The sequence below is a fragment of the Fistularia commersonii genome, chromosome 6, assembly GCF_037954325.1.
Source record: "Fistularia commersonii isolate RoL2024-O1a breed Wild chromosome 6, RoL_Fcom_v1.0, whole genome shotgun sequence".
In the NCBI taxonomy this organism is placed as follows: domain Eukaryota; kingdom Metazoa; phylum Chordata; class Actinopteri; order Syngnathiformes; family Fistulariidae; genus Fistularia; species Fistularia commersonii.
The window spans coordinates 10811083-11099440 of record NC_141289.1 but is presented as its reverse complement, the minus strand read 5'-3'; positions in this window follow the sequence as shown (position 1 = coordinate 11099440).

Sequence of the window (288358 nt, the reverse complement as noted above, 5' to 3'; positions counted from 1 at the left end):
AGACTGTAATGGAGTGTTTCTAGACTACTAATATGTCGTATGTTGAATTCTCAAGAACATTTTACAGAACCTAAAGTGTATGTGAGAGAGCAAGAGAGAGAGAGAGAGAGAGCTCCGTAGTCTTGTATTTGTCATTGTTCCAAGCTTCAACTGTCCCCAGTACACTAAGAGCTGGAAGCTGCTGCATGAAATTTACAATGGCCACAGAAGACAATGCAAACAAGATGCCTGGGATCATTTCCCTGTCCCTGTGTGCAACAGCACAAAGCAAAGCTTTTTCTTTCTCCACCCACTCCTTTCTAGCTCCAACATAAGAAATCGCCCAAGGTGTAGATTTATGTAATAACACTGATCCCTTTCCAGCCATCCTTTACCCAAATTATCCCATATTTCAAGGCACCTTTATATCTCAGCTCTGAATCAGACTTGTTACTGGCGCTTGAAACTGCAATTGTGTTTTTTGGAAACTGCAATTGCTTCAAAGCGCAAATGCACATTTTGCAGAGCAGTATAAACATCTTAAGGGTGTTGTTTGAGTCAAATACCAATTTGGCTCAATGATTTTATGGGTCAACTGCACATCAGTGGATGGGCATAAATACTCTGGAAACACCTTGAATAGTAATGCTTCCTTGGTTAGTGTTTGTGTCTATGTATATATGCATATGAGCACAGTGTGTTAATAAATTTTGAATCTTAAAAATCATTAAAAAAGTTCTGAAATGTTGCCATCTTGGATTAAAGCTGTGAAGGGGTATGTACACTAAATTTCACTACATTGAATCACAATTGTACGTTATTTGTGGAGATAACGTTTGAAAAATAATTGGTGCTGAAAGCAAGATAGATAGTCATCTATTCAAGGTTAGATGTCCTCCCGGTCATATTCACTGAGCTATGGGAAAACGTGTGATGACAGTTGAGTGTTAGTATAATTGCATCCAACTATAATTAGATTGGCTTTGTCAAGGCAAAGTTCTGGTTTCATTCTTACTGAAATTAATAATATTGTACATTCAGAAACTAAATTGCTTCAGGGGACCCCTGTTATGTATTTATAGATGTTATTTCAATACAGTAATGGCTACATGTTTTCAAACACCAATTACAATCTGTTAAAACAACAATCCAGTTAAATTGTTTTTCAAAAATTATTTCAACATTGCTCAGACACTGACATTAATTGTCAAAAGTTAGTTTTATTTTGATGTATAATGTTGAAAAAATTGTCATCTTGATGTAATTCCTTTTCCAAATGCAATTATTTTTATATTTCAGTGCATTATCCCCCCTCCTCAAGCTGCCACCTTATGGTGGAGGGGTTTATGTGTCTCAGATCCCTAAGAGCTTAATGCCCCTGGTAGGGTCAGCTAAGGCCAACAGGTCCTGGGTAAGGGACCAGACACCGCTTGGCTCAAGAAGTCCCCCCAATGATGAAAAACACAAATGGACCTGGACCTTCTCTCCCTGTCCCCTCCTTCTCCTCTCCCTCTCTTCTCCCTGGAGCCAGGCCCAGGGACGGGCTTGATGGTGAGTGCCGAGTGGCCGAGCCTGCACCTCTGGGGCCTGGCCAGGGGAGGGAGGGGACATTGAGTCTGAGTGGGCCATATTCTGTGCCTTTATTGCCGAGGAGGCAGACCAGAACTGTAGCTGTAAGGCCGCCAGCGTCAAAACCCGTCGGTGGACGCCAGCAGTGAGGGATACTGTCAAGTTGAAGGAGTCCAGAGGCAGCTGAGAAATACCAGTAGGTCCAACGGCACACAGCTGTGGCGATTGCTGAGGCAAAAACTTGAGCGTGGGAGGAGTTTGGCCATGGAGAATGACTTTCAGAAGGTGCCAAAGGGATTCTTGGAGGGGGAAACCGTATGCAATCAACACCGTACAGTTGATGGTGGGCTGCTGATCTGGACTCGGGCGCTGTGGTAGGTGGAAGGAATACTTCCAAGGTCTCCTCAATTCTGAAAACATGCCTTCCAATGAGGAAGCAGAGTCAGAGGACTCTGGGTGGATGTGAAGCAGTCGGGATGAGGATCAGCACCACTATATATCTGAGACTGTGGTTCTCGGCCAGAAACTGATGGAGTGCCCACCTTGGGTCGGGGAGGAGTTCAAGTATCTCAGAGTCTTGTTCCTGAGTGAGGGAAGGATGGATCGGTGCAGCATCTGAAGTGATCCAAACTCTGCACCGGTCTGTCCTGGTGAAGAAGAAGCTGAGCGGAAAGGCAAAGCTCTAAATTCACTGGTTGATCCGTGTTCCTATTCTAACCTATGTTTAGGGTAGCTGCTATGGAGCTGTGAGTTGTGACCGAAAGAACAAGGTAACAGATCCAAGCGGCTGAAATTTACTTTCTCCACAGAGGGGCTCAGCTCTCCCTTAGAGATAGGGTGAGGAGCTTGGCTGTCCGGGAAGGGCTTAAAGTAGAGTCGCTTCTCCTCCTCGTGGGGAGAAGTCAAATGTGGTGGCTCAGGCATCTGGTATGGATGCCTCCCTGGTGAGGTGTTCTGTGCATGTCCAACCAGGAGGAGCCATAAAACACCTCGGGATCCACCCAAATGAGCTGGACCAAGTAGCCTGGGAGTGGGAGGTCTGGGTCTCTGCGTGGTTGCTGCCCCCGTGACCTGATACAGGATAAGCAGTAGAAGATGGGTGGATTGATGAGTGTATTATCAATTCAAATACAATGGAAATTGTCAATCATTTTTGTTAAACAATAAGTCAGTCTTTCAACTAAGACAAACTCCATAAATCACTTGAATTAACATTAGACTTTGACGTTTATTGGGGTTACGGAGCAATCTAGCCCATTTTGAATTTTGTTGGACAAATTGGGATATTGGCAGTATTTATTTTGTGCATGAATGTATCCCATTTATGCTCAGCCTCATTTTCAAGCCACTGTCTCATTTAATTGTTATCCTGCTCCAGAAAATGTAAAAGCCAAATATTGGTCGCAGTGATGTTCTTTCTAGGTAAATACATCAGAGTTTGCCAGTGTTTTGAGACATGTATACTATGTAGATGCATGCAATGGAAGTAATGTAGACTGAAGGCACATTTCAATTGAGTGAGTCACAGTGTTTTGAGGCAGAAGCAATGTCCTTATAAGTTATGCTCGGTAGAAATGGAATAATTGCCCGGATGGATTGTTGCTCGGGGCATATAGCTTTCGGCACCATGGATATGCATTTCAAGGCAGAGATCTGGGGGATTTTAGAAAAGTTTTAGGGTGATATGAGGAGGGCATAGTCATTGATGTAATTAGTGTAATATTATAGAGGGAACAACACAAATTGCAAAAGAGCCAGCTGGAATGAAACTGAATGTGAGAATAGGAGTAATTTTCTGGTCGAAGTAGCATATTTCAATTAATAGTAGTCACTTAAGAATAAAATATCTCTGTCATTGTTGTTTCAGTAAGTGTTTCTTTCCAAATTGAAACTTGAAACCTAACACTAGTTACAGTCGAATATTGCTGATCTATTATTTATTGGAAAACAACAACCAATGATGTAGTGAATTTTCACATTTATAAATAGTGTAGCACATTTAAAATGACAACCTACTGAGCCATAACCTTTCTTTGGGTTAAGTATTTAGGCTTTACAACACATGTGTGTGGAAAAATCTCAAGTGTGATCATTTAAAATGCGTAGAGAAATTCACAGCATGGTATGCTTACATGCAAGAGCTGGCAGATTTTGAATGTATGTCTTAGCTGTTGGATGCCTCCTCTTCAACTTAGCTGGATATGTGTCCTGTAGATTACTATTATGTTGGGTAAAGTCAAAGGGCAATGAGAAGTAGGCAGAAATTCATCTCTTCTTCTTTAGCCAGCCCAGTTGAAAGAAATGCACCACTAATGTGTTCTTGTATATTCACCCTTATGAAATGAAAAAGAGTGATATCAGGAAGATGCCAAGATATGCATGATAAGCAGAAAACATGGAAATATAAAGGAAGAAGAAAATTCACACAATCACAATGTTTCATTGCTTTGTTGTCTTTGAAGTGTGGCAGCTACCCGCTGGTCTTGGTTATTCTCCAAATATAACCCGCTGTTAGTTTTCAAACCTTACAACTTAAGTTTTGAAACCCCTTTTTTGTGGGACAGATGATATATCCCATCTTCTCCAGCTCCCCTGATTCGTTATTTTTCAAAAATACACCTACAAGATTGAAGAAGTGTTTCTCTATACCCTCTGTCTCGAATAGTTAGTGCACACAAGAGGGTTGTTGGATTTTAACAGAGAAAAAGTATGGGAGACAGTAATTCATGACTCAGCTTACATCCATGTATTATTTTGTAAGCAAGAATTTACTAGATGAATTTGTCAGGTTTGCAAAAACAATTAGCCAAAACAGGGAAACCATACATTCCTGTCAGGGACTGTTCAAATTAGCTAGTGAAACCTCACTATGAATTCATTTATTAGATGAGGGATTAAAATTCCTGCAGAAAGAAAGTCACAATATTTAGGTACTGTGGATAAACCGTTTCCTCACCATATACTGTATACATGTACAGTATATCTATAGGCTGAGAAAAGGTTGTCAGTGGGAATGGCTTACAATAGTATTATGAGGTATTTTTGACGATCTTTTTACTCGACCAACTATTAGCAGTGCACCTGCAAAAAAAAGAAACTATCAAAGCATATTCATGTACAAACTACTATTATACTCACCAGACTATGAATACTGATGTTTGGGTAATAGTCTGTCCTCCTTATGTGATTTTCATAATGGTAAGTCTCAATAATGGCTATTTGAATTGTATCATTTCGTATTACCCTATATCCGACTATGTTACAGTGAAAGAGAGCCGCTGCAAAAATAAATTAAAATCTATAAATGAGTCTTTATCTGCCATCATTATGTGTTCTGCAGTAACATTGCTGGCTCCATGCAAGTGAACATGTACACTCACCGGCCACTTTATTAGGAGCACCTGTCCAACTGCTCGTTAACACTTAATTTCTAATCAGCCAATCACATGGCGGCAACTCAGTGCATTTAGGCATGTAGACATGGTCAAGGCAATCTCCTGCAGTTCAAACCGAGCATCAGTGTGGGGAAGAAAGGTGATTTGAGTGACTTTGAACGTGCCATGGTTGTTGGTGCCGGAAGGGCTGGTCTGAGTATTTCAGAAACTGCTGATCTACTGGGATTTTCACGCACAACCATCTCTAGGGTTCACAGAGAATGGTCCGAAAAAGGAAAAATATCCAGTGAGCGGCAGTTCTGTGGGCGGAAATGCCTTGTTGATGCCAGAGGTCAGAGGAGAATGGCCAGACTGGTTCGAGCTGATAGAAAGGCAACGGTGACTCAAATAATCACCCGTTACAACCAAGGTAGGCAGAAGAGCATCTCTGAACGCACAGTACGTCGAACTTTGAGGCAGATGGGCTACAGCAGCAGAAGACCACGCCAGGTGCCACTCCTTTCAGCTAAGAACAGGAAACTGAGGCTACAATTTGAACAAGCTCATCGAAATTGGACAATAGAAGATAGGAAAAACGTTGCCTGGTCTGATGAGTCTCAATTTCTTCTGCGACATTCGGATGGTAGGGTCAGAATTTGGCGTCAACAACATGAACGCATGGATCCATCCTGCCTTGTATCAACGGTTCAGGCTGGTGGTGGTGGTGTAATGGTGTGGGGAATATTTTCTTGGCACTCTTTGGGCCCCTTGGTACCAATTGAGCATCGTTGCAACGCCACAGCCTACCTGAGTATTGTTGCTGACCATGTCCACCCCTTTATGACCACAATGTACCCAACTTCTGATGGCTACTTTCAGCAGGATAATGCGCCATGTCATAAAGCTGGAATCATCTCAGACTGGTTTCTTGAACATGACAATGAGTTCACTGTACTCAAATGGCCTCCGCAGTCACCAGATCTCAATCCAATAGAGCATCTTTGGGATGTGGTGGAACGGGAGATTCGCATCATGGATGTGCAGCCGACAAATCTGCGCCAACTGTGTGATGCCATCATGTCAATATGGACCAAACTCTCTGAAGAATGCTTCCAGCACCTTGTTGAATCCATGCCACGAAGAATTGAGGCAGTTCTGAAGGCAAAGGGGGTCCAACCCGTTACTAGCATGATGTACCTAATAAAGTGGCCGGTGAGTGTATACTTCCCACTCTTTGATAGCATTGTTGACCTCAAAATGAATCCAAGCCAGGCAGATTCCAATGAGAGCTGCGGTTTTTCCTCACCTCAAAATGGGGCAGGTGGATAATCACCAGTGCTCTACAAAAAAACAGCATTCATTTTCAGTGATGATCAAAACTACTTGGAGGCCATTAGCTTCACATTCTAGTGAAACACCATTTAAAAAAAAAAAAAAAACTACTTGAGGAATAGTATATTGTGACATCAATAGTGAATTGTGACAGTATGAATTCTTGTGGGTGCACATGGGTAAATGAATAGGCAAAAATTTTCAGAAATACTGACTGGTCTTAACGTAACCCCCAAAAGGGTGAATGGATAGCATTGGCTATCTTTCTACACTAGCTGTTTTTAGGTTAAGGGGGTATGTCAAGCAAAAGAGAACATTTTGAAGTATTTAGTGTTGATGATTTTGAAGTGGAGGAAAGTTGGGAAACATAAGGATCGAAACCACTTTGACCAAGGGAAACCTATCACGGCTAGACCATAGGGTTAGGGAGTCTCCAAAACTGCAGCTTTCATGTGTTTTTTCTGGTCTGTAGCTACTTTAGGTGGTCCAGGGAAATGTAAATGAAAACAGGTTTACTCCTATGGATGGCAAAGGCCCATTGATATGCATAGGGGGATGCAAGCTAGCCCATACGGTGAGATCCAACAGAAGAACTATTGTGGCTCAAATAGCTAAAATAAGTTATGCTAGTTTTAGGGGCAAGATGTTTACAAAAGAGCTTGCAGCTGAAGACAGCTGAGCATCCCCGCTTTTTACACTGGCCCTGCTAAAAAGTTACCGTGAAAAGTGGGAGCTTATGAATTGGACAACTGAGAAATTTCTCTTCCTATTGCATATTTTGGATGGTATAATCACCAAATAGTGTCATTATTTGTTCAAAAAGTAATGGCTGATTGGTGAATGTCATCAATGATCATACAAATTAATGACCTGGCCCAGTTTTGACATTTTTGGCATTTCCACTTTCTGATTTTAATTTGCGCATTAGAAACTGGCTGATAATACTTGCTATAATCTTGCATGGGAGAGTTACCTTCTGTGTCCAGGTTGTGTCAATGTCATTACATAATTGGCCTCGGTACTGTTTAAGTCTTCTATTTTCAGCAACTTCACTCTGTTGATATAGGGCACAGTGAGGAGGGGAGTGGGAATAGGTGGCACATTCAGACAGGATTTTTCCCTACTGAGATTTTGTTATTTTCAATCAGAACTTCCTGATGCACTGCCAGCCCTTCATTTTAACCTTCCTGTTCTCTTAACCCTTCCATACTTACAGCCCTCCATCCTCCCATCTCACTGTCAATTGAAGGTTCCCTCAGAGGGATCAATTGAAAAACAAGTCTAATGAATTCTTTGACAGTGTCTGTATTTCCTCTGTGAGCTTTTGGTAACTGTTGAGCTTTGAGGAAAAACGACGATGGGAGAGACAGGAAGAAAGCGACTGCTGGAGAGAAAAAGAAAAAATGGGAAGGAGGGTGTGCACCAGCATCATTGAAGCCACTGAATATTTAGCATGAGGCTTTGACGAGGCTTGGCAAAGAGAAGTGTTGCATCGTGGCATCTAAATGAAAGGCGCTGGACGGAAATGAAAGGGGGCAAAGGATAAGATCAGCGAATACAATAAGGAGCTGTCTTGTAAACACGTATAGATGCCAAAAACGGATAATAAAAAGAACAGGCTGATGAAGCAGTACTTTTATTTTGCTTGCCAGTGGGGCGTGTACAGGTCATTATCTTAGGGATAGGCTTCGAAAGCATCTCTGCCATTACGCTGACCCCGAAATTATTTGCTTGAGAGACGAAATAGCTCTTTGTAGTCTTGCATTATTTCCTTTCCCTTTACCTCATCCGACACTTCCTCCTCCTCCTCTGTCTCCGCTCACAAAATCTAAGGTAACATTGGGGAGAGAGAGAGTCATATTTTTCATTCAACAAGAAGCAGTGGGCTTGTTTTCATTGCTATGTATTAAATGAAGCCTCACACAGAAATGTCAGATGAAAACATTTAAAAAGCTCATGAGAACAAAGGCTAGAGATTTAGTGATTGATTTTATTCATACATTATGAAACGGCGATGAAAACTGTTAATTAGCTGTAGTTGGCCTTATACATTTTGGGTATTATCCAGCATAACACTAAAGAGTAGATGATGCTTAAAATGTGCCTTCGAATGCTTAATACTGAGACAGGGGTAATTATGTGGGGTCGGTGTCTAGTAGTTGTTGAATTTCTTTTTGAAACTATGTTGTGAAGGAACGGTCTTTTTTTTTTTTCCCTCAGGGACCATCAAAATGGCAGAGTGCAGGGGAATTCATATCATGTATACTGGCGCATGATCCAGCACACTAATGAGTAGTGGAGAATCATTTTACCCTTTTATACAAAGGGAATAGTCCATAGATCAACTACATAACTTTAGAGTCATTTTCTAATTGTATCATGTAAATATTTGGTGTCTTGCGTTCATCACGTTTCCCATAGCAACATATTTGGGAATCTGTCTGAAAAGAATCCTGGAAGGCAAGGCAAAGATGAAAAGCCTCTCACCTTGTCTGACAAATTACACAGTTTCAAATCCATCCTTACATTCTAGTGCTCCTTTGAGGATCCAGGCAGTTGTGTCCTTTTGCAGATTCACGGTATCTCTGGTAATCTGAAAAGAAAAAAAAGAAATCTGAAAATTCTATGTTTGTTTTCCATCTGGGTTTCAGTCCTGCAGTTTGATCATATTTGTTTTACAAATATGTGACCATTTGGTGTTCATACAATGGGAAGCTCAAACGATAAGCTCCAGTTTGCACTGGGAAATTTTCTAAAAGAAAAAGGGAAAAAGTCACATATTTCAAAGTTTTAGTTTGGGACAGTTTTTTCTGTTCACTTGATAAGTATTTTGTAGTTTTAAGTGGTTCCACAGCTAGCTCGTCATACTTCAAGCACAGCACTGGAAGTGCACACTGTTTTGTGAATAAGCCTTGGCTCAGGTTTGTCTTTACAGCAAGCCTGGTTTGTGCCTTAGTTGTTGGCCTTCAAAAAGATGCAGAATGAACATTGACTTGAAGACAAGGTTGACTCAGATCTTTATCCTCGTTAAATGAATGCTGCAACTGAATAATGTTATAAAGCCCTGAATTAGACAAGTAGATACTAGATGTTTGTGTGTGTGCAGGAAGTGGATCATGAGAAAAATCTTTTCTACAGCCAGGCAGAGCTGACAAATAACACAGCTTGTGCTTAGTGGTCAGCTTGGTTTGATACATGAACATCCCTGCACTCTACAGGCAACCACATTCATTGGCAATTTAATGGTGTGTTTAATTAGCTTTTAATCATATTTTGATTCAGCATCTTTCACTTCTGTGGAGCAGCCCTAGATATCTCCTCAAGTTCATTACCACAAAGACTGATGCCCCAGCACTTCAAATAACAGACTTAAAACTTCAAATAAAGCTTGTCTTTTTTTCCTGTGTAAATGAAATGAAGATTTCAAAAGTACTTACAAACCATACTGGGAGTGCCATCTGTCTGGGGAAAAAATCCTGTTGGTCCCCACTTACTGATAGCCACCCTTTCTGTGTGAAACTCGAGGTGCCACACAAACAGTAATTTTTATTTTTCATTATCTCCAGCATGTAAAGCAGACAAGGTGTCAAAATGATATATATGACATGCTGGAGTTAGAAATTCTTGATGTAATTTAAGCAACTAGTGTAAGGAAAAAAAGGATTAACAAAGAATATAAATAAAGCAATTTATTTTCTGTATGTTATATGTCAATGTAAATAGTCATAGCTTGTCTTTAAAATGTGCAAAATAGATTCCGTCTCATTTCAAAGCAGCTGTTTTCACATCCCCATGCCCCCCAACTACATAAATACACTACATATTAGGACGCAGAAGTGCATACACAGTCAGAATTCAAGCGTGATGCCATTAGATCTTCTCCTTCCATTCAGAAAGTCGACATTGATAAGACTGTCGTTAAACACTGGAAAACCCTTTAAGGTGATTTTTGTGAGCAAAGAAGAAAGAAAGTAACAAAAAGAAAATAGGGATGGACTAGAGACCAAAACAAAATAGGTGGGATGAGTTGCAGAGTCAAAAGAACAGAGGATGCCAGTGTCTCATCTGTCTACTGCCTTCACCTTGTGAAACTAGAGAACTGACTTTTTCACCTCGACTGATATATATTTTTTTAGATTTTTGCTTTAGAAGACTTCCTTTGGGAATTTGTCATTAATTAATTTATGATAATCAAAGTAAGACTAAAGGTTGAAAAAAAAAAAAACATTAGACTGTCAACCTTGGAGCCAGACCACACAGGGAGATGCTTCATATGGAGATTTTGTGAGATTCAAAGGACAGATATTTCTATTTTGTTTGATATGTAAAAATTGGTCTTAGTATCATAATATGGTCTTTTCTGCATAATTAGCTTGCTGCTTACTTTGCCCTGCAAAACAGAATAAAGAATAAAATGAAAAAGTGTCTATGATTGGTACCAAGTATTTTCAATCAGGCAAGATTGTGTCTTGAATGCTCAGGAATATGTGGAAAATTTTATCAAAACTACTTTAGCCCTGTCCTGAATGGGGTCTTAGAGGAATCCTCTAACTAAAAAGGTATGCATGCTTTTTGCCTTCAGAGGACCTCTGGACTTCGAAAAGGGCAGAATTTGCATATTCACTTTAAAAATGTGAAGATTAGAAAACATATTCGATACAGTTTCAGATTACTGCATTATAGGTTATGATGGGTTAGTGCTATAATGTTACAAAAGCTGTTCCCTTTTCCTGGATTACTTTGTGGTCCACCACCACAAAACATAAAGCAAGCTTATAAGGTGTCCAAGTGACAAGCTGTAGAAGGTTGACAAAATTAGAAAACAGACACAGCACATACTTTCTGACTTTAAGTAGCTGGAGGTGCTAGATGCCACCTTCTTCTTCTCCTTACTACTTTTCCCTACAGGGGTCACTTCAGTGAATCAACATTCTCCACCTAACCCCATTCTCTGTATCCTCCTCTCTCACACCAACTACCTTCATATCATCTCTTACTACGTCCATAAATCTTCTCTTTGGTCTTCCTAGAGACCCCCTGCCTGGCAGCTCCATTTCCAGCATTCGTCTACCAATATATTCTCTATCCCTCCTCTGTACACGACCGAACCATCTCAGTCTGGCTTCTCTGACATTCTCTCCAAAACATCTAACATGTGCTGTTCCTCTGATAGACTCATTCCTGATCCTATCCATCCTGGTCACTCACAAAGAGAACCTTAGCATCTGCATCTCCGCAACTTCAAGCTCTGTCTCGTGTCTTTTTGTCATTGCTACTGTTTCTAGTCCATACAGCATTACTGAGGTCACCACTGTCTTGTACACCTTTCCGTTCATTCTGGCTGATTGTCTTCTATCGCATTGTACCCTGACACATGTCTCTACACATTCCAGCCTGCTTGAACCCATATCTTCACCTCCTTTCCACACTTTCCATTGCTCCGGACTGTTGACCCCAAGTACCTGAAATCTTCCAACTTCTTGATCCCCACTCCCTGTAGCCTCACTGTTCCACCTGGATTCCTCTCATTCATCACATGCTAGATGCCGCATAGGGCACAATAACATCTCTTCTAGTTGTAGCGTTTTAATTTATTTTGGTACAGGTATGTAACAGGCCATTACTGGTTGCACAAATTGCAGAAACTTTATGGGGAATAACCATCTGGTTCGACAATCTGTGGCCAGGAGTAAAGAATGTGAAATACAATAAAAGCAGCAGGTTTTTTAAACATGAGACAAGATATTAAGACAATGCAAAACAAACAAGCAAAAAAATTGTGCGGTCTGTACGTTACAGCTGTAGATTCTCCAAAAAGACATGAAAGTTCCCCTAAGTTCTGCATCTTACAGTAAATCTTGGCTTTGACATCGTAATTAAAATACATAGGTAAATGGCTTGTGCCATTAATAACAAATACTTTATATTTCAGTGAAACCCAGTGACAATTGGTAATGGACGTAGGCCGCTATATTGAGTTGAATATGATAAATTAATTCTCAATGGGTTTACCACCAGGCTATGTGCATGGTAAAACCTCATTTGTCATATGGTAAAAATGTCAAAATTTTAAAGTCAGTGATTAGGAACACAGTGGAGCGATTTCCAAAGGTAGAAATAAATGTGAAGACCTCAAAATAATACAGTATAAGCAATGAGACTCATTGGTAGTGTAGTTAAGCTCATACATATGTAATCAGAGTAAGAAAATCACAACACAAGAGTATACAAAAATACAATCAATACATATGAAATATGAATACTGTGATTTTTTTTTTAGTCATTCAGAGTTTGTATTGCCTAATATGGCAAATTTTACAAGTGTTCAAATATGAAGTGAAAGAGTATTTCTCCAGCACAGAGAGCCTGACGATATATTGCATATCTGGTCCAGTCCATCTGTCAAAATTGTACTGTTTAACATGATAGAGTTACAGCACACTGGAGGTAGTTAAGCTTATGTTGTAATTTGAGCTCTGCCAGGTGTGAACAAAATCTGTTAGAATAGTGTTTTTAAATGACCAACCAACAGGTTTAAGTAATAATTTTCATCCACGCCATTACTTTCTTTGCAATATCCTGGTGCAATCAACTTTTTCTTCTATCCTCCTCTCTCACACCAACTACCTTCATATCCTCTCTCGCTACGTCCATAAATCTTCTCCTTGGTCTTCCTTGAGCCCTCCTGCCCGGCAGCTCCAATTCCAGCATCCGTCTACCAATATATTCACTGTCCCTTCTCTCTACATGACTGAACCATCTCAATCTGGCCTCTCTGACCTTCTCCAAAACACCATTCCTTCCATTCTGGCTGATAGTCTTCTATCGCATAGTATCCCTGACACTTTTCTCCACCCATTTCAGCCTGCTTGAACCTATCTCTTCATCTCTTTTCCTCACTCTCCATTGCTCTGGGATGTTGACCCCAAGTACCTGAAATCCTCCAACTTCTTGATCTCCACTCACAGTAGCCTCAAGGTTCCACCCGGGCTCCTCTTATTCACACACATATACTCTGTCTTGCTGCAACATACCTTCATTCCTCTCCTTTCCAGCACATACCTCCACCTCTCCAGGTTCTTTTCCTCATCCTGTTCGCTGCTCTCACTGAAGATCATAATGTCATCTGCAAACATCATGGTCCATGGAGATTCTTGTCTAACCTCATCTGTCAGCCTGTCCATCACAAGTGAGAACAAGAAGGGGCTCGGAGCTGATCGCTGATCGCTGATCGCTGATAGCTGATGGAGTCCCACCGCCACCTTGAACTGCTCTGTTACCCCTCTGCACACTGCATCACTGTCTCACAGCTAGCATACATGTCCTGTACCAGTCTAACATACTTCTCTGCCACCCCAGATATCTTTATACAACACCAGAGTTCCTCTCTTGGCACCCTTACATATGCTTTTTTAGGTCTACAAAAACAAAATGCAGCTCCCTCTTGCCTTCTCTGTACTTCTGTTTTAGCATTCTCAAAGCAAATACTACATCTTTAATGTTATGATACATTATTTTACCAGAATTCTTAAATGTAGTGTGAGATTTTGGGAAGAGCTCTGGAATTCCTAAGTTTGGCCAAGGAGCATTTTCCTTTGACAAGATTTGGTAGTGAGGTGTCAAAACTTACTGGGGACTACCTAGGGACTAAATAAGTAAATGAATAAAAATTTTTATAAAGGACATAAAGGGTACAAAAGGAAAGCTAAACTCTCTCTCTCCCTCTTACACCTATAGTGTCTTGAAGGCTCCATGACAGATCATAATTATCAGAGATTTCAAGGGGTTCTTTTTCATAGAAAACAGCTTGAGATAGACTGCAGTTATGCAGGGCATGCACACTGGGGCTACACTGATACTCTGATACTCATAGCACTTTTCAAAAGCTTTTTAAACTTCTTTTACAAACCCCCCAAAATATATAAATAGAAATAAAGAAATCTGTCATGCGAATTGAAAGTTTGCCCATGCTTCACACTCATTTCCCACTACTCATTTCTTGAGACCAGGGTACATGAATAATAGAGTTGCTCCATTAAATTGCAGAGCTAACGGAGTGAGCATATTACTGGATTAAGTGCTTTCTCTTGCTTCATAGGTATTTTACAATGTACTTTCTTCTTGCTGAAATGAATTTGAATTTTGCACCTCAGAGTCAAATGGGAATTTCAGGCTGAAAGAAGTGAAAAGATGATAGTGAGGCAACCAATGTCTTCTTGGCGATTTAAAATGTAACATGAATTCTCATTAGAGTTCAAGGGGGGGGGGGGGTTGTTGCACATGGAATAATCCTTGGCAGGCATGGCAGCAAACTTGCTAATATTTCCAAAAGCGTTAATCCGTCAAGCGAATTCGGGCATGTGCAAAATTCTGCATGTATGTGTATACAGAGGGAGCTCTGGGAAATAGGGTATCCACTTAAGGATGTGTACCCATAAATGCTCCAAATGTTAATGTTACAGAGACAGACACACACCCAGCTGCACTCACAGATAGAGACTGAATCATTAAACAGAATGCTGCGTTCAAACTGTCACGCGATTTGTTAATGCAATTGCAAGTCCAATTACTCCCACACCGGCTTTGGTTAGGTGAGGGAGGTCATGGGGGGCAAGATTAAAGCAAAAGAGGAAATCAGAGCAGCATTGGAAGCAAGACGCAGTGAGATAAATTGATAGGAAGAGGAAGAGGGAGAGAGCTTATTCCTACTGTGAGGGGGAAAAAAATTACCGTACCATAGGGAACAAAAATACATAGAGATAAGAATGAGTGATCATGATGTCTAGAATTTACATTTTCATTACAGTCATTTGGCAGACGCTTTTATCCAAAGCAACTTATGGTGGGTATGCCGGGGGTAGACACCAGGACCTCATACATGCGCTCTACCACTGAGGTACATATGACATACGACATTACAATACAAATACAAGAACTACAATGAAGCAAAATTGCCTCAAGCAGATTCTGCATAGACCCAAGCGAAAATGTTCCCTTTATGATGGGACACCTAACAATAGACAACTCCTATTTTTGTTTTCTGTAATATTATACATAAAAATGTTATTTACTTACTAAGCTCCCTTTTTGATTTATTTTTCAACTCATGATAAACATACTAATTTCAGCTCCTGGTGCAGAGCTTTGAAAAGTAAGCCTGTTTTTAGTGTATGATGCCAACCCAGGTACCGATCACTGTGGGCTTGAGGAAATACTATTTAGGCAGTTGGGCCTGCTGTAAAGGCCCCTGTGCAATAACTGTGCCTGTGTCGCTCCTAGCTATTAGATAACATTACACATTTAATATGATTCAAAATCCTGATATAATACTCTCAGTACCTGGTGCGGTTTTCCAGACCAATTCAAGGAAATATACCAGCAGTTAGGATACAAAGGTGACCACCGCTGATAAAAACTGATAGAGGTCATATCTGATAGGAATTTTTGCAAATATGAGTTAACCTTGAGCGATGTCCTCAGGTATGTTGGCATTAATATTACCTTCAAGACAGGCTTTTTACATTTCCAGGAGGCATTTGTCTCAAGGGAAAGGGTTCGATCTGATCAGTCTTGCCCCCACTGTCTGAGTGACAAGGGTAACATCTCTTAAACACAACTTCAGGACTGTACCCTTTCAATTGCATTTTATCAGAGCTGCAGTGTGTGCATGTGCATGCATGGATGCATATTATTACAGATTGAACTTAGGGACATGTATCTTAAAACAGAGTAGTAGTCAACACCAGTAACACTGGTGACAACTGGAACCGAAATGATACTGATTTTTTTTTCAAATTTTTTTGGCCACTTCAGGGCAATGCAGCAAACTGAAAACACAACATTTATCACCTAACAATGATGTTATGGTGTATAACATGTGCTATTTACACTGTGTAAGATAACATCCAACTGTAGTCTTGAAGCCAATATATGTAAATTACATGATACATATGAGCAGGAGGAAAAAAAGTATGAATCAAACCCAATAAAACCATGTTTTAAGCATATTAACATAGTGAATTCACCGAAATGTATTAGGGACAAAATAAAATATTTGTTTTGTGCCATTAGCATTACTAGTTTGAAATACTACTTAAAAAAAAAAAAGAAATACAGATTCAAACATGGAAGGGTTAATTTGCAATGGATCTCATCCCTCAGTTTTGGACAGTAATGTAATTATTACTTTAAAAATTGGTAAAAAAAAAATTGGCATGATGAATGAAGGTCTACCCTTAACTGTTTTGTTTATGCTTTCTGTGCTTTTCTTCTTTTCAGCATGGAAAACAGGAAGTTTTTTAGGAAATGATATGCTGTGTCACTGTTTCAAAAGCAATGTTATTAATCCACTGCTTCTTTGTGGCACAGATCTGCCTTTAGTGACCATAGGTGATATTTGTAATCTGTCTGTCCTTCTAGTTTATATATTTGGATACAATGTTACAGATAGGGGGAATAAGATAAATAGATTAATGAATTAATTAAAAATGAATGAAGATGCAAGGGCAAGCAACAGTAGAAGAAGCTTGCAGAGGGCTCTGGGGTGAAGAGTTTGGAGCCAAGAAAAGCAGGTGCATAGATCCTCCAGGTGTGTCACAGATGCTGTTGGTAATTTTAGAAACATTAAAATGATTGCGGTAGGAAGGATCTGCAACAGGTTAAGAACTAAGAATAGAGAGGGAAATATAATGGTAAGTGCCTGAATTGTGCGATTGGAAGATGGAAAGAGCACTGTGAATAGCTGATGATTGAGGAAAATTAGTGGACCACAAAATTGCAGAGATCCGTAAAGGTGAAGTGAGGAGGGCATTTAAGGGGTTGAAGAGTGGAAGATGAAGTTGGCAGTTGATGCTGATGCTATACCTGTGGATTTATGTAAGTGGCGAGAAGAGGTGGTCGCAGAGACTAGACTAGACTAGATCGTTCAACAGAGTCATAGAGATTGAAAGAAGCCTCAGGAATGAAGAAGTGCAGTGAAAGTTTTTAAGATTAATGGAGGCATGCAGAATTGCGGTAACTATTTAGGAAAGAAAAAGTTGAGCCGTAATTGACGTTATGGGGACTATGGAAAAATACAATGAAGCCTATACATTTGACATGAAACCTTTGGAGCAGTGACGCTGTGAACACTCTCCTTGGTTACTTCAGTATGTGCATAAGTGTGGGCATTAAAAGGATTAACAGGACAGGGAGAAAACAATAGCTGGAACTCTTTTCAGACAGATAACCCCTCCATAGGACCGGCATGCTTTATTTAGTCTGTGTGTATGTATGTATGTATGTGTGTATGTATGTATGTATGTTTGTGTGTTTGTGTGTCTGCGTGTGTGCGCGTGTGTAAGTGTGTATATTAATCTCTGGATGGGTCATTCCAAGATATGAAAAATCCGCATGTTTGGAGAGGACAATCCTCAGATGAGGGGATAAAAGGCTATGTCTTTCTCTGGGGAGCATTTTCCTTGTAACCGCTTTGCTGTGTTGCTTTTGCAAATGCCCCATTCTTATTAGAATTTAACTCTTAAATTGGACTCAATCTGTGTGACACCTGCGTACACCAGTGGGTTTTCTATCAGGGTAAAAGTAGGAGAAACAACACTAAAAGCAGAGACTAGCATTTGTGAGCATCAGTATGGTTTCATGCCAAGAAAGATGACCACAGATGAAGGATAAGATTTGAGAATGTTGACCGAGAAGTCCCGAGAAGGTTAGTGGGAGCTATATTGTACCTTTGTAGATCTTGAAAAAGCATTCAGTATGATGGAATACCAAGAGAGGAACTGTTGCTCTGGATGAGGAAGTCCAGAGTTGCAGAGAAGTATTTTAGTGTTGCAGGATATGTATGAGAACTGTGAGGCAGTGGTGATGTGTGGTATAGGAGTTCAAGGTGGGGATCAGCTCTGAGTACCTTCTTGTTTGCCTTAGTGGTGGACAGGTTGAAAAATAAGGTTAGACAGGAGTCTCCATGGACTATGGTGTTTTTGAGATGACATTGTTATCTGTAGTGAGAACAGGGAGCAGGCAGAGGACAATCTGGAGAGGTTGAGGTATGCCCCTAGAAAGGGGAGGAATGAAGGTTAGCTGCAGCAAGACAGAATACATGTGTGGAAATGAGAGGAACCCAAGGGGAATCGTGAGGCCCAGGGAGTAGAGATTAAGAAGGTGGTGGATTTTAATTATCCAAGGTCAACAATAGAGAGCAACAGAGAGTGTGGAAGAGAGATGAAGAAACCGATGCAAGCAACGTAGAAAGGGTGGAGAAAAGTGCGCGATAAAAGGGAATCATGCAAAATGTAAGGGATGGTACAAAAGTCTGAGGTGAGACCAGTGATGGTATATGTTTAGAGATAGTAGCAGTGAGGAAAGGAAAGGAGGTAGAGCTGGAGTTAAAAGAGATGAAGATGTTTAGGATCTCTATGGGAATGACAAGGATGGATAGGTTCAGCAATGAGTCTATCAGAGGGACAGCACATGTTAGATGTTTCGGAGATGAAGTCTTAGAGGCCAGACTGAAGTGGTTTGGGGATGTACAGAAGAGAGATAGTGAACAGATGGGTAGAAGGATGCTGAGGTTGGAACTGCTGTGCAGGCAACCTGAAGGAAGACCAGACAGGAGATTTATTGATATAGTGAAAGAGGACATGAAGTTAGTCGGTGTGAGTAAAGAATAGGCAACAGTTAGGGTTAGATGGAGGCAGGTGATTCGTTATGGGGACCCTTGAGGGGAGCAGCTGAAAAGAAGAGGAAGGGCATGCAAATTCATATTTTAAAAATTATCATTATAATCACATGGCAGTTAAAAACAAGACAGAAAAGGCTTCTTTTTTCTTGAAACAAATTAAGTGGTGATACCACACAGTAATAAGATCCTTGTACTCTATCAGTCAGTAGGTCTATAGGCTATTGGGTCACAAGATGAACCTCATTCATTTTGAAATGCAAAATGACAAAACTTTGACTTCTTTAGTGATCTCAATGAAAAATGTATTTTAACAGGTTTGTCATAAACATGTTCACAACGTTTCTTTACACTAACAAAAATCAAATGAGATATATCAGTTGTGGAAGCAAGACATTCGTCAAATTAATGTTTTTATTTATTATGCCCTGCAATACAATATGTGTGGGTACTAAAATCCACTTTGAATTGTAACTGTGGATTTTAACAGGCTCTTTGTCAGCAATTATCTGTAAAAGCAAAAGTCAAAGTGGCTGCCAGTCTTTCTCTTTGTCGGCCAGTGCATTTTGCCTTGTCATTAACGGCATCTACTGTTCATATTTTAACCTTCCCTTTGCTTTTGTTCTTTATCACTTTACCTCCTCACACCCCCTAAGTGCACAGACATTTATAGAATGTTAAATGCATATAAAACTGTGATTTCCCTGCAGACTGTGCTGCCCTGAGAGTAGAAACTGAGTTGAATGCTAAATTGGCAACTGCAAGGGGGCCAAAACTTGCCACTGCAGAACCTGTTCAATGCCCACCTCTAGCTTGTGCCAGGTTTGTTTGAAAGTGAAATTAGGAATGTGAAAGTGAATTGCATGTGTCAAAGACAGATTGAGGGTAAGTGGGTAACTACGTGCGTCCCAGTGGGTGAGGAGCTAAATAGGGTTGTAGAGGGGTTGTCAGAATAGTCATGGCCTGGATCTTTTCATTAATGATAATGAGTGAAGTGCCCTTGTTCTACAGCTATGTAGTTTGGAAAAAATAAACATGGAAAAAGGTCAGTCACCCAACAGGTTGGTTGAGTCACATTGCTGTCCTCCTACTTTGCCTTCAGTTGCGCAGCTGAGCAACTGTGGCAAACCTTGGCTGTGCCTCTGATCCAATAAAACAAAAGCAAATATATGTTCTAATGGAAGCAGTGTCAATTTGCACTGAGCAGATCAAACACAGCAGGAAGCAATGCATAAAAACAGTGTACATGGAATACGACCAGAGACTTGCAAATCAAACTGCTACATCGATAAGATAACAGCTGGTGCAAGAACAGAAATCAGCGATCAAAGTATTTTCCTCTTGAAAGAAACATTCATCCTAATCGGGGCAGACAATTCATGTGGCTGCTTGACCGTTTTTCTGTTGAACATGAATTTGTGGGCTGGATTGCACCTACTGTTACTGTTGGTCACTGGATATTTTTATTAAACATGTCTGCATTGATCAGATGCAACAAACCAGCATATTCCCTGTAAACACAAGTCCAGGTCTATATGACACTAATATCAAATGCCAGCAAGCCATTTTTAACAATGAGTCCTCTCACCGAAGTATTCATTAGCATGTGTTGAAGTTACTAACTGCAGTCAACATATAAGCCACAAGCCCATTAGATCAAAAAATAGGTTAGTCATTGTCTTATAGTTAGTATGCTGAAAGGAAGCCATGGGTGTCTGAAGATCAGGTATCATTTGAAGAAATGCAAATTGTGTTCACTTTTTCATTTTAATTAGTTTTGGCACCTGTGATGAAAATAAGGCAAATTTCAGTTTCAGCTTGCCAGATGTATCCCTGCTTACATAAAGCCACAAATTAAATTGGTGTAAAATAATGAAATTAATTGAATTTTTTTTTTTTCCTTTTGACAAATATCATCTTTTTAGCCTCATACTTCTTATTAGGGATACCATAGTTATTTATTTGATTATGAAGTGGATGAGGATTTTTTTATTTTTCGGTGATAATTTGAACAAATGTACCGTAATGAAGCGTCCCTCTCCTAAAATCAATTTCTCTGCCCAGGGGCACTAACTGCTTTGTGTAGTAGGTGACTTGTGTAGCCTAAAGCCATACTTTATTGATCACAGAGATTACAGTTACATACATTTAGTCAGAAATCAGAGGCATAGGGTATATTTTAACATTTTAACATTATGCCGTGTACATATGTCAGAACTTCAGAAAACAGAAAATGCTTTTCTTCAGAAACAAACAATCTCTACTGATTATTATTCATTGCTCATTTGGTTTGTCCCAAGCTATTCTAGCCAAATCATGAGCAACAACTATTTGGCTGGATATCAACACAATACAATCATGATTTGAAGTTAAAAAGACTGGTCCCTATTATCAAAAACAATTTTATGGGCCAAGTAAATCCTCCCCAAACAATAAATGACACAGCACAACATTACAAGTGCTGCCACAATGCATGCCAAATGCACAGTGTGTTTTTGGAATCTGTTGCCACTTTGCCCAGATACACACTGCTGCAAGCCTTTAAAGGTAAATGATCCGCCCACCAGTCAACACAATTTGTGGCCACCGTGACCAAAGAGTAAGAAAACAGACATGGTACCATTATCGACTTCTGTCAGAAATGCCATAAATGTCTGCCATGGCAACTTTCATAAATGCTGAGCAATAGTACAGACTTAACTGTTTGATCTTTTAGGTTAACAATCTAAAACTAAGATTAACAATAACAAAAACAAAAATAAGAATAATATTTATAACTATAATGATGCTGATGATGATCCATCTAGCATGTTATGGGTTGTTAATGGCCCCTCCTGTTAAGATAATATACATGGTGCATAACCGCTGGTACAATCCCGGCTTCCCTATTAGATACTCAGATTACCTCAAATGACTCCTTTTGACATGATGTACACGTCGATTACTTTGAGCTCCTTCTGCAGGTTTGTGTACCTTGGTTTCTTCAGTAATTACCCCAGTCGCAGTATAATGACAGGTGATTGCTGTTACATTTCTCCCAAACTTTGTTAGCTCAGAGGTGATCCCCGAGTCCCAACTCCATCTTGAATTTCACTGTTACCCCTACAGCACAACACAACATTATCTAACATACTTCTCTGCTACTCCAGAATTCCTCACACAATACCAGAGTTCCTCTCTTGGCACCCTGTCATATGGTTTTTCTAGGTAGACTAAAGCACAATGCAGCTCCCTCTGGCCTTCACTGTACTTCTCTATTAGCATTCTCAACACAAATACTGCATCTGCAGTACTCTTTCTAGGCATGAAGCCATACTGCTGTTCTCAAATGCTGACTTCTGGTCTCAGTCTAGTTTCCACTACTCTTTCCCATAACTTCATTGTATGGCTCATCAACTTTATCCCTCTATAGATGCCACAATACTGCACATCCTCCTTATTCTAAAAAATGGGCACCATCACACTACTTCCCCATTCCTCTGGCATTTCCCACTCTCTAAGATCCTGTTGAATAATCTAGTCAGAAACTCTACCGCTGTCTCTCCTACACTTCCACACCTCCAAAGGTATATCATCAGGACCAACTGCTTTTCCACTCTTCATTCTCTTCAATGCCTTCCTCACATCACTTTTACTGATTTCTGCTACTTTGTGTTCTACCTGTATAATATTCACCTCTTCTACCCTTGCTTATCTTTTCATTTTCTTCATTCATCAGCTCTTCAAAGTACTCTTTTCATCTTCTCATCACTCTTCTAGCATCTATCAATACATTTCCCCCTATCCTCCGGACCTGTTGTACTTCACTTCCATCTTTATCTCTCTGTTTCGCCAACCTGTATAGTGCATTCTCTCCCTCCTTGCTGTCTGTATATACTCCTGCACTTCCTCATTCCACCACCTTCTCCTCCTTATCTTCTTTCCCTCTAGATGGTACACCAAGTACTCTCCTTCCTGTCTCCCTAATAACATTATTTGCAGTTGTCCAGTCATCTGGAAGGTCTCCCTGAGCACCCAGAGCCTTTCTCAACTCCTCCCTGAAAACCATACGACACTCCTCCCTTTTCAGCTTCCACCGCTTTGTCCTCTGCTCTGCCTTTGTCCTCTTGACCTTCCTTGTCACCAGAGTCATACAAACCACCATCCTATGCTGTCTGGCTACACTGTCACCTACAACTACTTTGCAGTCGCTGATCTCTTTCAGGGCACCCTATCTATACAAGATGTAGTCCATTTGCGTGCCCCTATCTCTGCTCTTATAAGTTACCCTATGTTCCTGTCTTTTCTGGAAAAAGTGTTCACTACAGTCATTTCCGCCCTTTTTGCAAAGTCTACTACCATCTGTCCCTCTGTGTTTACATCCTGTATACCAAACCTGCCCATCACTTTTACATTGCATTACAGCCATTTAGCAGACACTTTTATCCAGTGACTTACAAAAATTGCAATTCAATAACCAAAGATCCAAAGAACCAGAAGTCATTATTCAGAAGTCACCACTCTGCCAAATAGCCATCTCAAAACCATATACATACATACATTCATTTCTTCTGTTTTTTTTTTTTTCTTTTGGGGCAATTAGTGGGGTAGTGCTTGGTGAAAAGGTCCGTTTTCAGCTCATGGTGGAAAATGGGCAGCGACCCCGCTGTTCTGACCTTTTCCGGGAGTTCGTTCCACCACTGACAAGCCAAGACCAAGAAGAGTCGAGACCGGTTCGATCAGCATCCCCTTTATTGCCTGCACCAACATGCCAATTGAAGTCGGCACCAATTACCACTCTCTAATCTCTGGGGATATTCTGCATCATGTCATCTAACTCATTCCAGAGCTTCTCCTTCCCCTCTAACTCACATCCCACATAGGGAGTATAGCCATGAACCGATAGCCTTGACCGATCTGGTGTGAGATTATTAGGTTTGATTCGCATGTTTGGTTTTGCAAAAGTTTTACACTGAATGCCCTTCGCCACCCCCTGCTTTTATCCGGGCTTTGGACTGGCTCAGGGAGACACTGGCCTGTGCCACCCTTAGGCTGCATTCTCGTTTAAGTCAGTCTATAGTTCTTCTAATTTGACCCAGATTCATCATTCAGAGGTAAAATCTTCACAACACAGCTTATGTAGAAGTATACAGACTAATATGTGAAACATGGAAAACATGCTAAAATTAGAATGGAATGCAGTTGATTTGCAACTTTATTAATCTGGTATCCAGGGATAGAATGTAATGGGGGGGGGGGGGGTATTTCCAAGAAGCAGGAGATGATTGGAAAAGACATCCCTAATACTACAATTACAAAAGCTGCACATCAAAATGCATTTAAAACTTTTATTAAACCTATACTGACTCTTGCCTATTTACACACATTTGTATACACAATGAGACAAACATTCATGCTGAAATGAACAGCTGCTGTGTTAAGCATGATGAAAATAAAATCACGATCCACTCACCAACAGCATAATTTGCATCTCTCTCACTATGTCTCGGCATTTCTCCATGGCTCGTCAGCACCTTCGTAAAAGGGCTTTTCACACACAAACACAATAAAGCCTCTGACAGGCATCTCAGGTGGGTAGCAAAGCAGTAATCCTCTTTCCATCTAAGCACCTTTTACTGTAGGTAGTTGGGGAGAGAGAGAAGTGAGTGCCAGAATTTGAAACATTTCTTCACTCGGCTGCAGGAGTATTTGCATAGCATAGATGGAAGGTGTGAGGATTGATTTAATTGCCTATCATGTCTTTTTCACTAAGCAATGATGCGATGGGGGATTGGGAAAGGGGGAGGGGGGTAAAAAAAATGAGGCTATATGACGTTTTTGTGATTTTCAGCCTTTATGATGAATGTGTGTCTGGCTCTCAGTGAATGTGTGTGGGCTTGTAGCAAAGCCCCTGTGTGCGTGTGTGTGTGTGCATGTGTGTGTGTGTGTGTGTGTGTGTGTGTGTGTGTGTGTGTGTGTGTGTGTGTGTGTGTGTGTGTGTGTGTGTGTGTGTGTGTGTGTGTGTGTGTGTGTGTGTGTGTGTGTGAGCGAGAGAGAGAGAGAGAGAGAGTGTATTTACATGTGGAGGACATACTCATGTGTCTCGAACAGAACGTTTTTTTTTTTAAAGAGTGACGGGGCCAAGAAAGTAACATGCACTTTTTAGCTGAGAACACAGGCCTCATTTAGGTTAGCACAGGATTAGCCACGCTGAGCTGCACAAGCACAAGAATTAAAATGCAAATGAGGGCAAGGATTGCTAAAGAGGAGTGCTACAAGACAGGGGATAAAATAGCGGTGAGAAAGGATGGATTCAGTGTATGCTTAACTGGTATTATTGATATACAGTAGCTGCGGTTAATTGCAACTGGTTTGAGGATGTCACTGGCTGAAGCACATTCAATCACATATTAACATGACATGCAATATCAACCATGAGAATGCATTTTCCTCTGAGTTTGGAAAATTTGTGTTTTGATGACAAGTAATATAAAAGGAGCAGGACCTTCAGCTGCCAGCCTTTTAGGAGGGTTTGGTTCCTCCCACTTTAAGAATACAGTACATCCTGTCAAATTTCCAATGCAGTTTCCCTTGTATCTGTGTAAAAACACGATGAGTAGGTGAGCACTATGTCAGAGACAAATCCCATAGTTTGATAAAACTGCATTGTCACATTTGAAAGGAATATCTCACTTGGTACCATATCATAAAGCAGAGATTTTGTGTAAGAGACAACTTCACTTCCAACTCAGGACTTTCAGTGCCACCTGGGGGATTCACTTTTCAACAATATATGTCAACACCGTAACATATGCTATTCAACTTTGAATATTAAAGTACCATCATCCTCTGGAAAACGTTGTCACATTCCTTGAAGAGCGAATGGGCAGAAAGAGTCAAAACCCTCCGACTGTGGCTGACAAGAGCAAATTCAAAAGGGATTTGCTATGGAGGGATTTGATGATCTTGTCAGGTCAGTGACAGCTCATTTCAGAAATTGATCTGAGCAGACGCTATTACAATTTTAGGTGCACATAAGTGTAATCGTTGCTTATGAACATTGAAATGTTACTTTAAGTTGTTAATTTATTTGCGTGTGCGTATATATCTCCTTGCAAATCAGGCAAAAGCTATTTAATGCCACAGACAAAATAATAGCAGAGCACATCTGGGCAGCATACATGTTTAATATAGAATATGCTTCTGATTATAACTGAAGTGTATCTATCTGAAAATCTACACACAAACAAACACACACACATGCCGATAATATGTGCAACCATTACAAATTCCCCCCCTGTATTATGATTTACTGAATTGGGATGGTTTATCATACAGTTAGCTTGACATTGAGAAGGGTACATAGTGCTGAGGCAATTTTACATTTTCCCTGCTTGCATCTGCCCTCCAGCCAAAAATGTGTCAATTTAATTTTAAAAATGGGAGAAACTAAAGCCTAGACATAATCTTTCAGTTTTCAGACTCTCAGCTTATGCTGCACTATTGGCAGTTTGAGTATAAAGTTATTTAAGGTTGTTTGTATTTGAACTAATCAGACTCATCTTGGGAGACAATATGCTGGGATTGCAGTGTTAAGACACTTGCAAAATAGTGCTGGGAGCAACCTGAACTTTAATTTCGGAGAAGATTAATGGTCACATTACGGCTACATTTCATAGTAGTGTGTGGGAGGGAGAAATGCGGTGACCACAATAATTAGCTGGTGGCAGGCTTATTCTAAAAATCTACATGTATTAAATCAGGCTAAATCCCAAACTTGCCATTAGATGAATGTTATTCAAGGGTACCCGTGATTAATGTCTTTATCTGAGCAATCAAAGAGTTACTTTGGTCAAAAACTCCACATTTGGCTTCAAACATTTGAGGGGAATTATTTTCAGTTCTGATGGAAGCTGCTTTAAGTCTGGGAAAATATTTACATGAACGTAATAATCAACAAGCAACCAAGTGATAATGTTAATTGTGGTTAAATAACAGGCAAGTGTGTTCATTACTGATTGGTTTCAAGGCATGTATTACATATAATCCAACCTGTTGTACCAAGTGTGCTTTTACCTGATGGTTTGAATGAAGAGTTAAACCAGTTGGCAAGATCTGTATGTGCTGCTTAAGAAAGGAAGTAGGTAGGAGACCAGGTGAGACTGTTGAGAGTCATAAAGTGACAGTAAGATATTCTTAACACATACTTGAGCATCAAGCTGCATCCGCAGTGTCTGGATGAATGATTACCCATTATACAGTGACCAAAGAGACAATTGTGTTGGGTGTCACTGAGTTCAAGAACCTGAGCCAAAACAGACCTGTTTTGAAGAGTGTAAAATTACAGTCAAATCGAATGACTGCATTTCTCAACCTCTTGCATAGATTTTATTGCTGCTCTACTAATTTGTGAGGATTTGCTGTTTCTGCTTATTCTCCCTGCCTGAATAATGATGCATACACTTTTAATTACATCTAAAGGTATAGGTCAGTGGCATACCCATTTATTCAAATCCATAATTTTTTGATGGAATTCTGGTTTGTGCCTACAAGATGATGACCGTCCCTTGTTGTACAATGCAGCTAGAGATGTACCACTGAATATATAACAAAATATCTGCAGCATTAAAGTGTTTTTTTTCACCACGAGAAAAAGAGAAACTCAGATGACAGGTTACTGAGGGACTTTACCCCAAAGCTTTTTTTAGTCAAGAAGCTCAGTAACCCTTGTCTATTGTCAAGTACTAATAAAACCCAATTATACCTAATTATACACAAGACTTTACCTCAGACAGTTGGAGCTGGTTACTTTTCAAATTGTATATGCTATGGTAGTTAAGTGATAACAGACTGTTTATGATTTGGGCTCAAATAGACTCTTACAAGAAATTTTAGGTGATCACAAATATCCTCATCACTTATTATCCAGTTGTACAGTAGGTGCACAAAAACTGACTCATCATTTTAGCTAAAAACCTTGTATTCAACAAGCATGCAGTCCACGCAAAAAGCCTCACTGAGGGATTTGCCTTCTAGCCCTGTTTCTTGGATTTTACATTAACAGAGTTTAGGGTTTCTTTGAAGAGTTGGAATCCCACATTGCCGATTTTGATCTGTATTCATTGGAGCCCTAAGCCTGAAGTATTTGCTGGCCCAGTGTAGGCAATGGAGATTTACACTGAGCGTTTTTGTTAGCCCAGTCTAATCCATAGGCTTTCCTCCGAATGAGAACTTGTCAGATAGACTGACAGTCAGACAGTCTTTCTCAACAAGGCGTGCTTGTCAAATTGCAAACATATAATCTGGCATTTATGCAGCACATGCTCAAACATACAGACATCCAAACATACACATGAACATTCTTTTCATAGCAATAGGTCACACACCCAACAGGTACACAAACATAAACACAAACATTGTGGTGTACGAGTGTGATAAGTGTGATGACAGTATCAGGTCCTTCTCTGATTGAGGTGACAGAGGCAGAGACAGGATTGGGCTGTCATCAGCTGTGAATGACAGGAAGCTGGAATCTGGAGGACGATGGGAGTGACAGCTGAGTTCATGGCATGGAGTCGATCCGCTCTGTGTCTGCATTTGTCTCATCCTCTGCCTCACTATCTATCATCTATCTCTTTCTTATGCCTGCCAGTCTGGTGCAGCCTTCTTGTCAACTTTGTCCTGTCCGTCTATTTCTGCCTATATATATATATATATATATATATATATATATATATATATATATATATCCCTGCATGATGGGTGGATGAATTTGCCCTTTCTTCTACATGTCAGATACTGCATCAAGAAAAACAATGGGAGAGCCATAAATAGGATTTATAGAACATGCACCCAATTTACTTTGACAGTGGGGGAGGTGTGTTTGTGGATGTGAATGTGTATGTGTGCGGGGTAAGTCACTTTGACAGCTACTGCAAATGAGGCAATATTGCAGGTATTGACTGACATCATCAGCCCCGAGCCCTCTACTCACTGAAAACCAGTGGTAATCATAAATCACAAGTTGGATAGCGATTGATGCACCGATCTGGTATATGCAGACAGAATCTAAAATTTTTTTGTCAATGGAGTGTAACCTTAATAATATTTCGATGGCGCTCAATAAAGAGGGTTGTCATTTTTTAATGAGAAATCATTCATGAAAGAAGAGTTTATGAATAAATTCGTTTTTCTATAATTTCAGAGAACCCCACAGGTGTCATCCGAACTGACATAATACTGGCCTCTTTAAAAGACTATCTATCTATCTATCTATCTATCTATCTATCTATCTATCTATCTATCTATCTATCTATCTATCTATCTATCTATCTATCTATCTATCTATCTATCTATCTATCTATCTATCTATCTATCTATCTATCTATCTATCTATCTATCTATCTATCTATCTATCTATCTATCTATCTATCTATCTATCTATCTATCTATCTATCTATCTATCTATCTATCTATCTATCTATCTATCTATCTATCTATCTATGAACATCTGTATCATTTATCGGTGTTTTAGAAATTATTTCCATGTGCTATTTATATAATTATAATTAGACCTTGCTGACATGGTTGCAATGAAATCCACAGTGTGGCTCAGAAGGTCAAAATCTTATCGCAAGTTTTTCTTCAGGGCATTTTACCACCATCCTCCTACATTTTGAATATGTAAACATCATCGCATTCCATTATTAGCTAACAACCCCGCACCTCAAGACTCAGTTTGATAAGCTCGCACTGACACAGTCTGACACATAATGCCACCAACCTAGTCAGTATCTTACAAGTCACAAGTGACAACAGGTCTGCTGTCATATTTTTTTTAGCTATTTTCAAGGATTGAACAAGCATGTGGCATAAAGACGGTGCTCTTTACAGAATGTCTGCATCTCATATTACTCTTATTTAATGCTGTCTTTTTGGTGTTACTTCCTCCCCTTGTGCTCATCACAAAGTCTTTCTGATGAGGATCATCTTATTCAACAGCAGGGGCAGTCAGACCCTCTGAGGTAGTCCCACTCTCCTGCCTTTAATGGTACACAACTTTGACTGACCTCTTTGCCTTTTATGACTTCCTGTGTGTTGTATTTTAGCATGTGTGTAACTAAGAGGTTGTTAAAGTCTTGCCCATCCTTATAGAAAGCACTGTTTTTGTCCCCTTGAAGTGAAACATCCCACATTAGATCATCTGAAATCCTCTGACAGAGATGGTACAAACCTTTGAATATAAATAATACTCCTTATTTGACTTCTGTACTCGGGTCTCGGAGTGACTGTTGGTGGCCACGCTAATTGCTTTAGTTTGCTTGTCTAATCTGCTGCCAAGTTGCACTCTGCTGAGCCACAGACTTGGCCTGTGCATGAGAGAGAGTTGGACAACAGAGCTCCAAAATATGCCAACATCCATTTGACTGCTTGGCAGCAATACAAAGGTGATAGCGAAAAGAGAGAATGAAACAGAATGAGACGGAGAAGGGTAGAGAATTGGTGAATGAAAGACTGTCAGTGGTCAGATGTAGCTGAGCAGAGAGACACAGAGTAGAAACAAATTGGTGACACGAGAGAAGAGGATAATGTCCCCTCATCTATTTTAGTCTTATTCGAGATCCTGATAGCCTGTGACAAAACAAGGAATCCTTTGCTGTGTAGAAATTTACATAAAAATCAATACCCATTGACTCTCCATTAACTTTATCCCCCTTTTCCCAGAACTATTTCTTTCTTACCCCTTCCCTTTCTAATTCCTAATGATTAACTTTATGCTCAGTAAGGAATCCTCTCAGACCTCAAAATCCCCTCTGCATTTGGGTTGCATCAATGCCACCGCAGTCCCTGAACTTGCCTGTCATCCAAATCAGACAACAGATGAGTGACAGCATATCAAATCCCAATCTATCAACTGGTTCTGGTTGGAAGAAGCAGAGAATAGCTGATGAAAAGCAAAATCTCCCTGAAGGCTGTCTATGGAGTCAAGAATTTTGGCATTGTGGCAGAGGTTGATTTGCGTGTGTATTTTCTCACAGCCTTGTATAATGGTTCTGACACTGAGCCTTCTCATTGTGACTGCCAGTAGTAAGACCCCATGTTAGGTCACCTACCATATTTCCTCTCTGGCAGTAGTATTAAATGTGTCAGTCTGCCAGCATCAAACATAGAGCACTTTATATTTCTGCCCAACGGTACTGCTACTGTTATTTTCAAGTTTTAAGCTCAATCTGTAAAAATACAAATACTATTTCTACTACTTATGAAGTATATTAGAAATAATATGAGCCTAGGACTTAATGACTGAGTCAGTCTGTAGTTGTTGCATATCAAAGTGTTTGTGCCAAATTGAAGTTTCAACCTCTGAGGTGCTAAGCAATAATCTAAAATGGAGAATTTTTATTTCAATGAATGACAGGCAGAGGGAAAAAAAAAAAAAACAAAACTTATTTCATACTTGCCCCCTTTTGACATGTAGAAACATTGTATAATTACACTTACACACGATTGGTGTGTAAATTGTCATCGCATGACAAAACTAAATTAAAAAAAAAATCAGAATTCATTCTAGAAGATCACCAACAGAGCTAATTTTTTGGCTTAATCTTTCTTTTTAAGAGAAAGCTTTTTTCATCTTGTCCAACATGAAATTTATCATCATCCATTTCATTTGTTGTAAGCATACAATGATAATTTCTAAAGCAATATGAAAGCATGCATCTAATACATGTGCCTTGTGTCGATAAATGTTTGAAAATGATACACCAATTTGTTGACTTTATGAGGCAGCTTACATGGCATTTCTTGTGGTGTTTAGAAATGGTTGGTCACCCTAGTATGCGATGTATGTATGAAAACATTACATTACAGTCTGCGTTTGAAGTCAATATATGTCTTGCTGTCAAATGGTGCATGCGCATGGAATAGAAAATGAATGTCTTAGTTGATGAATAGGGCTAGTGATGGTAATCTAGCTGGGGAAAAAATAGAGAATTACAAAAAAAAAAAAAAATCACACTGCATTTTCCTAGTAACTGTAAACAACAGGTGAACATCTTCTTATAGGACTTCTGAAGCAATCCCAATCAAAAATGAGGTGCAGTTTTGGTTATAATAATATAACCAGTTTTGGTTATAATATCCCCACTTACACAATGCTGTGTCAAAGAAAGACAATTGTGGTTGTCTTCTATAGAATAAAGTCCATATCAGGAGAAACCTCGAAAAAAGAACAGCTTAGCTTGGCCTACATTACAATAAAATGCAAAGTCCTTGTGCCTTTCGTTTTAACACCAAAACATTGATCTGTGATTGAACCTATCCATACATTTTTCAATATAAATAATGATGGTATTATTTTTATTCAATATATCATCTGGCTGTAGCAAAAGTGGGTGTGGAAACCATTAATTGATTTTGTCTCAGGAGATGTCTGTCATTTTACAGTTTTATTGGGAAAAATAACAATAATAAATCAATAAATATACGGTTACACATATCAGCAGAAATAGAATATCAGAAACATATTCTCTGGCTGCTCTGATCAATCATCTCAGACTCATTTTGCTCTCGAGTTTATTCTAGAGCCTTTCTGTTTCAAGAGGGAAAGTTCCTCTGCCAGTAACTTGACCAGTATCATGCTGTTTATGCACAGATAGGTCTATATTAGTAATCTGATTAAGTCTTATGAAATAACATAAAATAGGGGTAGTTCTCTTTTTCAGGTAAGACATAACATATAATCACAATGGTATATTCATTGGCTTTAGTGTTTTACTTAAGGCACAGATCTCAGTTATTTCCATTAATTGCTCTAGATGGTGAAATACTTAAAATATCTCACAAAATCGTTTTGTTTCAAGCCTAGCATTGTACAAGTCAAAGTGATTTACATATTGTTCAGCCTTATGCCACACAAGAGAAAGCAGGTTTTCAATTCTGAACAAACTGTAGAGAGGCTGATTCCACTAATTGGTTCTTTTCTCTCTTGCTGAAACTGTTAATGAGTTAAATCAGCTGTGTTACAATTTGACAGCAAGGGGAAAATAAAAGACAAAAGGACCAGTCGCCTTTGGTACTAGAGGCTGATAATTTTTTAAAGCAACATCAAACTCTGTTGGACAGCAGAATCAATGTATCTTTGGGGTACTCTGCACAGGTACCTCTCCAAAATTAGGATAAGGAATAAATTCAATAGTTGTTTTCACTCATTTCAAAAAGTTAATCCCCAAATTATATGGATTAATTACACACAGGGTGGAATATTTCAAGCCTTTATATCTCAATGAGCTGATTATTATGGCTTACAGATAATAAAAAACAAAATTCAGTGTCCCCGAAAATTAAAATACTGCACAAGATCAATCAAAACAAGAAGTTTTGAACACAAATGTCAGGCTTCTGAAAGTGTGTTCATTTCTGTGTACTCAATACATGATAGGGCCTCTTTTTGGATGAGTCATTGCGTCCATTTGGCGTGGCACTGGGGATGATCGGCTAATGGCACTATTCAGGTGTAATTGGAAGCCCAAGTTGCCTTGAAAGTTGGTTTTCGGGTCATCCGCATTGTTCGGTGTGGTGTCTCTTATCTTCCTCTGGACAATATCCAATAGATTCTCCATGGGGTTCAGATCAAATGAGTTTGCTGGCCAATCAAGCACAGTAACACCATGGTCATTGAACCAGCTTTTGGTATCTTTAGAAGTGTTGGTAGGTGCTAAGTCCTGCCAGGAAAATAAATCAGTACCTCCATAAAGGTAGTCAGCAAAAGGAAGTATGAAATGATGTGCTCTAAAATTTCCTGATAGATGGCTGTGTTGACTTGGAACTTCAGGAAACACCCTACAGTACACCAACACCAGCACATTACATGGCAGACCAAACTACATGGATTCTGTGCTTCTTCAGCCTTCCTCCAGTCACTGGGACCTTAACTTCCAAAGGACATGCAAAATTTACTTTCATCTGAAAGAGGACTTTTGGCCATTTAATAGCAGTTCAGGTAGGACAGTTCTGACACATCTCTGGTTCAGGAGTGGCTTGACATGAGAAATGCAACATTTTACATGGGATTTGACTGTGAAGCGTGTCTTGATTTGCTGACTCCAGCCTCAGTCTTGTCCTTCTGAAGGGATTTTGCTTGTCAAGACTATTGAACTTTTTCAATTTTTTTTTGAGCTGCACCTGTAAATCTATAGTTTTCTTCTTCTCATGCAAAATTTTTCCGTCTTGCAACTAACCTTATTTTGTGTATTCTCTTCTCTCAAACCCATTAACTCCCTGTCCTCTTTCGCTACATCGATAAATCTTCTCTTTGAGCTTCCTTTAGGCCTGCTGCCTGGCAGTTCCACCCTCAGCATCCTTGTACCAATATATTCACTATCCCTTCTCTGTCCATGACCAAACCATCTCAGTCTGGCCTCTCTGACCTTATCTCCAAACATGGGCTGTCACTCTGATGAGACGTATTCCTGATCCTATCCACCCTTGTCACTCCCAAAGAGAACCTCAACATCTTCATCTCTGTTCTTTCCACCTCTGCTTCCTGTCTTTTTCTCAATGCCACTGACCCAAACCATACAGCATTGCTGGTCTCACCACTGTCTTGTATACCTTTCCTTTCACTCTGGCTCAGACTCTTTTATCACACATTACTCCTGACACTTTTCTCAAGCTGTTCCAACCTGCTTGAACCATTTTTTTGAGTTTTTTTCACACGCTCCATTGTTCTGAACTCCATCCATCCATCTTCCACTGCTTATCTGGAGTCGGGTTGTGGGGACAGCTACTGGAGCAATGAGGCCCAGACCTCCCTCTGCCCCACCACATGGTCCAGCTCTTCTGGGGGGACCCGAAGGTGTTCTCTGGCCAGCCTAGAGACATAGATAGCATGTCCTGAGTCTTCCCTGTGATCTCCTTCCTGATGGACGTGCCGGGTATTCCTCCCCCTGGAGGTGTACAGGAGGCATCATGACCAGACGCCTGAGCCACCTTATCTGACTCCTCTCTATACGGAGGAGGAGTGGGCCATTTCTTGTTAAGCACCATGGTCTTGGATTTGGAGGTGCTGATTCTCACCCTCGCCACTTCACATTCGCAAATGAGGGTGGGAGCTGGAGATCATGGCCTGATGAAGACAAGAGAACCATATCATGTCGAAAAAGCAGAGGCTCAATCCTGTGGCCACTAAACCAGATCCCTTCAATGCTCTGGCTGCAGCTAGAAATTCTGTCCATTGAAGTTATGAACAGAATTAGTGACAAAGGGCAGCCCTGGTGGATACGGGTCCGACTTACAATCGGCAATGTGGATCAAGCTCCGACCCCGGTCATACAGGGACTGAACAGCCTGTATAACGGGGTTTGTTACGGCATAGTCGCCGAGCATCCCCCTACAGAATTGCCCACGGGACACGGCAGAATTCCTTCTCCAGCACCACAAAACACATGTAGACTGGTCGGGGAAAACTCCCATGCCCCCTCGAGGACCCTGCTGAGGGTATAGAGCTGGTTCACTGTTCCATGACCAGGACGAAAACCACACTGCTCCTCCTGGATCTGATGTTCAGCGACCTGGCGGACCCTCCTCTCCAGCACAGCTGAATTGACGGTACCAGGGAGGCTGAGGAGTGTGATCCCCCTGTAGTTGGAGCACAGGATGCCGGTCAGACCTGGCAGACGCACATGTTACATTTGTGTCTACCAGATCAGACTGGCTGAGCCAACTCACCACCAGGTGGTGATCAGTTGACAGTTCTGTACCTCTCTTCACCTGAGTGTCCAGTACATGCAGTTGCAAGTTGTTCTGAACTTTCGACCCCATCAGGACCAACGGCCATCCTACTCATCCTCTTTAATGTCCTCCTCACGTCACCTTTACTTATTTCTGCTACTTCTTCTACTTAATCTTTATCCTCTTCATCTTTCTTGTCACTGGATTCATCCCACAGACCCCCATAATGTGCTGTTTGGCTACGCAACCACCTACCACCACTTTGCAGTCACTTCAGATTACATTGTCAATACAAAACATATTCTGCCTGTGTGCTCCTACCTCCGCTCTTAAGTTACCTCCTGTAAATATACAGTAAATTATTGAGAAAGCAAGGAACCCAAGCAAAATATAATATCCAGTATCAACTGATACAAAGCTGTTGGGCCAGGAGGGTTACAGAAAATTGCTGATTGAAACACCGCAGGGATATTTTCATAACTGTCTGATGCAGTGTCATAAATATCATTTGTAGTGTTTGAAAAACATTATCAAATTCATATGAAATTTAAAAACTTTTCTTGACATAATGTCCGTGTTTCAGGTTACAGATCAATATGACAACAATAAGAAAAACTTTTGCTGTGAAAGTAAAGATTGTCAGAGATTTTTAGCACACTGTGCTGTCTTTTACAGACTTGGTCATGAACTTCGCCAACTACCTACAAACATACACCCACATTAGAATCTTTTCCCAATGCTATATCTGCTTCAACAAGTTAAGTGTGGGTATTGTAATTGTGCGGGAGCTGTCATCTCTTCACATCGACCGATAATGGTGTTGTGATAGCCTTGTGCTCATTACAGTAGCCTTAGTTGTTTTTATAGCCCAGCTTGTTCAAATTTGTTTTTTTTTTTTTAAGAAAATTTGGTCTTAAAGCTCTCTTATATCTTAAAACAGAAATGCTGTGGTTGAGTAATCCGTCACAAAAATAAGGCAATAAATAAACAGAAGAATAAGAAAAATCCTGGTCTTTTTAAAACATCAACACTTTATATATGGGACTGTCAAACCTGTTCCATATTTGCACTCAGGCACTTGGCATAAAACACTTGTGATTGCAGTTCTACTATTGATAAAGGAGCCCTCATTATATTTGGTAACTTCAGAAACACTTTGCTCAGAGATTTAATGGCAATGATCCAGACAAGTTCAGCCTTAGTGTGTGACGAAGCAAAGGATAAACGTTGAATATTTCCTGTGCCAGCATGAGAGGTACTCTGTCAATGACTCCTATTGAAGCTGTTAATGTATTGTTTGCACATAATCTGTTTTTGGACAAAAAATGTGAGATGAAACGGAACCTTGGGATTCTTGAATCAATTCCACACGATACCGATACAGACTAATTCAAATGTCATTCCTTAGAAGTCAAGCCTTTGTGACTTGGTGCTAAACACTAAAATGGAGAAAATATTTATTTTCAAGCATTTTAAATAATCATTTTTACTCAAACAAAAAACAAAAAACATGCTTTGAGCTAAAAAGAATCACGTTTGTAGACTCACAGTGTCATAGTAAACATACCAGTAACATTAAAATATTTTCTTATACAAATGCCTATTGTTCCCTTTGGAGGGTTAAATGATGAAGACTGATTTTTAGCAGGTTTACCACAAGGATTGAACTACAGACCAATTTAACAGTCAATAAACAGCCATGCACAGAACATTTACAATCACACATACACACACACTGTAAAATCAATCTGTGTGTCACTAGTTCCAAAACTTTATAATAGACACCTTTAATATTGCAATAAACAGTTAGCAAACAATGGACTTAGAAGTCACCAAAATACTCACAGAATTTGAACAGGTTCAGTTTACTAAAGTTTTCATTTTTTAAAAATTATGTTTCTGTGTTTTTGCATCTCTAGTTTTATGTTCAGTTTTAAACTTTTTGATTAAATTCACAAATTGAACTAATTAATCAGGTAACAGTTCAAAAAGATGAATCCATAAATTACTGATATTTTTTAAAAAAAGTGGATGACACGGAAGGAAAGAGAGGAGATGAAATTCTAATGTTTTGTTCTTAAAATGTAGTTTGCTCACAATTATGGATTATTGTCATTCCAATCTTATTAGCCGCTTCACTACTAAATGGGCCATCGCTGGCTGGTCAAGTTTCAATTAATATGGGTCCATCAATGCTGGCATTCGGCATTTGTCAGGATCATCAGAAGGCAAGTCTAAGCCTGATAAGTAATGCTGACAAACGTTGACGAACGTTTGTCGCTCTGGACAAAAATCAGCAAAGTTACTTTACCAACTTAGCTTTAAGGTATATGGTTAATTAATGATGCACAGTACAGGAGATGGTCTACAGTTTTTTCTAAATTAGATTAGTGGTGGCAATTTGCCAAAATACAATAGACTCTGAATAGATTGCTTCCAATGATCTGCCCTAAATCCCAAGCAAATAATCTGGCAGGACACAATGAAAAGTACCCTGGCCAATGATGAGTTTTATGAAAGCTCCAATTATTTTGCTGGCAGTGAGCAGCTTGTACAAACCCAAACACCAAAACTCAATAACATATAATGAGGCACTGCCAGAAAAACTGATTGAATGAAAGAAGACCATGGAGATGGAATCAATTGATAGTTCAACAGTCGTCTGTTGAAAAGACAGTGAGGTGTAATGCACATTGCAGTTTTGATAAAAATGGGAACCAAAATTTGAGCCACATGGTTTATAATTTAATGCAGTTTTTATGTGGCATTTATGTGCCATTGATCATCAACCGTGCAGTTTTGGCTCTCTTCAGTTTTATCTCAATAGGCCTAGTTTGAACAGAATAACTACCCACAGGCATTACAAAGATAGTTCCTGAGTGGTGAGACCTGCCCAGGAAGACTTTGATCAAAATGATTACCTTTCCCCCCGAACATGAGCAGGGGGGTATGAATGTGGGCGTTTCAAGGGCAAGCGAGGCAAAACTAGACACCACTTTTGTTTGTACCAGAATTAGTCACATGATTCACAACTGAAAAATGAAAGATACCATGCTGGTCTGACTAAAAGTTCTCATCCTTAAAGGCTAGCAAGTTGATTTTTTTTGTTGTAGTTGGCTCATTATTATACGATTTATGCTGATTTAAGACTGTTACAATGAAGGAGTGGAGGAAGGCATGTTCAGAAGCAGAGAGAAGAGGAACGGCAAGAGTTTGGGACAGTGAGAAGCGACTTTGAATATCAGGATTATGACAGGAAAAGGTAGAGAGTTGGTCGACATGATGCAGAGAAAGAAGGTGGATATACTGTGTATCCAGCAGACCGGGTGGAAAGGTAGTAAGGCAAGATGCTTAGGAACAGGCTTTAAGTTGTACTACCATGGCACTGACAGGAAGAGAAATAGATGAGAAGTTATCTTGAAGGAGGAATTTGATAGGAACGTTCTGGAGGTGAAAAGAATATCAGATATACTTATGAGTCTGAAACCAGAAATTGAAGGTGTTATGCTCAATGTTAGTGCTGTTAGTGTGTTGTTATTGGCTGGGCCACCACAAAGTGGTGGAAGCTGAAAAGGGAGATGTGTTGTATGGGTTTCAGGGAGGAGTTGTGAAAGGCTTTGTGTGGTCAGGGAGAGCTTCCAGATGGTTGGACAACTACAGCTAATGTTATCAGGGAGACAGGTAGAAGAGTACTTGGTGTACCGTCTAGAAGGAAAGTAGATAAGGAGGAGGAGGTGATAGAATGAGGAAGTGCAGGAGTATATACAGAGAAAGCGGTTAGCAAAGATGTGGGACACTGCGGGAATACAGCATAAGATAAAGATAGAGGTAGCAAAGGCAAAACAAAGGGCGTATGATGGCTTGTATGCTCGGTTGGACAGTAAGGAGGAGAGAGTGGTCTATACAGGTTGGCGAAACAGAGAGATGAAGATGGAAATGAAGTACAACAGGTCCAGCGGATTTAGGACAGAGACGGAAATGTATTGACAGATACAAAATGAGTGATGGGAAGATGGAAAGAGTACTTTGAAAAGCTAATGAATGAGGAAAATGAAAGCGAGGCAAGGGGAGAAGAGTTGATTATTGTGAACCAAAAAGTAGCAGAGATTAGTAAAAGTGAAATGAGGAAGGCATTGAAGAGGATGAAGAGTGGAGAGGCAGTTGGTCCTGATGATATACCTGTGGAGGTGTGGAAGGGTCTAGGAGAGGCAGCGACAGTTTTTTGACGAGATTATTCAACTTTATCTTAGAAAATGAGAAGATGGCTGAAGAATGGAGACGAAGTGTGATGGTGCCCACTTTTTAGAATAAGGGGGATGTGCTGAATTGCTGCAACTATAGAGGGATGAAGTTGATGAGCCATACAATGAAGTTATGGGAAAGAGTAGTGAAAACTAGACTGAGAACAGAAGTCAGCGTTTGTGAATAGCAGTATGGCTTCATGCCTCGAAAGAATACTACAGATGCAGGATTTGCTATGAGAATTCTGGAACTCTGGTATTGTATGAGGAAGTCTGAAGTGGCAGAGAAGTATGTTAGACTTGTGCAGAACATCTATGCTAGCTGTGCGACAGTGCTGTGGTGTGTTCTAGGGGTAACAGAGAAGTTCAAGGTGGAGGTGGGACTCCATCAGGGATCAGCTCCAAGCCCCTTCTTGTTCACAGTGGTGATGGACAGGCTTACAGATGAGGTTAGACAGGAATCTCCATGGACCGCGATGATTGAAGATGACATTGTGCTCTGTAGTGAGAACAGAGAACAGGTTGAGGATAATCTAGATAGGTGGAGGTATGCGTTGGAAAGGAGAGGAGTGAAGGTTAGTCGCAGCAAAACAGAGTAGATGTGTGTGAATGAGAGGAACCCAGATGGAATGGTGAGGCTACAGGAGGTGGAGATCAAGAAGTTGGAGGATTTCAGGTACTTGGGGTTAACATTCGAGAGCGCAGACGATTGTGAAAATGAGGTGAAGAGATGGGTTCAAGCAGGTTGGAATGGGTGGAGTGAAGTGTCAGAGCTTCTGTGTGCTATGCAATAGAAGACTATCAGCCAGAATGAAAGAAAAGGTGGCGACAAGACAGTGGTGAGACCAGCAACGCTGTATGGCCTTGAAAGGAGGCAGAGCTGGAGGTCACAGAGATGAAGATGCTGAGGTTCTCTTTGGGAGAGACCAGGATAGATAGGATCAGAAATTAGTCTATCAGATGAACAGCACATTTTAGATGGTTGGGAGAGTGGGTCAGAGAAACCAGACTGAGGTTCGGTCATTTACAGAGGAGGGATAGTGAATATATATTGGTAGACGGAAGCTGGAATTTGAGCTGCCAGGAAGGAGGTTTCGAGGAAGACCAAGGAGAAGATTTATGGACATAGTGAGAGAGGATATGAAGGTAGTTGGTGTGAGAGAGGAGGATATAGAGAATAGGGTTTGTGGAGAAGGTTGATTCACTGTGGCGACCCCTGAAGGGAAAAGCCGAAAGGAGAAGAACAACAATGAAGTGCCTACTAAGATTCACTTCAATTCGTTGTCATGCACTACTTTCAGAAACAACAGATCGCAATAGAAATTCTCATTGACTGGGAGATTGAGAACATATTCGTAATTGTAGAATAGAATCTTATTTTATAGAATCATGAAAAAACGCTCTTGGGGCATCTACAGTAGACAACTGCCTGAAGATGTTCTTTCAGGATCATAACATTAGATATTAACGTGTATCATCTTCCCAGGATCCTGTCATATAGATCATACAGCTCATGTCAGTCGTATTACAAAAAGAAGATGAAAACCCTGAAAATATCCGTAAAGCTTTGGATGAAGAAAACATTAAAAAAAAAAAAAAAAATCACCTAAGCCTCTGTGTCTTGATGCACACACAGGGTAAATTTTAGTCTCAGAGAAAATTCTCAGGCTTTGAGCAGTTTTATGGACCATGTGTTAAACACCACTGTGAGAAGCAGATTTATAATTTCATAATATCCATAATCTCAAGGAAATCTATTCAAAACCCAGAACTATACTAACAGTATTTGTTAATGGACTTCATCTTTTGTACTTATTCAATTACTGAGTGATTCTAGTAATCATTTTGATGATTAACATTACATTAATGTGATTTTAGATTATGTGATTCTGTAACAATTACATATCCAAAGATTGTTGTCAGCTATTAAACACTGCTGAAGTGAAATGCACAGACTCAGTTCTTTTGGATGAGAGTGCCACTATTATTCCATGTCAAATTTTCAAAGCAGAAGAAAGAATAAGAGAATTGGAGAAAAAATGAGCCACAGAAAATAAGCCAAGTTCATTTACCCCCAACACAAGTTAGATTTCTAATCCCCCTCTACCACCTCTTACTTCTGAAGTCTTCCGACATCTAAGCTGCTCCCTACCACATTAACTCTCTACTTGTCAGGAAAATGAGAAGTACTAACAAGCAAAATAAGCTTGAAAATACGTAAAAGATTGGATTATGTGAGAAAAAGAATTTGCAGAGGGCAAGAAGCTCCTGAGCATTATCCCAGTCCATAAATGCTGCCACCAATCTGCTATTATGAGTTCTTGTCATGCATAGGAAAATAAGAGTGTCTCTTCTCACCCCTGAGAACAATATTGTTCAGTTCTGTTCTGTGAAACAGTTTAGCGTTTTCAGTAGCTCTTCCTTAGACTTTGAATTTAAGAAAGAAAAATAATTTTCTTGTCTGATTCTTTCACCCTTTCTTCCCTTCTCACACTCTTGGTCCAGTTGTATATATTTCTTACCCTCGCTGTCGGTTTCAGAGGCTTGGAGACCTCCTCTGTGTAAATCAATCCCCCTCCAAACACGATTAAAGTACTGCATCAACATTTGGCCCTTGGGGTAGAGAGTCCAAGGCAGTGAAACTGGGAGTGTGCTCCCATGTCTCTGAGATGTTTCAAAGCTGCAGATCAGGGGGAGACGCTGTACCTCAATCCAGGAACAAAGTGGACAATCCAATTCCACTCATCCTTCTGCCTCTTTGAGATTCTGCATGGAGACTAGGGCATGACCAATCACACCCAGATATCCTCATCTGAACGGCCTCTGCTCAGGATTTAACCTCCCACTTTCTCTCACCCCCAAAATGTAATTGCAGCTTCTGCTTTTAAAAGAAATTTGTCAGCACACCGTCAACACCACATTGTGACAGACAGGTAGAGTGATGGAGTTAAAGGTAGCGGATTGAAACCATAACACAAGGGTCTAAAACAGATTTGATTCTTCCCTGACTATCAAGACTGATATTTCTTTATGGACATAAGGTAAAATGAAAGGGGCTTTGTTGTAGAAGCCGACCCTTCATTTGCAAGACCTACTGCAATTTGACTTTTTAAATACAGAGCTGTTCTTGTACATCAGATGTACAGAAAAAACAAAAAACAAAAAACACTTCTATTGTCAGCAAATTGATTTATGTTCTTCTCTATGGTAATTATGAAGATCAGAAGCACAGCAACAAGGAGCAGTTATTGACACATTGTCAACAACCTACTTGTCAACATACGGCTTGAATCACAACACAAAACCATGTTATAAATGCAACATGCATTAGTCTCGTTTTTTTACTGCTTTAACAACTTGAAAAGAAATTATTTCGATGGTAAGATGTTGTGACATTAACTACTATATAAAACAATAAGCAAGACAATCCCAAAAAATATGCACTTGAATAAAAAAATGAACATTAACTACAATCTATGAAAATACAGAAAAGGCTCATAGACATAGACAGCTGAAGTCGATTCTATTTGACATTTTGTAAGAGATTCAGTCAAAAATGAACAGTCGGGCCAGCGATCAGAAACCGCTTCCAAAGCAAACTTTTTTCTATTTCCCTCTATTGTTGGCATTTCTTTAAAACCCAGAACAAACGACAAGAAACGGATCATTTCTGAGATGGTGGTACATGACTTCACCCTCATATCTCATTAAGACCACTTCAAACCTCGAATCTCAACTTTCTATCTAACACTAACACAAACTGCCAGAGATTTGATTTCTGAGCACAAACTACTAAGAACCACTTCCCACAATCTATAAAATCAGCTGAATCTTCTGACTGTTTTAAAGAATACCATAAAACTCTTCAGTATCAACAAACCTGTAAACTTGTAAACACGACCAGTAAATCAGGTTCATATATTGGCAAGCCACACAGATATATGGGGGAATATAAAATAGTAATAATCATTTAACCTTGGTTGACTTTGTGTAGTATTTTATCCCCTTGTTTTCTTCTCGAAATGTATAGTTGTTATCTATTTATTTAAAAAGATTTCATTTGCTGCAAAGTGCATTGCAGCTGGATCTTTTAAAGAGTGATTTACAAAATGTTACTTACTGACAGTTCCAGGAAGTTTTCATTTTTTGTACTCTACATTTCTCAAAATTAGGCAGGAAGAGGCTGGAATAGTTCATAATTTTTGGTTATTAACATCTGAATTAAAAACAAATAAAAAGGCGGAACAAACAAAAAGAACATACTTATTAGACATTTAACGTAAAAAGTTCTGGTTCAAAGCAGGGGATGAATTACCCTTTGATTGGTCTATTTTTGGGTTTGTCTGGGTCGAGTCGTGACTGTAGGTGTGTGTGCTGTTTCAGTGTAACTTATGGATCATTATTCTAAATACTACATTCTGTCCCACCGTGTAGATTCATGAATTACCAAACCAGTTTGCTAAGACAGTTAATATGTTCCTGCGCTGCAAAATCATCGAATAGAGGTAAATTATCATTTTTTTTTGTGTGCTACATCTTGAACTTCAAAACAGGAGAGTATGACAGCAGTTCATGAGTTTTTCAAAGTGGCAACATATACCTTTCCTTATAAAAAAATTAACTGAGCTTGCATTGAAATTATATTAAAACCTGAAGGTAGAAAACTTGTTAGGCCACTGCTGGACTTACTGGTGATCGATCAGCTCTTTACCCACTATAGCAAAATAATTCAAGATGATCTGTACTGTTGGGCTAGCACTAGAAATCATTATGCTGCATTTGTTTTGTTTTCTACATTTTAGTTAGAAATGACTTTTGCAGACTGGTGGAGCTACTAGATAACCCCCAAAGATCAACCTCCATTCATGGCAAGCAGAATATGTAATTTGATCAATCAATCATCTATATACCTGTACCATTTTTGGTGAAAAGGGAAAATTAGCAGTCGTGTGTCTCATGTGCTTCCAATATTTGTACAAGATTCAATCATCATTATTAATAAATTTCAGAGCAAAAGGAAGGGGACACTGTTGTGATAGTTAATTTGTAAAAATCATGACAATGCATATTTAATGCAGTTGATAATATTCTCTGCTCTACCTTGTTTTAAACAGATATTCCGAAAGTATCTCATTGTCTTTGCAAATCAATGGAGAATCTCAAATAGATTCTAGACTTTTCTGCAAATTAGCCTAAATTCATATGAATATTTTCTTATCCGAAAATAAAAGTCAGAGAACCGCCAATGCCAAAACTAATCGTCTCTCCCTTGCAAAATAGAACATTCATTCACTGACCTGGCCTTCAGTCTACATTTAAACATCATCACAAGCAATGTTCTTTCCTAACATTCCAAGATGCAAATCTGCATATGTACACAATTGGCACCACTTCTGGGCCTGTCGCTCAGACAGTCTTTAGGACACCATAGCCAGGCATTGACTATTAGACAAAGTGGCACACTATATGAATATATATTTTTTGAGGGTAGGAAAAAGTCCACCTCATCAATAATTCATATGAAATTCATTTGGGCTATCAACTTGTTCCTCCCCGGATAACACTTGGCTTGTGTTTGCTAAATTCATGGGTGATCTGAGCAGTGAGGATGAGAGAGGAAGGAAGCAGGAACCGGTTGTGGAGGGTTGACTGGAAGGTGAAGGTGAAGATAAAGGTGTATGTGTAAGTACACGTGATGAGTCACCTTCATTTTCAATGCATAATATTTGCACAACTGTTGTATTAAAATTAAACTTGGTAGTTTCACTAATTATCCACAGTAATTTTTCAAGAGTACAGTAGGTAAGCTGGCTCTTCTACCCTCTAATGCAGCTCATCCATTGATTGAAGCATAAATTCTCTCAATAGTCAACTTAAATCTGATTTAAATAAGTGTGATAATGATAATGATAGTTGATTATTCTTGTAAATGTTATTGTTTTCATCTCTTTTTTTCAATACTTCACTAATATACACAGGATACATTTAGCGACATGGTGAATGTGTTGTTAGGTAAAAGGTTTAAGTTTTTATTTGACAGTAAGATGGGATCTGGCAAATGTTAAGAAAACCAAATGTATGCAGTTGACAGGAATGTAAGGGAATGAAAAGGTTGCATATGCAATTTTACAATGGCATTTTTAAAATGATCCTTTATGAATTCATTAATTTCAATTTCATTTAAATGCATAATCTTGGTTTTTAGCTGATTTAAAAAGAACAGAGACGTTAGGAAAAGAAGCATCTTTGTAGGTTTAGCTACACACCTCTTTACATTTTTCTGGCTATTATCCGCTCCCTTTTTATCCACAGGCACAATAGTAATTAACAAATTATCACTGTTCAAGCATCAATAGCGCACTTGAGAACAATCTGAGTATGGCAGATGGAAAGAGATTGGGTGGACCAAAAAAAGCTACTTGCTTGAATAGAATATAAATCTTTGTCATTGTGTCATTCAATACAGAAGTAGCTGCTTTTCAAATCCTGCTTCACTACAACACCAAATGACAATGGCTAATTTGAAAGCCATGTAAACATTTCCTATATCACTTCTTTGTAAACCAAGTCACGAGTTAACACAGTCAATTTAACAAGAAGAGCATTTTTTTTTTTTTGGAAAATGTCACATATTGATTTATCTAAATATGTAAATGTGTTCAAATATTACACTGTAATACTTATACAACATAAGGCTATTTCTGTGTGTGTAAGTACTGCTAATAAACAATGTTGATCTGCCTCCAGAAGGAAAATACCATGTAAGAGATGACAAAGCTTATATGATAACAAAACCAGGAGAAGCAATATGAAATAAACTATTGCATTTCAAAATGCCCATTAGGATGATTTTCCATGAATTTACAGTGTCCTCTAAAGTCCCTCCAACACCTTCAACACCTTGTCTTACTCAGTTTGGCAGATGGTTTGATATTTTCCTTTGGGTAATGCAGTTTATGGCGCACTGGCAGGCTGGGAAAACTACTATGAGAGGTGACAATAAACTAAAGTTGTGAAATGTAGAATGAACAGTTGACTGAGTAGACTGAGGGTTTTCTATTTGTGTGTGTGTGTGTGTGTGTGTGTGTGTGTGTGTGTTTGTGTGTGTATTCAAAACCTATTCAGTTATGCACAGCTTGGATTGGTTTCCATACACAAGCTCAGGCTTGTCAAACCTGAGCAAGAATTCAAATCAAAATACCCCCTGTGGAAAGTCCACACCATCAATATCTATCAAACAAATGCCCATTAATCTAAATATGTTTTTCATTTTTATTGACATAGCTTCTAAAACTATACAAATCTCTCAAGTCTTTTCAAGGAATGCAGTGTTCTATTTTTATGTTGCAAATCAGAATTTATTGCAACACATTCCCTAAAGTCATTGTAAAGGTTGAAATATTCTGCCAGGTGACATCTCGTTGAAATAGAAAAAAAAAAAAAACAAGAGAAAGGAGACACTATATATAAGTTTAACTTTGAAATTTGCTTTCACCTATTGGGTGATTCGCAGTCATAGACTGACATGCTCACACTCCGACAACTTTCAAGTCTATCTTCCAGCAGGTTGTCTCCATTGCACTGCATCGAGCGCATGAGGAACAATTAGCAATCCATCACTGGTGTTTACTGTCTTGGCAGTCGCGTGGGTAAAATGAGATTGGTGTGTGAGAGAGATAAAAGGGAATTTGTGATACAAGTGAGAAAAGGCAACGTTGAATGAGAACTAAAAATAAAAATGGGGGTAAAGAGACATGCAAGTGTGTTCATGCAGGCTAGCAACGTCCTCTCTGTGTTTATTGGTGTGTGTGAGTGAGTGAGTGGTAGCTCGTGTTCAGTACTGCAGTACATGAGGGTACAAGATAATACAGTGTTGCTGCTGCAATATGCCAGGGATTACGCATAGGTATACATGCACCTCACCACGTCATGGTTAATGCAGATTCTTGACTTTGAAGGAAATGGGAAGAACAGAAGATTGGAAAAGGGATGACTGTGTTAAGGAGGACGAAATGAATTCCACTAGATGGCAGTGTTGTGTGGTGAATTTAATGTGTCCATTCTCTGTATTCTAGTCCTCCTTCCTCCTTTTCTAGGTCTGTTTCTGTCTGATGTTGTCTCTTCCTCTGTTCTTCCATATTTCTTTTTTCTATCCTTTTTGCTCCTTCTCTATGCTAGACTTTCCGTTTGCAACATATATAAGAGTGCTGGTAATAAAGCTGGTAGCTTCAGTGCACAACAAGACTGTTGTGCATTGAAGCTAAGGTCTGAGGAAACCACAAAAAGCTAGTCCAAAGACAGTGTCTGTTTGTCTGTCTGACTGCCATCCTCTGCTGCACACAAATGCACATACATATGTGCATGCACACACGTGCACACCCTATGCACACAGTATGGTCCTATTGCTGGTATTACACATACAATGAGCCCCACACTCATCTGTATGAAAGATTAGAGCTGGCCTCTATTTTGTTGGCACCACAGAGGTGAAAGATAGAGGATCCTGAGTGCATTAATAATACTGTCTAATCAGTGAGAGATACAATTTCCGCCAGGGGTGATACGAGTTAAAATGGATGCAGGAGTGTGGGCGAGCTCTTAGTATTATGGAAGTCAAGCGTAGGTGAGTGATCAGTGTAGAGGGTGCAAATAAAAGGGGCGACCACCAGCACAGGATTAAATGTTTTTCTTTTTTCTTTTTTTTCCTGTTGATTCCCCTTTGAACAAATTCAGCAGTTTCCCCCTCCTGAGATGTACAAATGATCAGCCCCTGCTCACCTTTGGATCTGATTTGAAAGCCAAAGTATTAGGCAGCAAGCATCAGTTAGTGTGTAATGGTCAGTGACACTGGTGTTCAGTTTATTGCTCATTTTAGACACAGGTTGTAATTAGTATTAACAAGCCATCCATAAAGATTTAAGAGAAAACGGGGTCGTTGCAGCGATGAGGTAACAATGGTATATTCTCCCCATTGTGATGTTGATAAATTGGTATAAAGAAGTTGTGCATCGAATTACATGTTCTTAGGAAAAAATGTTTAAGTTTAAAAGAAATGTAGCAACATTTGACCGGATAATTTCTTAAAATGATTGCCAAAATTTACAGTGTACTACAGATAGCATCCGACCGACAGCTGATTTTGACAATTTAACCACCCAACTACCCAAATTGTGCTCTTAAGAAAATCATCGCAGTTCATTCTTCACTGTTGTTAAGAACCGAGGTTGCTGATATCAGTCGGTAAGAAGCGCAATGATTTGCTCGATTCATATTTTCTAACTCTCCACAGAGGATGACTTTTTCTCCCTCACAAGATTTCAGATTGTCAGAATTTGCCAACTAGATCCAGTATCTTACCTATAATACTGTTATTAAAACAGTTGCTCATAGTTACTGAACGGACAGCAGTGGGTTAGTGAAAATACCTTTAAATGCTCTTGTGATGGGCACTACAGTAGCATCTAACTGTTTCCATGGATTTTTCCTCTCGTCCTTCCATTTCTGACGAAGACCATTTACAAGACCGAAGCCACCCATTCCCAAGAAAGTCCTTCAGATAGCATCCATTTATACTTGCTTCCAGTCACAGCCTGAGATCTTCTCAGAAACTATCCTTTTGAAACCCTCAATGACGAAGCAGAGCAGTCCTTTGGCAAACGATGTCTAGACATTTAATTCAAATATGACCGCGTGAATGATGACTTTGGTTATGGACGAGATTGAGTGCGCGGGAGTTTTTAACATTTTTTTTCTTCTGCTACTTTGTCGTTTTCTTTCTGCACTCCAGAGAACTAAAATTGAGGAATAAGCACTGTGACAGATTCAGATGGCAGAGTAAGATACTGTCAGCACCACACACTGGCCAGGAATCCATAGCTCAATATGCATTTTTCTATTTTTTCTGTTGAATTCTGATTTTTTTTTTTTTCCTTCAGACTATAATTATCATTCAATTGGCAGTCATCCTTGTGCCTCTTCAGCGTCCCTATTTTGCTAACTCTCTTTCTCTCTAGCTTCCGCTCTCTGCACCCAACTATCTTCTATCTTTGCCAAGATCATTATCAGATTGTTTACCAACTGTAACAGAAACATTTTTTCAATCCATTCAGCTTTGAACCATATTGCTGTCTGTCACTGATTGACCTGATAAAGTAGTTCAGCTGAATCATGGAGGTATGAATAAAACAAGCGACAACCTTTTTCCACTTCGGATACAGTGATGAGACTGCAGATGAAACTCACATTCACGTCAGTCTAATCTCCAAAAGCCACAGCAAAATTTGCTTATTTTATTTGACTTGAGTGATTTTGGTCCTGGGGGCAAAATCTGTGATGAAAACTTGAACTGCATATGCAATTACTATCTCTGAGAGATTTGCGAGCACTTTCAGGGCATTGAACCAAGAGCAATACAGCAATAAATGTAGGAAAGAAAAACAATTTAATCTTTTTATTTATATTATGATTGCATGTATTTCATATGGTTATTAAATACATTGAACTCCCACTTAGCCATATCAGGTGGTGTCTCTGAATTAATCTAACCCCCTTACAGAAAGCTACAGGAAGCAAGATACTCTTAATGACTTTTCGCCACTCTTAGAAAAGCAATTAATTTTCCTATCCAAATTACACTTATGGCTCTAAAATTTTAACTATCAGTTATTCTTATTTGATTGTAGTAATGATTTGATCAGCTGGCGAATGGTCCACAGATTCAGAATCAATAATCATACATGTGACATTGTCTGGACTTACTTTAAGTGATTTGTGACACACTCTGTTTCATTCACCCCAACTTCATCTATAAAACTATATTGCATGCAACCACGACAACAGAAATAATAATAACCATTTTAACAATAACCACAATACAGATTTCCTTCTTCAGGTCGGTTGTAATTCTTAACATTTTAACACCACTATCACTACCACTTTTAAATAGCACAAAAATGAACACAAGGACGAATGAACAATGCAAAGTGCCAAATACTTTATTTGTCCCCTGGACGCACCTACAATGCCATGAGGCTGAAAAATCGTGAAAAATCGTGAGTTTTATTGTTGTGTGTGAGGTTTATGCCCAAGTTGATTCAAAATTTGAGCGAAAACTGTGTTCGTAGGACAATTTGTTTGCGTTTTTAAGGGCATTTGTAAGGTTTGACCGGACCTTCATTTTTTTATGATTACACAAAAAGGTATACACCATAATACCCAGCCTTTAATATCAGGCTTCATTCCTAAAAACCTCCCAGACCTTTGGTAATGATGAAAAGGTGCCTTGACCACAGGATGCTTAAGAAAATATCGAAAATAGGAGCTAAATGTGCAACGAACTAGGCTTATTTATGTAGCTTAGGTACTTCGACACTGTGTGATTAGTATTGTTTATTTCACAATTCATTTCCTTCATTGGCATGGACAAAAAAAACAACACATGTAAGGATGAGAAGGTCATGACATTCTAGCAATAGAGGTGCACGGCCAGGGCTCATTCATCATGGCTGGAATTAAATACTTGGCAGCCATGGAAATTTCCTTTTTTTTTTTTCCCAGTATATTGTTTTACTGCACAAACTACAAACCCACAGCTCAATGCTTCACAAGACTCAGTTCAGTGGAAAAATATAAAATACATTATCACTGTCTTGTAGTAACTTCACATGTTGTCATTCATTGATGGCATCTCAAAAAACTGCAGATTTTAATTTCCTTCAAGCCCCTTTGCTTCTCAGGAGAAAAAAAATGTAAAATCCCACTTATGGTAAATAGGATGCAGTTTGAGATTTCAGCTGCAGCTGGAGCAGTAAGTCTTCCTGGAACTGCAAATGACAAGCTGAGTATACAAACAAAAAAATGGTGCCGTGGAATAGGAATACGTTTAGTATTAATTCATTAAGGATATATTGGGAATGGCTGCTTCCAGAACCTTTTTGCAAAACTGTCAGCCTGAGAGTAGTCGCCCTCATTCGTTCATCTTCCAATCCTTGCTCTCTACCCCTCTGTGTCTCTTCTCCAACAGGCTTAATACTTCTCTCTATAGACTTGTAAGTAACCCATCAGGTCAACCAGGGTCAGTTGAGTTTGTTGATTTAATCCTTGTCTGATGTTGTCTCAGCTCGTATTTGGACTCAAATGACAGCAGTGCCAAGCGGGCCTTTCTGTTCAGCTGTCTGATAATACCTCTACTCAGAACTCACTGCGGTCTGATCAGAGAGCTGATGAGAGGCAGCCACAGTGAGGTACTGGTGTTCGCTAGAGACGGTTTAAGGGACCCGTCTTTCGCTCGGTGTAAAGGGATAGGCCGAGGCACATAGTAGACAAGCAGCAGAGAAATGGGATTGTTAAATTACATCTCCTCACCCAAAATTTTTAGCCTCATATTTTCCAATGACACCTACTGATATGAATACAGCACTGTTTTTACGTTGCGATATAAAAATCTGATGCAGTGAAGTAATGTTATTGGCGTGTGTGGTGTTGAAGCACACTATAGGATGGGTGTAGTCTGTCAAATTAAAGCTTTCCCTTCCATCGCAGATGCATGCTAGCATCACATTGTGACTTTAGAACATGGGATTTTGTTTAATATGCATGCATCTTTTTTACCCAAATCATAATTTAAAGATGCAGCCTCACGAGAAACACAAATCGCTCATTATCGAGCCTCCACAATTACACCTTCTTGCTTTGAAAGAATGATCGCAATATGTTTCGCTCTGAATTATAGGAAGAGTCACAACTGGGAGATTCCCAGTGCGACTGCAGTCCCCTGCAGCTTGCTACTGAACAGCTCCGCTAGAGGAGGGGATTAAATGCCTTCCTCAATGGCATCTCAGTAGCAGTTGTTAAGGGAGGACGGGGCATTAATCATTCATGCCAGAATTTGCCAGCCTGTCTGAAGATCTGAGCTGCCAACTGTTTGGTCACAGATGCACTCTGGTCTATTAAAGTGAATATTATTTCTTGAACTTTTTCACTTGTCACTATTTGTTGTAATTGCACAAGTGGAAGCTTGAAGTTCAGCAATGTTGTGTTTAGGCATTCAGGTGTGCTTGGGTAGAAATGAAGAGTGAAGATATAAATGAGGATAGATTGATACAGCAGAGAAAGAGAGATATAGAGAGACAAAGAGAAGCAGTGGAATCCAGAAAGTAAGTTGAATAAGTGGCTGCATGCATTCCTTCATTTTGGTAATGGAAATGCTGGGAAGGCTTTAGTAGTTGCCACTGGTAATGGAATGAGAACATATGTATAATTTAAGGCTCTGCTACAGGCTCCCAATGGAGCCGCGGCGCACACACTCACACTCTCTCACACACAGACACACAATGCTTAATCACTAGTGGTGTTTCTTCATCTGAGTGAGTGAAAGTGGCACTAATACAGCACTGTAGTTTCACTTCTCATAAAGTCAACCAAATACTGCTCTCTGCATATTATTCTGCCAGTTGGCCTAGATGAGTCAAGACCACATAGTGATAATATGGTGCATCATAGATGCAGTTAAAGTAGAGTTTGCTACAAGATAGCTGAGAGATTTAAAGTAGTGAGTGTTCTGGATTAAAATTGCCCACCCTATTGATCAGAGAGGAGGCCCTTCGATCCCAAAAGCAACACGGTGAGACTGACTGTATGGTTACTTTGAAAATTGGCACAAGTCTGTCTTGCAAAACTAGTGTGTGTGTGTGTGCGTGTTTGCGTGTTTGCGTGTGTGCGTGTGTTTGTGTGAAACCGCAAGCTTTCATCAAGACCTTTATACCCAAAATGTCAGAGATGCCTCCTGGCTTAAAGCTGTAAAGCTCCAAAACCTTACATTCCCGGTGCTGTTACTAAAGTTTTTTTTCTTTCATATTTTAGAAGAAGATGGCATAGGTTTGCTTTGCATTCTTCAAGCATGCGGGGAAACAACAGAAGAAATAACTACATTTGTCAGACTACAGCCACTTTTTTGACCCCTGCATCAAATCAAGCTTATGTCCTGGGATGTAAGACACATCTCCAGCAGTTTGGGAAAATTAGACAAATGTTTGCGTGAGGTGTAGAAATACAAAATATAAGTCAGATGCTACTCATTTGTAAACTCCAATTCATGTATAGAATTTAATGACAGTTTATGCAGTGCTTAGAGACATGCACAGTAAATTGTCACCTAAACCTGCAGTATTTTGCTGTTGTCATTTTCTTCAATATCGTCTCTGGTTTGATCTGATTTATCTAAAAAAAATTCTGTGAGCAGTCCAATGCAACCTATTATTAAATGAATGCTTAATCATAATCATGCAATAGACATCTCTTCTGATATCATGCCATGAATGAGTTAATAGTCTAGGGTAAATGAGTTACAACTGGAGGATCATTACAGAGCTGAATCCTTGCACTCACCATTCTATTAAGTATATAAAATAAATAAGATTGAATGATGACCCCAAAGACCTGACACAGTGGAACAGCTTGCCCTGCCAATGCTGTATGATGATGTCATGGAAACCATTACTGGATGCCAAGTACACCACCAGTGTAATTTATAAAGACCTGACATGAACATTCATCTGTAATCAATGAATCCTGGGGATAATATGACGTCAGCTTAGTTTGGCGACAAAAAACCCTTCTTTTGGTTAATTTTGCCCTTTAAATGCACATTGTCCGATCAGCATTTAAAACACATTTGATTGTCGTTTTATTCAGATTCGGTTCCTCTGTTTGTGTATGCAATTTGCATTTGATTTGTACTATCAAGCTATAATTTTACTCTGCCGCGCCGCGTTAGTGTTAGTGTTTGAGCATTGTGTACATGGGCGTGCATGTGTTGCAGAAAAGTGCAGGCTGCCAAATGGTGAATCAGGAAATAATGAAGGAATGGCAGAGAAAGGACTCTTGGTTCGCATCCCCCCATGTCAAAACAACTCCATTGTGTCTTGCCTTCGAGCTGGGAAGTCCCCTGCTTGAAAGGCAATTCACATTTCCAACAGCGCCATAAAAGGGCTGTGTCGTACGCTGAATATCCTCCCCTTTCTTTCCTTCTTTCCTTCTTTCTTTCTCTCTCCCTTTCTTTTCTTCTTTATGTCTTACAATGGAGTGTAAGAATGAAATCATTGTCGCCATTTTAGACGGACGAAGACAATTTGGAAAGAGAGAGTGGAGGCATGGTCTCTGGCATGTTTATAGACTGCTCTGCCAGGCGATGGCAGGGAGACAAAGGAGGGTGAGGACAGAGTGCGGAGTGAGGGGATAAGGAGGAACCCGGAGATGGGAGAGGGACGAAGATAAAGAGCAAGTAGGGGGAAAAGATAAATGGAGGATTGCATGCGCAAGCAAGAAGTGGATGAAGTGAGGGATAGCTGGAGGAGAGACACTGAATGGGGGAGGGAAAATTTCCCTGCTCTTGTGACGAAGTCATTTACCCCTGGCTTATGCTTCTGGCGCTAACATACCCCCGGCCCTCCCAAGTGCAGCCATACACACCCATCGTAGACATTAATATAAATACAATTCTCATTCTATTAGTCTCCCCTCTTTCCCCTATGTAGCATACATCTCCCCTTGAGACTGATTATAGTGGTCCATTTGTGCGTACATGTCAGAATGACTGTGTGTGAGTGGTTTTATCCTTCCACGATTTGTTTTCCCGTGCTCGTGGCAGACACTTGCTCTAATAAAGTAAATGAGGCTGGGAAATGGCAAGACTCAAGGTGATATTTCAGCTAGCCACTCCCAAGCTGCAGCATGGTGCGGGGTGGGAGGGGTGGCCGTTGAGTGACTGAGCAAGATGTCTGTGTTTGAGTGAATGCGTTTTTGTGTGTGTCTCTGTCCGTACACTGGAATGATGTGTGATATTTCTCATGGCCCTTGGTCGCATAACTGTTTACAGTTTGTACTCTCCTGGATATCAAGGTCTGCCTTATTGGATGCAATTTATGAGGTTGAACTGTTTCCTTCTCTACAACAACTTAAGATAAATATCTTGTATTTTTGAACAAAAGAAAGCTTCTATGTTTTTTTTTTCGGAGTTCATATGGTGAAATGAAATCCTATATCTTTATAATGTAATATTGAGCAAAATTGCTAAAAGGATGAATACATTTTCTGCCACATAGGAATACCAAGGTGTTCAAATGACAAATATAAGGGGTTTAAATTGGCATTTGGTAAGTATGGATTGTATGAGTGAATGTTATGTACAACTTATCATTGCCCATGTACTACTACTACCTGTACTAATAATGATAATATTGGAATAGTATTGGAATATTGGAGATAATATTGGAGTGTCTCATGGCAAGAAGGTCCGTGGTTCAATTCTGACAGGCGGTCTTTCTGTTTGGAGTCTCCAAGTTCTCCCTGTGTCTTTGTGGTTTTCTTACTGTTCTCCGGTTTGTTCCGACAGTATAGAAACATGCAGCAGGTTCAATGGAGACCCTTAATTGTCCAGATGTGTGAATGAGAGAATGAATGGTTTATTATCTTTATGATGTATGAATGAGTGGGTGAATGGTTATGTCTTTATATGCGGCCCTGTGATCAACTTGCGACCAGTCAAGGCTGTAGCCTCTTGGCGAGTGACAGCTGGTATTGCCCCTGTTCCCCCTCGAGTGCAGGAACTAGCGGTATAGCTAATGAATGGATGAATAAAAATAATAATAGCGGCTTGAACTTGGCTATTTCCAAATTGTAGTATAAAAAGGAAAAAGACAGAATCTGATGTATATGCAGTCTGGTGGAAGTTGTGGCTGTCAGTGATACAGAGAAAATATAAAACAACCTGCTCATTAAATTGCGCTTTCCATATGAAAAATATGTGCACTAGGAGAAATAACTCAATCTGGGGTTATGTATAGTGATATGGCATCGGTGAACATCAAAAAAAAATTCAATACAAAATCCTGCCCTCAACAAAACTATTGAATTGAAACGGATCATGTTATTATCAGTGAATGTATCTCTTCAGGGAATATTTAGTTTTTCAACGTAGACGAACATGACATTTCTAGTGAACACAAAAACATGCAGCCCTTGTGTTTCTTCATAAGTTCTTCATGGGTCCTTACTGGTCAATTGTTTAGATTTTTCAATTCTTAGTAGCAACTAAATATGAAACATTAGGCGGCTTTCTGTTTATCTGAACAGCACAGTAAGACTCTGAAAAATCAATTCCCTCAAGGTAGAGTACGTTTTGGAAAATGGTAGGGTATCAGTCAATGGATAAACAAACAAACAAACCAGTTATAAAGGAGAAAATTGAAATGAGCAAGCAAGAGAAGTATCTTATTTGTATGCGTCGTCCTTCTCTGACTACACACTTATACTGAAATCTGATGAAACAAAGCCTCCCTTTCATTAAAAATAGCACTATAAGCTCTGAATTTATTCTTGTTCCAAAGGTAATGCAAAAAAAATACAATATAATGATGGAAAAAACTATGTTCGACTCATTGTGCTCTTTGTCCTCTATTTCTATTTTTCACAGATAGAGATAGGCACAAGGGACAAAGTCTCGCATTCTACATTGGCAGACAACAGTTTGAAATAAGTTCTCTGTTCCTCTGTTTAATATAAATATATATCCATTTATTATATTTATTTTTCTTAATACTGGAACTTGAGCTTTGGTGATTACAACTTTTTCAAGTCAGCCTCTGTGTTGTCACGGCCTGTCTGTTGTGTGATTATTCATTTGCATTTATGCAATAGCCTCATTTGATTCATTTGTTTATTTCTTCTTTCTTTCAAACAAAATCACACATAATCAAGTCAAGGAGTCAGTGTTAAGAAATTCCAAGGATTTGAGCTGTTTGATGTAAAACTGTGCCACATTAAAAGTAAATATTTCATCAATATGAAGAAAGATAATATTTTCAGCCGGGGGAATAAACATTAGCCCAAAAAGGCAGGTGGGGAGATGGTCTGGGCTGGATGTTGCTCCAGACTGAGCGAGGGGAAAATACTGAGTTGAGCAGTCAGTGGGCTGGCAAATAAATTCAAATTGTGAGATGAGGAGTAGCTTTCACATAATTCCTCTGTGTCTGTGGGTGCCTTTTGAAAAGGAGGGATGTATTTTACTTCTGAATATTGTTTATGGAATGACATCAGGACACAGGTGATCTTGATATTTTAATTAAGAGTACTGGTTAAAATAATTTTGATATTATTTGGAATAAAATCATTGTGCAGAGCCAAAGTTTAGGATTGTGACATATTTGAAAGACAGTTACTACATAAACTTCTTGTGCTGGTGTCCATCCCTTGCCCCTGGACTCAGAAAGGAGACAATGATGACCGCGATTCTGTGTCGACACATTGAGGCACGACACCTAAAAATGCAATCATTCAGTGTATGTGATCCTTCAATGTAAGGACATAAGGCTGCAGAAAGGGACTTGCATACATTTTGAAATATAAAACCTTTTCTGATAAATGAACTTAGGTTATCATTTGCTATTCGTTGTTCCTGTGTATCACAAGACTTTACAGAGAAGCTCCTAGTCTGTCTCACATTCTACTCTATTTTTTGTGTCTGAACTCAAACAATTCATTAAGTCATTTTTTTTTTTTTCTTATTTTTTCTTATTTGCTTCCCATTTACAAAGCTGTGACTGTGTTCGGACACTGAACAAAGAATTATATTGCATTAACATTATATAGCATTGAACCTTTAAGGAAGAAGGATACTCAGGCTGGGGCGATGGAATTGATGAACTACCCAAGCAAAATTGAGGAATTCTTTGCGGGTCGACTTCTCCATGCCACACATGCCATACTGACACACAAGTGCTTGCGCCCACCCAAACTACCAAGTACCTTTAATATAATGAAAAATATATATTGATGCACTCCTTTGAAATTTACCGCCGGGCCTTTTCAACATCTTTATCTTCTCCTAATCTGATGTTTCTGGTGCAGTGAAGCAATTTATAATGCAGCTGACTGTTATTCCACAGCTGATTGCCTGTAAGGACAACGGAAGAGATAATACCTGCAGGAAACCCAGCAAAGACTGCAATGAAAAGCTTTTATCTAGCAAAAATACCTTAGAATTATAAACTTAAGGTATTGTGAACATTGATAACTGTGAAATAAATTTAATTGTGGATAAATTCTTCCAAATAGCTATCAAATCTAAGTATCGGCCAGCAGTATAGGATCAATGTATAGTTTTTGAATAGCTATTGATGCTTTATTCTTTATATTGCATACTTTTTGATATAACTCATTAACATCATCTAGTTCAGGAAGTGCTAACTTGCAGTCCCAAAACTAGTTGAGGAAAAAAAAAAAAAAATGTTGAAATTGTTTGGGAATTGCAACATTCATACATGTGACTTGTTGACTATTTAATTCCATTCAGTTAGCTTTGAAATAATAATTTTCTTGAAATATTTCTTGTTTATTCCAAATATAATAGCATATGGTAGGTGAGACCATAAATATATTGCTTTAATAAAAAATGAGAGAAATGCAGAGATTGGACCTTTTTAATTGAAATAGAAAGTGTTTATGTTCTCTTTTCAGCAACATGTCACTTAACATAAAAATGTGAGGAATGTTTTTATAAATGTAAACCAACAAAAGGGGGCAGTTTTTAATGATACAGTTGATCTGAAACAGTTCATTTAGGATTATAGTGTGTTTTGAAAAGTGTAAACTATAAAGAAATAGCATTTTTTTTAGGTTAGAGTACAGTTATAGCACTAAAGCTTTATGTATTAATGAATGGAGATTTTTGTATTCTCTGGCCAAAGCGACCATGCTTTAAACATATTTCAGGATCATTCATACAAGATGTGTGCAGTTGAAGAAATATAGTGTCTATATTGACAGTAGGCTATTTTTGAAACAAGTAACATTCTTGGAAGATAAACATGAATGCATGAATGTGCCCACGGGCTGGATTAAACATGCATCCACCTTCACATGAACCATACAAAGATAAAATGCTTTTGCAGCGCAATTGAAATCATCCTTTGCATTTATTGAAAATAAATGTAATTTATTCTTTCACTTACTTCTAGAAGGACCTCTGTAATTTTGCTTCTCCGCAACTGGCAGAAAACAAGTTCACAAACAAGCATACGTCACCACATAAACATCAACATCAGCATTTCCTAAATGAAAGGTCAGTGCCTCCCTATGTCTAATATTAGTCCATGGCTGGAGAGCTTTGCTCTTCAAATAGGGCAAGATGTATTTGTATCAAGAAGCTCAGGGTATTACACCAATCTTTTTTATCCAAAGGACAATTTGGGGAGAAATAAGGTGAATAGATGTAATAATGACTTTCATGATTGCTGCAGGGAACCTCAGCACTACAGGATGGGGAGTAAGATGAAAATGAAGTGTATTAAAGTTTAAACAACTGGTTAAAGATCTGAAATTGTCTTCAGTATATGGTAATAGAAATAGAGGAAATCACCATGACTTCTCTTACTGCCTGACTAACAACTGAAAAATTGCTAATATTTTTGATTTATTGGGCTTCCCCTTCAACACAGGAATTATATAACAATTCATTACTTTTTTTCCACTGGCATCTTCAGCTAACACACCATCATCAGAGTCCTTCCCCTTGAGAGGTCAGGTTCAATTTTAGCTGGCCTTTGCTGATTGTTTCCATGAGTCCTGTCTTGTCCCGTCCTATTCAGTTTCCTGCGCTTACACCCCTCAGGACAAATAAACAAAATTTCCAAAAAAGCATCACTTACACAATGACAATTACAACATTGTAAACCCATGTTGTTGATTCCCCACGTTTGGTATTTTTATGTTCTTAGGCTTTACAAGGGGCTAATTTACAGCACAAAGTGTATTACAGAGAAATTACAGGGAAACCTCTTAAAAATTACTCAAGTACATCAAGGGAAATATCAAATTTATTCTCAGTAGTCTACCTATTCTTATTCTGTTAACCCATTCATACTTTGGTTCTTTCTTTCTTTCTTTATTCAATTTAGTGTCTTATTGATAAAATAAGTGCCTAATTAACAACACACTAAGATAACCCAGAGAGAATTTATTTATAATAAAATAAAAAATAAATAAAATAATGAATAAACAAATAAACTAAAAGCTGTTAAGCCTAGAAATAGCATTATAAATATAAGACGCAGTCGTTTACTTTAATGTTGCATGTCTATGCATGATATGTATATAAACACCCAGCGCAAAGTAATGTAATTTTGAATCTTAGGCCTAATTACGAACCCATCATCTCACAATAAACACAGATAATCCAAGAATAACCAAGTATATTCCATTCATTTTAAATTGCCAAAGAAACTTGCCTATATATAGTGAAATATATACATGTTTTATTTTCATAAGAAATAAAACACATAAACAAAACACAGCTCATAAATATCTAAAGATAGTCTGTATCTCACACTCAACTATGACAGGCCTCATCAATAACATGTACTGTTTTTTTTGATTTAATGTGATTTGTTTTTAACTAAACATATAATATTCTACCAGTGTTACCGTGCACATTCATTAGCCCACTTGTATGAACACAGATAAATACACTTTGACATTTTACATGATGAAATGAGATAGGTGGGATGTCAAATTCCATACACATCGTCTCATGTTCAGACCCTGTTTCTGATGTGAAGTGACACATTGTGCAGTTCCCTAGGTATGCCATTTGTGAAGACTGGATATAGATGATACTGGAGGACATCTAATGGATGGAGGGGACGGCCTACATAGCAAAGGGTTGAGAGAAAGCAGGACCAAAAGGCCAGGGGAAGCTATTGGGGCAGAGGAAGGATCATTATTATGCATCTCCAAAAGAGAACCAGCTAGACTGTATATTTTGTGCATATTTCAATGCATAAGCCTTGGCTCTGTCTTGTATCTATTCATTCATTTTTCTTTTTTTTCTCTTATAATTCAAGCATTACTCACTAGTAAGAATGTCCCTTCTCTATTTGAGGCCTGTTATTATGTCGCACCGAGTCTATTGCAGTTAATACCAATTATTATTTAGGACATATACTGCTTGCACTTGACACATAAGTGAATGACTTTATACTTTTGATTTATGGTTAATATCTATATGCAAGTAATGGAAAAGGAAAATAAGAAAAAAAATCATGAGACATCATCATGTTAACCGGAAGGAAAATGACATGAGGTCAGTGGCAGAAAGAACAAGAGCAATGGAAATGAGGGGATACAAGGGCAAAAAAAAAGACAGGAAAATGGGGAAGTCTGTGCTGAGAGCACTCAGAGCTGTGATTCTACAAGAAAGGACCTGGAAGAATAAGATGGTTGGTGAAGTTTAAAACCTGATTGTCCTGAAAATTTAACCAGAACACTAGGAGGAGGAAATAAAAGAGGAAGAGGAGGAAGAGAAAGACAAGGGAAGAGTTTGGCTCATGTAAAATAACCTCAAGCCCACAGGCTGACTTCCCTATGGGTTATTAGCCATGCTTGCAGAAATATAGCATCATTTTTGTTGACAGCCGCCTGAAAATAATTGGCCGATAACAACTCATCAAAATGCAGGAGACGTGTGATTGTATCACCCAGTTGTATCTGAGACAATCAGACGCAGTGTAAACGAGGCATCGTTTTATTTCTTTGTGGCAGTGTTGGGAGTAAAGTTTTGGAACTACCGACACACTGATTGATTTAACAGTGTGTGTGTGTGTGTGTGTGTGTGTGTGTGTGTGTGTGTGTGTGTGTGTGTGTGTGTGTGTGTGTGTATATGTGTGTGGATCAATATTGATTCTGAAGTGTGTTTTGTTTGAGTGCTTCAGGTTCAGGCATTTGAGGGTTGCAGGAATGCAACTATTGGACTGGACATGTCTATGAATTAATTTCTATTTTGTAATTACATTGTATAGAACAAATCATTAGAAAAATGCAAAATGAATGAGCTAAATCAGTGGGTGAACCACATGGCTGGAAAATGCTGCAAAATGATTTATCTAAAAACGGGTGGGTAAACTACGGCCCGCGGGCCACATCCGGCCCATTGGTCTTTTTAATCCGGCCCCGCCAAAGATTGGTGCAGAATTCATACTTGATGTGAATGATTAAATGATTGGACCAATGAATGTGGGAGCTCAAACAGGAGATCATTTCATTTTTGGAGGTACTTGAGGACTCTTGAGAATTTTCCTGAGCTGAATGACAAAGATTGGCTTTGTGATTTAGCCTTTACTGTGGACATACGGACACACATGAATGAGCTGGATATGAAGCTACAAGGGAAAAACTTGTTTGGGCATGAGATGCAAGCAAACGTCAGAGCCTTCAAAATCAAGCTGGTTTTATTTTCAAAGCAAATGTCGGACGAGTGTGATATGTACTGTTAACAATTTTTTTGTATGTATCGTATCATGTGCTGATATCATGACCTGGCCCGTCTGAGCAAAAAAGTTTGCCCACCCTTGATCTAAAAGGTGCTTTTGAGTTCTCTGTATTAGCTTGGACATGTTTTTCCATGCACATTTTATTTTAAACTAACACAATAATCTTGCAAATAAGCAATTGTTCAGTCATAGAAGTAGCTAAATGTGAAAAAAAAAATCTATTATAATTTAACGAAATCCCCGGCTGTGTTTGTAAGGTGTGTGCGAGCAAATAAAAGCATTTTCTTCAAATAATGAGAGCGACAACAGCATGTATACCAAGAGGTGAAACCTGAAGATCATATCATGTAATTTAAACAAGCGCAATGTTTTCTTTGAAATCTGGCAAGGGAAAGTATTTCAACAGTGCCTTAAACGTAACATTTTTAAAAATAATGCTTACAACTTTCCCTTCATGATTCCGTTTTCTGTCACTTGACGGGCTCAGTGTTGCTCATCACCCAGCAACTTCCCCAGGATTCTGAATCAAATATGTCCTGCAGCTCCTGAAGGAAATTGAACTAATTTATTTGTATTCGTAACCTGACAAAGATTGCAGAAGCTCTCTATGACAAGCAGTGTGTTTTGATCTCACTTTTTTTTTCTACCGTAATTGGCGTTCTTCTGGATGGCTATTGTTTACATACACAATTCCCCAACTAAATAGTTGAGCCTTGTGTTTGCAGTCATTTGATTTGCATCTCATTTACATGGCAGATGAATTTCAATCTTGCTGCGTTGCTCTCCTTGTCCCTTGCAAATAACTTCAAGTACAGGATTACTCTTGCAAATTACACTTTTTTCTACCTTTTTTTGATCATCTACATATCATGAAAGAAACATTTATTAGTGAGAAACTAAATATCTCTGTTTTGGGCTTCTCATTTAATGCTCAATGTTAAATTTTGCTCTTTGGCTCCCAGGGGTCTCTCAACATGTTGTATGTAGCTCAGTGGTACAGCGTATACTTCGCATATATGATGTCCTGGGTTCAATCGCCGGCATCTCTACTGCAAGTCACTTTGGTTAAAAGCATCTGCCAAATGACTGTAATGTAACATATTCATTTTGTGGATTTAGGAGAAATCCTTTGCTCATATGATATGCTCAACACCAAGCATTATTGACAGCACAATAAGTAAAACTTCACACCGAGCTTGCGATATATTGTTCAAAGAGTGATGGATATAGTACAGATACCATGAGACATGAAAATAATTTGGCTTTAGCAGTTGTACATTGTTGTTCTGCATATTTTCAAACATGGCATTAGCACGCTGTTTAACACATTTAGCACGCTGTTTTACTGGGAATGCATCACAACAGATGTAGAGCTTGTTTCCAGCCAAATGGTCCCATGCTCTTTGTATATTGATTTAATATTTTAATCAATTAATCAGTCCATGTTTGATGAATACTCTATAAAAAAAAATGTTACAAAAAAAATGAAACAATGACGAGACTATGCACAGTACCCGTGTGACCTTGAATGCAGAATAAGCACAATAAGCTAAGATTGTATGCTCCTAAGTTTTAGAATAAGAACCATGATGAACACTAAACATTTCTGAGTTTTTTGCTGAAAATTGTTTAGAAGAGGTGAGAAGTCAGACTTAAGCTCAAGGAGCATCTGAGGATAATCTTTACATAACTGTTATACAAAAACGATTTAACTGCCATACCTTCATCAAGTGAAAAAAATCAATAAAGATCTTAATCAGTACCAACTTTTGTTTTTTTTGGAATGTAGATATTTTAAGAGATTGAGTATGTAAAAGCAGTGGGTCATAAATCTAAAACTGCCACTTTTTAGTTTGGGATTTTATTATGATATCTATGAAAATAGATAAATAGGTAAATAAATTCATTATCTATACTGCTTATCCCACACTCAGGGATGTCACAGGAATGGTGGAGCCTGTCCCAGCTGAGAGGCAGGGCTCATGCTGGACCTGCTGTCAGTCAATCGCAGGGCCACATATAGAAACGTACAACCATTCTATCCCTCATTCACATGTCTGGGGAATTAACATTCCCAAATAAATCTACTGCATCTTTGGGAGGAATTCGGAGAACCTGGAGGAAACCAATGCAGACACGAGGAAATCATGCAATCTCTTAACAAATGCCTCCGGCCAAAATAGATCCACAACCTTCTTGCTGTGAGGTGGAAGCCTGAACCACCTGGCAACCGTGGTGCAATATCAGTATATAAATACATACATTTTTTTTTTGCATATTTTCTTGTCGACTTTTTTACTTACTTCTCAATCGTTCTGAGTCAACAAATCCCATCATTATAAGATAACAGGTACCTGGAGTGCAACCTGTTCTTTTATCATTCTAGAAATAGCCATTCTAACTAAGGTGTGTCTTTTGTGTCAATGTGCCAGATGTTGCTGAGGAACAGATACAGAATGAATACAGGTGCAAATAAAAATAAAACACATAGGAAAATTGATAGTTCCCAGCAGGAAAGCGCCTTTCCTTTAAATCAACCCTCTTTACCTTTAGTTGATACTTATACTGATGCCTCAACTCGTGAACTATTTCTTTCAAGCATCGGCGCTCTCTACTGGCGAACGACTCTTCTTGGGAGCATCTGCTGAGTTTTCCTCAATTAATGTCACCATAGGAGCTGGTTCATGTGTGTGCAAACTGTCAATTTACTGCTCCCTCTTTGTCCGACTGCACCGGATCTGCCCCGCTTCTTACCGTGCTCATTTCCCCCCCTCACTCTGCGTGAAGGCTGACTTCAGAGGGAAGGAGCCAGGAGACAGGATTATGAAGAAATCAAATACAGATTGAAGCAAAGTCTGAAGGTAAAACAAACAAACACAAAAAGAACATTTTGCAAGCCTGGAGAAGGCATAGGGACTGCAAAGGACAGATATTGAAAAACAGCGATAACGAAAAGATAGAGGAGTAATAACGGAGTCTTTATTTGTCGTTTGTGTACTCTTCTTTAAACACCTCCCGGTTCAGATGATTGACTGTAGCTGTAATCTTTACGGCCTTGCAGGGGGGACAGAGGCTGTTAAATGAAGGAAACCAGAATGTAAACTTTATGGCACTATTTATTGTCCGATAGGAATACATGCTGACAGATGGATTCCTCCAAAGCATGTTCACAAACACACACACACACAGAAATCTGTACAAACTCCTTAATGTTAATACTTTGGTTTATGATCTATGTAAGTGTAGAAGAAGAACAAAATATTATATTATAGGATATTTTTCCATACCTAAAATAGAGAAAAAACTGATAAGAAACTATACAGTTACGTAATGTGTAAACAGGCTTGAGCGAATAACAAATTTGCCGCACAAAGGATGTGCCAGGAACTATTTATCAAAACTTCTGAAAGGTTTGTTGTCTCTGACCTATAAGAGCCACTTCTCTCCATTCTTTTTTTTTCTTTTTCTCATAGAACTGCATTCTTAAAGATATGAGCTGACACTACTGCCATATAACATCCCAGAAAATATAGGTGTATGCTCTGTGACTTTTATAAAACTGTCAGTAATAGGCATTGTCTCTTGCCTGTGCTGTAGATAACATAATTAACAGCAGTTTTGAGGTTACATCTGTGGCTTCCTCTTGACATCGGTAGCTCGTCTGGTGTCTATTCCATGCCATGGGTGGTAACCTCTTTGGATATTTGTAACCATGGCAGCGACAGACTTTTTTTCCTTGAATGTCTTATTGTATGTTGAGAGTGAATAGCTGTTTAGATAAAATCCCTGAAAACTAAGTGTGTGCTTTGTCAAATATCCATTTAGTCACCGTGTGAATAAAAAAGGGGCGTAATTGTAAATTTCACCTTTTATTATTCGTGGCCTCTCAGCCAGTCTCCATGTCAGGTCTTATCAATGCCGTTCTTGCAGGGAACAGTGGCATGAATTTTTAATTTAGTATTAGAGAAGATTAAGTTTATTCTTTGTTATATTAAAAAAAAAATCAGTTCATATTTACCCACAAATGCTTTTCAGTAAGGTCGAAAAACTGCAGTAATACTAATTTCAGTCACTATAAGAGTGTGATACATATTTTTTTAGTTACTATTTTACAGCAAATTGCACACTGGCGTGGAACATTTAAACATGTTCAGTGGCTGGACATTTTCCATAAGTGTGGATTTTCTCAACAACTAAAATCAGTGCAAAATGCAAACTTTGCAGCTTCACTTACTTCAAACTTCAAGGCTTTTTGTGTTTTCACCAGTATTAAATCCTTTGTCGATCTGTTTGACTCTTTTTAATTTACTGTAGACCGCATCATTTGAAGCTCCTGCCAATGCACAGACAACATTTGCTGTTATTTAATGTGTTTACAATCACAAAGGGAGGATATATGGTCCTGACAGTTTTGTGAAAAAATAAATGTTCATTAGAATAAGAAATTACTAGCCTCCAGGGGACCTGCATTAAAAGAAGGTGGCTTTGAAGTAATAAGAGGAATAATAATGAAATAGCTCCAAAACCTCTTAATGCTGAGGGACAGAATGTGAGGACAGTGCCTCACAAGTGGATAAGTCTGAATGAAACAACTCATACAGTCTCCCTGCAGATATCTAATCCATTTTGCTCATGATGTGACACTAACAAAAGCTTCCTCACTAAACATAAATATCGTCTTCTTCTCCTTTCAGCTTTTCCCTTCAGGTGTCGCAACAATGAATCAACCTTCTCCATCTAACCCTATTCTTTATCCTCCTCTCTCACACAAACTATCTTCATATCCTCTCTCACTATGTTCATAAATCTTCTCCTTGGTCTTCCTCGAGACCTCCTGCCTGGCAGCTCCAATTCCAGCATCCATCTACCAATATATTCACTATCCCTCCTCTGTACATGACCGAACCATTTCAGTCTTTCTGCCTATCTCTCCAAAACATCTAACATGTGCTGTTCCTCTGATGGACTCATTTTTGATCTTATCCATCCTGGTCACTCCCAAAGAGAACCTCAGCATTTTCATCTCTGTAACCTCTAGCTCTGCCTCCTTTCTAGGCCATACAGCATTGCTGGTCTCACCACAGTCTTGTACACCTTTCCATTCATTCTGGCTGATAGTCTTCTATCGCATAGAACCAAATTTATAATTGCCGCAATTACGCACATCCCCCTTTTTCTTAAAAATGGGCACCATCACACTTCGTCTCCATTCTTCAGATGTCTTCTCACTGTCTAAGATCCTGTTGAATAATCTAGTCAGAAACTCTACCCCTGCCTCCCCCAGACACTTTCACACCTCTACAGGTATATCATCAGGACCAACTGCCTATCCACTCTTCATCCTCTTCAGTGCCTCCCCCACTCACATTTAATATTCTCTGCTACTTTGTGGACTATAATAGTCACCTCTTCTACCCTTGCCTGTCTTTCATTTTCCACATTCATCAGCTCTTCAAAGTACTCTTTCCATCTTCCCATCACTCTTCTAGCATCTGTCAATTCATTTCCCTCTCTGTCCTTGATCACCTGGACCTGTTGTACATCCTTTCCATCTTTATCTCTGTTATACCAACCTTGCTACCTCTGTCTTTACCTTACGCTGTATCTCACTGTACTCCTGTCTGTTCTCTGAAGTCCCTCAGTGTCCCACTTCTTCTTTGCTCACCACTTTCTCTGTATATACTCCAGCACTTCCTCATTCCAACACCAAGTCTCCTTATCTACATTCCTTCCAGGTGATATACCAAGTCCTCTCCCACCTGTCTCCCTGATAACATTAGCTGTAGTTGTCCAATCATCTGGAAGCTTTCCCTAACCACTCAGAGCCGTTCTTAACAGCTCCCTGAAAACCATACAACACTCCTCCCTTTTCAGCTTCCATTACTTTGTCCTCTGCTCTGTCTTTGTCCTCTTTCTCTTCCTTGTCACCAGTCATACAAACCACCATTCAATGCTGTCTGGCTACACTGTCACCTACAACTACTTTGGAGTCACTGATCTCTTTCAGTTACCTTGTCTATACAATATTTAGTCTACCTGGGTACTCTTCCTCTGGACTTATAAGTTACCCTATGTTCCTGTCTTTTCTGGACAAAAAGTGTTCCCTACAGCTATTTCCATCATTTTTTGCAAAGTCTACCACCATCTTTCCCTCTGCTTTCCTATCCTGTATACAAAATCTACCCATCACTTCTTCACCTCCTTAATTGCCTACACCAACATGCCCATTAAAGTCTGCACCAATTACCACTCTTTCATCGCTGGGGACATTCTACATCACTTCATCTAATTCATTCCAGAACTTCTCCTTCTCAAAATCTCATCCAACCTGCAGGGCATAGCCATTAACAAGATTGAGCATCACACCTTCAATTTCCAATTTCAGTTTCATAAGTCTATCTGACATTCTTTTCCCCTCCAGAACATTCCTAACAAACCTTCCTTGAAGATAACTACCACTCCATTTCTCTTCTTGTCAGTACCATGTTAGTACAATTTAAAGCCTGCTCCTAACTACCCTTACTACCCTTACTACCCTACTACTAACTACCCTTACTACCTTTCCACCTGGTCTCCTGGACATACAGTATATCCATTTTCCCTCTCTGCATCATGCCTACCAACTCTCTACTGTTTCCTACTTTGTAAATATAAACAGTACAATGACAACGATATAAAAATATAAATATATAAATAAAACATATGTATAATAATACATATTTAGCTTCTATATAGCCTCTAAATAAAGCATATTCATAATAATAAATATCTAGCCTCTCGAAACTTGTGGGAAGCAAGGTTTTGGAAGGAAGTGAACACAAAACTACCTTATAACTTTAAATTCCCATTCAATCAAAAAACATAACGAACGAAACAAGAGTAAGAGATGGGGAAAAGAAACATAGAATGATAAACTTTCTGAGACAATTCTTTTGAGCCAATCATGTTTTCAAACCGAAACAGCTGGCAAGAAGCAACCATGCATGGAGTATCTTCGGCAGACTTTTATATAATACAGCAGCCAGCATACCTCTCCCCATTTTCCTAGTACCATCCAGCCTAAATTAAATATGTTGTTATGTAGACAGCCTTAGGTGCTGGCAGCTCACTCTGAGTAAACATCTGTCCGATATTGGCTGGAAGTGGCACAGTCCAGGACATGGAATCACTGACATGAGTTCACCATAAATCACCTGCTGTCTTCATGGTGCCAATTTCATTAGGTTTGGGTATGCTCTCTTCATGTTTCCTTAACAGTTCCTCCCAATTTTTTTTTTTTTTTTACTGCCATTCCATTTATTCTCCTCTACCCGTGAAAATGGACAGGTTCCCTCTGAAGACAGACCTCTCATTGTGAAGCCTCTTGAGGCGAACTCATAATAGAGGCATACTGACACACTACCATGTCAGTTTTAACATGTACACGCAAATGTGTGTATTCACCCACACAGACAGAGGACATTATATTGTGCTTTAGCCTTATCCATAAGCTCACACTAATTCAGAAGCTGTGCTGCAGACGAGAAAGCTAAAATAATTGGTCTGTGGGGAGCCCTGTTTTTGTCTGTGGTGGTAGAAACAGCTCAGTGATAAAAGGCAAAGATTCACAAATCAAAATAACATAGGAGGTATCCGGCAGCCTGGCCCTGAAGGAAAACGACAATGTCAACTCCACGTGTTTCCTTTAAAGACTAGAGAATCCCCTCTGAAAACAGCTAAACTTACCACATATGCCGTATGAAAGCACTCACTTTTTCTCAGCAACCCACAGCTCATCAGATTTTTTTGTATTTAGAAAAGCTCAAATTTGTTTTCTTGCATTACTCTGGTGCCATTTTTAATGCCTTGTAACAACACGTAAATCATTGAAGATTTTTTTTTCAAGCATTTTTTTTTGTTTTATCCGAGTAAGTCAGAGCAAATATGTTTTCGGAGAGATGCCTGATTCACTGTTCTATAAATAGAACAGCCTTCACCCACTCAATTAGAATAGCAGCCAGGAATTACAGTTTTTGCCATCAGCAACTATTAGGGTCTGTGGCATTTGAGGTCCGTTACACTGGAAGGAGAATCGCATCTTTGTGAGTCTGTCAGACTATATCCCTGCTCTTTTCTTCTTCTTTTTTTCCAATTCATGAATGACACGATCCACATATTTCTAGACACTGTCGGGTTGTCGTTTACATTTGATCTGGGCTTGTCAATGATACAATTGTGCCATCTTGATGTGAAGCTATTCACAAAGAATTCTGACGAGATTACTAAAGCCCTCCCGAGGTGTTTAGTCAAACGGCTATATGTGCCATAAATATATATATGTGTGTATATATATATATATACCTCAATTTTCAAAGTGGCCATCACTTCCTCTTTACATCCCAACATTTTCGTATTGCATCAAATGTTCTCCATCCTGTACGTGGGACTTGCCTTTTTTCTTTTCTCAATTTCTCTGTCCTGATCTCTACTTTTTTGATGGTTAACAGGGGATATGGTTGATTCTTAAAAAGTTAAAGTTTCCGCCTCTTACTTGTGCTCTGCATCAGGGAAACTAAATCAAATCAGCTTCTCTCAAAATATATGCATTTGTTGTGCTCTCTCTTGATCAATGATTGCTGCAGTAGCAAATGTGGAACACAACTTAATTTCAGATAAATTCAACAACCTTGAATTAAATGGATGATGAAAATGCAGCAAAACTAAATATTGTGAAAATTGAAACACTGCTAAGATAGGAAGAATAATTGAGTTTTGTACTGTATTGTCAAAATTATGTGCTCACCAAAGGGCCCTTCAAACCATAGCACTATATACAGACAAACTAATATCATTTTCTGGTTTGATGGATGTACAGACATGACAGAGAACTGAGTTGAATATCAACTCCCTGCCTTATACAGCTGTGGACCTAATGCCATTGGAAAAGAATGCAGGGAACAATGCAGTAATTGCAGCCTCACTCAAAGCCAAAGCTTTGTGAACCATGAACAGAGAACTTCGGGATGGCGGTACCCATTATTTTCATCATCTCCATAGGTCTACGGCAGGGATTTCAACACACACACACACACACACACACACACACACACACACACACACACAAGCTAAGTCTCTAACAGCCACTCTAGCAAACATTCCTGGCAATATTATGAATATTTGTGTTTGTTGTCTTTACCCACTACCTTATTTAATCATTTACTTACATACCAAGGTTGCGCTTTATTATAGACTTTTATTATGTGGTCAAAGTTGGTCATGGATGTCTTGGTCTTTACATTGACCTTGTACTTGATATAAGATATCATGATTATATAAGATAAGATATTTCATCATTTTCATAATATCATTCATCAGTGAATTTCATTACTCTGAAGTAGAATGTTTTTTTTTTCTGGCTATTCAAGCTTAATAAAGGTATGGCTTAACTTGCATGGAGACTGAATTTGGTGCTAAGAGATCCTCCACACACATGCAAATAATGCACACAGACAAACAAACAAAGTAACAAACACTGCTTGTAATCCCTCTATAATCATCAGCTTGAATGTTTTTTTTAAAAAGAAACCTTGACCTGCACCACTCGTTGTCCCAGCTAATTACTGCATATTGTTTCAAAAATAGTTGTTAAGTGCGCATTGGTTATTCTGAAGAGCCCTATCAAATACAAATTCCCATTTGTTCATGGTAGACAACACAGTTAATATAACTGTACTGTTAACTGAGACTGTAAAACATGCCAGTTGGACATCTTGATTTAATCATTTTCACGAGGCTCATTATCTGCGATATATTCAGTTAAAAGGTGATTCTGTGTCACAAAGCAATCAGACTGTGGTTAGTTTTCTAAGTGTTATTTATATATATATTCATATGTTTGTGTGTGTGAGTGTGTTTGTGTGTGTGTGTGTTATTGTGTCTTCTTTCTTACACGCGAGGTAAATTGTAGCCCTTAAAGCAATGTTCTGTGGGCATCATGTCCATCATATTTGGTTCTTATTGGGGTCACATGCCATATGTTTTGATCCTGGCACAATGACAAGGAAACTTTCCCTTTGTATTAGTTCTTCAAAGATTCTATACCCACTGCTACTACCTACCCTTCAGCTTTTGAGCTGTGGGAGGAAATTCAAGGAAGCGAAACAAGAACAAGTTGCAAACTGCAAACAGAGATCACATCTGAGATCTCTTAGAACAACCCAGAAAAAAACATGTTCACATAGATAGTGCAAAGCCAGATTTTATTATAGCTCAAATTGTAGCCAAAGTCCATTGTAGCCCTTTTTTGATGTACCAAACTTGTTTCGCTTAAGAATTATCTGAGATGTATGAGGGGATCAAAGGCCCTTCCGTTTCTCTCACAAAGGTTTTAAGACATCAGCAGACATACTTGATAAACCTTTGAAAGTCAGTGAGTCTGTGTCGCATGTTGAAATGAGTGGCATTTTACTACGGCAATAATTGCATTGTAAAACAGATTAACAGAGTAAAAAAAATAGACCATCACTTTGGGTCAGAAGTAATTGTAGATTACAAGGAAATTCTTGTCAAAATCTTCTCGTCTTGGCAACTAGACTTGAATTTCTTCACTTGACAACGTTTCGCTCCTCACCCGAGAGGCTTCTTCGGTTCTAATGACCTATGGGGAGTGTCCGAAAGATTTTGGGGGTGAAACATCTTCACATGTAGAAATTCGAGTCAAGATGCCAAGACAAGAAGATTTCGACAAGAATTCACCATGACCTGACTGAGAACCTCCACAGACATTCCAAGGAAATGCATTGCCATTCATTATCCTCCCTCTTAAACCACCTGCTACAACTGTTAACACAGACAACTTTCAGCGTTATGTTAATTGACTCAAACAGAAACTGTTGATTAAAAAAGGAAAAAAAAAAAAATGAATACATAGATAAATAAAAATGTTAATATAATGTAACTGCAGTACAGATTTGCCCTAGCAACCTTACATCTCAAAATTCATATTAACTTATTTATTACAGGCAGATGTTTTGGAGAAAATGTTATTGTTTATTATTAAAAAAAAAGGGAAATTATTAAATAAATAAATATATATATACATATATACACAGACACACACACACACACACACACACACACATATATATATATATAAAAATAAATACAACACAAAGTCAAGCGAGGATTCTCCTTTCCGAAAGGTCACTCCTCAATCATTCTTGCTGTAAAATTCCAGGCATATTTCACATTTCAAAAACAGTCAAGCCTATTGGTTATTCTGCTTTGGAACTCACACTAAATATCTGTAGGCCAAAAAAAAAAAAAACAAAAAACAACACTTTCTGCCCACTAATAGAACAGGTGGCACACGGCTCCCTGGAGACATCGTGACAACCAGGAAAACAAATGCTGGGCCGACCTGAGTGGTTGTGACTTGCTGGCATATAAATATGCTTGGGTTTATTTTCCATGATCAGTGGATGGTTTCGGGGGAAAATTTGCATTGAAGAGAATAAAAAAAAAAAAAAAAAGAGTGTGGTACAAAAGACAAGGCAGCTTCCATTCTAAGCCATAATGGGTGTGACCGCAAACCATTTGGCGTGCCCCACACTCAGAATATATTGCAGCTTGTTTTGAGTCCCTCGGGAGACAATGTTTTCTCTGGCTGTGTTTACTTTGTGAATAATTCTTCCAAAGGCTTGCTCGATCAGTACTGTACAGGCTCATTTGCAAAACATATGAGACAAGCAACCTGTTCTGTGTTGTGCGGCATTGTGTCCGTAAGTTGTAAACTCTCAGTAAAATATGCAGTGATTACAGAAGCAGCAAGGATCAACTTCTCAATATGTATAGGGTAATTAATGTATCATTCGTTTCCTATCAAGGGCATGCCGGTTTTCAATTTACTGGTATCTACTTCATCTAATTTTGTTCATTTCAACATTTTTTTTTGATGTACTTTAGCCTTCAAATCACATAGGATGAGATGTAAAACCATACCATAAAGACAATCATTGAAACATATTATGCTGCAATTAAATCGATTGTTGTCCAAAGTTAATGCCATATAATGCAGGGTTGCTAGTGTTATTCATCAGGCGGCATGGCGGTGCATATTCTACCCGTGTCTGCGTGGGTTTCCGCCAGGATATATCATCTAATTGGGAGAGTGAATGGTCATATGACTAATGATATGTGGATGAGAGGGTGAATGGTTTTTCGTGCCCTTATGGCTTGTGAATGGTTGTATGTTTATATGGTGTGTAAATGAGAGTGAATGCTTGCATGCCTGTATCCGGACCTATGATCTACGGGCGACCGGTCCAGGGTGAACCCCGACCAATGCTAGCTGGTATCGGATCTAGGAGCCCTGTGTTCCTGAGTGCATGTATGAGCGGTATAGATAAAATTAATGGCCTTGTAATTTTTAGGTAGCCTTATGATCATGTAACATGACGTGACACTGGGAGCTCACAGCACAGGATTCCTTTTTTTTTTTTTTTTTTTTTTTAAACTGCATTCATGCGGCAAAACGCCGTAAGGCAAGCTCCTGTACAACTTAGCTGTGCCAGCGGTGAGAAAACAGCATGCCAAGACGGAGTTAGCTTCTTGGATTTTAGTGACTCAAATTCAGTTGAACATGAATCAGAGGGAAAATGGCACTTTAGAACAACATTCCTGAGGGACTGGACTTTGCAGAGGTTACTAACCATTTCCTTGCGCTGGCCTGAATGGAAAGCTAATGTAAATTACAGAAATCAAGACAGTTACTGTAACCACTGTTTTTTTCCCACCATTATTTTGAGGTTATGGCACTTATAACCCTCAACCGAGTGACATTTAGTATGTGTTATTCTGTAGGCTATACTGTGCTAGCTATTCTGTCCTGTAACCCCAGTTATATTTTGAAACCATCTCCACTTCATTATTGTGTTTATTTCTTTCTTCTTAGTTCTACATTTAGTTTGGTCTATGCTGTGACTCCTGCTTGCTGTGTAGTGAATAATCTCTATGACTAGGCCCCTGTTTGTATGTATTGAATAACCCTTGTGAGTTTGTTCCTGTTGCTGCTTCGTGAATAACACTTGCCATTTTCATATGGCAATGTTTTGTGTGGAGTGAATTCCCAAAAAGGTTGCTTGTTTATGGTTGAGGTGTAGGATAATATTTAATATTTCCTTTTGGGGTGTCGTAGCTACAGCTGACCGGCTACATGTATTTTGCTTTCGTGCGAGGTTCTCCATCCTTGTTATCTCCATTGGTTTTTTAAATCAGAAATTAACATATGAACGCACAATTTTACCTGAATTACAACTTAATAAAACTGACTTATTTCTGCACATAAGCTTCCTTCCTTTCTTCATTCATTCTATTGGATAACTCAACCTGTGTAGTACTCCTAGTGGCCTTTAGGGGGGTTACATTAATAAATTTACTATTTATGAAAACTGCTGTCATTGCAGTTACAAATCCCATTAAATTCTGTTATACGTATGTACAGTGATCTTTTTACATCTTGTTTTCTTTGAAAGGACAAAAAAAAAGTCAACTCAAATTTCACGTAATGTGACTATACTCCAAGAGGACTTTGGCTGCAGTCGGCTTCTTCGAGGGCAAATGTATTCCTATTTATATAGCTTGAGGCTGTCTCCGAAGGTCTTTCAAGCCCAGTGGTAAGACCCATTAACTCATTGTCAAAAATGTCAATACTGATGCTTGCTTCAACTATGAGTATGATGCTAAGGGGGATCATTTCTTCCTATCTTAAGATTGGCTTTCATGAAAACCGAAAGGGAAAACTATCACTTTCTTCATTTGGTATTAAAGAGTACATGGCATAGATGGGCGAGGATAGCAAACATACCCGTATACTGAGGTATATTGCATGGACATGACATTGTCTCTTCTGGCAATCATCCTCCATTGTGTTTGCGTGACAATGTTGTAATTTAAAGAATTATATGTTATTAACAAAGGAAAATAACGCTGCCTCCCCAAAAAAGAAAATCATACTGCCATTGTGTTTCAGTTCCACTCAAGGTGTTTTCTAATCATAAACAATCTTAGTTCAACCACCCCCTCCGCGCTGTTTGAATATTCTTTTAAAAGGATATCTGAGGGCACAGGGGTTCAATACAGCCACCGCTTGGAATTGTTGGAAGACAGCTGTTCAGTTCACTACTCCTAATCACTGTATTAAGTGTGTGTGAGCATTGGTGTGTGTGTTAGTGTGTCATCATCCAGTGTTACTAACCCTTAGTGACCCCTTAGTGTACAGAAAAACAGAAAAAATTTAATTGAAAGCAAAAGAGGTTACCACTCTACTTTTATATGTCACAGTTTGAAAACCTCAACTAAACAGACAAGTTTGTTGCCAAGAAATGTTTTCACCATTATTGTGTTGTCAGAATGGCAGATGCTATTCATATAATAAAGACAGTTTCTAACATGATGTACACAGCACAGCACATGGATGGAGGTTGCGGGGTTCCATTTGATCCAGCGAGTCATGCTGTAACTAAGTGCATGTTTGTTTCCAGATGTGAAACACATTAAGGTATTGCAAATCAATTTTGACTTCATAAAAGGGCAACCTTTTGAGCCTCTAATGTACTTGCTACTTTGCTGCTGCCCGTTGTTCTCATGTGCCTGCCGTGGAAAACTACTGTGACGACTTTGTTACATCTCTGTCGATGAATCTGCTTTGTTTGACACAAAAGGCCTCACAGCCTTTGTCCAAGATGGGTAACACAGTCCAAGTCATTAAGAGGGAAGCAAGACTCTTTCTAAAAAGTGCCAGGGCAGATCTCACAAATCTCAAAAACAGACATAACAAGGTCATCAGAATCTTTATAACTGGGCCCGTCTCTGACAAAAGGCTACATAAGAGATGAGTCAACAGTGTTTCACCACGTCACATATGCATTGCAGAACTTTCTATCTATCTTCCTCACTCATAGGGCCCTATCCCATCTGGAGGGTGGAAGAAGCACTGCAGGAGTCACTTTCTTTGACTTCTCCAGTGCATTCAACAGCATCCAACCCACACCTCCTTAAAGACAATCTGCTGAGTATGCAACTTCACCCTGACATCACTGCCAGGATCCTGGACTTCCTCACAGGACAGCCGCATTATGTTAGGTTGGATGGCTGTGTTTCGGAGGCCGTTGCGTGCAGCACAGGAGTGCCCCAAAGCACTGTCCAAAGCACTTCACCCTCTTCACCCCCGACTTCCGGTACAACTCCAGTTCTTGCCACCTTCATAAGTTCTCTGATGATATTTCCATTATTGGATGCATCAATGATAACGATGAGGAGGAATACAGAGATCTGATAGCGAGTTTTACTGAGTGGAGCAACCGGAAGCATCTCCTACTCAACACCTCCAAGACCAAGGAGGTGGTTGTGGACTTCAGGAAGAATTGGTGAAGAAATGTACCAATCACCATTCAGGGTGAAGAGGTGGATATAGTGGACTTCTGCAAGTACCCTGGGATCCACATTAACAATAAACTGGACTGGACACACAACACAGATGCACTCTACAGGGAGGGTCAGAGCAGGATATTCTTCCTGAGGAGACTGAGGTTATTTGGCATCTGTAGCAGGCTCATCAAAACCTTCTAGCAGTCTACTGTAGCAAGCGCACTCTTCTTCGGTATAGTGTGCTGGTGGGGTAGTGCCAGGACTGGTGAGGTCAACAGGCTCAACAAGCTAGTGAGGAAAGCCAGCTCGGTGGTGGCGCTAAACCTACCCCATCTTCAATCGGTGGCAGTGGGGAGGGTGAAAGACAAAGTGGGAGCTCTCCTGCACGATCCTTCCCACCCCCTGCGTGACACGCTGTGGCTGATGGGTATCTCATTCAGCCAACGGCTCATCCCACCCCGGTGCAGAACTGAACGTTTTAGACGCTCACTTGTGCCCACGGCCGTTAGACTGTATAACAGCAGTCTGGACGGCACACAACGGCTGTGCTACCATAACCTCACTACCTCACCCATTCAAATGTTTCATGCCCAAACTCCATTGTCTCTTTTTATCCTTGTTGGTGTCATTCAATTCACATCCTGCTTATTTATTTATTTAGTTTTTAGGTCATTGCTATTGTCAGTCTGTTATGCTACTTTCCTGGTTGTCGTCATTTTCGTTGTCTATTCTCGCCCTTGCTTTTTTTTTGTCATTCTGTTGTCTTTTCTTATCTGTGATGTTGTTGTTCACTCTGCTGTCTATTTATTTGTGGATGTCTTTTGCTATCTTTTAATTTTCTTCCAATTGTCTGTCTATTTATATTTATTTTCATATTTATTGATACTATAACTGTTACACTGCTATAACAAAAGAATTTCCCCAATGGGATCAATAAAGGTTTTGTTATCTTATTTACTTACTCATCTATTTTTAAATTACAGTGTTCCTATGGCTGATGAAACAAAATGAATGAGTGATGTACAGAATGAGGTTATTAAAATGACCAAATGATGAATATGTTTTGGAGAAATAATAGGCCCATCATGAAACGAAGTGCCTTTAAAGTAACTGGCTGTCATTTTTTATGAATGGCACTGTTTGTTTTATTGAGATAAGAATGGGTAAAAATAGGGGATATATCTTTACTTATAGACACACAGCTGGGGAGAAACAGTCAAAAGGTTAAACTGAGCTTGTGATGAAAACGCTGCCTTTTTCCTTCAAGTGTGCTTCTAACTCTGCCAAAAGTCTGTTTCCTTTGAGCTACAGTTATTCATATTCATTTTTCATCAAAAGACTACTAACAAGTTGTTCAGCACTGCTAGAAGTCACTGCAAAATCATCTCAGACCACAGCAGGAAAACAACCGTCCCACTCTGTTGTTCCAAACAGTTTTTACAAAAGATTCCTTTTTTAAGATATACTTCCATCTTCTCTAATTTTCTAAAGTAAAATGCTTCAATACCATGAAGCAGTGAATTGTCTACACTTGTTCCTACTTACCACTTTGGTTGAGATTGTCCCACCCTATTTCCATTTAAGCTTGCAAATATATGTAGTTTTGGCTTTCCTTTTTCCATTGCTTGTCCATCATGCTCATATGCTCCTGCTCCTTGCTGGAGTCAGGTTTGTCCAAATTTTGAACTGTGATGCCCATGATCTGGTCAGTGGGACTAGTTTCCTTTGCACTACGTATTTAGAAATTGTTTAGTTACTACTTGGCCACAATTTCAAGTACTTGTGGATTCAGTGTTTGATTACCTTTCCTTCATTTAGAGATTCTCCAATTTACTTTATTAGAGATTTAGTTCTATATTACCGTGAGTAGTGCTTTTGCAGCTTTGCCACTCGTCAAGTCATTCTGTCCATGAGCAAATGGACTAATTTTGGCCTAAAGATAAAAACAGACTTTAAGAGGGATCTAGGTGTGGCTGTTGGTGAGAGATGAACTGGAGCCTTTGGAATGGGGACTAATTTCAACTATACAGAGAAAGAAAGCACATATATTGGTTTGAATGTTTTTCAAACCATTCAAATGTTAAAAATCTCCAGAATCTATATCTATATTTTTTTGTGTCCAGAGCTGCTACAAATTTGTTCCGTTTATTGCAAAATGAACAGTTGCATTTATAAAATTGCAACTGTTTTGCATGGCTTTTTCCTTTTCTGTACCTGCTTGTTATATGACCACATGAACACTCCTTTTCCTGTTACTTTGTCATTCTTTCCATCTTTCTACCTTTGTTTGAGAATCTAGAAGAAGAATATGTTCTACAACAATGGATTTTACAAAGACTGAATAACAATTCATCTGAGACTGCAATATCAGAACTTGTGGCAAAGGTTTAAATGAAATATCATTTAAAGCTAATAAAGTGCATCTAAAGTACATTGTGAATTAATCAATCAGACATTCTGACAAAAAAATTAATCCTGAACTTGTCATTTCATCTTTTATTTCATTCCCCATTAGTTGTGAGCATGAACGTCTTGTTTTCTTTGAGTCATTATATTTGATTTATTTTGCTTCAATATTGATTAGCAGCAAGTATTTTAAGATCTGGAATGTCCTTTTTTAACGTAACACAATATAGACATCTCTTTAGTTAGTCTCATTATTCTTTATTTGCATCAAATCATTATGGAGATAAGTCAACCCCATATAAATCTCATTTTGATAGCTGAATGTGGTATAGAGATTCAGTCTAGTGCTTCTGAAACAATAGAACATTTGCACTCACACAACTTTGGTGCCTCACAAGATTAAAATATTAAAAATTGCTGATGCAGAAGCTGAAATACACAGGCTACGTGTATTGTCGTAATCAAAACTCGTTCAACTGTCTCAGCTTAGAAACACAATGGACAGTACCAGATCTGAATGTCTGTCATCCAAGGTCCATCATAAAGACTGTGTCTTTTGATGTTAAATATTTGGCCAAACAAAACTCACATTTTTTATATACCATTGGTCTGAGGCAAACCCTGATTTGACCTGCAAGTGCTGAAATTAATAACATAGACCACATCATATACGTTGGAACAGTAATACAAAGGCCTGTGTGATCATCTTACAAGATGGTGTGTTAATGTAAATGTAAACACTTGTTTGGTCTTCAGAAGTGCCAGAGCAGTCTTTGCTGACTTCTTTTGGTTGAAAACAAGTGTACCATGTTTATAAGATAGCTGTCTTTCTTATCAGATCATCACACAATATACCTCCTCAAAAGATGAGCCTGATATTCATAAGATTTTATAATAGTAATACAAATCTACCCGGCTACATTTGGTTTTTCAGGAATATTGTAGTTCATGATTGTTTTTGCTGTGAGCACCTCTGGCATTTTTCATGAATTATCATTCATTCTAGTAATTAACTTATTTGTATATTGAAGGAGCATTTTGTCACAAAGGACGACTCCATATTTTACAGTGACTATCTGGTTTCTGATTCTGACCTTCATGTGGCTTGCTGTTATCAGGCACACACCAACCCAAACTATGCTTTCAGCAACAATTTCACGTTGCCACTGTGTTTATATTAATAACCTCTGATAAGTGACGCTTTAAGTAAAGAAAACAACAGCCAGCCATTTCAAATTCAATAACTTAAATGGGCATTGTCAGAAAAAATGATTTCTAGGCACCCTTAATAATATAATGCAGGGGTGTAAAACATACGGCCGCGGGCCGGATTTGGTCCACAAGAAGGCTTGATCAGGCCCACAGGATAATTTGAAAGTGAAAAAATGCATAATAGACAAGAATTTAATTTTTTTTTAATGAAATGAAATTCAAGAAATTTCCGTTAGGGCGCACTATTTTAGTCAGAATAGAGGACGAGCCGCGTCACTGAGACAGACCAATCAGGAGACGTTATCAATCCGCCATTTGCTGATTGTTACAATGTTGTTTCTACCCTGTTCTCTACCTCTGTTATTAGCCAAAATGTAATTATCAAAACAGAGAAAAGTAGATAAAGAGTGAAGAATTTTTCAAAAAAATGGACTACGTCCCATTTATTTACGGAGACGCACGAGAAACCTTTGTGCTTGGTGTGTTTGCAACAAATTTCGCAATTTCAGGAATATAATATTCGGCGTCACTACGAGACTCATCATAGTGAAAAATATGACTGCTTGCAAGGACAACAGAAGAGATAAGATCAACAAATTGCTGGCGGGTCTGAGGAAATAGCAGTCCACTTTCACTGATAGCTGAGAAATCAGTGAAGCAGAGGTAAAAGCCAGCTATCTAATTGCTAGCGAAAATTAGCAATTTAATGTTAATGACCAGCTTCACTACAAAAGAGTGTGGTGAAATTCTACTTTTCATGCAACTCAATACTTTTTCTGTATGTATTGTATGTATATGCATGTTTCATGTATGAAGTTTACATATTTACAGAACAGGTGAATACTTTCTTCCTAACACATTTAATAGCACTCTCTTTAGTTTGTAAGGTGAAGAAGGGATTCAATTTAGATTTTATATGCAAATGTGTAAATGGTTGAAAAATCCCTTTCTTTATAAGTCTCATTTTATCTTAAAGTGCATTTCTATATTTTTCAATACAAATTACTTGTTTAAATTTTCTGCCTTTGTACGATCAGTGGGATCAGTTGCAATGCATACACGTGAATGATGAAAGCAAATAACACGTTTGTCTAAGGAAATATGAGGAGTTTCATGAAATATTTTGTAAAAGGATTGTTCATTAAATTCCAAGATTTTCCTAATGTCCTTGCACTTCTTTACACCAAAACAGAGGAAATATATGATATTTGGTTATTCATTGCTGCGTATGCCATCATTTTAATGGTCCGGCCCACTTGACATCTACCTAGGCCGTACGTGGCCCGCAATGAGAAATGAGTTTGACACCCCTGATGTAATGGATGACTGAGATTCAAATATAAAATGGCAGAACAGGGCTCTTTGGATTTGGACAGATGCATTCCATCATGTAAAATTTATTTTACATGAGTTTAGTTTTGCTTATCAATACGTGGCAGATACTAAAATCTGTGAACGAAATGTTATATGTGTTCGATTCGACTGCATTTTATTCATAAAGTGCTGAATCAAAAATAAAGTTACCTCAAGGCATCTTATACATTATTTACAGTGATCAACAGTTTCCCAAAGTTTGGTAACAGTAGCAAAGAAAAACTTTCCTATAACAGTTAAAAAACCTTGAACAGAGCCTGACTAATCGTGGGCGGCTGTCTACCTTAACTGGCTTGTGTGAGAAAAAGCAGGGGGAAAGAAGATACAGCAAAGGGCTGCATATGCATCCATATATAGTATTTTTAATATTTCTAGAATTGACTTACATGAGTGTGTTTTTGAATCTTTGTTTTTTTTTTCCATTACCATCCTTTAAGGCATATATGCACATTATTGGCAGTGGTCAGTGCTTCTCTGTGTGGGGTCTGCATGTTCTCACTGTGCCTGCATAATTTTCCTCCAGGTTCCCTGGTTCCTTCAGGCCCAGCAGTCCAAAACACAGAGTATCGTAGGTGTATTGGAGACCCTTTGACGCCCAAATGAATGGATGAAGGGGTGAGTGGCTGTATGTTGCCCTGTGATCGGCAAGCGAGCTCTCCAGGGTGGGCCCCACCACATGCCCATTGGCAGCTACGAAAGGCTCCAGCCCTCCCAACCAACCCAACCACCCACCCACTCCCCCAAGTGCAGGATTAGCGGTATGGATAATGAATGAATGACTGAATGACGATGCAAATTAATTGCTTAGACAATTTGAATGCACACAAATGAGCATACAAGCTGAATACTTTATAAGAAAGATGACAACATAGTGCAAAAGCAAAATATATTCAAAACTATTGAACTGGGAGAACAACAAGAATTAAAGTTCAGGTAGGATTCGTCTGTAAACATAACACTGCTATCGCTGGTTTTACATATTGAACAGAGTCTCTGTGTGAAGGGGATGGAGTTCTATAGGCAATGTATTCTCAATGTCCAACCAATCTTAAGTATAACCTCAAAAGGGAGTATTTAATGCAACTAATTTGACATCTATTAAGGCTAATAGCATTTTCATACACAAAGTCTTGTTTATATGTAAATGTTATGCATTCTACCATGTGCCAAATGAAATACAAAGGTGTGTTTTGTACTTGTATTCTCAGTTCAGCACCTCACATTTTCTGGTGCTGAATTGAAGACATTTTGAGTTTTTCTGCATAATTAATCTCAATTATAGAGCCATTACAGAGTTCCAAATTGCAGTGGCAAGGAGTGCATACAAAATGCAGGGCCTTTAGAATGGATACAGCAGTAAAAATCTATGCGGTTAGTAAGCAAAGGACAAAAAGTTTGTATAGATTAAGCTGCTTGAATCTATAAAGTCAAATGAGTTGCTATTGACTGAATCCTCAGAGATTGACATCCTCAACCTTGACACAAACAAAAACATCTCTGCCTCTTAATTATTGCATCTTCCTCTGGGCACCATGTGGATAAAGGCTATAGAAACATTGCATTTAGTTAGGCCAGATCTATACATAATTGATCATCTTGGGTTGCATTATTTATTCTTATCAGGATATAAATATTGCATGGCTCACATGAAAAATTAATCACTATCAAATTCAATTCTCTGTAGCTTTGGACTATTGTAAGTACTTGGCCGTGGGTAATTGCATATTGACTGACAAACATTTGGCTTAACCCCCAAACTGTGAGCAAGAAAGACTGACTGCTGAGCTTTTTGCCTGATAAGGAACAATTCTCAGTATGTTGTCTGCATTCCAAAACCAGCCAGAAAAAAACACTGACAGTCCAATAAATAGTTTATAAATCCAACTTTTTTTTTTCATCTCGGGCAATTTGTGGACCAGCACAGCCTTGGATGCTATGACTGTCACCCAATTCAAATTAACATGGCTGAAATAGAAAACAATCATATTTGCTGCCTTGCAAATTAATTAATAGAATTTTTTTATGATATAAGTTATATTTCATAATATAAGTTATATATTTTTTACCGCTGCCTTTACTCAAGTGTTGAATAAATTCATAAATAATGGATGGAACAACAAACAGCAATTGAATCTATTTAAATTAAATGAACATCGGATCTGATTAATTTTCAATATAAAAAAGTATTTTTGGAAAAAAAAAAAGAACAGAAAAACAAAATGAACAAAAAAAAACAACAATCAATTTGAAAATATACCATTTAAGAAGCCAAGCTATTAATGAAAAATGTTTCTCTGAGATTTTGAAGTTCAAAAAGAAACTGGCACTTCAGAGGAAAATCTAGTGATGAGTGTGTGGAGCTGTGCTGCATGACTCTACTGCATGTATACTATAAAGTCTGCACAGACATGAGGCAGGTTTTGGCATCATATGGGACCCTGATCCTTGTTTATTTTTTTAAGAAATTGCTTGAGCTTTAATGGCTTCTAAATTCTTATTTAATATTAATTTTCATTTTAAATGCTGCCTTGTGGATGGTGGTTTTTGCCAACAACAGAACACTTGGGAAGATGTGTGCAGAGCTAACGGGAGCATAAGATTGGTTAGGATGGATGGTCTGGGCAGAACTGAGGTAACAGTCAAGAATAACACCTGTAATTGAGGGCTGTGTCGAAAAGGGCGAAGAGGTATTCTTTTGTAGATGCCTGCTGCGTAACACACTCTAGTCGCAATTGGAAAACTCATTTGTCTCAAAAATATGCAGAAATTCTTCTTTTATGTGCCATTTAAAATCACAAAGCAGTTGCTAGGCATACTGTTCTAACAACTGCACAATGACAACTCTCTGAAATTAGCGGAATAACATGTAGATTAATTCATTGCATTTCAGAGTCAGTTATTGAAGGACTCCATTACTGTCGGTGCATCATGGATAAAACAGCTGAATCACTCACAGTCCTTGTCAATCTAGACTGCAGTATATTCCAAAAGTACAAAAAGACATCTCCAAAGTAAAACTTGTGACGAATGAAGTTGGGCCTGGAGAGAGAGTCATTCAGCAAGACCCATTCATTTAATAACGTATTGAGCAGACATACTCAGGACAAGAAATAAAAAAGTATCAAAGAATGAACTTTCATTAATCAAAAAATCAGTGATTGACTAGCAAATATTATTTCAATTAAGTACATGTCTGTTAAATGTATGGCAACAATGAAAATCAATAATGACTCATCATTCTTCAAATTAACTACATAAATCCAGAAACGGTGATCATTCCCGCTATTAGTTTCCCAAGTTGCGATGGGAGCATTGCATTGATTTTGATCCAACTTTATCTTTTGCTAAACTTTCAAAGCCCTTTTGTCAATGCATAAAGCCAGTTCATCTGGCTCGGAAAACTTCCCTTGAGTCTTCTACATAACTCTTTGGCACAAGATTAGGCCTGTTTAGCTGGCTATTCGTTTCACTTGGGACTTAAAATAACTGTCTTTTCTCAATGTGGAGAAGCCTGTTGATCACCTAAAGCGGTATTGTCTACAGCTATTGTCTATTGTCAATTAGACCGCTGTGGATTAGTCATTAGTCATTGCAGTCATCAAGTCCTTCAATCAATTCCGACTACTATGCTTCTGGCATACTACGTATTTCCATAATAAATCCATCTCTTGCTGCTCTTCCCAGGGCTGCCCTCTTACCTATTCATTATTTGCTCTTTTTCTAGTAATTGTAGCCAAGGCTGGCTAATGATCCATAATAAACAATCAAAAAACCTAACACCATTCATGAAAACAAGCACTTCATGTCACTAGTTGACATTATAGCAAGAGTTTAGATGTACTTTTTGCACATTTTTGTAACCTAAAATCTCTTATTTATTAATTAAATGATTTAGCTTAATTATGTCATAATAACAGTAATGGACAACCATGAGGTTGAGAATTGATCAGGTAGACGGGCATCGTTTTTTTCTTTTTTTTAACTCAGGTTTCACTAACTGTGAGTAATCGTCACGCACGCACGCACGTACAAACACACGCGGACACGCGCCATGCAGATTTTACGAAACATGCTGTATTATTTATCATGCCCAAGTAAGAACAACAAGAATACATACATTCAGTTCTTATTTTGCACTCATGTTTGAGTTCTTGTCCATTTCATGGGGCATGGACTCTAGCATCGACGGATCGTCCTTCAAAGAGAGCTGTGCCATTGTACTTTAAAAAGTTAAAAATGGCAAGAGGGTTTGGCCTATGAACTGTATCTTTACATCTACTACTTTACAGGATTTGTTTAGCTGTTTCTGTGAGCCAGCCAAGGTGACTAGGGCCACATCATTTCTAAATAATGTGCAATTTTCAACACAAAAGTGGGTTCTTATTTATGTACTACAGAGCCAGCTTCAAGTGAGCATCTTATTGATGGGAGGAAGATAAGGTCTGAGTCCTGCAGCTCTCTCAGTGTTAAAGTTTAGGAAGAACAATACTTGCAAATATTGAGACTTATTTAGAAGTGCTGAGCATTCATCTAACTTCCAGATGACCAGACAAATACCACTAGCGTGACTTTTGATACATTGACAATAGAGGAGATTTTATATGGATTTGTAGTTGGTAACCTGTATCCCGGACACCAACTGTCCTTACTCGTATTGTTTGAAAGGTATTAGTAATGAGTTGAATGATTGTCCTTCGTTCAGTACGTACAGAGGAATAGTCTGACTCCTGGTACAATCAATGGGGATCATGAAAAAACAAATAAAGGGCAGGTTTGTGAAAGGAGGGTCACTGGTTCAAAGAAAAATCCGTGAGAATAGCGGTGGAACATCCGCTCACCATCTGCAACTGCTTGGGTGCCCTTAAGCAAGGTGTTTAACCTCCCATGCTTCAAAGGAAAATTTCAGATATTCATTGTAAAAATATATGACATTTCATAAGGAAATTAGTATGCTGCATTGCTTTAAAAGGTACACACACTGAGCAAATCCCAGCTTCAAAGGAATCAGAGAAGATAAAGCAATATAATGCATTTTAAAATAAAATGACAAATTGGATGTCTTTCAGATGTTTGGAGTGCAAACTCTAATGCCTTTTCAATCATTTTTCTGTCTGAATTTCTCACTCCTTCTCAGCAGGCATTTCCTTGAAATATAGTGAAGAACAAAATTCTATTCCATTAACATGTTTCAGAAAAATGATTATTGGATGAATGACAGATTTCCTTCTAAAAGAGAAACTCCATTACGGTTAGACATAGCACTGCAAAGCAAAAATACAGCGAATGATACTGTTACTTGCAGTATTTCCTTGGAGATTTCATCTGGTATGAGGTGTTTAAGAAAACAAGCATTATTAGCATGTCCAAACAAATAAAAATACCATACCATGGCATATTGGTAACATCTTAGAAATGGTATAACAACACCTTTGTATTTGGGATCCCTGCCAGTTAATTTCAGTAGTGGATTAATGTTCATTCAAGGCAACAAAATAGAAAGACATGCTCAGGAGCAGTAACTGAAACTATATGCTGTGCCAAAGCTGCAGTGGGATACTTGCATTTATTAACTCTTAATAAACATGAATGAGTACATTTGGTAGTCAGAATCCAGACAGCGAAAGTCCATGGCCTTAACTATGCGATGTAAAAAAGATTGACCAAAGAGAAAAGAAATTGAGGTATTGCATGGGCTTGTCCCTTCTGGCTGATCAAAAAGAGGATTATATTTGAGGGGTAATAGAAGCCAAACGTTCTCATCCATAAATTACAGCGCATTTTTATGAGTCTGAACATGAATATACTTATTTAAAATAAAACAAAACTGGGCGAATCAGCGGTTTGTGGTTCTGCCTTAAAGCACGAGGAACCCTGGTACGGCTAACAGGAGTTTGCCCATTCTTCTGTGTCCGTGTGGGTTTACCACATGTTCTCCACTTTTTCCCACGGTCCAAAAACTTGCAGCAGGTTAATTCGAGACCCTAAATTGCTCGGACGTGTGAATGAGAGACTGAATGATTGTTTGTTTACATGTGGCCCTGGGATCAACTGGGAACAAGTCCAGGGTGAACCCATCCTCCTGCCTAATGACAGTTGGAAGCGGCTCCAGCAGCCTGTGTGACCCTGACTGCAGGATAAGGGATGTAAATAATGAATTAATGCTGTCTCATGTTCATGGAACAACTTCTCCACCACAAAACTTGCCGTTGATTGAATTGGGGTAATCATCATTGGCAGCCCATATCTGGCATATATACAGTATCTATCTATATCTATATGTGTCTTTCTATATATATATAGAGAGAGAGTAAGAAAGAGAGAGATCTATCTATATATACAAAAATATTTAAAAACATATGTATGTATAGAGATAGATGGCTAGATAGATAGATAGATAGATAGATAGATAGATAGATAGATAGATAGATAGATAGATAGATAGATAGATAGATAGATAGATAGATAGATAGATAGATAGATAGATAGATAGATAGATAGATAGATAGATAGATAGAATGAAAAGCTCTGTCATTGTTTATCGTCTTGGCAGCAGTGCTATGAAACACAAATAAGTATAAATTCTCTAAACAACCAGATCAAGATTCAGTGTCTGGGTTTCAAATTTCATTTCAACTCACAGAAATTTCTATTAAGAAAAATAACATTCTCTCCTCTGTGTTTTGTCATTAAATCACACCAAGTCATATTACTCCTATTCACTTTGGCTAGTGCAACCTTTGGTATTCTCTGCCCCGACTTTGGAAGGCTGACAGCCAGAATTAATTTTCCTCACCTAGACCTGCTTGTGCACTCTGCCAGACTCTAGGAAACTGATATAAACGCAAAGCTTGGCGCTGAGTTTGTCTCCGTTGGGAAGTTACTATGTTTGGTAGATGCTAAAGGGCAAGCTTGTTCAGCCAACCTACAGATATTACGCTCATTTTCAGGGAGGGGTGGAATGCCATTTACAGTCATGTCAGTCTGCCAGTTGTGAAGACAGCTAAGATAAGGGCAGAATGTTCCAATTGCGGGGAAAGTGTAGGAATGACTGTCCAAACTTTTGTTTAAACTTTTGCCGTGTCAGTGAAGCGCAGCCATGTAGGTTCTCAAGCTGCTAATACCTACAAGAACAATCACACTTACCACTTATTACTGGTGTATCTACTCAGCTACAATATAAAATGGGTGACACAACATTAATTGTTGATAACATGATGGAGTGTGTTATATCATTTCCATAAATATTGCTTTAACATGCAATATTTCTCTTGAAGGGGTTGACCTTTAAAGCATTTATCTTATCCTTCATTTGCTAATTAATTCATTATCTATCGGGCGTATCCTGTAGTCATGGGCCGTGGGGGTACTGGAGCTTATCCCAGCTGTCACTGGGCAAGAGGAGAGGTACAACCTGCACTGGTTGATTACAGTCCAACATATAGAGAAGTATACTTTATCCTCTATTTTTTCCATTTATGACCCCCTTTCATCATTCAATTTTTTTATTCCTTGCCATCATAATTTTATTGCTTTCTACTTGCAGACCACCTACAGTTTAAATGGTCTGTTTCATCACATCCCAGCGTAAATGTCACTGAAAAAGTAAAGATGATTTATGGAGCTAAATTTCTTTGAAAAGTATTTTCTAATTGCTGGTGTCTGTTTAGACCCACCAGCGGTATCGGCATGAATGTGCTTGTTGCTAAAATGAGGGGGGAAAGGCGTCCTGTGCAACAACATTTGACATGGATTGCAGATCATACATCAGTACCAACTGGAATTTAATGAAGCTTCAAAATAATACAGTTGTCCATTTTCGAGTTTGGCTCACACTGCAGTGATGGTGATATCAAAATTACATTGTGGGATGACACGTATGCTATTGATTGGTTTTGTGGCGTTTGCCTTGTTCATGTGGCTGTATGATTGCTGTTTGTATTCGCTGTGGCTGTTTGTTTCTGTATTTGCTTGATTTCTGTGTGTATATATATATATGTACATACATATCTATATGTATATATACATGTACACAGACAGGCATTCATTGTACATTAGTGAAGCCAGCCAGCATGTGAACTTGCACCCGACAAATACCTTTTTTCATTCCTTGTTTTTCTATTAATTGGATCTGTAACAGTTATAATCAAAAAACCAAAGGAACAGTGATTTTGATTATCCCTTGATGAAACAAAAAGTTTAATTTGATTTTTTTTTTTTTCTTCTTTTGAATAACCACACAGACTGCTGCACTTTTTTAGTAGGTGTTAAGCTCACATTTACAGATGGGGGATACTTACTTAAGTCAAGTGTCCCAAGACATGAGTGAATATCCAAAATATGCTGAGATCAATCCCAGGGATTCAGTAACAGGATGAGTCACATCCATTATTCAACAAGGCACAGCAACGCTGACAATCAATGTTTTTGACGAAACTCAAAGATATATGATATGTTAGATTAAAAAACAAAAGATAATTCAGCCCGCCAAAAATTTTGTGATATTTTACATACCAAACCCTTGTTTCAAAGGTTAGCACTGGGAGGAAATTGAATTAAGCAGAAATGAACTTTGTTGAGAGAGCAAGGCAGGACAAAATTCCCCATTAGAGGAAAAGTCACTGAAAGTATTCAATCGACAAAATTCCCCATTTGAAGACTTAAAAATATATAATTGAAGAAAACAAATAATGGCTTTTGTATGATGTCAACAATTTTCTCAAAGTGAGCCACTCTAGTTTTTCCCAGGATCCTAAGCTTTCAAATTGTGAAAATATATAAATGAATGATAATGCAGGTCAGATAGAGGAAGTGAATGACAGTTTTATATGCACTCTGAAATAACAGAGTCCACCAAAACCACCTTATTGTTGAAACAAACTGAAAAAGCTTAAAACCATGTGAAAAGCTACAATATGTTGACATGTTTGTCCATCATAAAAGTGAATGTAACTCGGTGTTAAACTTTAAATTTTTATCTCCTCACCAAGACACTTGGGTTGCCACACCCAAAATGCCATAGCTGGCACGTTCCACTACTCCCTCTCCCACCTAGAAAACAAGGACTCCTACATCAGGATGCTCTTTGTGGACTACAGCTCTGTATTCAACATGGTCATACTGCACAAACTCAAAATGTCAACCTTTGGCCTGCACCCCACCCTCTGTGGCTCCTGGACTACCTGACTGGCAGACCCCAGTTTTTCAGACGGGTAACAGGACCTCAGCCAGCATCATAATGAACACGGGCACTCATCAGAAATGTTTCTATTAGCCCCGTCCCCTCCACCCTGTTCACCTCGGTCTGTGTCGCCTCCCATGAGGATCATTTCATCCTGAAGTTTGCAGACAACACCACAGTGATAGGACACATCACTGGTGGAGATGAAATGGCCTATAGGATGGAGTTGGCCAGTCTGGTGAAGTGGTGTGAGGACAACAACCTCACCCTCAACACAGACAAGACCAAGGAAATGATAGTGGACATGATGATGGAGAGGAGACCTCGTCAGCCACTGTTCCTCCAAGGTCTTGAGGTTGAGAGGGTGAGCAGCTTTAAATACCTGTGTGTCCACATAAGCGAGGACCTCACCTGATCCCTCAACACCACAGACAGACAGGAGGGCTCAACAGTGGCTGCACTTCCTAGGGAGGCTGAGGAGGTTTAGCATATCCCTCAAGATCTTCAGCAAATTCTACAGCTGCATTGTTGAGATCATCCTGACCAGCTGCATCACTGTGTGGTACGGCAGCGCCACTGCTCTTGACCACAGACGCCTACAGAGAGTGGTGAAGACTGCAGAGAGGATCCCCAGAACCCCACTGCCTCCTCTACAGAGCATCTACCACAGAGTGGTAGTCTACAGTAGAGCTGCCTCCATCGCCAAGGACCACGCCCACCCTCAACATGCACTGTTTACACTCCTACCCTCCGGCTGGAGATACAGGAGTATGAAATGTAGACCCGTAAACAGCTGACACTCATTCTTCTCCTTGCACATGTCAATCGCAACTTAATTTGCACTAAAATTGCAATCATCCTTGCACCTGCACTTTGTGAGTTGCACACCAAGATGCACTCAGATATTTTATTGCACTGTATTATACTCACTGTTCTAGTGCGATATTGCACATTGATATCTATGATCATATTTACAATAATATTTACACTCTTCTACTAGCATATACCACAATGCACTGCTGACAGCAAAGTGGGAATTTCACTGTACAGGGAAACACTGTACATGTGACCATAAACGCTTTGAATCTTGAATCTTGACAGGACAGTAGGAAACTGAATAGAATAGAAAAGAATAACATTTTCACTTTGAACAATCAAGTCAATGTTTATTAGCTACTGGCTAAGTCCACAAATTTGTTACAATTCTGAATAATGATATCTGATTCACTTGCCCTTAATACCTGCTTGGGGATAATATTCAAGAGTGTGTGAACCTTCCAATTCATCACAATCTACGCTATAGTAACAGTTCAGCTGCCGGCAGTAAGGCTGAAAGATGATAATGATGGATGTGATGTGAACACGATTAAATTCTCTGCTCCCGGAATGTGGTTAACAATTGTATGAGAAAATAGAAAGTGGAAAACATGACAGAGATTTAAACATATTATCTAATCAACGTGTCCAAAAAGGTTAATATGAAGTTAATAATGTATTTTCCATAGTTTTATAACTCAGCACAAGGGATTTTCAACTATGTACAGTGTCCCCTGATTTATCTCTTATATCATGCATAAAATGAAGAGGCCTACAATGAAAATAACTATATGCACTTGTCTTTTATTTACAAAAATGTGGATTTATTCATAAAATAATTAGTCAACTTATCATAATTGTTTAATTATACTTGTTGAATTTTGGGTATAGGGGAAACCTGAAATGTAAATTCTTACATTTTTGCAAATGAGCTGTGTCACAGTAGTGTGGCTAATTCTGTGACCATATTGGCTGATCGAGTATACTCGTTTGATCTAGTATCTTCTAAAATATCCTCTCCATAATGGGCACTTTGGAAATTCTGCCAGTTCCCAGATTGGCATCATATAAGTAGGCATCCGACTTGCTGCAAATACCATGAGTGCCACACTTGTGGCACGGTGAGGTACTTTTGTTGCTTGGCAGAGACCTAGAGTGTGGCAGCTGCCACCTCACTGTTATAAATTGGCATTAAATTATAGCTGACAAGGGTAGTTGAAGCCTGTTTAATGAAAACTACATTAAATATGCTTATTTGATGTTTGCAGAAAAAAACACCAACATTTTTCTGCACGTTCCTAAAGTTGAATTTGCATTGAATTATTCTTTCTTGTACCTTCATCATTGTACAAATGTCACCATAACAGCTAATTCCAAGAGTGCTCTGTACTCCTCTAACAACAATATATAGTGGCGTGAAAAAGTATTAAGTCAGCCACCAGTTGTGCAAGTTCTCCCACTTAAAAAGATGAGAAAGGCCTGTAATTTTCATCATAGGTACACTTCAACTATGAGAGACAGAATGGTAGAAAGGAATCCAGGAAATCACATTGTTGGATTTTTATTGAATTAATATGTAAATCCCCCTGTAAAATAAGTATTTGGTCACCCACAAACAAGCAGAATTTCTGGCCGTCACAGACCTGTAACTTCTTCTTGAAGAGGCTCCTCTGTCCTCCCTACGTTTCCTGTATTAATGACACCTGTTTGAACTGGTTATCAGTAGATGTCCACAAGCTCAAACAGTCAAACTCCAAATTCCACTATAGCCAGGACCAATGAGCTGTCAAAGGACAACAAAAACAAAATTGTAGACCTGCAACAGGCTGGTAAGACAGAATCTGCAATAGGTAAGCAGCTTGCTGTGAAGAAATCAACTGTGGGAGCAATTATTTGAAAATGGAAGACATACAAGACCAATGATAATCTCCCTCGACCAAGGGCTCCACACAAAATCTCACCCTGTGGTGTCAAAATGATCACAAGAATGGTGAGCGGAAATCCCAGAACCACACGGGGAGACCTAGTGAATCACCTGCAGAGAGCTGGGACCAAAGTAACAGAGGCTACCATCAGGAACACACTACGCCACCAGGGACTCTAATCCTACAGTGCTAGACGTGTCCCCCTGCTTAAGCCAGTACATGTTCAGGCCTTTCTGAAGTTTACTAGAGCTTTTGGATGATCCAGAAGAGGATTGGGTGAATGTCCTATGGTCAGATGAAACCAAAATAGAACTTTTTGGTAAAAACTCAACTTGTCGTGCTTGGAGGAGAAAGACTGCTGAGTTACAACCAAATAACACCATACCTACTATGAAGCACAAGGGTGGAAACGTCACGTTTTCAGGCTCTTTTTCTGCAAAGGGACCAGGATGACTGATCCATGGAAAGGAAAGAATTAATGGGGCCATGGATTGTGAGATTTTGAGTGAAAACCTCCTTCTATCAGCAAGGGCGTCGAAGATGAAACATGGCTGGGTCTTTCAGCATGACAATGATTCCAGACAGACTGCCAGGGCAATGAAGGAGTGGCTTTGTAAGAAGCATTTCAAGGTCCTGGAATGGCCTTGCCAGTCTCCAGATCTCAACCCCATATAAAATCTTTGAAGGGGGTTGAAAGTCTGTGTTGCCCGGTGACACCCCCAAAACATCACTGCTCTTGAGGCGATCTGCTTGGAGGAATTGGCCAAAATACAAGCAGCAGTGTGTGAAAACCTTGTGAAGACTTATAGAAAACATTTGACCTCTGCCATTGCCAACAAAGGGTATATAACAGTAATGAGATTAACTTTTGTTATTGACAAAATACTTATTTTCCACCATAATTTGCAAATACATTCTTCAAAAATCAGACAATGTGATTTTCTGGATTTTTTTTCTTGTTCTGTCTCTCATAGTTGAAGAGTACCTATGATGAAAATCACAGGCCTCAATCATCTTTTTAAGTGGGAGAACTTAAACATTTGGTGGGTGACTAAATACTTTTTTGCCTAACTGTACACACTGTATATATGCTTCAGTTACTTTTCCAATTTATCCTTTATTAATCCTTGTAGGGAACCAGATGCTGTTTTCCGATGAACCATCCTCTGAACAAATCATTCTGTTCCCTTTCATCTCACCTGGGATTTGAAGGACCCCAGATCGATCTGGCACCCTCTGTAGGAGGTCTTGATAGCATGTGTTATGAGAGCCTTGGGGTGCAAGTGTGCAGACTCCGCAAGCAACTTAGTACAGCACTGTGGTGAGGATGATGCGTTTGATTACGAAAGAAGGCTGCTGAGCATGAGCTGTGTGTAAGAAAAAGAAGGAACATGATGGACACAGAATTCTTTTGTCTCAACTAAGACCACATACAACAAGCTTCTTAGAAGTCTGGAGGCTAGGCTTATACACAAAGTTACACATGCACATGCATGCGCACGAAAGTGTAGCCATTACCAATGGAGTGAGAACATGCTGCCTGTGGTAAATGTCAGCCAATTATTTGTAATATTGCCTGAAAGATGTAAAGTGTTGTGTACTGTATATAGGGCAATTAGTTGTCAAGATCCCTCTGTAATTCAGGTATTTTCACTCTGTGTATGGTACACTGTTCTATACTACACTGTATGTTAAAATAAACAGTAGTGGAAAAAGATATATGTTAAACTTTTTATCTGTCTTCTTATGTCCTCCCCTGTCACCATGCCAGCCTCTCTCTATTGAAGCCATTTTAGTGAGAGCTTTGGAATTACATGAGCACACATCCAAATGATAATCATAGACATAGACATGCACTTCTACACACAAGCACACACACACACACGTTGTCAACCTTTGAATAGCCAATGGGAGGTAATCAAAGCCCTGATATGCTGTAACCAGATCCATTAAGAAGCTAATAAAGGCGCTGGATGAGTTAATTAATGACCCCCAAGAACATCATCTGCCTCCAGTCGAACTGCTCAGACAGTGTCACTGACTCTCTTTGAGCTAATCCCTTGTCAAAACAAAAACAGGCACAGTTGTGACTGATTTAGATGAAAATCTGCTTGTTTTGGTGTTATTATGAACAGAGAATGGGCCAAACTGTTCGAGCCCTGCTAATTGAATGATGAGGTATTGTGTGTGATGCGGCCATGCCTGTGCACACACTGTACATCGATGTACTTGATATGCAGCTCGACTCGAGAATGGATTTTTTTTTCTGGACAATGCCTCAAAGACATGAAAAAGTAATTGTTGCTAATGTGGAGAAAAAGGATGAGAAGGAAATCGAGCACATCCATTAATAACACATTTCGCTCATTTGTGTGAAACCTTGTGGAAACTTCACGTCTTCTCTAGAAGGCAACTGTTCTCAGCTCTCTCTGCATTAGATAATGCTTCCATCCAAATGACTTTAACAATCAAAGTGAAGAATTATTTGTCCCCTTTTTCTTAATGGACATTCAAAAGTGTCTGACAATGATCTTGTGCAGTTTATTTAATTACTGACCACCAATGCCACTCATTTGAACGGTGATTGAGCGTCCAACGCGAATGGTTTGGAATTTGCTCTTTCCATGTCGTAAGGACTAATTGTAGTGGCTTTTATTTCATCATGATTTTAATTTTAATTTCAGGTGCATTTTGATCATTGGACCACACTTATTTATATTTTAGATATAGAATTACTCATGACATTTGAAGAAATAATTTTTGCTCTCGGCCTCCCGAGAGCCAAAATGAAACCGCTTGCGTCAGCCATTGACTTTTATTCATGTCCTATCTGTTGGCTCAGCACGTAAACTAATTTTGTTTAGTCGATTAGCTATACCTTTACTGAACATAGACAAATATTAATTTGATTGGTTGCTGTCAAAAATGAAATGCAGTCTTATTGATAATTTAGGGGAGTGGGGGATCAGGTATTTGTTCTGGATGAAGCTGTTGAAATGCTTTTTTATTCGGCCTCAAACCAGAAAATTGTTTTCCTATACCTTTTGACTTAAATTAAATTCACTGTTAAAATTTGGTTGTCAAAAGTGTCTTCTATTAAGGTGTTTTCTCATTCACAATCTCCACATCCAAAACCGCATTTCTGCAATCCATATCAATAAAGCGTTTTCACTGCAGGCAAAATATACTTTTGACCTTCCTTGTTAAATGCAGGGCCACTGATTAAATCTTTTATTGGTTTCATTTTAATGGTTTTGTTTGGTTTGACCGGAGGTTGGAAATAATTTGATTTAACTTATCAATACATATCTCTCTGTGCACACAGAAATGGCCCCTGACCTTAACCCTTATAACCTGTGCATTTGAATGAACCTCTTTCCTCCTGTAATTGGTCATCACACCAGGATGAGATAAATACTGTCTTCAGCCTGTAGGTATTGCACTATACAGGGCAATGCTTACAGTCTCCCCTCCACCATCTCTCCTGACATTTAGCAATGTGCCAAGCAGGCAGGCAGGCAGGCAGCACTCGCTTGTTTACAGGGTCGTTAACTGTTTCTCAGAGTCTCTGGACCTTACAAATGTGGTGATTATGGTCCAGTAAGAGAGGCGCTATAAGTGGAAGCTGCTACCAGCAGCATCACTATTATCACACACAGATGCACACACACACACACACATGAGCATTAAAAACCGTAGTGCTTCAGCTTTCCTTATTCATCACCCTCCCATCCGCACAGTCAGCCTTTACTGAAGGCTTACAATAAAAAATAATAATACTGATTAATTAAATTGTCATTTATTTGATAAGGTAGAGGAAACCCTAGATGCATTTGTAAGTGCGGTTATCTTCAGCATGGGTTCAATATATCATTTTTTTGAGTTAAGTGTAGGATTGGTGAAGTGCTAAAAGGTTTGCATGCGTGCAGGAAAGACCACACTCGTAGAAAAATAAAAAATGAAATACCTCACGGGAAGGATTTTAAAACGATGTACCGGTACTGGGATAAATGATAAAGGGGAATATATACCCTTGGTGTAGTCTTACAGCAGTTTGCTTGAAATTGCAGGATTAGACTGTATTTTATGACTTAGCTTTAAAAATTAAATGTGCCATTATTTACCTTCAGTTTTTTAAGTTTGGCATTAATAAGGTACAGGCTGGTAATTTTGAGGATAACTTTGGCAAATGAAAGCTTCACCATAATTGGTTCTGTAGTTTAAAACTTTATTCAGTTGACCTGGTTGCATGAGTAATATGAAATAGATTGTATTTAGTCATCATACTTGGTATCGTTTCAAGCTTTCGAGGTTTGAAATGTTCTGAAGATATTCGTTATGGGAAATCAAAGTTTTGCCAAGCCTCTTAATTATCTACATAATAAAGCTGACAGCTGGCCTTTGTTTTTCTTTCTTCTTTGTATATGCCTACTCTTTTCCAGTCTTTTTTTTGTGCTTTGTACATTTATGTTAATGCTTCTCCATTGCCAAGCCTGATTCAGTGCATTTGCAAACAACCATGTTTTGCCTTACAGGCTTTTGAGATAGAGAAGGATAACTCTTTGCTCCCAGGTTGTAAAGACAAGGAGTTAATGCAAATTTAGTGAATCAATCAGTCAGTCATGGGGAAATGTTGAATCCGAATGATTTTTGACACACACACACACACACACACACACACCATATATATAGTTAGGCCCGAAAATATTTGACAGTGACACAATCTTCATGATTTGGGTTCTGCATGCCACCACAATGGATCTGATTTGAAACTAATACAACAGCATTGAAGTGCAGACTTTAAGGTTTAATTCAAGGGGTTGAAAATATCTGATGAAGCATGTAGGAATTGTAGCTATTTTTATACAAACGGTCCTCATTTCAGGGGCTCAAAAGTAATTGGAAAAAATATACATAACCCTAAGTAAAATGTTAGAATCAACTCCAGACCTTTTAACTGCTTAGTTGATGACAGGTTAATGAGGGAAGAGCCCATGCATCCTTTTTTTTTTTTTTTTCTTGTTGCAGCCTTCTGAGTAAATTGTCCAATTACTTTTGGTCCCTTGAAAAGACATGGCTACATATTAAAGAGCTATAATTCCTAAAACCCTTGCTCCAATTTGGATATATAATTGTATCCTGCATATAATGTAGCCTCACGGGCCGGTGTCTCCCTGAGCCAGCCTCAGGGGGGCACGGGTCAGTGTCTCCCTGAGCCGGTCTCAAGCCCGGATAAATGCAGAGGGTTGCGTCAGGAAGGGCGTCCGGCGTAAGACTTTTGCTAGAGCCAAAATGCGAATCAAACCTAATGACCAGATCACACTTGATCAGTCGAGGCCCGGGTTAACAACAACCGCTATTGGTACCAATGACCTACAGGGTTGAAATGGAAACAAGCCTACTGTAGGTTAAAAAAGGTGAGGAGGAGGGCGTGTTCAGAAGCAGAGAGAGAAGAGGAAAGGCAAGAGTCTGGGACTGAGAGTAGGGATTTTGAATACTGCGACTATGACAGGAAAAGGTAGAGAGTTGGTTGACATGATGCAGAGAAGGAAAGTGGATACACTGTGTGGTCCAGGAGACCAGGTGGAAAGGTAGTAAGGCTAGAAGCTTAGGAGCAGGCTTTAAGTTGTACTATCATGATACTGACAAGAAGAGCAATGGATTAGGATTTACATTGAAGGAGGAGTTTGTTAGGATTGTCCTGGAGGTGAAAAGAATGTCAGATATGACTATTGAGTCTGAAACTGGAAACTGAAGGTGCGATACTCAATGTTGCTATGCCCCACTTTTGATATGTGAGTTTGAGGAGAACAAGAAGTTGCTAGATGAAGTGTTGGAGAATATCCCCAGAAATGAGAGAATGGTAATTGGTAATTGGGCAGGTTGGTGCAGGCAATAGAGGGGATGAAGAAATGATGGGGCGATTTGGACACAGAGGGACATGTAGTGGTAGATTTTGCAAAAAGGATGGAAATGGTTATAGCGAACACAATTTTCGAGAAAAGACAGGAACATAGGGTAACTTATAAGAGCAGAGGTAGTAGCACGTGGGTAGACTACATCTTGTATAGACGAGGTAACCTGAAAGAGATCAATGACTGCAAAGTAGTTGTAGGTGAGAGTGTAACCAGACAGCTCAGGATGGTGGTTTGTAGGATGACTCTGGTGACAAGGAAGATGAAGAGGACAAAGGCAAGGCAGAGGATGCAGTGGTGGAAGCTGAAAAGGGAGGAGTCGTGTATGGTATTCAGGGAGGAGTTGAGAAAGGCTCTGGGTGGTCAGGGAGAGCTTCCAGATGATTAGACAACTACAGCTAGTGTTATCAGGGAGACAGGTAGGTGAGTACTTGGTGTGTCATCTGGAAAGAAAGGAGTTCAACAGACTTGATGGTGGAATGAGGAAGTGCAGGAGTATATACAGAGAAAGTGGTGAGCAATGAAGAAGTGGGGTACTGAGAGGACTGAAGAGAACAGACAGGAATACAGGGAGATACAACATAAGGTAAGGTAAAGATAGAGGTAGCAAAGGCAGAACAAAGGGTCTACAATGCCTTGTATGCTCAGTTCGACATTAAGGAGGGAGAGAATGAGCTATAGAAGATGGCAAATCAGAGAGCTAAAGATGTACAAGATGTATAGCAGGTCCAGATGATTAAGGATGGAGAGGGAAATGTATTGACAGATGCTTGAAGAGTGATGAGAAAATGGAAAGAGTACTTTGAAAAGCTAATGAATGAGGAAAATGAAAGCGAGGCAAGGGTAGAGGAGCTGACTATTATAGACCACAAAGTAGCAGAGATTTTAAAAGGGTAAAAGTGAATTGAGGAAGGCATAGAAGAGGATGAAGAGTGGAAAAGTAGTTGGTCCTGATGATATACCTGTGGAGGTGTGGAAAGGTCTGTGTGGGTCTATGTGTGTGTGCTTATTCGTTCTCCTATTTTTGGTTTGGCCACCTTTTTTTTTTCCTCTCAAGACCACACTCATATTACATTATCTTGTGTCAAAAGACCGAGACGGCGAAAATGTTCCCTCCAAAACAAGTTCACAAATTGATATTCTCATTATATTCTAGAAAACAAAATATTATCCTGGATTAATTAATGAAAACTTTGCCATTAGAATATTTTGTTGCTTTGCTATTGCCTGTATACCTCTCACAGACCCCTTAATGATGGTAAATATTCACTCAATGCTGTATCATTATTATCTCTGAATAGGAGTATAATTCATTACAGGAAATTGAAAAATAATCTACAGCCTGCGTTCTTAGTAACCAATTATTGTGATAAGCTCTGTATTTCCGTTCCTCTACTTCTGATGATGATAAAGACATACAGAGCCTCTTGTTTCAGATGAAGGCAAACTGTGCAGCCTCTTCATAATGTGAACATTTCCTTGGCATAAATATATAAGGAGAGGCACTCTACCTTGCTCATGGAGCACAAAGAGTTTCACTTCCCTTCACACGTACAAATTAGTCATGCACAAATTCACTCACTGCAAAGCCTGTATTTGCACCCAGGGTATCTCACACCATTGTTAAAATCTGTGTTATGATGCTCCCAGCACGGAACAATAGGTTTAAATCTTTAATCTGCATTAAAAGCCCAAACTCTCTCTACGGTCGTCCTGTGAAGTCAAGCCGAGGCAAGTCGTAATATAACATAGTGGCATGAGGAGATGGACAGCATTTCTCTCATCATGATGTCAGTTTTGTAACTTTTTATTTTCAGGAGTATTTTGATGCATAGAGACTCAAGCTATCTAATGGCCTGGGACAATTTAGACAATAAAGTAGATGATTTGACTCAAGCAGCCTGTTATAATTTCTACTTGTCTTATATTTGCTGACTTACAGAAATACTGTATGTCAAATACTGTTTGTCAAACTAGGAAATTTTTCAGTTTTTATGCTGTTTTGGCTGCCAATCAGTGTAGCAATCATAGAAAACTTACACTGAAGTGTTTTTTCCCTAATGGCCCCATGACTTGAATGCCCCCATGACAGAAAAGGGTGTTGGTAAATGATATATTTTTTTAGTTGACAATATAACAAACCAAGCTCGTAATCAACTTTACCACATTTCCAACGTAATTTTAGTCCAGTTATTAGGAAGGCTTTAGCTCTAAGATACAAATGTACTCTTCTGTGTAAAATCTGTTGAAATTATTGCATCACATTTACCCATGATGGCTCTGAACAGTATTGACAATGAGACACCCTTTTTGAGACATTATCATAAGCTTGGCTCACTCTGACTTATACTTACTGTACTTCAGCAGTCTTTTCTTTAGCAAGACTCTTGTCTTGAAGTCTGACAGGAACACATGGCAATGTGTTCCGCTCTCTCATTCAGCTCACACCAGAACAATGGACCTATGTGGGGAAGAAATTGCGTGTGGAGTTGGTGGTTCGAAGTTATTGTGTTTATACATCTGACAGTTTTGTACTTTGTAGTAGTGGTAAGATTTTGTAGTCCTTTTCTCATTCTTGAGTGCAGATACATTCAGTTGAATTATTATTCCATCAACTTTCATTTAAATAATATAATTTCTGTGTTGAAAAGCTTAAATGTATGTAACTTTTATGATGGAACTATGAGTATGCAGCATGCCATTTTATGCAAGCTATTATCAGTGGATGAGATTTGAAACATGTAATCAGCTATATATATTTTTTATTCATTTTTTGTCCCCTTTTATCAACCACATTTTGCACTGATTACACATTCCCCATCTGATATGAAGTCAGTTGGTATTTTGAAATTTGTTGGTATGAGAGAGGAGAATACAGAGAATAGGGTTTGATGTGGAGGTTGATTCCCTATGGCAACCCCTCAAGAGAAAATATACTTTCCCCATCCCAAACGTATATCATTTCAAAACATCAAGTTTGTAGTCACTTTTACTGGTAGTCAAACACATATGAAGAAAGTGCGCACTGACCGATGAATCATTCATTGACTTCATGCTAAATATTAATGCTTTGCCTCGGTAATTACAATTAATGGAAGAGAACTTTTTCCCTATTTCTAGCATTGGTAGTTAGTAGCATTGGGAATGTTCTTTCTACTCTCAACAAATTCACCACACTAAAGTTTTCTTATTCTGGAGAAAAGTTTTTGAAAATTATTGAAAATTGGTATCTTTTCTTTCTGAAAAGACACATTTTCATGCATTTTGAGAGTAAAATGTTTGATGTCTGCATGGCGATTGGCTGTCGGATTTGGGATGAGAGCTTTTAATGGAAGACTGTTCCCTTTTGTGTACCTTGAATTCTCAGAGTGTCGAATATTTTTGTGAGTTTTGCTCTGCAGGTCATTGCTTGCTAGTAAGTAAAAGTTTTCATGGGTTCACATCAAAATACTTCTGATGAAATACACCAATTTATGCCCAGGGAGTATCTCAAAATTAGATCTAAATTAATTGGTGCCTGTTGCTGAAATTTTGTTTCGGGGACCTAATTATTGCAAGCTTTTCACTTACTAAAGAGAAAATAAATTAACATAGATTTTGAATATTGAAATTGCTCTGACTGAAACCTATTTTTTTATACTCCTATGGAATATTAGATGCAAAAAAATGTAAGGGTTTTATTCCCGATGGGCCAAATGAAAACACAAGAGACAATCACAATCACAGTAGAACAAAGACGTTCTTAATAAACTGGTTTGTTTGACAATTGAATTGTATAGTGGGAATTGTAGTCAGTGGTAAGCAGAAAAGAGACGATCGAGAGACGGACCAACTGTGACACCTTTGAAGAAATTGGTGACAGCAAAGTCGGAGACCTATATTTTAATGTTCCAAATGACTTCTTCAATCTTGTCATGGATTATGTCTTCTTTAAAAATAAGACAAGTTGCAATGAAGGATGAGTAGTGTACTTTCATCTCATCAATAGACTACATAAGCCTGGACTAATGACGATTGTGCTTTTCAATTCAATATGTTATTTTATTTTTTATTCATCTAGATATATATGGAATGTACGTTGACATTCTTTCACCACTTCAGGGCATCAGGCATAGCCCATTGTTTTATGCTTTGTCTGGTTCTTTCTCAACTCAAGTAAGTTTCCTCTTGATTTGCGGTTTGGAATTCAGTGGATTAAAAAACAAATCCTAAAAAATGTGGGGGGAGAGTTGTATATAAGGATCTTTATCATTTTAAAATAGATTGATAAAGGATGCGGTCAATAATTTCAGAACAAAATCATCAATGTCAGAACGATTATCTCTATTGTGTAAGAGTGACTCATATTTACAGTGAAGAAACAGAATGATGCCTGGATATGTATTCATCTTACGGTGTTCTGAGGGTGAACAGGTCACTGAACTTTCATATCCCTGCACATAGAGGTTTCTCCCTAGGAAAAAGCAGGCTTCATTGGCAATGTATGTTCATTCTTACAATGGATTTGACTACGGAGTTAGTAAGTTGATCTTTTTAAAATTCTTCGGTCGCTTAATTTGTTCATGTCTGTCTTTGTTTTAATTCTCTGTTTAATTCTCATTCATTTGTCTTCAATAATTGATAATCACTATATACAGTACAGTACTTCATGTCTTAACTCAGTTGTGATCAACAATTCATAGTTTATCATGTTATGTGTCACATACCCTTAATTTTCACTTTTTCATTTAAACTTTTGAGAAGGAATCTCAAGTTTTTCATTTTCTTGTTTTAATTTGTTTCTTTCCCTGTCATTGTGCGCCTCTTTTTTTTCCCCTTGAGAGATAACTTTGAGATATTCTTGCCTAATCATTGTTCTCTCTTGTCTCTGAATTTACTGTCATTCAAAACACACTTTTTGAATAAACCAATGGAAAAATGAATATCTAGACAAGAAAGCAATATGCAAATGACTTCTTTTAGAAAATAGAATGACCATAATGTGAGGAATATATTAAAAATCAGACAGGTAACCTATACCAAGACTTTAAAACAACTTTATTGTGACCCCGCTTTTCAGTTTAGTAAATCACTTGGGGGAGGCAGGAGAGTTCTGCTCCTCATATTTCAGTGATCCCATTCATTAGTGGGTTCCTAAAAACATACAAGGCCATTATGTCAAATGATTGATGGGACCAATATTATACATTTTCACAAGATCTTAAATCTCTGGCCGAACCCTGCTAGCAAGACAGTCATAAAATCATGCTTTAGAATCTGTGCTGCTAAAGAGAGAGCAGTGGCTGCATGAACCAGTCTTGTTGTTATGGCTTCTGAGGCCTACAGTTCAAAAACTAACTTCATTAAAAAAAGATAAATAAAAAATAGGATAAAGCAGAATATAAAAATAAATAAAGACAATAATTGGTCCTAAAACTAAGTCTTAGGAGGACACAGTATCCCCGCAGTATATCTAAAACAATGGTTTGATCAAAGCATGGCCTAGAACAAACTGCACTGACAGTTCATTGGCATATATTTACTCTTCTTGCACTACTTTTACAAGTGCTGTCGCTGTGGAAAGGAAAATCAGACTGATGTATTTCTAACTTATTTTGTGAATTACTACCTCTATTGGCAAAACTACAAAGTTTATATTAAAGGGCTGCAAGGGAGTCTGCCGACGCCTTATATCCTCACCTAATATAATGGGTTTTTCGTCGATGGTACAAAGTAACTTCAGGTAGTGAGGCACCAGCTCATCTATTGGGAATTTCAATCATATGAATAAAAGTTTTTAGTAAATGTGTCAACCAGTCCTAGCTGTACTTTCAAAACCAGACAACTTTCTGAGCTGAATCCTAAACACCGAACAGCATATATTTGTCACATTTTTGTTTATGACAAACACAATTTAAACACTGCTTCTGAGACTATTTTTCCCCTTATAAAATTTATTTACATTACCCTATCTAGTCCGTATTTACATATATACTGTTCTCGTCATAGCAGGCTTGCAGAAAACCATAATCAGGCTGTATATGTTTTAAAGGTTGCCATTTTTCAAAACAATTCAAGCAGACATTGTTTCAAGTATCAACTACAGAAATGGTGTTTATTAAGTATTGGCAGTGGAAAGCAGTTGCTTATTCTGGCTCCCCTAAACCACATTCCCCTTGGTGTAGTTCTTCTCATATTCCAGTGTTGTTTGCTGGAGTCGTGGTAATAGGCCATATGATATATTCACCTCAGCTAAAAACCTGAACAGGCAAATGAAGTGAAATGAAGTGGTTTGGAGGATTCATTTATTTACATTAACTCCATTGTTGTTTGACACTAATGGGTGCCTTTCATTAATGAATGAAGGCTTTTCGCATGGACTTGCCTCTCTTGTGGGATGAAAGAGTAGGATAAAAAAAGAACAACTATTAAATCAAAACTCTTAGATTTACTGGATTGAGCAATTAAGAGAATAGTGCCAAGAAACAGATACCAAAAGTGACCCTTGTATTTTTCTCCTCTCTCTGTCAGCTCTATTCATTTTATATATATATATATATATATATATATATGTTAATTTTCTCTCTCTCTCGCTCTGTGTGTGTGTGTGTATATATATATATATATACACACACACACGTGTATATGTATATGTGTATATATATATATATATATATATATATATATATGCCATATATGATATATACATATATATATGTGTGTGTGTGTGTGTGTGTGTGTATATATATATACACACACACATATATATATATGTATATATCATAAATATATACAGAATATACAAATATATACACAAATATACAGACAGACGCGACAGACATTACTTTCGGAATTTCGTGAGTCATCATAAAAGCCTTCAATGACCCCTATTATTCTGTCTTGGCCTGGCATTATAGACAGATGTTGCTTTACGCCTGCCCTGCCAACCAGTCAGCCCGCCCCACACCCGTAACCACCATGCTGCTCCCCCTAAATAGGTGCTCATCTCTGATTTGAATTAAAACATAATTAGCAGTTATGAATCATTACCTTTTTTTTTTTTAGCTGGACAGCACAGGCGATATCCTGTCAATCTGATGCACTGCCTCCCTTGTATATTTATTAACGGCCTTTTCAGCACTGAATGCCGTCTGTGATATACATATGGCTTGGAAAGATTGGGTGGGCCTCGATGCTGCACACACAGTATTAGTTAATGGTGATTCACACGCCCCGGGGTAGCAGCTACCTTGACAGTGCTTTATGAAATACTCCATGGCTGTCTGAGCTGATATACAGTTAACACTTATTATATACGAATTATTTTAGGTGATTGGATCTTGAATAATGCCACCATCTGACTTGGATATTTCATCAGGTTAGATGCATGGTTGTTTATGGTTTAATTGTAATTAATTTTATAATTTAGAATAAGTCTTTCTTTTATACTTTTATAGCACAATTAAAATTAACCAAAAAATAGTTTTTCAAGACAAATTTTTCATTTAGTTGTTCAGGTACATGTTCACTGACACAGTATCACAGTGAAATTCTTATTTTATGATATTTATGAAGAGCTATGTTACTAGTATGACACAGTGCAATATCATATGTTGATAATTTTGGAAAACTATTTTTACACGTTTTGATTAAATTCCTGCTAGATATAATATATCCATATATATATTTCAATGTATGATAAACAGGACTGTCTCAGAAAATTTGAATATTGTGATAAAGTTCTTTATCTACTGTAATGCAATTGCAAAAACAAAAATACATCCTGGATTCATTACGTATCAACAGAAATATTGCAAGCCTTTTATTATTTTAATATTGCTGATTATGGCTTACATCTTAAGAAAACTCAAAAATCCTATCTCAAAATATTAGAATATCATGAAATAGTAATTTTTGTTTTTGTAATTGCATTACAGAAGATAAAGAACTTTATCGCAATATTCTAATTTTCTGAGACAGTCCTGTATGTACAGTATATATACTGTATATCATACTCAGCAGAAATAGCAAATTTGCAGAGATTGTCTTTGTCCCTATAATTGCTGTCATCTAGGAAATATGTTGAGCCTATGATTAAAGAACTCCCAGAAATGTACTAAAAAAATCGCCAAAAAGCCATGGGCAAGGTCAAAATCTGATGTAAGTGCCAAACACACCATTTTATTTTATAAAACAAATGACATATTGTCAACTTCTTGCTGATTGGAAGAATTAAGAGTGGATGTATCTGACGCGTCAGGGAAATTGTTGAGTGAAGTAGGACAGAACCAAACAATGGATACGACAGAGGGTGTCGGTGGTTGCCAGGTGAGGGAGGGAATTGACTGTGCCAAATTCAGCAACATCATGGCTTCCAGCATTCTGGGCACAGGTTTCTCAATATTAGATCCCAGTGCCACAAACAATACTCTCCACCTAAAGAGACAATGCTGGTATCAGAGCACATTTTACCTGTCAAGGCAAATGGTTTAAATGTTTGTGTGGAATTCTTTTTGGTTTTGGCTTTTGTTAAACTTCTGCTTAAAATGGCGCTTATATAATATGAAAACTAAAATAAAATCTGACACTTTCTCTCAGTGGAATCTTTAATGATTGGCTTTTGTTAAACTTCTGCTTGATTCATATGATTCAATTTATTCGTTTACAGGACCTTAGACATATTTCTTGTTATTTTTAGCCTCAATTCAGTAAAGTTAACAAGATAAGAAACAGAGCTTATATAATATGAAAACTAAAATAAAATCTGAGACTTCCTCTTAGTGGAATCTTTAATGATTAATACATGATTTTCTGATCTTTAACATCGTATGCATTCATTGATGTAAATTTACAAAAAAAGAATCAGTGAGCGAGAACATTTCGGTCAAAAAAGAGGGTGTTTTCAAAACGGTCCTCAGCATTTAATCTCTCCATCAGTCCGACTGAATGCTACATAGACTTTGGGTACTCGCCACTCTCATTGATTGTCCTTATTCCTTACCCCCTTATGCTCATCCTTGTCAAAATCTTCTTGTCCTGGCAATTGGACTTGAATTTCTTCCAGAGAGGCTTCTTCAGTTCTTCTTCAGAACTGAAGAAGCCTCTTAGATGAGGAGTGAAACGTCTTCAAGTGAAGAAATTCAAGTCCGGTTGCCAAGACAAGATTTTGACCAGAATTCACCATGACCTTGATGACTGAGAACCTCCACAGAGATGTTGCAGCACAATTTAGGATGATCCCCCTCATGCTTATTGTTCCTATTGTTCCATACACATCATATAGCTTTTTTGACTCATTCCAAACATCAATCTGGAAGTGAAGCTTAAAGAAGACTGTCTCTAGAGTGGCATCTATTTAGATTAATTATTTCTGAGTACACTTTAACAAATTATTTTGATAATTGTTTCACATTCTGTGTAATGGTACTCTAATGGTATTACCAATTCAAGTGAAAAACTAGATGCTGTTTGTTGCTTTGTGCTTCTGGTGAAACTACTATCTGTTGTAAGGGGAAACACAGTTTTGCCTCCAAAATTTGTTTCATCTATTCAAGAGAAATTGCTGTTGATTAAATATATTGGCTTCTTACAAGCTTTGCACAAATTCCAAGCATTATGCTTTGGCTACAGAGTCTCTGCTGTTGATAAATTTAGGTAATGAAATGTCACACCATTATCTTGATTGTAGTTTACTGAAACTTAACAGAGTGTAATTGGAAGTTCAAATCTTCATGGGTGCAAAACAGGCTCAAACTGCCCAAAAATTGTAATTGCAATGTCATTGTGTCAAATTTATGTAAGACGTAAACAGGGAAATCTGGCGAATTTTCAAATGTATTACTTGTATATACCTGCTGCTGAACATGATCTTTAAGTCTAAAAGTGCTCTTGTATCTTTAAACTGCTCCCTGAGACATCACTACAGCTGTAGCTAGAAGCACTGACTTCATGATTTCAAGGATCACAAATTACCCCTAATGGCAAGTCCTTTATATTCAGTTTGATACGTTAAATTAAAGTTAATGATGTGTTAAATAAGATAAAAAGGAAAAACAGTGTCACAGTGTGAACCTAAGATTCTGGTTGTATCATTTTGGGGAGTATTACAGATACAGTAAGCTGCCATGACCACATAGCCATTGATCCCTGTCAATGGTCAATGGTTTTTGATGTCTGAGGACTGAGTGACAGGGCGGAGCAAAGAATATTTTCTGTGCATACATTTTAACTGGTTATATTTTCTGTCACATATTATGTTGAAATTATAACATTGTGTATTACCCCAAAGTGTCTTCTTATTTTGCACTACACTAAAAAAAAAATAATTGAGAAAAAATTTGTGTCGCATATAGGACCAAAACAAGAATGTAGACAGTACACCAGAGTGATTCATATACATATATCACAAAAATAGTTTAGGGGATAAATCAGACCCAGATCAACTGTTTATACAATAATAATTTATTTTTTATTTCTAACAGCATATTTCATGTTGAGGTATTGGACGACTATCTCTAAGAAACACATTAACTAACAACATAAACATTAAGTAAGAGCCAGCACAAATCAAGGATAATTCAACCCAATGTCTCAGTATGGAATACTTTTTTGAGTGTTGGTGTTGTTTCTCAAATCTATTTTAAAGGTTTTAGAGGATCAAGATCAAGTGGCATTCATCCTCATTATCATGCAAAAGGTAATTGAAAAGCTAAAATCAAAAGATTTATTTGCTCTATGGGACAAATGCATTACTGACAAGTTCCAAAGTTACAAGTTATGGGCCCGAGTTCGATATTAGATAATAGTGATTCACATCCCCTCGAGTGAACGTTATGCTTTGGCCTGTAAAGTAGGCCACAGCTGTCTTACTTCATTTGAAGGAACACATAATAAAGCCCATGAGAGCTGATGATCCTTAATGCACATTAAGAACATGATTGAATTTGTCACCAACAGTTTTTAAATCCTGTGACCTTTTTTTTTTAAACCTGTCAAGTACCTGAAAATAAGTAAATAAAATCAAGTCAAAGCCCACTTTCGCCTTACTGAATATACACCTATTAGCTAATTAAATTGATGGATTTCATTAATGAAAGCAGTGCAATTATTGCCCTATAGAAATTGGGTGGGCCAGAATACCTTGTCCATATCAATATTTGCTCGCATGCCCTTAGGAGCAAGCAGCTCAGAATTCACTTTATGAAGTGGGACACAGGAGTCTTGGCTTGTAAAAATAAATTATGTATTGGATAGACAACAAAAACATCCACAACCTGATAACAAGGTTCCTTCAAGCTGAGTGTGTTTCTATGGAGAATCTAAGAATATACTTGGTGTTTCTGAGATTTTTTTAGTGATGCTTGGGCAAAGGAAATGTTTATTTCAAGTAAAAGGGTGGTGGAGGAAGGAAATGAAATGACTTGCAAAATAACTCAACTATCACAAGTACTTTTATGTTGATGCAGCACCATATCCACGAATTTGTATTTACTTGTATACCAATTCTGATCAATTGGGAAGGTATTAAAGGAAGCAGTAGTAGTAATAATAGTAGTAACAATTATCCATAATGCAGTTCTAATTCTGAATAGTTTACCTTAAACACAAATGCCTGAACACTACCAGATCTTCTTTCAGCTCTTCCCGTCAGGGGTCGTCACAGCAAATCAACCTTTTCCGTCTGACCCTATTCTCTGTATCTCCACACTCACACCATCTAACTTCATATCCTCTCTCACTACATCCATAAATCTTCTCCTTGGTCTTCCTTGAGGGCTCCTGCCTGGCAGCTCCAATTCCAGCATTTGTCTACCAATATATTCACTATCCCCTCCTCTGCACATGACTGAACCATCTCAGTCTGGCTTCTCTGACCTTCTCTCCAAAATATCTAACATGTTGTGTCCCTCTGATGGACTCATTCCTGATCCTAGCCATCCTCATCACTCCCAAAGAGAATCTCAACACCTTCATCTTTGGAACCTCCAGCTCTGCTTTCTGTCTTTTCATCACTGTCGCTGTTTCTGGACCATACAGCATTCCTGGTCTCACTAATACCTTGTATACCTTTTCTTTTGTTCTGATAGTCTTCTTTTGCATTGTACCTCTGACACTTTTCTCCACCCATTTCAAACTTCTTGAGTCTGTTTCTTGCTCTGGACTGTTGACCATGAGTACTTGAAATCCTTCAACTTCTTGATCTCCACTCCCTGTAGCCTCACCGTTCTACCCAGGTTCCTCTCATTCACACACATTTATTCTGTCTTGCTGCGACTAACCTTCATTCCTCTCCTTTCCAGAGCATACCTCCACCTGTCAAGTTTTTCCTCAACCTGTTCCCTGCTCTCACCTCAGATCAGCCTGAACAACCAGATATGGTCATAACATCCAAGCTCATATAGTCTTAAAACAAGCTTGCTGTTTCTTTCACTGTTTCATAAAAGTAATCTCACTTTATCCTTAAGCCAAAAAGCTACAGCACTGGCATAGATTTAAACAACAGCTAAATAAATGAATAAAAATCCATCTTTAATGAAACTGTAAGAACAGTCAGTGGACAGGATTTAATGGCATGGGGATAAAGGGGGGGAAACATCTAACATGACGGTTGGAGAATGGAAGTCCTGTCGTGAGCCGCAGGCGAGTTGTGATGAAGAGTGATAGAAATTTGACTTTGTCCTTTAAAGGTGCCTCTTTGGTTTTAAAATACCAACTCTAGCTCTCAACTTTGCTTTGCATCAATCCAAAAAAAAAAAAAAAACAATAGACAGTCTATCTTCAATCCTGGCCCTCCTCATTCCTGCCCTTTTTTCATACTTTAAGCTTGAATGCAATTGCAATATTTTACTGTAATGACTCACACACAACAAAGAGCACATTAAGCTGTACTTATTTATAGCCAGTTGTATTATTTCTCTGCCTGAGCTCTACATGGAAAGAATATATTTGATTCTTACCGCAGTCTAAAATGAAACTCTCAAACATTCAAAGTATCTCATTTAAGGCATGGCCCGCAAATCATTATTATTTTTTTCATTTATTAATCAATATTGAGTGACCATAGAATCTAAGATACACTATGTTGAATCTGTTCTCCTTTGTGAATTAAAAATTCAGAAAGTTTCAGAAAAGTTTTTTTCCTTGACATCTAAATGTTTCAATTTAACCCTAATCTTGGAGTTTCTCATTCGCTCGAAAAATAAACATTCCTTCGGTAAATTCATTAAATACTTTCTATTCAAAGCTGCCTAGTTGAGTCCTTTAACATCAGGAAAGAAAAGAAAAAAAAAAATCATGAAAAATCGTGATTTTTCGTGAAAAATCATCCAATGTCATGATTTATATGAAGTCTCTTGACACATTGAAAATGTTAAAATTATCCACTATATAATTCTGCTGAGAATTCTTGGTGTAATGTATTTCTGAGAAACATATATGTCTAAACACATCCACCAATAGACTCTATCAGATCCTGGTAGGAAAAATAAAATCCTCTTGCTTGCTGACATTCCTGCCTGCAAGCACCTATCCTTTTACTACATCTGTTAGACATGTGCTTTTTTATCCCCAGCATAAAAGCAAAAAATAGACATGAGACAAATTCATGATTACTGGTTCATAAATACACTACAGATCATTTTGAATTGGAACAGGTCACTGAAACACATCTCTCTTCGGCTCCCTGTTCTCTTGCTCTCAAAAACACAAGCCAAATGCCAATGTGTACTGCTGGTCAAAATGACGTGACATCTGTGTTTGTGGAGGACCTGTCAGAAGTGCTGTCTTGCCAACACAGATGAGGACATGTGACTTGTTGACTTGTGGGTGATTTCTCTTGGCAGAAGTGACAGGAGGAGGATAGTCTTAGGTTTTCTGTTCTCTTATGCTTGCAATGACATGCATGTGGTAAATATAGAATGTTTTATGTATTTTCATGCAGAGGAGTAAATAAATAAAGATGAAAATACTGTGAGATAAAAGAGTATCAGCTGAAATGATAGGTGTACAAGACGGTGGGTAAGGCGTGTATGGTTTAGAGAAGGTGGTACTGAGAGTGAGACAGGAGGCAGAGCTGGAGATGGCAGACATGAAGATGTTGAGGTTCTTTTTGGGAGAGAGGAGGATGGATAGGATCGGGCATGATTCTATCAGAGGGGCAGCACATGCCTAATGTTTTGGAGATAATGTCAGAGAGGACAGATTGAAATGGTTTGGACATCTACACAGGATGGATAGTCAATTTTGGGGCAGAAGGACTAAAGTAAGACAAACAAAGACATTTAAAAAATGGAAGAGGGCGCGAAGTTAGGCGGTATGAACGAAGGGGTTGCAGAGGACGGAGTTAGATGGAGGCAGTTGATTGTGGTGCCCCCTGAAGGGAGCAGCTAAAGAGACAAATAGATTATACTCCTGTGGCCTCCAAAGATCTGTCACAGCAGTTGCTGTAGTCTTCTCCATCCACGCCATTGTCAATAATGGCATCTTGCCTATAATCGCAAAACTTCAGTCTGGTCTGCCACTAGGCATTTCTGCTTGACGCCAAAGAAGGCTTTTGGTAAATTTCATTTATTTATTCATTCATTTTTTTAAATGTGGTTTAAACCCCTTGTCGAGCTGCCTCATTGAGATATGTGGTGGAGGGGTTTGTGTGTCCGAGTGATCCAAGGAGCTATGTTGTTGGGGGCTTTATGCCCCTAGAAGGGTTACCCAAGGCAAACAGGTCCCAGGTAAAGGACCAGACAAAGCTTGACTCAGAAGACCCATTATGACAAAGAATGCAATTGAACCCAATTCTCTCCTGCCCGGCCGCTGGTCACCAGGGGCTCCCCCTGCAGCCAGGCCCAGGAGCAGGTCTTGATGATGAGCACCTGGGGGCCGGGGCCTGCACCCATGGGGCTCGGCAGGCCACAGCCCGAAAGGACGACCTTGGTCCCTCTTCCCCTGGTCTCACCACCCATAGGATGGGCTAAGGGGGCGCAGTGTGAGCTGGATGTTGGCCAGAGTTGGAGGACCTTGACAGTGTGACCCTCGGCTGCAGAAGCTGGCTCTTGGAACATGGAATGTCAGTTCTCTCATGGGGAAGGAGCCCGAACTGGCTGAAAGATTGCGGCTAGATTTAGTCAGACTCACCTCGAGGTACAGCATGGGCTGGAACCAGGCCTCTTGAGAGGGGCTGGACTCTTTTGTACTCTAGAGTTGCCCCCAGTGAGAGTACTCTCAGGTGGGTGTGGGCATTATTATTACTCCCCAACTTGGTGTCTGTACATTGGGGTTCAACCCAGTGAGTCCTAGGGGGTCCCTAGAGGGGTGGCTAGAGAGTGCACCTACTGGAGGCTCCCCTTGTTCTGCTGGGGGACTTCAATGCTCACGTGGGCAATGACAGTGCGACTTGGATGGGCCTGATCTGAAATTTTCCAGCATCTTGAAATATTTCCAATCAATTAAACTGTGTATGAATGACAAATGTATCCTTAGGCGTTACACAACCCTCCTCCTGATTTTATTTGTATTTGCTTATTCCCTTTTTCATCAAAACTTTTTATATGGCATTTATATGTATAAGGGTTCGCATAGAAAAGGATGAAAGAAAATCATGCATTGCATTGTTTAACTTTTTTGTTCATACTTTCATGCTGTTCTGAATTTTGTTTTCTGACAGTGACATTGAAGGTCAGTCAATTTATCAGATGTTTATGGAAGAGAGCATGAATAAGGTATAAAGAAAGATTAGGCCACTAAAGCAGAGAACCCTAAAAGTTTTTGGCCTCCTACTTCCTACTTCCTCCTACAATATTTCATAATGTGTCCCATCCAAACTCGTTGTAAAGTGAGCTGTCAAAGCAGCATGTGCAATGGAAGAAATTTGTGCTCATATATTACTGCAATTAGAATACAACTATTTGGATGACATTAATCAATGGATTGGAAGGGAAAAAATCAGCTTAGCCAAATGAATGCTGAGAATGTAATGACAGATTTTTCAAATGATTTGGGGTGACTTGGATCAGCTGATCAAAGCTAATATATCTGTGGTAAAAACAGGATCATGTTGTTTTCTAAACAGTATGTTAAATTTTTCTATAAAAATAAAGTCTGCCCAAGGTTGTGTGCCAGCCCTAGGTCAGGATTGACATCCTCTGATGTTAAATTGACGTCCATTTCTAGAGGGGTTGCATTTCTTTTGATAAGATTGTAAAAATGTCAATTGCATCATTAATGCAGGAATGCATGCATCTGTTTTGGTTTGCATATATTGTAGTCAAAAGTAAAAAAAAATAAAATAAAATAAAAAACTTTTTTTTTTTCTGTAAATTCATAAACCACATCATACTGTGTAAGTTTTCACTATGTCCCTATTACATTACTACATCACCTTCCATCCTCTGGCTGACTTGCAGTCTTTGATTATACTGGAGAGAAAATTGCAATAAATGTGGAAACCCTCATCCAGAAAGAGAGACTCGCCTTCATCCTCTACTGCCTTTTTTCGGGTGATTTATATTTATATGCTTGCAAAGTATATTACTGACTGAAATATCAGTTGCTTCCCAGTTGCCCAAGTTTCAGTTATAGCTCATTCTGGTGGGAAATGTATACATAATAATTAGATTTTACAAGGGTTCTCCAAGACAAACGTAGTATTAAGTGGAAAGTGGCGCTAATTTCCTGAAGAATGTAAGCGCATTGAATTCAAAGCAAAATGAGAAAATCACAGCATCAGTTGGTTTTACAGTTGTTGCTTACTAACCAAGAATACAAAAGATTGAAAAGTACTTTTGATCCATGGGGTTTCCAAGCACAAATAGTTGGATGAGAGATTAAGCTGTATGACCAATAAATATTTGACAGTAGAAAAGAAAGTTGAACTGAAAATCGTCTGAACCTGGAAAGAAATCCATAGCCACTTTTTTTATTATGTTTCTTATTCAGCAAGGATGAAACACAAGAATGACTTGATTGATGATTTACTACTCCAACATCTCGTTTACTGGGTCCGCTTTTTTCACTGTTAATTTTCACAATTTTAAATAGCCCCAAGTACTTGTAAAAACCAAGTGTAAATTACAGAATAAATAAATAGATAAAAACAAACAAATGTGGTGCTGCTGCTGCTGCTGAAGATGAGGATGATAAACAATGCAACCAAATTAATTTGGTTTATCAAATCTGTTGAAATTGGTATAGCATTTAAGTTGCAAGCTTGAAGGTAGAACAGTAGCAGCAGAACAGTCAAGTCATGTCCAACATTCAAGTTGCGATTGCATGTAAATTATGATGCAAATGTAGAGCCTGGAGAGATAATGAAACTTTAACAACCCGATATGCAGTGGCATATTCTAATATATTATGAATATCAAAACTAAATCCATTATCTTTCAATTTATTTGCAGTCATTGTTGAAGAAGAAAGTCCTCTGAACTGTGTAAAGTATTTGTGTGTTAAAGTGACTTATCAACTGCGAACATACAATGATCTCTCATACAAAGCTGTTCCTTTGACCTCAAGAGCATTATTTCTAATGGTTCGTTATTCTGAGGTAAAAAAAAAAAAGAATTAATGCTTTTAATTAAAAAAAGCACCTGTAAATTGGATGTATTACCTAAAAATTTGAGGGGGATGTAAATGCGCTTATTTATGGTTTACTTTTTTTTTCTTTTTCCTGGTTTTCTCTGGAGAAAATTGGTTTGTGTAGACTCGTAGCATTTTAAGATAGTAGGTCATGAGCAAACTGTGGCCTGGGTATGTTTGAGGGAGACTGTTGTGCAGGTACTATATAAAGCAAAATAATGTTGAAGTGAGAGCATCAGTACTTTACCCAGGAACGTTTGGTTTGTACAGGCCAGTCTACCGCAAAAGTTTTTGAAATGACACAAACGACCTTGTCCTCATTGGGTTATCTGAAAAATGTTTGTATCCTGTGGAAGCTTAGGGTGGAAATTGAAGAAAGAGATGTCCAAATTCCATTTGAGTCTTATTAGTATCATTTCATTTCACTTTATTAATCCTAGGCAAATTTCCCTCCAGCAGACTTTAATTCTATCAACATTTTTGAAAATAACAATTTCCCAAAATGAATTTTGATGTATTCTTGCTGTTGTATCTCATTTTCAGAAGCCAATAACAGATATGACTATGGCATTATTGTTTGAAGCATTGGCCCATTGCAAAATTTCGATCAAGGATTATGGTTTGACATGAAGTTGAATTTCAACATTTCCTAATCCAGTTTCTGGCTGCTTTCCTTATGTGTGTTAATTTTGCCCTACCCCCCCCCCCCCCCCCCCCACACACACACACACACACACACGCACACACACACACAAAAAGAAAAAAAAGAACAGACACAAGGTGTTGGTATTCATTCCAAAGCATACTGTAATTTCCAAACCTGACCGAACTCTGAAAATATTCATAAAGCCCAAACTTGATGACAGAGGTAAAACAAAACATCAGTATAAGATCCCAAACGGGATTCTGATTGGCATGTTAAATAATAGCTGTTTGCTTGGGCAATTGATTTTAAAAATGCTTCCCTAAATAGGAAGGTACCCTCAACCTTTATTTGTAAATTATGCCCTCATGGATCTGGAGCCAATCACATCTGTCTTTGTGTGACAGGTGCTGTGCATCCTGGACCGTTCACCAGTCTAGCATAGGACCACATACAGTGAATAGAAAGACATCCAATCGAACCTAGAGTTCTCCCATTGTGAATTATAGTGATAACTACTAATTATAATTTACCCATATTTAAAGTGATACCAACACAATCATTGAAAATACAAATTAAATTTCCTTGAAGTCTCCATTCCACAAGAGTACACAGAGCAGGATACCCTCTGGGCTAAATCAGTATCCCAAGCTTCTTAATGTCTCAGCATGAGAGCAAACAAGCAGTTGTCTTTAATGTCTGCAAGGAGCCTACAATACAAACTTGTAAGCTTGCTGTCTGCAGCACAGACTCCTGTCACCTCTCACCAGGACTATAGTTGTTTTTCCATCCCTACTCCTGACAGACGCAGAGTGACTCCCCTCCTAGCTTGGCTTCCCTTATATTTCCTCTAAATTGTATCCCCCTTGGTGCCAAACCCTCACAAATCCCTTTTTCCGTCTCCCTCCTGGATACTTTCAATCCAAATCTCCAGTGGTGGCCCTCTACTTTGCGAAGGCAATCATTCTCCATTGTACATCAGTGTCCAAAAGAAAAGCTGTTTTGCTCTCCATCCGCTACTCATGTGTCACCCATTCTACAGGTCTACCCTGTTCTCTCTTTCGATCATTGTGCACCTATTTTCTTTGTAAAGCAGAGCTGTGTAAATTTGAAGAATTGCCCTTTTTCCTCTTAAAATTTATTCTGTCGAGATTCGTATCATTTCCTGCATTTTCTTCCAGAAAAAAACCTTTGGAAAACAGCTTTGACTTAATGAATTAACCACAATATACAATGTCTAAAACCTGCATTTGCAGGATTCCAACTGAACATAAGTCATGTTCGTTTAAAATAAGCTGTTGTCTATCTTGTGTCAAACATTTCTGAAAATAAGCTGAAGGGGAAACAAGTCCATACCACCCTTCTTCTTGATAACACTCACAAGCCTCTCATTTCACAGAGTCAGTCAGTCTCTTGAACTGGTCAGAATCAACTTTTTGTGCAGCCACAACCACAGTCTCCCAGACACTGTCCAGAGAGGTGTACTGTTTCCCTTCACTGTAAATTTCCTGTCTAAGATCGGCCCAAGAGTTCTCAATAGGGTTTTAATCAGCTGAAAAAGGAGGTCATGTCATTAGTTTTTCATCATTAAGGTTTTTACTGGCCAGCCACGCAGTGGAGTACTTTGATGCATGTGATGGAGTGTTTTCTTGCATAGAAATCAGTCTTCTTGAAAGATGCAGAGTTTTTCCTGCACCACTGCTTGAACAAAGTGTCTTTTAAAAATTGGGAGTATGTCTGAGAGTTGATTTTGAGTCAGTTTTCAACCTGAAAAGGTACCTCATCTTTAATGATACCTGGCCATACCACCTCCACCTTGCTGGTGTCTGTGTCAAAGTGGAGCTCTGTGTCCGTTACTGATCCAACCAAGGGCCCATCCATCTGGTCCATCAAGTGTCTCTCTCATGTCATTAGTCCACAAAACCTTTGAAAAACTATTGGCCCCCATTGAGATTTCAACTTTTGTGTCTTGTTCAGGTGGTCAGGTTTCAGCCTTTCACACCTTGGCCATGTCTCTGAGAACTGAACACCTTTTTGACAGTCCATATGGGTTGCATTTGTGGAATATGGCAGCACTGGAGGATAATAGGTTTCAGGTAGCTTCATGTTTGATTCTTCTCAAATCTTTGGGGGTTAATTTCTTTTCTTTTCTTCACACATTTCTTGCGACCCTGTTGACTATTTGCAACAAAGCGTTTGATGGTTCTGTGATCACGCCCCAATAGCTTAGATATTTCAAGAGTGCTGCATCCTTCTGAAAGACTTTTTACAATTTTTGACTTTTCAGAGTCAGTTAAATCTCTTTTGGCCCATTTTTCCTGTGGAAAATAATCTGGCTAATAATTCTGCACACCTTGGAATTGTTTGTTGATCTATTTAGGCAAAACTCGCCCTTGGTACACAAATGCACATCACTTGATATGCATTAAATCCACTGAGCATTCAATTTTATACTGCTTTGAGTTGGAAATTATGGATAAAATGATGATATGGTCAAAATAATCACTTGCCTAATAATTGTGCACATAGTGTACATTTCCTTATGAGAAAAGAAAAAAACAAGAAGCAGTCATCTTCCACATGAACATTTACATGACAAAGACAGCAAAAAGTGGAGGGCAAACTATGCTTCTATATATTGGTATACCTGTGCCTATCTCATTAGTTCTATTCATACAACTAAATATGTTCTGATAATCAAGCTTCAGGTTGCAAAAACTGCTCATCTTTATGTTGATTGTAAAGAGAGTCAAAGGTACTGTCTAAAAAAAATTAGCACACACACAAACATTTTCCTCCGCTAACATGCATGTTTCAATTTTATTTTATGCAACCATTTTTGTAGCCTAGCATATTGAAAACTTGTTCTGAGCCATTAACATGCATTTTTGGCTGAATTTTACATCACATTTATGATTACCTGAATGAACAAGTATTTAATCAAGACCTATTTTTTCCTGTTCATCAGAGCTTGGAAAGGTCTTGATTTGTGATGGGCTCCATATAATGACACTGGCAGAAGATGAAGTCGCATTTCAGCTGTCTCCCAGGATCATTTATCATTATAATGGTGCCATTAACAAAATCCGATCAGGTATCAGTCACCTGGCCAAGGCACTTGGATCGTTACGATGACACAAGTGGTTCTCGCACTGTGATAGCCTTGGAGATTAAAAAAGGGAGCAAAGTTTTGAATTGTAAAAATAAAAGATGGATATTGATAGATATATAGACGGAAAAGATACTGAATGAATGAATGACTAAATGAATGAATAAAGAACTAAATATGTACACAGATGAGGACTCTATCAATTAAAGAAAAATGCACAGAAAATGGTATTTGTTTGTTGTTAAGGGAGAGCACATACAACCAGTATGTATTGAGGTGCAAAAAAGCCTATGACATCCAACTTCACAGTGGTGTACTCAGTAACATCATTAATCCGAGACTGTGTGAACTATGCATAACATTCCCATCAGGAGATGACCGAGAGTTGAAATGCCTTTTGATGCTGAATAAATCATCGGGTGATGCTATTTTTTTTTTATTGGTATTTTATGTTGTGTGAATAACATTGCACAGTTTTGCATAAATAATCCAAGCAGATGCCAGTATCTTTTGTCTTACCCCGCACATCACAAGAAACCTTTGCCTGAATCTGGGCAGGTATCAGTGACTTGCTAATGGCATTTTCATCTTCTTTGTGACACGAGATTGAGTGGGTGGGACACCAGACTGAGGCATTTGGAATGATTGCACCTTTGCCCTAACAGCTCAAAGGGCTATTTCAAAAAGCAACCATTCCTCCTTGAGGCTGCATTTTCCTTGAATTACATCAATTTAAAAAAAAGGTTATGTTGCCTTTAGGGGTGTTATCCCTCTAAACTCTACCTTTTACCTTTATGCGTTCTGCAAGTTTCTCACATCCTCAAGATACTCGCATCTCGGGCTTTTGATTTGAAATACAAAAAGAGAGACTAAATGTTTCAACTGAAACAAATGAAGTGGTGAAGAAGCTGCTACTCACAGAAATGTGATTAATTAAGGCCCTCAGAAATGGCAGATTTCAACAGACGAATACAAATTCTTTATGCAATTTTATTAATTCAATATTTTTTGGTCCATGAAATTGATGTATCGAAATCACCTCACTTTTGGTTTCAAATTACACTGTTGCACAATTATTACGCAAGTCATCATTTTATCCACAATTTCCAACTCCAAGCTGTATAAACTTGAATGCTTATTGGATTTAATGCATATCAATTGATGTGTATTTGTGTACCGGGGGGAGGGTGTGGCTTAGGGAGATCAACTCCCTCTATTATGGTGTGCATAATTATGAGGCAGATTATTTTCTTTCTCCTTTCCTCAGGATGCGGCTGCACAAAAAGTTGATTCTGACCTGACCGAGAAATTGACTGACTTAGTGAATGGGAGGCTTGTGACTGTTATTGAGAAGAGGAGTGGTTAAATTGGTCACTGGGGTTTAAATCTTTAAATTTCAGAAAAGTTAATTTGTAAATTTCTTTTACAAATAAAGTTTGTTGTTTGTTCTCACTTTAAATAAGTGGAAATAAAGACCTTAGATGAGAAAATCTTTGTTTTTAATTTAGTTGCATCATAATTCTGCACACCAATAGTTACCTGATAATGGTGTACATACCATTATATATAGGTATTCTCATAAGAAGGACAAAACTTCACTTTTACTACTCAAATGCTCAGGCTTGAAAGTTTGTTAACATTTAGGATTGACCAAGAGCATTGCAGTTGTACAATAACGAAATTAATCCTCCAAAAATAAGACATGCCTAATGATTGAGCACGCAGTGTTGACTGATTTGCTGATAATTTGCTGATAAGAGTAGGATTCACTTAATATGAATCCTTTTGGCTAATGCCGTTTCAGTGCTTCTTTTAAAATTCTTTTCACCATTTACCAATTTATTCATCACATCTTTCTTTGGTCCCTTGCTCTTTAGTGTCTTATAATTTCGAATTACAAGAATTTGTCCATGCAACAAAATTGAGGAGTTCAGAGCTTGTGGTTATTGGTGGTTGATTCCCCCCTTTGTTTAAGGCTCAAATGACCTGGTATGAAGACTCCCAAATAAGCTGTATGACCAATAAGTATTTGACAGTAGAAAAGCAAGTTGAACTGAAGATTGTCTTGAGTCTGGAAATAAATATATAGCCCGCTTTATTGCCTAGAAATAGTACTGCAGATGCAGTATTTATAGACCTAGAAAAAGCATATGACAGGTTGCCGATATAGGAAGTCTGGAATTGCAGAAAAGTATGTTCAACAGGTGCAGGACATGTATGGTAGCTGTGAGGCAGGGTTGAGGTGTGCTGTTGGTGTAACATAAGTGGTGATTGACAGGCTGACAGATGAGGTTAGACTGGAATCTCATGGACCATTATGTTTGTTGATGATATTGTGATCTGTACTGAGGCCAGAGCAACGGAGAATGTGGAAAAGAGGTAAAGAAACTGGTTCAAGCGGGTTGGAATGGGTGGGGAAAAGTGTCAGGGGTACTACGCGATTGAAGACTATCAGCCAGAATAAAAGGAAAGGCGGGCAAGACATTGGCGAGACCAGCAGTTCTGTATGGTTTTGAAACAGTGACAATGACGAAAAGACAGGCGGCAGAGCTGGAGGTTGCAGAGATGAAGATGTTGAGGTTCTCTTTGAGAGTGATGAGGATGCATAGGATCAGGAATGAGTCCATCAGAGGAACAGCACATGTTAGATGTTTAGAGAGAAGGTCAGAGAAGCAGGACTGAGTTGGTTCGGTCATGTACAGAGGAGGGGTTGTGATATATTGGTAGACAAATGCTGGAATTGGAGCTGCCACGCAGGAGGTCTAGAGGAAGACCAAAGAGATGATTTATTGACGTAGTGAGAGAGGATATGAAGTTATTAGTTGTGAGAGGGGAGGATGCAGAGAATAGGGTTAGATGGAGAAGGTTGATTTGCTGTGGTGGCCCCTGAATGGAAAAGCCGAAAAGAAGAAAAATGCAGTCAAATTTTCTTTGCTGCCTGGAAAAAGCATCCAGGTGTATAGCAGATGGAAAAGAGCATGTCTGAATAACTTAGAGGAGAAAAGTAACAAATACAAATCTCCCCTGATATAGTTAATAATTAGTTACTGTGCGGTCATCTTAAAAGCTTTAGTTAACCTCCCACTCAACCAAATGCTTTACATGTGCAAATAGGCTTTTAATTGTTTTCCCCATGGTTGACAAGTTCTGTGTCAATCCTTCATCATAGCACGGCAGGCAATTTAATGCAGCTGGTTTTAGTGCCAAAATGAACCAAAATGAAAGACACACAAACACACACACACACACACACACACACACACACACACACACACACACACACACACACACACACACGCACACACACACACTGCTCAAAGAGCCTATAAGAGGGTTTTTTTTTTTTCAGTCATATCCATAACATCAGCATTTGCTACATTTTGTACTGATTGACAAGTCATAAAATAAACTTTGGCAAGTATTAAGTGCATTTACACTTCCTCATATCCACACCAGCTAGATTCAATGACTCAATTGAAAAAACATTTAATATTCAGTTTTTTTTTTCCGTTTTTACCTTTTTCATTTCAACTAAAATCATTTGTAGGGACTTGAGGTTTAAATCACACAGTCTTTCCTTTGACCACATCATGAAGGTTTTGTGTGGCTTTTTCCACCCACTGATTATGACCAGGTCCTTGTGTCGTGCTGGGAAGAACCTTGTAACAATCAACATGCATCTTCACTGTCACAAAGAAGGGGGCCACCAATCCTACAGAGACCTGGGGAGGAGTGTTCTCTGCAATTTCTATGAAGGTTCTCAGGTAATGGTAAATTCTTGTCAATCTTTTTGTCTTGACAACTGGACTTGAATTTCTTCATTGGAAGATGTTTCACCCCCCATCTGAGAGAATTCTTTAGTTCTCATGACCAATGGGGGTGGGGAGTTTCTGAATATAACTGCAGGGTTTTGTGTGGGTCTTAGTTATGATGGCTTGTTGTGTAAATGGAAGAGTTGATCTGCAGAAACTGGGTTTAAGGGGGGTTGTTATGCGAATAGAGGTGTCGTTCGTTGGAACATTAGAGCAATTTAGTGGGGTTTCCTGGATTGGAATGTGAATATGTAAAGCTAAACAAAGGAGTGACATCTGTTGGATCACATGAACTGAAGCCCATGTGGATGTTTTTGGGGGCGGGGGTGGGTTTTTCCTGGTTGTTTGGAGGGTGCAGATGGGCCTGGTCCATGTGAGAAAATCAGTCTTAGTATTGATGCCAGTACGGTTTGTGAAAGATGCGTCTGAGGCCCCCTTCTCTGTTCAGAGATGTTTTTTTCTGTTTTGACAAAGATGCCTTCTGTGACCCCTCTCTCGAACCATCTGTCTTCTCTGGCAGGAATACGGAAATTGCTGTCTTCGAACGAATAGCCCTTGTCCTTCAGATATAGGCGGACTGCAGAGTCCTGTCCTGAAGTAGTGGCTCGCCTGTGTTGGGCCATCCATTTGTGGAGAGGTTATTTGGTCTCTTCAATATAGACATCACCATAATCCTCAGTGCAAGTGACAGCATACACTACATTCCCCATCTTGTGTCTGGGTTTTTGTCCTTGGGGTGTAACAGTTGTTTGCCTCAGGGTATTGTGGGGTTTGAAATGTACCGGTATATGGTGTTCGTTGAACACCATGTACATGTCACACCCAAGGGGGTTTAAAAAATACCCAACCAAAACCCAAGCAGTTATATTTGGAAACTCCTCATAGATCATTAGAACTGAAGAATCCTTTCGAATGAGGGGTGAAACATCTTCAAGTGAAGAAATTCATGTCCAGTTGCAATGAAGATTGCAACAAGATTGAACAAGAAGATTTTGTCCACTATAATCTGTTCTTCTGATTTCGCTACATATCCTGTTCTCCCTCACATACTACAACACAGAGAAACCAGCAGCATATTTCGAGGTAGGCATACCAGTGCAGTGTGAAGCAGAACATACAGTTATAAAAATTCCCTCTGCGTATTTTCATGCACTTGAGGGGCTTTGTTTCTGCCCATTTTCACAGGCTTTGTGAGACAAAGGCGCACATATGAAATTGCACTTTTGAAAGTCGACTGACTGTGGAATTTGATGTTGTGGTTTAAGTGTGGGTTAGCTGAGGCTGATTTAAAAAAAAAAAAATAGGAATTTTGCAGTTTCTTTGTGTGCCTCATAATAAAATATGACTATCTCGTTTTGAAGGCATGAGATTGTGAGAAAGACAAAGGCTTACTTGAGTCAGCTCTTTAGCATTTTAATGACCATAATGAAACCTCAGCACAAGCATAAACAAGCCTTGTGGGCAGTTAAGACAAAGTCTGGAATTGTTACATGATGTTGCAGCAGGCAGTCGATATGGACCTTTTCTTACATTTTTCATTAAGAAAATTAAGGCAGCACATAATGCTAGAACTAATTCAAATTAAAAAACCTGACACATTCTAGATGCTAATTTTAAGGTTGAATAACTGTTCACCATGGGCCCTTCTAACCCTGACTGCAGGCATCTAACAGTACTTTTAAATTGCTGCTTACCAATAATGCTTTGGTAAGAATTTATGTGATAATGCCAGAGATAGCTTAAGTCATGTCACTATTCATCCAGTTGTATTTATTTGTGACTTGATGCTCTTAAATTTATTTTCTTATCTTTATTTCTTTTTTCCTGCTAATCTCTACATATTTATCTATTTTATCTCTTTCTGTATTGAACATTTGAGACCGCTTAATTTTCTCCGGGATCAATGAAGTATTCTGATGCAGTAATTCTCAATGGGGGACTTCTATTTCCGTAGAGTGATTGAATTAAAGATGCAAATGCAGCCACAGGGCAGCACTGACCCGTGACTCCCCAAGCCTGCCTTGGGGGGGCACGGAGCAGTGTCTCCCTGAGCCGGTCCCAAGCCCGGATAAATGCAGAAGGTTGTATCAGGAGGGGCATCCGGCCTAAAATATTTGCCGAACCCAAACAGCGAGTCAACCATATCATACCGGATCGGTCGAGGACCCCGGTTAAAAACGATCGCCATCGGTGCTGTTGACCTACACGGTACCAGTGGAAATATGGCTACTGTGGGTCGAAGAACAAGAAGAAGAAGAAGAGGAGGGTGTGTTCGGAAGCAGAGAGAGAGGAGGAAAGGAAAGAGCCTGAGACTGAGACTAGGGACTTTGAATTTTGGGACTAAGACAGGAAAAGGTAGAGAGTTGGTCAATATGGTGCAGACAAGGAAGGTGGATATACTGTGTGTCTAGGAGGCCAGGTGGAAAGGTAGTAAGGCTAGAAGCTTAAGAGCAGGGTTTAAGTTTTACTAACATGGTACTGCAAAGAAGAGACATGGAGTAGGAGTTACCTTGAAGGAGGAGTTTGTTAGGAAGTTCTGGAGGTAAAAAGAATGTCAGATAGACTTTCGAGTCTCAAACTGGAAACTGAAGGTGTGATGCTCAATGTTGTTAGTGACTGTGCCCTGCAGGTGGGATGTGAATTTGAAGAGAAGGAGAAGTTCTGGAATGAGTTACATGAAGTAATTCAGAATATTCCCAGAAATGAGAGAGTGGTAATCGGTGCAGACTTCAGTGGACATGTTGGTGCAGGCAATAGAGGTGATAAAGAAGTGATGGGCAGATTTGTTATACAGGATAGGAATGCAGAGGGACAGATGGTGGTAGATTTTGCAAAAAGAATGAAAATGGCTGTAGTGAACACCTTTTTCCAGAAAAAAACAGGAACATAGGGTAACTTATAAGAGCGGAGGTAGGAGCAAGCAAGTAGACTACATCTTGTATAGACAAGGTAACCTGAACGAGATCAGTGACTGCAAAGTAGTTGTAGTTGGGTGTGTGGCCAGACAGCGTAGGATGGTGGTTTGTAGGATGACTCTGGTGACAAGGAAGATCAAGAGGACAAAGACAGAGTAGAGGACGCAGCGGTGGAAGATGAAAAGGGAGGAGTGTTGTATGATTTTCAGGGAGGAGTTGAGAAAGGCTCTGGGTGGTCAGGGAAAGCTTCCAGGTGATTGGACAACAACAGCTAGTGTTATCGGGGAGACAGGTAGAAGAGTACTTAGTGTGTCATCATGAAGGAAAGTAGATAAGGAGACTCGATGGTGGAATGAGGAAGTGCAGGAGTATATACAGAGAAAGCGGTGAGCAAAGAGGAAGTGGGATACTGAGAGGACTTAAGAAAACAGAAAGGAGTACAGGGAGATACAACGTAAGGTAAAGATAGAGGTAGCAAAGGCAAAACAAAGGGTGTACGATGACTTATACACTCGGTTGGATAGTAAAGAGGGTGAGAATGATCTATACAGGTTGGCGTAGCAGAGAGACAATGATGGAAAGTATGCATAACAGGTCCGGGTGATTAAGGATAGAAAGGGAAATGTATTGACTGATGCTAGAAGAGTGATGGGGAGATGGAAAGAGTACTTTGAAGAGCTGATGAATGGGGAAAATGAAAGAGAGGCAAGGGTAGAGGACGTGACTATTTTAGACCACAAAGTAGCACAAATTAGTAAAAGTGAAGCGAGGAAGGCATTGAAGAGGATAAAGAGTGGAAAAGCAGTTGGTCTTGATGATATACCTGTGGAGGTGTGGAAGTGTCTAGGAGAGGCAGCGGTAGATTTTCTGACTCGATTATTCAACAGGACCTTAGAGAGTGAGAAGATGCCTGAAGAATGGAGACAAAGTGTGATGGTACCTATTTTTAAGAATAAAGGGGATGTGCAAAATTTCGGCAACTATAGAGGGATAAAGTTGATGAGCCATACAATGAAGTTATGGGAACGAGTAGTGGAAACTAGACTGAGCGCAGAAGTCAGCATTTGTGAACAGCAGTGTGGCTTCATGCCTAGAAAGAGTACTACAGATGCAGTATTTGCGTTGAGAATGCTAATAGAGAAGTAATGATAAGGCCAGAGGGAGCTGCATTATATTTTTGTAGACCTGGAAAAAAGCATATGACAGGGTGCCAAGAGAGGAGCTCTGGTATTGTATTAGGAAGTCTGGAGTGGCAGAGAAGTATGTTAAACTGGTACAGGAAATGTGTGCTAGCTGTGAGACAGTGGTGAGGTGTGCTGTAGGGGTAACAGAGAAGTTCAAGGTGAAGGTGGGACTCCATCAGGAATCAGCTCTGAGCCCCTTCTTTTTTGCAATGGTGATGGACAGGCTGACAGATGAGGTTAGACAGGGGTCTCCATGGTCACAATAAAAGTCTCAAGTCTCTCCAAAAGTCTCAATAACCTTGTTGTCATATGGCTGATCAAAAAGGGACACAGTCAACCATTCAACATTCAACATTCAACCACCTGAAATTGGCAAAATATAACCCAGCTAAGTTTCACCCAAAGGCGATATTTATGTGAACATCTTAGTCTGACAGGTTGAAGACCTGGTGGATTATTATACACCAATAAGTATAACCCACCTTAAATATTTGCCTTAAATGTATAAGATGGGAATCATAGCATAGCATTCGTTGTATTGTCCATCAGGATGCTTCTATTCCTTTAGAAAATCAGAAAGTCTCCAAGGGCCACAGGACAAACTTTGGGGCTTGTCTGCCTTATTCAACATGTTGCAACTTTGGTAGCCTTGTTCTTGACACAGACACAGACAAGTTGACACAGACATGTCGATCCAAGCAAATACATTGCTGAACAGCAGTATCTTACAATTAAGTATCTCATAAATCATCAGATCTGGGAAGGTTATAATTTAGTAAGCAGGTGGAAAAGAGCAACCTTATTGTGTTCCTTTATGAAGCCTCAAAACTGTATTTTTGGTTTTCAGTTACATCGGGGAAAATGCCCCTCTTTGGAAATGTATTGTATATTTTTGCACTTTTAAATTTTCTCATAGTAAAAAAATCCTTACCTTTAAATACTTATGCTTTACTAGCAAGTTTGTCATAACCATCAAGGGGTTTCATTATCTGTTTCTTTTTTAAGGTACCTCCATTTGGGGAGCATTAACTGTGCAGGTGCCAGGTGTAGATTATCTCCACAGCACAAGTAAAAAACAACCTTAAAATACACCAATGCCCAGAGTGATTTTTAAAATAGAGATGAAGGTAGCTGTAACAATTGGGGAAATAGTGGATTGAACAAACAAGAGAATGTACATTGGCAAAGAGATAAATTAGACTATTTGGTTTAACATTTCTGGCCAACTTTTACTCCCAGGAACTCTTAGGCTCCTTAATGCATGATTAACATGATGGTTTTGGGTCATGTGAATGTGTATTTTTATTTCATTCTCAAAATGTCCCGCTGGATCTACAACTGTTGTATACTTGGAAAAGCAAATAGAAAACCTATTTGCAAAACCTATTGCAAAATATCTAATTTATATATCAATTAACATTCATGAGGCAAATAAATATTTGTGTCTCCCGTTCATCCACGATGAGCAATTATTTGTCTCTATAGGAGAACACTGATCTAAATATTTAAAGAGTTATTTGTTGAATGCATGGGGTTACCTATGCATGAGATTTCATTGTGACCAGAAGAAGAAGAAGACAATAAATACAAAAATCTTTGTATTGTCTTATGGCTTGTCTTACAGCTGTACCTAGGGCTAGAAATACAAAACTTTGTCACAGGCAATGTTTCAAGAAACAAATTACATTGACTTAAGAAGTGAAATGACAAGGCTGTGAGAAAAGTATGACTACTCTCTTTTGTAAATACTTTTACATCTCTTTTTAAAACAAATTCCTTGGGTTGATGGAAATTTCCCAAGGTGAAAAGTAAAAATACAAAACAGCCTTTTTGTTTGTATTGAAAGGCTGAGGGTCACAGCAATCATAGATGTGCATCTTTAGGTGGAAATTGTAATTCCACACATCTGTAGTACTGGACTGTTGAAGAACAGACCTACACCAAGGGAAAATGTATGAACAAATATGGACTAAAAATGATTCAACCACTTGTTCTTTGAGCTTTAAGCATTTTTAAAGTCAGTTTTTTTTTGATCAATCCCTTTATTCATACAAAAGCAAAACTAAATGACAAAGGCTAAATTTTGACTTCATTAACATAATCACCATGGAAATCCATTTCTCACTTACCTTTCTCAGAGCGTCCCTCGCCTCTCATGTAGTGACAGCTGGCTTTGGCTCGAGCACCAATGCGACCTTGTGTGAAGGAGAAGCAGCACAGCTAATGATTGAATGAACTTAACTGTTTCATGAGAAAGACAAGGTGCCCTTCCTGAAGTCCAGCACAAGCTACAGCACCTGTTTTATTACTAGCTGATCCCCAACTTATGAGCTGTCATTTTTTTCTTTCCACTATTATTTGAATAGCAACACAAAAACACAAATGTGCTGCTTCAGGTACCTAATGTAGGTTCTTTAAAAAAGTCTGAACTATCGCTGTCATCATGTCCTCTTGGGTCCAGTTTATCATTTCAAGTTTCTGCCAATTGCTTTTAATTTGGTTTAATATCATATTAACATCAATAATATTTGACATCAATAACAATATATATATATATATATATATATATATATATATATATATATATATATATATATATATATATCACTTTCAAAAACTGACTGCGGGAAATTCACCTTTTTGCTATATGGTCCAGATGGGTCTTTAGAATACTGAAGTCGGTACGGTTATTGATGGCTACATATAAGTCTATTCAAAATATTGGTTTATGAGATGTACCACGAAATTCTATGAAATATAATATATAACACAAAGACTGTCTTAGTGCTTGTGTTTATTATTGTGTGATTTTTCAAAATGTGGCTGATTTTTTTAGTGTATCATTAGGTGCTATGCATTCTAAATTATTTACTGCATAACTGTTAAACACCTCTGCACGACAATTCACATTTTAATAATGTTTTTGCATCACAAATACACATTTTATCACAGATTTCCAAGAGTGGGATGATTGACTTTTGACTATATAGTTTTACTCACGCTTTTTATCTGTCTGAAATCCCAAGTAGATAAATAAATATTATATATTTTTATATAATATTTATTATTATATAATAAATATTCTTTTCATTAACAGTTTCAGATGGCACTCTCAGCGATGGTCACTTATTTTCATATGTGTGGTAATGTCCGTACTGGCAAACATGTGTAAATGACTAGCGAGAGTCTCTCCTTGGAAAGTTATATTGGGATTTCCGGATTTTCTGAAATAGCGATATAAATATAACCAAGAATTAGGCAATCTATGAATGAGCAATATCCTATTCCCAACTCTCCAGATTGGTCATTTAAATAGCAATTTACTGCAGTGCTGGGATTCTTAAATGAATTGAGAAGAAAGAGTTTGACTCCCCTTTACCCCTTTGGTATCATGATTCAAGATTCCTTTACATTTTCAAAGTCATTCATTTTGCACCACTGTGGCCTTTACCTCAAGCCAACTGAACAAATTAGATACATTAAATTTACATTATTAGGCATCACAAATGATGAAAATGGAAAACAAAACATTCACCGTCCTAGAGGCATATTTTATCTTCTAACACACAAGATGGTCGAATCACTGTGCAATGCAATAACTAATTACTGGTAAAACCGTGGAATCTGCAGGCTTCACAGAAGTTACTGTGGTTCCATAATTAGTATGTATACCGCATCTCACATAAAGCTTCTGTATATGTTTCATTGTAATGCCGCTGGCCATCAACAATAGATGCGAAACAATGGCTGCCTGATTCATTAGGAGCTAAACAACATGTAAGGGTTACTAGGCGTTATGAATAATAGATCAGTCTTCTCTGAACTAACTGAAGCACATGAGGGGTATGATTGTCATGCGTTCATGCTTTTCTTTATTTTTATTTATCCCTTTATTTATACATTTTTATTTCTATCTATTTTCGATCTGGTGTAATCATCTATGGACCTCGGATGTTGTATCAGTTGTGCTGCCAATAAAAGTTCTACTTACGAGCTCATGTGATGCATGTTCCAAAACCATCTAAGATATAAATGCCAATTGGCTGATGAAAAGGGAACTCTTTTCTCTGGTTTGAGAATCTCTGTATCTAGAAAATAATCATAATGGAGCAGTTTGTCTCTGCGTAAGTTTATAGTTGTGTGTCAATAGCTATCATCTGTCATCCCATAACATCATAATGAGCAAAACCACATTATCTATTGTGATTTCACTTCTAACTTAAGCCTCTAAACCTCTAATTTTCCATTTCTGGCTTGTCATAAGCAAAAAATAGAACTCTGAGTCTCAGCTTGGATGTGGATGGAAAAAATAATAAAGACTGGAAATAAAAAGAACTGTTACTTCGATGATGATATCACAAATGTGGCTGACATCTGTGTAATAGCAGTGTCCAGGTTTCAGGAAGAAATCAGACTGCTGGTTTACATAGTGTCAGCTGTTTTATGGAGAAATTTCTCGCTGCAATGAATTGGGTTTTTGACAGAGCACAAATCATTGAGTTAGAAAGAGAGAGAGAGAGAGAACACCATTCTACTTTATTTTATGATTGGCAGATGAATGGCAGCTTTTACACCCGCCAGTCTTCTCAAGTATCTTGTTGTCATGATCAAAAGACGCTCGAGGACCATAACAGTTGGTGGATGTTATAGAAATATCACTGATATTATCATTATTGCATTTTGCACTGTCTGTACAACTATCATATGCTATTTAGCCATATAATGTCATGTAAAAGTGTTTCATTTCCATTTTTATATTTCCAGTTTTCTAAAAAATAAGACCGCTACTTTTTCCAAGACCTTTACTTTTTACATTACATGTCAAAATCAAATATGTACACAATCAAACTATTGCTTAAAAAGTGAAAATGAGGCTGTGCCTTTTCTCTCCCCTGGAACTGGAACTGTCATACAGAAGGTAAGGCATGACAGAGTAGGCTGAGAAGCATTCCCCAAATCGCTGCACAGTAATTCCGCGTTAATTCAATGTCTCACATGTTTGACCACAAAGTATTGTGTATGTCTTTTTTTTTTTTTTTCTAATGAATGAGTTTGGTGGTTTTCCTGAAGGTTTCAGTCGGGCCATTCTTGCACACTAACTCATTACTCAAGGCCCACATCTCCATTTCCTCATGAATAACATTGACAGATGGAGGACAACTGTCTTGTTGCTCTGCATGGCAAGGAGTGTGTATGTTAGTGTGAATACACATACATGTTTGTGAGTGACAAAGATAGAGAGGAGTGCAAAACAAGAAAGGAGACACGGCTTGTTGGCAAGCAGCCCTGTTTTAGCCCTTGATGTGTGTCTGTGTGTGAATAAATATCTGTATTTGAGAAAGAGGTGCACGTTAACATGCATGTGCTTTAAACATAAACCCAGTAAACATCCTTGACGTACAACATTCTTTGTTTTCTGTGCATGTGAGTACAGCAAGTGATACATTTGCAGTGTATGTATACCTGTGACTTGTATGTAAACATTTGATGGATGCCTTTTTGGTCCTCGCCACTCCGTGAAAGCATGTTGCCCTCCACTTGTCTTCAATGCAATTAGGTTAAATAATGATACCACATAAATTCCCACAGCAGGAAAAATGCTCCTCCTGTCCTTGTCGCCCCCTGAAATATGGCAGGATCCTACACTGATGTAGCTTGAGTGGAGGTTTGAAATATTTTTTCGTATATGTAATAATTGTATGTAATAATAAGGTAAAAATAATCATCCAATTATTGTCCAATCATGACACATTGACCTTACCTTTTTCCTGGGCATTATTTTTCTGTGGAAATTTTAATTGTCTTAGATCAAAATGATAGCCGCAATCCGCAGGTTCTTTTGAAATGTTAAATGACTGGATTTAACAAATAGATCAATTGATAATACAACGTGATCACGAACTTTTAATTTGCGTATTTTGGGACCTTTTGGCTGTTTCTCTTGGTTTTAAAACCTCCTTTTTAAATTAGGTTCATTGTTACTGCTGAGATCAATCTCATTTCAAACTGTTTTCAGCAAAAAAAAAATAAAAAAGTTCTGGTAAGATTCTCTACCTGCAGAGCACCAAACAGCAGGGAAAATTAAAAACAACCTATTATGTTTCTTTTTTTTGCTTCCTTTATTGGTCTTGTAGAATGTTACAGATGGTTGTCTTTAATCAGATAAAAAGAAAAAAAAACTATCATGATAAATGATAATAATAAATAAAATGAAATGCAAAAATATGAGCCAATATTACCAGTGTAGAAAAAAATCAAATTAATTTCCCAATACTTTATATAATATATAATACTCATGTGTGTGTGTGTGTGTGTATGTGTGTGTGTAAATATATATATATACAACCTGTCTTGGAAATAAAACCAAAATATGTTAGAAAGTTTTTATTTTCTATTGATTCAATTTCCTTCATAACTCAAAAGTAGCCTGTCAGCAAATTTGAAAGACCATCTTCAAAAGAATAGTGAAAGAACGAAATAGTTGTGACAAATAGTACAGAAGCAGGAAAGAGAGATGGGCGCAAGAGGAAAAAACGGAAATAGATGCTGTGATGAGGTCTGTTGCCATGGTAACTAAAGGAGCAAGGCTTTACTGGGCTCTGGTATATATTCTTCCCCATGAGAGAAGAGCAAATGGGACAGGAGGAGAAGAGAGAAAGAGACAGGGAGAGCTGGTGGGGTTGAGAACGGAAGGAAAAAAAAAACTGTTGACAGCACAGAGAACTGTAAAGGAGATGCAGAGGAGAGGGAGAAAGCAGGGCATAAAAAGGAGATAACACAAGGACTGAGAGGGATGGCCATTAGCTGGACAATAAAGAAAAAAAAACAGATAAAATAACTGCTAGTTTATTATTTCATGGACACTGGCTGGCCATGCTCTTGATGACGCCCTGGCTGCTGTATTATGACAAATCTGTCTTGTTTCAGCATTATTGGGAAAGCCAGTGGCTCAGTAGGACAGCCTGAGGTTAATGCCCCCGCACAGTGCGCAAACACTCATGGGCAGTTTAAACAGACACACCAAATGACTTTAACTCTGAGACAGGTAAACACTTACTATGACATGGCCACATCTGACACAAAGGCACAGGCCTGTACATTAAGATAAACTGTAATTGTGGCTTTGTCTCCGTAGCAGTTTAATGTGAAAAGAAGAAGCACTAAAGTGTCCCTTGTATATCGACTGAGTCCAAACAGATCATATCATACTGCAAAGCACAAGTACTTACAGGCATTGCTACTTGACAATTCTCATATCCCACCTCTTTTGCATGATGCTACTTACATTTCATAAATCTCTACTAGAGAAAAGTTTAAGCATCCTCCAAGGCCCAGCTGGTTGTTGACTAATAAGAATATGTGGGGACACATTTTTTGTCCCTATACTGCGTAAAGTTAGTTGTGTGCTATTTAAAGCTTGAGGACAACATTTAAGGGTAAGAACGGGCAGTGATGGCAATGATTTGTAAACGCCTTTCTGTGGTTGCGTGAATCTCAACTTTAGTTCTATGTATTAGTTTGAGAACACGTGTAACCTGATCTTTAACACTCGGGACAATATTTTATATTGAATCAAATCCTATCACATTACTCTGTTAGAAGTTTTGAACAGCACACACAATGAAGTACATCAAATAACTGATTTATGTCCAATGGATGTGATATCAGGGATAGCACAGCACATCTCTTATTTCAAAAGCAGATAATTTAGCAATTTTCTGATGTTTTTAATAGTTGAAAACCCAAATGTGAGAAAGATAAGGCACAGATCAGAGCCAGATTTTACATTGACATCTTCGATGAGGACACTTGTTCCCAAAAGGAAAATAGACAATGTACTTTTAGGGATTTAGAATTGACTGCATAGCAAGAGGGGTTGGGATGTAGGTCAAAAACAGTATTTAACATCGTTATAACAGGCAAGCTGAACACCACTTGTTCATTCTCATCCTAATTAATTGCCGATATCATGGCCATATAAAAATGAATCAATAACTAAAATTATACCTGCATCTTCTATTGGTGGGGCACGGAAGTTCAGAGGTAAAGGGTAACATAACAAATATTTGATTTGTGTCTGATTTGTGTAAGAGGTCCTGCAGCTGTGATAAATTATCAAGCTTCTAATCAACCATCCATTTGATAACCCTAAAGCTATGTTGAAAAACCTTCAGGTTGAAACAAGATGCATCCCTGGTTCCTTTTCCATTAGAACAATTAGTGAGACGCAAGAGTAGTGACATTTATTTTTCTCATTTCTGATGGTTTAGCTTGACTATAGTATGGATGAACTGTGGGTGAAAGTTAGAGCCTCTTGGTTTCACATTACATTTACATCCCACAGACCCAATATTACATGTCACAAGTGATAAGCATTATTGAGGTGAAAATAGAGATGTGAATGCCTATTATATTTTAACATTTGTGCAGATGAGCTTACATCAACAAAGATTATCATTATAAAGTAAATCAGTGGATGGTTAGTTTGCTTCACCATCCAACTTAAAATTAAATCTAGAGGATCATTTTTCAGTACCATTTAAAAATAATAATATTGATACTGCCAATAATCAATAATCAAGGTTCTACATTATTTCAAACTGTATGGACAGTTTACTTTGCCTCAAATTTTTTGCATAAACAGGTAAATTAGCACGGCACCACCAATAGCCATTCACACTTTTATTTGGCTATCTGAAGAAGAAATGCAGTACAAGCACATATGCATCCTCTTTTGTATTGCTAAACAAGAATATTTTGAAACTGGCATATACACTTTTTCTTGGCTGTATGAGGGATTCAATATTCCCCTGGCAGCCCCATTATTCATTCATTCATTCAGTCATCCTTCCCCCTCATGGGCTACAAGTTCCATCTCTACCTCCAAGGTCAAGACCCTCCTTCTCCCTGTGGGTCACACCATGTAATTATAAAGACCAAATGACAACCTCCCTGGTGATGGACCAATTGACCGATGAGAGGAAATATAGTGAGATGACCTCAAACAAAATGCAGGTTGCACTCAGCAGAAGGGTACACAGGTCATCGCCATAATTTAAACACACTATAACTGTTAAATGGAAAAAAAAATAGTAATCTATAATCATTCTTCTTCCCTGAACCTTGGCTAGTCTTCATTACATTTGGTAATTGCTTGATGCAAATGCAGCTCTCCTTGTTCATTTTACTTTGGTTTTCATTACACTGTGCAAAGATTGGTAGGCTTGTCAGAATGGGAAATCAGCTTTTAATCTTTTATGATGACCATATCTAAGTTGGGTATGCCCTGCAGTGCGCTGTCTGATGCTACATGCTGCATTTCTGTCTCTCTCTACATATCTCATTCTCTCCTCCCATTTGTCTATGTATGGTATGTTTTCCAAGGTTCCCCAACACCCTAAAGAGATATGACACTTCAGTTTGTGCTTCCTAAGCCACGTCAAACTTTGGCATACCTCAAGTTTCAAAGACTTGAGGCGTGCCAACACATTTATCATAAGTGGCTGGCTGCGACATGGTTTGATAAAGATTAATGCTTATCTTTTTACATCTTTAGATACATTTGTGTACCTATGAATAACACATTTTGCTTTGTATTTGGGTTACTACATTTTCCAAGCAAAGAAATATCAGAGCAATTTCCTTTTATTACTGTATACCCCCCCAGCCAAGCCTTTGTATCCTAAGCTTGTATTGGAAGAGCCTCGCAAGCTGAAATCAAAACTAAAGCTGAACAGGTGGACAAGCTGGGATTTTGTGTGGAGCCTTTAAGCTACCAGATGCCACCTAACTAAATGCTGCCTTTGACAAAATGCTACGGAAAAACATGTACTTTACTTCTCTTCCATACAGTACTTTCTTATTTATTCACAACCTTCGAAAGGTGCTGGTAAAACAGCAGACACATCCGTGGCATCATTTTGCATAGCATTTGACATTACTTTTCTCGGACTGCAGGCTGACAATTTTCTATTCGTCCAAATGTTTTGCCTCTTTAATATTGACTTTGTTATGTTTTCTTGTCGACACAGAAACCCCCGCCTCTGTAACAGGATGGGTTTTCAATTGCTGTACTTTATCTTCTGTCGTCAGGAACTGCAATGGCACAAGCAGTGCACCATAATTGAGAACCTTGTGTGGCCGGAAAGTGAAGATACTTTGCTAGGGAATGTGAATTTGATTGCCAGGTCTTAGAGGGTCTGTTGTTATTTAGAGCTAATAAACATGCTTTAAACAGTGTGAACAAGGTGATTCAGTTGTTTAAGTGTAGTATCAAAGAGGTACAAATCAAAAATTTATATGCCAAACCCTGAGCTTGAAAACGCAATTATTCTTTTCGGTTCTAGGTATACAATAGGTTGCTCAAAGACACATCAGGAAATCTGATGCAATGTCCTGCTGAAATGTTAGTATTCGCACAACAGGCCAAACTTAAATGAGTTGGATTCCATAGGCTACATTATATCCTCTTTTTAGTAGCATTTTAATATTAGGATAAGAAGATTAAAACCATTTCCAATGCCATATTACAATTGCAAAACAACCATTGGATATATTAACATATATCAGATTGTTATGGAAGCAAAAGCATAAAGATTGTATAAAGTATAAAGACTGACACATAATTTAATATCTAACCGTATCCAAAGTGATGTCTGCAAGCAACACAGCTTCTCTACTTGGACATTTGCCATTGAAGTAACTAATAGCAAACGCTTACAAAGAGAAAAGGTGTATATTTGAATTATGCCTGAGTTTGACTGGATAAATGTGAACATAACTCAATTAAATATTTTTAGAAACATTATCTGTATTGGCCAGTGAATGGAGACAGGAATTTTCCATCTGCCATTTTATTTGTGTTTCATTATGACAACATTTTGGGGCCAAGCCTTCATATGTCAAAGGGTCCCTGAATAACATATGGAACATCTAACTGCTCCTGGTGGGCTGGTTGGCAACTTACACTGCAGTCCCTTCTAGGAGGGAACAAGGGGATTATAAATCGTGTGAATGAGGCAGTAGTATAAAATACACTAGACGCTGCGAAGGTGTAATCACAGGAAAAGTGTACAAGAGGTGAGACTAGCAATGTTATATGGTCTAGAGACAGTAGAACTTAAAAAAAAGGACCAGAAGCAGAAGCGGAGGTAGCAGAGATAAAAATGCAGAGGTTCTCTTTGGGAGTGACTTTATAATTTGAACAATTTATACCTCATTAATCCCTCATGGGGAAATTCCTTCTCTGCATTCATGGATGAACCATGAGCAATTGGCTGCTGTCTATCAGTGCCAGGGGAGCAGTTAGGGTCTCAGTGTCTTGCTCAATAACACTTTGACACACTAAGAGGAGTGGGGAATCAAACCAGGAATGTTTGTTTCCAAGAACGAGCACTACCTCCTGCACCACGCCGGCTGTATTTAATTCAGTAATCTCATTGGATGTGATCATATATAAATACATGCAATCTCTTGTGAGAAGATGTTACTTGATATACAGCAACAACACAGTAGCACACAAAGCATCTTGTATCAGGACAGCTAATAACTGTCACCACATTAGAGGATTGAGATCCACTTGTGAATTATTATCATTGACAATTCAATTTTTTAAAAAAAAGCAAGTAGCACTGGAGAACAAACACTAAGTGGCAGTGATGACAGAGAGAATATGAGGAATTTGACAAAACCGCAGATATTCAGTGCCCTACTCAGAGGCAACGTCAATAAATTGCAGTTTGGTTTAAGAGGAGTCTTACTGCAGTTTTTATGAGTCATTCTCCCTGTTCATATTGGGTCTTATAACAGAGGAAAAACAAGTAATCAATAATTGAGGAGCACAGTAAACACTGGTTGTATGGAATCTCTCAAGGGGAATCCCTTTTCTGGTGAATACATATTCTTTTCAGTTTCAGAACATGCACAGGCAGGTATAAAATACCTACCTGTGCATGATAGCATATCATTATGTTCACTTTGAAACTGTGCAATAGCACAAGATTAGTTCTTGAAAATCTGGGTACTCTATCACTTCATATCCCTGTCTGTCATGTTTTTGAAATGGCCCAACCAAAGCAGCAGCCATCTCTCATTCTCCTTGGTACATGGGTCACAGCATTAAGAATCATGAGTGATTAACCTTTATAAGCTGTTGCCCTTGCTAGTATGAATCACACCATTAAAATTAGCTTCCACTGGTCCAGAAGACAGTTCGAAATCAAGGCTTTAGAGATACTTCCAAAGATTTTTTTTTTCTTTTCTAAATAAAAAAGGATATGTTTTTAAAAGAAGCACAAATAATATTTCTTTAAAAATTGCAATTTATAATATATTTTAACCTTCGTGCATAGCCAGTGTTTTACTAGCGCAATGCATGATGGGTTGAACATGTAATCAGGTTGCATTGTGATAACTTTGTCTACCTGCTAGTGTTAACTTTCACTTGATAATGTATATGCAATAATATCGCCATGTTGAACTAATTTTGGGTGCAATTTCCAATACAAGGAAAATAAAGGGTGTGATGTTGGTCTATACAGCTTTCAAGGGACAAGAAGAAAGGAAAGGAGTGGGAAATTGCTTGTGAACATAGAGAACTTCCTGAGGACCTACGGCTGTGTTCTTGCGACTTCTGCCGCTGAAAGAGCTCACAGGGGCTGCTAGTTTTAAACGGAATGGGTGCCTAGAGTTTTCTTTCACAAAATGTCCACGGGAAACAAGTGTAGCCTGCTTAAAGAAACACAAATGACAGGAGACGCTGGATGTTTTCCTGTGAAGATGTCAAGAACCTGCTCCTGCAGAAGGAGCATGCGATGACAAAAGACCGAGCACCGGCATGATCCTGGAGAACAACTGATGACGTGTCATCCGGTCATTCAGCACAGCAGTTCATAAGTTTATAGTGAACAGCTGATGACATTAAGTGCAGCGCCTGACAACAGACGCGCTCTCTCCCTGTCGGCATAGCAACACAGTGACCACAGGCACACCAGCAACTTTGGCCGACTCTTGCCTCTTTGTGTCTTTTTCAGTCTTCATTTTTATGGTCATTTTGACTTTTATTTTAAGCTTTAGCCTCCTTGCTCATGTCTCTGTCATATGCAAATTGGAAAGGTTTCACAGATGACATGGATTTGCACCACAGGCTTAAATGAATGGGACCAGGCGCAGTACAACTATCTTACATCGCTACCCAGACAGCATTTCAACGTAAACTACATGGCAGCCTACGAGTGAAAGTTTATTTTTCACAATTTTGTACAAACTAAGTCATGTTGAAATATTTTATCATTTTATATGTAGCTGTACCTCTTATATGAAGATGCCTCTTTTTCAAGGGACCAAAAGTAATTGGACAATTGACTCAGAAGGCTGAAAAAATAGAATGTCTGCATGGGCTCGTTCCTTGGTAGCCTGGCATAAATTATGCAGTTTAAAGGTCTGGAGGTGCTTCCAGGTGTGATGCTTGCATTTGGAAGCTGTTGCTGTGAACACACAACATACGGTCAAAGGACCTCTCAATGGAGGTGAAGCAGACCATCGTGATGCTGAAAAAAATAGGAATTCCATCAGAGAGATAGCAGAATTTCTTTGAGCGGCCAAATCAACAGTTTGGCACATTCTGAGAAAAAGAGTGCACTGGTGAGCCTAGGAACTCAAAAAGGCCTGGATGCCCATGGAAGACAACAGTGGTGGATAACTGCAGAATCCTTTCCATGGTGAAGAAAAAACTCTTCAAAACATCCGCTCATGTGAAGAACACTCTCCAGGAAATAGGCGTATCAATATCTAAGTCTACTGTAAAGATGAGAGCAAACACAAAGGATTCACCACAAGGTACAAACCATTAATCAGCCTCAAAAATAGAAAGGCCAGAATTGACTTTGCCAAAAAACACCTGAAGAACCCAGCCCAGTTCTGGAACAACATTCTTTGGGCAGATGAGACTAAGATCACTCTGTACCAGAATTATGGGAAGAGGAAAGTTTGGAGAGGAATTGGAACAGCTCAGGAACCAAAGCACACCATATCCTCTGTAAAACATGGTGGAGGCAATGTGATGGTATGGACATGCATGGCTTCCAATGGCACTGGGTCACTTGTTTTTATTGATGACAATGGTCCAAAACATACTGGAAAAGCAACCCGGGAGTTTTTAAAAGTCAAGAAGTGGAATATTTTGCAATGGTCCAGTCAATCACTAGATCTCAACCAAATTGCACATGTATTTCACTTGCTCAAGACAAAACTTAAGGCAGAAAGACCCATAAACAAGCAACAACTGAAGACCACTGCGGTAAAGGCCTGGCAAAGCATCACAAAGCAGGAAACCCAGCATTTGATAATACCCATGGGTTCCAGACTTCAGGCAGCCATTGCCTGCAAAAGATTCTCAACAAATATTTAAAAGTAACATTATGCTTAGGGTTATGTTTGTTTGTCCAATTACTTTTGAGCCCTTGAAATGAAGAGTGTTAGTATAAAAATAGCTTCAATTCCTACATGTTTTATCAGATAATTTTTTTCAACCACCTGAATTAAACCTTATAGTCTGCACTTCAATTCCATTGTAGCTGTTTCCTTTCAAATTCAATGTGGTGGAATGCAGAGCCCAAATCATGAAGATTGTGTCACTGTCCAAATATTTCTGGCACACACTGTATTTCCTGTGACCACTTGATAACATTAAATTTTGTTCCTGCATGACTGCTGGGATGTGGGGTAGAAAATGCATGCTTGTCTGAAAAACATGATGTTATTGATCCCTGCCACAATAGAGAAAGAGTAGGAATAAAAAAAAATCTACATGCAGGGCTGACTATTTTAATTTGTAAAGAAGTCAGATTGGATGTGAAGTTAATGGTAAGAGAGTTATCAAGGATCTGTTGATTAAAATCCACATAGACTAATTTTTAGAGTGAAACTTGTCCAGAAGAGGGCAATGAAAATGACAAAAAAAAAGGATGTGATGCTGCTGTCATCATTTCAGTCTGTAAGGGTCAACTAGGGTAAAAACAGCACATTTAAATTACCTGATATGTTTGGTTCTGCGTGAATAACATCTAGGAAAATTTCATGATATCCAATTTTCTCAAATGACTGTGAGCAAAAACATACTGTAATTGCTTGGTTGGCTACTAAGTCTTCATGTGGACTGGTTACAACTATTTGTTTTGATAAAACCAAATCTGCAATATCGTTAATTTAAAAAGGTTTTCCTACAAATTTCCATGCCTGATAAAACACATGAGTAGTGGCAAGTAACTGAAACATTTTACTGGAAAAAAAAGGAAAGTCAGATGGAGAAGGCCTCTTTGAAAGTACTCAGTCAGTCAAGGTTCAGTCAAGGTTCTCAGTTGTTTGATCAAAGAGTTTTGTTGGGCAGCAATTTGTTTTAATGTGGTTGGTATGATAATGTTTACTTTAAGTATGATTTGTGTGTTGGTTACCAGTCTCTTTTGGTTGATACTGGAAACCAAGGCATGCGATCAGTAATTGTTGTGTGACTCTCACCACTTTCACAAACATAAACAAGGGGTAATTAGTACTCTCCACCATTGGGCACTGAACATCATTACCCCTGCCTAAGGATAGAAAATCTAGGTTTTCTATCTCAGATGGAGAATACATCTGTTAAGATTCTCAATCATCCAGGTCATGTACTATATGCTTAGAGACAGTTTAGAAAAGCCTTAAAATCTTGTTAGCTTAATATGGCTTTCCACAAAATTGAAAGAGACAGAAGAAAGGACACGGAACAGGGCAAAGACCATGATAATCGCAAGAACATTGTAATACAAAGCATTGCTGGTGGTTAAGAAAACACAACCAAAACAGATGATTTTAGAATAAATGCAAATTGGAAGGACCCTCACTTAACAGCAGAAGGGGCCTCGAACACAACCTTTCAACTACATACAACTCAGTGCTGAGATTTGTTCCAAGACAGATTAACACTCACATACCCGCAGATCTATCTGCAACCTACAACTCACTTGTAAAGGTCAACAGTCCACACCAGGCCCAGGAAGCCATCCTCACTCCCAATGCATCCCCGTACGCACTGATGAAATGTGAAACTTCCCTTGGCGTCACATATCGAGACATCTGAGACCCCTTTTTGTCATTTTGTGACAAACTTGAAGTGTCACGTACATCAACATCAGTATACATTTCTAAACCTAACCTAAATAAAAGCTGAATTTGTATTTTCAACATATTTCAGTTGTAAATGAGAAATTATGTTCCTCTACTGATGCTGTACCCGTCAGTAGATGCCTGTCCAGGTGTGTCTAAAAATGAAGCTCCTGGTACCTTGAGATAGGTGTGTCTCATGCGTTGGTGTGTAATCCTAAGGAAAGTTTGATATTTCGTCAGGCGGTTTTTGCATTGAGAGTGAGGATGTGTTGGGCCCAGATATCTACCTACTGAGCCACAGCCCAAGTAAACTAGTGAACTATTTATTCTTTTACCAACAATCTACACATTAGCCTTTCAACCCCCTCTTCAAACTATGGTAGGCTGCTGAATTCCCACCTTTATCTCTCATAAAAATAAAAATAACAAACCCATTCAACACAAATGCTGCTCAAAGCTACTCTTTAACATAAGAATCCTCTTCAACCTATACCTTGTGCTCACACCCCAATCCTAGCAAGTATATATTGGAAACTCCGCAAAAACTGCAAAACCTGAAGCAGCCACTTGTTGGTAGGTTAAGCATCTTTAAGGAAATGCAACATCTACTTGCCATGAAAATATTTCACAACTTTAGATGGAGCATCTGATGCTGATTTGTGCAGTGGCTTCTTTGCATGTGTGCGTGCACATGTTTGTGTGTTTGTGACATAAAGTTAAGTGGTGTGAGAGAGGAGGATGGAGAGCGTAGAGTTAAATGGGGGTTGGGGATTCACTGTGGAGACCGCTGAAGGGAGAAGCTGAAAGAGGAAATAAAAGATATGTCAAAAGATACTGTTTATGGCAAGGAACCATCATTTATGAAGTCTTGTGCTTTAGATGGGAGAAAACAGATCAAGAACATTCAATAGTTTTCTTTCTCTGGGAACATATATATATATATATATATTAAATTAAAAATAATTTATTGCCAAGTTTAAATCCATTGTGATTTAAACTAGTTACTTCACAATGGAATTCTGTGCAAAAGTTATATCTGTGTTTGGGGATCTATTCTTAAAGGAATATTTCAATATTTGGAGAACATAACAAAGCTGAAGTTAACCCAATTTTTAAGACCTTAAAAGATGGTAAGGTCAAGTGAGACAGACAAAATGTAAATAGATTCTTCGGATCACTACCTCACATAATGTATTATTTAAATAAAGTATCAGAAAGAAGGGGTTCACACACCACCATTTTTACCCCGGAAAATTCTCTTGATCACAAATAATTGCTTGGACACATTATGGAAACTCCTAACTACTAGGCCAAAATGTTTCATCAATCTAGAACGATTGATATTCTGAGGTTGCTGCAATGAGCCACAGCCACAAAAAGCAGGGAAAAAGTGGGATAAGCCCTGAAAAGGCAACAAATGCCCAGTAGAAACTGCTGTATGCACAAGTATCTGTTGTAAGTGTGTGTGTGTGTGTGTGTGTGTGTGTGTGTGTGTGTGTGTGTCCATGCGTGCTTGCATGCACACAGCTGATCGATGTAGCAAGTCTATATGACTTCTAAGTCTTAAAATGTGCATGTGGACTTAAGTGTCTTTGCATATGTTTCAGTCATGAGTACTGCAACCAGGCAACCTCAGGTCAGCCTGAGCTTCATGTGGGGATTAGTTGCCTTTCGGCGAAGTCAAAGCCTCAGATTTACTCTCCCCCAGTTCTTTGTCACGCCACCACAAACCTAGAGAGAGACACAGCAACAAGCAGACAGTGAGCCCATTTTTTTCAGGGCCACTTCCTCAACTCCCTCCTTTCTATTCATTACTTATTCGCTCCAGTTGAATAATTCACTATGGAATCAAGTTCGGGACATGTCAAATTTTACACTGCAAACCAATGATTCTTTCCAACAACTTGTATAGCATTAACATTGATTATCCATACAGTATATTCATTCTAAAAAGAAAAAAAAAAAATATATATATATATACAGTTGTGCTGAATCTTGAGAAGTTTAGAAACTCAAATATAAATGACAGCCTCTCATAGTTCCCAAGAAATATTCAAGCACTAATAAACTGTCACTGTGTTTTAAATTTGGCAATTTGTAATTATTTTCATGGCACTATATTTGAATGTAAATCACACACATACACCCCCCTACACATACACACACACTAACCACAGTCTAAGCATGCATTATATGGAATACCACCAGGATCTTGTCAATTAACCACTGAAACAATTCCTCACTGCCTTTGAGACTTTAGCAACAAACTAGGAGGGCAGTGCCAGTTGGTGGGAAATTGGCCGCTCCACTAGGCTGTATGATGATTCTCAGGTGCAGCACAAAAATGCTCATTAATTCCTAGTATCTGTGGGTGGCTAGAACACATGATGAAGGCAGCATTTGAGGAATATGCTGCACATTCTGTCACATGAAGACAAGAAGATAGTAAAACATAATGAGATTATTTTTAACATAATGATGAAAACAAATAACAAGAACAGGAACATACAGATACAAGCACAGTGTCCGTGGTGAAAAAAATAGAATTCTGTATTTCTTCCTTTCTTGGAATATAAATTGATGACACATAAGGGGTTGCCGAAATATCCTTCCTTTTAGAACTGTGATAAATACAAAATACATCATGTTTGCTGTTCTATAACAGGATCCTTACACATGTCCCACAATTAGGAGCTAACAATGATGGGAAGACACTGTAAGTCAGATAAAACTGGTTCTGGAGCCTTAACGAATTTTTGTTGTTAAAATAAATGCTGCACTTTTTCTTCTTTTTTTTAAATCAGCTTTTTTTAACATTGTTTGCATATGGTAAAAAACTGATGTACAGTTGGGCCAAGAAATATTTGGACAGTGACACAGGTTTTGTTATTTTAGCTGTTTATGAAGACATATTCACAATGCAATTATATAATCAATATGGGCTTGAAGTCCAGACTCTATCTAAATTGGTGCAAGGGTTTAGAATTAACTGCTTTTCAGTATGTAGCTCCCTCTTTTCAAGGAACCACAAGTAATTGGACAATAAACTCAGAAGGCTGAAAAAAAACAAGGCTTTTCCCTCGGTAACCTGTTATCAATTAAGCAGTTAGAAGGTCTGGAGTTGATTCCAGGTGTGTTGTTTGCATTTGGAAGCTGCTGCTGTGAACACACAACATGCGGTCAAAGGAGCTCTCAATGAAGGTGAAGCAGACCATCCTTAGGCTGAAAAAAAGAAGAAATCCATCAGAGAGATAGCAGAAACGTTAGGAGTGGCCAAACCTACAGTTCAGCAATTCAAATCCAATGTGGTGGCATATAGAGTCCAAATCATGAAGATTGTGTCACTTTCCAAATATTTCTGGGCCTAACTGTACATGTTACTGTTTAAATGTAATCATATACAGTACTTGCTGATCGCCAAACAATTCAGGCCAGGAAAGGATTACTAAAAAAATGTAAAAAATCAGATTAGTACACTGAAACAATTTCAAATGTTTATTAAATGCAAAAAGGTATACATACAAGTATTCAATTAAAGTTACATTTCTATCAGACATGCTACTATAACAATGGTCCAAGCTGGTACCATGTCTTCTGTAAGTTATAGTCCAATACAAAAATAGAATCCTACTCATATGTGAGCCACTGAGAACAGTTGGTGTTTGTGCTCAACGACTGTAGAAGGAGTGATGAACGTGTCACTACTTCACTTGTCAGAACACCTCTTCTTCTTCTTCCTCTTTCGTCTTTTCCCTTCAGGGGTCACGAATCGGCGAATCAACTTTCTCCATCTAACCCTATTCTCTGTATCCTCCCCTTTCACACCAGCTACCTTCATATCCTCTCTCACTACGTCCATAAATCTTCTACTTGTCAGAACACCAAACCCAGATAAATCATTTACATAAATCAGCTCGATTCATGTGTCTGGCAAAATGTTTCATATTCATGATCTAAACATGGAAACACATGTAGAATGGTAATCTATCTAGCTAAATTAGTTAAGGATTAAAAAAAATATATAACTGTCAATGAAGAACTCAGATATATTTTCAGCATGAGTAGAGCAAGATCAACAACCTAAGCAACGGTTTGAATTTGAACTGTTTTAAACATTATGAAAATTAGCAGTATGCTTGCTAAAGAGCAACCATTTAAAAAATGGAAAAATCTCACTATCATGAATTATTCAGCATAAAAATCAAGCCCATTTAACCCAAGTGACACCCCATATGATGATATACAGATGACATAAAAATGTGTGTCTGTGCCAAAGGCAGAAGTCAGCAGCCTTGCAACATTATGTGAAAAGGTTATTGTCGACCTTATTTACCTTCTCTGAGTATGTTAAGCCTTTGAACAAAGTGGTTTTGGCATCAGCAACATCAAACAGGGGTTTATGTGGTAGTGGATCAGGAAGGGGAAAAGCATCATTACTCATCACTACTGTCACTGTCATGTGGTCTGTTCTCGAAAGGTTATGACTGTGCACTATATGTACTGAGTCATACGTGCCAGAATTCCTAATGATTGAAATTATATTTTGTACCGTGTTGTATTTTTTGGTCTTCATGCTGATGGAATTAACTTCTATCCACCATGATTGACAATCTAAGGATTCTCTGCATTGAAAAACAACATAGTAAATGGCAGCAATGGCAAGACGAGTGACACACTGTTGCATTCCGGGCCATCAAAAATCCACTGTTTTTATCGAGCACTTACTCTTCTTCAACTAAATGTACACTGCTCAAAAAGATAAACAAAACACTAAAATAACACATCCTAGATCTGAATGAATGAAATATTTTTTAAAAACATTGTTCTTTACATTTTTATTGTGCTGACAACAAAATCACTCAAAAAATTATCAATGGAAATCAAATTTATTAACCCAGAGAGGTGTGGATTTAGAGTCACACTCAAAATTAAAGTGGAAAAACCCGCTGCAGGCTGATCCAACTTGATGTAATGTCCTGCAAACAAGTGAAAATGAATCAGAGTTGCTTCCCAAGTGGACCCTTTGATTTCACAAAAGTGTAATTGACTTGGAGCTACATTGTGTTGTTTAAGTGTTCCCTTTTTGTTTTTAAGCAGTATATTTTTCTATTCATTATATATTCATATCGTTCACTTAATTATTTGTTTTTTTCAAAGTCTTTCTTGGCATTAGCCTAATATGGATAGGACAAATGAGTTAATTTAAAACCAAAATTAAAAAAAATGTGTATGTGTGTATATGTATATATTTGTTAGACACACACACACACACACACACACACACACACACACACACATACACGCCCGATATGTTTGTATACTGTATATAAGTTTGTCCATATTTGGATGCATGTTCTAGAGAACTGCTTGTTATGCCCACTTCATCTTTGCCTTCTCTTATCAATCTCAGACCATAATATCCGCTGCTCCCTTTCAAGTCTACTTTCTCCCTCCTTTCCTCTGCTATTCATTTCTCTATCTAATCACTCTCACAGTCTCTCTCCCTCCATCTACCTCTCCTGCTGTTCCAGTAATCTATCTGGCGTAGTGAGTGGTTTGATGAGGTTGAATTAATCATGTTACCAAAGTGAGACGTCTGCTTGGAAAACATAACTTGGTGAAGGACAGATACGTTGCTGCAGAATAGTTGCACCAAAAATAGTCAAATAATCCTTTGCAGATTGGCACGCCAGAGTGGTGTGGATATTTTGATTTTATGGTTTAAAGTCAGTCAAATTAATAAGCCTTTTTTTGTATTGACTGGATTTATTTATAGTCACATTGTTATATCTCTGCAAACTATTTAATAAGAGATGTAGGTAATGTATTTTCTCCTGTGCCTTAGCTTAATTGGAAATGGGTTAGAGTGGGAAAATATTTACCGAATCTGTCGGGATACAAGCAAGGAATCCATGACAGCTGAGAGAGATTTATAATTAGGCAGACAAGGATTAAAGAGATGGAGACACACTCATCTCCCCTTGTCTAACTTCCTTTCCCTCTGGAAGGAATGTACAGGCAGGCATCTCCACATCTAGCTGCACAAGTGTGACAATTTATCTACGACTGGCTGGTCTCACAAAGCCGAACTATAGTCAGGAGTCATTAGTGCCTTCACACACCCCAGAGTGCACCACTACCATAGAGCGCTATGCTGAGAAATACAGAATGAAGGTCAGGGGTCATAAATTTGTCGAATGTTGTCTTCACGGACGGTGAAATTTGGCCCTCTGTCCTTCATGCTCATTGAGTTAGGCGGGACAAATAATATCGTGGCGGTTCTCTTTTCACTATTTGGCTTCAAATGAATTATCCATGCAATGCAAGCAGTGTATTAAACTCCAGAAGATAGCCATGTAATATGATGACGGATAACTTCTGACACAGCTGTCATCTTATTATGAAAATCACTGACAAAAAAAACAAACAAAAAATGGGTTTGAAGGTTTTTCAAAGGTGAGATAATAGAATATATCAAGTTTTGTTTTTTTCTATCTGCCATTCTATTGGTTATCAATTATACAATTACATGGCAGTAGTGACGTAGGCGTGCAGCCAAGAAACAAACAAAAAAAAGCTGCACAAATGTAATGATACAATCCTAATGGGTGACTTAAGATATCCTGTGGGAGCAGCAGGAAAAACTGCCATGCACAGCCACCTTGCTTTATCATTAAACAGCAAACTTGCTGATATTTCAGTCTATTACAGATCTACTATCATGTTATTTAAACTTTTTTTTTTTCTCAAATCTCTTTGAAATAAAATGACAGATATACGCAGGAAGCTGTGAAATCCATAAATAGAAATACTGTAGAATGCGTTTTACGCAAGTAAACCTAACCTTTTCTGTAAGGATAAGTGAGGTTATAAGCAACATATTTTGCAGATTAAAAACTAAATGGAACTAGCAGACTTTTTGGCTTAAGTGTGCACTGTTATGTAATACACACACACACACACACACACACACACACACACCTCATTTGAATATGTTTTCTTGATTTCTGCATTCTTTTGTGTTAAATTGGTGAGCAAAGTTTGCAGCTGAATGCCTCTACTGTTCTCCTTCACAAACTTTTTTGAAGGTTCTGACCCACTTTATTGCTTCCCTTTGCATATCGGTAAACATATTTACTAACATGTGACTTCTGTATAAACAGTTTTACCACATAAGGTCACTTTGCCCCATTGACTGTCTTATATCTATATTTTATAACAAAGAGATTGTGGTAGACTTATTAAGGCTCTAATTGGTGTGTGCACAAGTTTTTAAAAACATGTTTTTGCATGAGTATAAGCCTTCAAAACTTTGAGTGTCTGTGTGTGTGTCCCTTTGTGTGTGTGTGTTCTCTCATGGACCTCTGGGCCTTGAGTGTGTGTCAGCCTTGGACCCAAAACATGAAATTTGCATTCTTTAATTAACATCCAAGCATTCACTGGTGGTTGTAATTCCGAACTTGGGCTGCAGCTACTTTTGGAATCGCAAAGACCAACAACCCTGAAGGGGATTTTTAGCTTTTCGCTCTCTCCTACTTTTCTGTCTAATGGAAAAAAGCAGTGAGTAACTGGACTTGATTGGGTGACATTTTAGTAAGCATAAGAAGCAAAACAACAACAACCTTTTTTTTTTGTGCTGAATATGAACATAAATGCAAGAAGTTTTCCCTTGTGTTAGTCATATTCATGTTAGGTACTAGTTAAAAGATGTAAAACAATTATAAGATATAATATAATAATATATTATCATTAAGATCATACATGTGGTGCGTGGGATTTTAGTGTGTGTGTGTTTGTGTGTCTAATACAATAACCCAAAAGCTTCAATAATTGGTATGTTTTTAAATAAAACAGATCATTTATAATCCATCAAAACCAATGGATCCAACAAGGGAAGAAAAAGCCTGCCTCCTCGTCTTCTCTTCTACATTCCCCTGCCTGTAACTGAGAAAGATATCTACCTGTAAGTCCTCTGATTATCCAAAATGACTAAATTCCGTAAAGCCAACAGGACAAGTGGAGGAAGGAATGAGGGGGATCACTGGAGAAGCTGTGAGTGGCCTGTGATGGCATATTAGAGTGGTGCAACACACAACGCTTGAGTGGGACCCTTGGATAAATATAAGATTGTGTGCTGATGGAGATGCTGACCTATGGGCTTTACATGTAGGCTTTTCCTCTCAGGGGTCTCCACAGTGAATCATGATCCTCTATCTAACCCTCCCCTCTCACAGGAACTTCTTGCCCTCTTTCACTACATCCCTAAATCTTGTTTTTGTTCTTCCTTGAGACCCCCCACCTGGCACTTCCAACCTCAGCATCCTTCCACCCAGTTATTCACTCTCCCCCCGCTGTACATGTCCAAACCAATTTCAGTCCGGCCTCTTTGACTTTTACTCCAAATAATCTAACATGTGCTGTCTCTCTGATAGACTCATTTCTGATCCTGTCCGTTCTCATCAGACCCTCAGAATACCTCACCTCAACATTTACACTTCTGCTATTTTGAGCTGTACTTCCTGTCTTTTCCTCAGTGCTACTGTCTCAAACCATTCATCACTGCTACTCTCATAACCAACTTGTACACCTTTCCTTTCTTTCTTACTGCCCAGTTTCCTGCATCCGTTCCAACCTGCTTGCACAGGTTTCTGCAGACTTGCTGTTGATTTGGACGATTGACCCTTGGCACTTAAAATAATTCACCTTCCTTATCTCTACAACCTGTAACAACACTGATGTACTTGGGTCCCCCTTAATCACACTCATACTGGCTTGCTGTGGCTGCCAATAATTCCTCTCCCTTCCACAGAATACCTCTAGATTTTCCTCCATCTGCTCCCTGTTCTCATGCTGGATCACAATATCATCTGCAAACATCATTGTCCATGGTGATTCCTGTCTAACCTCAGCTGTATGCCTGTCTATCACCACTACAAACAAGAAGGGGCTTAGAGATTATCTTTGACGCATCCCACCTCCACCTTCAACTCCTCTGTCCCACTTACAGTCCCGCTAAAATGAATCAGAAAGGAAAACAAATGTATTCTATTTAGTAAGAACCAACTGAAAAAAAATAAACATGTTTTTTGATAGCATATAATAACTGCTAAAGTATACAAGTAATAAAATCAGACATAGAGATTGGGAAGCAATATCATCTTTACAAGAGTGTCAAGTCCACACACAGGAACACACTCCAGGTGTTATCAAAACACTGTACCCTCAATGGCTTTCCTCATTTTTGATGTTTATTATTTGATGTAGTTTAATTCAATATTTTAGCAGCCGAATAATATGCTAGTAATAACCGCTGATGCAAACAAACATTATTGTATCAATCTTAACATCCCTAGGACATTTAGTTATATGCTACCTATTCAGATCCACTTTTTTGTATAACCCTATTCAACGCAATAAGAGGTCTGCATGTGTAATTTTTTCTTAAACATTCATATTTTTATGTTAATAATGTTGCAGGTGCACCCCAGGGAACAGCTCAACCATTGTATAAAATAATTGAAAATTCCCACCCTGAGACTTTGCTGAACTATGTTTGAATTTAATGTCCCAGAGTTGGTCAATCCTGAGTTACTAAACAGCACTCGGCCAGTAAGTTACTTTATTATTGTTAAATTCTGCACTTAATGTGAAGATTTAAAGCTGTATCCACCAGTTAGTACATTTACGCGAGAGAGTGTTTCTGAACATTATCTCATCTCCTGGGGGACTGCTATTGGGGAAAATTAGTTCAAAACATCCATTTAATGGAGACTGTATGTAGTATACTTTTGTTTCACACTCGGTGACGATTTGTTTAAACAAATAACTTCCAGTGCAGTACTTATGAATCATTTGCATCGGTTTTATGTCTAAACGGTCACACGGGAATCTAACTGCAGCGTTGCAGTTTTACGTTTTAGGGATAAGTTAAATGCTACCACATTTTATTGGTTAAAACATACCTCATCATCTATTTGCCTTTTTTGTACCCACTAAAAAGGAAAGCACAGAAGGCCACATTACTTATTTGCAAATGGCTTGAGATTGACCTAAGCAGCGCATTGGAAGCTTGCTCTTTTTGAATGCCTTTTATTGACCTGTCAGGCATTTTAGCACAGTTGTGGTTTTTGAAACATCCAAACATTTGTGAACTGGCACTCTAAAGGGTACAAAATATGAAGATGTTTCACATTAGGTTGCAGATGAGAGGTATGGATCCACAGTCCTTTTAGGTATATCAGCCACATGCCAAATTAATTTATAGTTTTATCTACTTAATTATGTGCTGGTCCAGCCCAGAACTTGACAGTTTGATTTCAAATTTCACATTTCACATTTTGTTTCAAATATTCTGTTATTGGTTTTGAATGTCCATGTATAATGGTTACTTCCAACTTACAGATACACTGTATGTGGGTACTGCCAGTGTATTGCTGAATACAAGGTTAAATATTGAGTCGTTGGTAGGCTTACTTTCAAACTCAGCTGATTTTGCCCTTCAACCGAATTTCACTTGAACTTTTTTCTGCTTTGTTTAGTTCCTAGCTTTCAAATAAGGAAAGCAAATGAAGCAGGATTTTAAGCATGGAATAATGACCGTAGCTTAAATAATAGATAGGTCTGCTTAGTGAAGACAGTGGACACAATGTCTCTTGGAATTTCCTTTTCAAATGAGGGAGTACACATTATGTGCTTTAGAAAGAGCCCACACTAAACCCATTATTAGTGGCAGGAGAAATGGGCGCTCGGAGAATCCATTTGAAGGATCTAAAGCGATCCGCTTTCGTGAAACCAATGGCAAAGATGGAAGAAGAAATGTAGCCACAGTGTACATTGGTAGAGTGCTTGATGCATGATATATTACAAAAACAAAGCAGGCTTTTGGAAGGATTTGCTTTGATTTCGCAGTTGCTGTTTTTCTCTCTGACTAGCATTATTGATGTGTCCACTTCCACTGATTACATGTAATGGTCAGGTCAGCAGGAACGTTTCTGTGAAGAAATCCACCCTTTTATAAAGGTCATTGAATGCTGTTGATGTTCAAATTCATAAAAACCATTAAGAAAATTGTTGCAATTGTATGTAAATGATACTTTGTGCATTTAATTAGACGATGAAGGCTCCAAAAGATCAGCAAAATGATAAGCAATGCACTTTGTAGACATAGACACTATAAACACATCTACACAACACACAGCTGATTGCAAGGTTTCCATTCTCATTCTGCTCTACGGAGCGTTCATATCTGTCACCATGACAATGCTTGTAAATAATAAACAAAGTTATCAGCTCAAAGTCCTTCAATTTAACTGGTCATTTAAAACTCAAAAATAAACTCAAAGCATTTTAATGTATCATTGTTAAGGTTGTGTTATTTATCAGCAATTCTCACATGATTGCTTATTAATTGGCACACTATTACACACCTAGCGTAAAAGTCACGCACATCCGTATGCTTGCTGCAACCCTGATGTATTAGACAAACTGAAAGGGACATTCAGTCGAAAAGAAAAAAAAAAAAAAATTAGGCAATGTAATAGTTTTTCAAAGGAAAATAAACAGAATAGAGAGTGTGTGTATGTGAGCACAACGTGTGTCTGTTTGAGGAAAGACCTGGCAGTAGGGAAAAAAATGAAATCTGTTCGCAGCAGCATCTGCACTGAATGACGCACAACTAATGATGTAATATTTTCTTGCAGCTGCTGGTGGAGATGCAGATAAACTGACATTAGCTTTGGGCCAAGACAACAAGCTCGAGTTCATTCAGTCTCACCCTGATGCCCCACTTTTGTTTTTCCTTTTCAGTTTCATTCAAATACGACGTTTTTGTTTAGAATTCCACCATAAACAAGCTACAGCATATAAACTACAAAGGTCACATTATTTTTACTGCTCTGTGATTTTGACTTTTGGCATTTTGGTTGTCCTATGACTAATTTCCGTACAGTGTTTTATTGACATATTTGAGTGTGCGTGTATCTGTGTGTGTATATTTATGATAAAAACTTATGTCTTAGTGGGAATTTGTAAAATTGAAACCATCAAAATATGACTCAGTTGTGTTATGTGGCATTTAAAAAATGTGTAAATACACACATGAAGTTATATTATATGATGTTTTGTCCATAGCTTGTAAGAACATTTCAGGGTGTAGGGCGGAAATTATATATTTAAGTTTACTATTTCATGTATTCATTCCAGTGACATTCTGAGTAGTTGAAGGTTAGCTACTTTTGCTCTTTTTAAAACTCAACAGCTGACATTCATATTTTTTTATTATGATTTAACATGGCCAAATTATTTACTATTGCTACAATTAATATGATATTTATACACACATATCTATTATTCTTGAATTATATTTATTGATTTTTTTTTTCAAAGAAAATGGTCTCATGATAAAGATACCCATGTTACAAATCATTTTCAAAATGACCACACAGATCTCTACCTTTTTACAATAATGATTTATACTTTACTAATCCCTGATCGAGAAATTCCTCCACAGCATTTAACCCATCATGGATGAACTATGAGCAGATGGCTGCTGTCTATTAGTGCCAGGGGAGCAGTTGGGGGGTTCAGTGTCTTGCTCAACAACACTTCGACACACTAGGAGGAGCTAGGAATTGAACCAAAAATGTTCGGCCCCATGGATGACTGGTCTACCTCCTGCTCCACGCTGCCACAAAATATATTTTTTAGCCACTCCCCATGAATTTTCTCATTGCTGGAACATGGTTTCTTCATCATACTATATATGCAAGGTACATTTTTCCAGCCAAAAGATCTGCATATTATTGATAGGTGCAAATCAAATGTCGATTTTTTAAATCGAACTGCATCTGCAGTTAACTATGTTAGACCACACTCAAACCATTTGATTTGTGATTTCATGACAAGCTAAATTACCTTAAATATGGCATGCTATTTGTTTGCTATTCCGTTTCATCATGCAAAAGGAAACCAAACATGTTATTTTCATCTCTCTGTTGTCCACTGTGTCAGATATTTTTTTTTTCTCCTTCATTGCAAAGATCTGTGTGCATGTCTGCAGTGCCTTGTGAAATACAATCAATAATCAGAAACATCTGACATCATCAAAGGTATATCAGTAAGTTCCACTTGTCAAATCTTGCGTTATATTTTCCCATGAGTCACACTGTGACATAAATGGAAAATAGATGTTTTTTATGTTATCTCTGTCTCACACCAGTGAAAAATCTGATTGGGTTTTTGGTGCTGTGTATGACGGGTGATGGTGCCATTCATGTCTTGGAGGATTAAGGGTTCCTCCAAAGTGTGTGAAAAAAAAAAAGGCGTATGAGCTTGACATCTTCACTGCTATTTACTTGCAGAGCTTATTACTTGTTTTGCTGAGAAGATAAGTGAGAGACAAGCAGAGGGTGAGAATGAACTGTTACTGCAACAAACATCACACCACTGCCATAACCAACTATTCCTATAGCACCAGTTATTTTCAATATTTTGTGTTTTGAATATATATTAAAAAAAGAAGCTTTAGAAATACGCTCAAACTACTGTTGAGTCGTTTTAAAGCATTGTATCATTTTTGATGTCTACTCAAACAAAACAAAACAAAACAAAACAAAAAAGGAGAATAGGGTTTTTATTGGTTGAAAATTTTAAGTTTGTCTTTTGCAATCTCAGATGCAGACGTTTAAAACAACTGAGTTCAGTGCCCGGGGGGAGGTCAGATTGAGAGAGAGCCTGACTCAAGAGACCACTAGTGCCAGGCATGGCTTTTGCTTGACAGGGTTCTTCTTTGGTAAGCTTTCCAGTCCAAGGCCTTATTTCCGCAAACACATATTTGTATGTATTGGCCTTTTTAAATGGATCCCTCATAGAGTTAGACAAAAAATACATACCTCAGACAATCCAAATTTGACACTCTGCCTATCTGTGTATAATTCAGAGACAGTTTTGAATCTAAGTTTTTAATTAAATGGAAATATATCTTTATTTTTCTTTGAGGGTGCTGGAACGAAAGGTAAACTGAACATGTTCTGACAGACTTGTCTGTCACAGACTTATACACAATCACTGCTCCATTTTCCAGTTGTTGCTAAGATACCCAAATCCAATAGCTTTTTGAGGTCAACTCCAGAATGTCTCATCCCGAAACAAACCAGACGAACGCGACTAAATCAAAAATCTATCCCTAAATCCTCTATGACATCATATCCCTGAATATCCGTTAATCCCCGGTTGTCACAGTCGAGGTAGATCAAAGTAAATAGGAAGCCATGCCGTGATGAAGTTTTGCCACAAGCAAGCATGTGAACAGATTGGGTCCACTAGTTCTCCTCTTATCTACCTGACTGCCCTTCAGCTGGGAAAACACCCAATTGGTGATCATGATTGTACATTTTAAAAAGATTACTTCTATATTTTCAATATTCAAATATATGAAACACTTGGATTGCCCAACTTCCCGAAGGAAGACGAAAGAAAAGTTTTTAAAATATTTGTGTCCACCTCTTTCTGTTGCAGTATGAATATAACAGCATGGTGGTCCGTTTGTCCCTACCGCTATTTATTGATCATTAAAGATTTATTTAGATTTATAGATTTTAGATCATTTAGATTTATTGATCTAAAATCATGCTGTTTCTTAGTATTATTTCAGTCAAATGTGACTTTCCTTCCTCATAGCTCAGAGATATCAATCTGTAATGACTCACACTGCCAACATTAACTTGCTGTTTTCAGGTTCTCAAAGACAATTCTTGCATCGAACACAAAAATAGTCTACGGTGCGCTTATTCAAAGTCTGAATTCCTTTATAGGTTTTGTACTCCTGCACATCTGATTACAGGTGCAGGTATAATAAAAAAAAAATGATACTGACTGCTTTCTACAGATACACTGTTTTCTACAGATACACTGCTCATTAAATTGTGAACATATGGTTAGGAGCTGATTGCAAGACGCACAGAGCTCCTTCTCTAAATAAACTAAGATGCAAATTGAAGAAAGCATGCATTTCGATGCCATTTTCTTTGATTTACTACACTTGCAAAATAGATGGTCAAGATAGCTGTCTAGCTGCAGGCTAGTGAAAGGAAAACTTTTCAACTGATGGTATCCTTTATTTAAGAACTACGATTTGAAAATTCTTCCATTTATTTCTCATAATTTTGTGAAGACAAAAGTCACCAACTTAGGTTTTAGCCATTCCGGCCATTCTTTTCGCATATTCCAAGGATGAGAAGTATAAGGCACGGATATTAAAATTTGAATGATATTTGCATATCATCGGTTGTCCGTGGTTAGGTTGTGCAAATCAAACGATTGCAAAAATGAAAATAACAGGGTTCCCCAGTTTTTTTTCACCAGTACAGGAGTCAGACATTTCTTTGCAAAATGACAGTAAGATGCTGATGGTTGCCGATGATTATTCTACTATAAAATAAGCTGGATAATAATAATGATCATCCATAAATACATATGTTCATGCAAAAACAATTTATATTTTTTTTCTACTTTTTGTCATCTGACCTATTACTGATCCTAGCCCATCTATTTTATATCGTCTGCTTTAAATTTAGTGATTTCCTTTTTATATTCCCAATGAAATGGATTCCTAGGTTTCAGCTTCATAGACAAAAACTGCTTTAACTCTGAAGTTGATTATCTTCATCTCCAGTGTTGACGTTGTTCTGCTTTGCACTTCCTTGCTTTGAGATGTTGCTCTTTGCCAGCAGTGGTGATGGCTGATTGTAGACTGGTAGCATAGTAGGACTTTTTTGCTTCTTCTATACCTCTTCTTCACCTCTTGCTAATATATCAATGCTGACCTTATCCTCATTACAGTATGGCACCAACATGGGATGGTATAGGAGTTTGAGAGGGTGCAAAGTAGTTTATTTCAGGTTTGCTGCAAACAACTGCTGAACTTTGCAAGCTTGGTTTGGGCCGGTGCTATTTCAGTTTCCCTTTTCAACATTTGTCAAACCCTTTGTGGTCCTTTTGCTCATTTCCATGTTGGATCTGAACTTGTTTGGTTTATTTCAAGAGAACAGCAATACATTTTTTATGCAGTACTGAAATAGGCTGCAACCCTCTGTCATTTAAAGCAAAAATTACTCTTGTTAAGATTCATACCAATGTTCCCTCCAAGCTGTGCAACTGCGCAATTGTGCACTGCTCGTACACTCTCAGCACACAAGAAAACCTTTCCAGTGCGGGGAGCGCACTGCAAATAAATTAGACACATAACAGTTTTTTCTGTGTCATTTTGCTGTGTAACTCCGTGAGTGACAGTTGTCCAGCCGATCATACAATATGATGCAATTACGCTACGGAGTTAAGTGATGCTGATGCTAACATGCTATCCCTTTATCATGGCGAAACAAGCGAGCAGCAAATGTGATACATCCAGTCACCAAACCCAAGAAAAAAAAAAAAAGGCGGTTCTTTAAAGCTGGAATGGCTGTCGGAGTATGTGCAAATAAAAGAACAAGCGGTGAACCTAGGTGAGACTTTTTTCCTTTTTTGAGTGAGAAATGTCTGCTCTGCAAAACATGCAGCGAAACTAAAGTAGTAAGTGAATTTTCTGATGGAAAAAAATGGACTCAATGGAAGCTATGATCCCAGGTGTGATACTGATGTATGAACACAGAGTGCACATCTAATGTTGCTCACAGTGGTCCTCAGTGTGCTCAGCGAGGTTGTCTGTATGCTAAGACATATGAAAAATTAGAGTGAACATTGTCCATAATCTGATCAAATAATGATTGCATTTTTTCCGCATAGTCAAAACAGTGCGGTAAAGCGATCTTTCCTTCAATTTCATCGATGGGAATGAATTGGCCCTTGTTGCAAGTGATGCTTTAGATCTGTGTCTAGTCATGTCTCTGATGGGATCTGTCCCAAAAGCAATTTGCCTCTCACAGGTCATCACATAAGTGCAAACATAAAACCTGAATATTTCCATGGCATGTACAAATGAAAGAAAGTAATCACCATTGAACTCATAAACACGTGTTTTTCCCTTGGGACCTCTAAAGAGACCTGTGCAAACATGGCTGTTATTTTTACTGTGGGAGTGTGTGTATTGACTTCGTTCATGTCGGTGGGATTCTGCTGTCTTGGGAAATCTGCTCCAAATTGGACTTTAAGCAGACCTGAGTGTGCTTAATGAGGTGCTGATCAGGAGTACAGGTCTGAAGTCATAACGTAAAATGGGGAAATAGTCTACCAGCATGAGCAATATTGACATGCGGAATTATTTTAAGTTCTCAGTTCAGCACGGAGGCAAGCAGTTCAGGTCCCCTGTGATGTTGGAAATGAGACTGCTAACAAGCAAGGTTGCCATGCCTCCCTTGTTAATATGGTGTTGTGCGAATTTCAAGTCCGGAGTGCCATTTCTGTCAAGAAAGGTTCTGCATGCAACCTGATTAATATATCTATCTAGGACTTGTTTACAGATTTCAGGTGTTAACATTCCAGATAAAATACATATTTGTCTTATTAATCATAGCAACATATGTTCATACTGTTAAAGGCCACTCTTTCCTGCACAGCAAGCCAATTAGAATGTACTCTTGTGAATAACAACCACACACCCTGACCTGGTTAATAAACAAAAATAAAAATACAAAAAGAGAAAAGAAATTGAACTAGATCAATAACTACCTATCTGTCTGACTGCCGTTCTGTCAGCACACACCACAAGCGTGTGTGTATGTGTGTGTGTGTGTATGTGTGTGTGTGTGTATGTGTGTGTGTGTGTGTGTGTGTGTGTGTGTGTGTGTGTGTGTGCGCTGACACACATTTTAGAATGTGACACTGTATTTAAGTGTGTAACTGGCTGACATGGCGGATAAAATCTAAAAAAAACCAAAATCCTTGGAAGTGGGTCATCGTGATTTTATTGACATTGCCATATCCAAAATATTATTGCCTTAATTGTGTATTCATTTTCCTATCTCTTAGTGTCATATGCTGGCTCCTGTTCCTGAAAATGCCGGCCAATAGACATTTGAGTCCATTTAAATTACCCACAATTTTTTTTGGATGTGACACTAGACTTTGAGGAAATGCAATCCCTGAATCAGAGACAAGCTCTTTAAAATTGTCAATGTTTTTTTCAAGGGTATCACCAAAAGCAGCCTCAGAGCTATGCAGGCCAATGTCTCCCGGAGCTGGTCCCAAGCCATGATAAATGCAGAGGGTTGTTTCAGGAAGGGCATCCGGGGTAAAACTTTTGCCAAAACCAAACATGCAAATCAAACCGAATAATTGGGTAAACAACAACTTCCATTGGTACAGATGAACTAGAGGGTGCCAGTAGAAATTTGGCTACTGTGAGTCAAAGAAGATGAATAAGGCTAGAACCTTAGGAGCAGGCTTTAAGTTGTACTAGCATGATACTGATAGGCAGATAAATGACGTAGGAGTTATCTTGAAGGAGGTGTTTGTTGGAAATATTCTGGAGGTGAAAAGACTGCCAGATAGACTTCTGAGTCTGAAACTGGAAATTGAAGGCGTGATGCTCAATGTTGCCCAAAGTTGGGATGCCAATTAGAGGAGACGGAGACGTTCTGGAGTAAGTAAGATGAAGTGATGCAGAATATCCTCAGACATGAGAGAGGGGTAATTGGTGCAGACTTCAATGGACATGTTGGTGCAGGCAATAGAGGTGATAAAGAAGTGATTGACAGATTTGTTATACAAAATAGGAACACAGAGGGGCAGATGGTGGTAGACTTTGCAAAAAAGGATGGAAAGGGCTGTAGGGAACACTTTTTTTTCCAGAAAAGACAGAAGCATAGGGTAAGTTATAAGAGCGGAGATAGGAGCACGCAGGTGGACTACATCTTGTCTAGATGAGGTAATATGAAAAAGATCAGTGACTGCAAAGTAGTGGTAGGTGAGAGTGTAGCCAGACAGCATAGGATTGAGGTTTGAAGGATGACTCTGGTGACAAGGAAGATCAAGAGGACAGAAGCGGTGCAGAAGACAAAGTGGTGGAAGCTGAAATGGGAGGAGTGTTGTATGGTTTTCAGGGAGGAGTTGAGGAAGGCTCTGGGTGGTCAGGAAGAGCTTCCAGATAACTGGACAACCAGGGCCAATGTGATCAGGGAGACAGGTAGGAGATTACTTGTCTGGAGAGAGTAGTGTCTGGAAGGAAAGTAGATAAGGAGACTTGGCAGTGGAATGAGGAATTGCAGGAGTATATACTGATAAAGCGGTTAGCAAAGAAGAAGTGGGACACTGATGGGAACTGAAGAGAACAGACAGGAGTACAGGGAGATACAGTGTAAAGTAAAAAGAGAAGTAGCAAAACCAAAACAAAGGTCGCACGATGACTTGTATGCTCAGTTGGATAGTAAGGAGGGAGAGAATGATCGACACAGGTTGGTGAAACAGGAAAATGTATTGACAGATGCAAGAAGAGTGATGGGAAGATGGAAAGAGTATTTTGAAGAGTTGATGAATGAGGCAATTGAAAGAGAGGGAAGGGTAGAAGATGTGACTGTTGTAGACCACAATGTAGCAGAGTTTGCAAAAGTGAAGTGAGGAAGTCATTGAAGAGGGGAATAGCAGTTGGTCCTTATGATATACCTGTGGAGGTTTGGAAGTGTCTCGGAGAGGCAGGGGTAGAGTTTCTGGCTAGATTATTCAACAGGATGTTAGAGTGAGAAGTTGCCTGAGGAATGGAAAAGAAGTGTGATGGTGCCCATTTTTAAGAATAAGGGGGGTGCGCAGAATTGCAACAACTGTAGAGGGATAAAGTTTATCAGCCATACACTGAAGTTGGCTTCATGCCTTACCACAGATGCAGTATTTGCTTTGAGAATGCTAAAAGAGAAGTACAAAGAAGGTCAGAGGGAGCTTCATTGGTTTTTGTAGACCTCGAAAAAACATATGACAGGGTGCCAAGAGAGCAACTCTGGTATTGTATGAGGAAGTCTGGAGTGGCAGAGAAGTATGTATGACTTATGCAGGACATGCACTGTATGCTAGCTGTGAGACAGTGGTGAGGTGTGCTGTTGTGGTAACAGAGAAGTTCAAGGTGGAGGTGCAACTACATCAGGGATCAGCTCTGAGCCCCTTCCTGTTTGCAGTGGTGATCGACAGGCTGATAGATGAGGTTAGACAGCAATCTCCATGGACCATGACAAAAAGACAGGAGGCAGAGCAAGAGATGACAGGGATGAAGAGGCTGAGGCTCTCTTTGGGAGTGAAAAGGATGGATAGGATCAGGAAAGAGTCTATCAGAAGAACAGCACATGCTAGATGTTTTGGAGAGAAGGACAGGAAGACTGAGATGGTTCGGTCATGTACAGAAGAGGGATGGTGAATATATTGATCAACAGATGCTGGAATATGAGTTGCCAGGCAGGAGGTCTAGAGGAAGACCAAAGACAAGATTTTTGGACATATTGAGAGAGGATATGAGAGTAGTTGGCATGAGAGAGGAGGATACAGAGAATAGGGTTAGATGGAAAAGGTTGATAGGCTGTGGCGACCCCTGAAAGGAAAAGCTGAAAGGAGAAGAAGAAATATCACCAAAAATGTTGTATTTCAATGTGCTGTGATATAATCACAGCATTTTTCATAATTTCATAATTCCTGGTATGAAGTTATCTGCAATATGTTGTTCCACTTTCAAGGAAATTTTACAAAGTTATTCGGGAAAAAAAGGAAAAGTTCAGGATTGTCGTTATTGCCAAGCATTTTCTTCTTGTGGTCTGGATGCCCTATTATTTCCGTACTGATTGGCAAGCAGCCGCGCCATCATCTGTCTCGCTCTGACAAAAAGATTCTTATTGGAATGCAGCGCACGCTTTGCTGAGGAAAATGTGTCACGTTATCAGTTATTCATCTCTTGCCCAGAAGTTAACTGGACTCTTGAATCCTAAGGGTATTTTATAGTTGGCTGCTCTGTCAAAGCCGCATAGAAAATATATAAATAATTGAATAGGGGGTGAAAAAATCTTCTTGACTACATTTCTGTCAACATTGTCTTCAACTTGCATTATAACAGTTTGTCTTCCTTTCACACTGCAGTTATTTGCTTGTTTGCAGGTGTTTTGGATGTTGTGGTAGGGATCCCAGCAGTGTTGCATTGCGCGGAAATAATTCACTGTCTTTTGAACTACTCCTCTCAATGGGTATGGCATGAAATTCTCAAATAGGAAATTTTCCAATTACATGGTGTCTCTGACATTTTACTCTGTACATTCTAGTCTGTGAGTTTTCCTCATCCTGACCTTGGCAGTCCGGTATTCTCAAATGTCCACCTCTTGAGCGAATGTTCCAAATAATTTCACTCAATTTTTTTTTACTCCCAATCTTTCTGTTTCTTGGCTCATTTAAGTGTAATTTTGACAGAGTCACTCTCAAGTGAAACCATAGACCTTTGACCAAGAGTTGGTTAATTCATCAATTTTTAAAATTAAATAAGAGGTTGCTTTTATTGCCCCGCAACGTAACCTGCACGTCAGGCAGTCGTATTATAGCAATAACTAAGTGTCATGCTCAGAGAGCTGTTTTGGGTTTTTCCTCTCATATTTGAAGTTGAAATAGGTATACTTGATTAAAACATTCATGCAGTGAAAATTCAGGCAGTGAAGTGTTAATAATGCATGTCTGTTTTATGAACAAAAAAGCTAAATTTTGAATATGCCGTGTGTCCAAATCAATTTAAAGCTATACTTCCAGTTATGTGAATGAAATGTTCTAGATTGGGTGTTTCTGAGGAGATTACACTTTTAGAAGCCAGTCTGCTTTTTGATAACATGTTCATTATTCTGTGCAATGTTATATTCAAGCATGGCCAGCATACCTTTTTATATGTGGGGCACCTAAACTTTTTCAAGTCAACTATATTTCATTTTTGGCCTGGTCTACCATTAATTTCACTTTGACATTCTGTTTTTAGGTTACCTTTAGATCAAAAGCAGAAAACTTTAGTTTTATCTTAATTTTTTTGTTAATGATTGATTTGTGTGCTCAGCTTTCTTATAGCAAGGGTACCCTTGATTAGCATATTGTTTGTTGGGGATGGATTCTGACTCAGAATGTGTTAGCATTGATGCACAGGATAAACACTGATTTTTCTTTAATTGTCATTATTAGTATGTTTAATTTCACTTATACCCCCCATATTGCTCAGCCTGCACATGGAATTGTATATTTAGGTGGGTGAGATCACATGGCAACATAGAGAAAAACACCTATGGACATTGTTATAATATAATGTCATCCATTTTTATACTTTGATGACAAAAATTATGTTTAGATCACAGTTGTTATTGAGTGTGGTTAACTTGACGTTTCAGAGAAACACACAGTGAAAGTTGATTTGATTTAAATGGACATTATTACCCAGCAGAAGTGAGTTTTCTCCACTCTACTACAAATCTTCTTTTTCTTTTCCTTTTGGCTTTTCCCTTTAGGGGTCGCCACAGCGAATCAACCTTCTCCATCCAACCCTATTCTTTTTATCCTCCATCGATCAATATATTCACGATCCTTCATCTATACATGGCCGAACCAACTCAGTCTTTCTGACCTTCTCTCCAAAATATCTAACATGTGCTGTTCTTCTGATAGACTAATTCCTGTTCCTCTGGATCCTCGTCACTCCCAAAGAGAACCTCAACATCTTAATCCCTGCGACCTCCAGCTCTGTCTTCTGTCTTTTTGTCAATGTCACTGTTTCTAGACCATACAACATCGCTAGTCTCACCACTGTATTATACACCTATCTTTTCATTCTGGCTGATAGTCTTCTATCACATTGTACCCTTGACACTTTTCTCCACCCATTCAAACCTGTTTGAACCCATTCCTTTACACTTTTTCTACACTCCACTGTTCTGGACTGTTGACCCCAAGTACCTGAAATCGTCCAAGATCTTGATCTCATTCGCTCACAAATATGCTGTCTTTCTGCGAATAACCTTCATTCCTCTCCGTACCAGAGCATACCTCCACCTCCCTAGACTTTCCTCAACCTGTTTCTTGCTCTCACTACAGACAACATTGACCAACATTGAGCACTGAACAACATTGAGCATTGCACCTTCATTTTCCAGTTTCAGTCTCATAAGTCTCTCTGATATTCTTTTCTCCTCCAAAACATTCCTAACAAACTCCTCCTTCAAGATAACTCCGACTCATTTTCCCTGATCCTAAGCTTCTAAGCTTACTACCTTTCCACCTGGTCTTCTGGACACACATTACATCCACCTTCCTGCTCTGCATCATGTCAACTTAACTCTACCCTGTCATCATCCCAATATTCAAAGTCCCCACTCTCAGTCCCAAACTCTTGCATTTCCACTTCTCTCTCTGCTTCTGAACACACCTTCAACCCCTTCTTCTTTGATCCACAGTAGCACAATTTCCACTGATTCCTTGTAGGTTATTGGCACAAATGGTGGCCTTTATTAACCCGGGCCTCGCGGATCTGGTACGAGATTCTTAGGTTTTATGCTGGATGCCCTTCCCGACACAACCCTCTGCATTTATCCAGACTTGGGACCAGCTTTGGGACACTGGCTTGTGCCTCGCTGAGTCTGCATAGGTCTGTTTTTAATAATAATGATAGTTTTTATTTCCCTAATCACACAACCTCTTTTCCCTTTGGATGTTTTATAATTTTAAACTTCAAACATGACAGGGCGGATTTCAAGTTCTCAATGAGACCTTTAACTTGATTTCATTCATCATATGTCTTTAGTGGAGCTATCATGCTTAACCTGAAGATATGTCTGTCATTTTGAATTGAAAGATTTTTTTCTGTCACTTTTTCTATGAATGTTAAGTCATGTTAATCACCCTGTTCTTTGACATATTTAGTTGACAGCTCTGCACTTGATTTATTTATCTCATTCTCTCTGCATGTTGTCTCTAATTCCCCTTAATAACTTGATGCAGAAATGAGATGATAAACAAATTAATGAATAAATAAATAGAATATGAAAAAGCATAACATTATGATCGGGGACTCTTTGGTAAATCTGTTAATAAATATAAACTAAATATCCTAAATAATTTCAATAAAGATAAATTGATGCTGAAATATCATAGATTCGATGTTAGTGTAACAGCTCTCTGTATATGTTTTTCTATGCTACCTCCATATTGCCATGACATTTTCCCACCCTACACAGGATCATTTCTTGGGGTCATGTTTTTCCATTCCATGTGGGTTTTATTTTGCCTCCTTTAAGAAATTTGAACCTTGGCACCATGTTTTGCTGAAAGTTGCTGATTGTTCCTTGTACGGGGTCAGAGAGGGAAATCACACAGAAAGTGGAATTACATTATAGCTCATTTGGAGGCCACGAGGTTTCACAGGAGCCATCTATCAAATGTTTGAGGTGATTTTGGAGCCCATAAAGAGGTGATTCTGCAAACACTGCATAGTCTTCAGCGCTTTCTGCTGATCAAATCAAATATAAAACACAAAATCTCACCTTTCTGTGCGAAGCATACCAGGGGAAACTGGGCTCTGAAATTGTGACTAAAGATTATAGATGTAGTCTGGCTGTATGCTATTGGTAGGTATCCTTTAATAAAAATTAGATTTTAAGATACAATATGAGCAGCCAAAAGGTATTAGCACAACAAGGGGCATGTTAAAATCCTCAAAACCCCCTAAATCTGGAAATGATGGGAAGCCAATGCCATTCCATTTCTGAGCAGAAGTTTAAAGCTTATTTTATTTAATCATCTTTTATTTATATTTCATTATCCAGACCACAAAAAAAGAAATAACCATTCCTTTTGCCATGTTGCAGCTGAAAGAAGTCAAGAGGAAGCTCCAATGAGGTTGATTATTATTATACACTAAAAATTGTTCCTGAATGATAGAACAGGAAAACAGGGAGCTCAAAAATTACATATTCCTTTCAGGCAAATATGCTAAATCTCCATCTGTGGTCTAACTGTGTTCAATTAATGCCACAGTTGATGTAATTCAACCCTGAAATCTAAATGAGCATAAGATCTAGCTTAGAATACATCCCACATGCAATGCATGTGTGATACATGTGTTATAGGGATAAAAGGTATATTATCCACACAACAATAAGCATACTTCAAACATACATACACACACACATGCACACACACACAAGCAAGACTTTGACTGCACCCAGCAGCAGAGCATGAGCCTGAGCTATTGCAGTGCTGTCAGCCAATCCCAAGGGTGTTAATGGTGCTACTTGATACATGTTGCAAGAGTGGGCAGCATTTCACATTTTTTTGTGCTTTCGGATCAGTCTTACATCACGTCCGGGTACGGGGTACCACTTAGCACATTTACAACTATTATCTTCTTCATCTCAATAAAAATTTAAATTATAAGAGATGGGATCAGATAAATTGGCTTTAGTATAGAAACACTGGATGTTGCGCCTGTGAAAAGAGAGGGAAAAAAAGAATGATAAATTAACACAGAAGAGGTCCAAGTTGATCACATGCAGTGATGCTACAATTATGAAAGTTATCCATCTAGGATATCCAGGATATGCTAAATTAAAAAAGACAATTTAACTGTGAATACAGAGAATATTACAACTTTCAAATAAAAAAAAATATTTGGCTATGCGGTGTAAGTCCGCTAGAACAACTGCATTGGTTTGAGCACAGAAATTCATTATAGGATGTTATTTCGTCATGAAAACATGGAATTATGGTCAGGGAACCAAACATTAGATACACATAATGTGTCTTTTCTGTTCCCTTATGATAAAAATAATTAAATAAATAAATAAAAATCCAAGAAGAAATACTGGTTTTCACACTTCTACTTATCGAAGTCAACACAGAAACAACACAAAGATTAGACTGTGCCTTGATTTCCTTCACTGCTGTTTTCCTCTTTTGTAGCCTTATGTTGCATGAAAACGGATATATGCAGTAAAAGGAGTTTGCTAACAATAAACCTTGAATAGCTTTGACAAATGGTGCTTTTGTAGATAAAAATTGTAGATAAAAATGGTTGGCATGGAGCCTTGGGATAGGACATTAAATCTTAATGTTCAAAAAGTGAGAAATATTGCAGACTCACAGAAAGCTTTTAAGTGGATCTCACACAATGATGTAAAGGGTCTTTGTAGGTTGTTTGGTTTTCTAACAACGAGATGTAAGGGAAGCGTCTGGTTTGGAAAGTTAAACCCTTGCAATAAGTTAAACAATGAAAGCAAAACAATCAACAAATAAACCTTATTCTTCTTCTGGAGCTTTCTCAGGTTACTCAGCAGTTGTAATTGGACACCCAAACATATTTCTCAAAATATACTTAAATTATGACATTACCCACAGAAAAACAGATATTCTTTTTATCCTTACATATGAAGATGAAAAACATTAATGAATAGCAGCGCCCAAAATCCTCACAGAACTCTTCCACAACCAGGTTAACACAACCAGCCAGATGTTTAAAATGACAATGAACATTATCTATGCAAAGTCATCGCTCACCCTTGCCACATTTAGTCTCATGGTACCTTCCCACTTGGATACAGCGACAGAGCCTCTATTGGAAGGCTATAATTCTACTGTAGTTTGCACAACTGATGTCATTCCCCATATCATACAAGTACAAATCTTGTCTATTGTTTAGGTGAAACTCTTCATCCATTTCCCTGGCATTGGGAAAATCAGAAAAACCCATATTGATATAAGAGGACAACCCCCTCCGACTCTCAAGTTGGGTTTGAATTTATTTTCATTGAAGGCCATGGGGGAAAGAGGGAATATTCATTATTTGGCATTTTTAATTCTGAAACCATAACATACTATTCAAAAGATATTTAGAGTGAAAGCCGCTGAGAGATTAAAAGCTTCTCTGAAAGAACTGCAAATATGTTGACGAATAACAATTTTGAAAAGTAACTACCCTGGGAACACTATTCGAAAGGATATTTCAATAAAAGGTTGCAAGGTTATGATTGAAAATGCCATGCTGGATAAACTTTGGGGACTACACTGTCAAAGCCAAAATTCATTCTATGTATACTGACAGTTGTAATTTCTGTTTTTGCGTCACAAAATCCGCCCTTGCAGGTTAAAACAGATAAACAAATTCCTGCACCTGCTTTTTCAAGCATGACCTTGAAAACTAAACGGAAGTCATTCTTAATACCAGCTAAAGTTATTGTGGGTATCAGAATCACTAAAGTATGTCCATAATCTTGAAGTATAAAGGGAAAAAAAATATATGGTCAACTCTAAAATGCTTTTACATGTAATTACTAATTCTTGTGATTATTTGTTTGTTTTACATTTATTTAAATTGATTTTAGACTACATCATATTGTACTCCATGCAAATTCAAAAAGTAAAAGAGTTGATATGTACTTCTATGGGAAGTACATCATATACAATCATATACAGTAATATTTGTATGGCTCAGTTAAGGTCTAAAACATTTTTGAGAATTGTTCTGCATGTTATTACATAAGCAGACTTTGAATTCCATTATTATTTGTTCACAGTTAACTGTCAGTGGATAATACCTCCACTACAGGGGCACCGGCTGCGTCATGATGTTTAGCAGGGACATCATGAGCTGATGCCTGTGACATTACTGACATGCTTATAACTATGCTGGTTGTTTCTACGCGTCTCCATACTGGTAACCTTATATTTCAGGTTTTAACTGTAAATCCAAATTCAATATTCAAGATTCTGCAAGTAAAGAATAATCCAGCTAGCGTCTTAATCAGTCATTGATAATGAAGAGGAATTAAAAATAAGTGAATACATACACATTCCCATGAAAATAGTTAAAAGCCAAATGGCCCTTTTCTTTCTGTTACTATAGTCGACACTGACAATCACCTAGTGTCTGTTAAAGTACGCAGATGCATGCTCAGGTCTGAACTCACAACTTGCTGTGTCTGTCTGTGTACAAGTCAGATCCTGACAAAGGAACGTTTGAGTTATGCATTCTGAGACCAGCGTTCCCTTTTCCTCCCTCACTGCCCTGCCCCTCAGGCGATATGGAGACACAGTTGTCTAGCTCCAGTTGAACAGTCAGACAGTATGTTGGACATAATGTGAGGATCGAGGCCATAATGAGCAGGCGGTTGCCCTATGCTTACAGTGACACTAATAGATCTCTTCAGGTCAGTATCATGGCATTGTTCACGTGGTCTTAATTCACCAAGGGATTAGTGATGAGTGAGTTGGGGATAGATAGTAAAACGTCGGTTTGATGTATAAAGTGTTATGATTTCAGTTCTTAGAGCAAGGCTTGCTTCGTAAAACTGCAGAGCAAAGAGAGTTTTGGAGGTAGTGCAACATTATTATTATCACTTTTTCCTTCTTAGATTTAATAAATCAAATTTGAAAAAAAAAAACTTGCAGCATTCACTGGAAAAACTAAATGACATTTGTAAGTTGTGTGTAACTGGATTCTTAAATATTTCAGTGTGATGAAAATCATATTAGATACCATGTATTCCACTATACATACATGAGAAACATAAGATGTCCTTCAGGAAGGTACCTTCCCATACATAGTCAGGCTTGTCCTGGTTTTGGACAGGTTCATGTTATTTCTAAATGGTTGTGTCGGTATCAACTGAGCTTTTTTCTCCTTTTCTTTTTATCGCATCTGAAAACTTGACTATGAGGACTAACTTTTCTACAACAAACAATACCATAAGTTCTGGTGTGGTTATACAGTGGTACCTGGTGTGATTTGTTAAATCAGAATACCTGCTGTTTCTATACTGTTGTTGTACAACCATTGGATTGCCACACAAGCTGTCATCAGTATTTTTATTATTTATATTAATGCAAAGGGCTCAGCTTGAGCTGATTTGAGGCAATAGAAACCATGGCAATTTACACACATCTAGAAAAGTGGGTATTAGACTTTGATATGCAATTGGGAAATACTTGGTACAGCCACGCATCTCAAACTGCAACTGCAACATCATTTGTACTTACTCATTAAGGCAATTGCATGCTTTCTTCCTAGTTTTATATTTTTTGAGGACATTTATAAGAGTAACTCAGTATACTTGTAGCAGCTGACAACATCTGTTACACAAATGGTTTTAATGACACTTTTCTGTGTCCTAACATATGGGAAAAACCACAGTTGAGATGGCATCATTACATACAGCAATTTGTTGCATTGCAGCGATATATAAGTCTAAAACATGTTTCTTTTCTGGGTAACATAGCTGGTGAGCACAGTTGAACATTGTATAGGCAGAGTAGAGGAGGGTTATATTGCACCCATTTGGTTGCTGATAAAATTATTCTGCATGAATTGTTGATGTCTTTAATAATTGCATGTTTCCATGGAAACAATCCAGCTGAACATGGCCTGTTCCCAGAACAGATAAGGAAGAGACTAGAGACAGCAGTCTTTAGAATGAAACTACAGAACATATTGGGCTACTTATTCACAACTTAATGTATTTAGAAGGACAGGTCTTGGGGGGGGACTTTCTTTCCTCTGAATTTCCCCATGTTGAAATATGAATAGGGCTTTTCTGCAATGCTCCCCATAATTTGTTGTTAAAGTGTACCGGAATCCCTGTTTGACACAATAATAGAGCCAATGTAGCTCCCTCATTTCACTCACTTTATTAAATGGCAAAGCACACTGCAGTTGTGTCCCACAGTTACAGGTTTGGCAGGTGAAAAGCATGACTGGGAGTAAATTTCATTGATTGGAGGAGGGAGCTGCTGCATATGAGTACTTTTGTCAATGGTCCATAAGAGGACAGGTGGTTAGACAGTTGGCTCCTTCTCCTGCAGGTTATTTTGTTTTTCAGTGATTAATTATTTGTTTTTCCGCAAATAAGACCAGTAGAATTCAATGTTACAGACCAACAGATGGCCATTATATAGTGAGTTCATCAAAGTCATCATTGAGAATGATCATTACAATTTCAAATTATACTTCTTTTGGTTTTCTTATTATTATTCTTTTCCTTTGTCAGATCTCTACAGGGTTCACCCCCTGCGAATCATCTGCCTCCATCTAACCATATAGGAAGGTTTGATGCATGGACAGCAATGGCAACAAGTGGTGAGAGAAACAAGCAAAAAGATGAGTCCCTGAGCACAGCTAGTTAGATCCAAATGCATCAATGGACCCTCCTCTTGACTCAGGCGGTAAATTAAAGCACAGGGCCCATTTTGCTCAGTGGGAGCCGTAACAGGAATGCTCTCATGCGTGGAAGTGAACAGTCTGATGGATTTTCAGCCTGAAAGTGTCAGGCATCGTTGGGGTTTCGGCGGTAGTTACATGATTCTGTTTTATGACTAATGCAAAATGAGCAGAGAAATTGTGCATGTTCATTGCAAATGTAACCCTCAGTTTGTGAATCCTGGTGGATTTTAATGCTTACCTAGTTGAGGTGAAATGATATATAGCAGATAATTACCTTTTCTGTAATTATTTAATTATGAGGTACAGACAATACCATTGTTACCCTAAGTTATTTAATAGCCTTTATTCATAAATGGTTGGTATAAGGTCTAATTTTAAAAAAGGAAGAGGGAAAAAAGTCATTCAGTCATTATCAGAAATATTTTCAAATAGCCTGAACCCAGACTAAAAAAAAAATCCTTCTCCACGGGCCAGGATCAATTGCACTATTCAAACACCTGAGGTTTTTAGATAGTTATATCGTCCCAACCTCGGGCAGAAAAAAACTAATAAAGTCTGATTGTGTTTCTCTTATGAAGTCCAATGGCTGTGAATTTATCCAACAGCTGGGACTCATCGAATGAAACCTGTAAGGACTCATTTGTGCAGAATATCAATCCAATGCTCAAATGTTTTCTCTGAAAATAAGGGCAATTAACAGGCTAATTATGAGGACCACTGAAAACATTATAATCAAGTAAAAGGAAAATTATGTTGTTAGTGATAGCTGAGTCACACTGAGAGAGGGAGGGAAACGTCTTTGACAACTGGACCCAGGAAATGACCTTTAGCACTTGAAGGTAAATCAGTGCAAACTTCATCCGAATATCTATTCTGTTCATGAGCAGTCAAAAAACAATGAGGGCATTTTGTCATTTTGAAGTATTACCTAATTTCCCACAGAGCCCGAGTCTCAAAACTGACTTTTACACTTCCGTTTTAGAAATTCTGACAGGACCAGGACACAAACACAATGATGTATGAGGGCAAATTGCAAAAAATGTTGATGACTAACATGCTATTCAGAAGATGAAATCATTTGCATAATTCTACAACTTTAAAACAGAGGACTATTACAGGAAGGAATGTAGGGAAGTGTGTTCATACTATTCAAATCGTATGCATTTATTTGTTTATTGAGTGTTGTTGTTTTCATTTGATACTCAACATGTTTATTGAATTCCTTGCAGGAATAAAAATAATCAATATACCTTTTACTTAAGGTGCCTTACTCCACACTCAAGGACACCGTACAGACACCTTACAGGCATATAAATATAATCACAGTAATGATTTAAAATATAAAGAACAATTTACACAAAAAAGTTACAAAGTGATGAAAATAAGATTGACAGAGCAGTTGGCGTCAGAGGGAATAGGCCAACTTAAACGGAGGTAATCTAAGTTGTGATTTGAAGTGGGTGACTGAATCAGTGTTTCTGGGTTTGGTCGTCAATGAATTCCAGAGACGGAGAGCAGATATTAAATTTTTAATATACTGTAGAGAAAATATGGGGCATGATAGTTAAATAATGGTCACCAATGTTGCAGGCCTCTTTGACAGTATTTTAGTTGAAAATCCTCAAACCACTTGTTTCATCAACTGGCAAGAACCAAGAGAGGCTTGCCTTTGATTACAATAATTTTAAAAAAAGATGTGAAATGAAATTATCTTTTAAATAATTATTTTAGATGTTTTATTGTTATTTCATTTATTTATTTATATGTTTTTACATATATATTTATAGACTTTTTTCTTGTCTTTTTTCAACAAACATCAAATAAATGACGTTTGGGGAGAACATGTTTACTTGAAAAAAATGAAAAAAAGCAAATAGATATTTTATAGAACAAGAACTGGTAGGTATAAAAAAGCAAACATTTTTTCCAAACATTTGTCTATGTGGCTTTCAGTGGTTATAACCTTAAAACGTCATTATTAACATTTAATGCAGATTGAAAGCATTATTGGTTATTTGGAAATAGTTTTCTTTTGTCATCCTGCATTTGGATTAATACAATCCAACTATCTATACCAATATATATCTAACGATTACATAATTGTGGCATACAATTGTATTAATTCTCTACAATTTAGAATTTCTCCCGTAACAGGTGCCAGACTTCTGGGTTTCAGTGTTGAATTTAAGTCTCATCTTGAACAGCGGGGTGATATTATAATGTAAACACACTCAAGTCCAAGGAAAGACTTAAATGTGAACTTTCTCCCAGGTTTAGTTCCAGTCAGAGACTGTATAATAACCTAAAATAGCACAATGGTACATTTTTCTCCATATTATAGTCTTTTCGATACAGAAGGGAAAGAGAGAAATTGACCTGACTTAAGGCAAGAACGTTTCCTTTTCAGGTCTTATCTGGCCAAGACTTCGTCTATAATTGATCCACTGATTTAAATACTAGCTCATTTCACCCGAAAAGCTTTTCAACTCGATCCTATTTTATTTAAGAATATCCATTCTTCATTTTAGTGGACAAACATGCTGGGTAGCCAGCATTTAGAAGTCAAATCTAACGATTATTTTATCCTTTGAGACAGCCTACTGCTGTTACTGTGGCACAGAAACCGTTTCCAAATTTCAGAATTGAACATTAATCACAGTACCTCTCAGAGGTTGAGTAATAGGTCATTCACCTAAGTTAAAGAAACATAAAGTAAGACTGAGATTGAAAGGACTCCCAAAAAATTGGTCTTAGCTTCAAAGTGCAGTCAAAAAAAGTAAAAAAACAACAGGCAGGTACTTTCATTCTGTCCCTCTGTAATTCCAAACAAAATCTTCAACAGAGATACCTGCACAATGTCCTTGTCTTCATATTTTGTATTTGATAAAATGAAATAAAAAATAATAAAATACAAATTAAAGATGGCTATAGCAGAGTTTTATTCCATCAAATATTTCCATGTTCAGTGTTATGCATTTCATTTGACATCAGGTTCCAAATGCTAAACAGGTTCTACTAATAATTCTTCTACTAATAAATTATTTATCAACAGTTTTGTTTCAACTTACATATTCAGTCGCCATCTCCCTAAACATTATGGAGATAATTAAGCCTTTGGGAAACAATTAAGGGGGCACATATGTCTTTCTTTGAGTTGGTTGAATAATATTCAGAGTAAGTGTACATAATAATCATATCTTCTTGGTTATTTGTTTTGAGTTGTGATAATTTATCTTTTTACACTGCGCATTTTCAATATTTTGCAACCTTAAAGTTGTCTTTGCGACGTTTATCAGATAACAAACAACAGTTCATATAACCTGAGTCCCTTTTGCTGGTGCAAGGCTATTAAATATGCAAATTTTATATGTAGTGCTTCTGAGCTGAATCATTTACAGTGCAAATGTATGCTATTAATTATTGAAAAAAGAGTCTCTTTCCATTGGAACACAATTAATCAAATCTACATCTGATTAGCCATAAATCTGAGGCCTATAGGTTTTTATGGAATAATATACATTATAGTTTAAAGTTTGTTTAAATTCTTTTGCCTTACTTTGTATGGCTAATGGTTTTAAATAGTCATATTCTTGCTGCTTTACATTATGAATATGTATATGTTCCCATGCATATGTCATGAATTTAGCAACTCAAAAATCTCTACATATATAGCTAATCTGTAGCAGCACAGAACAATTGTGGTTTCTCAATCGCACAAAAAGACAATGAATTATCATCATCAGATAAACATAAATGTTTATTCTGCAATGTGGATATGGGCATTCATGATTGTTTTCAACTCAGATGATTTGATTATATATAGTGAAGCCACAAAAGAATTGCCATTAGTGAGATCAATATTGTAAATTTTGCCAAGACTAAAAACGATATCCTTTGGAATCTCCAGTTTGTTTTCACCCCCTATTGTTTTGTGAGCTCAAATTGGCTGACATCTATTGTAGGGGATGTGATAATAGTGTTGATTCAGTGATTCACATGAGGCTGAACAACTCTGTTCTAATTAGAATTTGCTCCAATTTTATGAAGGTCATTCCCCGGACTATTTAATATTAGTGATGGTATTGAATGTTTATGATGGCGCAAGCAGTGTTAGGGGTCTGCTTGTAATTATTATGTGTTTCAGCACCAGTTGGGTACCTATTGCATTCTTGCTCAATTTAACATGGCTCCATCATTTTCCCACGGCACTGAGTTTTTGAATTTTTCATAAATCCAAAGTACAATTGGTAGCTGCAAAGAGGCTTTAGCAATGCAACCATTGATCAATCATGGAGTTGCTTATTTACTGTCTTTGTTGATATCTCAAAATTACCATGTCATAATTTTACTGCAGGGAAACAAGAGAGATTAAATACAAATGTATCGATACTTTCAATGGTACATCGTAGCAGTACTTGGATGATCGATTCTGGCAATTCTGTGTATGTAAGATAAATGCTAAGCTCATGCTTACATGTAGTTTGTTGTCTATGCAAGGATTACAATATTACACATCTCTTTGGTTGCCACTTTGCCATGGTGGATAACCTTTTGTTGCAGTGATCCTGAGAGTGATACCATCCAGAGCTCAAGCTCTTGGTAGGATGGTGGTGGATAACCCCATCCAGAGGGATCACCGCCATGCAGTCTGAAACACAAAAATAACTATACATTGGATTCTGGAATGTCCAGACTCTCATGGATAACCGCACCAGGGAACAATCTGAGACAGACTGCCATCATCTCCAGAGAGCCAAGGATGTTCCGTATTGACATGGCTGTACCCTCTGAAACCTGGCGGCTGATGAAGGACAGCTTCACGAGGAGAAACGTGGGTATATTTTATTCAGGAAAGATAAACCTGCTAACAAAACGGGAATCCACGTGATGGGCTTCAAAATTAAGAACAACCTCATGAGCCACCTATATGAGGCATCAATGACCACCTAATGACCTTCCGGTTGCTTTCTAGCATTTAGGTGTTTATAGTGATTAGAGCATATACAACAACATGTGATGCACGGCAAGAGGTGAAAGAGGCATTCTACAATGACCTGGACAAAATTCTATCAAACACCCCTAAGAAAGACAAGCTTATCCTTCTTTGAGACTTCTATGCCAGAGTTGGACTTTGAACCAGCTCCCTCAAACAGCCAGTGACTGAGAACATGGGACTGCCACCGAGCCTGGAAGAGGTACAGGATACTCCTTCCCCTGTTTCTGAGACTATGAGAGGAAAAGAGAATCCCTGACCAATATAGGGATGCCTTAATTGTCTCTATTTTCAAGAAAGGAGGCAAGGTAGACTGTGGAAAAGAAAATGAATGTCTATGAGCTAGAGGAGGCTGATGTCCGCACCATCAGTACCACTATCACTCAACACCAGCTCAGATGGATTGGACATGTTGTCTGCATGTCTGACATTGCCTTCCAAAACAAGTCCTCTACTCCCAGCTTGCTGAAGGACATTGTGCTCTTGGAGACCTGAAGAAGAGGTAAGAAGACAAGATTAAAACAAACCTGAAGAAGTAACACATACACTTCAAGGGTTGGGAAGACATGGCTAAAAACAGGATGACTTGGAGACATTCTGGTCCTGAGGTTGCTGCTATGTATTATGATGACCTCCACAGAGCTTCAGAAAACAAATGCCAACTCAGGAATTAGAGAGCCTTGGCCAAACAGGCCAGACCCAAACTCCCCAATGCAAATACCACTTTCCCCTGCACACAACAGTTTTCAAGTCCAAGATTAGGCTCTCCTAATGCCCTGAAGACCCACAAGGGCCAAGAAGAAGGAAAGTCATACTTGACCACAAGTGATCGCTGATGATGATGATGACCACACATTGTTATTCTCACTAATGTAATGGTCATGAACATATTTTTTCTTTTTTTTCTGCATTTTAGTGTTGTCATGTAGTATTATCTTGCGACCAGTCCAGGGTGTACTCTGCCTCTCGCCCTCAGCTGACAGTTGAGATGGGCTCCAGCATCCCCTACGACCCTGTGCAGGATCAGTGGAAGAAGATGTTGGATAGTTATAGTTAGTTCGATAGTTATTTTTGAAATAATAAATAATTAGTGATAATAACAAAAAATTACAGCAATTGTTTTACGGTGCAATGTTCTTCAACCTGGTTTCCCAGCTTGAACCCTAATTAAAAGTGCAGACATAAGGTGACACATTAGAATCCTGGCTGGCCACTGAATAGCGTCTTATAGTGGTTTCACTCGCATGTCATCTGGTGATTTATTGTGTTGCTCCTCGCTAACACACTTGAGCAATAACACATATGGCTTCTAAGTGATGTGATTCCTGTTCAAATACTGTTCACTCTGCAGTTTTCAAACCTGGACAAAACTTTTTTTTTTTTTTTTTTAATATATAAGGCTCTCATCTGTAGTTAAACAGAAACAGTGCCTTATGGGCTACGGGGAGTTCAGTACATAATTTTAGTTTGCAAATTTATAATATACTGTTGAAGATAAAGAGAGTCTTGGATCTTCTCTGCATTATTACACTTTCTAATTTTTATGTATTTTCCTTTCTTTGCCAACATCCCAAGGATAATTCGGCTTGTGCTCATTTGAATAATTGGCGCATATACTCTGCAATACCTCACAGGGTGCTTTCAGAGCTTTGGTGACAATGTTTTATATAAAGAGAAAGATTTATGCAAAAATAAATAAATAAATAAACCATCTGGTTTTAATACTTCTTAGATGTTATTTTTATACACAAGGACAGACCAACAATTATTTCAGAATAATAGGTGACACACACACACACACACACATACACACACACACATGCACACATAACTGATGATTCTTTAAAGTCCTATTACATTTAGGCAAGTGGTATTTATTCGTTTTTACTTGTTTATTTATGCAACCACATTTTTTCAGTGAGACATTTAGCGAACTATCTGAAATCAATGGCAACTTGTTATTCTAGAAAAAAATAAGTAAAGAAAGAAATATATATACACACACACACATATGTATATGTAAATACTCCTCCATTCAGATCTGAGGCAACCTTTAAGAAAAGTCACAAATAAGATGAATATTTTATCATTAAACACGACATCTTTAGTGAAGAATCTCAATTCATTTATGTAATTGCTTGAAGGATTCCCACATGCCGGATCACCTGTAAATCCACTATATGTTTTACAGGGCTTTTGTCTGGGCTTTAGGCCCACCCTGACTATGATTAAATTGTCTCAATTTTGTCACCATTCATATGGTCATGTTTGACATCTTGTCTACTATAATCTCTCATTTTAAGACAATCTCTTACAAAATGGACAGCTACTAATTTTCAAAATTTCCTACTACGGGAACAGTCACAACTGAAAATAATGTATAATATAATAAAGAAACACAAAAACATGAACATATATAAGATGAACAACAGAGTTGTAAGACCATCAAGGATGTTTTTTTTTTTTTTTTCTGAGTTGGCAGAAAGCAAACCTGTTGTTCCTGGTTGTGTTCTTAACAAATTTAGCAGGAAGTACAGAAGGAAGCGTTATCTCAACAAACACGAATCTTCTTTTCCATTTGGCTTTTCCCTTCAGGGGTCGCCACAGTGAATCAAACTTCTCCATCTAACCCTATTCTCAGTATCCTCCTCTCTTGCACCAACTAATGTCATATCCTCTCTCACTTTGCCCATAAATCATCTCTTTGGTCTTCCTCTAGACCTCCTGCCTGGCAGCTCCAATTCCAGCATCCATCTACCAATATATTCTAGACCCCCCCCCCCCCCCGTGCAAAATATCTCAGTCTGGCTTCTCTGATCTTCTCTCCAAAACATCTAACATGTGCTGTCCCCCTTGTGGACTCATTCCTGATCCTATCCATCCCTATCACTCCCAAAGAGAACCTCAGCATTTATTCTCTGAGACCTCCAGCTCTGCCTCCTGTCTTTTTGTCAAATCACTGTTTCATCACTGTTTCATACATGCCCTGCACAAATCTAACATACTTTTCTTCATTCTTATCACAAATTCATGTCTTGACAACTGGACTTGAATTTCTTCACTTGAAGATGTTTCATCTCTCATCTGAGAGGGTTCTCAGTATTTATATTTATATATACACATATGCATATGTATATGTATGTGTGTGTGTGTGTGTGTGTATATGTATATATACACACACACACACACACACACACACACACACATATATATATATATATATATATACACACACACACACACACACACATATATATATATATATATATATATATATATATATATATATATATATATATATATATATATATATATATATATATATATATATATATATATATATTCACTGAAGAGGTGAAGAAATTATTCAAGTCCAGTTGCCAAGACAAGAAGATTTCGACACGAAATTACCATGACCCGGAGGACTGAGAACCTCCACAGGCAAACTTTTCTGCCACTCCAGACTCCCTTATACAATACCATTGTTCGTCTCTCGGCACCCTGTCGTATGCTTTAACAAACATGGATACACCCCCCATTAAGTCAAACACCTCCAATATCGCACTGCTTGAAATCTATTAATAATTAATTCGGGGTCGGTTTAATTATTAAAAAGACGAAGTTAAAAATAAATAGCCATTTTTGCTCACTATTTATTTTCAGTCATAATTAAATAATAATTAAATGTTAAGTAGTGCCGTGCTCATATCCCCCTCATGCCATATGTGGATGTGTGACTACTAGAATCAGCGATTAAAACTGCAAACATTGACATTTTTCTTTTTTCCCATATGTATATGGACAAATGCCCTTGTTCTTCTTAAAAGGTACCTGCCAATGAACAGTGGCCCTGATATGTTTTTCGGCTCACCCTACAGCCATAAATGGATGGGTGTGTATTGGGCAAAGCCATGCAGGTGCCTGGTTGCATTGAGATGGAAGTGATTTTTTTCTTAAAAGAGCCAAAAAATGACAATTCTAAGCAAGTAATTTTCCTAAATGCACATCATTTTCAAAAAAAAACAGCCAGTGGGGTACAGGAGGATACCAATAGGTTTGCTACTTCGGCACCAGCTCACACAAAGGAAATATTACTGCCAAGCCATGACAAAACTACAGCCTGGCGTTTTGAAGTATGTTTCTGCTCCTCTCACATATTTAGGATGGACTTTAAAATTAGCCATATTGAGCAAGCAAAGCCTATTCACATGGGTCTTCAGACTTGAGAGGAATCAACCCTACTGAATATGCTTCTGATATTTTGTTCTGCATATTTGTGGGGCTGAACAAACACGATTATTTGGACCTCTAATGTGATTAAACTTGCTAGAATGTAAACCTCTATGGTCCTTGCACAGCAAGAGCTGAAATAGTGTTAATAGGATGTTTTTAACATGAATCCTCTTCCGCTTGCCCTGAGAGTGAGAGTCAGGGAGAGCAATCACAGTTGTGTGGGCTTCTCTCACTAGTGATGCTTAGAAAGAGGAAAATAGAAGGCAGAGGTTGAATGTTTCAGCCTATTTAAATGTCTTAGAAATATAACGGAAACCTATTATTAATAATGAACCAAGCATTGCTTCAGGGTTCTAACATCCGGTATAATTTTACTTAAGTGGGAGGTTAAAACTTCTGGTGGAAGTCACTGTAAGACCAAACAGTAAAGTTTGGGAGTGTTTAAGAAGATTTGCTTTGAATAGTTGAAACATTAGATTTGTGTGCCCACTCCGGGTCAGGGAAGAAGTCCTGCCCCTAGTGGAGGAGTTCAAGTATCTTTGGGTCTTGTTCACGAGTGAGGGAAGGATGGAGGGGGGGATCGACAGGCGGATCGATGCGGTATTTGCAGCAATGCTGACTCTGAACCGGTCTATTATGGTGAAGAGGGAGCTGAGCCAAGAGGAGAAGCTCTCAATTTACCAGTTACTTTACGTTCCCACACCACCTATGGTCATGAGCTGTGGGTAGTGGCTGAAAGAACGAGATTGCGGATACAAGCGGCCAAAATAAGTTTACTCTGCAGGGTGGCCGGACTCTCCCTTACAGATAGGGTTTGGAGTTGAGTTATCTAGGAGGAGCTCGGAGTAGAGCCACTGCTCCTGCTCATAGAGGGGAGTCAGGTGAGGTGGCTCGGGCGTCTGGTCAGGATGCCTACTGGATGCCATCCGGGGGAGGTATTCCGGGCATGTCCTTGTGGGAAGAGACCACGGGGAAGAAGCAGGACATGCTGGAGGGACTATGTCTCTCGGATGGCCTGAGAACGCCTAGGGCCCCCCCAGAGAAACACGACCACGTGGCGAGGGAGAGGGAGGTCTGGGCCACACTTCCCCATGATCCGACTCCAGATAAGTGGGGAAAGATGGATGGATGGAAGGATGGATGGATGGATGGATGGATGGATGGATGGATGGATGGATGGATGGATGGATGGATGGATGGATGGATGGATGGATATAAGTTCTGATGTACTGTATGTATGTATCCATTTACTTTGTATACAACTCTACTACATCAACAGCTCCTGTAATGTTTGTCATGCCTCACCAACTCTCAATTGTCTGAGAGAAGTCTGCTCAGCTGTGAAGGTCTCTTTTCTTCAGATACTGTTTCTGGCACTACTCAAATGACTGAGAATTGGTGGAGAACACTTACGCCTCCAAGTTGTCCGCCACCTGTTAGAGTAGAATAGATTCTGAAGGCAAGTAGTTACACATTATTGTGTTGCATTCTCAGAGAATCCAGTTCGTGGTAATGGAAAAATAAATAAATAAATAATATATACATACACACATATATGTATATGTATGTATGTAATTGGTGGTAAATGCAGCAGCATATCCCTGCACCATAAGATATAATTGCAATCCAAAAATAACAGTATGTCTTCCATTTTTTTTGTTGTGGTATGATACATATGTATAAGAAAATAGTTACATTAAATGTTTGATTATGTTATAGCAAATCTTGATCTTATAGATGAGTTACGTCAGCTCGCACTATTCAATTCAAGACAATCTTGTTATGTCAATCGTGTTCTTCACAACAAATGGCTAAACCTTGGATTCCCAATGTATGCACATAAGTATCCATGCATCAATGATTCACCAGCATTATGCGTTTTATATGTGTGTGTGTGTGTGTGTGTGTGTGTGTGTGTGTGTGTGTGTGTGTGTGTGTGTGTGAGTTTGTGTGTGTGTGTGTGTGTGTGTGTGTGTGTGTGTGTGTGTGTGAGTGAATAGACATAAAACATCTGGGCCCTTGTCTTCATCACCAACAGTACGATAGAATCACTAAAAGGGCATGGCACTTCTCTACCTCCCTCCATTTTATTATGACACGATATGGGTCAGTGCCGCACTGCTACACTGAGCTGCCAACAAGCATATCATTTTCCATTAAGATCTCACTCATGGTTGAAGTGACATTATTGGTAGAAGGAGCAGAGAGAGTAATGGAGCAAAAGTGATGGCTCTGTCAAATAGACCTCACAGGAAACAGTGTACAGTCCAGATTGGCCAAAATCAAAATATCCATCAGTAGAGTAGAGGGAAATTACTTCACCACAATAGCAGGTCAGATCACAATTTACATCCAGGAGTAGGTTTGAATGTAGTGGCTGAAAATAAAATGAATAAAAACTTCTTTTTTTTTTCTGATTACTTCGGATTTTTCAAATTTAAATCCAGACAATTAATATATTTTACAATTATAAGACAAATCAATCATATAAAGGTACCCTTAATGTTTATGTTTGCAATGATAATTCCGGAATCAATGCTGCAATGTCTAACTAAAAAAAAAATTGCAGCGTGAAGCACATGTTATATCCTCTCCCACAGTATCTTGCAAGGATTGATCTTGCCCATCATTCATCATGTGTTAGAGAGCTATGATTTACAATGGGACAAATAAGTATTTGTATCAGTATCAGTATCAGTAAGTATCAGCCACAAATTGTGCAAGTTCTCCCACTTAAAAAGATGAAAGAGACCTGTAATTTCATCATAGGTAGACTTCAACTATGAGAGACAGAATGACAAAAAAATCCAGAAAATCACATTGTCTGATTTTCAAAACACTTATTTGCAAATCATGGTGGAAAATAACATTCCCCCTTAAAACAACATGCCCTCCTGAGGCTGCATTATTCTCCGGGGAGAAATATATGTTTTTTTCTGATTCTGATATATATATATATATATATATATATATACTTAGTGTCTTTTTTTCATGGAGGGTTGCCACAGAAAAAAAAAAACAAAATTAAAATAGTCATGATGTGTAAATAATAAAAAAAGTGTCAAATTTAAAATATAGAATCTGAAATTATTCATACATTTCAATTTATGAAAGGTGTACAAGTAAGTGGTGAGACCAGCGATGCTGTATGGCCTAGAAACAGTTACAATAAGAAAAGACAGGAGGTAGGGAAGAAGAAGAAGAAGAAGACATACATTTAAATTTAAGTATAAAAAGAGTAGAATATCTAGTTGCCTGTAAAGTGACGATGTGACGCATGTCACATAGAAGCTGAATAGCTGCAGGTTGTTATTTGATCCCTTGTTACCTCTCAGCCTTTATTGAGACTTCTTTTTCTTTCAGTCCTATTATATAGGTGTACGCATGCAATTACACACGCAGAAACACACACATGCACACACACACACACACACACACTCACACGTAGATGTGTGAGTGAGCCAGTGGATAATTAACAATGAGCGTTTGAAGACAAGTAGTCAAATGTTCATTCCAGGGAGCTTGGTTTCTCAGAAAGATACACACGAACTTTCAAAGTTGACGTGAGGACAATCCCCACTCAACAAAAAAGAAACAAGAGTCAGTGACAAATGGATGGACGATGTTTCTTGGTGTCACTCGGCAGCCTGGTGCTAATTACAAATGCCAGAGGACACAAAACCATAGCCAATGTCTTCAGCAAATTCCTCGTCAGACGTTTTTTTTTTTTCCCCTCCTTTTTCTTTCCTTTCTTGTGTTATGCTTCGGGGGTAAACAAGTGTGAGGACCTAGTGACTAGAAAAATCACATTATATATGAAGCACTTCTTTCCATCACTGATGTGTGTATGTGTATAATAATCCCAACTACAGGCTCTCGACTCCCCGGTCACCCTGTAATATGTGTCTAACAATACTGTGAATAAGTGCATATATTGGAATATTTTATTAAAAAATGGGGGTGCGTTATATAATAAAATAAAAATGTAGAAAATATATTTGAACCCTTGTGATCTCCATATGTAGTTTGCCTTTAAATCCACATTTTTTTCTCTCATTACAAAGTGTTTATTAAAATGAACAGCAGCTTTTGACAAATTCAACAGTGAATTTTGACCTTTCCGTACAGGTGCCCTGTCTCTGTCACAAATACACTATTTTGGATTGACAAAAAAAACAAATGATCATAGAATAAGTTCTATGCCACTTCACTTGACATGTACATAAACATCTGCCCCCACCCCACCCCAAAAAAAAAAATCACATATAAAAAACAATTTGCTGGGAACAGCAAATATTATAAATATCTGTGTTGTGATCCAACATTGGCTGAGAGTCAAATTATTAAGTCCCACTTTGTATTGGCTCACAATATCCAAATACAGTTTATACACTGTTTGAAATGTTTGATAAGTTTCATAAGTATATCTAATAATCTTGTTTTTCTTCTCCTTTCGGCTTTACCCCTCAGGGGTCGCCATAGCGAATGAGCGTTCTCGATCTAACCCTATTCTCCATATCCTCCTCTCTCACACCAACTACGTTCATATCCTCTCTCACTATATCCATTTGGTCATAGTGGTTCCCATTTCCCCTTATACATATGTAAAAAGTATTTGATCTGCCACTTTTTGTACTCCTGACAAGGTGAGGCAGTGGTCAAAAAAACTCACTTGACTGTTCACGCTTAACAAATCCTATTACAATTTTACAGATCAAGTCATGTCACCCAATAAAGAAAAATGTTATAATAACTGTCTATGTATGTATGAATTTAATTTATTTCTTTTACTTATATTTGTTTATTCATCTAAAATCTCTAATAGAGGCCTGCATATAACGATGCCACGCCATGACGCTGGAAAAAAAAACATGCTGTGAATTTTGCTTTTATAATTATTTTTGTTTTGATCTAATTTTAATTTCACCACCACTATAAAGTCATATGACCCAAATTCACAAATCCTTTTTGTGGCATCTACTTTCATTTTGCCTGAATATGTATAATTTATGTGTTCATTACTAAGGAAAACCCTCCAGATATAAGCCATCATCCATGATACTTTCTGTGTTCATCTGCTTTTTAATTTTATGCAAGTCATTTATCAACCAGATGTTTCCAATGTGACCAAAGATTAACTACCTGTGGAGATAAATGAGACTTCATCATTCATGTAAAAAATGGCATCTTAGTGGTGTAATACTACTAGTTTTGAAGTCAATTAATTAAATGTGTAGAAAAAATTAACATCATGTGGATGATTGACTTTTTAAAAACTCAATCATAGATGACAGTGGGTCCATAGAGGGCAGTGGTAAATATTAACCCTAGAACACTAACGTTGGGTGATTTTCACCCACACAATTCTTGTCATGTCATTTTCATTGTGTTGCCATTGTGTTTTATGGGTCCTTGGGTAGCTTCAGGCTGCTCACTGATGTTATCAATTGTATGTTTGTTTCCCTCCTCCCATCGGCCCATCTATTAATTGATGAAAACTGTATTTTATCCAGGATATTGTATTGGGTAAAATATACGTTAGTGATGGTGTTACTTATTTTAACATTAGTGTTCTAGGATTAAAAACATCATTATGCTTTTTTTGTGTCACAAAGCAGAAGTGGGATTTTCTGTGGACAATATCCTAAAATGTCTGTTCAAACCTCTTTATTTTCTGATTTGAACTTTTGTATTTGCTGTACAATTAATTATTTTCTTAGATGGAGTATTGTCCTTGGGAGATATGATGGACCAGCACATTAATGTTACACTCTCTGGAATCAAAAGCTGGTACAACACAGCTGTTGCAGTTAAGTGCTTCCATTTTAATCAAGTAAAGCCGCACAATTTTTAAATTTGTTTTTATTTCTTGACTTTTGTGTACAGTCAGAACAGATGAAATGAGAAAGTTCTCTGCTGATTGTTCCACTCGTGTATTTTTTAAGAAATTACTAGATAAAAGGTGTACCTTTACAGGTTATTCAACAGTATATTGTATCAAATCTCTATTGAGACAGTTGTATCTACACTTAAGTTACTAACTAACCTACCAATTAGTTAAAAATAATATACATTTCATTTTTACAAGTCATCTTACCATCTGATCCATCCTATTCACCGATAGGAAAAAAAAAAATACAATTATAGATAGCTGTCACTGCAAGAACATGAAATATGCTAACTGCAGTGTTTATTTTCTCCACAGACTTGTTTATGAAAGGAATAGCACAGGAACATACACCAATTACGTGTGAATCAACACTTTGTTGGACAACATAAGGCAATTGTGCAGTGTTTTTTTCACAAGTGGGCCAACCTGGACATTTCTACCTGAGGCACCTCTGACCATATTATAAAACCAAGCACAGGGTCCTCTGCTGGAAACTATGCTTCACAGATATTTAACGGCTTTAATCCCAGAATACCTCGGAGTGGTGTTGCAGTAACAAGGACATATCCCATCCACCTCTTGCAGAAATCCCTGCTTTTTTCCAAAGCATTGTCCTTAGTGAGTAGTCAGCACCAGAAACAGCATATTTTTGCTGCGTCTTCAAAGACATTTAGAGCCTTGTACTTTTTGAAACCTGTAATGCCAAGACCCGGGCCTTCATTGGTGCAGCCGCCCTAACTCTGCGTCTGTTGACAATAGCCTCCCAGATGTCCATTTGTTGTGCTGATGTTGCCTTACAAGCTCTGGTCTTTAACAATTCCTCCGCATAAAAATTGTGTAATGTAGTTTTTTTTTAATATATATTCACATGTAATTTATTTCCTTATTTTTGTAAGGAGATACCCAGGCACAAATTTGAGAAATCCAAGAGAAATGATCTTCTCCATAAAATTCAATGGGGTAGTGCTTCCGAATTGGATAATGTTTTAGAAACCTTCAAGATAAAGACGATAACTGCTATGCCCCAATCTACTAGAATGGATTACATTTTTCAGGCATTGCCATCAATTTCCACCCCTCTAATAATACAAACCACAAGAGTCCAGAGTTTTTTTTTTATTTATCAGGCTTTGTATTCCATTTGCCCAGGCGCTGCCCTTGCTTGCCCTGGAAGCTTGACGTCAGACCTTTTTGGGCCAACGGTGTTGAAATACAAGGTGGGCAAAAGGATGCCATCATATGTGACTCTGATCCAACTGACTGATTGCAGTGATTCCACTTTGCTGATGCTGTTAGTGTCTGAAACTCTGTAGCTTGTTAATGTGCTTCTTCAATTCCACTCATTGGGTGTCAACCTGATTATTGATTACATACTCCTGACAATGTATCTGAATAAATCAAATACACAAACATGCCAATAGTTATTTATTCACTAATTTTTATGACTGTGTTCTATTTGCTTTATTATATTGAGGTCAAAAAGAATGCATTAGAATATGTTCTCCATGTAAACTTTTAATCTCATTTTCAATCTCATACTTCCTTCGTCACTGTTAAAATATTTGATATTACCAACGCCCTCCGTTATAAGACAAACAAAAAAAAAAAACTTTAATGGGTTCTCTGAACTTTAAAAGACAAACTGCTTTTCATATCACTGGAGAAAATATCTGACTCTTGTGTATGTCTTCCTTAAGGGCATTTCAAAGAAAGACAAAAAACTGTTGGGTTGAGCTACATTTTTCACGATCATCCTTCTAAATCAGTCACTTCTATTATTTAGCACTGGTTGCATCTCACTCTTGGCAAGTGGCTGTTTGTGAGATTCAGGACAGGGGGACGGTTTAATGCAAGCAGCAATGGATGCAGGCCAGTATATAGAATGAATATCTTTGTGTATATTTATACAGCCAAGCCTGAATTTATTCTTACCCCATGGGTATGACTACGCACAATTATTAGGCAAGTTATATTATTGAGGATTCATTTTGTTATTGTACAGTTACAGTGCTCTTGGTCAATCCAAAATGTTAACAAACCCTCAAACCTGAACATTTAGTAAAAGTTTAGTTTCTTGTAAAAGTTACATTTTGGCTTTTATAAGCGAATATCTATATGTACACCATTATTAGGCTACTATTAGTGTGCAGAATTATTATGCAACTAAATAGAAAAGAAAGATTTTCCAATCTCACTTGTTTATTTTCACCGGTTAAAGTGAGAAAAATAAAACAAACTCAAAATTTACTAATAAATGTTTCTGAAATAAAAAAAATAAAAAAAAAACCCTCAGTTAACTTTTTGTGCCGCCCCAACCACAGCCTTCCAGACACTGTTCAGAGAGGTGCACAGTTTACCTTCAATGCAAATTTCCTGCTCAAGAAGTCTTCTTGAAAGATGCAGACTGTTCCTGTACCACTGCTTGAAGAAAGTGCCTTCTGAAAATTGGCATTAGGTCTGGAAGTTGATTTTGAGTCAATTATCAAACCCAAAAGGTCCAACTAGCTCATCATTAATAATAACTGCCCATACCAGTATCCCACCTCCACCTTGCTGGCGCCTGAGTCGCAGTGGAGCTCTGTGTCCATTACTGATCCAGCCACAGGCCCATCTATCTGATCTGTCAAGTGTCAGTCCACAGAACCTTTGAAAAATCTGTCTTCAGATATTTCTTGGACCATTTGTGACGTTTCAACATATGTATCTTGTTCAGAGGTGGTCGGGTTTCAACCTTTCTTACCTTGCCATGTCTCTGCGAACTGAACACCTCGTACTCTTGACACTTCAGGTAGGTAGCTTTGTGGAATATGGCAGCACTGGAGGTGGGTTCCTGGTAGCTTCATGTTTGATTCTTCTCAAATCTTTGGTGGTTAATTCTTCTCGACATGTTTCTTGTGACCCTGTTGACTATTTGCAACAAAATGTTTGATGGTTCTGTGATCATGCTTCAATGTCTTAGAATATTTCAAGAGTGCTGCATCCCACTTAAAGACTTTTTACAATTTTTGACTTTTCAGAATTAGTTAAATCTCTTTTTTGGCCAATTTTTCTTGAGGAGAATAATCTGCCTAATAATCATGCACATCTTGATATAGGCTGTTGATCTCCTTAGGCCACACCGTCCCTTGTTACACAAATACACATCTCCTGATATGCGTTAAATCCAATAAGCATTCAAGTTTACACAGCTTGGAGTTGGAAACTATGGATAAAATTATGATGTAGTGATGATGATAAAATGATTATAATAATAATTTGACTAATTGTGCACACAGTGTAATTCTGGCCTGTACTGTATATATATCTCCGTTTCCCACTCAGTCTGGTTATTATTGTCAGTATTGTGTCTCCCTCACACTGAGGTTCTCTACCAGAGGCCTGGGAGCTTGAGTGTTCTGCACATGATTCTTGCTGCTGCATCTGCAATCTCACATATGACCCAATTTCTTCTGGGATCACTTCAGCTGTCAAAATCCACATTCTCACCAACTCCTCTCTGAGGGTCTGGCCTTTTTCTAGCCTCTCCTTCTCTTTCCAACTTATGCTCATGTCACTGAATATCGCTACATCAACCAATATGGCTGACTGCTGCTGCTTGTCCACCACCCATATTTCTTGTAGGTTGGCTATCACCGGTTTGAGGTATCTTCAACCTTGGTCCTAAGACCACCAGCCCAATCTAAGTACTAATGTTTCTATACACCATGCTAGCCACCTTGTTCGGATGCTCCCTGTATGCCTTCCCTGCCAGCATCTCACAACCCGCTGTTGTCTGTTAGATCAGGGGTGGGCAAACTTTTTGGCCAAGGGGCCACATTGACTTTTAAAATTTGACAGATGAGCCAGGTCGGCGCAAGATACAATCCACACAAAAAATAAATTTGTCTACAGTAAATATCGAACATAAACAGAAAAAAGCACTACAATGTTAAGATACCTTTTAGTGGGAACACTGATCACCCATTTTTATCAGTGCATCACAGTCTGGTGGTAATTCTGTTGTGCCAATTCCCAGAACAGATCTGAGGTGTTCATCTCTCATCTGGGGTCTGTGGGGTGCTTTGTTCACACAGATATGTAGAGCCAAACAACACCAACATCCTCTGTGCCATCTTCTTGATATTTGGAAATTTGTCTGCTCTTAATGAAGAATACAACTCATCCTGTTTAAGGGAGTTGAACTTCTCATTTAACACCATGTCACATTGGAGTATTTTTTCACATGTTGCAGGGTAGCCAATTTTAATATAGTCAGTTGGGGAAGTGAGTGAATGGCTTGTCTGACATTTGCTTTGAAAATAACAGTAGCTTGTTTTTGCGAGCTCTGATGTTTGCGTGCATTTCATGCACAAACCCGTTTTCCCCTTGTATCTTCACGTTCAGCTCATTCATGTGTGTCAATATGTCCACAGTAAAGGCTAAATCATAAAGCCAATCTGCGTCATTCAGCTCAGGAAAATTCATTGACAATTCATTGACAATTCATTCGTTCAACTCATTGGCATACCTTTCCTAAACTTAACCAGCATACATTAGAATGGTAAAGCAAGTCCCTGTCATCAGCATCAATTTCTTCAAGAAAATTGATAATCTGACGATGGTGAAGTCCTCTCGCTCCAATGAAGTTAACGAGTTTCATAACTGGCTTCACCATGTAGACAAAGCTGCAAAACAGATTTACACATTGCTTCCTGGTGAATTATGCAGTATAGGAAAGTTACATCCCACTAATGCATGTCCGCTTTCACCCTGTCCTAGATTCCTCTAAGCAGCCTGACGTTTTTGCCTGTCAGATTTGGTGATCGATCTGTGGTAACGTTGGCGAGCATGCTTCAAGGTAGCTTGTGCCTCTTTATGACCGCTGACATGCTGTTATATAAATCCTCTCCCCTTGTTTTTCCTTTTAGGAATTCCAGAGCCAAAAACTCTGTTATCTTGAAATTTTCATTTAATCCCTCTGATAATGATATAAAGCTTAGCGGTGTCCTTTATGTCATTGCATTCATCCAGTGCCAAAGAATATAATGTAAATGACTCAGCTTTTGAGTGAGCTGCCCTCTGTGAGCTGCGACCTTACCTTACCATGGTGGAGGGGTTTCCGTGTCCCAGTGATCCTGGGAGCTATGTTACCAGGGGCTTTATGCCCCTGAAAGGGTCACCCAAGGCAAACAGGTCCCAGAACCAGACAAAGTATGGCTCAGCAGACCCTCATGAGGAACACAAACATTGGACCTAGTTTTTCCTTACCTGGACACAGTTTACTGGAGCCCCACCCTGTAGCTAGGCCTGGGGGTAGGGCTCTCTGGTGAACGCCTGGTGGCTGGGCCTTCACTCATGGGGCATGGCTGGGCACAGCCCGAAGGATTGACATTGGTCCCTCTTCCCCGGGGCTCACCACCCACAGGAAGGCCCAAGTGGGTTGGCTACAGTTCTGTGGGGCTCCGGAAGCAGCTGACAAGTACCGGCCAAGTGGCATGTCAGCCAAGTGTCGGTGGTTGCCGAAGCAAAAGCTCAAATGTGAGAAGCGTTCAGGGAGACCATGGTGCTTGAGCACTATCCTGGCTGACACACCTCTGCCACATTGTGTAGATGTTAGGGACAGTGTCGTTGGACTGGCAGACCGGGGTGATGATCCTTCTTTTTAAAAAGGGGGATCAGAGGGTGTGCTCCAACTACAAGGGGATCACCATCCTCATCCTCCCTGGAAAGGTCTGTTCAGCGGTGCTGGAGAAGAGGGTCCACCAGGTTGTTGAACCTCGGATCCTAGAGGATCAGTGTGGTTTTCATCCTGACTGTGGAACAGTGAACCAGCTCAATACCCTCAGCAGGATCCTCAAAGAGTCATGGGAGTTTGCCCAAGCAGTCTACATGTGATTCGTGGATCAAGAGAAGGCATTCGACTATGCCCCGCAGGCAATCCTGTGGGATGTGCTCCAGGAGTATGGGGTACTGAACCCCTTAATACGGGCTGATCTTTGTCTGAGCTTGGTGCGTTGTAAGACGGACCCATTTCCGGTGAGAGTTGGTCTCCGCCAGGGGTGCCCTTTGTCACAGATTCTGTTCATAACTTTTATGGACAGAATTTCTAGCTGCAGCCTGGGCTTCAAGGGGATCTGGTTTGGTGGACACAGGCTTAAGTCTCTGATTTTTGCAGATGATGTGTTTCTGTTAGTTTCATCAGGCCACAATCTCCTGCTATTGCTGGAGAGCAGACGATCAGCACCTCCAAATCTGAGACCATAGTGCTCAACCAGAAACAGGTGGACCTGAAACAGATTCCCCAACCCAGCCCATTCCGGGTCAGGGAAGAAGCCCTCACCCAAGTAGAGGAATTCAAGTATCTTGGGGTTCACGAGTGAGGGAAGGATGGAGCCGGAGATCAACAGGCAGAACGGTGCAGTGTCTGGGGTGATGCAGACTGCAATGGTCTGTCATGGTGAAGAGGGAGCTGACGCAAAAAGAGAAGCTCTCAATTTACCAATCAATCAACATTTTCACCCTCACCTACTGTCATTAGCTGTGACTGAAAGATTGGATACAAGTGGCCAAAATGAGTTTCCTCTGCAGGTTGGCTGGACACTCCCTGAGAGACAGGGTGATAAGTTTGGTCATCCGGGAGGAGCTCGCAGTTCATCTGCTGCTCCTTGGCATAGAGAAAAGTCAGATGAGGTGGCTTGGGCATCTGGTCAGGATGCCTCTCAGACACTTCCCAGGAGGGGTATTCCGGGCACGTCCATCTGGGAGGAGACCAACGGGAAGACCAAGGACACACTGAAGAGACTATGTCTCCAGGCGGGCCTGGGAACACCTGGGAGTGTCCCCAGAGGAGCTGGACCATGTAGCGGGTAGAGGGAGGTCTGGGCCTCACTGCTGCTCCCGTGACCTGACTCTGAATAAGCGGGGGAAGATGGATGTATGGATGGATGGATCGATTGCCAGCTAAGTTTTCATCAATTACTTCAATACGGTTCGTCACTGTTCTGTCTGATAAGCTAGTTTTTTCTACTTCGTTGTTGCTCTCAGAACACAAAATACTTGGTTTCTCTACTATGCACTCTTTGAGAAACTCTCCTTCGGTGAAAGGCTTGCTGGCTTTTGCGCTTTTGCCAATTTTAATGCCAGTAAATGACTCGTGTTTGTGCTTGATTCTTTGATGGAAGTTGTTCGGATAAAGGTGTTTTGTTGAGCCTGCAAGCTAGCTACCAACCTATGAATGTAGCTGTCCATTTTTACTTTGTGGGTTGTTGGTATAATAGCACACTTGCTGGAAAAGTGACAGCTGATGTTGTATTCCTTTAAAACTGCAAGGGCTTCTTGGCAAATAAGACATACAGCCTTTGACTGAACTTCAGAAAAATAGTATTAAAGTCTGCATGTCTGCATTCTTTATTAAACATCTGGCATTCACTGTTGACTTTTCCTTTTTTTGACATTCCCACAGATGGGTTCTGAGCAATAGATAAGTGGTAACAGGAAGTGGCTTGGGCTCTGCAAATTCAAGTTGCAGCATCAAATGCACCACCTGATGGTGAAATGCCTGTGATTACGAGTCAAAGTCAATCATTCACATCAAGTTTGAATTCTGCACCAATCTTTGGCAGGCTAGATTAAAACGACCAAAGGGCAGGATGTGGCCCGTGGGCGGTACTTTGCCCACCCCTGTGTTAGATTGTCTAAGGGGGGTTTTTGCATAGGCTGCAACAAGGGTCTTTTCTGATATGGTAGACCCTCACGTCAACTAATCATGTATCAAAGCTTACTCTTGTGCAAGCATGAATATTCCTCTTTGCTGTCATACAGCCACATGTATGCTTTTGTCATGTCATCACTCCCTCAGCCCGCCGGTACATAACATCGAGGACTCTGACTGTCCGTGACAGCCCTTCATGCTCCTCCTTACAATTCTTCTTCCACATGAGACATTCACCTTGCAGATAATCATTAGGGGTCTATCTTCCAGATGTATTCCCTGAAGTTTGCTATGTCTTCCTTGATAATGGCTTTGATGCTCAATAATGTGAGGCATCCTGTTTTAACACCTGTTGTACAGCCTTGGGAAAACGGACTTAGGATGAAACCATCCATGCATTTTCAGGAGCTTCCTTGTCTTGAAAGTGGTAGCTTCCATTTCTCCCTGTGCTCAGGATATGTCACTAGTGACTACTGACAGGCTGTAGGTGTTTAGTGTCCTGATCTTGAGCTTGCCTCTCACCTGACATTTCTTGACCTGTCTTACCCAAAGGCTGCAGCTGACCTCTGTGTTGCCTGCTCGTGGTTACCATTTACATGTGAGATCCCCATGGATCCGTAACTGTCCTTATCATCCTCTCTGTCCCCTAAGAATGCTTAACCATTTCAGTAGCAATCATCTTCGCTCTTCTGCACACCACCCATCAACACTTATCAAGTCTGAATGACATACCGATGTCACGGCTGTATATCCTGTTGAGGTGTATGAAGGAGTGATGTCACACTTATTCTTGGTGTAGAGGTTGATGTCAGGAAGAAGGGGTAGCTTATTGTTGTCTTACCTTGGAATCAAAATCCAAAGTTCCTTTGGCAATGGAAGGAGTTCAGGTCTGTGCAGATCAGCAGATGGTGACGGTGCATCTCTTCAAAATATACCACATCTAATGCCCAAGTCTACAATTGGGTTTGAGTTGTCTTCTAGTGTGCATAATTGATTTGTAGGTATACTTGTAATCAAGCCGGACAATGGACGGGTTCATGTATCTAGTTTTGCAGTCCTGGGTAATTACCCTGTGAACAAGTAGCTGTTTTTTGGCACTTCCGGCATGTTGCCAATTCCTTTGTGCGCCCTGCTCATGTATTGATTGAAATGCCCTCTCATCTTAGTTGCTATGTTGTCTGACAGGAGTACCCAAACTGTCAATTGGATGGTCCCAAGCCCTTCTTAATGTCCTTCGTGATGAGGACTATACGATCTTGGGTCGGCCACTCAGTGTTTGTGCTGTTAACTTCAGTAGGTCTAGAACACTTCGGGAAAACTTCAGTTCAGCTCTTCATCCTTGACATTCTTTCTTAGTTTGTTTTTTGTGATAAGGTTCCTGTTGTGGTAGAACATTCAAAAATGTTCATCTTCCAAATGAAGTTATTTCCATGGTGGTACTATTTTTTAACTGAAAGGAATGGGAGCTGTAGAGATTGCATAGCAGCATGAAAATGAATTAAAACAATGAAAAGTAGTTATATGTGTGTGTGTGTGTGTGTGTGTGTGTGTGTGTGTGTGTGTGTGTGTGTGTGTGTGTGTGCATATATATATATATATATATATACACATATTCATATATGTATAGACATATTTGTTATTTGTGCAAAATTTTTCTGTTTTATTAGAATCGATTCATCTTTAATTTAATGTAATTTTTTTTTTCAAAGTTTTCCACTCTTTTTCACTAGTTGCTTTCAGTTATCCCATATCATTGTGTTTCAAACAATCCCAGTCAGTTTTGTGATTATGTATCTCATGATAACTGACATGGAAGGGCTTTGGCCAACCCATGCAGAGCTCTTCAAAGGTGAGCCACTCACGGCTTGACAGCAGGCGGCTGTTATTGCTCCAGGCTGGAATACGTGTTTTAATAAGAGAATATTTAATGACCCTAGAAACATTAGACAAATCCTGGAAATTTCACTACAAAGAACCAGTCAAAGTCTACCTCTATCTTGTGATCTGTAATTTAAAAACCTATATGATAACTTGATAGGGTGGCACAGTGGCACAGTGGTTAGTGCTTCTAACTCACAGCAAGAATCTTCCTGTTTGGATTCCGACAGGGGCCTCTCTGTATGGAGTTTACGTGTTCTCCCTGTGTCTGGGTGAGCTAAATCCGGGACCAGTTTCCTCTCAGTTGAAGAGCATGCAGTAGAGTAATTTGATACCCTAAATTGTCCAGGTGTGTGAATGACAGAATAGTTGTTTGTCTCTATAAGTAGCCCTGTGGTGGACTGGCAACTAGTATGTGCCCCGCCTCTTTCCCAATTACATCAGGGAAGGTAGACTTGATATGGACTGATAGATCCTGAGTGCAGGATAAGCGTTTTAGATAATGAATATACAGTAAGTATGATAATGATATAATAGCAAACGCCCTTCAGGGAGGTTCACTGAGGCGCACTCTTTGTTAACTGTGTCAGCAAAAACAAACAAACAAACAAGCATGCAAAAAAATCAGTGGTCCATTGAACCTCACTTCACAGTCCAGCTCTGACACTATTTCAATATTCATAAATCGACATTCATGAAGTTATGTTTTTTGACAAACACATCATGATTGATTGCCTTAGTGTAACCTTTTAATTAGAGAATTTGCAGTCTATATTCAAGCATATAAAATAATTATAGTTTGGAAGGAAGCAGTTAGTGTATTATCCCCGATTAGATAGGAATGATTATGTCTAAGACTTGGTCTTCATGTGTACTTAGTTAGCTTTGTTGCACCTGTTTGCTCATCAATTATGTACAAACTTCATGTTGAGTTTCTATGCTTGTGCGTGTGTGTGTGTGTATATATATATATACATACACACACACACACACACATATATATATATATATATATATATATATATATATATATATACTAAGGTTTGGATATAGGCACAGTGATTAGCACTTCTGCCTCACAGCATGAAGGACCCTGTTTTGACTCTTTCGAGGGGATCTTTCTGTGTGGACTTTGCATGTTCTTGCGTGGGTTTCCTCCGGGTTCTCTGTTTTACAGTCAGAAAATGTGTAAGTTAATTGGAAATAATTGGGGATATTGCCCCAAATGATTGCCATCCAGCATTCCCTGTGACCCTGAGTGTAGGATTTGTGGCAGACGATGGATGGATGGACATATATATATATATATGTGTGTGTGTGTGTGTGTGTTTATATATATATATATATATATGTTTTGTATTGGTTTATATGTATATATATATACTATTCTTAAACTTTTTGTATGTATTTATTCATTCATTCTTCCTTCATCTATTTCTTTTTTCTTTGCCCTTTCTTATCCGATTTTGAATTGTTATGTTTTATAAGATTTTTTGTTATTTAAAGTGCCAATAAGGTGTAAAAAAATAACAAATTATCAATAATATAGTTTTATATATTGCAGTATGAAGACACTTTAAAAAGCAATCGACACTTTTATGTAATATAATATAAGACCATCTTCAGAAAGCTGACCTGAGGTTGTATCTGCTTTTGGCCCACTGAGAGAAAATCAATAGCATACAGCCATTTCACCATGTTATTGCAGTCCTAAATAAATAGCCCGGATACCTTGCAGGCTGTAGTCAGACTTAATACGCTGATGTCCATAAATAGCATTGAGTCCCAATTTGATGCCCAATTTATGATAACTGTAACTCATGTACATGCTGTTACTCATGTAACTGTGACTTATGTATATGCGAAACATATATATATATATATATATATATATATATATATATATATATATAAAACTCTTCTTGCAATCCACACCTAGTGGTGTGCATAATTATTAGGCAAGTGATCATTTTGACCATATCATCATTTCATCCATAATTTCCAACCCCAAGCTGTATAAACTTGAATGCTAATTGGATTGAATGCATATCAGGTGATGTGTATTTGTGTACTGATATCAAGGTATGCATAATTATTAGGCAGATTCTTCTCCTCAGGAAAAATTGACCAAAAAATAGATTTAACTCACTCTGAAAGGTTAAAAATTGTAAAAAGTTGCAAATAGTCAACAGGGTCCCAAGAAAAGTGCAGATGGGAAAATATGCAAATTTACTGCAAAATATTTGAGAAGACTCATCAAGCTACCAGGAACCCATTGTCCTCCAGTGCTGCCATATTCCACAACTGCAACCTACTTGAAGTGTCAAGGCATACAAGGTGCTCAGTTAAGATATAATAAACTTTATTGATCCACATAGGGGAAATCTCTTTGTCACAGAAACGTAACAGTTATGTCAAAATAAAAAGAAATTAAAACAAATATGAATATAAATAGAGAAACGGACGATACCAGATATTCTTCCACGAATACATAGACAGCAGCATCAACAATATCAGGGATAATAATGGAAAACATAAAGGAACAGTAAGGGTGAAAAATACACAACCACAACGAAAGGACAATAAAAATATTGTGACAATAGCAATGACAAGAATAAAATAAACAAAAATAGGCAGGGTGTGTGCTGCTTACACAATCTCACTACCTTACCCAAGTCACATGTCATGCCCTAACTATGCTGTCTTTCTCATCTTTTTTGGTCCCTGCCTGCATACACCCTGCTGTCTTCTTCGATTCGCATGCAAGGCCGGTCAGAGTTGTGTGCCGTCCAGACTTCTGTTGTACACTCTGATGGCTGTGCGCACAAAGGAGCATCTGAAGCATTCAGTTCTGCACCGGGGATGATTACATCCTCCACACCCATGTGCAGCCTGTATGCAAACTGCAGAGGGTCCAGGGAAGTGGATAGCTGATATTTCTGGTGCAGGAGTACAAGCCTCTCGAACAACTTCATGACATGTGACATGAGTGCCACTGGCCTGTAGTCGTTGAGAGTACTTGGACATCCCTTCTTGGGTACCTGGGTAATGCAGGAGGTCTTCAGGAGATCAGGCACCTTCAGCAACCTCAGAAAGGTTAAAGAGGTGCTGGAAGACCCCACCAAGCTGCCCAGCACACACCTTGAGGATCCTTAGGCAGATGTTGTCCGGCCCACTGGGTTTGCTTTGCCTCAACCTGGACAACTCCCTCTGCACCCGGCTTGAGATAAGGGTGAGGCCGTGGTTGGGGAGGGTGGAGGGGAATGTCAGAATGTCAGTGGGTCAGTATTGGGGGGATGGGGAAGGTGATGTGGGGGAAACTGCTGGTGGACGCGGGGGGGCAATTCTGGGTTTGTTAATATTCCTATGGATGGTGGTGACCATGTCTGTGCTTTGGGGGATGGGGTTGGTGTGGTGGAGGGGGGTTGTCCATAGATGTGTTTTGTCCGAGTTTGAGGAGATAGGGGGGCGGGGTGAGGGAGGGATGTCCTTCGAAGCTGCTGCTGGTGGGCAGGAGGAGGGGGATGGGGTACTGATTGGGGTGGGGGGAGCAGAGCATATAGCAGAGGTGTCAGAGGTTGAGGAGGAGGTGGATGGGAGCCCAGAGCTCACCAGGGTGTCAAACCTATTGAAGAAGGGATTTTACTCTGCAACAGAATCAGGGCCACTTTTGACTCCAGGTTTGGTTTTTCCCAGAGCCTATCATCTTCCTCACCTCCCTCCAAATCTTCTCTATTTTACTGTGCTCCAACTCTTATAGTTGAGTTTTGCCTCCTTCAGTTTACTTCTCAGCTCCTTCTGGACGCCCTGAGGCTCTGATGGTCCCTAGCCATGAAGGCTCTCTTCTTTTTGTTAAAAAGGCCTTTAATGTGCTTGTTGATCCATAGCTTGTTGTTATTAAAACAACAGACCTTTTTTGATGAAACTATGTTGTCCTCACAGAATTTGATGTCATCTCTCATGCAACAGGAGAGACCCTCGATGTCGTCATCGAAGTCCTTTTGAAAAAGGCTCCAGTCAGTGACATCGAAACACTCCTGCAATGACTAATCTGTGGCTTTGACCCATATCTTCACAGACATGGTGCTGACCGCCTGTTGCTTCACTACCGGTGTGTAGGCAGTGTCCTGGAGTACCACGATGTGATCTGGGTTGCCCACAGGGGAGACAAGGGAAGAGTTGTATGCATCCCTCACGTTGGCATACAGGAGGTCCAAGGTTTTATTCCCTCTTGTTTCACAGTCTACGTATTGAGTGACGGTGGAGAGAACGGGAGTGAGGGGGGGCGTGGTTGAAGTCCCTGCTGATCGGGATAAGAGTGCTGGGGTGGCACGTCTGCGATCACCAAATGGATGATGTCACTGGTGCTGGCTGGATGGGGGAACGTAGACGAGCACCAGGATGGAGTCTGAAAACTCATGTGGGAGGTAGCAGGGGCAAAGTCCTTCCGCCATGACCTCCACATTGGGGGTGCACACAAAGACCTTCATGGTGATATGATTGCACCATTTCTTGTTGACATAAACGGCAAGCCCTCCTCCTCTCTTCTTGCTGCCCCCCCAGCAGATCAATGGCACTGTCCGGTATGTAAACCTGTGGCCATGTCTCTGTGAAGCATAGCATGCTACATTCCCCGTAGATATGCTGGCTGTTGACGAGGGGTGCCAGTTCGTCTGATTTGTTGGCGAGTGACCTCACATTCCACATGATGACCGGCAGTTAGGTCTTGCATCTCCTGTCTCTCTCGGTCAGCTCCCTCACCTTTGTGCTGGCTTTCCTCCCCCTATGGGTGCTTCGCCATTGCTCCTCTTGGATGCACGCTGCAGGGAGTCCGATTCCTTTTCTCATTTGGGGAAGTTCCTCCCGGGTGTATTTCATCATTTTCCTCAGTATTGACAGGGGGAATATTTTGGAAAACAACACAGTGTACTGGAGAAACGATACATAGTCCCACCTGTTAAAGAAAAGTGGACAGGTAAATAAATAATTCAAGAAAATGAAGATAGAGTAAAAGATAATAGGAGATGCTGCGACATGCTGGTTGCTTCCAGCGCCATCTTGATAAAAGAAAGTTCTCAGAAACCTGGTCAAGGTACGAAAGGCTGAGACCCAACCACCTCTAAACAAGACACGTGTGTTGAAACATCACAAATGGGCCAAGTAACATCTGAAGGCAGATTTTTCAAAGCTTTTGTGAACTGATGAAATGAGAATGACTCTTTACGGACCAAATGGATGAGCTCGTGGTTGGCTCGTGGGGGGGGGGGGGCTGTACAATCAGTTCTTCTAGCCCTTTATGCAAAAAAAAAATGTTTTGATGACGCTGTTGCTTCAACCAATCAGATTTTAAGTTGGCGACATCATAGCCTTCTAGCAGGCTACACCAACGCCTGCATATTCACGCCCTCTGATTGGATAGTCTGAGAGTGGACAGTGAATAAGCAAAGAGAAGCATACTAGCGAGCTGCGACCAGAAAAATAGTTGTGCTTGTTTAATATCAGTTTTGTCAACCCACAATGGTTGCAGGAGCCGAGGAAACGGATTTAGTTGCATATAGATTGTTGAAGCCATTTTCTAGATGGAGTTTTGAAGAAAAGCTGGACCTAGTAAAGAAAGGCAAGTCCTAAGCTAGTGAACCTGTTACAACCAGGAAAAGGATTTGTCCGACATTTTCAAGCCACGAACCACGACCGGTACCCCTGGCTCACAGGCTCCGAGGTACACTGCGGATTGTATTGCTGGGAGCGCTTGGAGCTGAAGCGCACGGATAATATGTACGGCAGAGTACTCGAACCCTTTTTGAGGAGAGAAAGGAGGATGGAGTTTGTCTACAAATGATCAGAACTTTTGGTGAGTAAAATGCTGCTATTTTCTTAAATAATGCTTCAATTTTATAAGGTTATAGGTGCTTTTACGTGTCACAACTGTTTGCTGTAAAGGTATTTATTGTGGCCGCTGTCAGTTTTAATGGCTCCGGTCACGGGACCGAACTTTGTTGTCCCGGTGTGTTCAGATTTCATTCGGGGAAAAATGTTTTATTCAAAGCCAGGAAACACACTTATATCTCGGGCCAGAATGAATTTCACCCGGGAAGATCGTTGAAACCCTCTGCTCACCCGCTGAGACGCGTCCAGGGATGTGCAGGTCAGGTGGCCTCGAGCCAAAGGGGGTTACGGTCATTATATACCATCGCCTCAACGGTCGGGTTTACTTGCTTATAAGTACTAGTGTTTCACACTCTTGTAATTTGGGCACTTGGGGTGCCGGGCCGCACACCGGACAAAGCCGCGGGCTGAGTGTTAGATTCTGCCCGTGGGTGTCAGTGGAAGAGCAAGCAGGTTGGGCGTCCCTCTGTTGTCATGTGATGAGTTCCTGCGGGTGAATTTTAACACTACACAGGTTATCTATCCGCGATGCACCTCTCTTTATACTGCATTTCTGCATAATAAGATGTTTTTTTTTTATTGCCATAATCTAATTATTGGGGGGTGGATTGATTCGGAGCACTACTGAAGGCCTAGGTGTAAAATGCACGATGAAAAACTAACGATTTCACCTGAATTAAACCCTATTTAGTACTGTTGGGCCCTTTTTAAGCAGGAAATTTACATTGAAGGTAAACCCTACACGTCTCTGAACAGTGTCTCAGAGGCTGGGGTTGCAGCTGCACAAAAAGTTTATTTTAACCAGATCAGGAAACTGACTGACTCTGTGAATGGAAGTCTTGTGACTGCTATCAAAAAAGAAAGGTGACTATATTTGTCACTGAGATTTTTTTGGGAAATTTCAGAAATGTTTTTTAAATTTTTAGCGTGTTTATTATTCTCACTTTCTTCTTCTGACTTTTCCCTTCAGGACTCGCCACAGCGAGTCACCTAACCCTATCTCTGTTTCCCCCTATTTCACACCAGCTACCCTCATATCCTCTCTCTCTACGTCCATAAATCTCCTCTTTGGTGTTCCTCGAGACCTCTTGCCTGGGAGCTCTAATTAAGCATCCATCTACCAATATATTCTTTATTCCTCCTCTGTACATGACTGAACCGTCTCAGTCTGGCTTCTCTGACCTTCTCTTCAAAACATCTAACATGTGCTGTTCCTCTGAGACTCATTCCTGATCCTATCCATCCTGGTCACTCCCGAAGAGAACCTCAACATCTTCATCTCTGCCCTCTCTAGTTCTTCTCATTTTGCCAGGTGAAAATAAAGAGATAGTAAAATCTTTGTTTTAATTTAGTTGCATAATACTTCTGCACACTTAGCAGTTACCTAATAATTGTGTACATATAGTTATTCTCTTACGAAAGCTAAAACTTTTACTACTTAAATATTCAGCTTTGAGGGTTTGTTAACATTTTGGATTGACCAAGAGCATTGTAGTTGTACAATAACAAAATGAATCCTCAAAACAATACAAGTTGCCTAATTCGTGTGTGTGTGTGTGTGTGTATATATGTATATATCTATGTGTGTGTGTATATATATGTACATAAACACCACGTTAAATATAATGTACCGTGAAACCGCATATGAAATTTGAGGCAATTCGCAGTAAACTGCTGTGATGCTCTTTCCTAATCATTTGAAACACTAAACAAAATCTCTATTAGGATTTACAGAATAAGCCTGTTTACATTTGGGGACAGTATAAACAGAAGCTTAATCTACATTTCGATATCATCTTCCTCGCTGCTTTTGCTGGGTCAGAATTGCCATGTTTCTGAGACTGCTTTTTAGTTTGTGACCCTCTCTACATTGTCACATCGTGCAGAAATGAGAAGTGCAACTGGTGTGAATTCAGATATGGGTTTCTGAGTCCTTCATTATTTTTTCTTATTCATGCACATGTTTGTCCATGTGTGTTTGTGTCTTTTCTCCACATTTACAGTATCGTACACAAGAGTGTATTTTCTTTTTTTGACATACAACTGATTTGTAATTGATAACCATTTTTGCCTGTATTTATTTGTTTATTTATTCATTCATTCATTCATTCATTCACTCACTCACGCTCTGCTGATTTCAGATCTTTTTGCTTTTCTTTTGTATGATATTACAATTATGTCTGTTTTACATTTGCTATGCTTGGATTTTCATCTAACCCAACCTTTGATGACCTTACTAGAATAGAAAGCACAATTTAAGCTTAGTAGGTGACACAAATGAATGAGATGACGGTTTTGGCTGAACATTTGGCAGCAAGATAGATGCATAATTTCCCTAATCGTCAAGCCAATGACATTTCATCAATTAATTCTGGACTTAATGCTTGCAATTGAAAAGAAAAATGGTCAACAATCTATGTCTGGATTGTAAACATTGGTCAGCATCTCCTTAACTACTGCCTGCAAGTTAATCTTGCCCCAAGCCTGCTTACTTCAAAACTGCTAGTCGATAGTCTCCTTTGCCCTTTCTGCCTGAGGGGTATGTTCCTCAGCCCCGGAGCCCTTTTACTCACCCTTGAATTTCTTCTTCTTCTTCTTGAAACAGTAACCTGATCCAAGTGCTGCAGGATATTTGCCACCTTCTTTGTGCCTATTATATCAAGTTACTAAGTTTTTTGCACATTAGGTGCTTTTGGTCATGTTTTTATAAATCTTCAAAAGCCTTGCATTCCTGCCTGCTGTTTTCTTGGGATTCGGGCAATCACGTTGGGTATCTAAGAATTTGTCAAGAGGTACCCCGTCCGAATTGAAAATGAATTAAAAAATGCATAAACTGATATTTGACAGTTGAACAGACAAACCACTGTGTTTAGCACATTGGCCGGCATTGTTTATTCATGATTAATGCATCACCCGCTCTGAACTGATGTAACACAAGCTGAACATAGCCATGGTTCCAACAGTGGGAAGGTGGCAATAAAATCAGTCCTGCAAGTTAAGCAAAGCATATCTTAAATTGTCATGATGTGTTTACCCCATTTTTATTGTGCTCATCACTTTTGCTGTCTATATTCTCATTAATCTTGAATATGTACTTTCCACAACAATAGTTGCCTGTTTCCCCAAAGGAAAAATACTACCTCACTCCTGCTGATAGCAGTCTGTTGGCATACAATGAAAGGTAACTTAAAATATCATCAAATACCATCTGTTCATTCTCAGCCAACATAGTAATCAGACACACTACGGACCACAATTATCTATGCACCCCTCCCTGTTCTTTTCCTTATCACTCATTGTACCACTTACAGCGATTACCAAGTGGTGAAATGAAGTCATATATTTTTTTTCCCAAATAACAATTTGCCAAGGCAACAAATGAATCTGCTGCCACCAGGGATGTGAAACGGGCATATTATTTTCAAATTTCAATTTATTTTCATGTGAAGGCTGCTGTCTTGCGGGGCTGCCAGTCATATAATTGTTGTATTGTTTTCCTCAATATAGTTTGCAATCAGGCAGTGTGATGTGTTTTGTTGGTATTGTCTCTTTTCCCCAGCTGTCAGTGACTGTTTGAATTTGATGTATAGTTACATCAAATTCAGGCTAACATTTGTTTACACCATTTCAAATATTATTAAATCGCCATGATCATGTGGCTTTGGGATGAGCCATGCGCCTTATGTTAAGCCATGTAATGCAAGCACAAAGTCAATCACATGCTGTGGTGTTTCAATGAGTAAACGATGGGGGAGATACAGTATGGAGGACTTTAGCATACACGTATATGGGATCACCCATATGCACCCAGCTGAACCACGCCCCTGCTCATCCTCGGTCCCGTGGGGTGCGAGGCCACACCCTAGAGTGTCCGCCACGATGCACAACAATGAAACAATATTAAATTGGTTCATAATATCAAAGGTTTTGCATATGAACTAATATCGACCCACCTGCATCCTCCTTGGCTTAGGAGCCATTTTTGCTTGGACATTAAAAACTGAAAGGTATTTTTAGAAAAGTGAATACATTTGGGAAACTTTTCAACATTGAGTTATTTTTCATACTTGTCGGTCAAAAAAATCCAGGAAAGCCCTTGTTTAACTCATTCCAATGGTAGCATTCCTCCATTCTGACAGGTTTTTAAATATCATTTCAAATTTTCCCACATTTATATGTTTGTCTGTCTGACTCCACAGAATCTTCTAATTTGGGCACATTTTACAAATTGGTAAATCAAATTGGCTATCAAATTGGTGCAAGGACTGTTGAATGACCTCTGCTAATGTAATGATTAAAACATGTCAAGACTACGTACATTTTCAGGCACCGTTGACAAAGGCATTGCAACAGAAAAGTAATAAGAACGTGAAACCAGCTACAGTTGCCAAGTCCAAACAATTCTGTGTGAGATGTAAGAGCGACCAGACAATTGATTCAGCAAAGAAACTTATGGTTTATTCATTGAAGGGATATGGATGACAAACTACATGGCTACGTATGATTTACCAGTCCTCCAGCAAAGCGATAAGAGAATCCCAGCCATTAACCATGGGCCTTTCTGGTACCCCATATCAAAAATAATTTAAGCCAGAAGCATGTGTAACACTATTCTTTTAAAACCCTGCCAGGGTGTATAGTTTCCTTTCAAAGTCACAAAATAATAAAACAGGCTCTTTTGGAGAACAATTCAGTTGCCTTTTCAAATTGAATTAATTTGCCATAAACTTGACAACAGGTGTTGATGAATGGAAGTTCAGATCTGATGTCACTCATAGTAACTTGTGTGGTACACTATGGTACACTATATGGCCACGAATAGTATGGCCATATAGTGTACTTTACTTCTCTTATTGATATTTGACTGTAGTTAAGCTAGTGGTTAAACAAATTTATGTTTTAGTTGTGAATGCTAATGAGAGAGGAATGTAACTGTAACAGCTCTGTTGGAGGTAATAATGGGAGATATTGTTTTGACTATGTTTGAATTTGGAAAAGGTCAAGTGAATTTCTTTGGGAATCTGATGGGACAAGGGGAGATGAAGAGATTAAATTTTTATCATTTCTAACAAGAACATAAATACCCATACATTTTAAATATATTTATATCAGTGTTTTCATCAAAGTGCTGTATGCTTTGAGAAGGGATAAGTGTCGGACACAATGAATGACGACACACATTACTTACTTATGTATTTATGTATCAACTTTACTAGCCAGAATGAAAATGGTGATGCGCACACATCAGAAAAATCAGGAGGATGGGATAAGTTACTAGTTTAAAACATGCTTATTTATTTGTTGACTTTGCTGCGTCTTTGTTCAAAACCAGTCAATATTTTTCAAAGTATTGTTTCAAAGAGTTTTAGGCTGATTATTTTCTGTAAGCAGCAGTTGATCCTTCTCATCATCCTTTTTGAGGGGTATTGAAAGTTCTGCATCTCAGTAAGTCAAGTCAATAAGTAGCATCATTGCTTCAGTAATAATGGCGTCTCCTTTCTGCCAGCGTTGATACACATTGCATTAATGCATTGTTTAATTATGTGTATTCAGGCTAATTTACTGATTATTGTGCAATATGTCATCTGATTTTCATTGTGTCTGTCATCTGAAATGAGAACTGTGTAAAGTTCTCTCTTCTTGGTTTTGATGACCAGATTTTCAGCAGATTCGTTGTATCATGGTCAACTAAAAATGCGAGATGGCTTCCTGGGAAAGCTCATCAGTGGCTTAGAAGGAAACCTGCCAGTAGCTCAGGTCGTATTGCAGCTCAGGTTGTATTTAGTTAGCTAATGAAAGATATAATCATGAAATAAAGTAAATGTCCCACAATTAGTTATCCATGTGTGTTCTTGGTAAATTTTGCTGAAAGTGGTTTTATATCAAGAAACATTTTGAATGTGACTAAATGGCAAGATGAGTACATTTTGAAGTCCATCCATCATCTCATTTTTACGATTTAATTGATAAGGGTAATTGCAGGGGCGTTATATAAGGCTCTAGCTGGCTAACAAGGTGGATGCTGGAAGGAATTTAAGCTCTGACCTCTATATTTAAAGTCACTGAGCTTTCTTTTATGTAGTGTAGTTTGCACTGGGTGAGGCACTTCCAAAGTCACAGTCCTTTTCCGTATTCTGCTCCCATCGCTTCATCTGGCACATAATATGTTTGTCAGGCATGCAGGCCCCCAAGCTCGGTCAGGCTGAACTCCTGCCATACATCTCTTTCTTTCATTACTTTGTCATAGGGATCTAGTGACCTCCAACACAAGCCATTAATCTGATGCCAAGCCCCTGCCTTCTAAGCCCTATTTTGTTTGTAAATTGATCTTTGTTTGGTCATGATAGTTACTCTGAAAATGAGAAGTTCCATACCCGGGGGTCCCCATAATTGCTAATCTGTGCTTCTTTCTGGTATTTGAAGCTCTTTCGAACTAAAGAGACAAAATTCTATTTTAAGGCAGAACTGAAATGGCTTGTCAAATTTGACAAATTCAACTGAAACCAAAAAGACACAGCAACAAAATCAAAACTCCTTGAAAGTTTCTTGCAGTATCCCTATCATATAATCAATGGAGCCTAGAAGTGTCATTTATGTAGATGTTTAAAAATTGTATTTAGTGTTGCACTCCAAATTTAACACTTATTCTTGGGATTTATAGGAATGCTAATTAGATCTTATCCCCACTACCAAGAAAGACAAAAACAGACTGTACTCCCTGATCCTCACATATTGGATTTGTTTTATCCTTTTGCTTCTCATACTTTTTACTCATTGATGGACAGCTGAAACTTCATGGTAATTATACACTGCTTAAAAAAATAAGGGAGCAATAAAATAGCACATTCTAGATCTGAATGGATGATATATTCTACTTAAATACTTTGTTCTTTATATAGTTGAATGTGCTGACAACAAATTCACACAAACATTATCAATGGAAATAAAATTCATTGACCTATGGTGGTCTGGATTTAGAGTCACACTCAAAATTAAAGTGGAAAAACACACTACAGTCTAATCCAACTTTGATGTAATGTCCTTAAAACAAGTCACAATGAATCAGTGTTGCTTCCGAAGTGGACAGTTTGATTTCACAGAAGTGTGATTGACTTGGAGTTACATTGTGTGGTTTATGTGTTCCCTCAATTTTTTTGAGGAGTATAGTTTTGAGGCCCAAACATAGATTCACAAAATTCCAAAGGCCTCACGACATGTCATCTGATACAAGTAGTGAACTGGGAAGTGATGAGTATCTTCAACACTTTAGTAAAACACAGGGAACTACTTTTCGTTGCTAATAAACAACTAAGGTATAGACTCCAACTTTAAAGTAAATCTGTATTACTATATCATTGCTTCTAATTGTATATATGATGGTGATGTGCAAATGTTTTACATTAACATGTAGATAACAATGAACTCAGGCTGTTGGTTGATGTTCCATATTGCTTTATATTACAGAATAATTTCATTGTGTTGTCAGCCATTGCGTGTAATGGTTGATGGCTAAAGCATTAGCCCTGTCACAGTAAAATGAATAATTAATACTTTAGTAGCTCATACTGTGAACATTAAATGCATATTGCCATTACATGACACTTATGAAATGTATATTATATTTGGGCACGGGGCAGGATCCGCAAAGCGCAGCGATGACATTAGGCAGAGAGAATAAGACAGACCTTTGAGTGAAATCACAGCAAATTTAAAATGCACACTTATTAACATTGGTACTTCAATTAGCTGTATGATATGATAGGATATGATATGGATATGATAACACTAGATAAATTAGACCATATTGGGCTTTGGACAGATGCTAGACACAGGTCAGAATTAAAGCAAGCGTGTCAAGTTTTACTGAAATGTTTTGCATCCAGAAATATAACTTAAATATTTACAAGCTCGATTGAATGACAAAACATTATAAAACATTGATAAAGGACTGCTGGCTTCACTTGCTCACTGGGAGGGATTGCCTCTCGAGATCATTTGCACATAAGTGGCAACAAATATATTCAATTCTCTGAGAGCGAGGTGAGTTGCATTATTGAGCACTGGGATTATCTTTGTTTACTGCATTGCCACCCTTAATCTCCCTTTATCCGGAATCCCCACCCTGAGTATGACAAATGTATTTATGATTTTGTTAATTTGTGTTGAGGCGTGTGTACAAAGCTGCTCGATTTGCTTGAATGGCCTTCACTTTCCTTTCAGTGGCGAAAAACAATTGGGGACGCTCCTCGCTCATCTGACAATTTACCATGCATGCCAATCAGCCTGAATCGATGGCATCTTTTAATTGAAAAAAGATGGAGACATTTTAAGGCTGCCAGATCTCCTACACCTTTAGCCCTTTTCCCAGTCATGCATGATTGTAGAAGTAGGCACAACAGAAAATGCTGTCTGTTTGTTTAAGGTAAAAAATCCTCAAAGTTTATTTCTCAGGGTAAGAAGCATCAAAGTAATAAGGAGTTCTGTCCTTAATACCATTAGTCAAAGACCGAATGTTTAATCATCCTCCTCTCAGATTATTGATTTACCATTAGTCGACAACTATTTAAAGAAAACCTTAGATAGAATACTGAGCTTCAGCCGAAGGCATCTCTTAATCACCAATGGACGACCTTGGACTTGTTTAGCCTTATCACAACACCACATCACGTATTACAGATACCTTGCCTCTACACCTCCTTTGGATTATATATCATTGCAAAATGCCCAGAAGGCTCCCTTGACTGTGCTCCTGAGAGCACATAAGGGATTCATGAGAGACTATAAAATTGCAGGAAGAGGAAGACGCCATACAACAACACAATAAAAATGGCTCCCAGTTGTGCCGCCACTATGTCGATTTCTGTTTTTTTTCACCCTTGAATGTAAATATGAATGCCAGGGTACACACTGATGAGTGGGAATCAATCGGACAACCGAAATATATATTTCAATCATCCATGTATTAGTCAGAAACTTATATCTAGTTTTGTCTCAATAGCTTCCTTTTTATTTATTTATAAATAGTCACATGGATATAAATGAAGAACATGTAATAGTCGTGTTTAATCAAGCATTATGTCACAAAAAGAAACACTGATCTTGGAGAAACAGGCGAAATTAAAAGTTCTCAAAAATGATGTCACCACAACTGGTTGGGGAAATGCTCATTCAAATGAGCATTTGGTAAGTTGGGGCTTAGAAAGACAGACAGGCAGGAATATTTGAATTCTTACTATTTTTCTCAATTTTTTTTCCAAGTGTTCCACAAGGAAAACACTGAGGGAAACTATATATATTTTAGATCTTGATCTATTTATTCAATATTTATGACATACCTTGCCACTGCAAGGGCATTAATGAAATGAAAGTGTTGAACCAATTCTACCTTGCACACAGCCTGTGACATGATATAATTCCATATAGTATGATAGGAAGCTTTGAATCCCTTCTCTGAACAGATGTCTCACATATCTCAAACCATGATATGCTGCGTGCCAACCGAAATTCTAACCTACATTTCTCCCAAGATGAACAGTTTAGCTCTTAAGTGTCTGATTGCTATGAATCACGCCTGTTGGGATGATACATTTGGCTGCACACTTTCTGCTTGAGGTGACACACATCATAACATCGACACCTAATGATGTGAGAGAGAGCATTTGAATCAGTTCTATTAGGGTTCTTCTTCTCCTTTCGGCTTTTCCCTTCAGGGGTTGCCACAGTGAATCAACCTTTTCCATCTAACCCTACTCTCTGTATCCTCCTCTCTCACACCAACTACCGGTACCTTCATATCCCCTCTCTCCATAAATCTTCTCTTTGGTCTTCCTCGAGACCTCCTGCCTTGCAGCTCCAATCCCAGCATCTGTCTACCAATATATGCGCTATTCCTCCTCTGTATATGACCGAACCATCTCAGTCTGGCTTCTCTGACCTTCTCTCCAAAACATCGAACATGTGCTGTTCCTCTGATCAACTCATTCCTGATCCTATCCACCCTCGTTACTCCCAAAGAGAACCTTAGCATCTTCATCCCAGCAACCTCCAGCTCTGGCGCCTGTCTTTTCACCATGGTAACTGTTTCTAGGCTATACAGCATAGCTGGTCGCACCACTGACTTGTACAGCTTTTCTTGCATTCTGGCTGATCGTCTTCTATCACATAGTACCCCTGACACTTTTTTCCACCCATTCCAACATGCTTGAACCTGTGTTCACCTCTTTTCCACACTCTGCTGCTCTGGACTGTTGACCCCAAGTCATGGAAATCTTCCAGCTTCTTGATCTCCACTCACTGTAGCCTCACCGCTCCAGCCGAGTTCCTCTCATTCACACACATATACTCTGTCGTGCTGTGACTAACCTTCATTCCTCTCCTTTCCTGTATGTATGTGTGTATATACGTATGTATGTATGAGTGTATGTATGAATGTGTGTGTGTATATATATATATATATATATATTCTTTAAATTTAGTTTTTGTTTTTATTTTTTTTAATGCCTCTCTTTTTTAGACAGGATGATCATCACTTTTATATATTTTTTTCTTCTGTTTTTTTTTTTTTCCCCTTTAGCCACATGGGACAGCCAGCCCAAAAGCATGGCAAGATCACATTTTAGAAACCAAAAATACTAGAAATTGATCCCTGCCTCATGCAGGTTCAGAGTCAGCTGTCTTACAGATTGCCGCCCAGCATGTCTTCCTGTCACTGCTGTGCAGAGCAATAATTATTGTGTTTGACATTTTGTATTTTCTCTGACTTCTTAAATTACCCATTAATGTTTTAACACTATGCAGCACAGCGCCACGTTGTTAAGCACTGTCACCTCACAGCAAGGTTTTACTCTGACTGGGCTTTTGACCAGTCAGGGTGTTTATTTAGGTTTTTGTCCAAAGACAAAAAAGGTCGTGAAGAGTTGAAACTCTCATGTGTCCATCTGTATCAACCTCAGTGTGTCTAAGTGTTGTAAAGGAATGGCAACTACTCAGTTTTTCTTCCCACCTGTCGTTGATAGTAGACTGGGCTGGCATTTCAAATCTGTTTGTCTGTGTGCATATATATAATTATATACTCTCAATGGTAAAATACTATCGCAGTACAACTAATGATAAATTACTATACCTATATGAAAAGTATATCTTCCCATGGGCTCACCACCCACAGGAAGGGCAAAGGGAGTCAGATGCAGTGTGAATCGGGCGGTGGCCGGAGCGGGGGACCTTGGCGGTCCAACCCTCGGCTGCAGAAGCTGGCTCTTGGGACATGGTATATCACCTCTCCAGCAGGGAATACAATGTAGAGACAATATAGACAATATAGAGTTGGACTCACCTGTCAGGAAGCCGCCTGGGTGCATCCTGCGGGAAGTATTCTGGGCATGTCCATCAGAGAGGAGGCCATGGGGAAGACCCAGGACACGCTGGAGGAGCTATGCCTCTAGGCAAGTGTGGCCTATGTATGTACAATTTACAATTCTTTTCAAATTTAGTGGGTGTGGTTTATATTCAAGTGCACTCAATAGTTCTTAAATTACGGTCTCCCCTACCAATTATGCCAAATGCTACAAAAACATCTCAATCGGATGTTGTTTGTTGTTTATGTTGTTTAAATGAATAAAATCATATTGAACTCAAAATAGACAGAATTTTGACCAGAAACACATTGTATCTATGTGCAGATGAAAAACAAGGGGAAATAGGAACAATGCTCAATACTAACAACATTTTTATTTTATTTATGTATTTAGTTTTTCATTCAATTATTTTTGTTTAGGTTATTGGTCAAGTAATAGCATTCCATGAAGTACTACAGGGTCTTTTATGTTTGAACTTGCAGTCTTACTGTATATGCTCAGAAGATTTTTCATCATTGTATTTGCACTGACTGAACCGGTTGTGAAATAATTTCACAGGGGAGTCCAGATTCTGTTTTTGATACTTCTCCAGCCTCTTGAATTAAAGTGAGCAAACTGTACATGTGCAGCCTTTTCAAAGTGTCTATGAGCAAATATTCTTGGTGGGGATGGGGATATGAGAACAATCTGCGTCTTTCCATATATTTCGATACTTTTTTCCAGAGTTTTGTGGGACTTTCACATTGTACCTCGTCTTTCACCCTATTTTTGGAGGACGTACCCAATACCACAAATACAAATTCAAAACATAATGTCCTCTTACATTTTAAGAATTAAATTTAAATTTGTAAATCTATTAAATGGATTACAACCATGTTTGAGATGTGTCGACACCGAGCATACCTAAAAAAATGTTTACCTCTGCTATCTAAACATTTAAACTGTACGGCGTCATTCCTTTCACATAAGGCAGTTTGAAACTTCAACTCCTGGTAAGACATTCTTACTGAGATCCTAGTTTTTAACTTAATAAACTGTATCAGAACGCTGCTCAGAAATATTAATGAGCTGCTTTTAGCTCTGAGATCAGAAAACTGAAATGTCTTTCTTTCTTTCTTCCTTTTTTTAATTAGCTTTTTCTTTTGATATACATTCGTGATAATGACACTAGCTTGGGATTGTTATTTACGGTGTTAAAATTAGGTCAGACTTTTCCAGACTTGTCACACAGAAGCTGTCAATGAGCATTTCAAGGCTGTTCCTGCTCACTTACAGTGATTGACATTTGCTGAGATGCTAATGCTGAAGGATATGGGATTGTTTTCTGCCTTAGTATGCGTTGAGTGACAGTGAATGAGATGTGTGTGTGTCTTTTGTGTGTGTGTGTGTGCCCTCAAATCAGGCCAAAAGAAAAAAATAAAAAGTATGTCCTCTACTAGAGAGTCACTTGGGACGAGACTTATGCAAAAATGTCAGCATCATTGCAAATGAAGTTGAGGTAAGTGCATTAATGGACTAATTTTGAAACTAGCTGTGTGTCAAAAGCAACTTGTAAGAATACGATCCAAGAGGGAGTCCTGATTAATCAGTTGCATATATTATATTTTTGTAGCTGCTCAGTCTAGATCAGTGTCTCTTGACATCAAGTTAGCCAACTGAGGTTTAGTCAGGCTCAACACTTGTGACATGAAGATCATCATCAATCATCAAAGTCCTGTTTTCATCATCATAACTGTCATTGAAAATCAGGGAAATCAATAATTACTCTTGAAAGTCAAATTCATCTAAATTACTGTGAGGACCCTTTGACATGTTTTGAGTCAACTCACATTCATCAGCAGAATGCCTTTAGGTTAAAACAGTCATAATTTTGCATTCTGAATGAAAAGTTCCTCCAATGTCTGTCGCTTTATTCATGATGCTCAAAAGAATTATTGTTAAAACTAAGATAAATGCAAGATGACTGCAGAAAAATAATGCCTGTAAAAATTTTTTATTCTGTCCATTTTGATGCAAAGGAAAATCATGGCATGCCATCATTCTAGGTAGATAAGTGTCACTTTTTTCTCTCCTCAATCGAGGGTGGTAGATAGATGTGAGAAATAATTCAATACCTTTTCCTCTCTCCATGTAAACATGCTGAAGACTGTTATGTTTCTAGAAGTGAACCTCGGCAAGACTTATTTATTGATTTTACATGGTTTTTTTTTCGATTTCAAAAGTGGGGAAATGATGAAACCATATCTGAAAAAAACATAAATTATGGTAGGGATATTTTAATTTACCTAAAATTTTCCTATCCTTTATTTAAAAAAAAATAAAAAATACAATACCCTGGAGTGGTTTCTTTTAAACACAGCTGCAGTGATGGCCGCAGTGGGAGGATGAGGAAGGCATATACTCATCTGAATGTATTTCTTCTCTACTCAAATGAGGACACAGTTGGACTATGATGTAAAAATTTCCTTCAGTTCAATTTTCATATAATACAGATTTAATGGTCAAGATCATTTGTTGTCAGTGGTACACCCAGATTTTCAATCATTATCAGACAGGTTATTATTCTATTTTCTGAATTATATCTGCAAGGCTAAGGCAGACATCACTGGACTGGTAATAGGCCCTATATGCCATATGCCTTCACAAAAAGATGTAATATATAGTGAATTCAACACTGTAATAATGAATCCCGCAATTGACCAATACAGGACAAAAAGAAAATGGAAACTAGATGATGTGATTACTGTTCTTCAAAATGACCCCTGTGTTAAAGTACAATGGGAGAATGCAACCTATTTGTTTTGAAAACTGAAATCCACCTTTCTGTACTGGCATATTTCACATTAAAGTGCATATTAAACAATATTACAATTAGCTAAGCTACTTTCTATGTACAAATGAATCACATACCTCTGTCATTTTTGTGCTTTTTTATCATTTCCATTATCTTTGCTCTGTTTCTTATAGAGTAAAAACAGCCCCAAAGAAAAATAATATATTAGTCATACCACTAACAGTAATTCCTTCATACATAGAGCTACAGATCAAACACTGTCATTTGTCTCTTTGTAGGCACGATGCACACAGAGAGAAAAACAGGTTTGAGCTGTGCATTTTTTTAAAAGGCAAGCTAAGCATCCTTCTCGATCAGGTATCAAGAGCTCAAGAAGTTTCAATCACACACAATGGGAGAATAGAGTGGAGTGCTGGTCAACTGATGTGAGGCGCTCATTTCTATAGAAAAGACTCAATTACCATCATTATGGTGATTACACAGTTTTCATCCTTTGAGGAAAATTGCCCGAGGGCTCCTTGTTGACATCTATTATCCACTTACAATATAAAGTCATTCTGACATGTCCCAATATTTATTTTTTACTGACACATTACATTCAGTCCTAGTTATCTAGAATTCCAGAAGTTGGCCAATAATGCACAAATATGTATGTAGGATATCATTCAACTTATCGGGAACATGGACAATTCCATTGCAATTACAATCCAATGATATCTGATAGGAGAGTTCTGTAAAATAAGCTGCTTTGTTCAAGATATATTAAATGCACCGAAATGCCGAAACATATGACAGCCTGGGGTTTGTGGTGGTTGTGATGATGATTGTTTTAACAAACTCTTGGCACCTTTACAAATGCCACTGGTGATGAAACCTATAACTTTACAAGTCCAGTCAGTGACCATTGTCATTCTATAAGTTATCATGAGATTTTCAGCTAGAGAAAAGCCCCACCTGCAACCTAAACAATACATATGACCAATATCAAGGAAGCTTACAAGTCAAAAGCTCAAAGAAGCTTACACCAAGACAGCACAGCTGTTGGACAAAGCACTTCATGTCAAAAGTTTAACTGAAGTTGAAGAACACTTCTTGAAGGATTTGGATCAGGATGGCTTATCTATTGGGTAACTGCTGGAGGGGAACAAACAGGAATTTGAACTCCACACAGAAAGTTTGAGTCAGAATCAAACCAGGAATCTTATTGCTGAGAGGGCACAGCAGTAACCATGATGCCTTCCCAGAATAGTAAAAATGAATGACTCTATCCCTTAATCTATTTTGTACTTGATAAAATATTCAATAAAACTGTTTTTCCAAATGGTTACAGCTCTTCATTCGAGAATGTAGTGCAGGGGGTTTGTAAAAATTCTGCAAAATGTATGAGGGTTTACTGTCAGTATTAGTCACTATCTCCAATGTGTACATGTTGCATAAGTGTCATCATACCTTTTGAAAGAGTTCAGCATCCTAACAGCCTGGTGCATAAAGCTGTTGGTGAGTCTGGTGGAGCAGGCCTGGAGACTCTGGAGCCATCTCCTAGAAGGCAGCAAGCAGAATAGGCTGTGTGCCGGGTGTCTGGCGTCGCTCACAATCAAGGAGGGTTTACAGGGGAAGTGGGTGGTGTGTAGGTTTTCAGGGAGGGGGGCATGATGATCCTTCCTTTCGTGTTCACGATGCACTGCAAAGCTTTGGGGGTAGCGTGATGCAGGAGGAAGCGCAATTGTCTTTGCAACCAAACATTCCTGGTTTAATTCCTGGCTCTTCTAGTGTGTTGAAGTGTTGTTGAGCAAGACACTGAACCCCTAACTGCTCTCCTGGTGCTGATGGATGGCAGTCTACTGTTTATGGTTCATCCATGATGGGTTAACTCAGCGAACGATTTTGCCCACAAGGCATTATTAAATTGTTATCATTTTCTGATGCAGCTCCTGCCTCTCACAGCGATACAGCTGAGCCCCAGCCTGGTCAGTTGTAGTTAAGTGATCAGCTGTTGCAGGGAAGTCCAAGAAAAGCATTCTCACATAAGAGTCTTTGGTGTCCAGGTACATGAGAGCTGGGGAGATAGCTGAGCAGATTGCCTCCTCTGTGGGGTGTTTGGCCTGTACGCAAACTGGTAAGGGTCTAGGGTAGGGAGAAGGATGGATATGATTGGCACCGGTGAGCTTGGGAACTCAAAAATGCCTGGACGACCATGGAAGACAATAGAGGTGGATGATCGCAGAATCCTTTCCATGGTGAAGAAAAACCCCTTCACAACATCCGCTCAAGTGAAGAGCACTCTCCAGGAAGTAGGTGTATCAGTATCTATGTTTACCATAAAGATGAGAGTAAATTCAAAGGATTCACCACAAGGTGCAAACCATTAATCAGCCTCAAAAATAGAAAGACCAGAATTGACTTTACCAAAAAACAACTGAAGAAGCCAGCCCAGTTCTGGAACAACATTCTTTGGACAGATGAGACTAAGATCAATCTGTACCAGAATTATGGGAAGAAGAAAGTTTGGAGAAGAATTGGGCCAGCACATGATCCAAAGCACACCACATCTTCTGTAAATCATGTTGGAGGCAATGTGACAGCATGGGCATGCAAGGCTTCTCATGGCACTGGGTCACTTGTTTTTATTGATGTGACAAAAGACAGAAGCAGCCGGATGAATTCTGAAGTGTATAGGGATATACTTTCTGCTCAGATTTAGCCAAATGCAGCAAAGTTGATTGGACGGCGCTTTATAGTACAGGTGGACAATGATCCAAAACATACTGCAAAAGCAACCAAGGAGTTTTTTTAAAGCAAAGAAGTGGAATGTTCTGCAATGGCCAAGTGGATCACCAGAACTCAACCCAATCAGCATGCGTTTCACTTGCTGAAGACAAAACTTAAGGCAGAAACAACCAAAGAAAGCTGCAGTAAAGGCTTCGCAAAGCATCACAGAGGGGGAAACCCAGCGTTTCATAATGTCCTTGGGCTCCATATTTCAGGCAGTCATTGTCTGCAAAGGATTCTCAACAAAATATTGAAAAGTAACATTTTACTTAGGGATATGTTTATTTGTCCAATTACTTTCGAGCCCCTGGAATGAGACTGTTATATGAAAAGAGGTACAATTCCTACATGTTAAATCAGATATTTTTGTTCAACCCCTTGAATTAAACCTTGTGGCAGCCCCCCGGAAATCATGGGTAATGTATTAGAGTGCCCATTTTCAGAAAAAAAAAAGAAAAAAAAAAAAAAAAAAAGAAGAAAAAAGTCTTTGAGAGAACTCGGGGCGATTGTAACCTGACTGAAAATCAACCCAAAAAGGGACGGTCCCCCACAGAGGGGCACAGAACTCTCAATGGACATTACATTCAGAGGCAACTACAATGGTGAGAACAGCTGTAACAGCAGTGCAATTCCCTCCTGTGTCGCCCAGATCGCCTTTATGAAACAAACGCTCCTGCAGTCTAATCTGTTTCTGCCTAACCAGACATCTTCTGACACTACCATAGTTCCTCTCTTCTGAACCTGTCATGCATTTTCAAGGTCTACAAAGGCATAATTCAGCTTCCTCTGACCTTCTCTATACTTTTCTACCAGCATTTCTAAAGCAAATTCCTATTCTGTAATACGCTTTCCGGACATGAAACCAGACCGCTGCTCACAAATGGTGACTTCTGCTCTCAGTCTACTGTAGTTTCCAACACTTTATCACATTTTTTTTCTTTGATGGCTCATTTTCATTCATATATAGCTACTGTAATTCTGCACATTGCCTTTATTCTTAAAATGGGCACCATCACAGTTCTTCGCTATTCCCTAGGCATCTTATTATGTCTAAGATCATGCTGAATGTTTTAATCAGAAACTCTGAGACACTTACATACCTCCATAGGTATATCATCATGACCATCTGTCTTTCCACAATTCATCCTCTTCAAAAGCCTCCTTACTTCACCATTGCTAAAATCAAATACTTTGTGGTCTACAATAGTCACCTCTTATAGCCTTGACTGTCTTTCATTTCCCTCATTCAGCTCTTTAAAGGACTCTTTCCATCTTTCCATCACTCCCCTGGCACCTGTTTATACATTTCCCTCTAGTCTTAAAAACCAGACATGCTGCATGTCCTTCCCATTTCTATCTTTTACCCACCTACATAAATTATTTTCTCCCTCCTTATTTTCCAACTGAGCTCACAAGTCATCATATGCCCTTGGTCTTGTGCTGCAGCCCCCCCCCCCCCCCTTTATTGTCTCACCTCTTCTTTGCTAATCTCTTTCTTTACATATATTCCTGCACAATCTCATTCCACCATTAAATTTCCCCATTTACTTTCTTTCCAGATAACACACTAAATACTCTTCCACTTGTCTCTCAGATCAGATTAGTCATAGTTGTCATAGTCATGTGGAAGTCGTCCTGTAAACCATACAACACTCCTCCCACTTCTGCTTCAACAACGATGTCCTCTGCTGTGTCTTTGTCCTCTTCATCTTCCTTGTCACCAGATTTATCCTACAAACCACCATCCTATGCTGTCTGACTACACTCTCACCATACAGTCCTGCCTATTCTGGAAAAAAAAAAAAGAAAAATTGCTACAGCCATTTCCATTTCCACCCTTTTTGAAAAGTCTACCATGATCTATCAGTCTGTGATAGGGACGCAGGGAGTACAGGGGAGGGCTGAGGAAGCAGCCCTGTGGTACCCCTGTGTTGAGGGCCAACATAGAGGAGGAATGGCTCCTGATTTTCATCAGCTGTGACCTGTTGTCCAGGAAGTCAAATATCCAGCTGGTGATGGAATTCTTCAGACCTTAATTAGTGAGCTTCGAGACCAGCTTGGTGGAAATGATGGTATATAGGTTTCCCCTGTCCAGGTGTTAGAGAGCAGACAGGACTACAGATAATGGCAATTTTCTAGCAGTACACGCTGCTCTCAAAGTAAACTGAAGGGTCTCTAGAGTATTGGTAGGGATGCCGGATAATAGGTTTTGACAATGTGCTGAACACACTTGATTACAATTGATGTCAGTGCTACAGGGTGAAAGTCATTTAGGTAGGGGACTGCTGGTGCTGGTTCAGAGATGCTTCAGGTCATGACTTTGGTAGGAGGACTCTTTGTCCTTGTCCTTGTCCCTGTAGATCCCCTTGACATGTCTGGATTTTCAGAGGGCACATTTGGGTGCTTTTGAAGCCTTAAGGTCTTCTGAATTGAAGGTAGAGGTTCCCACTTTAAGTTCGGCACAAATCTCTGGTCTGATCTATCTTTTTTTATGGGGTAAGTGCAAATAGAGGTTTCAGGCTCAATATCATCAGTGCACTTACTAATGTAAGCTACGGCAGTCTGTGTACTCTATGATATCATCAGCTGCTTCTTCAAACACCTGCCTGTCAGATTCTGCAAAGCAGTTTTATAAGACTACTTCAGCTGTCTGGTCCCACTTATGAACAATCCTGGAAACTGTTTAAGCCTGTGTTTGTATGCATGCAGCAGGAGGATGGCATGGTGATCTGCTTTTCCAAAAGTAGGGCGGGGTAGGGTGTGTTAACGTCTTTGAATTGAGTGTAGCAACATCTGCTCTCCCCTCGTGGGTTGGGAGATGTGTTGATGGTATTTGGGGTGAACTCTCTTCATACTAGCTCTGTTGAAGCCCACCAAAAGAATAAATTTAGCCTCCGGGTGTGTGATTTCATGTCCTTTAATAATCCTATGCAGCTCATCCAGGACTACTGATTTATCAGGTTGCTGAGGTATGTCAAGGTCCGAGAACTAGGAGGATGGCCGCTTATTCTCTGGGCAGGTAGAAGGGTCTCACTTTGTTGTTAAGCAACTCCAGGGCTGTTGTGCAGTGAGCTGTTAATCATGAACATCCATGGCCAATCCAGAGTCCACAATAATATGTATTTTCACTCCATTTGACTTATCTGAAGCCTTGGGTCTGTTGCACTGATAGGCAGAGAAGCTGGCCAAAGCCACAGTATGGTTGGGAGTGCAGGCTTCTACCTATGCCCCTGTGAATGCAAAAAACACAGCATGTCCTGATATATTACCAGTAATTATGCCGTGTGCACTGATGATTTGGGTGTTTAGAGAACATTTGCAAGTAGGATGGAAGGTTAGGAAAGGTCAAATGTATCTTTGACAACATCCAGCCCAGCACTCTGGCTTGTTTCCCAGCCTTGTTTTCCATTGTTTCTGAGTAAACAAAGGGGAGAATACAAAGTTGGCAAAAGTTGGCTTAGTGTTCAAACTTTCCGACATAACTTGTAACTCCAAAAGTTCAAAAAAGAAGAAGAAAAAAAATAGTGGGTTGACATGGAACTCTTGTCACTGTGGCCATCTTGAGGCACAGCAGGGGCCAACAGGTGACAGAGGAAGGTTGAAAGAAATTTTTAAAATCACAACATCTCAAGTTAACATAACGGTAAAAAAAAAAAAATAATAATAATTTTTTTACAATTTTTGATGAATACTATTTAAAATATAATTTGATTAGATGAGAATGATGCCATTAAGTCCTAATTTAGTCCCAATAAATCCTTCATTCAGGGACATTTTGTTATATTATATATATTATATTATATTTTGTTATACATTTGGTTAAATCTACATCCTACTCAGCCTGTATTTTTGTGACTATATTGTTGTTATGAAAGATAAATAAATGAAATAGAAGTGCTTATTATGACTTATCTATGTTGCTATTGTTAAATGCTGAACATTCCTCTGCATGGCCAATTAGCTTTGCCAAAGATTCTGACAATTAATACAAGAAACACCGCTAAGTGAAATTTGGGTTGGGGTTTTCCACTAGTACATTTTTGCAAATGAGTAATCTATTGAAAATAATATCCATCCATCCTTACATACTTAATAATTATAACCATAATAAAATATTAATATAATGGATTGACGATCAAGGCAGACACAATGATAGTTATGTTCTGAGCTCACCAGTAATTTATGAGCATATTACACAAATATTTTTCAATTTTCTGCAGTCAGATAGTTCATATGGCGCTATGGTATGATGCATTAGAGAGGGAATCTTTGTAATCACAATAGAACATTAACTGAGTTTTTCAACCATTGAGATGGTATAACAAGATCTGCAGAACCAGATGAAAAGGCCTTTTTTGTAAGACACACAAATCCTAATCCTAATCCTAGTTTACAACATATGCATTGTTCAATTCACACTTTAATCCCAACATATTTGATTGACTCAAATATACATTGCAATGTGTTTTTTAAAAGTCATTTAAATTGAGTCATTATGCTTTACAACTTCTCTTTTTTTTCAGTAATTCCAAGCATAGTGTGTGAATGTAGTAATATATATATTACTAAATGCCTTTTAAAATTGTGCCTAAAGGCTGTTACTCAGATTGTTGAGATCCGGGGTTATGTGTCTATGTGTTCTTCATCAGAGAGACGGATTTCAATGTCAGCTGGGGGCAGTGCACACCTGCGGCTCATCAGGCCTTGTCAGGCAGAGGATAGATAATAAGAGCCTGCTGCCATCCCTTTAGTTGGTTGTTCCTTACTAGTTCCTTTTCCCTGTTCCTCACTAGTTCCTTGTCCCTGAAGTCTATGTCTTGCCTCACCTCACAAATCCCTAGTTCCTGAGACTCGACGCCTCTTCTCGCAAGTTCCTAGTTCTGCGACCCCTGTGACATGACCCAAAAAACAACCTGGACTTAGCGCAGCTCTCCACCAATCTCCCTCGTCAAATGAACCTCTTAAGACGCCTTACTTCCTGAGTGTCCTTGCGTTTGTGTACTGCCACATGGACCCCTCTCCCAGAATCCATCCATCCCTTCCTTCCTGGCAGGTCTTCATCTCCAAACCGCCTGTCCAGAACCGGGCTAGGTTGAGACACTTGACGCTGGTCCCTAGTTCCTGCGATTCCCATGACTTGACCCCAGAAACAACCAGGACCCAGCACTCCATTCATATCCCTTGTTAAATAAACCCGTTAAGATGCCTTACCTCCTGAGTGCCCTTGCGTTTGGGTCAGACATACCCTCTGAAATTCAAACAGAACAATCTCGCAAATCTGACCTAGTGGACACTCTGGAGAGCCCCAGAGTCACTCCCAGTCCTGCAGCTATTCCTAGTCTAGAGACCCGTCTAGAAGCCCGGCTATGTGCCCGTCCAGAGATCCGTCCTTGCCAGCACCTTGGGTCAGGCACACCCTCTGAAATCATGACCCAAATATAAGTCTGTAGATCTACCTAGACCATTCTCAAGGCATTAATTCGGTACAGTTTTTGCAAGTGGGGTTTTACTAATGCACCATAGGTTGAGTGCCTCTCCAGTTTAATTGGGTGAAGAATTATACATTATTGGAAGCTGGGTATCCTCTGTCAGAAATACAGAATCAATATACAAAAAGAATTCATTTCACAAATGCAGTTTTAGTTAAAGAACCAGTTTAAACACAAAATATAAGGAAACTTTAGTAAGAATAAATGTATTAAATTCTCCCACAGACATATTAGGATAATTTTATATCTTAAAAATCTTATTTTTGCCCTCACTGCAGTCCATACACCCTTTAGAAATGTTACGGTTTCAATGCAGGTATGACCATAGCCCCATTTACAAACATTTTTCTTGGGTTCACTGGAAGCTTGGACAGAAGTACTAGTCTCAGAAGCAGCATCCTCAGTTTCTCCATATATTTTTTTCTGTTGGCAGATTTAAGGCATCAGTGAAAACAATTTTGGATTGTCTCCCATTTTCAGATTTATCAACTGAGGAATTCTATCGGTTTGAAAGGTGCCTTTTTCTGATTTTATCCACTTTTTTTAAGAATCCTTCAACAACATCTTTATACAGCTATTCTGGTTGAAATGAAAACACAATGAGGGTTTCTTCCAAAAATACTCAGCATCCTTGAGTCGGGTCACACCCACTTCCGTCACGCAATAATGAATTCCTAGCCTTAAATATGATAATTACTGATCTAATTTAATTACCTTATATGTAAAAACTACCATTGAATTAATACATGTGAACATAGTTTTTTTTCAAATCAATTAAATACTATTCTTACTGCTGATGGATAGGGTTTGCTCCTTTCTCTTGAAGAAATCCCAGGGGTTTCCTTATTTCTGCGCAATCATCACAGCTTCTAGTCTTCTTAAATGGAGAGAAACCCATACCACCTGGCAATGCATTTAGAAGATTAATTATCACAAGTCAACAGAGGTGATAGCAATTAAATCAATAATTAAAAAATGAATAGGTTATTATTTCATCTTGTTATCAAGATCCTCTTTGGAGTTGTTTACAAAAGGGAATGTTGTCCAAAAAGGTAGGAATGTATTCCGCCTCTTACTTCTGCTGGCTTGATATTAGAAGAGAGAAATAAACATGTAAATTATAAAATATAATCTGTGGGTCCAAATACTGAAACTGAGCTTCACTGTGTTGTATAGCTTTTATTAGATATTATACTTTTATATTGATTATATAAAATACTAATAATTATTTCATCAAAATACATTGTATAATTTAGTACTCGTTTGTTTCCCTCCTCGTATGATATGGGATGCATTAAAGGGGGCCTTTACTCTGCCTCAGCAAGTATTTTATGTTTAACATTTTCTACATTGCAATATGTCATCCTTATGTAACCTTTCGGAAACTTTACTACTGAAGAAAAAAATTCATATATTTTGAGGTCTGCTGTAGTGGTGCTGCTTAATCGAAGAAAATGACCATAAGATGCATCATGCAATGCATAGTCTTTAAAGAAAATTATTAAGCAGTGGATTCTCTTGGAAGACGGTTGGTTTTTATCCTCTCTTTTTCTTCAGCTGAACATTTCAAAATAATTGGATATCATCCAACCAACAGCAAACTCAAAGGTCAGATATATTCACAAGAAATACGAATCCACCAGAGTCTTAAAGGCATTTCTATGAACTTGCAGCATCCGACATTGGAAATACATTTAACGTGTTTAATTTTTTCAGTCTTTATTCATTCACTCATTTATATACAACTTTTTGCCACAAACAATGCTAACTTTACACAAGCTTCACATGACTCCTCCATACCAACCATAAGCGCGCTGCTTGACAGGGGGGTGACTTCTAACATCGGTGTCATGGCTAAGGTTGTGAGTCTGAGACGGGATATCTGAATATAAATCACAGTAAAACTTGATTAGCCTCAGCACAAAAGCCTAACAAATCTGAAAGGAAAATCAACAACTTAGTGAGGATTTCAGAATTTTTGAGATGTGGAAAAGACACTAGAACACCATGAAAGCTCAGGCTGTCCTCCTCTGGGGAATAGGAAGAGACCACAAGAGTGCACAGGGACAGAAGAATCAGGCACGAGCACTTACTCCCCACTGACTCCCTTCACGAGAGACATACAGTTTCAAGATGTTTATATGACAGACATGGGTTTTTTCTCTCCTTTCAGGTGTGTGAATTACATAATCAGTCTCACCAAGTTTAAACTTGCCTCATGAAGCTGATCCAACTATTGACAGCAACAGTAGGACCAACCTGAAAGGAAAGCAGAGCTGCTTTGCGGTCAAAACAAATCAACTTTGATTGAGCAGATGACAGGGCTCTCTTAGCACAGGCACAAGCAATGTGCAAGCGCATGAAATGAACTAAGATCGTCCAGGATGTCCTGCTGCTTAGGGGCAATGTTGTCATGCCCCAACTTCTCTCTAAACAGTTTCAGAGGACCTTGGGCAGTGTGGCTGAAGACTAGGTCAGTGGGACTGAAACCTGACTCCCGGGTTTTTTCATGTACCACAAACAAAAGCAGTGGGAGACCTTCATCCCACTCCTTTGTTGAATCATAGCAATAGGTGAGAAACATTGATTTCAGTGTTGAATGGAACCACTCCCAAGCCCCTTGTAACTCTGGATGGTACACACTAGATGTAACATGCTGGATGGCCAACTTCTGTAACACACCGGTGAACAGACAAGCTCCCAATTTTGTCAGGTTACTGTCTAGGGCTGCGACACCAAACAAAATGTTGGGAACATAAGCATGCTGACACAAGTTATAGAAATATAGCATGTATTTATTAAGTGAAAAAACCATGGTGGAAAGTGTAAAGTACTTGGCTCCTAGAATATATCTCTCCCCATATCCCTGGTGATCCCCAGAAAAACATCACGGTCAGTATTAAAGGGCCTGCCCCCTGCCCGGGACCAATAGGGGTCTGTAACCAATTACCAAAAACGCTCCTAGCTGCTTGAAACTACCTGCAACATATAGCGAGGGAAAACAGTGCCACAGAAGAAAACACCCAAACTCACAACAACCCCTAGGGATGTAACAATAGCACATGACAACACACACTGAATCTACAGACAATATAAACAATACATTACTTTGAAATCTCTGCTACACAGGCGTCTGGTAAGACCAAATGGTCATAGCCGGATGACTCTTATCTTCATCATAACTGGAAAAGTTTTCTCACAAGAGCAGAATAATAGATTTTGTTTATCTGTCATATTTTTGTGTAAATGAGGGATTGTAAATGTGTGTTGCTCCACTTTATACAGGCAATCTCCATATATTATTGTACTTCAGCAAGGGTGCTTGTTCATTGTGAAAGCAGAAACACTTTCGAACTGTGAGACAGGATCAAGGATAAAGAGTGTTAAATTTGAGGATGGCCTAGATAACCCTGTAAGTTAGTCACAAAAAAATCTCTATTGAGTGTAGCAAAAAAAAGACAATGGATTGTATGAAAGTTATCAAGTCAATTTTATTGAAATATAATCCTCCTTCCAAAAAGCTCAATAAATCGCTCAAGTTAGTTCAAATTACAATTTGAGTTGTGAGGGTGTCTCCTTTGTAAATCAGCCAAGCTGTGTTTTATGTATTTATTTATTCATTTGTTTGTTTGTTTATTTAACTAACCTACTATCCTACATACTTAATATCTTAGTATTGCCCTGAAGATTATTTGCGCCAGGATTGCTAAATCCAAACTTTCATTCAAAACAACTTTCACATTTTGTAAGCCCTCAATTTCCCTGGTAAGTTAGATTTAGTAAATAGCTTTAGCAGAAAACACATTTAATAAGACTGGTTATTGCAAAGTGCTCCATAGGGTAAATGAATCATGAGTATTGAAATGAAACAAAACACAGCCCACATACTTTATCTCCATTTGCCTTATACTGTGTTCTGTATGTAAAGGCCATCTGCTACTTAGTTTTATCTTCATGATTACGGTTCTGCAATGCTTGAACATTGATCACTCAATTTATGTCTGTTTACTGGATTAAAAATAAAAAAAAAGATAAAACATACATAAGTCTTAATCCCTCGCTTTGTTGTAGTTGGGGCCAGCAAAATATGGAATGGTTGTTGTTGATCCTCATATGCTCCAGTCTTCTATTGCAAATCACCGTTGTACACAGTATCCAGCCGTGGGTATCAATGATTTTTTTTTGAATTATATTTATTTATTCATTTTTACATTTGGCTGAACTCATGTTCAGTGCTGCAGTGAAAGCCAAAGTGAAATATTTAATATTAATTATTAACAATACATTGTTTTGAGGGCACTTAAACATCTAAAGTATATTTTAAAACTTTCCTGACGTAGCCTGTGGTCTCAGTATGCTTGACAAAACCAAACACGCAACACGAAAAAAGTTGAAGTCAACACTACCTTTTCTACTGCTGCATTATTATTGGCAAGTCTTCAAACTAGTGAGTACCACACTTCCATGCTGCTGCCTGACCCCAGCAGCAGCAAATCATTTTAACATGTTGTTAAGATATTGCTGTGTGTAAACATCACTTGTACTGAACATTCCAGCTGCAGGTCTTAATACATTGCAATGCAGTGACATAACACTCTGTTTCCATTAACCTTTGTCCACAACGATAGCTGTGCAGTTGGGAGGCGGCTGCTTTGCATTTGCAGCACGGGTTGGCCTGTACAGTGTTTGAGGTAGATTGAGCATGATGAATGTTAACTGATGATACAGTATGTTCTAAACTGCATAATGAGCTTGTCTCTCAAGTCTTGCATAAATCTCCAAATAGAGTTTGGCATCCCTTGTTCATTTGGTATTCAAGTGCGTATGTGTCAGTACCATTAAATCTTCTATTGCATTGCTCAAGAAATGTCTGCACGTCTGGCTTTTTCCTGAATACTTGAAATACTGCCAAGTGGGCAAAACAGAAACAAAGTTTTTTGGTGTTCTGTTGATTCTACTTTGATTCTCCACTCAACGTGCAATAGTTTTGCAGGAGTTTTGGCACTTTGGTGTGCACCAACAAATCAGATATATTTTTCTCCTGATGTTTTAATGTTTTTTTTTTTTTTTTTTTTTTTTTTTTTTTTTTATTATTTACCGAGTGAGTTATGGATTTATTTTCTCCTGAACTCGTCATCCTGCAGCACATTTCATTAAAGCTTTCATTCTGGAATAAGGAATGTGGACTTAAGCATTTAACTGATTGAAAGATATAAGATCAATGATCATCAATGGTAACACAGAAGTAAGTTTCACTTCAGTAGAACAAATAGATTAAGAAGCAAAAATGACTCCAAATTAATCAAAATTGCACAATTATACAACTCTCATCCAAATCAGGCAGATGGTCATTGAGTTGAAAGCTGAAAGTAATAGCTATAATGCTTGCAATTATGAGGAGGAGAGACATGACAAACTATTGCTATAAGTAAGCAGTTCGTTGTGAAAATATGAACTCACCTAAAATATGTTAAATGAAACTATCGGACCAGTTACCCCAGGAGAACAATGAGGGTGCAATCTTTTGAAGAATTGAGCTAATATATTTGGACAAAATGATGAAATAGCATGAAATGTGTTAGCACCCTTCTAGCTCTATTGCAAAGGCCAGTATTTTCCCATGTGTTTACCAGACTGAATGAGGTGACTCTTCAATAAATGAGATTTGACATGTTTAAACTATACAAAATAGACAACATATTTAGGCTGATCCCACAATCAAGACTCCGGTCAAATAATGAAAGACAGGGGTGGTTGTCTCATTTCTCCTCCAAAGTGGTATCCATAGCAGTTAAATTCTAGATTGATGATTGCTATTGATGTCACTCTTGAAACACATCTGATGTGTATCATCTCTGCAGAATATCGATGGAAAAGATTAATATATGACAGAATTAAAACACCAATTTGATTATTTGATGTAATTAGTTCTTAACAAAACTGTCTCAATGGGCAAGTGAAATATTGTAATATGATATGAATAAAACAGGACAAAAAGAATGGACAACATCTTTCTGAGTGATAAAATTAATGAATTAATGAGGTTGCCATGTGACTGCCTTTGAACAGACACAGGCTGACTTCTGCATTGCATAACCAATTGGTCTTGAATTTGGTCAACATGGGTCACTGCTATGAATTTAGGATGGCTATGGCCTGGATTTACTTTCCATGTTGCAGCAGCAGGCTTTCCCCTCAAGCACTTTTCTCACAGGATTTGAAAATTGTGAAAATAGAACTCAGCTAAGTGTTGGAGTCACTCGTGGCAGATGGGAATGTTTGGACTATCACATGGGGCATGCAGGTTTTCCCACATCTCACTGCAGAAATGGAGCTGAACCATGATGAGACCCAATGTATGGAGACCCTCTTGGACGGCTCACAAACAACTTGAACTCACCAATAGCATATTTACCCCTGACATTTTTTTGATTTTTTTTGTTGTGGGAGATCTATGTTTCAATAAAACGTAAGTTACATTGTTCATTGTGATGCCTGGTTGGTTTATTAAACCAAAGAAGAAAAAGTCCATAATCGATCAGATATTAGTCTGAAGAGTATTATATCAAATATTTAATTGTGTATTTATATAAAATAAATATGTACATGTTATACAGATTTATACTCAGAATATATTAATGATATGTATATGTATTATGTGGCTGAGGCTGCATTACATATGTATATATTAATTATATATATTTCATGAAAATGAAACCCTACATTTTTGAAACTGTATCCAGAAAATCTCTCTGCAACATCTCTGAGCAAGCAAAGTTTCAGTATACATAAAAATGATAAAAAAGAAGCTTCAGGCATAAACATACAGATATACAGTCTATCAAACATACACACGCAGACTCACACACATATTCTGCAAAGTTCTCCACAGCTGCACACAATGTACCACTTTACACATCTTTTTCATATGTTGAACTTCTGTATTTTTTTTAGGATTTGTACAAGTACAATGGTACAATAAATAGATAACGCTTGAGAATGGAAGTAAACAAGAAAGACCTAACACATTTCAGTACAAGAGCCTTTGCATCTGCACATGTACTGTCTACTACATCTACTTTTTTATGACAATTTGACAAATTGACATTCTACATAATCATCTACAAGCCATGGTTTTGTTCTTGAAACTATTTTTTCAGACATGTCAATCTGAAGTCCCATAGTCCACATCTGAGCTGTGATACACACTAAAGGCAACGCATGAGTCTGTAGGCCCCATACATTCCCCTGGTCCATTCCCGAAAAGATGCCCTTCGAGCTAATCGAAGGAGCCACATGTTCAGGTTGTAGTGACCAATGTGAACGACCTTTTACTGAAGAACAAAACGGCACACAGAAGTGGTATTACTGATTCACACCCCACTATCTTGAGAGCTTGTACACCTCAGAACCTAGCCCTCAATATCAAATTAATTTGTTGCCAAGAAAAGATGCCAAGCATCAGTCTTGGACAAAATTGCATGAAGGAGAAAACATCAAAGACCTGCGCATTTTTGTTTACATTTTCTCCTCTTCTTATTTCTCCACTTTTCCTGAAATCAAAAGAACGGTCATATTTGAAATATTCACACATTTTACCTTCTTGTTAAATTTTAAAATGTTCTTGGTCTGCTTGAGTGTATTAATGAAAAACATAGAAATGGACAGATGGACAGAAAAACATATCTGTCCATCTTGATGCAGTTTTATATTAAGTGATAGGTTGTACATTAGGACTATCACAAAAGACATTTGGTAAATATCTGGTAAATATCTGCTAAATATCCTTGTTGACTACCATAGCCTAATCAAAGCCTTGAATATCATGATTTAGTTCCAAGCACTTTTGCAGTGTCCTGTCTGCCCTATGATGTACCCCCAAAAGCCCAATCATACTGTGCACCTGTTGGTTGGCATAACACCACTTCTCGACCACTTTTAAAGAACAAACACGTGGGGAATTATTATGAGGCCATTGCTGCTTCCAAACTTGCTCACTTTAAATTTATTGCCACAAAGGACCATCATGAAAGAGTTCATAAATCAAATAAATAACTATCATTGTACTGCTGAACTTTCCTTAGAACAATGTCTTAGGAGATGTTAAATAATATATAATTGTGTCTTCATATGTGCTGACTCACAGAGGGTCTGGACTGAATGTACTTAGCTAATCGCTTATATTAAATAATGGTTTGTGGGCAATTCTCAGATGTAGCAAAGCAAATGAGTTAATCAAAATCTTTGCCCACTATTGAATACGTCTCCCCAGGAGGCCAATAAGCTAATTTAGTTTAAATAAAATAGTAACCCATAAAAAAATCTAAGGAAGGTTTACACATGATATGCCTCTAAATTCTCCAGACTTTCAGATTAGTTGAGTGTTTGTGTGAATGGGTGACTTCAATATTGTCATTATTATTATCATTATTCGTATTATTATTATTATTATTATTATTATTATTATTATTACTATTATTATTGTTCAGATAGTGGATATTTGGGTAGTGGATTATAACTGTAAATACAATTTTATTTGATCGACCATTGTTTTTAAGAATAATTTCTATATACCCTGCCAGTGAAGCCATGACTAATTTAATGCAGCCTGCCATGTGTGATACCATGCCGTTTAATCTGCATTACAAAGTCAGAAGCGCATAGTATGTGATTGCTTTCTGGGCTTGTGTTGGATCTTTCTGAAGTAGGGGAATCTCACAGTAAATGACAACATTCTCTTAACACCATTACTTAGCAAAGGGAATTATAAGTCGATGAGGATCCTTGTTCATTCTGAACAATAAAATTATTTTTTTTTGTCAAAACTTGACAGTCTTTAGCTCCAGAATGTAAACCGAACAAGATTCTATGGATCTCAAAAAATGAAATAAAATAAAAGATGCATACATGACTAAATATTCATTCAAGACCAACACACGTTTGTAAAATAGTACCATCTAGGTTGATGGAGTCAACCTAGAAAGTAAGTCCACTGCCACTGTTCACATCACTTGAACATTTCTTAATTTCATTACTCCCAAAAGCTAGATGGGCACAACAAGCCAATGTGTTCACAATTACTTGAAGTCCAACTGAATAGGTCACAAAATGTTAAGACTGGGCTATTTAAAAAGCAGATTGTTTTCATTTAAAGTTTTCAATTCAATTTAATTCAACACATATCCATCAGCCTCCCATCCAAGATGGTATAGTTATGAATCTTGATTGATCTGTGAGATAACCTAACCTCACAGATATCCACAGCTCAGTGGTAACTGTGACACACCTCTTGTGTTGTTATACTTTTCTGATTTGTAAACTTGCAGGTAGAGGAAAAAAATTCAAAGCAGGAGCAAACGTAACAGCCGACTGATGTTCTCTCCTTGGAGTTAAGTGTTGCTGTAAGCTACGCTGTCACTTCATAAACAGAATAAAAGATTCGGAGAAGACAAGCTGCCTTGGCAGCATTGGTGGGTAAAAGAGAATACATGCATAGCAAAGTAGGGGAATGTGGTTTTGAGCGCCCTGTAAGTGTTATTGCATTAACTTGAGCTGTCTCTTGGCCCCTTATGCATTGCACCTTTGCACACTCAGGGAGTCAAAGGAAAATGTCAACCAAATATTTCCTATTTAGTGACATTTGGTCCGAATTCCAGCTGAGAGACCATCTATTATTTCAGAATACTCTGCTTACATTATTCCAGTCATTGACTCAGCATTTCATTGAGCGACTCTACTTTTTGGAAAATACAGCATCATCTCTAATTACTTCAATTTGCATTCCCTTTCACCAAAGCTGTAGAGTTTGGGTTTTTTGGTGATTTGTGTGCAAACTCTCACTACACTGCGTGCGAAATTATTAGGAAAGTTGTATTTTTGAGGATTCATTTTGTTATTGTACAACAACAGTGCTCTTGGTCAATCTAAATGTTAACAAAAACTCAAACCTAAACATTTAAGTAGTAGAAGTGAAATGTTGGCTTTCTTAAGAAAATATCCATATGTACACCATTATTAGGCAACTATTAGTGTGAAGAATTATTATGCAACTAAATTAAAAACAGATTTTCCCATCTCACTGGTTTATGTTTACCTGTTAAAGTGAGAATAATAAACAGACTCAACATTTCCAAATAAACCTTTCTGAAATTTCAAAAAAAAAAGAAAAAAAAAAGAAACAGGATACCTCTTCGACCAATATGACCATCCGTCTTTTCGATAACAGTCGCAAGTATTACATTCAAAGAGTCAGTCAATTTCTTGATCTGGTCAGAATCAACTATTTGTTCAGCCGCAACCAGAGCCTTCCGGACACTATTCACAGAGGTGTTCCTGGTCCATTTATGACATTTCAACTTATGTGTCTTGTTCAGAAGTGGTCGGGTTTCAGCCTTTCTTACCTTGGCCATGTCTCTGAGAACTGAACACCTCGTACTCTTGACTCCCCAGGTAGGTTGCAGTTGTGGAATATGGCAGCACTGGAGGATAATGGGTTCCTTGTAGTTTCATGTTTGATTCTTCTCAAATTTTCGGAGGTTCATTTCTTTTGTTCTCAACGTGTTTCTTGCAACCCTGTTTGCTATTTGCAACAAAACGTTGATGGTTCTCTGATCACCCCCAATATCTTAGATATAGTTCTGCATCCCTGTGAGAGACTTCTTACAAATTTTGACTTGTCAGTTACATTTCTTTTTTGGCCCATTTTACCAAGGAGAAAAAAAAATCTGCCTAATAATTATGCACACCTTGATTTAGGGTGTTGATCTCCTTAGGCCACACCGCCTCTCGTTACGCAAATCACTTCATATGCATTAAATCCAATAAGCATTGAAGGTAATACAGCTTGGAGTTGGAAATTATGGATAAAATGTTGATGTGGTCAATATAATCACTTGCCTTAAATTGTGCACAAAGTGCATGTTACAGGACTCCTACCCAGGACTGTTTCAAAAGAAAATCACACATCTGTGCCAGCATGCACTGTAGCCCTCCTACTGTATGGACCAGTATCTGCTTTGGATGTGTTCGCTTCAGAGAGAAAAGTGTTTTTGCGTCATCGGGTTAGGGTTTTGAATGAGAGGTGAATTGTAATTGCCATGGGTGCGTAAGAAATGAAATATGGTGAAGAAAGAAAACCTATTTGAAAGCTCGTGTTAATGAGATAAGTATAGAACACACCAAGGAAATGTATTGAAGAAATATTGAACATATTATATTCAATACATATTTTTCAATATATTGAAAATTGTTTCCCAAAAGATCCCAAACTGCTCACTACAATTCTTACATTGTGAAATCATTTTATTATTCTATTAACAATGTGATGATCATGGCCTTACACTTTCCTTTTCTACATATGTATGTTGTATTCATGACAAAATCAAAAACAAAATCCAAACAAAATCCAAACCCATTAAGATCGCTTTCAAAGTGACAGAGCATATATCTGCTATTTAACTTTAAGACTCAATTTCATGCCTTACGGTTCCTTTTGGGCATTTTTTCTCAGTTGAAGAACATCTCATTTGAACATTATATTTCCAAAGTAACATGTTTTGATTTTTGCATAATCTTAAATGCCTTCAATGTTTTAACATTTAATATAATTGTCAATTCTATATTATCTTTGGTCATATTTGGGTGATCTCTTAAAGTGTAAGTGTATGTATTTAAAGTTAAAATCAATGACTCAGTGATGTCAATGTCAATGATGCTATAATCTGACACACCAGCCTTGTTAAAACTGGTGAAAAAAATGTACAAATGAGGATATATTGGTACTCCGATGTTTTAAGTCAAATGATATCATTGCCTTTGTTGTATAGGTCACATTTTTGTAAAATGTTTATGCTAAATCACCCAAGCTTATTCCCACTAGTCCCAATGGACTTGTGTGTGTGTGAAGCACAAACCAAGCAGGAACCAATTAAATATGGGGACCAGCAAAGCTCTCCAAATGTTCTTTTAGTTTTACTCAAAATGAGATCAAAGCACCCCAAAAACTTAATGGGAATTGGGCCTGAAATGTTTGACAAGTATATGAAATTTAAAAATGTCTGTTTAATGTCTGAATTTATGTGATTCAGCAGGCTTTAACCAACTTACTAACAGTCCTATACAAACTCTCCCTGCCTGATGTCACTTGTTCTCTGCAAAGCATTACAGGGGCAGTAGAGCTTGTATCCCTTTACTGTAATTCCCATCCAAACTGCAAGCACTTGGGCTCAGCTGCTTCTGTTGCCCATTCGTGCTGGAACAAAATATTAGAAGATAACAGCAATGTTGGTGATTCAACACCTGAGGGAAAATATACCATGTTGTAATACTTCATTAGATACAACGTAAAGACAGTGGATCAGAATGTCCTTTCCACTAATATATATGTCTTACTTGTAGTCGATTACTGATGATTGATCCCTAATTACATCAAATTATACTGGATAACTGTTCACTTATATCAGACCTGGGCATTTTACGGCCCGCGGGCCACATCCTGCCTGTTTTGTGTTTTTACCTGCCAAACTACTTTCTTTGAATATTTTAACAAGTATTTTCAATCAGTATTGAATTTAGAAACTCCTTATTTTTTCCCTTCTGTTTAATCTTGTATGGACGATTACAAAATAATGTCAATACATTTATATGATCCTTAATAACTTTAAAGTTGAAATAAAATTCCAAAAAATGTAATTATTGAAATTGCGATATTTATTTTGTTCAATTTACATGATACCTAGTTGGCCCGTGCATAAAAATGAAATAGGAAATGTGGCCCACCAGTCAAAATAATTGCCTACCCCTGACTTATATGGTTGTTTCACTTATCCTGTTGGTGCTTTTTGTTTCTCATGCTTTTGATTGGCTGGGTGGCTGGCTGGCTGGTTGGGTGTACTATACAGCGGTACCGTTTCAATACTGTCAAGCAATGTCACCTAAAATGAAAACGAACACTTGTCAGCTTAGTGTTGCTATACTGTTTAATGTGAAATACAAACATCTTGAGCTCTGATTTGTTTCTTCACTTGAAATCCATTACATTTGTCAAAATTCCCAAGGATGCCATCCAGTTCATCTTTTATATATTAAAGTTTTATGTATTTCATTTGAGTATGCATGTGTAAAAGAGTTAATGCTGGCCAGAATGTTCCAGCATGTCGTAGTTATAGCAAAATTATGTTTATCTTCTTTTAGCATTTCCCTTCAGAGGTTGCAAATCCAAACAGCAAATCAACCTCCTCCATCTAACCCTGTTCTCTGTATCCTCTTCTCTCACACCAACCAACTTCATGTCCTCTTAAACTACATCTATAAATCTTCTCTTTGGTTTTTCTCTAAACCTCCTACCTGGCAGCGCCAACCCCAGTATCCTTCTACAAAATATATTCACTATCCCTCTTCTGTACGATACCGAACTATCTCATTCTGGCTTCTCTGACCTTATCTCAAAGACATCTTACATGTGCTGTCCCTCTGACAGCTTCATTGCTGATCCTATCTATCCTCGTCATTCCCAAAGAGAACCTCAACATCTTCATTTCTGCTACCTCCAGCTCTGCTTCCTGTCTTTTACTCAATGTCACTGACTCCAAACTATACACATTTCATTCTGGCTGATATTCTTCGATGGCATAGTACACCCGACACGTTTCTCCACCCATTCTGACCTAAATGAACCTGTTTCTTCACCTCCTTTGTCTTTTTGACCCTAAATACCAGAGAATCCTCTACCTTGTTTTTCACCACACCTTGCAACCTCAATGTTCAACTTGGGTCCCTCTCATTCAAACACATATGACTAACTTTCATTCCTCTACTTTACAGAGCATGACTCCACCTTTCTAGATTTTTCTTCCATCTGTTCCCTGCTCTCACTACAGATCACAATGTCATCTGCAAACACAATGGTCCATGGAGATTCCTGTCTAACCTCATCTTTCAGCCTGTCCATCACCACTATAAACAAGAAGGGGCTCAGAGCTGATCCCTGAAGCAGTCCTACCTCCACCTTGAAATTCTCTGTCACAACTGCAGCACACAAAATCTGTTTCAGATTTTGCAAACATGCCCTGCACCAGTCTAACATATCTCACTGCCACTCCAGACTTCCTCATACAATGCCATAGTTCATTTCTTGGTACCCTGTTATATACTTTTTCTAGGTGTACAAAGACACAATGCAGCTCTCTCTACCTTTCTATGTACTTCTCTACCAGTATTCTTCAAGCAAATACTGCTTCTGTAGTACTCTTTCTTGGCATGAAACAATACTGCTGCTCAGAAGTGCTGGCTTCAGCTCTCAGTCTAGTCTCCACTACTCTTTCCCATAACCTCATTGTATGGCTCATCAACGTTATCACCAACATCATACCTTATACGTTATAGTTCAATGTTTACAGTTTACTATAATAGTGAACTTTAATTTGCACTCTATTGTTAGCATTTTGTTAAATTCATGTCACCCTGGGTTTGTGAGAAACAGCTTCTTGATACCTCTGTATGTCTCCTACATGCAGATAAATTGACAATATAGGTGACTTTGACTTATCCCCTTCATGGTTGCTGTGATTCTGCACATCTCCCTTATTCTTAAAAATGGGCGCCAACACACTGCTTTCCTTTGGCATCTTCTCACTGTCTAAGATCTTGTTGACTAATCTTGCCAGAATCTCTAAGTCTGCCTCTCCCAGACACTTACATTGCTCCACAAGTATATCATTAGGACCAACTGCCTTTCCACTCTTCATCCTCTTCAGAACCCTTCTCATTTCACCTTGACTAATCTCTGCTATTTTGCGGTTCATAGTAGTCGCCCCTTCGACCCCCCTCATTTATTTTCATCATTCATAGCTGTTCCAAGCACTCTTTGCATCTTCCAATCACTCCTCCAGCATCTGTCAATACATTTCCCTCTCTATCCTTAATTACCTGAACCTGCTGTACATCTTTTCCATCTCTATCCCTCTATTTTGCCAACCTGTGTAAATTATTCTCTGCCTCTTTACTGTCCAACCTAGCATACACGTGTTCTTATCTAATTCCCTTCCAAAGGTGACTCACCAAGTACTCTTCTCCCTGTCTCCCTGATCACAGTTGTCATCTGGGAGCTCTGCCTGACCACCGAGAGGCTTTCGTAGCTCCTCCCTGAAGACCAGACAGCAGTCCTCCCTTTTCAGCTTCCACCACTCCATTTTTCTGCTCTGCCTTTGTCCTCATTATCTGTCTTGTCACCAGAGTCATCTTACAAACCACCATCCCATTCAAGGATTCAAGACTTTTATTGTCGTCACACAGAGTGCAACGAAACTTATAGCAGCTCATTTTGCTAAGTATGAGGGTATTAAAAGCGGAACTGAAATCTAAGAACAGCAGCCTAGAGTAGCTCTCTTGATATTCCAGGTAGGTGAGTGTGGAATGAAAGGCCGACGCAGGGGCACCTTCAGTGGATCTATTTTCCCTGTACGCAAACTGGTGGGGGTCAAATGTGGGAGGCAGGCTTGTTGTGATGTAACTCCTGATCTGTTTCTCAAAACCCTCCATAATATTGGGTGTAAGAGCCACTGGCCCCTAGTCGCTTGGACTGTTGACATTGGTCTTTTTTGGTGGGGGGATGATGATGGAGGACTTCAGGCAGTGTGGAACTGAGCACTGGGCTAGGGTCTGATTGAATATGCTGGTGAATACAATGGCCAGGTGGTTGGCTCTCAGAACCTCACAAGTTACTCTGTCCAGTCTGGCAGCTTTGCGAGGCTTCACTGATTGTAGTGTATGTCTTACCTCATGTGCCTACACTGTGAGGGTTTGGCTGCCGGGGGTTGGCCAGTGTGGGGTCATCGCCATGAGCTACCATGAGGCTGTTAGACCTGTAGTTGGTGATATTTTGGACTCCTTGCCACACCTCCCATATGTTATCGCTGCTATACTGATCCTCAATTCTCCTCTCATATGTTATTTTGGCCTCTCTTATTCCTCTCCTTAGATTGGCTCTGGCAGCCCTATACTGAGCCTTATCCCCAGACCTGAAGGTTCCTGTCTATTACGAGGTTTTTGACCTCTTTGGTCACCCAGCCGAGTACACTTCCAGATCCTGATCATAAAATTTGTCCCAGTTGGTGTTTCCGAAACAGTCCTGCAATTGCCGACAGGTATTGTCAGTCCAAATCTTTACATTTTTTGGTCTTTTTTTCTTTAGGGTGGTATATGTAGGTAGCAGTAGCAGGGACATCTGATTGGGTAGACCAAGATATGGTAGCTGTATATATAGCTGTACTTGATGTTTGTATAGACTTGTATAGTAATTGCACCGCTGGTGGGACATTTAACATCTTGATGGAATTTAAGGAGCTCCACCCTCAAATCAAAATGGTTAACATCTCCTTCAATAATCTGGGCTGTCTCTGAGTAGGTGTTCAGTTGGTGGCTAGCAGCATTGTGCAGCTGGTCAAGGGCTATATTAGCATTAGCACTTGGTGGAATGCACACAGCAGTCACTATGACAACAGTAAACTCTCATGGTAGCTATGTGGTTCTACTTTTAACAGTCATATACTCCAAGTTTTGGGAGCAGTGACTATCCATGATTTTTGCGTTGGTGTACCAGTTGTTATTCAATGTAAAAGTACAGATCCGCCTCCCTTGCTTCCAATGGGGTACCTTTCTCTGTTGTGGTTGTGCGTTGTGCGGCCAGCCAGCTCAATCGCCTAATCAGAATGGATCAGTGGAGCCAGGTCTCCATCACCAGCAGAATACAGCAGTCCTGGACAAGTCTGTGCCCTGATTTGTAGCTTCAGCTCGTCCATTTTATTTGTGATAGATCTGTCATTTGACAGGATGATGCTGTGAAGCATGCTCCTATCATGCTCCTACCCCTGCTTTTCTGAGTTACCATATGTGCCTTTTTTGGACAAAAAGTTTTCACTACAGCCATTTCCATCCTTTTTGCAAAGGCTACCACTACAGAAATGAGTGAAAGGCATATTGTGTCAACATCTTAAGATTTTATTTTTTTATGTATGTTTAATTATTTTAGTGAATCATTTCAAAGCTTTTCCAAGTTACCAGGCTCATGGATACTATACCGTCATAATAAGCATTAAAAATCAGTCTCTCGAAAAACTGAAACATCCCAATGAAATAATGAAATAAAACCATGCATTCATTCATTCATATTCCAACTGCTTATCAGTGGCTGGATCACACTGGCAGCAGACCAAGGGGGTCAACCCAGACATCCCTGTCCCCAGTGACACACTTTGGCGCTTCCTGTGCGATCTGAAGATGTTCCCAGGACAGATGGGATGTATAGTATTATCCCTCATCGCCATCTGGGTCAAACACAGGTCATCTCTCCAGGTGGACACGTTTTGAATGCCTCTAACTGGAGGTAGCCAGTAGGCATCCTTACCAGATGTCCGAATCACATCGCCTGGCTCCATCTGATACGAGCGAGCAGCACCTTTCATTTTCCCTCAGATGCCTGTGCTCATCAACCTTTCTCAGAGGCTGAGTCAAGCCACCCTATAGAGGAAATTAATTTCAGCTACTTGTATAAGGGCTCTCATTATTTCAGATATGGCCCAGAGTTGATGACAGTGGTTTAGAGTCAGGACATACAGTACATGTAATGGAATATTGGGAGCTTTCATGTTTTATGAACTTCCTCATACTCAAACATTGTGTTTGTCATAGCCTATATGTGTCTTGTATCGACATACAATAACAAAACTCCATCGGGGTTTATATCGGATTGGTAGTTTCTTAACAATCACCCCCTTCCAGGTGTTAACAACCAAGAAGATTTTCCAATAAAATTGGATGAGCAACTGTTAGATTTCTCCTTCCCTACCCACTTAATCACTAGGAGATGACCCTCTGAATCATTAATGAAAACTCCAACTCCACAAAGTTACTTAGTGGGGGCTTTGTGCTTTGGGTATGGAGCAAACATGCTGGGATATGTAATCTCTCCACAGAAAATCCCCAGCCACAAACAAACAAGGAACTTTCTTGCTGAGAAGATGAAGAGTGAAACACTGCGCAACTGTGGCACCCTCATAATATCATAATATAAATACATACAAAATTCTAGTGGCGCTCTTCTGCCCAAGGTTAGGTTGTAGTTCAAGGTTGGTTAAGCAAAAAGAAAAGATGTCCTCTCCTATTGATGTTTCCTCCACTGCCTTTTTTTTTTTTTCTCTCTGCAATATTGAAGAACAATTGGAAATGTACCTGTGGATTTCGTCCAGAAATAAGTTTAGTTTCCCAAAGTTTCCCATGTCAGATAATTTTGTCTTTCATACAATTCACATCCCAGACTTAAATAATTAAATAACTGTTTCCCTTTCTCACTTTGAATTTCTAGAATTCTGCTCACTGTGCCTTGAGGTAGCATACTCCAACCAATTATGTGGTCATCCATCCAATCCACGCCACATTTGAAATAGGCCTTGCAAGTCGACGAAACACAATCCGACATGTGAAGCAGTGCACGTTACAAATGTATAAGTCTTCGTGATAATCATCTCTTTTTGTATCACCCTTCCCATTACAGCATTTCCTGTAAGTACATGTATCATATAGCATCATTGTTTCTTTTTAGTTTCTTTTGTATTCTTAGACGTATTGTAGTTTTGTATTATAGTTCCACTCAGCTGTTTAAGGCAAGGATTCAACAACCTATGTGCTGTTACTATAGGTTTACTAATGTCCTGCTTAGCAACCGTAAACCATTAATTTATTCTCCAGCTAAGTGGTTCCAAATCACAATACGAAAATGACCCGTTATTAAAAAATGGTCATGCTCACAGCCCTTTGTGGGTATGTCAGAGTTAGCAACTTCAATTCATTCATCAGATCTTTTTATTCCTTGATATATCCCATGTTATAATTGACCTTCACTGATTCAATGTTTGAAATCTTAATATCTGAAACTAATTCTTCTTCTGTTATGCTCTGTTCTCTATGAATCACTTCCAGCACGGCTCTCATTTAACAAGAGAGTCTGTCAGGCCAGAAAGCAATGAGAAACCATGTCTAACATTTCCTTCTCAGCCACTTAAATGGACCTTATTCCATTTATTATGATGAAACAGCATCAAATGCACCAGTATTGACACTTTAGATCATTTGGTTACCCGACTTATTGCTCAAAACAATCATTACACTTATTTGCTGGCTTACTGGGCTGTACTCACTGCCATACTTTTCATGCATGTACATGCAGAAGGGCATGGTCTTCAGACAACACACAGACAAAGCTTTAGTTTTATTTTCCTTAAAGTCAAGATTTTTTATTGCATTTGTTAGTATGAACTTGAATTAAACTTCATAATGTATATACTGTAACTAATTTTTTGATTTATGACCTCCTTACAGTCTTCTACTCTTCCACAGCCCATTTAACTCTTTTTTTTCTTATGCCAGCAGAATACATTGATTTAACCCAAAACAGTTTGCCAAATATTGTGGCACTATAGAAAAGTTGCAACAGCAAGAAGCTCCCTTGTTTGATTCTGGGGACTGTGTGTATGAAATTTGTATATTATTGTGGTGTCTTTGTTGGCTTTCTCCGGTTTCCTCCCACAATCCAAAATCAGCCATCAGGCTAAATGAAGACTTAATTGCTCAGGCATGTGGATGACAGAGTGAGTAGTTGTATGTCTATATAGTCAGCTTTTGACAGGTCCACGTCCCGCCCACGAACAGCTGGGATATGCCTCAGCCCCACTGTGACCCTGGGGGTAGCACTGAGTGAATGAATTCAACAGTAATAAAAATACAAAAATGTGAGGTTTAAATTAATGATGCAAAATCCATATATCCATTGTCTACTGATTAACCTACTAAGGGTTGAGGGGATGCTAAAGCCTTTCCCAGCTACCATCAGGTACACTCTGAATTGGTTGCCAGTCAATTGCAGGGCCACATACAGAGACTACCATTCACTCTCTCATTTGCACATCTGGACAATTTTCAAAAATTAACCCACTGTTTGTTTTTGGACTGTGGGAGAAAGCCAGAGAAAACGCTGATATCACATCAACAACAGGAGAAAATGCAGTCAGGGGAGAATATACGTGTAAATAAAACACAAACACACACACACAAAATCAAATGAATAATAATAATAAAAAAAGCAGCCTTAATCTTTCCAGTTAAAGAAAAAAGTGAAATGTTCCTTGACCAGATACCACTTTGGGGAATGCAAACATTGATGTCAGTGCAAGAAAATGTTTGTTTACTTGGATGGTATCTGTAATAGTAAGTCAAACTGCAACCAGTCAATTCTAAACACTTAGAAACAAATTGTGGGACAGAAACAAAATTGACATTTAATTTTAGTACAAGTCGTTACCAAAGCAACCAATAACAAAAAAGAGTTCATCATCTGTGAGTACAAGCTTATATTTTGTTAATGTGTCATGTAGTCTTCAGAACTTCAATGGCTGTTTGGCCATCAAGGCCAGCCAGATAATAGGGCACCTCACCACTGTTTCCACCCTCGATCAAACCAAACTAGATCCTCTGTTTGATGGACATTTATAAATTCTTTCACCAAGAGGTTTGCTTGAGAGGATTGCATGTTTTATTTCTATTTCTTCCAATTGTCTAAAGTATAGATGTCATTCATTAATCAGAAATTAGAACCCTTGTCACTCTGTTTACATTAGTTAAACTTTTAGTCATTTCAATATATGTTGTCATTCTTTCTTAGACACAGTGGTAAGACAGGTATCAAATTAATTTATAGTGCTGTGCTATAAATTAATCAAAATCTAGAATTTGGCTAAGTATAAGGACATATAAATGCCTTGTACCCGTTATAAGGGGCTACAAAATCAAGCTGATCCACAGTTTTCTTGTCTTCACCATGTTTCAGTTTGAAAATGTTGGCATAAAACAGTCTTACCAGATAATGTGAGAGGTCTGGATGGCTCCAAAAGCAGAAACAAGCTTGTATTTATAAACAAAGCTTTTTAAAATCACATTGATTCATTTTTGATTTTTATATATAAAAAAAAAAAAAAAAAAAAAAAAAAATCATGTCTCAACAGCTTAAAATGAAAGCAAGGTTATGTGCTTCCATGGTAAGAAGGCATCATCCTGGCCTCTTGAGAAGAGTTAGACTCTCTTCTATTCTGGAGTTGGCCCTTGTGTGAGGCAACTGGCAGGTGTGGCGCTACAGATTGCCTATGGGGCTCTGGAGGGAGATGACCATTACCAGCAGGCCAAGCGGCATGCAGATGGATGGTTGCTGAGGCAAAAAAACTCAGATGTTGTGGATCATTTGAAGGCATACTTCAAAGATTTTCTCAATCCCAATGACTTACCTTCCAGTGAGGAAGCAGGGTTTTAGGACTCTGAGATGGACGCCCCTATTTCCAGGGCTGATATTCTAGGGCTGCCCTGGGGATGGATGAGATCTGTCTTTGTAATAATTTTCAGCAAAGTACCTGCCCCAAATGCAAAAACACTGAGGAAGTAAGGCGTTTTAAGTCGTTTATTTATAAACGAACTTACGAGGGAAGGCGTATAATTCCAGAACAATGAACTTGTGAGGGAAGGCAGAGAAGTCTGAACTCAGGAACGAGAAACTTGTAAGGAAAGCTGAGATGTGGAATTCTGGACTTGGGAACAAAGCGGAGATGAAGATCCCCCAGGAAGGGGGGACTGTAATCTGGGAGAATGAGTCAATATGGAGGTAGCCACTTAGGGTTAACACTCTGGCTACTAAGGGCTACTAAGGTAGGCTCCTCTTAAGCTCAGCCTGACGAGGCTTGTGTGCACACCTGTTGGAGTCCACCCTCCTGCATGGCTGCTGCTTGAAGAGGCTCTCTGGTGAAGAACTGCAAAGACTGACAACCCCAGATCCCAAAAGACCTGGGCGCCTTTAGGCTCTGGATGTTGTTGGGCTGTCCTGGCTGTCACACCTCTGCAGCATTGAGTGGAAGGCAGGGGCCGTGCTGCTGGATTGGCAGAGTGGGGTGGTGACCTCCCCTTTTAAAAAGGGGGATTTGAAGGTGTGCTCTAACTACTGGAGGATCACACTCCTCGGCCTCCATGGACAAGTCTACCCAGGGTGCTGGAGAGGAGGCTCCAACTGGTCACTCAAGCAGTGAGTAATATGTCTCTTTTGTCTTAGCTGTAGAACAGTGCACCTGCTCTACACACTTGGCTAGGTCCTTGAGGCTGCATGGGAGTTTGCCCAACAAGTCTACATGTTGGACCTGGAGAAGGCATTCAACAGTGTTCCATGGGGAATTCTGTGGGGGGTGCTCAAGGGAGTTTGGGGTACCGGACCCTGTTATGAGGGCTGTTTAGTTCTTATATGATTGGTGCCAGAGCATGGTCAACATTGCCGGTTGTTAGTCAGACTCCTTTCTTGAGAGGCTTAAACTCTGCCAGGACTGTCCTTTGTAACCAATTCTATCAACTTTTTGGATATAATTTCTTGGTGCAGCCAATGTATTAAGGGTACCCAGTTTGGTGACCTAAGGACTGGGTCCCCTCTTTTTGGCGGATAATGTGGTTCTGTTTCCTTCATCGGACTGTGATCTCCAACAATCGCTGGAGTGGTTTGCAGCCAAATGTGATGCAGTCAGACTGATGATCGGCACCTCCAAGTCTGAGAACATTTCACTCTGAAACTGGTGAAGTGCTTACTGTGGGTCAGGGAGGAGGTCCTGCCCCAAGTGCAGAAGTTCAGGTATCTTGGGTTCTTGTTTATGAGTGAGGGAAGGATGGAACAGGATGTTGACAGGCGGATCAGCGATGCAGACTCTGGCCTGTCCTGGTGAATAAGGAGCTGAGCCAAAAGGTGAAGCCCTCAATTTATCGGTCGAGCTACCTTTCTACCCTCACCTATTGCACGATTTGAGTCCCTGGTGGCGTAGTGTGTTACTGATGGTAGCCTTTGTTACTTTGGTCCCAGCTCTCTGGAGGTCATTCAGTAGATACCACTGTGTGGTTCTGGGATTTTTGCTCACCATTCTTGTGATGAGGTCTTGCGTAAAAGGTCTACAATTTTGTCTTTGGTGTCCTTTAACAGCTCTTTGATCTTGGCCAAAGTGGACTTTGGAGTGTAACTATTTTAAGTTGTTGACAGATGTCTTTTATACTGATGAACAGTTCAAATGGGTGTCATTAATATAGGTAACGTGTGGAGGACAGAGGAAACTCTTAAAGAAGTTACAGGTCCTTGAGAGACAGAAATCTTGCATGTTTGTAGGGGACCAAATATTTATTTGACTGAGGAATTTACCACTTCATTAATTAAATATCCAACAATGTGATCTCCTGGATTCTTTCCCCTCATTCTGTCTCTCATAGTTGAAGTCTACTTTTGATGAAAATTACAGGCCTTTTTCATCTTTTTAAGTGGGAGACCTTGCAGAATTGGTGGCTGACTAAATACTTTTTTTGCCCCACTGTATATGTATTGACCATTTTCTGGATCCATAATTGAGGCTTTGACCAGTCATTTCCAGTCTTCAGGATTTCTCATGTTATGTTGGGGACCTTTATATCAAGAAAAATGTTATATTTTGGTGATTGCACTGAAGACCGAAGCCAAAATCAAAGTCTGTGGGAGTTTTGTTTGCCATGGTTTACTTTTAGATTTACTGTTAATTTTTTCCCCCTGCTCTTTAATGGTCTTTGAAGAAGTTCATCTATTGTGTACTTAGTTGCTTTGGATTGTGCTTTTCTCTCTTACCTCCCTCTGTTCTCTTCACCCTTTTTCTTGATTCTTAAGCAAAATTCTGATGGGTTAGTAATGCATGCTTGCTGATAGCAATCAGAAATTTTCTAACATTGGTCCACCTCAGCCTAATATGGGTCAAAGGATTGGTATTTTCTGTGTTGTTCATAAAATGCTAAAATGGACGCGGATCATTGTGCTAGCTCTTTGTGTGTCATTAAACAAAATATCCAGTGATTGGAAACATTAACATGGAGTTGCGTTGTTGCAAGTAAAACTTTATGCCACCCGAACTATGTATATAACTTGTCTCTTTATTTTTATCCTGTACATACTCCGAGGCGGGAGCTGTCATTGCAAAATTTCACTGTCTGCAGAATGACAACTAAAAATGTTGATTCTTGATGACTCAAGTAACAAGCCATGCTTGCTATGCTTAGACTCTCCAGTAGAAGATGACAAACTTTCAACACAGTTTTTTATAAGCATGTAAGCCAATAAGCAGGAAAAACAGTGCCAGATGCGAACCAAAGGAAAGGTGATTGATGATTGGCCCTTTTGTCTCAAAGAAAGAATATCCCAGTTTTGAGGTCTTGTGGGGGTACTCTATAGTAGTTGCTTCCGGATGTTGGCCTGTGACGTAAATATATAAAGTCATAAAGGTTCTTTTTTTTTTGTTTCATTTGTATTTTGTTTTGTCTTCATTTTTCAAGAGTTTAACATGTATATGTGCATCAAACAAAGCTCAGCTTTTATCAAGGAAAAAAAACAAACAAACAAACAAACAAAAAAACAACCCAAACCCGATTTTGCAGTGTGGAAAGCAACATGGAAAGGAAAATATAAAGTGATTGGTGGATTTTGCATTGAGTAAAGCACTTTTTAGTTGAGTGCTCTAATCATGCACTATTGAGATGCTGTTGTGCAACTGATTACATATTACATCCCAGAATGCCTTGTTACCTCCAGGCTCAACAGCTACTGAACTAGACTGTCATCATCCAAACATCTCAGCTGCAGGATACTCTGCCTCTCACAGGTGCTCAGGGACAGGTGAGTATATGCTAAGAACGGTGGAGTACAGAGACTAAATTTAATTTAGAGCCTTGAAGGGAGGGAGGGAGGGAGAGGGGAGAAAGAGAGAGAGAGAGAGAGAGAGAGAGATTTCATTTTCAAGGACCCTTGCCTTTCCAGAAAAGGACAAAAAAAAAAAAAAAAGTCTTGTAACTCTGCATTAAATGTACATCTACAGCTGTGACTGTTTTTGTGCATTGTAAGATGTTGCTTGTCTTGAGGCAAATTTATTTGAGATAAATCTACAGGGGTATGTGCTGTAGAGTGTGTTTTCATGACTGTAATGTTCTCTGCGTGGTTCTTGCTAAAATTTCCAGGAGTGGGAAGCACATTTTATCACGTATACACATAAACTCTTATACTGATCTATCAATATCACCACATAATACATTAATTGCATCCCTTTTCTACCCCATTATAAAAGAGTTGAGATCAATGCAATGGACCATTGGTTACCTATTTGGGAGCCTGTGGGAGCTATGATTGAACATTGTGGAGAGAAAAGGCTTTGGAAAGCACAGATTCTCTACAAAAGCACCTCGGGGGTCATGGTAAGCCATTTTGGCTTTAATTGCTAACATGTTAACATTTCAGCATGTATGTGTAAGATGTTTATGCTTTCTGTCAAAGACTCGTGATGCATGCTGTTGGCCAATTAATTTCACAAAAATCATTATCTGCAGTTCTCAAGTCCTGCTACATGGTCTTAGGGGTACACGCTCATGTTTTATTTGTGTGTGTGTGTGTGTGTGTGTGTGTGTGTGTGTGTGTGTGTGTGTGTGTGTGTGTGTGTGTGTGTGTGTGTGTGTGTGTGTGTGTGTGTGTGTGTGTGTGTGTGTGTTTTAAACCTTATTGCAGTCACATTTGTATTTGTAACCACATTAAACAATATTTTAATATTTTCTGGTCCTTTCTGGCCCCGTTTCTCTACTCACATACCAAATATCTCAGAATTAGCATTTCGGAGATGCAACACAGATAACATTTTAACTGGTAAGAACAACATAAGCAACAACACTAATCAGACTAATCAGTATTTCATCATTTGCTAATGAGATGCAATATTGACTGGTAATGAATTTAACAATCCAGCGGAAGCTCAAGTTTCAGGTTAAGCTGCATTATTTGGTTTTCCTTGCGAGATGCTTATATGTATAAGGGATGATCCATTCCCATTGACATTAAGACAATCACTTTGGCTTGGTTCTGTAAAGCCTCAGTCCCTGCAGCCAATGAGGAAGCCCATCACACATAAATCAATGAAGAAAGTAAAACCAAATAGTAATTTATTTGATTTAAGTTTGCATACTGAAAGTGTCATTTGCCAACTGTTTAGGATATATTTTATCAGTTTTCATTCACCAATATATCCTTTATCACTTAGAAAAACAATTGACAATGTGACACTGATTACTATAGCTCCTGCATGTTCATACAAATTGACATTAATCAGTAAATTGACAACTATGACAAGTTCTCGCAAACTCTGATGTCCTTGTGCGGCATGTGTAAATTTATTATTCTCTTGCTGCAAACTCTCGACAAAGGTATATCGGCATTTTGGATGTCGAGTATGTCTTTCAACACCTTCTGCTGTGACTTATTTAAAGCTCTAATCCTGCTCTTCCTTAATATTTCTTGCCACCCTTGTGTCACTGTTATTAAAACATCTTATGCCTGTCAGGAATCATAGGTCTGCTTAAATTGTGATGGTTGTTGCTTTTTTTAAAGGTCTACTTGTGCTTTTTATGGCTGGTTAACTGTGGGAATGGCCATGCTTGTTGGTATAAAACCTCTATGGGTGTTTAATGCATAGCCTCATGTAAAATCATTTTATGTTTCCCAACCTTCATCATGACTATGTAACCCCATCCCTCACTACTTCTATAAATCAGTTATTTGTACGTGTTTCAACATTTGTTTGTTCGTAACTTTAATTGCGACTCCCACATATTTTAATTATCCTTCAGTGGAGAACAATTTGTAAGTCCAGGGAATATTGTAGTCGCTGCAATATTCTGATGTGAGCATTAATGATTTGTTAGAACTTTGAAAAAATAAATGCTATCCATTTAAGTTTCTAGGGACGTTTAGAATGTAAAGAAATCAAAGCATAAATTAGTCATTATCCAGAGAGATGTGGAGGGGAAAGAGTGTAGCATCCACATTCATGCTCAAAATATTCTATGATGACTGTAAGAGCAAAAAAAATGGATATGAAATTGTATAATTTAATATCCCAATCCGAGTTTGGCACTTGAAGTCATACCCCGTAATTCGTGAAAGGGTCTACACTAAAGCTGCTGGAGGTACATGACACATTCATTTATGATGAGCTTATAAATAATTATTTATGTATGAATCCAAGAGTACAAACATTCTTCACCATAAATGGGTGTTACCCTTTATTTCATAGAAGGAAAAATAAATCCCATATGTTTTATGATAAATGTATTATTCATCAATAATTTTTTTGATTTAGAAAAAAATATGCTCAACTTATTAATTAGTTTCACTGACACTCATGTACTACCACTTCACCGAATGATCCGTAATTAACATTTCCTGTTGCGACTGATAAATGGTACTTAATTACAGGAGATGAAATGTTATATTTAGTCTAATTGATTATTCTCTTAAAGAAACTGTGTACATACCTGTAGAATGACAGCATTTTGCTATTAGAAAAACAGAATATGAAAAATTATCATGATAACTTACCTCACCATGAAGTGATTGTGACACTGCTTCTATTTGAAAAATAATGTGGTTGTGTCATGAAACTGAAAGCAATAATAATGAAATACTGTAGAATCTTTTGTTGTTGGAAATGGTCTTTTTCCAAATGTCAATTAACAAAGGAGGCCCATGTTTGTGGAGATGTGGGACTTTTTGATTAAATGCCATGTTGATGCTTTGTCTTCATTCAACAAACCTCAGACCTTTGAAAATGAAATTAAGTCCAAAGTCCTTTTTGCTCATAAATCACTGAAAATATTTTTAAAGGACCCCAGAGTCAACTTTTTTTACTGAGGGATTTCAATGGTCCTTTGTTATAGATCCCTGGCCATCGTTGACATGATTGCCGTTACTTTATTAGTTTATTTTTTGGGGGTCAATTATTAACTTAATTGTGTGATGGGATGGATTAGGGAACCTTGGTGAGACACTAGATAATGAACACACAATATAAACTACAGCAAAAATGAATAGAGCAAAATTTTATTGCATCTCTGATGTGATAGCTGTTTGCATACCATTAAAACTTTTTAAGGAGACTACAAACATACAACACAATCATTCCTGATTTAACATTTTAGGAGTACTAATCTTAAAAAAAAAGATAACCACCCAACAGCATACATAATCGGTATCAAGGAATAAGATATACAGTGAAGCTTATGACGCATACTGTATGCATACATCAGGTGACTGCAATACTTTACATCAAATAACATTTTGTCCCCACTGAGCTATAACACTTCTATTGATATATCCAAATGTCATACTAGAAATTGTCAGGGGTAATGTATGATACAAGACTATCAGCCAAATTGAAAGGAATGGTATACAAGACAATGGTGAAACCACCTATGGTGTATAATTTACATGAAGCAGAGGTGAAGGTAGCAGAGAGTAAGATGTTCAGATTTCCTTTGGAAGCATCGAGGATGGATACAATCAGGAATAAGTCCATCTGAGGGACGGCATGTTAATTGTTTTGGGCGTTAGGTGGAGAGAGGCAAGATTTGTAGATGTGTAGAAGGGGTATAGTGTACAGGTATGTCTTTGTAGAAGGATGCTGCCAGGCAGGAGGACGAGAGAGACAATTTATAAGTGACAGAGTTACTTGGTGTGTGAGAAGACAATATAGAGACTAGGGTTAGATGGAGGACGTTGATTCACTGTGGGATCTCCGGGAAATAAAGAAGCAGGAGTAATACTTGAAATTAAAGCAAACTGACGAGCTTAAAGAGTCCAAATATTCTCCCAATGCTTTTGTAAATGACCAGTCCTAAATATTCACCACCTTACTCCCAGGGCTCTACTTCAAATGCCTCAATATCAAGCCTTAAATGCATGTTACTGTGGATCCAATGTTCTTGACCTTCAAGATTAAAATAATTATTATGAATAGGGGCTGACACAAAGACATGACATACTGTGAAGGTTATTTGTTATCTAATGAATGTGAGCATCCATCCATCAGTCCATCCATCCACCCAACCATCTATTCACTCATTGATTCATTGATGTTCATTCATGCATTTTGCTATCTAACTCTTAGATTTGTGTGCGCATGTGACTTTACTTTTTTATACTTCAACCTGGAATAGGGTACTTGCTGTCTTAGGGAATTGCTCAGCGAGTTAGGGGAATGCATTTTCAACATCTGAATCCCAATCAAATGTTCTTAAATGTCCCAATGATTATAACGCCAGTTAAACAAAGTGGCTTCTGTGTCTTCCTGTTTGACACCATTTTTATATTGTAAATGTGGTATGTGCATTGGTTGTAACTAAATTGCATCATAATGAGTTTCATGAGGCCACTCCAGCTAACTCATTTCTGTTTACTTCCAAACAAAGTAATAAAAAAAAAATCAATTTGTTGTACAGTCATACAACATATTAATACCTGCTATTTATAACATTGTGAAAACCTGTTTTAAACATTAAATGAGTGCTTTTGGATCAAACATCAGTTGTCTGTACACAATTTTCCCAACTCCTCCAAAAGGTTAATATGAAATCAAGTCCTTAAAATGACATCTTGTACGTATAAAGTGTTTTGAGCTGCATATTAATGTTGCTGGTCACCATTCACCACGCTCTCTTTCAATTGATTATTGTGACTGAGAGCCAAAATCTCAGAAAAATCTGTTTTAATGAAGTTCAATATGGTAGACTCCTCATGTCACACTCTTGACCGCTGAATAATTCAAAATACTTTTCAAGGTTTCCTGAGTCTTTGAATGGTCAACTTATCTTGTTCAGGAAGCAGGACAATCATGGAGAAGGCTGACTTGAATATTTTCTGGAAGACAGTCATTTACACAACACCACTAGAACAGTAAGCCACAAAAGGTCATTACTTAAGAATCTGGATGTTCACGGAGTGGTATATTCAAGAGCAAAAATCAAAAGTTGATTGGCAGGAAAAATGTGATAGAAAAAAGGTACACAATTGAGCTTAGCTCAATTGAGCTGCTGACTGAGCTTCTCTTTCTCCCAGGGAAAGGTTGTCCGCATAGAAACCTGGCCATCACTATTGACACCACTGTGGTTAGGCCAACCACAACTGCGAGAAACCTGGTGTGGTCCTAGACAACCAACTGTCATTCTCAGTGAAAGTTGCAGCAGTCGCACGCTCCTGCAGTTTCCTCCTTAACAACATCAGGAGGATTCACAGATTCCAGAGGATACAGCGCAGATACTCATCCAGGCTCCAGTCATCTCTCGTCTGGACTACTGCCCTCCTTGCCGGTGCCCCAGCGGTGACCATGGTGCCCCAGCGGTGACCATCAGGCCTCTGGAGCTTATTCAGAAAGCGGCAGCCTGCCTGGTCCCAAATTATCCCACACAACTCCCCTTCTTATGTCCTTTCACCGCCCCCTGGTAGCCGCACGCATCAAGTTCAAGATCCTGGTGCTCGCCTACCGGGCAGTGAATGGGACAGCCCCGTCTTATCTCCAGGCTATGGTCCCTATGAGTCCCTTCCGATCTGCCACCTTTTGGCGACTGCCCACCCCATCACTTAGAGCCCTTGGCTGCCGAGTGAACTGGTCTCTGCTCTACTCGGTCCTGGCTCCTCAGTGATGGAACAAACTTTCGAAAGGTCAGAACAGCGGGGTCGCTGCCCATCTTCCGCCTTGAGCTGAAAACAAACCTCTTCCCCAAGCACTACTCCACTTATCGCACTTAGCCCCCCCCAATAAAAAAAAAAAAAAAAGAACAAACAAAAAAAAAAATTAAGAAATGAATGTATGTGTGTATGTGGTTTTGAGATGGCTATTTGGTAGAGTGGTCATTTCTGACTACCGACTACTGGTGCTTTGGATCTTGGGTGACTGAATTGCACTTTTTATAAGGTGCTTTGGATAAAAGCGTCTGCCAAATGACTGTAATGTAATGTAACAATTAACAGGGATAGCCAGATCCTTGAGAGGATTGTGAAACAAAGCCCACTCAGTGATTCTGGGGAGATTCACAATGAGTGGACTGCAGCTCGAGTCAGTTCTTGAAGAGCCACACACAGACGTATCCAAGACATGGTTTACAGCTGCTACATTCTCAAGCCTCTCTTGAACCAAAAACAACCTCGGACCATTCTTCCCTGGGCTCAGGAGAAAAAAAAGACCGGACTGTTGCTCACTGGTCCAGGGTCCTGTTTTCCGATGAAAGTGAATTTTGCTTTTCACTTTGAGGTTTCCCCTGTCAGTGATGATTTGGGGAGCCATGTGAATCTGCTGGTGATGGGTCACCGTATTTAATGAAGTCCAGTGTCAGCAACGCCGTGTACCAGGAAATTTTAGAGTGCTTGATACTTCCCTCTGCTGGCAACCTCAATGAAGATTTTGATTTCATTGTCCGGCAGTACTTGGCACCTGTCCATACTGATATAACCAATATCTGGTTTAATGATCAAAGCATCACTTGCAAGATTTGCTAGCAAACTCACCTGACCTAAATCACATAAAGTTTTTGCTTATCTAGAGGAAATTAAGAGACCGCAAACCGAACAATGAAGACTATGTATCTCTTTATATCTATTTAATATCACTATCCATTTTGTATAGATAGTATCTTTCTATCTATCACTAGCATTTCTTGTTTTGATATTATCATGGCTCTTATGAGAGCCCTACTCATACTGAATATAAGTTTTTACAATATTGCAGCGTATACAACACATGTTTGATATTTCAACAACTATTTTAACTTTTAGCAACAGCAGTGCCCCCAGTTTTATTGTTGGCCATGATTGACGGCTATTGATGTAATACTTTCTTGTTTTGCCAGGAAGTCAAAAAATTGCAGTCACTTTCTCATTTTTCTTACTGACTGAATGATCGGTGGCTGGTTGACCTATTTATTTATCTATCGGCCGTAATACAAAAAGAAAATCAATCTTTTATTGGTTGTGAAAAGCATCCGTCTTCTTTTCCCTAACAAAGGCAGAGTCCATGGGCATGCCAAAAGCAGGCAGTATCTCCCCATTGCATTTCAAACAGCATTTGTCCAGGGCACCAAGGCACTGTCCCAAAATTGCAGCCTAATGAGACACACAGGATTTTAACACAGCTAGTGAGAATACATCAGACTTGTAAAGCAGATTCTTTGAAGATCTTTCACATCTTTTTCTGCCTCCGCTCCAAGCCTCACTGTCCCCTCCTCTACCTTCAAGGCAGCAAATTCTGCAATATGTTGATTAGGAACAGAAAAGTCTTGAACTCGTGTGTCTGTTATTGAGTCAAACTGTCACTGATGTTTCATGGATACATGTTTGTAGATTGTTTTCACTTTGTATACCCTTTCATCATTCTCATTATTGTACATACCTGTGTTTTAAGAAATTTAATCTTAGTGCTTACTTGATCAAGGATCTCATTAAAGCTTCCTGTCAGGCCTGTAAACTGTGGCCTGTCAACAGAGTTCCTGCCTTGGGATGCCTTGAAACTGCTTAAATCCCTGAAATGTGTGGACCCAGTATTACAATGGTGTAACACTCGTACAGAATAATGTTGTTCAGCTGAAACAACAATTCCCCCAATAATAGTATTATAATGATGATAATAATAATGATAATAATGTAAACAACAAAAAATGATAATCATAATAATATAAATTTGTGGTTGAATATTATTCAGTTTCACATCCTCCACAAGTAAAATCAATTTAGATTTCAAGGTCTTTCTTTGTCATTTCTTTAATCCATTGGAATTTCTGTTCAGTTAATGATAAATATTTTTCAAAAATTCTCATTGCCGCAATTCTGTCTACTTGTATTTTTCAGTGTTCAGTGCTTACAGGGCCCTCTATTTAATTATTGTCCAAAGGGGAAAACATGGTATTTCTGAGTTCCAGTAATGTCTTAAAGTGAAAACATCTGGCAAATTTTATCGAGATTTGTGGATTATCACTGTCCCACAGGAACAACATTTTAGTTCCCTGTTTTATTTTATCTCTAAGTAACCACAGCAGTTCTGACCTTGCATCCCACTTACTTACAGAGAATCATGGAAAATTTAAATAAGACATATTTTCAGATTGTTGGGAAAAACTGACTGTCTGTGATAATTCCATGCAGGTACATCAGGGGCTGTGCATTAAGTCACTAAACAGACACTACTGGCTCCATTAATCCTTTTTCCATTAAAATCGGAGCTTGATAGTCTCTGACTTTGTTCTCAGCTGTGTTATTTCATCAGAACTTGAGCCACTTGTCATGGCCATCATTACTGCTTCATGTCCTTGTAGCTGCCTGCAGCCACAGGCCTTATTGCAGTATTAATATGCCAAGGTGAAATTGCAAGTGGTGGAGTGGGACAGTCAGATGCGATGTCTTACATGGAAACAAATTTCAACAAAGGGCCCAATTCCAAACTTGAATTAAACAACTAGAGGAGGAAGATGACAACAGCATAAGTTGTCTCTGAGACAAAAGGCTTCCCTTCTGTCTTGGAGATGACAGCTTTGGTCTTTGTTTTTTGGCACGCATTCCACATGTTGGATGCAAATTCACAGATGAGGGCTTCATTCTCTAGTAGGTAGAAGAAAAACAACACAATATTTAGAACCACTTGTACATTTTGAAAGCCTTTTGTACGCATTGGCTCTACAACTTCAAAAAGAAGGCCCAGGTAACGTGTTTAACTTGAAGGTTTTTTTAGCTTGAAATAGAGAGAGGGCACAAATTAATGTAAAATCACATCCAATTTAATATTATCAGTTTGACACCAAATAATTTAACAGTCAGTTTACTTGAAGGAGACCGATAACAATATAATCTTCTGAATTCACCTGTGCAGGATTTGAACTTAAGACAGCCAATGGTTAAAGGGTAATTTTAGTATTATTACCTAACAAGGGGCAGCCGTGTGGTCCTACTTCCTCCCCCCTCTGAAGCCAGCTAAACCCAGAATCTGTAATTGGTTCTCCAGCTCTGTTGCACCTCAAAAGGCTTATCATCATTACTGCCATGGAGAGAAACGAAAAGGCAGGGTGAGCAAGATTCCCAACAATTATCCATCCCCTGTGAACGGGGTCTGCAAAGACAACGGAGGGGAAGGAATGGAGAGGAGAGGAGAGGCATATCAAAGCGCCCCACGTTTTTTGTTGTTTTTTTTTTTTCTTTTTTGTCATGCAAATGCACCATCACTTTAAAGCCTTCTGGAGACAGAGGTTCCTTGATATGGAGGAAGAAGAAAAAAATAAACAAGCAAACAAAAAATATTACTGTGCTGTCTTGGAACAAAGATTTTCTTTCATGCAGCAACAAAACTGTTTGGAGAGGGGAAAAAAAGGAAAATCTGGTGTGTAGTTTGGAAGACAAATAGGCATACATACAGAACACAATGTCTTTGTCTCAGTTGTTTGACCTGATAAAACTTTAATGCAAGAATTGAAGGAGGAAAAGTCCACTTTTTGTCAATGGATTTGTTTATTCATTGATTTACATAGTTTTTGTGTGTCTCGGTGTGTTTGAGTCAAGCCCGAAGTTAGATATATAATCAACTTTTTTTTTTCTTAAATTTAGGCACTGTTAGCAAAGCAGTCATCCCTTACTTTCTTAATAACATGTTCAGCATCTTAACTTTATTGTGCCTTGAAATAAATAAATAAAACTTGAAATAATACTTAATAACCATTAGTGTCAAACATTCCTGTCAATAATTCTGAAAACAAAGCCAGAAACATGCGTATTGAGCTTTATTTATTTGCTTTATGTGTTTATTGAATGAGTATTTATCACTTCAGTTTTCTCAAATAGGTCGAAAGATGAAAAATCATAGAATAACTACATAAACAGGTTACCCAGTTACATTTTTTTCAGAGCTGCACTGTTGCACTTTAGGTATAAGACATTTGAAATATATTTATTGTTTACCGTCTTGGTGATTCAATAGTTTTGTTAAGACAATCTTTTCGTTTGAAAAAACAAACAAAAAAAAAATTCCCTCATCTCTATCACTTGTAGCGTTTAGGGCCTGTCTGAAGCAATTATCGAGTTTTACATTTTATTTCAAGGACTTCTTATTAAAAGGCCTAATAATGGCTTGCATTTCGTTAGTTGGACATTTTGTATGGAACTACCCCCACAATGGAATTTTCACTCTGCAGGAGGTCACGGTGGGTTGTTTGTTGCAAATGTTATGCCACGATCGGGAAAACATTGCATTTGAATTGTGGGATTTCTGGCAGTGTGGATGTTTTGGAGGACACTCAAGTAAGGAAAAAGTAAACAAACACAAAAAAAAAAAAACGAAACACTAAAAATACATAATAGATAAATAAATAAAATGAGTTTCTATTAAAGCACTTTTGATCCCTAAGAGGCTTTTCCACACAAGCAGAGGATGATGGAGAGACCAGAGGGCCTAAAACACCATTATGGGAGAGTCAGCACCTCTGGTGCTTAAGAGGCTTGATTGTTTGGAGTGGGATCTCAGCTGTGACACATTCAACTTGACATACGGTCCTACCTACACAACTGAAATGTGCAATCATCTTGCCAGCCTCTTCTCCGCAAATTTGAGACCCAATTCAAATCTTCCATCATCTAATAAATTCAATAATGCAACATATCATGGAATTTGCTAAAAGGAAATAACTCTTGGTTCTTCCTTTATTGCAAATAGATCCACTCCTGAAAATCTGAAAAAAGGACATATTTTCAAATAACAAAGCCACAAAGAAATCACAAAGTGGAAAGAATAAATGGTATCCTGGTAGTCTCGAAATGAATTAGCAGAAAAATACCTGTCATGCATACAATAAATTACCAGCAACTCAGACGGGCAGAGGCTACTTCAAACATGGACTCTTGAATACAGGATGACAGTAGGATGTCATGAAGTAGAAGGGCTAGCTGAGGATGTAGTAGAGATGGATATTTTTCATATTTTTTTTCCTCTAAGTGGGAAAAAGCAAGATGATTTGTGTCAATGAGAAAACTGCTTTTTCCAACAGCATCCCAACACTTTTTTCCTTGGGAACCACAATCATTATTCACACAGCGATCAGAATCTGGAAGGAAATATTTCAGAAGGTGCCATTAAACGAGAACCTCAGGATATATTTCTAGGGTGCTTCAATGCTGAACTTAATGCAAGTAATGGTTTTGCAGTTTGGGGGTATTCCATCTGGTCCAACTTTTTTTCTTTTCTATTTTAATCTGCCCCTGTATAATTAATACTATTTAAAATTGCCATACCACATGTTTTCTGAATAAAGAACTACATTATAAAGTTCAAGAAGCAATAAGTGATCCAGAGCACAGTGACCAATAAGTGTGGTATAAGATGTAAGTCATTGCATCACCTTAAATCAACACACGTGATGAGTTTATCTTTATTAATCCTCAAGCTTGCACGTGTTCCTTGCTAAAAGGCACGCATCCTTCAAGTATGTTTGGCTGTAGAAGAAATACAAGCTTTTTAATCTCCACTGTTCTCTAGACACATTGTTCTGGTGTGCAGGGGATGCTTAAATAGTGTGACACTGATCTAGAATGATTAAAACAGAAGATCGGAGACCCCTTTCTCCCTCCCCCTCCTCTTCATCCCGCCCATCCTTCTCATCTCATCTATGCTCCAGCAGTCACATATTCTTTGAAGGAGAGATTTAATTGGATCTCCTCTGAAGGTGCTGTCGGATTAACCAAGCAGAAAAACTGAGTTTGGCTGGTCATGCTTCTATCTAGGGCCATAGATTGCTTCCGACAGACAGTGATCCCAATAATCCTGCTGCAACACGATAAAAAGGCTGAGATATTAGATCAAAAGCATATATGCATTTTGACTGGGTATCAGCGATATATGTGGTAAAGCAATGATGAGATAAGTTGTGGTAATGATATTTGGCCTTGACATGATATTCCAAATTGAATAAGATCTCATTGTTGGAGTATTCCACGTGGTTCTTCAAACATGTATTCCTGGGAAATTGAAGAAGTGTCTGGCTACTCAGAGAGATACATCTCCATGTCAACTAACTGATATGTTACCTGCGAAAAATGATGAAAGAAAAATTATAAATCAAAAGCTGAAAGAAGAAAAAGACGAAGAAGAAGATGTCTATAACCATACAATTATGAACACAAACTGGAAGGGACACTTCCACCATTTTTTTAAACTTTTTTTAATCAATAAATCCATATCCAGTCTTAATTGAACAGTCCTCGTTTTTTTTTTTTTTTTTGTTTGTTTTTTGTGCTAGGTACAATAGATTTAAAAGACTTTCCAACAGACCAGTTTAAATCATACTGATATATTCTAGTGCTTCCACACTGAGATGTTTCCTGGAATCACATTGAGCATAATGTGCGACAGCTCAGTGGATTAGCCCTTTTTAATTGCAGGTGTACAACTAAATGTTCTTTCATTCTTTCAGCTTTTATTATTTCAAATACTGACAAAATAATTTTTAAACATAAATGTTGTACTGATGAGAGGGGGAGGTGGAGCCAGGTACACGAAATCCATCATGGAACATCTTGGAAGAAAATATCACTTATTTATACAAACAAACGCTGCAAAAACTGGATTAATCCAACAACAACAATAATAATATCATTTTCATGTTGACTTGTGTACCTCATTCCACATCTACTATGTAAATTGATGTATGGCTAGACAATTTCAGATGATGCCCACTAAGCATTTATTCAGTTTTGGAGCAGCCTGTTAGCCACTTGCACCTAAGAAATGTTCAAACCTTTGTGGATCATCTTAAAAAAGTGAATATGTCTTAATAGATACTATATTCACAAAATATGTCCCGCATCCTCTTTTGACCTGATCTTCAAAGATGCTCATGTCAAGAGTGTTTTTTTTTTTTTTTTTTTTTTTTTGGCACGAACGTCAGTCAAATTTACATCTCAGGTTTCAGGTAGATCAAAACAATCAGCCAAGAGAAGCCTGAAACTATTTTTGAACAGATGACTATCACTATTATATGTGACTTAGAACAGGAGAATTTGGTTTAGACCACAAGTGGCTGGGTTTTCTCCATCGCTCTCCGTGCTTCTGTCTTTGACCCAGAAATGAAACTCAGTTATTCATCATAAAGAGATTCACAATTCCATTAATGCATATGGATGAAAGAGAACACAGTGGAGGGGAATGAGAATCCAAATTTGTGGAATTAACTCAAATGAAGACTGTAGTATGAATACCACAACTAGAATTCATGTGTAGAACTTATGATTAAAAGGTGTAGTGTGCGAATTTGAATTTGAGTCTAAATACCTGTACATGGGCATGTTAAAAAGAAAAAAAAAGATAAGAAATTAATGCATGATTATGTTAATGGATCCAAATAAAACAATAATAACATCGATTAACAAAGGAAGTGTGTATACAAAGTGTAACACCTGCTCTCATATCAGGCTATTTTTTTCTTAAACATCATAATTTTACCAGTGTAAATTATATTATGGATGATGACCTCTGGTACAGTCTTAAATGATAGCAACATCCCTGCTAGTGGCAAATTTCTGTTCTAACAAGTGCATTTTAATTCAATTTTAATTTTGAATTGCAACCTTTGTGTGTGAGTTGGGGGGGGGAGGGGGTAATTAACCAGGTTGTCACAATGACTTCCCCCATGGATGTTGTGTTTCAAGCTACACAAATTTCTGTGATTGAAATTTCCATATTTGTATTCTTGTCTTAACTTGTCGTATGCAGTTTCCCATGTCCCTGTAAGACAGAAAAATACACCACATGCATCGTACCCAACGTGCACATGAGCTCGCTCAATTGCATGCAGCTGCAGAATAGTGGTGTTTGTTTTTTACATTGTTATTTTACACCATTATGGGACCAATATTTCGTTAACAAATAAAGTGCATGCAATTTTCAAATATATTGTGTTGGCCATATTCTTGTCACTGGGCACATGTCTTTGTCTCAATGCAGGACTCAAACACACACCCATGCACAAACATTTACATCATAAATGGAACAACAGAGAAAATGTATTTGGTAGCACGGACAAAAGATTTAGTTGACAAGATTATCAGATGTTAATTAGTTTTATCACTGTGGTCATTTTGACGCACAATCACACCTCAGAGTCTTATCACATGTTTTTAATGTTCTTGATAAATAGTTAATAAATAATTAATAGTTGCATATCTTTCAATCATGAAACAATCATCAGATTTTCTTGGTACCCCTCAAGCTCCAAGGCTTTAAAATAAACATCTGTTGAAATTGATACCTCCCCCTCTGATGTGATGAAGCATATTGTTCAAGCACAAATTACAGACATCCACCTTAATTGACATTCAAAAGACTGTATATGTACTGTATATACTTTCAAGCCTTGTTCTCAAAGCTGAAGGCTTGGAGCAACAAAATGGTTGAGGTTTGCTTCTGAAGGGCACACACTTTTTTAGGATCCCAATACTTAAATAATGAGATCATATAATGGGCTCTGTCACAGTAATTAATCAAACTGACTCTTACTAACCCAAAACAATTTATTGTGTTTCCTAGCCAGCATTGCATGAGATTAGGGATGCAATTCCTTTAAGATGCACCCAGTAATTCATTTTACGGTTCACATTAGATCAAGAGGTCAAGAAGAGACGACATACATAGGCAATGTGGCATTGTATTGTTGTATGTCACACTGGCTTGTTTGTGAACTCTTGGGAAATTGTAGACTATAGGTTCTGTAGAGATGTAGTCCTTTTCTGCAGGAAAAAGTTTTTTTTAACATCCATCACTTAGTTGTCTGTAGTGTCAGTTTCTGTCCTGTGTAATGTGGAATCTCATCTCTATTCATAGACTCGTGTAAGTAATATGAACTGGGTAATAAGATACTTAGCAGACTAGGCCCTGTCTTAGATATGCATTTTCTACCACAGCTGAAATTGGAATATTACCAGGAAATCAGCCGGAAGCTTATGAAATCCACTGTGGATTTAATAGTACATGAAAAATGTTGCCTCGGAAAAGTGCATTGGTTACTGATAAGCGAATACAGCGTTTTGTTAAGAAAGCTGACGACACTGTATTAAGCTTTTAAAATACGGTATCACTTTATCGTCTTCTTCTTTTCCTTTCAGCTTTTTCATTCAGGAGAAGCCACAGCAAATCATCCTCCTCCATTGAACCCCATTCTCCATATCCTCTTCTCTCAAATTAACTAACTTCATGTCTTTTTCACTACATCCATAAAGCCTCTTTTTGGTCTTTCTCAATGCCTCCTGCTTGGCATGTTCAAACCCAAGCATCCCTCTACCAATATATTCACTATCCCGACTCACTACATGACCAAATCATCTCATTCTGGCCTCTTTGATTTTATCTCCAAAATATTTCACATCTGCTGTCCCTCTAATGGACTAATTCCTTTTCCTATCCGTCCTCCTCAATCTCAAAGAGAACCTCACCATCCACATGTCTGCTTCCTCCAGCTCTGTTTCTTGTGTTCTCTTCAATGCAAATGTCTCCAAAGCATAGAGCATCACTGGTCTCACAACTGTCTTGTAGACCTTTCATTTCATTCTGCTATTCTTCTAACACACAGTACCCTTGATATTCTTCTCCACCTGTTCCAACCAACTTTAACCCATTTTATCAACTGTTTTTCATTGGTCTAGACTGTTGACCCTAAGCACTTCAAATTCTCAGATTCTTGATCTCCACTCCCTGTAGCCACATCTTGCTACTTGGGTCCCTCTCATTCACACACATGTATTCTGTCTTGCTGGGATCAACCTTCATTCCTACTCTTTCCATAGCATTTATCTAGATTTTCAACCACCTGGTCCATGTCCTCACTACAGATCACAATGTCATCTGGAAACATCATGGTCCATGGAGATTCCTGTCCAACCTCATCTATTACCCTGTCCATCACCACTGCAAAAAAGGGTCTCAGGGCTGACCCCTAATGTAGTCCCACCTCCACCTTGAACTTCCCTGTGACAGTTCACTTCACATTTATTAATCTCTGCTTTTTCTTGGTCCACAGTAGTCACCTCTTCTACACTTCAGTCTCTTTCATATTCCTATTAAATTACTATTTCCATCTTACCATCACTCTTCTAGCATCTGCCATTTCTACATTTCCCTCACTAGCCCAAATCACCCTATCGTGCAGCTCATCCTTCCCGTCTCCCGTCTCATTCTCTCCATTTTGCCAACCTGTTTGCCAAGCATTCAAGTCATCAAACACCCTTTGCTTGGTCTTTTCTACCTCTACCTTTAACTTGGGCTGCATCTACCTGCTCTTTTCAGTCCCCTCAATTTCCCACTTCTTCTACCAGTCAACTGGAAGACTAGAGCCTTGCTTAAGTCTTCCCTGAAAACTATACTTCACTCCTCTTTTTGACTTCTATCACTTTGTCTTCTTGTCACCAGACTCATCCTACAAAACACCAACCTATGCTATCTGGCTACGCTCTCATCTACCACTAATTTGCAGACACCGAACTCCTACAGATAACATACAGAAAAGACGTTGTCTACCTTAGTGGCCCTACCTCCATTCTTGTAAATTATCTGCCTCTTCAGGAACAGAAAAAGTATTCACAACGGCCATTTCCATCCTTTTTGCAAGGTCTATGAGCATCTGTCCCGCTGTGTTCTTATGCTGGATCCTGCCCATCACCTCTTCTTCACCTCTGTTTCCAGCACCAAGATGACTTCCAACTCCTTAATTTGTCAGGCATAGCTCAAAAAACATTTAGCATCATACCTTCAATTTCTAGCTTCATACTCATCAGCTGAAGCTATTGGCATCTCCAGAACATTCCTAACAAACTCCTCTTTCAAAATAATTCCTACTCCATTTCTCTTCCTGTCAATACAATGATAGTACAACTTAAAACATGGTCCCAAACTTCTGGCCGCACTACCTTTCTGCCTCATCTCCTGGACACACAGTAACTTCACCTCACAAGCTTTTCATGTCATTGTCCCAAAATTCAATGTTCCTACTCTAAGTCGCAGACTCTTGCCTTATCTCATTTCTCTCTGCTTTTGAACTCGCAATCCTCTTCTCTTTCTGCGACCCACAGTGGCACAATAGCCACTTGCACCCTGTAGATTACTAGTACCAATGTCGGCCATTGTTAACCCGGGTCTTTACTGATCTGGTATGGAAGTAATTGGTTTCATTCTCATAGTTGTTTTTTGGCATAATTTTCCTACTAGATGCCTCTACTTTTATCTGGGTTTGAGATTGGTCAAGAGTGACACTACATTTTTACCCCCGAGGCTGCATTGTGCTCTAACTTTACTATACTAACTTCTTTTTTCTCATGTAATGATTGGGACCATTGCTATGTACTGCTAAAAATCACACTTGAGGTAATTCTGTTATATTGAGAAGCGATAACAAAATGTCAACATAAAACATGAGTGCCACATGCCTCTCCATATGTTACATTTATAATTTCTCTGTTCTGTAGACAGGCTTAAGATCAGTTTCTTTAGCAAATATTATTTGAAACACTGATGGTATCTATCATTGATCCTGTCAAGTTTTTACATGGTTTTAAATGTATATGTTGGAAATCATAATACCAATATGTCAGCTTAGCACATCAGCCTGCTATAACAAGCAATTTATTACTTTGTAAAGGAAACTATGACTGCATGAAATCTGAAATTTTAAACATCAATTAAACAAACAAAAAAGAACACTGAGCTTGCAATGCCGTGATTGCTTTTCAAAGAACAATCACAGTCAATAATGAGTTGTAGTGTATGTGTGTGTGTGATCGGTGTGTGTTGTGTATACTGTTTCATTATGTGATACCAGATATGTTCATCAGAGAATGAGTTAGTGACTCTCGATTCCTTCATGCCTGCATGCGACTAACACTAGTACTTTTACAGCAGCCTTTTGAAATCACTGAAGGCAGGTGCTGCATCTGCTTCAATTTCACATATACAGTCTGCAAGGTATAACTGGAATTCCTTTTTTTTTTCTTTTTTTTAAATCATTTTTGTCATTAAAAATGTGAGCCGTATGAATGGTCCTAAATACAAAATATTTGATTAAAAAAAGGAAATATTTGTGATATGACCTAAAATTATGCGGAATACTTGAATAATGCAATCGGCTACACCTGATACAGAAGATAGCAACTAGAAAGCTCTCTGAGACTGTGTCAGTCTGTATTCAATTCCATTTTTTCATTTTTTATTTCATGTGTTTATTTATGCACACATTTATTTATTTAGTTATTTATTGCTGTTCAAATGAATAAATACATTAACAGACTAACTGGGTCAGTCCCTGCGTTTGTGTCCCATGTGATGTTCCCAGGCTCTTCCTTTGGGATCCCATGCTGTTCCTGGCCCAGACGTGATATATAATCACTCCAGCATGCTCTAGGCAGCCAGGGGTCTTCCTGCGATTTGAAAATGTCCTGAACTAGTCTTAATGTATTCAGAAGGCATCTTTACAGACTGATCTCACACTCAAACTGACTGCTGCCAGTTTCAAGGAACATGGACGCTACTCCAATCCCTCCCCCAAGATGTCTTTTCACCCTCCCCCTAGATTCTTTTTACAGTATCTCTTCGGCCAAGCTTGAACCACCCCACAGTGAAAATCATTTTAGTCACCTGTGTCATAACCCAAAGCCTCTAATCAGAAGTGTGAGTTGAAACTTAAAAGGAGCAGTAAATTGATACCTTTGCTTTCCTACTCTGCTCCATCTTCAACACAAAATACTTATACAGCATTTGTTCAACAGCATCAGATGCTGCAAGAGCCCAAATTGCAAAAGATATCTGCGAGGCTGGGGATCTAGAGGAAGACCAAAGATGTGATTTATGGATGGAGTCAACAAGGACATGAAGTAGTTGGTGTAGAAGAAGAGGATGCAGCGGTAGTATAAGATCAAGGGAGATTATTTGCTATGGCCTGAAGGGGGCACCTGAAATGAAAGGTATACAGTAAGGCCCAGACATATTTGGACAGTTACATGATCTTTATGATTTTGACTCTGACTGCCACCACATTGAAATTTGAAATGTGACACCTACAACGGCATTTAAGTGCAAACTTCAAGGCCTAATTCAAGGGGTTGGACAAAGATATCTGATTGTAGGATTGTAGGAATTGTAGCTATTTTTATACATATGGTCCTCAATTCAGGGGCTCAAAAGTAATTGGACAAATAAACATAACCCTAAGTAAAATTTTACTTGTCAATATTTTGCTGGGAATCTTTTGCAGGCAATGACTGCCTGAAGTCTGGAACCCAAGGGTATAACAAAATGCTTGGCTTCCTCCTTTGTGATGATTTTCCAGGCCTTTACAGTAGCTGTCTTCAGTTGTTGCTTGTTTGTGGGTCTTTCTGCCTTAAGTTTTGTCGTGAGCAAGTCAAATACATGCTTGATTGGGTTGAGATTTAGTGACTGACTCGGCCATTGCAGAATACTCCATTTCTTCGCTTGAAAAAACTCCTGGGATGCTTTTGCAGTATGCTTTGGATCATTGTCCATCTCTACTATGTAGCGCAGTCCAAAAACTTTGCTACATTTGGCTAAATCTGAACAGAAAGTATATCCCTATACACTTCAGAATTATTCTGATTGCTTCTGTCTTTTGTCACATCATCAATAAACAGAAGTGACCCAGTGTCATTGGAAGCCATGCATGCCCATACCATCACACTGCCTCCACCATGCTTTGCAGAAGATCATCTGTCCAAAGAATGTTGTTCCAGAACTGGGCTTCTGCAGGTGTTTTTTGGCAAAGTCAATTCTGGCCTTTCTATTGAAGAGGCTGATTACTGGTTTGCACCTTGTGGTGAATCCTTTGTATTTACTCTCATCTTTATGGTAAGCTTAGATAGTGTACCAAACTGTTGATATGGCCACTCCTAGCATTTCTGCTATCTCTTTGATGGATTTCTTCTCTTTTTCAGCCTCAGGGTGGTCTGTTTCACTGCCATTGAGAGCTCCTTAGACGTCATGTTGTGTGTTCACAGCAGCAGCTTCCAAATGCAAACGGCACACCTGGAATCTACTACAGACCTTTAATCTGCTTAATTGATGACAGGTTACAGAGGGGAGCAGCCATATTATTTTTTTGCAGCATCTGAGTCAGTTGCCCTATTACTTTTGGTCTCTTGAAAAAGAGGTGGCTACATATTAAAGAGCTTTATTTCCTAAACCCTTGCTACAATTTGGGTGTGATTACTCTTAAATTACAGCTGGGAGTCTGCACTTTATGCCCATATTGATCATATAATTGTGTTCTGAATATATTTTCGTAAACAGCAAAATAACAAAACTTGTGCCACTGTCAAAATATTTCTGGGCCTACTTGTGAATATATCTACTGTATATGAGTCCCTTTTCATTTTTAGGAAAGTAATTATGATTTTACATCAACTGTAGACAAATAATAAAAAAAAAAAAACATGGTCATTGATATGACCAAATGAGTTATAACAACCTTACATTCCTGGTGGCAGCATACTGCAAAGTAATTCCTGTGTAAAATACATTACATTATTTATCATAGCTTTCAATCATACTCATAATAGCATGCTAATTAACCTTTTCAGTGGTGAAGATGTACGGCCAATTACCCTTCCTGAATTGGAGCAGACAGTTAATCATCAAATTTGTAAAATGTTCTCAAGATGATAACCACGGGTGTCTCTACTTATTGGCTCAACGCTGCCTTCTGGTCATCAACAAAATCATTAGGCATTGTCACAGTGGCTTATTTGCAGCAGTTTGATGAGACTCAAGCTGAGTGATGCAGCTCAACTGTGAAAAATACCTGAGTGGAATCAAGGAACCAGTCCTGCTTAACATGATCTATTTCTTTACTTATTCATACCACATTGGCTAGAATTGTATGGATGTTTACACATTTAGTTTTTGTTTGTCCGTCTTCGAACTATAGTTACATAGTGGTATGGAAGAAAACATGACAATACTTTATTAATCCCCATAGGAGGAATTGTATACTGTGCACAAAATTTAATTTTCCATTCCCAATTTACCACTTTCACTTATCAGGGGGTGAATCATTCAGTATCTCCCCATTTGCTCTTCAGTAATAATTCCATAAAAAAAGATTTTTGGGGATTTTGAGTTCTTAAAAGAAGATAGTAGGTTATAATATTTCTAGAGGTTTCCTGATTTTATCATGTGTATAGCATGCCCCTCAGCATATCAGTAATCCATCCGTCCATCGTATGCCTCGTATCCTGCACTCAGGGTTGTGGGGGATGCTAGAGCTTATTCCAGCTGTGAGAGGTGGGGCTGATCACCAGTCAATCGCAGGGCCGCATATAGAGACAGACAACCGTTCCTCAATCGCTCACTTTGCAGTACTCTTGGACAATGAGTAAAAAGTAAACACTCTGTACAAAAGATCAACTCCTTTTTGTGAGATTCCAGAGAAATTGCAGTGTGGTAGACTTATGTTGTAATAAAAAGAATCTTACATTCTTTTGTCCAACACAACCCACTGGTGTTGGGTGTAATGGAGGTTTGTGCAGCAGGTCTATCTTGCAGTAATTAATAAGCAGAGACCTTAATAGGTCACTAATACTCTGATATGGGAGCCAGGCATACTAGTAAGTGGCACATAATTAGTTTGTCCCTGCAATGTTTCCAAACTTCCTGCAAGCATTTTCCAGAAAAAGTCACAAACAGAAAGTTACCAATATGTGTTTGAAACAACTTTACACTTGTCTGAATGAAGCACACTCCCTAACTTTAGAGAAAATGCTAGGTGGTGCTTTTACGAATAATAGTGTTTTAACAAAAATCAACGTTTACTTTTCATTGTTGTGTTACTGTTATAATGTCTCAGGAGCAGCAGATATTTGCTGTTTGTTCTCTCCCACACAGAATTTTGGCAGAATCTCAGCGAGAATCATCAAATGCGTAATTACTACTGTTGCATGAGTATGAATGTCACATATGCAGTACTATTGGCACAAACTTGGACATGATATTTCTGTCATATTATTGTTGTCACTGAGGCATATGCTCAATATGTTGGGCCAAGAAAACAGGAATTGTACTCAAGATATGGATCAATTAAATGATGTTGGCCATGCAGACATTTGGTTTCATTTATCATTTCGATGCATAAATTACACTTTGTATACTAAAGTAAAGCATGATGTATTCATCTTTTTTGCATGGATATCCCTCCGAACCAGTATACAATAACCTCCACAATAACCTCCCAGTTCCACTTCACCTGCCACAGTAATTAACATCTCTACTATGTAGGTAGGCCATCATTGAATGACATTATGCATCTCCACAGAGAGGAGCAACCAACACTTTGATCTCTGCGGCCAGTGCCATGTCAACAAGGATTCACCAGAAGGGTTGACCACCTCTCTTTCATTTAAACGAAGGGAAAGCCAATTCATCCTACAATACAACACAGTGGGTGAGGGCAATTCATCTTTGCTTGTGCCTTGTTTCCTTATCAGCCCAGGAAGCTGCCTTGCACTGTTTGTGAATGGCGCTCACAACAGAGGCCACTTGGCTGATTGTTTGTTCCATCTGTTATGATCGACACAGCCAGATTGGAGATGCTCCCTGGGTCTGTCCCACATGGCATTGCTCTCTCTAGGTTACAGCGAATTGCTTGTCAATGCAAAAGACTGGGAGATGTAGAGATAACAGGTAGTTGCCTATCACATGCTGCATTCTTGACTTTCCTAAGCGTGATTGAATCCATGTTCCAAGAGCTGTTTTCATCATAACTAAGTTTCACCTAAAAGCTGGTAGTCTGTTACACAACAAGTGATGAAACACTACAAAAGGAATGCATGCAGTGGTTGAATCAAAAAGTAAGCTTTGAAGATCTAGCACTTCGAAATACCTGCATGTTAATTTTCTTTTTTCTTTTTTTTTTTCATTTCTTGGCTTTTATGAATTCCATTGGAAGTTTCACTTTCACTTTTTAGTGAAGGAAGTAACACAATCTAAGTTTTAACAAGAAAATCACACTATGAAACAGAACATGTTCAGCAATAAGACGCTAGAGTGGGTTTCATTTTCCTACGTAGGGAAAAAATATAGAGAGCTTTGAAATTTAGGTCCGTCCTTGATCTTCACTGCTACTTGAATATTTTAAAGAGGCAGCAAGGCTTTGAGTTTTGGAGCTATTTTACAAGCTTTCATCAAAAGAAGTGGCTTTGCCGGCTGGGAGTCAAAAATATACAAGTTAAAATTGTCAACTTGGTTCAAACCATGACAGTAATAGAAGCTGACTGGCTAGAAAATATAAAAGTTTAGTTAAAAGCACAACACATTTGGGTTTTAGACATGTCCACCAGAAATAAATGAATGATTTAAAAGCAAGGGTGCTGGTTGATGGATACTGCCATTTATGCTCCTTCATGCTATTGATTGTGTTTCAGGCCAAATGAAAAAAAAACAAAAAAAAACCAATAAATCACAAATAAATATATTTTCTTCCCCAGTGAGCACTGTTATTCTAGATTGAAAAAAAAAAAAAACAAACAAAAAAAAAAAACACAATAATTACATGAAACCTACCTATTTCTATTTAGCCATCTCTTACTTTCTCATGCTTTTATTTATAATTAAAAATCTTCTTAATCTTTCTATTTGTGGTTGTTTAAAATTAAATTCTAATTAATGTAGAAGCATAGTTAATAGAAATAGAAATAAAGGAAAAATATATTTGGGACCCCCAGGTACTGACTGGTACAAGTCCCTCAGTGCCTGATTCCTTAGTTTGCAGCAAGAAGCGCAACTTAATCCTTGAGTGTATAATAAAACATAAATTTGAGTCTCCTGTGAATTGAATTGTAAATGCAAAATATCATTTTTTCAGCTGCTAACTAGCAATCTATTTATTTATTTATATTCTTATCTTTTGGAGCAAAACTTTCCTTGGGCAGCACGTGTCTGCATGGGTTTCCTCCCACATTACAAAAGCTTAATTGCAAAAAAAATGGGAAAAATTGCCCTGAGTGAGAGAGTGAGTGAATGTTGTCTTTGTATTTGGCTCTGCGATTGACTGGCGACCATGGATTGGTCGATTAACTGGGCGAGTTGCGGGGGGTACAAAATGATAATGACAGCAGGGATGGGCTCCAGCACCCCCTGCTACCCTGAGTGCAGGGCAAGCGGCAGAAGATGGTTGCATGGACTTTCTTTGAGTCCAAATAAACACCACCTTTTCTTCTGTATCCAATTATCTTATTTCTAATGTCATACTCATTTCTCATTCTCATACTAATTTCATACTCCCGAAAATACAACCCACTTTTTCAAATTATTTCTTTCTTTCTTTCAACTTGGTTCTTACTGTCTTACGGCTTGTGGTTTTGCATTCCCACATTTTTACAAACTGTTCAAAAATCAACAAATAAATGATTTTTAAGAAGCTATTAAATAAAAAGCCAGACATGTTCTTGTTCAGGAAGACGAGGTTAGCCATAGTGAAAAGATCCAAACCAAATTGAGAAGATTGTTTCATGATTCACTTTCCCACTGATAATCATCAGAGACATTTAAGGATGCATGGATAAAAACTGAAATTAAGTACTTTGATTTGTCAAAGTGTTATTCAACTGTTTATTTGAAAATGGATGCCTGTGTTGATTATGAGCATGAGATTATAAATGGCTCATACCAAATGCAAAAACAGGCTATACAATGTGGGAAAAAAAAACAAAAAAAAAACTACAATGTGAGGGTGAAGATACACCCTAAGATGCCAGCAACTAGAGGTGCTAAAAGCTTTTCCCTGCTCACCCCTTTAAATTACTTTAATTTGACCTGATGTGATATGTACGTGTCAGATTCATCAGTGATTTATTATCCTGTAAATGGGTCTTAGAAGGTTCTCAGTCATCCAGATCATTGTCTATTGCCATTTTCATATTTAATCACAGCAACTAGACTTCGTTGCTTTTCTTGAAAGACAAGACTGAGGAAGGGATGAAACAAATATATGATTAATGCTTTCCATATATGTTGGATGAATGTATATATATATATTTGTATATATGTATATATACACATGTGTATATGTATGTGTGTATATGTGTGTGTGTATATATATATATATATATGTATATATATATATATATATACATGTGTGTGTGTGTGTGTGTATATATACCGAAAGTTGTCTAACAGTGGCCCATGTTGTCATAAATGACAACTAATCATAATTTCATGTTATATGGTGGTTACTGCGCAGGTAGGTCCATTCGGTGTGTCACATTACATATAATACAAGTAATATAATTATTTGTAGTACATTTACAATAAATCTTTATGATGATAAACAGGACTGAAAACTTGAAGTAGACTCTCTTACAATCACCAAGTTGATTAGAAACCTTGTTAACCCTCAGCGACTGCCATCTATTCACAGAAGGAACACATTTCCCCAGGTCTTTCAAACGCTTATTTAAGAGTTCATGGTTCAAGCCGAGAACCTTGAGAGACAAAATTCCACTGCAGACTGACCATATATCCCCAATGTCACACTTTTCACACTGGCTGAAACCCTTTGGCCAAAGTCAAAAGGTGATGGGATAACTTACTGTCGAGCAACATTTATTTGAGGTGAACAGTGAGCCGATAGACATACGTCAACAAAGATAAAGGTTCACTTGCCTGGGGTTTACAAAAGCTTTTGTGTCCACTGCTATATTTACTTCCTGTAACTCAAAGGCACCTTATCTTAAGTCAGGTCATTGATTTTTGGTCTGACGAGTCACTTGTGTAAATCCTCAAAAGTAGCTTTCAGAGAATTAAATCTCTACCTACAAACTTCTTTTTATTGTGAGGGCTATTCAAAAGAAAAATCACAGGGATAATTTTTTTGATATTGTATGTACAATTAAGCACAACATACAGTTCTGCTATAAAGACGTATTACCATCCCTTACAGCAAAATGTAGCTAATGAATATATTGTGGCAAGCTGGCATGCATTAAATTTAGCAGAGTCAGAGAAGAGAGCTTGTGTTTTTATTGTCCCCGTGTCCCATGCAATGTAATTACAAAGTAAACATTAACGCAATCATGTCCCCATGACCCCATGCCATTGAACCAGAGCCATGCTGTCCACTTTATAAATTGACCAAGCTCAACTCAAAATCCCTCAGTCACATTAACAAATACTTAACCTGGTACAACTCAAGAGCCAGGAAAGACAACTGACACAACACAATTATTTGATACTTGAAACTTGATATGTGTTCATGGTGTATATATAAATGTGTATATATATATATATATATATATATATATATATATATATATATATATATATATATATATATATATATATGTATAGATAGATAGATAGATAGATTGACTTCTGTGACAGGACTTGTGAGCCAAATTAAAACTTGTAACAGCCAGGAATGTCATGTTAACATGTTCCAATCGCAAGGTATCTGCACTCAGTTGGTCATTAATCAATGGTTTTATATCGCTAGAACTATACCAATGAAACACGACATTGCAAGGAATAAGCAATGGAAGCAATAAAGTCCAGAGCTTTTGAATGAGGTCAGGCAATGTTTTTGTTACAAGGCAATAGAGGGAATGAAAGTAATTATTTACTAGTCTCTTATATAAGAACAATGCCATAAAATCCAGTCCATACTGTGAAGCTATTGAATATACTCTTGTTTGCCTGTATCTGTTGCACACAGAAGACGGTATGATCATAAACCTTTACATATTCGACATCATGAGTTGATGTGGGCTTATGTAATGCATCATTACTTTTATTCAGCGTCATTTTTGAGGGATCAGTCTGGCCTTCAGGAACTGTACAGTTCCTCTGGTCTTGTTCCTTTCAACAAGCATGTGTTTTTAAAATCATGGGGCTCTTAGCTCTCTGAATTGGAGTATAAAAGTGGACTTTAGAGGGAGCCCTCTCAATATATCGTTGTGATATCAGAAATTAGCAATCACTTACCCGCTCTTGTGTTTTTATCCCTCCCTGCATATGTGGTGCTGTATAGTCTAGCTCAGTTTCATTTACAGCTTGATTGTTACATTAAATGTAAATGGGCCTTATCTGGCCCAGTGAGTGCTATGGGTGTCAGTCCCTCTAACAGCTGCAGCTAAATTACTTGTATGCTTTTTCTCATCTGGATCAATTTTCACCCATACACAGATAATCTGGCCAGCTGTCAACCAACATTGGCAGAAACAGCAAGAACCAACTGCTATCTGGGAAATGTCTCCTTCTAGCAACTCCAGTCTTTAAGTCTGCAATATATAACAAAATATACCAAATATAACGTGTTTCGTGTAAGTTGATTGTTTGATGGATTTCTTGATTGATTTAACATGGAGGGGGGGTGAATGGATGAATGGATGGATGAATGAGGGGATAGATTGACCTAAAATACAACACCTGTGTAACAAACTGAAATATGTATTTCTTTCCTTATCCATTAATCAATATTTACAACTTCCCTCTCTCTCCTGTTAAAAAAAAGACAAAAACTACCTGTTTCTTTCAGACCCCAAATCCTTTGCTTTCTTTCAGCAGTAAGTAGTCAGATCAGTACACGTAATGATGTAATAAATCAATATTGAATAACAACAATATTGCAGTTCTTTGACTGTTTTGTCAGGGTCATTTGTGATCATGTAATTATGCAGTGTCTTGTACATCAAGTTTTAAGAATGATTTACAGTACAAGGATCATCTGGGCACATTAATCATCCTCATGTTAATAGGTTGCAGTGTTGCATGTCTCTTCTGGCTCAGGGGTGAGTGGGGGGAAATACCAAGCGGCTCTGAATTAAAGTTTAGCCATTGTGTGCAATTACTGACAACTGTGTTGACGATGTGGTTGTTAAGTGTAATATTAATGAAAATTGGTATTAATGGTTTAACGCTTCACATACTGATTGCAAGAGTGATTCAAATCTTGATTTATTATTGACTTTTTATCACCTTTATCATTGAAGTGCTTGGTTTATATCTAGTATTTGTCCTGATGTACAAAGCATGAGAATTGTGATTAATGTGTATTATCATTATTTCCCTAAATTAAAGCTATTATTACTGTTAAAAGATATTGTTTGGTCTGTTTTCAGTGATTTAATTGTTGTGCACACAAATAACTCTGCTTAGTATAAAGAGAAGGTATCTGAATGTCAGCACAACTGATTGCGTACACTTAGATTTTGAGTGAATGTGGCACTTTACAGGTTTGGTGGTCTTGATGTTAAGAGTTATACAATACTCTTCTCCCTTATCACATCCTGAAGGGGGTAGGGGAAGCAGCCAATCATTTTGTTTGTTGAGAGGTGGTTCTAATGCTGCTTGGTTCTGTCATGCTGGGTGGATGACTCAAACTGACAAGACGATTGCAGAGTAGGCATGTACTATCTGGGGAGGTTTGTTTTTGTGGTACGGGTACATTTGATGCAACTCTTCCATTTCGAATACTGTTACTACCAGAAGCCCTGTGTTAAACTACAGAGAAATTCATAGAGCCCCTGCCATTGATCAGGAGCATGAATAGAAGTTGGCTTCGGTTGAAGGCTTCCCACATCTATGCTTTTTTTTTGGTAGCATTTTGCCTTGGGTTGTTTTGGTTAAATCAGACAGCCAGCTGTTTTACTTCATGTCCGGACATTGACTCATCATCATGAATAAAGCGTTGTGAACAGTTGAGCAGTTGGGCTGTCAGCTAACTTAAGGCATTTCACTGAGAGGTCTTTGGAGGTGTGACCAGACTTCCAGGCTGGTAGTAGCCCGAGAACGCTTCTGTGTTGCAGAGTACTACAGGGTATTGCATTTATCCGCCATTTGTTTTTTAAGGTTCCAGTTATTGTGAAGTCAGAAAACTGTTGATTCAATGTGATCAGGCCCATTCACTTGAAACAGCTTTATGCATGGCAGCCCAGGCATGGTGATACTCAATGCATACATGTTTTAGCAAGCTGACAAGTTATTGTTGGAAATTGTGAAGCCCTTATATACACATATTGTGTATTTCCATATTTTGCTTCGGAAGAAAATTGTAGTGGTATATTCTGAAACACTTTCTTAATTGTGCCAGTGGCAGTGAACCCTTTTTTTTTTTTTTTCTCAAGATAACCTTTGATTGTAAAATAAATGAAGGACTGTGCTTCAGAAAAGTGTGTGACTCCATATATCAGAATATCACTTGAAGACTTTGAGACTAAAGGCTGTTATTGTTGGCCATGCTCATTTACAAAAAAACTGTCAGCAGCAAGCTCACAGCAGGGATACAGTTTAGATTCAATAGCTGAAGCAGTCACATGATGCAACACAGGTGCAACATTGATGTAGAATGTTAGAATGTGTGTCTGTGTGTGTGTGTGTGTGTGTGTGTGTGTGTTTAATGTAAATATATGATATAATGAAAATTATATCTAGAAAGACAAACTGTTCTGCTTCTGAAACACTTCAGGTGAGAAGGTTGAATGTAAAACGGGACAGAAGACACAAGTGTGCAATATTATTGCTGACACTTATCTTGGATATGTTTAAAATATAAATTAATGAATGAAGACACTAATTTATGGGCAAATGTGGCAATACCATTGACGGCTGCAGAACTCTCAATGAAATTGTGAAAAAGAAAAAAAGTTTTCAGGATATTATGGAGGTCTTTTTTAGATTGTCATTCTCTATAGGAACCCAGTTTGACAGCATGTTATCCAAAAGTCACATACTAATGCAATGTTAAAATTGTTTTGCTTCTTTTTTTTTTTCTTTTTTTTTTTTTTCTTTAAGCAGCAATATTGATGGATTCTTAATGCTTATGTTGCAGACTGTCAATGAAAAAAAGGCTGTGGATAAAGTTATGCATGGCTGCTATTTGTATAACCACATGGGAGCTGGCTGATGATTCATTTTTGTAATATCAATTTGGTACATATAAGCAGCCTTTGAAGTGACAGTTGTACAAATATATTCAAAATAATAGCAGTCAAACATGACCAACCTGATCAATCACTTTTTTTGGTATAAATCCCATTATCACATGGCAAATAATTTACCACAAGGTGCAGTCGAGTCAGAGAAACCAACAGACCCAACGTTCATGATATGAATATGAATACTCCTGAGTTTGTGTAACTGAATAATTAAGTGAAGGGACGTGTTCAAAATAATGGCAATGTGGAATTCAATCAGTGAGGTCATTCAGTATGTGAAGAAACAGGTGGCTCTTATTTAAGGATGAAGCCAGCACATGTTGTACATGCAGCTTTTTCTGAAAACCTGAGCAAGACGGGTCATGCCAGATATTGTTCAGAAGAACAGCGTGCTTTAATCAAAAGGTTGATTTGAGAGGGGAAAACAAATTAAGAAGTGCAGAAAATGATAGGCTGCTCAGCTAAAATGATCTCCAATGATTTAAAATGGAAAGCCAAACCAGACAGATGTGAAAGAAAATGAAAGATTACCATTCGAATTGATTGAACAATGGCCAGAATGGCAAAGACTCCCCCAATGATTAGCTCCAGGAAAATCAGTGACAGTCTGAAGTTACCTATGAGTACTCTGACAATTAGAAGGCGTTTGTGTGTGGCTAATCTATCGGTAAGAAGCCCCAGCAGAGCCCCCCTGTTGAAAAAAAGATGTGCTGAAGAAGATACAAATTGCCGAAGAACTTGTTGACTGGCAAAATGAGAATTAGAGAAGCATGTTATGGACTGATGAAAGTAAGATTGGTCTTTTTTGGTCCAAGGGCCTCAGACAGTTTCAGACAACCCTAAATGCTCATCTACGTTCCTACCTGCCCTACCTGGAACCCCCCTCACCGGCCCTCTTCAACCTCTCTGTGAGGTCGCTGAGAGTGCCTGACATCTGGAAGACCTCCTGCATTGTTCCGGTACCCAAGAAGGGACGTCAAAGTGCTCTCAATGACTAATATCACATATCATGAAGTCATTCAAGAGGCGTATACTCCAGCACCTGAAAGACCAGCTATCTGCTTCCCTAGAACCTCTGCAGTTTGCATACAAGCAGCACATGAGCATGGAGAATGCAATCATCTTCCTTACTCATAGGGCCCTATCCCACCTTAAGGGTGCAGGAAGCACTGCGAGAGTTACCTTCTTTGACGTCTCCAGCTCCTTCAACAGCGTCCAAACCACCCTCTTCAAGGACAAGCTGCTGAGTACATAACTTCACCCTGACATCACTGCCTGGATCCTGGACTACCTCACAGGACAGCTACAGTATATCAGGGTGGATGGCTGTGTTTCTGAGGCCGTGGCATGTAGCACAGGAGTGCCCCAAGTACCCTGTCCTGTCTCCATTACACCCTCACTTCCTCCACTTCTTCACCTCTGACTTCCGGTTATCGGGTTCCTGCTACCTCCAGAAGTCCTCTGATGACTCTTCCCTCGATGGATGCATCAACAATGACGAGGAGGATGAGTACAGAGGTCTGATTGCAAGTTTTGTTGAGTGGAGCAACCTCAACATCTCCATCTCACCATCCAGGATGCAGAGGGTGTGATAGTGGACTCCTATAAGTACCTTGGCGTACTCAACATGCCAACATTATCAATAAATTGGACTGATCACACAACAGTGATGCACTCTACAGGGAGAGTCAGGGCAGGATGTTTTTCCTGCGAGGACTGAGGGCATTTGGCGTCTGTAGCAGGCTCCTTTTGACATCTACCAGTCTATGGTAGCCAGCGTACTTTTCTTTGGTATAGTGTGTTAGGTCGGCGGTGCCAGGACTGGTGAGGTCAATAGGCTCAACAAGATAGTGAGGAAAGCCCGCTCGGTGGTGGGACTGAACCTGGACAATCTTCAATCGGTGGCAGTGGGAAGGGTTAAGGACAAACAGCGAGGTATCCTGAACAATCCTATTTTGCTGTTGTCAATTTATACGTGGCTGTCTTGCTGTCTTCTGTCTGTCTATTTATATTCATATTTATTTTACTTTTTTATTTTTGACATAACTGTTACGCTGCTGTGACAAAGGAATTTCCCCTATGGGGATCAATAAAGTTTATCTTATCTTAAATAATGAATTCAAGCCACAGTACACGCTGAAGACTGTGAAGCATGGTGGTGCGAGCATCATGATATGGGGCTGTTTCTCTTACTATCGTGTTGGGCCTATTTATCGCATACCAGGGATCATGCATCAACTTCCTCATATCAAAATACTTGTAGAGGTCATTATGCCTTATGCTGTAGAGGAAATGCCCTTGAAATAGGTGTTTCAACAAGACAATTAACCCAAACACACCAGTAAATGAGCAGCATCTTGGTTCCAGACCAACAAAATTAAGGTTATGGAGAGGCCAGACCAATCCCATGACCTTAATCCAATAGAAAACTTGTGGGGTGACAGCAAAATGCTGTTTCTGTGGCAAGACAAAGAAATGCAGAGGAATTGTGGAAGGCTGTTGAATCATCCTAAGCAGAGATAGCGAAAAGTTGGTCGACTCCGTGCAGCATAGATGTGAAGCAGCTCTAAAAAGCATTGGTTATACAACTAAATATTAGTTTAGTTATTCACATGAATGCTGCATCTTAATGTTTTTTTAGTGTATTGAGTAAATATTTGAGTTTGTAATGAAAAATGCAGACGTTACTATTTTTTGAACAGCCCAATATAATTTTTCTGTAAATTTTCTGTAAAGTTATTATAATATGAATACTTTTTACATGTTTTGATGTAAAGTATAATGTGCAGTGTTACCAATGAATGGAAAAAAAAAATGATTTTGAGCTTTACTCTTATTTTAAAAAACAGGGTATTCTGAACACAACTGTATATCTCCAGGAATATTCTTGGGTAATGTCAACAGCAACTTCCAAGGGGGACAGGAGATAATATTTGCTCTTGAGACCTACAATATATAGTAAACCGTGAATTATAAGATCAAGGAAAAACAAAAATGACAAGGCCACTTCCATTCTTCTCACCTCCATTCCACTGAACTATTTTCTCCTGTTCGCTCACACAAAAAGGTCCCTGTGGAGTCCATTGCACCAGGGTCATCCATCTTTTCAGCCCAGCGTATCCATATTTCTTATGACAATAGATAGCAACCAGGATTTTTCAAGCCTTATATTGTCTTTATCTCTCACTTGCACTTCTTACACCCTTATGTTACCTTGGAACCCCATCATATACAATGTGTTGCAGGTGGTTGATGTCCTCTGGGCTCAGCAGGAGCACATGTGTCAGCTCCATATCTGCTGCATTACACCACAGCTGTTCAATTTTAGTATTTTTCTGATGCGCACACCTAAAATGCTATAAAAACAGTGAAAATCTGAAAATCTTCGTCTTCTCCTTTTGGCTCTACGCTTCATGGGTCGCCACAGCAAATCAACCTTCTACATCGTACCCCATTCTCTGTATCCTCCTCTCTCACACCAACTACCTTCATATCCTCTCTTACTACGTCCATAAATCTTCTCTTTGGTTTCCCTTGAGAAATCCTGCCTTGCAGCGCCAATTCCAGCGTCCGACTACCAATATAT